The 288,358-nt window shown below is 48.7% G+C and overlaps 4 protein-coding genes and 4 non-coding genes across 17 annotated transcripts; 5 read left to right on the forward strand and 3 right to left on the reverse strand.

The window, feature by feature from the left end:
• Window positions 1-2,305: 2,305 nt before the first annotated feature.
• Sil1 (Sil1 nucleotide exchange factor) lies at window positions 2,306-34,012 on the reverse strand. 6 transcript variants are annotated; one of them, XM_077645868.1, is made up of 8 exons: window positions 33,925-34,012; window positions 32,148-32,388; window positions 29,955-30,130; window positions 25,660-25,833; window positions 18,665-18,786; window positions 13,627-13,891; window positions 6,749-6,786; window positions 2,306-2,707 (listed from the first exon to the last, which is right to left on the reverse strand). In XM_077645868.1, exons 2-8 carry the CDS (start codon window positions 32,344-32,346, stop codon window positions 2,404-2,406), a joined length of 1,278 nt encoding a protein of 425 aa, XP_077501994.1. In that variant the 5' UTR covers window positions 32,347-32,388; window positions 33,925-34,012; the 3' UTR covers window positions 2,306-2,403. The 6 variants fall into 6 exon arrangements, with proteins under 6 accessions (XP_077501994.1, XP_077501992.1, XP_077501993.1 ...); XM_077645866.1 differs by having other exon boundaries at window positions 33,827-33,987; XM_077645867.1 differs by having other exon boundaries at window positions 33,784-33,987.
• Window positions 34,013-34,070: 58 nt separating this feature from the next.
• Window positions 34,071-42,944, forward strand: LOC144113009 (uncharacterized). Its single transcript, XM_077645873.1, has 7 exons — window positions 34,071-34,313; window positions 35,159-35,613; window positions 36,083-36,579; window positions 41,208-41,329; window positions 41,415-41,473; window positions 41,558-41,644; window positions 42,584-42,944. Exons 2-7 carry the CDS (start codon window positions 35,172-35,174, stop codon window positions 42,697-42,699), a joined length of 1,323 nt encoding a protein of 440 aa, XP_077501999.1. The 5' UTR covers window positions 34,071-34,313; window positions 35,159-35,171; the 3' UTR covers window positions 42,700-42,944.
• A 32,233-nt stretch (window positions 42,945-75,177) lies between these two features.
• Window positions 75,178-75,261, forward strand: TRNAL-UAA (transfer RNA leucine (anticodon UAA)). The gene has a single exon. It is a non-coding gene; the product is annotated as a tRNA-Leu (tRNA).
• Window positions 75,262-95,761: 20,500 nt separating this feature from the next.
• LOC144113010 (uncharacterized) lies at window positions 95,762-174,957 on the forward strand. Of its 4 annotated transcripts, XM_077645877.1 has the most exons (16): window positions 95,781-96,102; window positions 105,142-105,233; window positions 105,986-106,077; window positions 106,183-106,257; window positions 107,292-107,334; window positions 107,416-107,921; window positions 120,538-120,593; window positions 120,765-120,822; window positions 126,260-126,401; window positions 128,628-128,718; window positions 129,308-129,358; window positions 135,646-135,841; window positions 137,927-138,135; window positions 146,214-146,396; window positions 157,388-157,586; window positions 172,837-174,957. In XM_077645877.1, exons 2-16 carry the CDS (start codon window positions 105,206-105,208, stop codon window positions 172,837-172,839), a joined length of 1,932 nt encoding a protein of 643 aa, XP_077502003.1. In that variant the 5' UTR covers window positions 95,781-96,102; window positions 105,142-105,205; the 3' UTR covers window positions 172,840-174,957. The 4 variants fall into 4 exon arrangements, with proteins under 4 accessions (XP_077502002.1, XP_077502000.1, XP_077502003.1 ...); XM_077645876.1 differs by lacking the exon at window positions 105,142-105,233 and having other exon boundaries at window positions 95,762-96,102; XM_077645874.1 differs by lacking the exon at window positions 105,142-105,233 and having other exon boundaries at window positions 95,776-96,114.
• A 320-nt stretch (window positions 174,958-175,277) lies between these two features.
• On the reverse strand, window positions 175,278-205,335 carry LOC144113011 (uncharacterized). Of its 2 annotated transcripts, none has more exons than XM_077645878.1 (2): window positions 205,265-205,335; window positions 175,278-178,137 (listed from the first exon to the last, which is right to left on the reverse strand). In XM_077645878.1, the coding sequence occupies exons 1-2, from the start codon at window positions 205,277-205,279 to the stop codon at window positions 175,921-175,923; spliced, it is 2,232 nt and encodes a 743-aa protein (XP_077502004.1). In that variant the 5' UTR covers window positions 205,280-205,335; the 3' UTR covers window positions 175,278-175,920. The 2 variants fall into 2 exon arrangements, with proteins under 2 accessions (XP_077502004.1, XP_077502005.1); XM_077645879.1 differs by lacking the exon at window positions 205,265-205,335 and adding an exon at window positions 178,723-178,804.
• A 4,518-nt stretch (window positions 205,336-209,853) lies between these two features.
• On the reverse strand, window positions 209,854-209,926 carry TRNAR-ACG (transfer RNA arginine (anticodon ACG)). Its single transcript has one exon. It is a non-coding gene; the product is annotated as a tRNA-Arg (tRNA).
• Window positions 209,927-224,503: 14,577 nt separating this feature from the next.
• On the forward strand, window positions 224,504-224,576 carry TRNAR-ACG (transfer RNA arginine (anticodon ACG)). Its single transcript has one exon. It is a non-coding gene; the product is annotated as a tRNA-Arg (tRNA).
• Window positions 224,577-234,487: 9,911 nt separating this feature from the next.
• On the forward strand, window positions 234,488-234,560 carry TRNAR-ACG (transfer RNA arginine (anticodon ACG)). The gene has a single exon. It is a non-coding gene; the product is annotated as a tRNA-Arg (tRNA).
• The last annotated feature ends 53,798 nt before the right edge of the window (window positions 234,561-288,358 follow it).

Genomic DNA, 288,358 nt, shown 5'->3' on the forward strand with positions numbered 1-288,358 from the left:
CTTCTCGGCCCCACGCAAGATGGCACAGCTCTGCGCGCGAATTGCGAGCAAAGACAAGAGTGGTTGCCGCGTCAGGCATGCAAAGAAGTTTACGGATTGCTGCATCGGGGTGGTATATCAGATACCGCTGTCATGCGGGAAGTTCTATGTGGGCCAAACAGGGCGGTGCATAAATGAAAGGGCAGGTGAGCATGCGCGCTCACTGAAAGACCTAAGTGGTGCGCATCTTCCTCAGCACTGCACTGAGTGTTCTGACTGTCAACCACGGTTTCATGAGATAAAGATTTTGGGCAAAAGCAAAGATACTAGGGCAAGGGAACTACTGGAGGCATTTCATATAAGGAAGAGAGGCGTATATTGTGCTAGCGATACGTCTGTGAATTTATACAAATCGGAGATGGCATATCTTGAATGGTTCTGTTGATAGTGGTGTATGTGACCTGGTGTCTGCACGTGATCGGGGTTTTTTTTTTTCCTTATATTTGCTGCGCTACCGGTGAATAAAGTTAGATCTAAGTTTAGCGCTAGTCCTGTGTGCCTCTGTCGTGTTCGTCTTGGTCACGCTACAGTTCTTTTGTTACAGTATGCACCATCTAGCCCAACAAAAAGTTCTTCTAAACCATTTTTCTACTGCCTTTGTGCACTCCTATGCAGCTTATCTGTGCTGTTTCCGAAAAGTAAACTAGGCAGGTAGTTGGTGCCAGTCCTGTCTCTGTGTGTTAGTCCTTGTCTTTGCTTCGTACCGGTTTGCATTGTGCAATTATGTCTCATTGCAGTGTGATGTCTGGTGACCTTGAAACACTACAGTTCTGTGTATTCTGGCCCCATGTGGAAATGTCTTTATGAGAAACATGATGTTGAAGGTTGGTCAACATCTATACTGATTGTATTTTTGTTTGTAATGAGCCTGATTAATCCTGAAAGTATGTGCCAGTAGATGTGCAGTGTCTGCAATGGGGCCTAAAAGTGAGCTGATAAACAGAATTTCTGCTTCCCTTGTGGGGTTGAAATACAGGGGATAAATGCTTTTTCCCCGCTTATTCGCAGCTGACCCAGGGGTAAGAAACTTTCATATACACCACTGTCCAGCAAATGCTGATGTCAGCACCAGTTCCTCCCATAGCAGCCCTAGCGAAGCCAGCTAGAGCATTGTATCATCATCATGACAACAGTATCCAGCAGAAAAAAAAAAACTTCATCCCCTAGCGGGATTTCATTCGTCGAAAAAATAGCAGCTTCGTACTCCATCACTCGGACAATTCGGCCACAGCTGCAGCCTTATCATGCTATGCACATGGGCAGGAATCGTTCAGTTTCAAGCATCAGTTCACCTCAGTCGCCAGTTGTGCTGAAGTCGGTAAATTTCAATACAGACAAGGATTGTACACGACTAAAGTGGCCGCCGCGAAAACAGCATAGAAGTGCATACGTGTTGCAATTATGCCTGCTCCCTCCTCGCTGCTTCCTCCTTTCAGTCAATCTGATCATGCAGGACGATCACGAGAGCCTTAAAAATTCCATAAGCGCATGTTGTGCTTGTAGGTAAAAAAAAAAGCGACAGAAAGTTTAGGTTTATGGGGGTTTAACATCCCAAAGTGACTCAGGCTATGAGAGACGCCGTAGTGAAGGGCTCCAGAAATTTCGACCACCTGTGGTTCTTTAATGTGCACTGACGTCACACAGTACATGGACCTCTAGAATATTGCCTCCATCGAAATTCGACCGCCACGGCCGGGATCGAACCTGCGTCTTTTGGGCCAGTAGCCGAGCACGATAACCACACAGCCACCACGGCAGCTTTGCGACAGAAAGTGATGTGCAATTTTCAATTCCATGCTGTTCATTCCACAGTTCCAATTTAAAACGTGACAGTGCAGTTCAACTAACTGTTCAGATAGTGAAAGATAGTGAACACGTTTTCTTATTTCAACTCAAACTTTAGTCATAGAAAATGCAATTTCTTTTCTACTGCCATGGTTTTATTATCACATTTTCCCCATTTCAAAATTTTTTGCGCTTCACATATTGAACACTGCCCGCTTCCCCGCAAATTTTCACAACTCCCCAGAAAAAAAAAAGCCCCTGAATATGAAAGTAAATACAGAATGTAAAACTCTTTATTTAACTGCTTTGCCTGCAACAAAAAATGAAGATAAAGGTGGCTAACAAATGTGCTTATAAGTGGCGCAGAGTTAGAAGTGCAAAAGCACAAACTTGAGCAGAATACACAATGATGAACAGCAATTGTAAGGTTGACGTTATTGATGGAACCCGCAGTCACTCAATCACCAATACATACAACATGTTAGGCAAAAAATGCTTTAGTTGACTTAGAACCACACTTTGAAGGTAGCTATTATCACAGTTGAAGCCAGCACCACAATGCCACATTACGACAGTGGGTCAGAGTTCATCCTTGTACTTCTGCTGCAGTGAGTCCAACAGCTGTGTCACAGAATGGAGGAGCCCCTCATAGTAGTCAGCTGCTTGGTCCACCTCTTTGGACAAATGCTCATGATCTGCCTGCCTCCGATAGTTACTGAGCAGTGTTTGTAGCAATGGCACATGCTGCTGAAACTCTCCTAAACACGTGTTGGCAAGGGCAGTCATGGCCTGCACCACCTTCTCCTGGACATCCACATCAGGGCTGTGCAGAAGCTTCGGCACCAGGGTGCAGAAGCCGTGCAGCTGGATGCTCTGCGTCAACCTACGAGACAGAGACAGTTTATCAGATGGCTATAACTGCTGCTGCCTCCTGGAATACACAGCAACACAGTGACAGTGCTTTGCGAAGGTGACAACTGCACAGAGTTACAGAAAAACTCCTTTGAAGGGCCCTGAAATAGTTTTCACCAACAGTAAGAAAAGCGAAATATTTAATATTTTGAATCACCCATCATCCGTCCACAAAAATTTTCATTCTAGTTCAGGCAAAACCAGAGATATCCACAATAAAAACTAACCTCTCTCTTTCCTCTCTCAGCTCATACACAAGAGCAAGCAAAAAGGAATAAAGATTACATGCTGGGACCACAATCTGTCTATGAATACGCCACCTGAATGGTGCCTTAAAGTTGGGGATATCACTGCTGTGCCACTAGAGAAAGCAGTTGCTTGAGGACGTGAAGTGGAGATAGTGGACTCTCAAGGAACGGAACCTCAAGGGACTAGGAAAATATGTTCTGTTTATCAGGAGTTTGTTTATTATGAGCAAAAGCGTATAAAGAAGGCAAAAATTTTTCAATTGTGCAGTCACTCTTCCACATGTGAAATAATAGAAATAGCCATACTTCCAGCTGTGTGAAAAATTTTACAATTGTTTGTTTTAGCTCTCACAGCCATTTTTTTTTTTTTCTGAATGGTGCCATCCATACTTGAGAGGTTTGCATACTTGAGAAACTGCTTTGAACCTTGCTCTCTGTGAAAGCTCTTAAGCATTTGCAGTGCCGCTTCTGCCTGTACTGGGAAAGGGAAGCCAAAGAAAAACCAAAAATGGAAACCTGATAACAGTTATGGATACAGGCAAGTAGCCAGAAATTTTTTTTCAGGACGGGCCCGAGGCAGTTGTATAAGGCTATGCCCAGGGAGGGGGGGGAGCGCGATTTCGAGAGAGGGGTGGGGCCTTGGATATGTGCCTGGATGGATACCATGGCGGCACTGAACTTTCACTACTATTGTATTTGCCCCGATTCTAACACGCGCTTTTGTTTTTAATGAAAGCCGAGCCTCGAAACGGCATGCGCGTTGCAGTGGATTTCAAAACCAAAATCATGCTACAACCAGCTCCAGCGTCACTGCTATCACAAGATGGCAGTCAGGCTTTTCTGTTGGCATGTGGGAGGTTTTTCTGTAGGCATAGTTGGCATCTTGTTGACGTTAGGCCCGGCTGCGCACATTGCCGTGTGAAATTCAACCCGTTTTCACAAAAAAAATGCAAGACGTCTCGCAAACGAATCTGAAATCTGATCATTCCATATTGTTGTCTAAACTCACCACCGCTGCTCTAAAAAAAAAGACTGCATCAAACCAACTAAAGTGCTCAGTGTAGCCTCTCGCTTTGGAGGAGTGCGTGGCATAATGGATGCCATGATCGCCGACCAGTGGACTACGTCAGGTCAAAGTTTCATTTTTCACGTCACCTGCTCACATTAGGAAATAAAAAACAAAACTGAAACCAATGAGTTAGGGTTATAGAAGCAAACCAGATGGCGTAGCTTGTCCAGGAACGCTGACTTGAATTTTTGGTGGCAGGTTTAAAATTTGTCATATATGGCCTATGGTGCGGTAGCGAGAGCTAAGTGGCAATTGAAGTTCACTTCACATGCTTGGCGTTATTCAGAGTGGGCACACCAACAGCAACAAGGAAATATGTGAGGTCATGGTGGGTGCTCAAATCACAGTATGTCTTCTTCTTTTATTGTAAGTATGGTAGTCAATAAGAAAGAAGAGGGGGGTCGAGAATAACAGGGCCCCTAAACCCATATAAATGCAGTAGTTTTTTTTTTTTTTCCATGGCTATTTGCATATGCAAGTAGCCTGGATGCACGTTGCTAAAAATAAATAACTGATGAAAAGTGGCAATTTGGGCTAGTTGGTTCATCATGGAAAACCAAAGCAGTGCAAACAAAACAACGATGATGACAGAGAAAGACAAAAACTCGCTGACTACTAAAAACTGAAGCATGGTTTATTTCCATACGAAATATATACGGATGGGAAAAAGGAAATGAATACAGACACCACGTGGCCTAAAGAACTAAAAAACAAAATGACAAACAGCTGGTAGTAGTGAGCGCGTTTTTTGTCTTTCTCTGTCGTCGCCATTTTGTATGTGCTGCTTTGGTTTTCAAAATAGAGAGTTTTCCATAAAACCACAACCAAAGTTCTTGAAAAAAAAGTGACACACTTTACAAGAGTCAACTTAAAACATAATGCTGGCAGCTCAGTACTAATTTTACTCTTGAATTAACTAGGTATTGGTTAAGGTTATTTAATTTTTTAAGCGTTGGCATACATGTATATTTTCTGATGGTAGCTTTGTTTAAAGCATGAAAAAAATTATCAAAACAATGTGCGTGAAAACAAATAACCCTTTTTCCCTGAGCGTTCTCAACTTTGAACATTTAATGCCAGGCAGTGCACATTTACTAGCTGCAGCCATGGCGCTCCAACCTGACACAGCACAGTTGTTACCAGGACATAACGTATTTACACGATTGTAAGTCGACTCGAATATAAGTCGACCCCCCCCCCCCCCCCACATCACATTTCTGAAACAAAAAAAAAACAAACAAACTTGGAGGTTGTTTACACTTGGCCTTTAATAATAGAACGCGACAGCACTATCCTACAGCCTCCGCTTATTGCCAGCCACTATTGGCTGCTGCCTGTGGGTGCACCCATGGGCACATTCCAAAACGAAAATGTATTAGTCACTGGACTGCTCGTCCACATTTGTGCCATCGTCTTCACTAGCGCTGCCAACGTGGTCGCTGCTGCGGTCCCACAGCTTGTCATTCTACCATCGTCGTGCAGCGAAATCCCGCACTTCGCAAACAGCCACATCACGACATCGCGCGGAACAGCTTAAAATTTTGCCTCGCTGCAGCTGCCACACCTGTATCACCCATTGCGAGTGTCGAACTTGCCAACCCGCGCGAAGTTGTTCGTTTCTTCGGCGTAAAGAATGACAGCCATTTTGAATGTAGCCGTGAACGAGCGCCAGTCGCTTGCCGGACCCTTAAAAACTTGTGAAATGCGGCTGGCAGTAGTGAAATGCGTCAGAGCCAAAGAGAAACTACGCGTGAGCGGCGTCGGCTCTTCCGTCTGCTACCAACACTCCCCGACGCCGCTCCTGTTCCGAGTGGTGGTGCCGCTGCAATAGGAACAGCGGCCCTTCTATCAAGTATCGACGCTCCCTCGAGCACCGAGTGCGCGGTTGGAAGTAAACAAAAAAAAACTTGGACGACACCTATTATTATGAAGGCATTGTCGGGCCACCGCCGCCGCCGCCGCTTATCAGCAGCCGCAAACTGCGGCCACGTGTGGGGAGTGGGCTGGTGCCAGTTTGATGCTTACGGACAGCCACCATCGGCCGCCGCAAGCAGGGTGGGGATGCCGGTTCTGCGTGTTGACATAGCAGCTGCTCAAGGCCAGCACCAAGAGCCATGCGACGGAACCGCGTAGCAAAAATGCAACCACGCTGTAGCATGCCTCACATCTCGTTTGTCTCACCTTTATTTATGGTGCCATGCTTTGGTTTCGATTTTAAGTCGACCCCCCACTTCGGATTTTCAAATTTTGAAAAATAGGTCGACTTACAATTGTGTAAATACGGTACAAGTAGCTGATTTTAGGTGCCACTGGCATTTTGTCTGGCTGGTTCAATGTAAAGAAGAAAGAAATGCTCAGGATAAAGCTGTCTTGTTTGGAAATTACTCAGTTTCATGCTTCTCTTGACAATCAATGAGTCTGTAATCAAAAATTTTCATGTATTTCCAGCGGCTAGAAACTATTTAGCCAATGTGAACCTGATGTTCAATAATGAAATAAAAATACTCCGAGGTGGACAAAATCACTGCCAAAAATAGTACTTCAGTTTCATTTTCAAAAAATGAAATTTTGCCCTTTTAAACCTTGGCTGATAATTTATACACGAGGCAGCCTATATACACCAAACCTACCAGTTATTATTTTGTGTACAGCGTTGAAGTTACACAGACTCAATCAAAAGTGAAAGAAAACTCACTCGGAGTATGTTGGCTGGCCAGCTTCATGCCTCAAGCGCTGCAAAAGAGCAAAAAGAGAGTCAATACAGACCACTTTCAAAATATAAACGCAATACAAATGCATAAAAACTGCAGTTAAATCAGTACTCGTCTGGGTTGTGGTTTCAGACAGCGATGCTGGTTTCATTGTCAAGTTTGCAGAGGCACGACACCGCAAGATAATAATAATAATGATTAATTTTAATGGCGCAAGGCCGGCTTTGGCCAAAGAGCTCCATGGCACAAGGTATTTGGTCTACACACAAGGTGGAGTCAAAGACCCATTTATTCAGCACTTCACCCCAAAGAAGCTAAGCACCAGGCTAGGGGAAAGTACCTGGCTCCAGACAAGTTCAATGGGATTGAACTCGCAGTGGTACGGTGGTAAAAGAATCACATCGTGGCTATGGGTAGCCGCCAGGGTGTGGATGCTGTACACAACGCTGGGTGTGTTTACCTCTTGAGAAAGCTCCAGCAGTTCTGCCCGTATGTACCCACTGGAAACCAATCAGTACCTGAGGAATTGGGGCTCGAACCCCGCACCTCCTGCATACTACAATCCTCATCAATGCTTGAGTGCTCAACGGTTTTTTAGGCATACATTAGCATAGCCAGGCGCCGAGCAAGCCACTGACGCCAGCACTCACGTCAAGGTGCACAGTGCTTTTGTGCCCTGCCAAGTTAGCCAAGCAAACCACTTCCACCGGAGCGTCCTTCGAAAGATAAACGCGCCATGATGTTACTGGTGTGCAGAATCTTTGCGTGCTGGCAAGGTCTGCATTGCAGATGCCGATGACAGCAAAAAACTGAGGAACGAGCTAAGAAAACCAAAAACTTTAAAACACATAGCCCCGACTGCCAGTACGTGTTTAACATGAAGCAAGAAAGCCTGAATGAATGCTCAATGAATCCAGAGGCCAAGCATTTCCTTCCATTTAAAAAAAAAAAAAGATCATAACACCTTGCAGAAATGCCGTGCCTTAGCCAAGCAACTCTTGCTAGACATCAGTGCCCTCCAGCACTTATCACATGATTTTAGCAGTCATGTGATTTGTACATATGGCTCACTGCATACTAACTGGGTAGCCCACTGCACAGAACTAGTAATAAAGTTTCAAACACACTTATTAAACTGTAATGTGATCTATCAAAAAAGCTAAAATTTAACTGTTACAACAACTACCACTGCATGCCTTAATGGAACAGGGTAAGAAAAAAATAAAAAAAATGATTTTTACTTTTGTTTCATTACTAACAGGACATACTTTCCTACATCTTTTACAGTATCGCACTTCTTCCTACACTGCATATTTCCCTTTGAAGAATAGCTTTAAAAAGGAGGAAATGAACAGCTGCGCCACCTTTTTTGTGGAGGCAATGTCTTACCAGCCATATGAAACAATTTCGTGACCGGAACTGAATGTCTTTTATTACAATTGAAATAAAAACATATTTAGGAACAATCTAGGAGCTCTTAGCTCTATTATAACATTCTAATCATTCATTAGAATCATTTGGGAGCAAGATAAAAAAAAATGCCTCTCTAGTACCAGAGGCACTAAAGATGTCAACAGTGGATGCTTTCATAGTATTCAACGGCGGTAACATAGCAACAGCCAAGGTTCTAGAGGCGCTTGGGCTAACCTGAAGTTGTAATACTCTCCCCCAACTGAGATAAGTTGACAGGCATGAAGTTTCCTCTGCTGGCCGAGTAGCACAATAAGTAAGAAAAAAGCCTCAAAAACCAAACGACTGGTAAAGACACACAAAGACAAAATGAACAATGACTATGGAGGTTATGCCTACTGAAAAATTGGAGGGGACACTTAACCTCCGCCTTAAGGATATGACGCATATTGCGTCGTGGGTTAATTTCCATATATGCAGAATGTCATCCTCTACTTTACATTCACAAATCCCTGGGAGTCCTCATACCCCTCCGGGCATAGTGGTGCAGCAGTTGAACGATGCAATGGCAGGTGTTCATAGTGGTGGGCCTTCTGAAGCCCAGGTTGCCCTTCCCGAATCACCAAACATTAATTTAACTACCACATGCCACGGTGGGCAGTTTGCTCACTATCCGGTGGGCAGGTTGTGATGACGCCGCAAGGTTACATGACCTATGTGGCCCACCTGCCTCCCAGGTTGCTCTGGACACCATCTGCCAGAGTCATGCTCGTGGTTTTAAAACCGGTCACAATGCCGACATCGGATTTTCTGGATAACGAGGCCTTTATTGCTGCCCAGTTAATAAATCGGTCAGTAAATGTTGCCAAAGCGAAAGCTTCTAATATAGTTAATTTTTACTTTAAACTCACTTATTTTAAACCAGATTTTTTGTTACAATGGTAACACTATCTTCAAAACAATACGAGGCAGAAGGCCAGTTCTTTGCCTGTACTTTATATGAGAATGAGGGACCATACTGAACCAAATTTAGGCATGTACAATAATCTGTTTTCATTTTATAGATAAAAACAATGCCAATAGTCTCCGAGAAAAAAAATTTCATAAAAAATGAGCGTTCAAGTTTTAGGTTTAGTCGAAAGAGCATAAAGCTACGATAAAAAGGATACAAACAGGTAGCTGCTGAGATAAGTTGACAGGCATGAAGTTTCCTCTGCTGGCTGTGTAGCACAATAAGTAAAAAAAAAAAGCCTCAAAAACCAAACGACTGGTAAAGAAACACAAAGACGAATTGAATAATGACTATAGAGGCCATGTCTATTGAAAAACTGTAGGGAACACTTAGCCTGCGCCTTAAGGGTATGACGCGATAGCGTAGTGGGGTTAATTCCCATATATGCAGAATGTCAAGTTACCAAAACATGCCCTAAAATGAATGGGAAGGATAGGGTTTACCCTGTCCCCTTAACCACATGTCACCTCAAGTTGCAATGCACAGAAGCTCAAGTACTAAACAATAATTTAATTGTATATACTGGAGCGGTCTGGCATAGAGAACAGTCACAATGGCAACTGCAAGACCAAAGGCAATAGAAGAGCGAAAAATGTTTCGGCCCTTATGAAGTGCAACTGCTCAACACAGAAAACACAGTTCACACAAATGCAGTCTATGTAGATCACAAAGCAAGGGAGTGCAGGAGTGAAAATGCCCCAGTGGCACAAGAAGCAGCATACATAATAAAGATACAGCAGGGAATGGCATGCAGGGTGTAACGTCCTAAAACTGCAAGTGGGCTATAAGAGACACCATTGTGGCAGGCTCAGGATTAATTTCGACCACCTGGGGTTTAATGTGGCCAACATTGCATAGCACACAGATGCTTTTGTGTTTTGCTGCCATCAAAATGCAACTACAGCCAGTGTCCATATTCCGAGTTTGTGTCACAATAAAAAGCGTCATAATCTGCTGCAGCGGCCACACCCGATTAGATGAAACGCCAGTAACGTATGTCAGTTCACTTGCGACTGTGAGCGGCGACAGGATGTCACTGCGTTGGAGTTGCTGCAGTGAAACGTCCAACGGCGCTATTGCTGTTTGGCAAGAAATGGAACGCAACCAACGCGAGAGAAAAAAATTCAACTACAAGTTTAGCTGCGCATCGGATTCCAATGTAAAAGCGTCATGATTTGAGTTGATTTGATTTAGGGGGGTTTAACATCCCAAAGCGACACAGGCTATGAGGGATGCCGTAGTGAAGGGCTCCGGAAATTTCGACCACCTGGGGTTCTTTCACGTGCACTGACATCGCACAGTGCACGGGCCTCTAGAATTTCGCCTCCATCAAAATTCAACCACCACGACCGGGATAGAACCTGAGTCCTTCGGTTCAGCAGCCGAGTGCCATAACCACTGAGCCACCACGGCAGCACCAAAAAAAGGGGGGGCAATGAAAAGCTGTCTTGTTTACACAGTGGACTTCAATAAATAGAAACAATAGTTCAGATACTCTTTTCTGCACCGTAAAGGCCAGTGGTGTATTTAAAGAAGGAAATACTGTACGCAACTACGCATGACTTTGCAGTGACAGAAGGCAGCTCCACAGCCGTCAATAGCCGGTGGTAAATAAAAGGCAGCTAGCTTATTCGCACAACACGGCGTTTTAAATTTATCTTGAGGGTAAAAGGGAACGGAGAGGAAAATTTGTGGCATGCACTCGCTGCACAATGCACGCTCAGTGCCGTGCTGAACCATCAAGATGCTGCGACAACTTGCTGTCTGCAACATTGCTGAATGTAAGTTGCTGCTGTGATCAAACGGTTGTGCAGAAAATAATTTACGTTGTTATACCTTTTATGCAGGCACTGAAAGCACCGCGAGATGCCGCTGTTAGGTTTTTCATTTTTCTGCAGCAAATAAATAAAAGAGATGAGCTAAAAAAATCTTATTGCTGTGTTTCTCTTCATATATGCGTTGGGAGACTTCGCAGATGAAGTTTTCATTTTTCGCCACGGTACGAAGCACACACATGCCCACACTGATGCCTGAAAGCTAACTCGCAAGCGCAATGCAGAGCCACACCACCGCAGCTATCGGGAACCGCAAGGGACGCTGAAAAACCACCTCTGGCATGTCAAACATGTCGGTGTAGTAGCGCGTTGCTGGTGACTGACCATCCGTGCACATGAGCGGTTTCACGCTGGCGGACATTACATACAATCATGACGCAGGACGCTTCAACAGCTAATAGAAAGCTCTAGAATAGAAAATGCATATTTGTGCGCAGTAAACGCAAGCATTTTGTGGGACATAATGCTTTATGTTACATCATTCAACGTACGCAGATGAGATAACTCCGGTGATAGTGGCGCCATCCAGTTTGAATGAAGACAACAATTTATACAACAAACCAGTGCTCCTGACGCCTAGAAGCTACCAAATCATCCAACAAAATAAAAAACAGGCCAAATTTATCGTCTATCCAATTTACTATAGGCAAGATAAGACGAAGCGAAAGCCCCGCACCCAGTTTATAGTCAGTTCACGTGCCAAAAAACGCAGTAACAGCGACGAGTTCACTTCGAGGCGAGAGGCTCTGCTTTAGAGTGCACTGCCATGTTGGCTGTCCTTGAGCATCTGCTGCTAGAGGAGCATCTGCTACTTGCTTGACGTCACTGTCCGGTTTCTTTGACCCTTTTCGCTGCATCTGAACCATCCCATCTGCTTCCAGTGCTTTGACCAATCAGGTATCGCTGCAGCAGATTACGACACTTTTTATTATGACATAAACTTGGAATGCGGACCCAGGATATGATCCTGCTAACTTAGGCGCAAGAGCTGAACGCCAAAGCCACAAAGCCACCACAGTAGATGCAGTAAAAAAGTAGCAATGGAGATTCATGCAAAGATAGCAGCAGCAGGGGTAGAATGCTGGCTTCCCACGCTGCCCCTTGCTGTGGGTACAATTGAAAAAGTGACCATAGCACTCATATTACGGTACTTCCGCATGTTCTTGAAAATATTAATTAAATGCCTCACGGTAAGAATTAGGGCCAAAAAACAAGAAGTCCATGTGTGATGTCAGCGCTCTCTAGCCATGGTTTTGTTTATGGATTATGGATGTTTAACGTCCCAAAGCAACTCGGTCTATGAGGGACGCCGTAGTGAAGGGCTCCGGAAATTTCGACCACCTGGGGTTCTTTAAAGGGACTATGCTATGAATAAAAAGTCGCTTGTAAATGTTTTCAATGCTTAGAAATGATGCTAAGAAGCATTCACACCAAGTATGAGTCTTCGGAACTGAGCCGGCAATTTACTACGAATTTCTAAAAACCGTGTTTTTTAAAATTCGCGGGCCGATTGGTGTGCTCGTAGTGACCGATTCTGAAACTAAAATCGTGAAAAAGACGTCACTGTACCCATGACGTTGCCAGGCCACCACACGCTCTCATTCGCTGGAGCCACGGCAGCCACGATGTCACGGGCACACTTCCGGTAGCCGTGAGAATTGTCTGCTCGTGCCGCCGCGCGACCCTCTTGGGCAAGCGCGAGCCAGGGCACTGCCTTCGCGCATATGCTTTCAATTTTCCTCACTCGCAGTGGCTTGCCGAGTCGCTTCTGTCGTCGCTGGCGTTCAGTTGGTACGGCGTGAACGCATAGGGCTCGATGCCCATCACGGCCGTAAGAGCAGTCACGCCTCGAGGTCCGGGCCCATTACTGCTAACTACAACAGACGACAAGCAAAGAAACCCGACGCGCGCCGCAATCCCGCCGCCGACGCTGCTGCTGGGGTGCTAGTAGCGACAACCGGAAGTTGCAAAAGGAATGTCAGCGGATGACGTATTCATGAGCGGGGCCCAGTCCCAGAGATTTTTGCTTTATTTTTGTCTGGTGCCCCACGTGTACGAGTCGAGGGGGGAGAGGAGGAGCGTAATTTTTAATCGTGTATATCTTCAGTGTTATTGATGCTAGCTTAAAAATTCTTGCTTTGGGGTGACGAGTGATGAAATGCCTATCTCATCTGGTTTACATTAAGTCAATTAATTTATTGCATGATCCCTTTAACGTGCACTGACATAGCACAGCACACGGGCCTATAGAATTTTGCCTCCATCGAAATTTGACCGCCGCGGCCGGGATCGGACCCACGTCTTTCGGGCCAGCAGCCGAGCGCCATAACCACTGAGCCACCGCAGCGGCTGCTCTCTAGCCATGAGATACTGCCAGCACACAAGTGGCCCTCACCAATCTGTCATGTTGAAATTGTCAGGGATTTTCATTTTAGTACTGTTCCATGACGCAGACAAGTTGGTACAAGCTGGGCCTGTGACAAACTCAAGTTTTGCAGGACTGTGCACAAGGCTGCCTGCAATGACATATGTCTGAAGTGTCCAGAGTGCACTGATCTCGAGCCTGGCCACTGCCAGCACAGAGCAACCTAGTCAGCGTTCTCACCTGCTCAACAATGAGGTCATGCAGAAGTGTAACTGCCTTCAGCTGCAACTTGTCTGAGCCGCTTGACCAAGTGAAAAGGCCTGCCAGCACAGTCAGGCCACCATGGTGCAGAAGTGCCTCCTGGGCCTCGGGGAGTTGGCGCACCAGACAGGACAGTGCAAACAGGCATCGTAGCCGCACTCGTGTTGATGGGTCCCAAGCTACAAGGCGCAGCAGCTGTGGCAAAAGTCCATGACCAAGAACAGTCTTCTGCACCTTTGGGTTCCTGAGCACCATTATGGACAGGTTTTTGAATAAATGGAGTGTCTACACTTCAGGATCAGCACCAACACTGAATGCGGATCTGCTGAAGATTCAATGTCTCATGATCACTACAAGAACAAAACATACCTGCCTGTTCTTTTAAAAGTATTTGGAACCTTTTTCTCTGGAGTACTATCAGGGACAAATGTAGCTACCCTTCCTCCAAGTTTCGAACTGTGTCGCACTGCATGTGGGCACCACCTGACAATGCACGAACCACCTGGCAACCATTACTACAACAACTACCACCCTCTAGCACTGAAAGTTGCAACCAACGCAATTGCCGACATTAACTCGTCTTTGGTGGTGGGAGCAGCGCAACATCGGGCTGGACGAATGTGATTCGTCATTGGCAATGTTGGTACGATCTTCCATGACTAGTACAGCTCAGGCTTGGTGGTTAAAGGGTTAAGGATCGCCTGAGTTGCTGTCCCTTCAGTGACTAAACTGCAGTGCTTTCTGACATTTTTGACAAACTTTTATACTATAAATTTTGGCTATATTGAAATATTTTGTTTTACCTGTTTGCTATAACGAGGTTCGACTGTAATGTACTACACACTGTATTTCCTACACTTGCCTGCCACGCACACAAAGAAAATGAGAACCCTGTTAAGCCACTCTAGTGTGGCTTTTTCTCCCGTGTTCCTCAAACATGTAACCTTGTTTGGAAAATTCAAAAAGCCTTTTAAGGGACCTTAACAGGAAAGTGCAGTAAAGCCTCGTTAATTCGGACTTGAAGGAAGTGAAAAAAAAAAAAAACGTTCGAATTATCAGAATGTTAAATTATCAAATGGCTATCCAAAACTGCCAAAAATCATTCACATGAAAGCGAAATTTATTTTGTGGGAACCTGGGAAATTGTTCTCTCCTTTTAAGATGAAAATTGTGCGACAAGAGCGATTTCTCACAGTTCTATCAAATGCTTTAATTCGTGCACACTACTGGGAGTGGCGGAATCAGATCTGCTCCACAGTGGTAAGGCTCTTCACGGCTTTCAGTGTCCAAAACGGTAGCGCTGGAGCTTCTTTGCATGTGATGTCGCATGTAAGGAGGCTACACTGCACAAGCTGCGAACAGCACGTGCTGTGTGTGGAGTTTTGACGCACTGGAAGAATGGAAATAACCACATGGATGGAAGCGAGGGAAGCGCGCACTGGCACTGGAGTAGCAAGACACTTTCGAAAAACGCACAAGCAAAAAAAAAAGATATCAGCAACAAGGCAACAGTTGTACCAAATGCTGTGCGGCTCGGCTGGCTTGCTGATATTAGCAACCGATAGCTGCCATTGCTACGGGCTGACGAGGACTGGCGACGAAGCTCCAAAAACGAAACTATGTGGCCGGACTCTCTCTCGGCCTATCGACAGGAACCTGCCAACCGTCAACACGCCTGCCTTTGCTCACAGATCGAGGGGCATGGGAGAAAATGTAATATGGAATTCAAGCCTGTGGACGAATATCTGGACGATCGCCTTTCGAGTGGGTTGTATCTCGACACGGTGCCCCTTCGGGGGCCCGTCCGAACTGACCGATGCGAGCCCCGTGGCGTCCAAATAACGAGCTTCTGACGCCATAGACTTGCATGGACGTTGCATGGCGGGACTCCGGTGGCAGTCCAAATTTCTGAATTAACGGGGGCCAAATGAACAAGGTTTTACTGTAGCAGCGCTGCCCGCCCCTCGTATGTTTTCAGTTTCGGAATGAAGGGTAGGTTCCGGTCCGCACTGGTTTCCAGATGACAGTGGCGATGTGTGTCTCGAAAAATGACTTCAGCGCTGTTCCTGGCATGTCTTCAGTCTGAATTAGCCGGTGCACGCACTATTTCACTCCTAATTAACGAGTGTACGGTGTCATTGACTTGCGTACATTTTTGTACATAAGTCAATAGAGTTAATAGTGTGAGCCACTCAAATCACGCAAACATCTGGCACGGGAAAGCTAAAGAAATGAGTGAACAAATAATATGGCACTGATCTGGACAGTGTAAATTAATGCATCTACACATTTCCATAAGTTTAAGGGAGTACTCATTAGCGCCCAGCCAAGCGCAGCCATACTGCGCAGCCACACTGCGCAGCCATACAGACAGGCAGTGGTCCCGGGCAAAGCTTCTGTGAAAGCTGTATAGCTTTGCTTTGCAGCTGTAAGGCTGTGCTTGTCTGTATGCTAATAAGTACTCACTGCCTCACTACAAAGTCACTCTACCTTGAGGGATTCCCCTAATACAACAAGCCTTAATGGTCATAACTATCTTATCAAAATAAGTACAGACAAAGCAATTTATAAGCTGCAAATGGTCAAATCCAAGGCAGCACAGGAAAACTGAGCTTTTTATCAGCATTTGAAGTGTGAGCCTTCTACACAACAAATTATAATGATTACATGTGACATGGCTTATTCCATAAGAATGCGGGCACTTATATTCATTTCACTCACTGATTTTGTTTGCATACTCAGAAAGATGCCTGCATGAAACAGCCACTCTCAGAGACCAAAATATAATGTAGTAACTTCAAATGGGCCCTGTGGGCCCAACACAACGGCTGTGTTTCGAGAAGAACAGCCAGGCGTAACTTTCAATTATTTTATAACGCCATTTCTTTTTGCACTTTCCTGCTTCAAGACACTCCATCAATTTGACAAAGTGCATCAAACCACCTGTTAATTTATAGTTTCAAAGGTTGTGGGGGTTTGGTCGACACTAGGCCTGCACCCAGCTAGCTAGGCCTAAAGGGTAAGCTTACTTCCCCACAGGTGGTGTGCGGAGGAAAACACTGTGACGGATCATGGGCGAGTCGCGGAAGCAAGCTAAGCCGGCGTATAACATCTCCTGACCAAAATCGTGGCCCCCTGTTGCCAAGTTGGCGCGACTAGGCCTAGCCACATGCAAACAGGGAAATGGAGGTCTACAGATCCTCACAAGGTAAAGAGCACCACAGCAACTCAAGGCCACCAGAAATGAAGTTTTGTCTACCATGTCTGCCTAGTCCATCATGAGTAGTACAGTCGAACCTCGTTCTAACGAAACGGTTTATAACGAAATAATGAATATATAACGAAGGAATGACGATTCACCTTGGAAGCTTCGCCAACACTGCTATAACGAAGCTATGGCCATAATAAAGTAATCACCGGGCCCCTTCAACTTCGTTATAACGAGGTTCAACTGTACCACTTGAACAAAACAAGAATTTAGTTTTGTCACGGCATCACTGAAGTGTTCCACATAAATGGCAGCACTCTAAATTTTTCCTCCACTCATACTTTGCATCATTCCACTAAGGGAAGCAATCAAGGACTGGCAATTAATAACCTGTTACAGCAATAAACAAGTCCCCAGTACCACACAAGAACATGATCTGCAGACACGATATGATAGCCATGAAACACGTGGTTTTGCTCTTTTTAAATCCTAAAAGCCATGCAAATATGCATGACCATGACTCAAAGCAAACAGAAACAATAATAGCCAATAAATACAACAATAAAGCACAGGCTAAAGTGGTAGCCCCATGAAGCGGTATTCTTCATTATGCGACATACGAAGGCGACTGCACTCGCCAGTCTCTGCCACTGGTTCACCCACACAAGGCACAGAGACTTTGCAGCAGAGTGACGTGTTTCAGCAGGGTTAACTAAATCACTTCACTATTCAGTCACCTCGCGTTACTAGGCAAAAATCAGACAAAGTTAGATGAAGATCCTTCCCTGGCAATACATTGCAGTTTTAATAAAATACCCAAGGAACACCGCACAGTGGCACCTAACTATTTCTCAGGTGCTCAGACTTGCAAAGAGGTAGAGATGTATCTTACAGCACCTTTTTCTGTTCCACAACTCCTGCCACGCTTTCACTAACTATATTGATGCATGGCTGATAACGAAGCAAGTGCCAGCTTCTTCACTGAAATCACTCGCAAAAAGAGAAACAAACTTGCTCGCAAAATAGATCAAAAGTCATGTACCCAAAACGCCTTCATTTCTGCAACCCCAGAACCTGAGCAACAGGGGCCCTCAGCTCAGACATCGCACGATGTGTCACTGCAAATGCATATACTGAAACTGCATTACAACTGCTCTTGATTTCCATAGTAAGTGTGAAAATATGCTTGAGGTTGGAGTTAACACCAATAAACTTTTATCACTCTTAGAAACATCTTATATACTGCTGCTCACAAGAAAAAGAACTGATCCTTTTGGTGATTTAATAAGAAATATTACTCCTCTCAAAGAAACAGCATGCCACAGTCATAATATTTTTGCTAAAAATGACTGAATCATGAGCAAAAAAATGCTTGTAGCAGTATAACAATAAAGAAGACCAACAAAAAGCTTTTTAAAGAACAATGTCTCTTCCACTACAAGTGAGAAATTTGAATGAATGTAGCAGGAGCAGACTCGCATGTTACAGAACCACATGTTACAGTACCACTTACTATTACAGTTACCATTAATCGAGTACCTGATTTTATAGCTGAAACAATGTAGTAGAGAATAGCAGAATGCTTAAAACTCTGTTTAAATTGCTGAAACTCTGATGCATTATAGCATGAGCCTATGATGAATCTAGCACAAAAATTAGACTTTCATGAATAAGTTGGACGTGCTGCTACAAACATGCCAACTCACCCCTGCAATGCTGAGCCAAGAGCATGAGCCTATGATGAATCTAGCACAAAAATTAGACTTTCATGAATAAGTCGGACGTGCTGCTACAAACATGCCAACTCACCCCTGCAATGCTGAGCCAAGAGTGAATGCCACTAGTTCACGAACAGTGTCTGAGGTCGAGTTCAAGTCCGGTGCAATGGCCAGCAGACCACCCATGTTGAGAAAATCCACAGCTCGGTCATACTGAAAAGGGCCACACAGTGCAGTCATTACTGGCTTGCATGCAGCCAAAAGCCATCCCTCCTCTCGAGGGGAAACAATTTTCAAGCATGAAATGCTTTAAGGGTTGTCAGCAAACTCGGGCAAACCTCATCTGGGAACCACGGAAAACTGTAGGGAGAATACGATGCAAAGCCTGAAGCGAACTTTGTGAAACATCCGTCCAAACAGTCATCAGCACAATAGGAGTGTAAGGGCGTGGTGTGGGGTTTCAAAGCCTCTGCAATCAAGGCAAAGATAGGGTTGCTGGCAGATGGCAGTACTGTAAGACTGCGTGTAGTACAGCAATTCCATCTCGTCATAATGGCATTACTCATCTCTCAAAAGTGATAAGAGGCGAGGCACCCATAGAAACAAGGAAGAGTGAGGGTTCGTTTTTCTATGGAGTTTCTTCAGCACGAGGACTACATGGTCTGCACCAAGGGAGCGCACACAGAGTTGCCCAGCCCGAAGCGAGTGAGTACAGAAGTCGTGTGGGTGGTTTTGGTTTTCCTGTACATATTTTCTCTGCCATCTGTTTCGACTCTGGGAATCATGGCTCCAGGAGCAGGGTGGCCTGAGGCCACGGGTGCTGCTCCGAGCTTGCTGGTATTGCAGCTCGACACCGGGCAGTCTGACCGACACCGTCCGATACCATGGGTGCTGGCCGCTCAGAAGCTGCTTCATGCTGCGAGCGGGGTAGGACCATCGCACAGAGCTGACGTCTCTTGCCGTGGTTGCGCACACATAGCCCTTTCCGGATCTTTTTTGTTTTGTTGGAGGTCGTTGCAGAGTGGTAGTCAGACCTGAGGCTTTTCAAGCTGCCTGAACAACGTTAGAAGAGACATGACCCCTGGACAGTGGTGTTGAGGAGGCACACATTAATGCCCACCCGTTTTGTAACCTCACACGAATTGAGCAGTCTCACTCAACTCAAGAAGGGGGTTTGTTACTCAAACTTTGTATTAGCATAGCCGCCCGACATGTTTTGCTAGCACCACGCCACGTTTTGCTGCACCACAAGGCCCATGCGGACATCATTGCGCCTCCAGTGACCTACATTAAAGACATGTGGAGATAATTTCAGCAATCACGCAGATTCAACGGAGCCACCCAGGCTTACTGTTCTGTGCACAACATCTAACCACCACCTGTTGCGACAGAGCTGCCTGTATCCTGTTCGGCACATCCATCCGGGGCAGCTGTGGTGAGACCAGTCAGCAGTCACCTCCAGCTACTGTTACCCTGGCGACTACTGCAGAATCCCGGCATGCAGTTTTCAACCAGCCTTCTCTTCACGGGCCTGCGGACACATAGTCCATGGGCCCAGTGAAGACCTTCACGTCCCAGTGAAGACCTTCACGCTGGCTTCGGGACACCGTGAAAGTCTATGTGGACACAATAAGTGCGATCTCTGCTGCAAGACCTGCCTCAAGCGCCTGAAGACGAGCAGACACCTATACACCACGTATTCACAGGAGTGTGGGTCTGCTTAAGGTTGGGGGATGTGGGGACTTGCCCCCACTTTGTCCCCTTCGGTTTGCTTGCCCCTGATGCGTCCTTTCTCGTTACTTTAGCTAACTACGAAGGGCGCCTGCATCGCAGTGCCACTAGCCCCACTGACAGCATGATTACTGTGGGCACGGGAGAGAGCTCTCTCACTTGAGCCTCGGGAGCTCGTCGCATGCAGACGTTTCAGGCACAGTGCCCTGCTCTAAGCCAGTGGGGAGAAACCTCGTCCGGCCTCAGTTTCTCACCTGCCCTAGCGTGGGCGAATGTCCACACGAAACCTTGCTGGTGAGTTGGACAACCTCGAATCCTTGGCGTAGGTTGTTGCAAGCTAGCGTTATTGTTGTTGCAGCAATAAATGCCTTTCTGTGACAGCCAGTATCGTTCCTTTGTGTCCAATGGGCTTGGCCCACCATGGTCAGTGTGCACTTGGTAGCGCACACTATCACGGGGTGGGGTTGGCGGTTTGGACGGTCAGCCAGGGGTAGGAAACTCCGGTTAGTTTCAGTTTCAACTACTTCAGCGCACCTGGCGACTGAGGTGAACTGATGCTTGAAACTGAATGATTCCTGCCCACATGCATAGCGTGATAAGGCTGCAGCTGTGGCCGAATTGTTCGAGTGATAGAGTACGAAGCTGCTGTTTTTTCGACGAATGAGATCCCGCTAGGGGATGAAGTTTTTTTTTTTTTTTTCTGCTGGATACTGTTGTCATGATGATGATACAATGCTCTAGCTGGCTTTGCTAGGGCCGCTATGGGAGGAATTGGCGCTGACATCAGCATTTGCTGGACAATGGTGTATATGAAAGTTTCTTACCCCTGGGTCAGCTGCGAATAAGCGGGGAAAAAACATTTATCCCCCGTATTTCAACCCCACAAGGGAAGCAGAAATTATGTTTATCAGCTCACTTTTAGGCCCTTTTGCAGACACTGCACATCTACTGGCGCATACTTTCAGGATTAATCAGGCTCATTACAAACAAAAATACAATCAGTATAGATGTTCACCAACCTTAGAACATCATGTCTCTCATAAAGACAGTTCTACATGGGGCCAGAATACACAAAACTGTAGTGTTTCAAGGTCACCAGACATCGCACTGCAATGTGACATAATTGCACAATGCAAACCGGTGCGGAGCGAAGACACAAGGACTAACACTCGGAGACAGGACTGGCACCAACTACCTGCCTAGTTAACTTTTCGGAAACAGCACAGATAAACTGAACAGGAGTACCCAAAGGCAGTAGAAAAGTAGGATGAAAACGTGCGCCAGTCCTGTCTCGGTGCGTGAGTCCTCGTTTCTTCGCGCCACCTCGCATAGCGCGATTATGTCTCGTTATAACTTACTAGCTCAAACTAGGGTAGGATTGCACTGCAATGATTGCGAACAGAGCAACACACCACAGCAGAAGATTAGCAAAAGAGATAAATCCTCAAAAGATTTTTATTTAAGCACTAAAGCAGTCCTTGAGCTAAAATGAATGTAGGGCCAAGGTCCCATCAGTATGTTGCAGGAAACAGACAAAAGAAAAAAATGACAAAAAAAGACGAAACCCAACTAGTACTTGGCTACTGTCTTTGTCCTCTCAGATCTTGCATTAGCAGTTACTGAGCACATGCAGTCATGTGCAAACGTTGGAAATGCAGCTCTCTATTCCCCTTTGCGAGCTAAAAGTAAATCTAGATTAATTAATTTTCAGATCCCAAAGCTACACTGTGGACTATGAAGGACAGTACAGCAGAGGCCTCTGGATTAGTCTTGGCCACTTGCTAAAGGTCTTTTAAAGAAATTGACGACTGGTAATAGAGGACCCCCCCCCCCCCCTTTTTTCATTGTTTCACAAAAGAAAGCTTCGGACCCATAACGCACAATGTTGCAACAGTTGTGCCAGAAACCCCACAATCCAGTAGACTCCTGTTGAGAGGAACTCGGTTAAGACAAATTCGCAAATAAGATGAACAATGTCTGACCACTTGGTTGGTTTCCCATTGGTTTTGAAGTAAAAAAAATCTGCTGTCGATTGTCGGTTCTTCAAAATGGAAAACCTGATTTCGTCCATGCTGACTTAAGGCCACCGAATCCACATATCAGACCTGTGACTCTGAGCTCCGTGGTAGAATGTCACAGCTACTGAGCTGCCACAGTAAGCGCAGATTAAGGCACATATTTAAAAATATCACATAGGTTACAAAAGTATTACGCTATGATGCTGAGGCCATCCCATATTTAACCTTAAAGATTCAGGTTCAGCATGGTTTAATGCAAAGGCTAAGAAATCCCCTTGCATTAAATGTTTTCTTATTATGGTTATATATTGCTAATTAGCCAACTGTCAGTAATGCTTAGTGTTGGGAATGGCCAAGAACATTTTGGAGCACGCTTTGTAGAAGGCAAGAAGTCAATTTTGTAGCAGCTTCCTCAAGTTTTGTTGCAGAACCCAAGCGCTGAGAATAAAGCTACACACGTGAATGCGTACATATAGATTCTTCTTACAAGCGCACGAACACAAGAAATACGCAGCACAAAATGTGCAAAACACTAAACTCCACAGACAAAAAGACAAAGCCACAGACAAAAATTGACCATAAGAAAGTAAAAATGGGTAATAAAGGAAGCTTTCCACATGCGAGTAGCAATGAGATTTCTCAGCTTCCTATACTTCAAAGAAGCAATCTTTCCATGTGTCTTTAAAAATGCATTGTGCCTCCACTGCCTCTTTATCACTACGACAGCAAGCATGCGGATAGCTCAGCAACTTCAGATGTTTTTTTTCTTCCCAATGCCCATGTATTACAAAATGTGGCTGTAAAAAAAGCAAGCAAAAAGGAAAACGCAGAGGAGGAAAGTGAAAAGTTCATACTTCAAACTCTTTAAGCCTGGCGGGGCGATATGATGCTTTGGTGGCACATACAGTGATGCGTCACGCATACGGGAAATGCCGTCACTGCCGTGCACTACAAGGAGACACAGGACGCATTAAGTCCCCATAAGTCAAAAACCCAGGGCACTAGAAAGGACATGGCGGAAAGAGATTGAGGCTCAGAAAGAACTGAAAATTTGGGAGCTAGCAGCTAAAAGCCAAGAGCTAACAGGCGGGCAAAGCAAATACCTTGAGTTTCAGTATAGCATGTTTCGCGACTGCGGAAGAAAAATTGGAACTTGCACATGTGTTGTCTTACTATGAAAAGGTAGCATGTGCGCAATTAGCAACAGGTGCAACCGAACACCTTATACTGCACAGCCACAGGTGGCTCCCCCAGAAAGCAGATAAGCTAGACCTCTAATGAATGCCAGAAGGCGGTGGAATGGAAAAGTAACCCATAAAGGAGCCGAACAGTAGGTGTGTGAAGCGAGAGGAAAAGATGGTGGTTTATAGTTTATGGGGGTTTAATGTCCCAAACTGACTCAGGCTATGATGCCGTAGTGGCGGGGTCCAGATAATTTCAACCGCCTGGGGTTCTTTAACATGCACTGACATGGTACAGTACACGGGACTCTAGCATTTCACCCCTATGGAAGTGCAAACGCTGCGACCGAAATCGAAAAGCGCCAAAACCACTGAGCCACCGCAGCGGCCGAGAGGAAAAGACACAACCTCCTGAACAAAAGGATGTGGAAGAAACAAGAACACGAGACTGGCACAAACATGACATCACACTCAAATGGGTCTTTAGACAGTTCTTAATTTTTTCATGTGGATTCGTGGTGTTTGCTTCCAAAAAAGCTGGCAGCACCACCTAGAAAAATCTGCGTACACCATGTAAAGATAGCAAGTGTAAATGTTTGCAAGTGCAAACTAGGGTCTGATTTTGTCAGCTATCATTTTCATCACATATTGATCAAATAAACCCACAAGCCATCCCCATGCATATGGCAGTGTGAGCGTCACCTGGCATTGGCTGCAATTATTCCAATTGTAGTTTGACGCAGTTTTACGAAAACCTGCAATTTGTAGCAGCATGTAGCAGATTTAAAGGGACTATGCAATAAATTAATTGAGATTACGTAAAGCAGACGAGAGATAGGCATTCCAGGAATCGTCACCTCAGTGCAAGAATTTTTAAGCTAGCATCAATCACAACCAAGATATAGACGATTAAAAATTACGCTCCTCCTCTCCCCCCCTCAGCTCGTACACGCGGGGCACCAGAAAAAAAATAAAGAAAACAGCTCCAGGACTGGGCCCCGCCCATGAATACGTCATCCACTGACGTTCCCTTTGCAACTTCCGGTTGTCGCTCCTAGCACTCCAGCAGCAGCGTCAGCAGCGTGATTGCGGTGTGCGTCGGGTTTCTTTGAAACTGCTCGCTCTCACGGCTGCGATGGGCATCGAGCCCTATGCGTTCACGCCGTACCGGCTGCGTTCCATCCAGGCAGCTCGCTCACGCACGTCTCTAGGAATAACATGCCTGAGTTCAACACCTCGCCAGTCGCTGGGTTTGCAGCCGACGACACAGCAAGGCGTTATTCATCTCAGGTGGACGAAAAAGACACTGAGAGTGGCTCCGGAACTCCCGACAGAAGGAGGCAGCAAAGGCAAATTGAAACCATATGCGCGAAGGCAATGCCCTGGCTCGCAGTTGCCCGAGAGGGTCGCGCGGCGGCACAAGCAGACGATTTTCACGGCTACCGGAAGTGTGCCCGCGACGTCGTAGTCCCTTTAATAAAGCAGCACAGCTCAGTGCAGCTGGCGCAGCATTCCCCACTGCTTATGTTAATTGCTTTAAGCACCCCAGGAAGAAGTCGCATCATGTTCCCCTAAAAGCATTTCTGTCCTATCACTTCACTCAAAAACCATTCAAGCCATCCTCGCTAGATCGTTTGCATGTGTTAGCAGTTTCTGTTGCTGCTGATTCTGCTGTAGCTCTGCCTTAAGGGTACGACGTGATAGAGCTAATGGGTTAATGCTCATATGTGCCCAACTGATCATTCTACACTCACAGATCACTATGAGTCCCAATACCACTTCTGGCGCAGCGGTGCAGCGGTTAAGCGATGCACCACTGTCTCGGAAGGTAGCTGTTTAAACACAGCCATCGGTGGCGCTTGCTAGACCCACATTGCTCTTCCCAGGCAACCTCTTGTGACCAATCATTAATTTAACTGCCACCTACCACAGTGGGAGGTTTGCAATGATGTTACAAGTTTGCACCGCGCCATGCATGACGACAGTTTCCACGTGCACAGACCCTTCTAACGTTAACGCATTAGCAAAAGAAAAGGCGAAGTTGAGGCCAAGGCATCCGAATTTTCACTCTGGATCTTATGCAAGGCTGCATGCAATCGAACCTCTGGCTGTAGGGCATGATCCAGGCTGACACATCAGGAGCTCAACACACCTACCTGGTGAACAAGGAACTCCATGTCTCGTAATAGAGCTTCCTTGCCAACTTCAGTGGAATTGCGATAGCTCTCCAAAAGGGTTTGAAGAATTTCAGACTCTGATTTAGCCTGGAGCTTCAGGCTAGACACCTTTTTTTTCAATTCATCCATGTTCCATGGAAGATTCTTCTTCTCCTGCAAAAGTCACCATTGCAGCTCAATACCAGAAGCACTGTTGGTCTCCCCCACCTCGTTGCTTACTTACTCCCCGCAAGAATGAATCACAGAGACACCAACTTCTAGAGGTGTGCAAATAGTAGTTTTTTCAAAGCCAAACCGAATACGGATAATGTAGCTTTGCTAAAAAATCTAACACGAATGGTGTTGTTAGAAACTGAATTGAATACGAATCAAATAGCAATAGGTCCGAATCAAATCCAAATTGAGTATCTTATGAATATACACTACTTCTGCGAATATTCATATGGATTGAATAGCTGTACAAAACAGAGAAGTGCTAGCAGTGGTACTGCAGTATAGCACTTTAACTTATGGAGTTATAGCTACAGCTGCTAAAAGACACAAAACTGATTTCCATTGGGGGTAAGCAGCATGAAGTCAGTAATTACCTCTATGACCACCATGTTATATGTTACATGTATAGGAAAATTACATTTTTCTACTGTTGACAACAGCAAATAACTTAGCGCAACATCTCAGTAGATAAGAGGGGCGACAGCTATGCATGAGCCATGGTGTCCGAGATCAGGCATCAAAGCAAGGTTTGCTGAATCTGCCTGATCCATGCCATGTTGTCCAATCTTGGAAGCCATGTATGAGCATTATGAATGCCGCAACTCGAATGAACCACATCGCGACGCTGAACACTCGAATAAACCACATCGCGGCGCTGAACACTCGAATGAACCACATTGCGGCGCTGAACACTTCATCCCACGCAGGCAGATCACAGCAACATGCTGTGTGACGTCAGAGAGGGCCTTGTTTTCAGAACAGTCGTCGAAGAAAGTATGGCGTGCCTTATTCGAACTCCGTGCCATTTATATACAAGAAATATATCCGAAATCTTGAGAACATGCTCAATTTGTTTAGAATAATCTTTAACACGCACAATTCGATTTGTTCAACAAATCGGATATAGCATGATGATCAATTGCCTATTCTAAAATTTTTGAATATTCTCACACCCCTCCTAACTTTCCCACAGGGTACTCAGAAAACAAGAGAATGCCCATGTCACATGAGCTGTTACAGCTGTCACTAAACTGCCATAATCATTCGCAGCACTTTCCACTGCAGGAAAATGCCCCTTATCTATCCTAGTGTTCTTTGACCAATCTTCTTTGCAACCAAGCATGTCCCACTCTGCTCTGCAAACCAACATTAACAATACCATTGAAATAATTGAGGCTTGTCTCAAAATTCTAATTGGTGTCAAGCAGTAAGTTAGACAGCAAGTGATCCCTAGAGTGAATGGGCCATGTCACACGTGATTTCCTTACTGCCCACAGAGACTTTCACAAGCTCAATTAAGGCGGGAGTTCCATGCTTTCGCGGCCACTGGCAATTTTTCATAATGTTTGCGCTAACGCTCTAGCCCTCCCACTTATGATAGAAAAACAAGTTCTAGCTTATGGAAAGATAAATGTATTCCCGTTTCAACGGTATGCATTGTTAATAGCAGTAACTGTTGGGAAGAGTGAAGGAAGAAAAAGTGTAGTGTATAAAAGGATACATTCATTCGACAAGCGAGACGCATTTGGGAAAAACTATTGCACCAAAAAAATGGGCTGTTTGTGCAGAATTTAAATTAAATGTTAATTTTGGTAAGCTGAAAGCAGTTTTAGGCTCCAATGGATAGTTGTTCCGAGCCAGCGCTCTAAAAAAAGATGAAAAGCACTACCCATGGAGGTCTGGCAGCACAGTACCAGACCACTGTGGGTTATGTTTTGACGATGACTGCCAACTTTGGACAACAGAACCTAAAGAACTACTAAGTGCAGCTCAAAGAACCAGGCCAACCATGAGTCACGTTTTGGCGATGACAATCAACTCTGAACAACAAAAACTAAAGAACTACTAAATGCAGCTCAAAGAAATTTTGCACACTCAACAAAATATGCATGCCCCACAAATGTGCATGTGTTTTGTCAATTAAATCGGAAGCTATTGAGCCTCTAATTACGAGTCATTTTTGGCCTTTTTTAGAGCGCCGGTTCCGAACAAATATCCACTGGAACCAAAAACTTCTCTCAACGTACAGAGATTAATATTTCATTTAAATGCTACACAAGAGCCCTCTTTTCAGGGTGCAGCAGTTTTTCCGAAATGCATCCTGCAAGCAGGCAAGTCAAACGAAAATGCTATTAACATCACATATCGATGAAATTTAAATACATTCATCTTTCCGATGAGCTAAAACTTGCTTTTCTACCCTAAACAGGACCACGCTAACATTGAGAAAATAGCCACTGGCCACGAAAGCTTTGAGAGAATGCTCAAAGAAAACACAAGTGCCTATGTGACGTTGGTATTACAGGTTTACGTCTTCTTTCACATGTAGTGTCATGTTATTCCTTCTGAGCTGCTAAACAAACAGCAACTTGCCCAAGAGGTTTGCCACCTAATGACATCAGAGGACTGATCACAATAAAGAAGACTAACATTTTTTACAACATAAGGCTGCACTGTGGTACACCCGGCAGCAAAAGTTTACAGGGCATGCGAGTCGCTTAAAAAATGAAGTTTATGTGTAGCTTTGGTGCACAGGCCAAAAATTACAGGCAGTATGCTATGTTCCCCCACTAAAGCGCAGACTGCACATTTTGATTTCAAGTTAAATCTCTCTTTTTCTCGATTTGCGTGCCCCGTAAACTTATGACGCCAAGTGCACCTTAATGGAGGGCTCTACTCAAGATTAGCTGCAACCAACTCAGTTTTTCAGTGTGCCCTAAAATCCCATACCATAGGCTTTTCTGCATTTTTCCTCCTAAGTTAATATGTGAATGCCAGAAACCTAGTTTGCGACCTCATTCTCAACTTCAGCTGTTGAGCCCCCACAGCTGGCAACAGGACTGAATTAAAATATTTTGCAGACACCAAGGATTGTCTGGCTCAAGAAGAGGGCTGACTTTCATTTACATCCAAAAGGGCGACCAGTGGAAAGAAATCGCACAGCACAAGGCTGCACTACGCTGATGTGACTACTGTTCCCTCGTCTAGGCACCTTGCTTGACTTTGTTTTACACATGCTTCAGTTACATAAATTAACATTCAGTGCAACATTAGTGAACTTATTCCTTACTCAGGCGATATAGCTGCTCATGTCCCGCCCAAGTTGAACATTCTCCAGAAATTTCCAAGTTGAGGCATTCCTCCCAGTGATTTTTAGTAAACCCCACTTGAAGCAAAATGGTCAGCTATATGCGAGGTCATCCCAAATTACTGGGCTCAGTGTTGCCACATCGTAACAACAGTTGTGACGGTGCTTTCTGCAAATCTTATCAGCCTGGCTGTATTAATGTGGGCTAATACAGCATCGAATTGCTACAAGATCTCCCGTGATGTTTAGCTCCGCCCTTTGTAGCATAAGTTCACTTAAACTACAGCATTTAAAATGAAAGAAGTCAATAACAAGACTGACGGCTGAAATGCGCTAGCAGCATTGCTATCATACACCAATTATCTCCACAACACAGTCAGGTAGTCTGCACCCTAGCTAGTGCCACACGACAACATTGCTAGGTGAATGAGGTCAGAGGGTCAAGGCCTAAATGCAAGCAGAGTTGAGATGGGCTCTCAGCTTCTTTGTGTTTTGATATTTGTTTGCCAATTTTGGCTTGTTTCTGTTAATCATATCCATGCAATTTTACATTCCTTAGCAAATACATAACGATTTATAGGGACATGTTAACATATGTTAAAGTATCCCTTTCAGACAGTGAATTTATAGCCAGCTCTTTGAGGGGGTGGTCCCATAGGTACAACTTTCAATAGAAAATATCTTAATATCTTTTGGGCAAACTCCCACCACCCCTCTCCTTTCCCCCAGGCAATACAATGCCTTGATAAAACAACTCCGGATAAATGAGGCACAGTTTGTGGTTTCACAGTTTCATTAAACCAATGTAGTCATCCTTTAGGCAAATCACACACACAGATATGCATTTAGTTCCATCATATCACAAGAATAAGAAACTGTTCCATTTGAAGCCACAATTGGCGCACAGAATACATACGTGAACAGCTTACATAATATGTAGCAAGACCTTCACATTGGTCAAACTACTGCTTACAGAAAGCTTAATAGGTGGTCCGCCCTTAGCTTGCTCCAGACGCAAGCGGTTGTCATGGCTGCCAGAGCTCTGGGACTCCTTTGTGCCCTTTGAATCTGACTCGTCCATCAGCTTGGCTTCAGTCTGGCCAGTTGCAAGGTTCATTCGCACATGCAGACCTGCTGGTATAGTTTCTCCTGAAAAGATAAACAACCATTAGATGATTGACAAAAGCAGTGTAGTGCTTTTCATTTAATAAAAGCTTGATCATCGCCATATGCTACAGAATTCAATCCCTCGTCACTGAAAAGCGGTACTCAGCGAACTATGTGCATACAGTGACACAGCTCAAAACCTTTCCATGAAAGATAGTCGAAGAAAGCAAAGAGTGGAAGGACAGTTGAGATGCCTCCCGCTAAAAAAGGAGGCCTGGTAAGGTGAAAACTGTGGACCCTTTCAATATTCCAGCACTCTCTCAAGTGGTCCACAAGATGCTCCACTGCGAGGTTCATTTCATGAGTGTAACATGGCACCCCTAAGTACGGCCATTTCAAAGAGCGCAGGGGTTGAGCTCACACTTCATGAAAATTTATGCACTGCCAAGCGGTGCGGTGCATTCCGGAAACATGCAGCACAGAACAGCACTGTAGCAGCATATACTGCTGGAAGTGTTCTGGCAATGCCAGGGAGATTAAAAACAAAAATTATGCCCATTACCATCAATGACAGGTAGTGAATGTGGTGAGGCAATTTGTGTATGTAGAAAATGCCAGATATGTGGTTTAAAAGGCATACATGCATCAATACGTGTGCAAGTGGGCTAGGGAGCAAGTGCAATTATGGAGGCAATGGGCCGAGGGGCAGTGCAGCTCTTGCTGCAATTTCACCACTGGGAAAGAACAACTGGAGCCCTTTTTTTTGTTTTAAATAAAATGCACCCCATTATGGCATTCCATTCTCAAACCCAGTGGGAAGCACTAACACTGTTCACAATGTCATTGGAAAACTCAGCTTTGAGCCAAATAATCGGCACGAGCATTCAATGATTTAGTCATCCAAGCAGCAATAGCAAACACTTCCAGAATTTCCCAACGTTGAGTGCTTTTGTGTCTTAAGAGCAGTAGCTGTATATGGCAATTTCTGCAAGGTGTATGGGATGGTATACGGGCATAGTATGGTGCATGCAAAAACTCCTGTATTCATTTGCTAGCCAAAGAGAATGTGGTCCTCAGAGGGAGCGCTCTTTTGGGAGCAATAGCAATACAGTTATTGACGTCAGTTCTTCACTTAAAGGGAGAGTTAAAAGTTTGTACACCCTTTCATGCAAGATGTATACATTCAAGAATGAACTAACAAGCCCAGACCAAAGCACTAAACAAGAAGACTAGCAGAGTTTTTTCTCCTTTTCCAGTAACACCGCATTTAAAAGTTCAGTGGGGACTCTAGCTCTTACCCCCTCCCCACTATGGAAGTGAGTCGGTAACCTATGAAAATGAAACATCACAACAACAAATAAATTAACACAAAAAACTTGATGCATTGGTAAAGGTTCAACTCCCCTGTGTTACTGCAAATCTTGTCTTTCCTTTGCACTACTTTTTTATCATGAACATCAAAGAAAACTTCCACACTTCCTATGCATACAAGGAGAGAAGAGTACGTTCACAACAATGCTGACAGACAAAGATAAAGAACGTTATGAGATACGATTAGCCAACCTAAAGAAGGTTTGCAAGTGACACAGGTGCGGACCTTGCTGTCACTGTACCTACATGCCTGCATGTCACTGTATGTACATGCTTGCAATTACACGTCAGGAACAAAGATGCCATAGCTTTGATGAAAAGTGCTTATCACCCCTTGAATAAAAATTTCAACCTTTGAAAACTGAAAGATAATTTTACAAAATAAACTTGGTGTCACAGTTTGTTCTAGAAAATCGGTTTCGACTGACTATTCATTAAACTAAGCTCCTCTGAACAAGGCTTCATTTAGCTGCAAGTGAATGTTGGATATTCAGACAGGAAAAGTCAGAGTTGTGCTCTTTCTCAGCTTTCAATTCTTGCATGCACTGCCTACAGGAAATCCAAGAATGCTAAAAGGCTTCATCTAATCAATGGCCTGACCAACACAAAGAGGACACAGCACAAAAAAAAATAATTCTGCAGCATTTTTTTTTTTTTGCTCCACATACTTTCTATTGTAAACCCTCACCTGGCTGAACTTGTTTCCACTCATCAGTAGGCTGAAACTCTTTTCTTGGACTCTGTTCAGGCTCCTTACTCTTTTTATCGTCCTTTTTTTGAGACTGATCCTGGCCAGCAACTACAGATATACTCTGCTGTTGACAACATGTGTTCTTTGTGAACACAAGCAGAGCTGCAGCAACGCACAACACCCTTTTCTGAAGCATAGCACCTTTTCACTAACAATGCCACTTCACACAACGATGTCCCTGAGGAAGAAAAGAAGCAACACCAGCGAGATAATAAATAGGCTGCTCCACCATGCAAATTTACATCCTTTGTCAAAGTTAAAGAGCCCAGAAGGGTTTACTTCTGGGCCATGATGTGTGGCTTATTATGCGCCGCCAGTGTTCCAGATCTCTTCAAGATGAGCGGAACTCTCGTCATCACCTCACCTGAAGTTAGGACTTTCATGAATGCTACAAGGGCCCTACTATATGGCTAAAGCACTTGGGTTCTTTATTTCTGACAAAGGCTGCACACCATCAGCCCAACCATTCATCCTATTCCTGTAAACATCCTACACTCTTCGACCATAATTTAAGACAGGAAGCCTGAAATAAGCAATAGGCTCAAGTTTACCCTCGAAAAACAGCACAAAGTATTTCATGCATTAGCTGAAACACTAGGCAAAATAAAAATGCCTTCAGGCAGCATATTTCCTTGCAGTAACGGCAAATGCCGTTACTGCAATATACTGCAAAGAGACGATGCAGCCTAATTTCAAGTGTAGCTATGAAAGCAGGCAGTTTATATGGTACAAAAAAAGCAAATGCTTCATTGCATACTCTACTCCAAATGAGCCAATCCTTACATGGCAAGTTTACCTGTCTTTTCCTTTTGATTTTAACAAGGTGCAATCTTCTAGATGTAGTAGTGCAGTTACACATTACTAGTGTGTAAACTATTAGTTCAAAAGCCATTCTGCTTGAGTGTTAACATCATGCACATTGTTGTTGCTTGTCATTACAGCCTTTCATTATCAATGACCAAAGTGGCTCTCTAATTCTGAAACCTGAAAATTCTATTTTTGCCATGAAATTTTCGTTGTTAAAAACAGAAGGCGTTAAAGCATGCATCATTTGTTTCTTTAGCACACTTTGAGCAATCGTCCACGTTAAAATGAAATCGGAGGGAAATAATGCCCTCAGTGCAACGATCTGTTTCAACCACAGAAAGCTTTTAACTGGCCAACATTTCGCGGCAAACGCGCTTCGGCAGCTATGAATTCCATAAGTGGCATGGCTCTAGAGCCGGAGCTCTCAAAGGGTTCATCGCATAATGCACTAGTTACTACGTACTACCTCGGCTACAAGCCGGTACCGGCAGCTTAGACCACTGGCATTTCTACAGTACCGAGAAAGTAAACTTGTGCGAACAGTCCCGTTCACGCGTCCCTCTCATGAATCGGCAGAGAAAGAGCAATACGAAGAGGCCCAACTGCTTTACAGCTTGTAGTACGTCATGCACTTTCACCAAAATTGACTTCGCATAGCAGGCATTTAGCGCGTACACGTGAAGCCGGCAAAACACATCACACAGCAACACGTGTGCGGCATGCGGTGTCAACAGAATGATGCTCGACTCGCACAAAGGGCCCTTACGCGTCGCCAGCGTGCGTGCAGACCGTGCACCAGCGAAACTTACACGTCAGTACAGCCTTAACAGTTCAGGCCAGAACCCCTCCGCTCATAAATACCAATTACAACAAGAAAAAAAACAAAATGACAAGGGAACCGACGCACCGCGCAACAATGACTCACACAACTCGCAGAGGGAACGCACGGCAAGCAAGCGACAGCAGCGCCCCGGCGTGCAACGAGCAGGCGTGCACGTCAGCGGATGGGAGGATGTGAGTTGGGCGAGAGAGAAATATGTGAGGGGCGCGAGCGAGCGGGAAAACGCGCGCGCGAGAGCGACAGACACGGTGGCTGACGGGGACCAGCGGGAGCGCCGCGTTGGCTATCGTTGGCCCGGTCGTCGCACTGCGCCGCCACCTCTTGGACTGCGTCAGAAGCCCAGTGCACGGGTGTTGAGTTCTGTCTTCCCGTCAGCGGGGCGAAAGCACGTGCTTCTACTACCCCGAGATTTCTAATGTATAATCGCAGTAGCTGACGCCTGCTTCGCCGTAAATGTAAGTGGCTGACTATTGTGTGATTCTCCCCATTATGGATTTCATTGGTACGCGTTACTTAGCAGTGGTTGTGCACTCTTTAACTGCTGCCGGAACACGTGTAACACTTAGGCTTATTCGGCGTTTTGTAACTCTCGAAATACGAATCGTTCTGCTAATTGTTCTGTGCCGGAGCACAAAGCGACTTTGCTTTGCGCCTGTGGTAAAAACAGATGGGCTGATCTCATGTGGGGGTGTCCGGAACACGGATTATTCACACGTGGAGCCGGTCCGCCCGATGCCATATTGTTGTCTCCGGATCGTCCAGTGCGCGGACCCTAAAAGCTGTCTAAATGATAAGAGAGCCTAATGCTGTATGAGGCAGTGGATCAGGTAGATTACTTGCTTATGCGGAAAGATTAAGCGATGTAGTTGGCTGCGTCTAGAAGGGTGACATCGAGGCGCGCTGAATGCTCTTTAACTGCGCATTCCATTCTCGGACACCGCGTGCGCAGCAGTCGATGCCGGCATACCGGGATACACGTGGATGCCCCCATTTACAGGAAATGCTGATCTCCATTAGTATTGGCTTTACGGGCGCGGTAAATGTTCACAAGCATTATGTCGACTGTTTCTCCGCGTGCTTTCATTCTAGTCGCGCGTGCGTTGCGTCCGGATCGCCTCCCCCTCGTGTAGCGTTTTCGCAGCACTGCGCTCTGGAGCTGACAACGGCCTGAAGAGCTGGCATATTCGTTATCATAACCAGCGAAAGTGTCAGCTATCGCGTTAATCTTGGAGAAGCCTTTATTTGCTGTTTTTGTGCTTGGCATGTATCTTATCCAGCTACCCGTACCCCTCTCTTGCAGACGCCGGCGACAAATGTATTCAATGGAGATGAACAACTTCGTCAGCTGTACACTAAGAGAGCAAGATTACTTTGACCTTCTGTCAGGACCCCTTTTAGAAGATGACGATAAGGATTTTTTTGAGCCGGACCTCTCATTTCAACTTCCCAATCCAGAGATTGATTTCGAGTCTGACGTGGCGTGCTGGGTTCAGCAAAGCCCGGTTTGGGGCAAAAATCTTACAGAAGTAAATTCCCTAGAGGAGGAGGTTGAAGAGAATGTAAAGTGGGTGAGTGAGGTGCCTGGCTGGATCAAGGAAGTTCCAAAAATAGAGTCGGAGGAGGAAGATGAGGTGGATGTTGTGTCAGTTGATGATGACAAGTCTATTCAGAGCACAGAGCCCAGCACACCCACAAAGTCGAGCCCACAACCTACACCAGAGAAAAGCCCAAAGAAGACTGAGGGGCCACCCGTTGGTATGTTGGTTCATTCTGCTCTATATTGCTCCTCAATATTGCATGTTCTTTGAATGTTTGTTTTAGCACAAATGTCGCCTTACTTTCAAATGTTTTGATGGCTTGTCAGCAGCTGTTCGTGCTATCTGTTTCGTTCCACTCGTGAGAATAGCTTGATGTTGGTTCAGACCACATGAATCGCTTATTGGGAAGGTTTTAAATCGGAATCAACTTCATTCCTTCTTGGGGATGTTTAGTTCAAGTTGCATTTTGCAGTAGAAAGAACTTTAATGAGAGGGAAGGTGGAGAAATCGGCTGGAGGAAACATGACCCCGGCCTGCGACTTCACTTTGACAGTAAGAGAAGGAAACAAAGTGGAGTGTAGATATGAGGTGTTGATGTTAGTGGATTTTTGGAGTGGTTTGTGTAATGGCAGGCTTGTAGTGTGAAGGTGGTCATGCATTTCAACTCCCAATATATTTGCTCTCAGTTTCCAGTTCTCTGCTTGACCGAATGAAGGCTGCCTCTGCAAAGAAGCGGAGCCCAATCTTGATTCAGCCTCCTGAACGGAATCGACCACCTGCAAAGAATGATGCCGCTACGAACACTGCGCCATGCCCGGCTGCCACTCCCGACCATGATTACTGCACAGCAGCCAAGAGCAACTCCAAGGCTGAGAACCACTCAAGCAAGCATGAGCGTGGTGTGGTGCGGCGTGTGTCCAGGTCTCCATCTGTAACCAGGAACTACCGCTCGCAGAAGCGCAGCTTGTCAAGGCGTTCGCGGTCACCTCGGCGGCGACGATCCCGCTCCAGTTCGTCTTCAAGAAGCTCTTCATGTGGCTCCTCTGATGGCTCAGTGCGGCAGCGCTCTAGGTCGTCCCGGCGGCCCCGTGACTGCCGCAGCTCATGGCGGCCACAGCACCGCCACAGGGAGCCACGGAGATTTATGCCTTCCCCACCACGTCGACGAATTCCAGATCAGAAGGTGGGCTTTCAGTGTGTACTACTTGTGTACTTCAGCGTGAGCGGGCCTTGTAGCACATGGCAACCGGTATTTAGCGAAGGCATTTTTCTGGGTTTTGGTGTGGGTGATACAAGTGTAGCTCCTTTCGAGGGCTTGAAAACATTTCAACTGGGGGTTTCAAGTGCACAAGTGTGAGTTGCAATACAGGAGCTCTTTGCTGGAGTAATAATAATAATTGGTTTTTGGGGAAAGGAAATGGCGCAGTATCTGTTTCATATATCGGCGGACACCTGAAGCGCGCCATAAGGGAAGGGATAAAAGAGGGAGTGAAAGAAGAAAGAGGTGCCGTAATGGAGGGCTCCGGAATAATTTCGACCACGTGGGGATCTTTAACGTGCACTGAATCGCACAGCACACTGGCGCCTTAGCGTTTTGCCTCCATAAAAACGCAGCCGCCGCGGTCGGCTTCGAACCCGGGAACTCCGGATCAGTAGCCGAGCGCCCTAACCACTGAGCCACCGCGGCGGGTTTGCTGGAGTTGAGTGGCTTGTGCCGGGTGGTGTGTGGATGCTTAGTTATTGCCCTACAGTACAATCTCAGTGATACGAATCTCACGGGGTCGCGAAAAAATTATGATCCGAAATTTTGTATCATCCAAACGAACAAAATTAATATGCAGAAGCATAGAACATGCATGCACGCAGATCTGTTCACGGCTGGCGGGATTTATTCACGGCCGTGCAGCCATGCTACTCGCGATGCGTACCGCACAATTAACGATCACGATTTCAGCGATGTGAGGTCCGCGCACCGCCGCTCACTGCTCGCGGTGCCTACCGCGCGATTAGCGACCGCGATTCCAGCGATGTTGGTGCGCGCACTGCCGCTGATCACGGTGCGTACCACGCGATCAGCGATCGCGATTTCAGCGATGTTGGTGCGCGCACTGCCGCTGATCACGGTGCGTACTACGCGATTAGCGATCGCGATTTCAGCGATGTTGGTGCGCGTACCGCCGCTGATCACGGTGCGTACCACGCGATTAGCGATCGCGATTTCGGCGATGTGAGGGCCGCGCACCGCCACTCACTGCTTGCGGTGCGTACCGCGCGATTAGCGATCGCGATTTCGACTATGTGAGGGCCGCGCTTAGTGCTCGAGGGTGCGATCGCGGCTCGTGTGTTCGTATCCGATGTGGCGCGGGAGAAAGTTAGGAACATCCGGAATTCCGCATGTTGTGCGCAATGCAATCCGGCCGGGGAATTTTACGAATTCGTATCATCGCGAAGTTCGTATCAACCATGTTCGTATCACCGAGATTCTACTGTATTTACTTGCATGATGAACCAATCCACTTAATAAACTCATACCATAGTCTGGGGCAACTCAAGAATGAGGTGGCAAATGCAGGTGGCTCTCCAATAGACAGAGTTGACCTATTGTTATGGCATAAGGTCCACCTCCTTGCACCTGCTGGTGGCCGTTTGTTTTGCATCTGATATTACATGGGCATTTCAGAATACAACAACAGAGATTGCCTAGCACCAGGAAAAACTCCTCCATATGCAGGAAAAACATACACATATTACAAAAACAAACAATTACACATGAATCTGTGAACCTATTTTTGAGACTGATTTTGGTCCAACAAGATAACATTTCAAGTGGAGCAAAAAAACTCATGAAAGGGAGAGCCAGTATCATTTAGTGCAGAAAGAAAAAACAGCAGCGCTGTATGCTGTCTTGTAATCAAACTAGACGAATCAAACAATGTTAAGAATATGTATTTGTGACAAATTATCCAGATAATTTCCAGAATAAATTATGGAAACATTCAGACAATAGCAAGAAGTAAAAGAATGAATAAACTGAAGAAGCCGCCACGGTGGCTGAGGGGTTATGGCGCTCCGCTGCTGGCCCGAAAGACTTGGGTTCGATCCCGGCCGCGGTGGTCGAATTTCGATGAAGGCGAAATTCTAGAGGCCCGTGTATTGTGCAATGTCAGTGCACGTTAAAGAACCCCAGCTGGTTGAAATTTCCGAAGCCCTCCACTATGGTGTCTCTCGTAGCCTGAGTCGCTTTGGGACGTTAAACCCGCATAAACCAATAAACTGAAGAGAATCTGGTTGTCGGCGACATCATGACAGTAGGTCAGTTCAATTAACATGCTGATAACTTTGTGAAACGGTTAGCTATGTCTTGCATTGCATTGTTTTTGTGCTTTAACACTGTAATTTTAAGGCAGTGATTTGCCAGCCTCAAATGAATCCATGAAACCAGTTTACTTTTTGCAGTTTGATGCATGACAATGCAATGCAAGCTCTTAATATGGTTTCCATCAGAAGATTGGAGCTTGGTCATTTGCTGCTTGTATGGAATAAAATGTATTGAGCAGGGCCTTGCACCACAGTCTTGCACTGACTGGAAGGATGCCATCACACACAATAGTATTTGGATCCTGTTGCAGAAACTGAATTGCAAGACACTGCATGGTGGCTCGGTAGCTATGGCATTCAGCTGTTGAGATCAAGGCTGAAAGTTCAGTCCCAGTCATGACGGCTACATTTCAGTGGAGCCAGAATGCACAAGCATCTGTGTGTCGATATTGCAGTGAGCATTAGGAAATCCAGGAGGTCAAAATTAATCTGGAGCCCGCCACTCTGGCGTGCCTCGTAGCACGTTGCATTTTGACGTGTAAACAATCCCTCGTTCAATATGGCCATTGTTCATTATGACCGTTGAAATGACATGAACACAGAGTGAAGATAAATGTGTGTATGTGCATGTACAATATTTACTCGATTCTAACATGCACCCATTTTTCACAGTCCGGTAAAAATAAATGTCTTCGATTGTAAAGTGCACCAGATTTTTAAGCTTCCTGCACAAAGAGCAAGCATCACAAGATGAGTGCGCAGTTTTCAGTGAACTAGAAGAACTAAGCAAATGGAAGTGAGAGAAACTCGCAGAGGCACCAATAAGCGTCTTCAATGGCGCACAGCTGCACTTTGTTGGCTGGCTGATGTGTAGCCAGGTACCAAGCACCAAGCCACCATTTTTGTGATCCTGATGCCAGTAGAGTGTTGCGGACATAGTTCAATTTTCTTGCTCTATGCTAACGTGAAATCATTCTTCGACAAGTTTTTCAGGAAAAAAAGGTGCACGTTAGAATCGAGTATATGCGGCGTGATCCTTGGTGAAATGCATGGTTGTTTGGGTAACCCTCACTAAGGGATAAACTTAAGGAAAAAATTTTAAGTAGCAGGCAGATGATCTGGCAGAAGTATCCTAAGAGTTTGGCTTTTTTGTTTGTTTGCACCTAGAAATCGAGGATTGGGGCAAAACAAGTGCCGTAATGTTTTGACATTGGTCTTTTTTTTTCACCCAGTAAAGTTATGCCACTGCCTTAATGTGCTTTAAAGGGATACTGTACAACTGTACAATGAAACAAAAGCGCACCAAACACGTTCACTTTCCGGCAGTTCATGGTGGCAATAGCCTGCGACTGGTAAGGCTGATGTTGCATCCCTTATTGTGAGAGCTTTCACAGGTGGCTGCTAGGTGCAGCAGTTTGAAAAGTGTTCATTAAAATAACTACTTTTTGCTCATTTCTGTTTCAGAAGAGTGTTGTTTTAGTCACTCTCAGTGTCACAGCTATCATTTGGGCCAGAAATCTCCATGGCAGATTTTTTTCGTCACTATCCCTTTAATGTTAAGCTGTCAAGCTTTAGTTGTTTTAATTATTTCCAACTTAGCCTGTTCAAAATTTGTATTTTTCATGTTTTCAGTTGGAACAGGTGGTTAGTGTATCCTTTTGTCTCCAGCAAATAAACATATGGTGCTGGCTGCTGAACTGTACACTGTTGCCAGGTGCTGATATATTGTGCGGAAACTGGGCTTGATGTTACAGCGCATTCTATATTTGGCAGACCCAACCATGGGTTTATTACACGCCTTGTGTGTAAAGGACTCTGTCAGTGCTTGAGCTCGTGCATGTGAGGATACCATGTACATACATCACTCTAGGCCCATATTATAACTTCAATCCCTCGAATTGCTCTCCAGTTGGCTGAAGAAGCAGTAGTGGCACTCATATGCAATTCCAAGCATTGTTGGATCAGATGCGAAGTTGGCGAAGCACTTATCACTACCATAATGTGCTTGGTTCAGCAACTGTTTGTTGCTGTATGGCCGGCCTCCTGCACTGTAGACAGGGCTATAGAATAGTCTTAGAGGCACTCCAGTTCTGGAACAATCATGTGTGGTGTCAGTGCAACTTGGAAGTTGCTGCTGTTGCATGTCAACTGTGCTCATAAGCAGGGAAAAAAAAATTGGTTCTTTCACTAATGTGCAAAATTATTTCCAGGTGTATCCTATCAGATGGTGGTGATTTTATTAGTACTTGCAGTTTTGTTTTTTTATGTGTTTTGTTTTGTTCAAAAAGTAGTTAATACAACTGAGGCAAAATTTAGGCTTCCTATCTCACAGAGACTGGCTGTGCAAGTGCTTCAATGCACTTTTCATTGCAACCGAGTGCCACAGCCACTTCCAATGCTTGAGCTAATCAGTGAGCTTTTAGAGTCCTTGGAAGTGAGAGTCTGGGTTCAGGACCCCTGCTGAATGATGCAATTTTTCCTGTATTTTTGCAGGAGGAAAGGCGTGTCATTTATGTAGGCAACATCCCTGAAGGTACTACTCGCCTTGACCTTCGTGAGAGGTTTGCTCGCTTTGGCCATATCGAGGAAGTCAGCGTGCATTTCAGGGATCATGGGTTAGTTTCCTTTGCTTGGCTGCTCACTCATGCTTTACCCATTGGCTGGATTGGGCAGTCACTAAGCATGCTTTTTTTTGTGTAGGGATAACTACGGGTTTGTGACCTTCCTACGAGGCGCTGATGCATATGAGGCTGTGGAACGTAAGTTTGAAGAAACTTAGATGGGGAATGAAGTGTGAAAGCTTATCCCAGACTGCAAGTTTTTTTTTCTCTCTCTCTCTCCAGATGGCAACGATGACCCCAAGCTTCCTCGTTTCGACCTTTGTTTTGGTGGGCGCCGGCAGTTCTGTCGAACCAACTGGGCAGATCTAGGTCAGATGTGGAAATTCATTATGCTATGCATCTATACAGGTGCTGCATTACGTAATGACTATTGCGTGGCAAGCCAGAAACAAAGCCATGTGTCAAGCTGTACCATGTCTTTCACACTTAAAAGTGGTATAGAAGCACTACAGTGACTGAGATTCACCTAAGGAGGTAGTAGACCTGCCAGATGTACTGGCACTGTTTTGTGGAATGGCTGTTGATTGGGTATGTACAAGGGTAAGCTGTTAGCATCTAGTAATGTTCTTGTATTTAGCAGTGTTTTCACTGGTGGTGCAAGAGTAGCCCTTGCACGCTGGGAAGTCTGCCGTGCATTTAGTTGTCATTGGCCATCAGCAATAGGAGGTTGCTGCAAAAGCTAGCCAGCATGCATGAACATAGGCCGTGCAGCATCACAATTGTCACGGCAGTGCAGATTGCCTCTGGAATCATACTTTTGTGTGCTTTTTGCTTTTCGGTCTGGATATGCATTTTTAACTTCCTTGGGGGTGTTTTATTTGAAGTACTGCAAAACACGAAGTTTACTACCAGTAGTAGTAGTAGTAGAAAACATTTATTCCAAAAAGGTAGGATAGAGAGGCGAAAATACAGATTTTGGGTGGAGTCCTTATTTCAGGACTCCAATGTCCACCGCAGTTGCTCTCGCTTGGGATATCAGCTTTCGCTGCGTCGCCAAGTCAGAGCTGAGCAGTGCAGACTCCCACTGTTCCTCGGAGTGATGTTTGTCTAGTTCTGGGGGCTTGGGACCGGAGCAGCCCCATGTTACATAATATGTTACAGCATCTGCCCCTGGTGTGGCGGAATTCCAACAACATATCATGCTACCAGTAAAAGGGGTTCTGACGTCAGAGGAAGAGAAATAAAATGTGCCATTATGTTTCAGGCTACTGTGGTTAACAGTGTAATATCTTTTTTTTTCCTCCACAGATTCACAGTATGAGAAGTATTACTACATCCAGCGAGAACCGCATGTCAACAGCCTAGACTTCGACAGCCTCCTGCAAGCAGCGAAGACCAAAATCCAGGGTCACCATCGCTACTGACATCTGTGGACCTTATGGTGTTTTCCCTTTGTCGGCGCCTCGTCCTCAGCGGTGTGGTGGATAGTGCCTGGACTGATTTTAACTTATTTGCCTGAAGATGTGAGGTGCTGTGTAGGAACCATATTTAAAGTGTACAGAGTCCTAAGTGGTCTAGGTAAATGTAAATACTGGTGGGGCTTTCTTTTTAGCAGCGGTGACCTTTTGGCTTCGATTATATTGGCAACTTTTTATGCCAAGCTCAGGATTGCTTTTGTTGCTGTTTTATGCTTCTGTTGTTTGGAGCAACGCATGCTTCATCAATTTTTTTATTATTGCAGCACGTTATTATTGCCATCATCTTGAGATTGGGGGATGCTTTTATAATTTGTGCAAGGCATAGCGCTGATGTTTTTCTTGTTGTGGTTTCCTCTTTACCTCCAAACTTGGTGGCCTCACTCTTTCTGTACATACCTATGTAACATACAAGTGCTTGGCGGGTTTTATCGACATTTGGCATGGCTTACACGATGTAATAGGGCCACACGCAGTCTCTAGTATTCTTCAATTGTGTATTCCTTTGAGTGTTCAGTTAGATTTTACATGACTTGTGTAGTTCTATTTGAAATTGATCACCAGTCACTCAGGGGTGGATGATTTCGGCTAGTAGATTCTGCATGCTTTAGTTTACCATGAAATATGTAATGTGCCAGAGGCACATAGAGTTTGTGTTACCCCTGTGTAGAGCGCTCGAGGAGCGCACTTTGCCGCATCAAATCCAACGCCTTGTCGCAGCTTCTACAGTTTATAATCAATGCTGGCGCCTGAGTAAAGCCTCATAGAGACCGCAGCGGTGGCCGAGTGGTTATGGTGCTCGGCTGCTGGCCCGAAAGGCGCAGGTTCGATCTCGACCACGGCAGTCGAATTTCGATGGAGGCGAAATTCTAGAGGCCCGTGTACTGTGCGATGTGAGTGCACGTTAAAGAACCCCAGGTGGGCGAAATTTTCAGAGCCCTTCACTACGGCGTCCCTCATAGCCTGAGTTGCTTTCGGACGTTAAACCCTCATAAACCGAAACCGAGTGGTTGAGCATCTGCCTCGCATGCACAAGGTGCGGGGTTCGATCCCCAGTGCCGCCGGGTACCCAGTGGTGATACAATGAGTACAAGCTTTCCCCTGGTCTGGTGCTCGGCTTATTTAGGGTGAAATGCTTGGGAAATGGGTCTTTGACCCCACCTTGAGAAGTCGAAAATACCTTGTGCCATGGCGCTCTTTGGCGATAGATGCTGGCGCCTGAGTAAAGCCTCATAGAGACCGCAGCGGTGGCCGAGTGGTTATGGTGCTCGGCTGCTGGCCCGAAAGACGCAGGTTCGATCTCGACCGCGGCAGTCGAATTTCGATGGAGGCGAAATTCTAGAGGCCAGTGTACTGTGCGATGTGAGTACACGTTAAAGAACCCCAGGTGGTCGAAATTTTCGGAGCCCTTCACTACGGCGTCCCTCATAGCCTGAGTTGCTTTCGGACGTTAAACCCTCATAAACCGAAACCGAGTGGTTGAGCATCTGCCTCGCATGCACAAGGTGCGGGGTTCGATCCCCAGTGCCGCCGGGTACCCAGTGGTGATACAATGAGTACAAGCTTTCCCCTGGTCTGGTGCTCGGCTTATTTAGGGTGAAATGCTTGGGAAATGGGTCTTTGACCCCACCTTGAGAAGTCGAAAATACCTTGTGCCATGGTGCTCTTTGGCGATAGATGCTGGCGCCTGAGTAAAGCCTCATAGAGACCGCAGCGGTGGCCGAGTGGTTATGGTGCTCGGCTGCTGGCCCGAAAGATGCAGGTTCGATCTTGACTGCGGCAGTCGAATTTCGATAGAGGCGAAATTCTAGAGGCCCGTGTACTGTGCGATGTGAGTACACGTTAAAGAACCCCAGGTGGTCGAAATTTTCGGAGCCCTTCACTACGGCGTCCCTCATAGCCTGAGTTGCTTTCGGACGTTAAACGCTCATAAACCGAAACCGAGTGGTTGAGCATCTGCCTCGCATGCGGAAGGTGCGGGGTTCGATCCCCAGTGCCGCTGGGTACCCACTGGTGATACAATGGGTACAAGCTTTCCCCTGGTCTGGTGCTCGGCGTATTTAGGGTGAAATGCTTGAAAAATGGGTCTTTGACCCCACCTTGAGAAGTCGAAAATACCTTGTGCCATGGCGCTCTCTGGCGATAGGTGCTCGCAACATAAAAAAATCTATAATCATCATTATCGTTGACTTGCAAGCAAGGTGATTAAGACCACTTTGCTTGGCAACCATGGGCTGCTTTTAAATTTTTTATTGCATGGAGTGCACTGCTCAAGCACTCTATTCAAGGGTGACTCAGACTGTACAAGGTGTGCCTGTACAGTGATGGTCCATGCTTTTCCTTGCAGCAGCTTGAAGACATTGGCTGTTTGGAAAAAAGTCAGTTTTCGTTCTTGGAATTTCCTGAAAGCCTGCAAAAATTCCATATTTGCTACATTTTACTATTTAAATTCCCTGAATATATTGTCACTGTGCCTGTAGGTACAGGCGCGGACAGAAGTAAACGGAGCACGCCGCACAAGAAAAAACTGCATGTCAGTGCCGCCTAGCCAAACCACACGTAAGCTCAAAATCGCGGCACGCATATGCAGGCCCCCTACCGGCGCAACCCACTCATTGCTCCGCTTGCCTCGCATTCAGCCGACGTCAGGGTCGCGCTGGTGATGATTATAGTTGGATGGTTGCGCCCTTTGTAGTGAGTGGGTATTTCGGAACGCACAGACTGCTGAATTGATGCCGCAAATCTCGCGGGGGTGACGCTACCATTATACCGTTTCATCTGATACCCCTGTCACACGGGCATCGCAAAGGCTTTTGTGAATCGGGTCCTTATATCCAAAGGCGTAAGGTGTGCAGCTACACGGCACAAATGTTGCGCCTTTGTCGCTAAGGGCCTTGGAGGCGAATGCACCCGTCCGAAACCTTTGGAGCCCAAAGGCGTGGCCTTCGAGAAACTGCGATCGCAGTGCCATCCAACGTCAAATAGTAAAAGCAATGAAAAAAAAGTAGATGAAGCCAACAATGTTTGAAAATAAAAGTTGTGTCTGGCTTTACTTTTTGTGCGGTGTTTATATTTTATGCCCAGATTTTGAGACAGTAAAGTGTTGCAGTAAAACCAAATGCCCCTGGTGGCAAAGGCAATACACAAAAGCAGCTGCTGCTGATGAGAGCAGCTGTTGCAGTTATTTCAAGCAAGCAGTTAGAATGAAAAAAAAATTGTCAGAGCTCAACGAATGAACAGAATTCCCCACTTTAATTTTAAAATACCCACTTCAGCCAGCCTGAGCAAGGCAGCGGGTGCTAAGCATCAACGACTGTTTCACCTTTGGGCTGCACCGTGTAGCAGCGTCTCTGCTCTTTTAAGCTTTCGCTCCTTTGGTGAAAAAAAGTTCCTTTGCTGGAAAGGCCTTCGAGGAATGCCGTGTGAAAGGGGTATTAGACAGCTGTAGGCACGTTTCCATCGCAAATCGCGCGTCCTTCGAACTTTAGTTGCCTCTGGGATTCATTTCCGTCTCGCTATCGACCAAATATACTCGAAAACACTCAATCCGCCGCCGCAGTTTCGGGTTCTTTTAATACAGTGACCGTTCATTTCCAGCTTGCTCCTACGAGGAACTGACGGAGCAACACAGCATGCACCCTGTGTATCTGTCCTGCAGCATATTGCTCCTGCATTGCAACCTGGCCTAGGTGGTCAGCTTAAAATAAGACTAAACGGCCCTCTTGGCGCTTTTTGCAGTGGGATCCAGTGTCTCAAGGATAGTGACTGCTTCCAAATGTGCTGGATGCAGCTGCTGAGTTGCCACGCCTATATTGTCAAACAGACCAATGTATATATGTAACCGGTAGCAGTGAAGTACTACAGCTCGCACAGAAGAGTTAGGATTGCTTGCCGGTGTCTGTCGTGGCTGATTCTCTGATTAGTGGGCACACGCGGTCACTTATATGCGGAATTTCGCACACAAGGCACGCAACAGTGACGCACCGCTGCTGCGGCATTCACGTGGGTGAGACAGCAGGTGCTTGCAGTCATCCTAGACCCGAAGGTGCATGCAGAGTGATTACCATGAGCTCTGCTCCGCACATGACTGCACGAATCGCAGCTCACTGTCTCGGTGGCGATAAGAGTAGGTTCCAGAATAGGGACAGTGTGCACCGCGGGAGACAGGCAGGGTGCATGCAGTAGTGCTGCGTCGGCGCCTGGCAGGGACAAGGCGAATCATGAGTGATAACTGTAGAAAATTAACACAAAACTGCAGCAGTACGTTGAGTGTTTCGAGTGCGTTTGGTTGCGAGCGAGACGAAGAGTCCCAACGGCAGCAAAAGTTCGAAACACGTGGGTTATTTGCGGCGCAAACGCGCCTCTAGCTGTCTTGCACGGAGCGGCTTAATGGTAGAGCCGTCCCCGCGCAATTCACCTTATCATGACAGCGGTCTGTATATTCCAAAATGGTCGCTAGCTACACAGAGAGCGACCATCCGATCATGATGGTCATCAGCACTACATAGACGCCGGACGAATGCGAGGCAAGCGGAGCATTTAAAGGGTCGCGCTGAAAGAGGGCCTGCACATGCGCGTGCCTATTTTGAGGTTTTGTCTGGTTTGGCTAGGCGACGCTGACACGCAGTTTTTTCTAGAAGTTTCTATGAGTTCATGCTAGAAGTAGTGGATGAGTACAAGTATCTTGTGGTGTGGATAAATAACGGTGCTGAGTATCTGACAGAGCATGAAAAATATGTAATGAATAAAGCTAGTAGGAATGCAGCTTTCATGAAAAATAGGGCACTGTGGAATTACAGTAGGTATGAAGTGGTAAGAGGGATCTGGAAAGGGGTGATGGTTCCTAGCCTGACTTTCGGTAATGTGGTCCTGTGCATGAGGCCAGATGTTCAAGCAAGGTTAGAAATTAAACAACGTGGCGTAGGGAGGCTAGCTTGGGAGCACATGGCAATACAACAAATCAGGGGGTACAGGGTGATATGGGATGGGCGTCGTTCGAGAGCAGAGAAGCTAGCAGTAAGATAGCATTTGAGGAGCGATTGAGGAAAATGCGGGAAAAGCAGCGGGCTAAAAAAGTTTTCAGATACCTGTATATAAGGAATGCTGACATGAAATGGAGAAAGCGAACTAGAAAATTTGACAAGCAAATATCTGGACAGCATTAGGTGGTCAAATCGGCAATTATCGATTAAGAAAAAGGTTAAAGAAATGGAGAGCTCTGTGCAAAACGGATGCTGATGAAATCGGCACTGGGAACATACAGGATTTTTCAGCAGGAAATTGCCAAAGAAAATGTCTATGATAATTGTAACTGAAGCTCTTTGTTTGAGGCCAGGATGGGAGTTTTGCAGACTAAGACATATAGAGTCAGGTACCACGAGACAGACACATTGTGCGTTGCATGCGGAGAGGAGGAAACGGCTGGACACTTGATACTTTTCTGTAAAGGGCTTCACCCTACAGTGGAAAGCAGCGGGGCTGATTTATCCAGGGCATTGGGGTTTAAGGACAGTGAAGGGAAAATAGATTTTAAGCGGTTAGAAGTAACCAAGTGAAGGTTATCTGATTGGTGGCTAAAATCAAGAGAAGAGTAAAATTTCATAAGTCATGGCTAGGTGGCTTGAGCCACCGCCCGGTTTAAAGGGTTCAGCCGTATCCATCCATCCATTCTTGTGCGGCGCGCTCCGTTTACTTCTGTCCGCGCCTGTACATGTGCCTGTCATTTGTGAAATGTCCTGCTCTGTGAGCTCGCGAGCACATTGTGCCATCTCTCTAGCTTGCTGGGGGCAACTACTTTGCAGTGTTTAATATAAAGAGTTATTTTATTGGCTTTTGTTGCAGCCACTGTTTAAAGCAATAAACTGCTTTACATACCTCATTCATTGAACTTTTAGTGCTCATGGTGTTTGGTACACAGAATAAGAAACTGTGAATTGTGCCGTTGCAGCACTAGCCGTTGACTCACGATGTGAGGACAAAGTTTGAGACCTGTTAAAGTTGGAATTTTCCTAAGCAAAAGCACTGTGTACTGCATAACCGTGGAGATTTGCCACTTTTATTTTTCCAGAGAATTGGTAATGTGTGCCATCCAGTTATGTACAGGGGGTTGGATTTTTCGGTTTAAACCAAACAAGACCGATAAAAGTGCACCAAATTCGGTTTTAACTTCATAAAGTCAGTATACATAGCTAGCTTGCTGTCCAGTACTAGTTAAACCGAGTCAAACTTGAAATTATCGACGGAGGAAAGCCAAGGGTGTGATGGGGTGGTGGTATTATTGGATCAGCAGCGCAGTTGTGGGAGTTGAGGTATTGCGATTACACGCCTCTGCAGACTGGGAAGCTGCACCTCCTCGCCGCCTACCAAATTCTCAAAAAATTGAAAACCGATAAGTCCAACCCCTAGTTAGGTAGTCCGGGCAGAACTGGAGGGGGTGCTGTTTTAGCTGTCATATCTTTGTCCCAAGGGAGGGCAAAGAGAGTTTGCTTTCTAGTGCATATGATATCGCATATTTGGTGTTGTCAAATTCCTTCGGGATATCAGTGCTTATCACAGGCGAATTTGTACCTTGCATTTTGGAAAGCAATGCAACCATTGCCAAGCAAGCGATTAATTATGCAACTGGCGAAGTTGCTGTTTATCAAAGGACCCTGTGTTGTGTTGCTCTGCAGTATTACACTGCATGTGGCTAGACCAACGTCTGCCCAGCGAACAATTCAGAGCAGGCCACTGCGTCACATGGTGCATTTACATCGTATCTGATTTTTTTTTCTTTGAGACGCATGGAAAACAAAATATTTTTAAATCACACTCCTGAACTGATTCAAAGAAAACGTTTAATTCAGCAGTTAACTTTCGTTGCCATCTGACTGGGACAGAATAGTCCTTTGAGCTTTCAAGTTTTGTTAATTGGCCTAATTAAAGTGCGGAAGTAACTGAAGCATTGTGCTTAAGATTAGTTTTTAACCTTTCAGCTATGCGCTGGTTCAAGGCTGCCTAAAATTCACCTATTCTTTTGCATATAGGTGTAAGTATGCGCCAAAGGCTTGTCTCACTGCTCCAAGCTATATTGGCTGCTCTGCGAGCTGCTTCGAAACGACTTGGCACCATTTGACTCACTTCATTACGGATATTTTATCGTGCAAAGGCAAAGGTCACAATGTAAAATGCAAAATTGTTAAAATTGGAGTGGTGTTCGAGCTTTACCTGCTTTTGGTATCGGAGTTAACACGAGTCAGCCTAAAGCTACCCAACTAAAAGTATCGGCGCGAAGGTGGGTGATATGCCAGCAAAGCTATTACAAGGGCTAGTTGGTTGATCATACTGGGAACAAATGCGCTACAAGCGACAAAAAGGACACATACACACGGCACAAGCGCAAACTAACAACTGTTTATTCCATACGGAAGGTGCGTTTATATACGCAGCGTCAGTACCATGGTCGTACATGGTCGTACCATGCCAGAAGAACATCATATATAGAATACCAATATCATGCGGAAAACAATACATTGGACAATCGGGAAGATGTGTCAACACGCGACTTTTGGAGCATCACAATGACTGCGACAAAATTAACCACCCGGGAAATCTAGCGCAACATTGCAGCAGGTGTAAGAAGAAGTGCGCACCAATTTTCCACAGGACCACAATTGGAGGAAAACAGAAAGAAAGGATTGAAAGAGAGATAGTCGAAGCATTTTTAATCGAGAAGGCGGAAAATGGAACTTGTGTAAGCACTCCTTCTATTGCACTTACAAAAACTGAGATTGACATGATAGTGCAGATGCTGTGTCGTGGTGATGGTCATGTGTTTGATGATGGGATGGTTGCTTCTTTCAAAAACTGACGCTGCGTATATAAACGCACCTTCCGTATGGAATAAACAGTTGTTAGTTTGCGCTTGTGCCGTGTGTATGTGTCCTTTTTGTCGCTTGTAGCGTATTTGTTCCCAGTGTGGGTGATATGCTCTTGCCACTTACCCCGCCATGCCTCAGGAAGGCGCCATTTGCTGCACTTCGTCGTCCACATGAACTCTGCGAATGTCTGTATCGCCCACAACCGTCGTGTTGACATTCAGATTTAAAAGTCGCCTGGAACCCTCCTTGTTTTTGAGCTTGGCGTGTTATCACATGCAAGGGTTGGACTGCGCCGCCGTGAACATTCCGAGCAGCGTTCACTAGCGAAGTGCGAAAGGGCACCTTCCAGTTCCCCGTCGTGAGCAGCCGGCGTTGAAGAGGTTGGAGGGGAAGGGGTTCCGCCACGCACGCTGCTGGAGACTTTTGTTGTTTTTCTTTCAAATCGCCAGTCTTGCATGACCTGGTCGTTCTCGTTAGATACTGGGCAGTTTTATCACGGCTGAGACCTGCTGCGCGCGCGTAATTGCATGGTGTAGAGCAAGGTGGGGCGCGCACCACTACGCGTGCGCAGCAGGCATCTGGTAAACGAATACATCTCTGCGCTAAAACAATGTATCCTGAGCGCACCCATTCGACTAAGCAGCTGCCATTTCCGCCGTGGAGCGATTGCACAGTGACGCAGGAAGTCGAAGACAGTTTTCGACGGAAGATTGGGGATCTGCTGTATCCAGATTAGTTGTATTTGGCTCAAGTGTTCACTGGCACGTAATCTGACGATTGAGATCGACTTCCAAAAGTTTTTTTTTTTGGGGGGGGGGGGGGGGGGGGTGTTGTTTCAGGAGCGGGTTTACGATCCCCCTCCCTCCCTCCAAGCGAGGATTTTTACTTAGGAAAACTATGCTGAACCCCATTTTTCGACAAAAAGAGCAAGAAATTCATCGTTCAAATCGGGGCGCCCCTGCTTAGATTCAGCTTCCAGGTTCAAGTTGAACCTGTAAACATGTCGATGTGGACTGGCTATAAAATGGTTTAAGTTCATTCTAATACATTTACCTGTGTTTTACTTCCATGGCAAAGAGGCTTCATCCCAGAGCCTTCAACTACGTTCCTCGGACTGAAGTTGTCAGTGCACACGGAGCACAAGTTTTACACTGCTGGCTGCTGTTGGCGAAATACTTTTGTCTCGCTTCAAACGATGTAGCATTCATGATGCAGCACCTCTCAAACATCCTGAAATTCAAGTTTTCTCTCACCGCTTTCGAGTGCACTTCTCGAATAGTACTGGCTAGAATTCGTTGTCAACGTCGCATCAGAGGACTTCGCTCTCGACGCCAATTTAACGCATCACGAAACACGTGCATCGATCTGGCGTTCAGGCACTGCACTGTAAAGCACTCATTTCTATGACCGCAAAGCAGCTGTCACCACGGTGCAATAAATGGAAACAGCCCAGAGCTAGCAAAGGCAGCGGCACTAGAAATCTTAAAGACGGTCGTACGTAACAACGTCTTTTCAAGAACTCTGCTAACGCATGACGCTGCTTGCGAAGTGGAAATCTCGTTTCGCGAGAGCTCCAGGTGTTCTGGTCCCTCATCTTTCATTCTATATGCTGGTTTGTCAGCGCGGCCCGCCGGCGACACGAGTGAATTCTTTCTCTGGGGGTCTTGCATCAAAGCACTGACCACATCTGCGCGCTCACTCAGTCGCTAGTCTCGTTCCTTGTTCATCTGACGAAAGAATTGTTGGCGGAAAATTGAAATGTAAATTGGTTGTTGGGGGAAATGAAATGGCGCAGTATCTGACTCGCATCTCGGCGGACACCTGAACCGCGCCGTAAGGGAAGGGATAAAGGAGGGACTGAGAGAAGAAAGGTACCGCAGTGGAGGGCTCCGGAATAATCGACCGCCAGGGGATCTTTAACGTGCACCGATCGACATCGCACAGCACGCGGGCGCCTTTGCGTTTCGCTTCCATCGAAACGCGGCCGCCGCGGTCGGGTTCGAACCCGGGTACTCCGGATCAGAAGCCGAGCGCCTAACCACTGAGCCACCGCGGCAGGTGAGCGGAAAGAGTGCGTCCAACTGTTGCGAGCAAGAGTAAAATGTTCCAACCGATGTGTTCGCTCTTAAAAAATGCGCTTAAGCTTATCCCGGGTTCGAACTCGACCGCGGCGGCTGCGTTTTTATGGATGAAAAACGGTAAGGCGACCGTGTGCTGTGCAATGTCAGTGCACGTTAAAGATCCCCAGGTGGTCGAAATTACTCCGGAGCCCGCCACTACGGCACCTCTTCTTTCACTCCCTCCTTTATCATTTCACTTACGGCGCGGTTCAGGTTTCCAACGATATATGAGACAGATACTGCGCTATTTCCTTTCCCCAAAAAGCAATTACTATTATTATTAAAGAGTGCCGAAAACCCGCTTCCGGGCGTTTTTTTTTTTGTTATGAACGAGTGGAGACACCGCTGCCTTTCCTTTCTCTTGTTCCTCACAGATGTAGAGGTGGGCCCAGGAAAGAGACCATTGTGCCGTTTGAGGGTGGAAATATGCGACCTCATCACGGAAGCCACCCTGTTACAGGCTATCAAACAGCGACTGATAATCGACAGTGTAATGTGTGCGTGCACTACTAGATCGCTTTCTGGACCAATTTCTGCTATTTCTATGCATCTTTTCTTTTTTTCATTTTTCTCTCTTACCGGCTGGGACGTCATACTGGTGTCCACCCGCTACGAAGGAATCAGCCATCACATCATCATCATGTTCGAAAACGCCAAAAGCATTGGTTCTAATGCCGTGCCACGTGTCTCAAACGTCGCACTCGACCGCTGGTGATTTCCCCAGGAAAACAATGTGTAAATTCTACGGCAGTGGAAAAAGGTTAGCACAATTAAGGGACTGATGTCTGGTGCGAAATAATCTTCACACACGGCGCTGCGGGTCACGCAAGAGTCAATAACAAGAATGGCAACAAGGGCAAAGTCCCGCCCCGTCTTAGTCCCGTCCTTCGTGCGCTGTGCCTTCAGCTTGAACCATGTACCGACTAGTCCAGACAAATACCTTAAATAATGTCATACCCAGGGATTTACCCAGGAATTGAAATTAAGGGTTGAGGTGTTAAATTTGTAAGGGGGTGGTGTGCTGGTGGTAGAGGAGAAGTGGTAGTGTTTTGGTAGTCATCAGTGTACAAAAGAAAAGTTAAAATCAAGGAGGTGCCTTCAGAGAAACGAGGGGTTTGTAGTACACCCGGGCCCCTTGGAAAATCACCGGGCATGCCTTCACCTACCCTCAGTTTTTCAGATGATTCAGCAGGAAGTCATCATTTTGATAATCTTTTACCATATTTTTTGCGCCTAGCTGGTCGTCGGTCACTTGTGCTAATATTTTTCCTCTGCGGCTGTACATACGCGCTGGTTTTCGTTTTTTTTTTTTTTGACGTCAGTTTGAACTGTTCGCTTCACAGCAAACAAGGTATTTAGAACAAAAATGTTTTGCATACCACCAAAAATAGTTTTCGCTGGACCACTTCATATTTGAACAAACTGAATTCCTCTGATGCTTTTAGCTTGAAACAGGACCACTTTGTAGTATTCCTGTAATATTATAAATTAAAAACACTTCCTGCACATCCAATTTCCAGACCTTGTACGAGCCGTGTCGGCTTGTGTTGCTGAAAATTGTTGCGGCTCATCGCTTTGATGAAAGCTAGCGCCGCTGTGTTCGACTGGTCTCAGAGCTTCGGTTTCGACAAGAACCGAACACGTGGAGAATATACGCCGTTTGTCTTTTTTTGTGCTGCCTCGATCTAGAGAGATTTAGCATGACGCGATCTGCTTCCGCGCGCCGTCAGTGCACACGCGCTGATTGGTCCCGACGTTGTAGGCGTACTTGCGCATGCGCAGTGGCTCCCAGCGGAAGCGGATCGCGCTATTCTAAATCTCTCTATTATCGAGCAGCTTCAAGCAATTAAGGATGGCATCCAGTTGAAGCACTCGTCATTTTCAACGTTGTGTGTACTAGCTGCTCGTCCGAAAGATTGACCCCGAAAGCAAATATTTATTTGCGTTTGGGAAGGATAAGTGGGAGGAACTTGATGCTGTGGAAAGCTCGCAGAAAGGTCGTTGAGGACCTATACGACTGTAAAAAGGCTCAAGTACTGCATGGCCAAGTGTCGTATGCGAGCAGTGCCTCGACACGTAACATCGGCGAGACGAGGGGAGCAATTCAGGAGGTATCCGTGCGCCGGATTCGGGCAGGGGCGGCTCTGACACCATCTGTCCGTCATCGGTGGCGTGCCAAAGATCTGCCAGCACCTGACAGGTGCCCTCACTGTAGCGCTGCTCCGGACATTTGTGATGTGCGGCACTTGTTGTGGATGTGCCCAGCGACGGCTGCTATCAGAAAACGGCTCATCAGAGAGGTGGGCCTGCGGTGGAACCGCGAAAGTGACTACGTGAAGTGGACTATGGACAACAGTTTCATTAGCAACCTCTGCGACTACCTCAGCGCAACGGTTCTTCACTCCTTCTTTTAACTTTCAATCCCGTGCATTCCTTCCCCCCTTCCTTTTTCAACTTATGCCTCATGGCACACTTCTCGAATAAAAAAAAAAATCCGCCAGAACAAAAGAAGAATCAAGTCCGCAAATGCGAACCTGAACGCACGCAGTGACAGTGCGAAAAACACAATCAACAGCATTGCCAGGCTTGAACGGTGGCGCACTCAAACTACGCGTTCCACCATCAACGAATTGCAAAGAGTTCAGCAAACTGCATGTGTACACCCGCAGTCTATATGTAGGGCCCTTCGTTTTCGGTTCGAACACGATTTTGCCCGATTCTTGCTACCTGAAAATTCACCTTTAGCAAGCGTGTTTTTTTTTTTCAGGTCACAAAGCTGAAGACACTGTACGATAATTAGCGGATATCTTGCGCTCATTCCAGGGGCTGCAGTTAACTGATTATTTTAGACCCCTTTTAACGCTTGTGATTCAAGATGCGGCCTATTTGAGGATTAGTGAGAAAAGTACGTGTTTGAAATGACAGGCCAAATCACGGGTACCGAGCAAACGTCTAATTGGCTTCATTGCATTAAGTTCTGCACGCGCTAACAGCGTCCTGCTCGAAGGCTCAAAATTGGTCGCCTAGCCTACAGGTAGTGCAGGTCATGCACAGACGCGTGAGCGGCGCGCAGGAGATGGTAATGTACGCTTCGAAAAAAAAAGAAAATATTCGATTCAGCAAACAGCATGTGTAGTGCAAACTGCCATTGTCGTATACTGAATGAAATAATGAGCGAGAAGAATTTCATGGAACTTGTTACTGAGTAGCTAGATTTGTACTCGAATTTGAGCTCAGAGAATATCGCCCGATTATTACCCCTCGAATTCTAGCCTGAAACCAGAAAACGAAGCCGCCGTAAGTTCCCCGTGGCGGTTTTAGAACCTGCTAACCTTCTAGGGATCTTAAGTGGACTTGCTGTTGACCACGTCAGTGAAGTTATTTTATCGATTTTCGCTAAAACACAGGCGCGATCACCAATGGTGTTCAAATATCCAACTGAGGAGAGCAGCGGAGAGGAAAAACTCCCCCATGTCGGCCCAAGTGACGTCACGTTGAGGAGCCAGAGATACTTCGAACCACTCGAGCGAGCTTTGCTCCCCGTGTTGTGCGCGTTGTGGACGCACAAAACATGTCAACTCACCTTGAGCACCCGGTTCAACACGATGTACTGATTTGCGTTCAAATTCACGAACTACGGCCACGACTGTGCCGTCTTCCACTGTTTCCCCATACCCAGCAATTCTGGACAAAGGCATTTTTCAACGGGAAAGAGGTTATAAACTCAATTTTTCCATATATTTTAACATTTAATTATAACAATCAATATATCCGCAAATATCCCGTCGGCAAGCTTGCATTTTTTTGCTATTAACGTTTTTTGCTATCGTCAAAAACGTTCCTCATCGTATACGGCAGTCTTAACTGCTCGATGCGAGAGATGGAAAAACTCTAAAAGAAAGATTTTGCTGCGCATCGGAAGAATGAACCAATAACTGCAATATTTCCATAAGAGTACCTTAAAATGTTCCAATAATAATAATAATTGTTTTTGGGGAAAGGAAATGGCGCAGTATCTGCCTCATGTATCGTCGGACACCTGAACCGCGCTGTAAGGGAAGGGATAAAGGAGGGAGTGAAAGAAGAAAGGAAGAGAGAGGTGCCGTAGTGGAGGACTCCGGAATAATTTCGACCGCCTGGGGATCTTTAACGTGCACTGACATCGCACAGCACACGGAAGCCTTCGCGTTTTGCCTCCATAAAAACGCAGCCGCCGCGGTCGAGATCGAACCCGGGAACTCCGGATCAGTAGCCGAGCGGCCTATAACCACTGAGCCACCGCGGCGGATCACAATATTCCAGTATTCAATAATTTTGTCCAAGAATGCTGAACATGACAAGATCAAAAGCTCGCAGCGCAGATGGTCGCTGCTGTGAAGAAGGAGAATTTCAAGTACATCAAAGAAAGCGTACCCAACCTCGAAGCACTTTCGTTAGAGCGGCTGCGTGCAGAGCTTTTCCCTAAACTAACGGCTGAACCGCGACACAGTTGCTTAGATATTCTTGCGTATGAGATGCATGTCACCACCGGCAAGAAACCCCTTCTGCTAAAAGAAGAAAAGTGAGATAAAAGCTTCTACTTCCGATTCTAATTTCATTACTCTGCGACAGTTCAGGTCTCTTTGTGTGAGAACCTTTGCGTGAAGTGTTGACAGTGATCAGCCCACGGAGACTGACTCTGCGATGTGACGGACAGACAATTTGAGCGCGTGGCTGCATCTGCGTGTCTCCTTTTTTCACGCAAGGGGACACTATGGGCCTCATCGTCGCGTAACTCATCAGCAGCACGATTATTTGCGTGCGGACAGGCTGTGGTGGCTCCGCGAGAGGCTCAGGCACGTACGTGTCGCTCTCCTCAGCACAAGAGCGGCCAGATCTCCTGGGGTGCGCTGAGCAAGAATTGGTTTAACGCGTCCAAGCAAGCATCGACGCTGTTGATATGCGGCATCTTGTCTTGCCACCTGTTGCTGCCTCGCCGCCGCAGTGGCTCAGTGGTTATGGCACTCAGCTGCTCACCCGAAAGACTCGAGTTCGATCCCGGCCGCGGCGGTCGAATTTCGATGGAGGCGAAATTCTAGAGGCCCGTGTACTGTGCGATGTCGGTGCACGTTAAAGAACCCCAGGTGGTCTAAATTGCCAGGAGCCCTTCACTACGGTGCCCCCCATAGCCTGAGTCGCTTTGGGACGTTAAACTCCCATAAGCAATGAACCACACCGTTGCTGCCTTGTCACTAATAATAGCTACGCGATTAAAATGAAAACGTTCGACAGAGGTCTGTCTGGTTTTGGATGCAAATTTAAGTGAGAAATGAACGGCAACCAAGCTAGAAAACACGACGTTTCGAAACGTTGTCGATCGGTTTCTTCGTCAAGGTGTGACTGCCAGCGAGTTTCAGTTTCGCTTTTAAACACACATATAGTTGACTGTCAGTTCACTGGACTTAAAATGTGATCTAGGAAGAGGACAGGGCTCCGAAGGAGTGATTAATACATTTCCCGGCGTCTGCTGAATGCGCCAAGACTGAAGCAACTGCCTTGTGCATGGATTTGGCTTGGCCTCCAGCACAACAGTTCCGTCAAAATATATCCTGTGCTCGCATGCCTCGCAGTGCTCGTCCGCTGCGCTTCGCTCACGTTGACGTCATCTTTGCGCTGCTGCATCCTTTCCGTGAAATACTTTGTTTGCCTAACCTATTACGCCTGGCACTTAGAGCAGGGTATTTTGTACACAACGCCTTGGGCTCTTTCTTTAGGATGGTGGTATTTGGGGCGGGGCAGGAGGCGTCCAATGGTCGAAGTCAGCAAGGCAGCAATGTGGGCTATAGTTGGTTGTACATTTTTTTTATGGGAATAACGCGCTACACACGAACAAATACCAACAACTGAAACGCTTAAGTATTTTTCGCACCCCTTATCTCCCAAAGAGTACGTGCCGAGGTTTTTTGCATCGACCAGAGACAATAGAGGGGCTTTAGTCGTGGTAGAAAGGTGGGTTCATGCTGGCGAGTCACGGAGGTCGCGCGACAGGTTTAAATCGATTTGCAACGCTCCCTCCCCGCTTTCCTGGTACTTCGGAAACCGTAACTAATCGCCCGAAATCGGTAGCGCGACGTTTGCGACTCGCCAGTGTGAATACACCTGAAGTTGGGTGCAGGGCTGGAGACTTTTTTTACAAGCCCTGCGCCCTGCATGCACGCAGCAAGCGTGCATGGCATACGTGCGCTGCATCTGCCGTGGCTACAATTATCTGAATCCAGAAAGCCGGTGGGGCCGCCACGGTGAAGCAGTTTTCTTTGTGCGGTAGCTGACGCTCAGCACGACGGAGACAGGTGGACGGGGGACAGGAAAGAGAGGTTCAAAGCAATTTGCACACCCATCTATTTTATTAAGCGCAGTTCTTTACTTCATAGCCATTTATGCATATAGTGTTCCAGCTAAATGTAGTTACAATGTATGACAGTGTATGTAAAATCCAAGTGTCGCTATTTGTTGCGCCTGCAGATATATGCGTAACACGAGTTGGAAGTGTCCTACATATACGCTGCGCTGCGAGCAACGGTAACATTGTTCTCGTTGTGCTGCTTTTGTGGTTCAGTTGTAGGCCATTGTTTCTGTGGGGGACTATACTGTTGCTCGCATGTCGCTCGAGTTACTCACCGCAACCTGAGCGCACATACCACTGTCTGCGATTGTTCTCATTATCATTTCTCTTTTTTTTATTATTTCCCTTTCATGCTTAACCAGTGCATTTGTACCCACCGCCCCAAATTGAACAACCACATCCCTCTCACCTCGAAGGCATCGCTCAGATGTGGTGGTGGGAGAGCAGTGTTTAGAAAAAATTGCGGTCTAATCGCTGCTACGCCTAGATTGCTCCACTGCAGGAATGCATGAGTGCTGTTAAATGTTTTGATCGCATGCATGCGCGAGGAACAATGCAAGGAAGGTTGTCGCTAAAGAAACCTTTATGCACCCTTTCATTATTTCACTTGTAAGCACCCATGTGGCAGCAGCGATGACGTAGTGTGTACGACATGTGACATGTCCACTTAAAACCCTGGCCTGTTATCCATGTCTCGGCGCAAGCATTTGTTTTTCATTGCATTTGCTTTCCTGTAGTGACCCGCTTTCCAGGTGAGGTCGATCTGGCGGATACAACGAACGAGGATATGCTAGCGCTGTACGTCTCCCCTGGGGGAGATACGCGACACCACTTTAGCGCTAGGAGCCGGCTTCGGCAGACGCGGTTGTTGCGACACGCCTCTGTTCTTTCAATCTTTCCCCTCACATCTCTTTCAACTCTCCTCTGCCTGCATGCGGCAGCGATTGTGGCTCAACCCGAGCTAGTGAGCAGGCCCGTGCACTTTCCTTTTCATCCTTCTTCAGTCGCAACAACAACAACCGGCACAGCCCGCCTCCGCGAACATGCGCACGCGCTGCGGAACGCGTGCGCGAGGAGAGAGAGGGAAAGGCACCTCAAGGCGACGACCTTTGCCCCCTAGCCACCCCTCTCGCACCCGTCACAACGCACCACGCCTTCATTCCTCCCAACCACCATATTATTCTTACACCATGCTCCCAACCGAGCCAACAACGGTCCCCTTTCGCATCCGCTGGTGTCCGCGTAACAGCGTGAGGTGTCACACGTGTACACGTCGGGAAAGGAAATAGCTGGTATGTTATTACACGCAGACAGAAAGAGAGAGCTTCCTCGAGCGGGAACGGGTCGCATTGCGATGGGGAAAGCAGTGTCCTGTAGACATGTACCCAAGGTATAGTCAGTGCAGCTGCGCTGGCGTCCCGAAGTCCGAAGCTTGGATACCTGTACCGCTAGACTTTCTGCCGCAGACGATATCTCCCTGCCTTGGTTGGAGAGGATCATTGAAGGCGCTGGCGCCTGCACATCTAACATTTCTTTGCACCTTAAAGGGGCATGAAAAATTTGCGATATAATCGCTGCTTCGTCGTTTTTGAAGCGGAAAGCTTCACAACGCTAGTCAACACCGCGCTTCGCGCGAGCCGGCGTATGTCGGAGCACGAGTGACGTCACGCACGGCGCAGGTGACCGCCGCCGACTCCATCACCTGACCTTTCGTTTCTCTCTCTCGCTCCCTAATCACTACTGCGCATGCGCCACTAGTAGCACCGAGCCACTGGCGTTCCGCCGCAGCGCCGCGCCTTTCCTCGAAAATCCAACTTTCAGTTTTCTCTTTCTTCTTTCCCTCCCTTTTTTACCCCTTCCTTTACGGCGCGGTTCGGGTGTCAACCGGGATATGTGATAGTGTTACTGTGCCATTTCCTTTCCTCAAAAACCAAACAAAACAAGTGAGCCGACGGCGTTCATAGAGTTCATTGGCGTTGACAACTTTGCAAAGGCCGTTCATTTTCACGAAAGGAAAGGGGCACAACCGACTCCGTGTGTCAGTGGAGACCTCAATCTCGCTTTCGCTTTGTATATCCTGGATTAGCTGAGCTAATCCACATTAATTTTTTATTCACTGTCTCAAGAGCCAGAGTGACAACGAATCTCCGTGCGCTGGCGTGGTGACACCAGCAGCCACCTGGAGTCACTGGGTAAGGTCTAGTTACTCTACAGTTACTAGCGACCACATCACCAGCGCCGCCTCGCGGCACTCGCCGCGTTAACTGTACGCCCAGTGCATCCGCCTCAGCCCGGCCGCATAGACGTGCATTACTGACAGCGCTACCAGAATGGCACCGCGGGCGAGTCAACGCACTGAAAGCCTTGAGCCTTGACGCCACCGCTGCTACATTTAGTTTCAATTAGTTTCGTTTTGGGTTTATCATCGATTCCGAGCAGCCATGATTGTGTCGCAGTTCCGACGGCATTGCAATATCCGGCAGCGCAGTTGAACTTACTGAGATTAATTGCCCCTACAGTTCGAGAAACAAGTGCCTGATTGAACGAGCTAATGAAATCAGCCATGTACAGTCTCTGTCAAAAGTATAGGCACGGTGCGCATTAACTCCGGAGCGACACGCGCGCCACCAGTGGCGGCGTGCGCGTCCACAGTGAGAAGGCGGCGCGCGTTCAGTGAGATGGCAAGGCGGATTCACCGGAGTGGCAGTGCGCAGAGCAAAATTTTTGCGCTACGTCGGTGTGGTTATTTCAGGCACCAATGAACTTTAGAGTACAAGAAATTGTGCTGTTGGCTGGAACAGCACTCACCGGGATTCACCTAAAACCAAGTTTTACGTGCATCTTCCCGACCGAAAAGTGACAAGAAAACGTCGTTTTGATTCTAGAACGCAAGTCGAGCTTTTACTTCCATTGCGATTCCGTATCGCACGGCTGGCCCTGTGAAATGTCTCGTGAAGATAAGAGATCTTTCTCCTTCTTCTAAATTTTTGGGTCGGCAGGAAAGTGTGCCTGAAAAAAAAGACATTGTCTGTTGCGCTCTGTAATGAACCATATGCAAGCTCTTCTACCGACCACTATATGAGCCCCTTGCAGTGTTGCTGCTGAATAACGAATACTTCCTCTTTTTGCCTTTTTTTTCTAAGCAGCGCATACTTTCGCCAATGTACTTTATATATTCGGCTTTCAGATAAAAGCGATAGAGCGGCCCGGGATATTCGTAGTTGTCGCGCGGCGAGCTAATGGCCATTACGTCACCTCATTGAAATCTGATTTTTGCATTGTAATTGGGCAGGGGCCGGCGCGGACGCAAGCCCCCACTACCAAAAATTGTGTGCTCCAGCCTCCCCACTTTGGGGAAGTGGCGCGCATCAATGATCAACCAACCGCAGTGCAATGGTAGACCTCAGCACGAAGCCCGGCCTGATTAGAAAAAAATTTATTTACATATGTACACATGCCAAGGTTACCGGATACATTTGACATTCACAAGTTGACATGACGCTCAGCATGTAAGGCGAGCCAATTAGAGTGCCAAAACATCTTTGAATAACTAACAGGAATTTCTTGTGTGCGATTTAAAGCGGCGTGGCCCGGCCTTCTTGAACACCGGAGACTCAACGCCATGTAAGTATGACAGTCCATCCGCAGTCAAGACAGGCAGTGCAAAGGATTCCGTCATGCTGCGCAGGTGCCTACTGGTTTACTGTGAAATGTTAAAGCTGTAATAAAATTTTAGACTGTTTTATTTGCAACTAGTTCACAAATGAACACCCCTAAGCGTGCACCTGTAAATTTTTCGGGAAAGAACATGCGGTTGAAGGCTGATAACTGACTTTTTTTCTTTGCGTAGAGAATGGATGATTTGCAGAATGCGCAGCTCCATCTCTTGGCGCTCCAAGAACTAGGCCCGCCATCTTGGTTCGGTAGAGAAAACGAAACCGCTGCCCAGCGGTGGGTTGAAACAGCGCCATCTAGAATTTTAGGTGGCTTTGGTTGAAACGGCTGCGCTCCGTTTGAAATGTGAAATGCCGATGCATTGTTGCGCTGCGTTGTGCGCTCTGCAAGAACAGTTCGATGCGTGCGGGAACCGGATACATTTCAGCATCTCGCTTTTTAATTTTTTTCAACCCTGTTCCAACGTTTTAATGACACCAAAAGTCACGCGAGGTATCATGTGTCAGCACGCTCACCAGTACACACCTTTCGCTTTCTGTGCGCATTTTTCACAAAGCTTTACTGGTGATTTGCGGTCAAGGTTGGTTACAGATCAGTCTTTGGTCTCTGTGATCAAAATTGGAGTCGATTTTGTGCATTTACTCTTCGATAGCGCATAGTCGGTAGGACGTGAACATATCGACGCGTACTTCAGCAACGCAATAGAGGTGGCAAATTTTTCTAGCCGGCCTAGGCCTGTGTTGCTCAATCATGTAGTCCATTCGTGAAGACGCGGGTTCATTAATTTGCCGGCAAATTGTGCCCATAGGCACTATAAGTGCTCTCCATCTACGAACCTCGATCGCTCGTGCCGTGGCGAACTAACAAGTTTAATCCGATTTAAATTAGGAAAATTGGCCGCACAGGACAATAATTCGAAGTTTCTAAGAATGCTCGGAACGTGTGGATCGAGTTCCCGCGGTAAAAAGACAAGTTCAGATTCCTCTTTAGTGCACCTTTAAGAGCGGAAATGCGGAAGCCTTTCTTTGTCCTCTGTTTCTACCTCCATTTTTCTTTCTTTTTTAATTTTCTTAATACTTTTTTATTTTTCTTCTCTGTTATTTATTTATTTTATTTTCAATTTTCTGATTTTCATTAATTATTTCTTATTTATTGTTGCTTTTCTTTTAATTTTTCCCATTTAGTTTGATTAACAGGTGGGATGGACACTTGTACACGTTTCCTGCGGACAGGTCTTGCACACACTTATGAGCCAAGAAAGGCTTCCGCCTCAAAAAAAAAACGGCTTTCACCTAGTTCCAGTAAGCTGGGTATACAGACGTATGCTTTCATAGTGAGAGCTGAGAAAGCGTCAATCAATATTGTAGTCTTGGTGCTCGAAATGTTAACACCTAGCATTGCTGTGAGGTTGGCCGTGTTCTTTGCTGGAGTCATGGACTTGGCGCCGTTTTGGGCACCCGCGGATTTGAAGACCATTGCTCGCCGTGTGCGGTAACGTGGCCAACATCTCGACAGGATTAACCGTGACACTATGTGGTGTCCCTTCGTGGTGTACTGGTCAGCTGCGAGACTGCGACCACTTCGTCGCGTCTTCTCGGCGGCAGACGGGGGCTGCTATGACCGGGCTTATTCAAAAGCAGGAGTTGCATCGGACCCAGTCAAAAAGCTTCTCACAGCAAGAAAGGGATCCAAACAGAATCTCCACACCTTCCCGGATTGTGGGTCATCGAACAAAGACGAGGGAACACTCAGCTATATACGTTCCAACAAACACCGTAGTGGGAAGGAAGCCGTGGCTCCAGCTGTCGAGAGACACGACCTTCAGTGAGCTGATGACGACAGCATTAGAACAAAGGACTTTCCCGAGGCTGACAGACAATGGCTACGCAGCTTAGTTCCTCCGCTATCCGGCTGGACCATATGCCGGGAGTTTCCGGGAACAGCGAACTCGTCCCTCCCAGCAGCCTTAGCTATTGTGAACCGGATTAGTGCTCGTGCTTTCTGCGAGGGCAGGTGTACCGGTCGGTGCTGGTGAAAGTCTTCGGGGCCGTGCACCTGGCTGATGGACCTCTTTTCCTCAGCTAGGGTTCCAGTGATGCCCTGACCAGATTCGCTGGCGGGGTGTGATTGGTCAAGCCAGGGAACCACCCTCATAGGGCTGTGTCTAATGAGTGGCATTGTATTTACTCACAGCTCTTTCTCTCGTTCGGCAACTTACAGTAATCTCACCATGTGGATACTTGTACTATTGGAGACAGAAGTGCCAGAGAGCGCTGTCGCCAGCTCAAACGCATCGGTGCGCAGCCCCGAAACTCTGCGATCGCGACTAACAGTGCTGTCAGTGGCGCGTCCATTTCGTGCTCTTATGGGCGTTCGTCTTGAAACTTGTGCTCTGGCTCTCGGGTGCCTGATGTGATAAGGGGCTATCAGAATGAGTCGACAAGTGGCGCGCCTCCCGGCTTGAGTCGCCACTCTGATAAGGCGTCGCCAGCCTACACTGCTGAGGGCTGCCGGAGCGTTGTTTAACTCCGTTGTTCCGGTGGCATCCTGTGACGGCCACCCCGTCTAGCACGAACGGACACGCCATGCGCAGTCTCGATGCAAAGTGCCGACTCGCCAGGTGACGCAGCGATTCATTTTCTCCTGCGCTCTCGAGTCTTAGACGTTTTTGCCAACCAGACTGCATAAACCTAACCTTCTCTGTCCTGAATGCTACGCCGTCTGCTAGCCTCCCGCCGCAGCTCGCTCGCCGTTGACTCACTCAGCGAAATAAATACTGGGCGCGCGACAGCGTTTCCTGTCGCATCAACTCATCGCGATGTAGTTTTCGAGGCTCACAGGGTGAACCCTGTTAACTGCGTGCAATTATGTACAAGTTCGACTATGTCATTACGGTATCCGTTTTTATTTTTTTGCCAGCGGAGAAAAACTGTGCTATGCCATACGGTCTCTTTCTGTTGCTGGGATTTAGTCTCTGGAAAAGCCGCATGACCGACCGCCACGCCAAATCACCACGGTCGTCGAAATCTTTGTTTCGAGAACAATGCTCTTTGGTACGGGGAGTATATGCTGCCCTGGAAGAACCACCTATAGCTGGCTCCCCTATCTGGAAGCATGTGTGTCCCTCCCAGACTTTTTGATGTTTTGGAAGGTGGGGTCGTGCTGGGGTATGGTGGCCTGGTGTTTTGTGGCGTAAGCATGCTTAGATTTTTCTTTCCGACACTATTTTCATGCAATAAAGAAACGAAAGTCAGAATGGCCGAATGGTCTAAGCAGCCAGATTTAAGCTCTGGTCCTCGCAAGCGGGCGTGGGTTTCAACCAGACTTCTGACAGCGTTATTTTTTTAGTGTTTGCTTCTTTTGGACCTACAGTGAACGTTGTACGTACGGGGCACTAACACCTATTTTTATTCAGCACTGCCCCGTTTTTTTTTTCTTTCCTCTGTAGTCGGATACAACTAAAAAGTTACGCCTGGCGTAAGCCTGAGCCCTCGTGCAGTACCACGTGCACCACAAAGGTGCGAAATTCTTCGCTTTCTTATCACCCGAGGCAGGAGGGCTAGAGCGCGGACTTACGCCACAAAGTTTACACTCGCAGCCGGGGAGCAGTCGCCATAGGCCACAGCACCCGGGACCGCAGCGCCGCCGATCGGCTGAGAGCCCACTCCCGCTGTCGTCGAGGCTGTTCGGTTACTTTTGGCAAAGACGCTACATGTATGCACATGCACCTGCACAGAGTGAATATATGTTCGTAAAAGCAGACGCGCAGTGGTCAGAATGGCCGAGCGCATTCTACTTTCGGCCAGCGAGTGTGACGGACGCATTTAGGATCGTTGGAGCAGCGATAGCGGCCCAGGCCGGCCGCGGAAACAGGAATGCTGCAGCTGCAGATAACGAGTATCAAGTTCTTTTACCAGCTTTGCCTACCGGACGCTTGGTGTTAAATACTGTTTTTCTTCATGGCGATGTGCGACTTCGGCCCTTCAAAGTCCAGGACTTCCGAGATGCCCTGGCCAAGACCGGAATCCTGCCTGACGTGGTTGCTGTGGGGGCTTACCAGGTTAACCACTTATGGGCGGTGACCTTGAGCACTTCTGAGGCAAACAAGCTGGTGCTCGCCGTGAAGGAAATGCAAGTAAAAGGGGGGCGGTGCATGATCATCGACCCTGAGGGCCAGGATGCATTGGATGCTCCCCGGCGTTGATAACGAGGACACAAGAACGGCATTTGCAGCGTTCGGAAAGATCACCGGAGTGACCCGTGAACGGTGGCGAGTTCAAGGTATGACGGAAAAAGCCTCTACTACAAGGGCTGTTTCACTGAAGGTGAAGCCAGGTGTTACAGTTGAAGACATCTCTCATCAGCTAAGAGTAGCGGGAGAGCTGACACTTGGTGGTTGTGCCTGGTAGGCCTATGCAATGCCTGCGCTGCCGCTGCACTGGGCACGTGTGGCGAGATTGCAAGATTCCTCGCTGCACTAAATGCACACGTTTCGGTCATCGCGACGCTGATTGCGTTCGTACCTACGCACCGGCAACGAGAGCTGCGTTCGACGACGAAAAGGCAGTTTCAAATGGATGCCACTGAAGCTGAGTAGGCGGCTAAGGGTGCAGGGGAAGCGGACAAGGCAGCAGTAGCCACGGTTTCCTCACCGTCATCGGCGGAGGACACCGGGACGCCCAGTGACCAAGGGGAGGAGCCTGAACCGCCAGCATCTACGGCAACCAAAATGGATGGCAGAGGACGGCGGGTCTGCAGGCGCTTAAAAAACCGTGGTGCCCCAACCTGTGTGTGAGGAGGGCATGGATGACAGCGACGGCCGCTTGGCGGTAATTAGTGCGCCCGTCAAACGTCATGAACCGACTCGCAACGAAAAGGCCAACGAGACTGCAGCCAGTGGAGAGGAGCCTCCAGCGAAAACTGTTCACGCCCGGAGGCCTGATTTCAAGCCGCGCCCGAACTTTTCAGCTGAGAGGCGAGTCGCCGCAAGCTCACCTGTGCGGCAAGGCCACGGCGATCGACCTGATGACCCGGGCTTTAAAGAAAGCGTCTAGCAATACGCTGGACGTGAAAGGTAAGCGCCACGCTCTCGGTCTCTTCTACTTTTTGTCGAAATGGATCCTCTACTTTTCCTGAAAATAGCCACACTTAATGTAAGGGGATTGGCGGGGACAAGAAAACAGAGCCAAGTATATCGACTCAGAACTGACTACGACATTCGTCTGTTGGCGGAACAAGAAACTAAATTAGACGGGGTGGAAGAGACCGGGAGCATGGTGCAGCGTTTCACTTCTAGGTATTACGCGATAGTTGCTCATGCCGTTGGAACGTCGGCTGGGTGTGTGCTCTTCTGTAAAAAGCTACCGGGACTGGTTGTTCAGCCTTGCGCGACATGTTCTCATGGGCGATTTATTGTGCTTGATTATGCCTACTTGGATGGGGAGTGTAGAATAATCTGCATTTACCCACCTAACAAGGTCGATGAGAGGGCAGCCTTTTATGAAAGCATCGAGCAGTACTGCACTGTCGAAAGGCAATTGATCGTCATGGGTGATTTCAACTGTATCTTCGCGGAGCATGACAAAACAAGCAATAGCATATTCAGCGACAGAAGCCCCGAAATACTGTCCGCGTTGGTAGATAAATGGAATATTGAAGATGTGGCTGACTGTTTAGAAGGCGAGCGAGATGTGCAATTCACGCACTTTCAGCGGTCAAGTCACGCACGTCTGGACCGTATTTATATGGCGCTAGACCTGCTTCCAAGATGTAACAATTACCTGTGTCGTTTTCAGACCACTGTTTCGTACAGTGTAGGATAGGCACAGGAAAACGGGAAAATGCGTTTAATTGGAACTTGTGGAAATTTAATGATAATTTGTTAAAGAGCGAACGTTTTCATGACAACATAAAATAAATTTGCAAAGTAGTGCTTAATTGAAGAGAAAAGTTATGGGAGCAGTGGGAAAAATGTAAGCAGCAAATTAAAATTAAAGCAATTGAAAAGGCATGCTGCATGAAAAAAGAGGAAAAAATTAAGGAAAATAATTTAAGAGAACTGCTGTGGAAACTAATCGAGCAGAAGAATAAAGCTCCTGGTCTGCGGATTGATGACGTAAAGAAAAACAAAAGATAGAAGTTATGGAAGAGCGTTATCGCGGTGCGCTGGTGCGTGCGAGAGCCCAAGAGGCGGTTTTCAATGAAGCACCATCAAAACTAGCATTGAGAATGAAAATAGCCCGGGCTGAGCTTAATCGGGTCGATAAGATTGAATGGGGAGGTGACTAGTAGATGACGAAACGCATGTAAAGCAAGCTTTTGGTGAATACTATCAGTCGCTTATCGCAAAACATGACGTAGACATTGACACATTAAAAGACAAGTTTCTAGGAGCAATGCCAAGAATATGTCATGAACAGAAACAGATATTAGAGGAACCAAGTACCGAATGTGAAGTGCAAAAAGCAATAGACAATTTAAACTCGGGGAAGTCGCCTGGACCAGACGGTTTAAGTGCGGCTTTCTACGGTTTAAGTGCGGCCTTAAAGCAAGACATTTCTCCTTTGCTAACTGCACTCTTTAATAATGCATACGAATTAAAAGCACTACCTCCTTCTTTTGGTCTATCTCACACTGTCCTAATTCCGAAAACGAAAGACAGCGAAAGGTTAAAGCAGGTGACAGCCTACAGACCGATTTCACTCCCCAACGTGGACTACAAAATATTCATGAAGGTGCTAGCAAGGCAGTTACAAAGGGTAATGAATGTGATAGCAGGTGCTCATCAGACGTGTGGCATCAAAGGCCGTTCTATTATGTCTAATATTCATAAAGCAAGATGTGTTTTTGAGTGTTGCAATGTTACAGACAGTCGTGTTGCTATTCTTCAGTTAGACCTGGAAAAGGCTTTTGATTTCGTGGCACATGAACTTTTGCTTTCAATTTTGGATCAAGTGAATGTTGGATCAGCCATCAGGGAGGGAGTGGCCATGGCGTACCGCAATTGCACAACTAGACTAATAATAAATAAGAGTTTGGGGGCCCCCATAAGCGTGAAGTGGTCGGTGCGCCAGGGCTGCCCCCTCAGCCTCCTTTTGTTTGGTATATGCATAGAAGCCCTGTGTTTGAGCATAATACAGAATGGCGGTATTCAAGGTTTTAGGCTACAAGCGACAGAAATTAAATTGCTGGCTTATGCGGACGACGTAGCCGTAGTAGAATTTCGAAGGTCGTCCGTTTCTTCGAGGATGGTTCACAAACCCTTCCTCTAGTGTCGTTCGGCTTGGAAGATGAACAGGAGGCGAGCTTGTAGATGATGACAGCAGAGCATATATTTACAGCATACATATACAGAAAGTTAAACTGGAAAAAGCAGAACTGAATTTACAAAAGAACAAACTGCGCTACTTTACTCAACGACCGGGCAGGTTAGAGCCTAAATAGCATCACGTTACATGCTAAGCATGGAGCCCCAGCTCAGACTGGACTGGACTGCATCCGTTTACATGCGCCTTTAAGTACTTAATTAACAAAGGACTAAGACCGGTCTTTTTCAGTGACCCGCCTTAAGCATCAATTCTCCAATCAAAAATAACATGATGGGGACAACCCATTGGGTTGGGCTTAACCTCGAACCCAGGGTCTTGTTAACAACACAAACTAAATAAAAAAAAACAAATACGCCACCACTCTCTCTCAAGTGAGAGTATCCACACGCTCTCTCTTCGGAGCTAATCCTTGCCTCAGGCATACCGCCACCCATCATCGGTCCGCGTCGCCCGTCAGCAACAGAGGCGGGGGCGAAAGGGCCCACGATGCTGCCGCGCTACCGACGGCGGGACGCAGCTAATAAGCATGAAGGGGTTTGTCTGTCGCTCCGGGAAACCAGATTAAGGATCGCCCCTGTCTTTCCACATTCTTGGTGAGCACTGCCTGTCCGCCATGACAGGTGTCCGTCACGGCCCTCCTGGGAATACGCTTTTGTTCACGAGGCCCGGCGGGACGCTGCGGTTGCCTTCCCGGCGATAGCCCACGTCGTTAGGGGGGTGGGGGGGGGGGGTCCGTGCGTCAAGCGACCGTTTTCGTTCCCCGTATGTACTCGGGGGCTCTCGCTCATACTGGGGAGCGGTTTCCGCGTGTGCCGGCATCCTGCTTCCTGCAAAGGTATGCAGCTGGAAAAGAGGGGCGGCCTTACAGCCGTTTTCGCGGTTGATTATGAGAGCATAAGAAAAGCCATCGATTGTGTGCGGCAATTTAGTCAACCGGCAGGAAGTCGAGTAAATTGGGAAAAATGTGTTGGCTTCTGGTATGGTGAATGGCCAACGACTCCAGTTAACTTTGCGAATGTGTCCTGGGTGACGACCTCAATGAAGTACTTAGGGATCCCACTCGAGTGTTATCGAGACAGCGAACCGTATTGGAAAGGCCAATTGGAACACACACGTGCAAAAGCTGACAGATGGAAAGGGGCTCGGTTATCGACTTTCGCGAGGGCTACAGTGTGCAACTTATTCTTCATCAGCAAGCTGTGGTAAGTGATGCAAGTACTGCACTGTTCACGAACTAACATGCAGAAACTGCACCGCATTTTTGCAGTGTTTGTCTGGGCCTCGAGCTGGGAACGATGCAGCCGCACAAATTTCTTTAGAAGAGTAAAAGATGGAGGCCTAGGCCTGGGCCATCTGTTTTTTCGCCAAATCGTCAGCAGGTTTTCATTTTTTCGTGACACGAGTGCCCCTTCTTGTGTACAATCTGTCACGTAAGGCTGGGCCGTGCGTTACCAGATTGGATTGTGGGAACAGATAACATTCATAGTCGGATTTTCGGATACAACGGAGAAGTGTTTATGAGTGTTAGATATTTAACTGCTCGCTTTTCACAGCAGTACCTCTATACTGTAAAAAGGAAAACTCTATCAGGATTTACGTGACGTTGTTCTGCCTGAATCATTGTACAGGGCCATGTACCGTGTAGGCCAGGGCGGTAATGTGTTGAAGCTGGTAAAGAAAATGCAGGTACAACCAGCCGCTAAATCACTCTTTTTTAAGTTACTCACAGAAACACTGGCCGTGAAAACATTTATAGAGAAAAAGGGAATGTTTCTGCCTTGGGGCTCAGATTGTTTGATTTGCAAGAAACCAGAGACAATTGATCATGTATTCTTGCACTGCTGGGAATGAGTCTACTTCTGGGATGTCGTGCAAAGAACGCTCAAGACAGACTTGCGTTTAGACACGTATGAAATACGGTATCTGCCTCTACAAAACGATGATGGCGTACCTTATGACACAATATTGCTTTTGGGTCTCCACGCTATCTGGCGGTCGCGTATGGCTGTACACTACTGCGAACCGGATGCGAGGCCTGCCCCAATTTCCTTTCGTGAGAGTGTGCACTGGTTCATTGAAATACAAAAAACGGCCGATCAAGTTCCTGAATGGCTCTCGAGGGTTAGCCCTTGTCTCCTAAGGGACTTTTAACAGGACGAAGCCAGCAGCAGCGGCTGGTTGGGTGTCAGATTCCTCCTTAAATGAGTATCATTTAAATTTGTGTTTGTATAGGTTGTCGAAGCCCGGCAATGAAGAAAAAAAGTCAGAATGGCCGAGCTCGCAGAAAGCACCCATGGTACAATCCGCACGGATTATAATTCACGAGGAATCATTCTCCATGTATCATCAATCTCAATCGGTCAATTAAAAACCCGAATGATGATGATGAGACAATTGATCATTGCTTCATCCTGTGCCGTGATGCCATGTTCTTTTGGGACATACTACAACGAACTCTTAAGAAGGACATTGAAATTACACCATACACTATTAGATTTCTGCCTGTTGACAAAAACTCTGTTGTGCCTTATGACGTGTTTGTGTTGATGGGACTATTCAGTCTTTGGAAAAGCCGTATGATGGACAGACATGCCGAGCCACCAAGATCGTCCAAATCTGTGTTTCGGGAACAGTGTGCGTTGGTGAGGAGTGTATATGCTGCTCGCGACGAACCTCCAAGCTGGCTGCCGTGCCTAGATGCTTGTGTGTGCCTCCCTGAATTTTGATGTTTTGATGGGGATGCAGTGGTGAGTTAGGGCTATGGGGGGCTCATATTAAGCAGCCCGGTAACTTGAGACGCGAACTAGTCTGATTGAAGTTTCCTCCTTTCTACAGAAGTTCTTCCATGCAATAAAGAAAAAAAAAGTCAGAATGGCCGAGCGGTCTACGCCGCCAGATTTAAGTGCTGGTCCTCGCAAGAGGGCCTGGGTTCGATCCCCACTTCTGCAAACGTTTTTTTAGCTTTTTCTTATTTTGGACCTACAGTGAACATTGTACGTACGCAACAATAACACACATTTTTATTAAACGGCACTGCCCTATTCCTTTTTTCTTTCCTCTGTAGTCGAATACAACTAAAAAATTATGGCTGACTTAAGCCTGAGCCCTCGTGCAGTACCACAGCACCCCGAAGGTGCGAAATTCCCCGCCACAGATAATATGTGCTTCTTATCTTCCGAGGAGGGAAGGCGAGAGCGCGGGCTTACGACACCCAGTTTACACTCGCATTGACTGATTGAATGAAAACATCTTTGTTTACTGAATATTCGCAGAACATGTGGACGGGCCGCCTATGGTCTGGTAGTACACTGGTTATTGCTGCTGGGCTGGCCCTTCCCGCCAGCCAGTGCTTACGGTCAGGATCATCGCTGAGCAGAATAGCCTCCCACTGCTCCTCTGAGGGGTTTGGAATGGAGTCAACTATGGGGTTAAATTTGCATGCCCACACCATGTGGTAGAGGTTAGCTACCTCTCCACAGTTTGGGCACTGCGGAGAGTACAGTGTAGGGTACCACTGGTGTCAGCTGGCGTTGGGTGTGTGCTGGTTTGTAGTCTCCTAAGGGTGTTCTCTTCTAACTTATTGAGGGATTTATGTGGTGTTGGGTACTCTTTCCTGGCTGTTCTGTATGGCGCGAGATCGTCAGCATACACTGCTAAAGCTATTAGATCGCAGCACCCTTCATGGCCATCAGTGGGAGGCTCGGGCATGCCTGTGAGCGGCTTCGTTTTCTCCTGGTAGTTCCAGGTGAACGGGAAACCAGATGACTGAGGCTTGGCTGGGTGGATGCTTAATCAGCAATGACAACCCTGACCCGTGAATTAATCTGTTATTGAAGTTGCGACAGGCGTTCTGGGAATCGGTGAGCACAACGGCGTTGGGGTTAGATGCTACAGCTAATGCAATAGCTGCTTCCTCTGCGTGAGTTGGTCTTCATCGAGGCGCAGTTCACCATCGATCCTGAAGGCATGAGACCACAATAGTCATCGCTCCATTCTTTGGTCCTGCGGCGTCCACGTAAATTGTGTAAGGTTGCTCGTCCCATTTCTTCTGCGGGGCTTATCCCCTGTTGCTTTTCTCCTTTCGATTTTATAAGCGGGATGCATGTTCTGCGGCATGGGGTTGATGCTTCTCCTCACATCGAGTGGTACCTCTTCCCTTTGGTCTATCGTATAGGGCAGATTAATATGGATCTTTTCGAGCAGATATATGCCTGGTTTTGTGAGTGCGAGCCTACTGAGTTGTGAGAGCCATTGTGCTTCCCACATCTCTTTGAGGGTATTGTGACTCCTAGAGCCATGAGCTTTGCCGTTGGCGTGGAGTTTGGTAGCCCCAGTGCCGTCTTGTAGGCTTTCCTGATCAATGTCTTCAACTTTTCAATTTCCGACCTGGAGAGGTTAAGGAATGCCGTCCCGTGCATTATCCGTGAGATTCCGAAAGCTTGCACTAAGCGGATGGTGCCCCTTTCTTTCATGCCATGGTGCTTATTTCTGATACGATGTATCATCCGGAGGATTTGCTCGGCGGATGTTGTAAGCTTCTTCATAGTGGTGGCGTTCTGTCGCCCCTGCGGGATATACTGTCCTAGGATCTTGATCTCCGTGGGTTTCTGTACTGGGTGGTTGTCTCTACACACCGTGATGTTCTGCGCTAGGGGTGTCCTCGGGTTCTTCAGGATGAGCAACTCGGACTTTTCCGGCGCACACTGGAGGCATCTCTCTCTGGCGTACCGGTCCACCGTGTCCGCTGCTGCTTGAAGACGCTCCTCGATCTCGGTGTCACTCCCCGAGTCACCAGACAGTGATATCAGCCGCATACAATATGTGTTGGATGCCCGGGATTTCGGAGAGAAGGCCTGGCAGATCTTTCATAGCCAAACTGAACGAGAGGTGACAGTACATTCGCAGCCGGGGAGCAGTGGACAGCCACCGCAGGGCTGTCGCTCGGATGAGAGTCCGCTCCCGCTGCCGTCGCGGCTGCTTGGTTACTTTTGGCAAAGACGCTACATGTGTGCACATACACTTGCACAGAGTGAATATATGTTCGTAAAAGCACCCGCACCGTGGTCAGAATGGCCGAGCGGTCTAAGGCGCCAGATTTAAGCTCTGGTCCTCGCAAGAGGGCGTGGGTTCGAACCCCACTTCTGACAAGTTTCATTTTAAGCTTTTGCTTATTTTGGACCTGCAGTGAACGTTGTAGGTACACGGAGCGTCAACACACATCTTTATTAAGCAGCACTGCACTGTTTCTTTCGAAGCGAAAAGCTTCACCACGCCAGCTTTTCGAGCCGTCAGTGGGGCTTCAAGTTTGCCCTTGAATGCAGCTAGAGGTCAGCGTGGCCGCAAGTTCGACCTTGAAGGCGCGTTTATACTCCGACGTAACGCGCACGCGCGTGCGCGCGTGGCACAGCGACGTAGCGTCGGCAAAACGAGACCATCTACACTACAGCGGCGCCTGACCACCGGCGTGTTCGGCGGATTCCAGCGCGGTCCGACGGCTCCCGGCGCCGAATGCTGCAGGCTGCATTTCGCGCGGGCCGCGCCGGCCGCCGCAGGCCGACCGGACCGGTTCCTCCTTTCGTCGGGGCACGGCTGGTCTCGAGGTTGGGCAGCGCTGTTTTGCGCATCCACGGCAGACGGCGTGTCGGACGTTCTGCGCATGCGCTTCTACAGACGCAGCGGCTGTGTCGCGTCGAAGTCGGACTGTAGGCGGGCCAAATTTGCGATTGGCGCGGCGTTGCCGACTCACGGCCGGTCTCGAGGGGGCGCGCGCGCTCTTTCATACGGCCTTCGCATTCGCCGCAGAAGCAATGCCAGTTTTTCTCCGGGAGTTACGCCGCCCGCCGCCGCTAGAGGCGCGACGATCCCACCGCTCGCTCCCCGCTTGCATCTGCGGCGGCGGGTGGCTTTGCCTGGTTTCGCGCTGTAGCCCGCTGGTTCATGGTGAGCGCAGCACCGAAATCAAAGAAACACAATATGCAGATGCTTAAACTGCCTATCTGCAGCACAGTCCACATGGCGCACAGATTCTTCGTCGCAAACTTTGCTCGATGAAAACATTGAAAATGAGGAATCACTCTTTCATTCCTCAGAACTATGTCGAGCATTTGTGGTTTTAAGTCCAGAAAGAAACAAACACTCTGATCATTTCCTCTCGTATATGTCATGGCCCGTGATTAAATGACAAGTTAATATATTCTAAGGGGAAGATCCATAATGAAATCTCAGAGAACGAGAGTTTTGTGCTCGTCCCATAAAAATGTACTATATCGCGGAAAAAATTCTGTACGACGCTTGAACCGTAAATCTGATAGCACCGTAGCGGGTGGTTTGATACGGTACTTGAGTCGCTGAACTGTCAAATAAATTGCAAGATTGCTGGGAGGTGTATATAGTACTTAATTACGTAGATATCGTTTTTAGCACGTCCTCAATGAACTTATTTTCACCCTCATATACGTCACAACTTCCTTAAAAGAGAGGCCTGTATCAATATCTCAAAAGAATGCTAATTACTAGTGCGCGAGCAAGTGTCAAGAAGCATTGTAATGAATTCTCTGCTCAAAGCCATTGACCCGCGGCCTTTCCGCTTTTGTTGTCAAACAAGAGGCCACCAGATTTCTCTAGAATGACTGTAGCCACGTGCAAGTCTCTCTTCATGTTCAAAATTGTCGTAAGCGCATTAGGCGTCTAATGTTTCAAGTTCCTGGTAACCTTTCAATTTTGCAAGGCCGAGAGCGACCGTCATTCTTACCCTCGTTGACTGAGCACTTGTTTTGTCGCTGCGCCGGCGAACTCCATGCTTTCTGTTTGAGGACACGAGTTAGCCCCAATAAACAGTTTTCTAGTTGGACGCAAGCTTCCTTGTCGTCATTCTGGCCTGCCTAACGTTAACAGAACGTAACAGAAGCAACCAGTACAAGCTGCGTATGCTGCCACAGATATTGACATGTACTGAGTATTGCAATTTTATTAAGTATGTATGTCCAATGAGTGACTTCAGCTATTATATAGAGCGCCATTTTTTGTTCTCCACGTATATTCAACCTGTGGCGTGCACTGAAACTTCCTAAAATATTTGGTTTAAATATTGTTACGTGGCGGCCAGCCGAAAAAAGAGACGCTATGATCGATGGCAATGAGATGATTTAATGGCCGGTAGCCTAGCGCGAGCGCTCCTGCCCGCGCCACTGCACAGTTCGCCTTCTTCGTCACACTACCCGGGGCCACCGAGCGATCGTCTCGATCGGTGACAAAGAGACGCGCGAAGTGGTTACTGGCTTAAGAGGATGGTTGGACAGGAACGAGAAAGGGGTGAGGTGCTGACCGCCACGATGAATAAGATGGCTGAATGATTCCTGGCCTTGAAGCTTCCGGGCCGCAGGTCGCCAAGAGCTGACGGTCGAGTTCCCAGGACGCGCCGAACGGTCTGGGCAGGGGATCGGTGTCTTCAGGTGTAAGCGCATCCTCGGGTCGGTGGGGTCGATAGGTCAGGTCCTTGCGTCGGGTTCAGTTCGTCGTGTTGAGTGGTCGAGGCGGGGGGAACAACGGCGAGGTCGGTTCGGGTCTGAAAGGCTGGGGCACGGCCGAGCGACGCACGCCAAGAACTCACGGCTGACGACCACGGCTGACGCAGGACGCCGAAGCTCCCCGGACCAGGATGTCGCGGTACCCAGCAAGCTCCACTAAATGTTACGTGGCGGCCAGCCGAAAAAAGAGACGCTATGATCGATGGCAATGAGATGATTTAATGGCCGGTAGCCTAGCGCGAGCGCTCCTGCCCGCGCCACTGCACAGTTCTTCGTCACAATATCATTGTAAAAGACACCAGATTATGGACTTGAATGCCCTATTCTCTTAAATTCAGGGGATTTTACTAACATGTAAGCATTGCAAATGTTCATTTTTAGTTCCTTACATTGTAAGCTAAGCCAGCTAGTATAACGCGTATTGCCGTCAGGTTTAGTGGAGCTCCGCTAAGTTTCGGAAAACTTCTTTTTGTGGTTCTACTTTGTTTCCTGAATGACGTGAGGAAAGATCATGCTCACGGGAGGTTTATCGAAAGCGATGACGAGGCGACAGATATGCAGGAGAATAATGCAAAGCTGGTAGTCATCGCCTCTCAGATAAGTTTGCTCGCTCGTAAAGGCCGATTTTATTCACACAAAGCGCAGTTCCTAATTTTTCTTTGCTGGCAGTTAGTTCATGCTTGCAGTTACTGTAAACAAGTGGCTTAATTTTCGCGTTGTCATGGGGTGGGACGGGCAGGCGTGAGACGGCGCCAAACTTCAAAATGCCTTTCCAAGAGGAAATCATGGACGTCGCGTGCTTGCAACGTGCTCTGCTCCAGCAGCCAGGGTTGGGTTTCGTCTATAACCGTTTCTTTCGCAAAATGACATGACGCGTTTTCCTGGGTAGCACCGTGAATTCTTGCTAATGCCGCTGTTGTGCAAAATTAAAGCAGCTGCGCTTGAAATTTCAGCACCTATATTTGCTCTGCAGAATCCTTTACTCCTTGAAACTCGCCATCCAAGTATTACATGCCGCATATCCTTCTACGCACTCAAAGAACCTGCCGGAAGACGAACTATAGAAGCTGAAAGCGTTGCTTTTTAGCCAAATATAAGGGTAGAACGTGTTGACGTCTGTGCTCGAAGCATACGTTCGACCATACACAGTCGGGCTCAAGGAGAGAGCGCGCAAACGTTAATCCGTTGTTTCAGATTTCGCCCATGGGAAAGGGGCTGACTACGCGGTCTTTGCGTAAAGCGTAAACGGCAAAATATAAAGGCTTGACAGTTACCACTGACGCGGGCCGAATTGGGAGCGAGCGCGCGTTCTCCTTCGGAGTGAACGGCGGTCGGAGCGGCGGAGCGCTGTGGGGAAGTGGCGACCCCACCGAGGTACGGCGAGAGGCGGAAACAGACCCCATTGCAAAGGCCGTAAGAAGAAAAGCACGCGCTCCCCTAGAGACCGGCCGTGGCCGACCGCCACCGGCGCTCGCCCGCGCGCCGAGGACGTCGGAGTATATCGGCGCCTTGAGGGCAGTAGCTAGAGGTCCAACCATGAGCATAACTTGTGGTAGTCAGATTCGACACATGAAGGATGGTTGGATGGATACGGCTGAACTCTTTAAATCGGGAGGTGGCTCATGTCACCTAGCCATGACTTATGAAATTTTACTCTTGTCTTGATTTTATCCACCAATCAGATAACCTTCGCTTGGTTACTTCTACCCGCTTAAAATCTACGTTCCCTTCACTGTCCTTAAACCCCAATGCCTTGGATAAATCAGCCAAGCTGCTTTCCACTGCAGGGTGAAGCCCTTTACAGAAAAGTATCAAGTGTTCAGCCGTTTCCTCTCCGCACGCAACGCACAACGTGTCTATCTCGTGGTACCTGACTCTATATGTCTAATACCCGTGTTACACGGGCGTTTTCAACGGCAGTTCAGTTGTCTCTCAGTTTAACTGAACGGCAGTTAGCGGTGTTACACGGCAGTGCTAACTGCCGTTGAAATCTCAACGGCAGTTGAGTTCGACTGAGATCGGGGATCCCAGTTGAACGGCCAACTGAAAAGATGACCTACGGACCGAAAAACTTGCCCCCTTATTGGATTGCCTTGGCTCAGTGTGCTTCGCACCCACAAATTTCTACCGCAAAGCAAAAAATACACAAAGAATTGTCACTATAGTTAAGAATAGATACACTACGATCATTTGCAACAAGAAAAAATGCACAGACTGCTTTTTTCTTATTTACACTTCCGCTCTAGGCACGAGGTCAAGTGGTTAGAGTGCTAACTGAACTGAACGCGAAGTGCTCGTGTAACAGCTGGCGATTCCAGTTGAGTTCAACGGCAGTTGAAATCCTCAACTGGCGGTTAACTGAACTGTCACTGAGAACGCCTGTGTAACACACGGGTCTGACATATCTCGGTGGACACAAAACCGCGCCGTAAGCGAAGGAAAATGAAAGTTGGTTTTAAGAAATGTAAATGACGCCTGTCTCACATAGCGCCATTTCCTCCCCCCCCCCCCCAAAAAAAACACAATATTTTTCAATTTGGCTTTCTGGAATTTTCTGCAGGGTTTGCGAGTCGTTTGGAAGTGAATTTGGTTCCATATCTCCGTATACAAAAAGCAATAATACAGTTGTAAATATCATAGAAGGGTTGGAGGATGCCTTGATGGTGGTATTGTAGCGTGAACTGACAACTTCGTCGTACCGAATCAGCCCGCCGAACAGTAGCATCCCTGCATAGTATAGGGCAACAGCGGTGCACGCCTGGTCCTTCTGTGAGGCTTAGGATTGCGCCCGCCGCGGTGCGCGGTGGTGGATTCTCCTGGACTTAACTCCTCTGTGTGTTCCGGTCGCCGGCTTGCGTCAATGGCCGGTGTTCGACCTCCGGTTGCGCTCTTTTGTTCGGGTGTCTTTCGGTTGGCGGCCGCCTCAATATGGTGAGCCAGCCACCTACAAAGGCTCTTGCCTTTTACGTCGTCGTCCCTGAGGGGGCTAGTCCGGAGGATGTCGTCGATGCGGCAGCCTCCGTAGTTGGATTGGAAAAAGTTTACTGTGTCTAGCACTTCGGTGGACGCAATTGCCAAGTAACCGTGAAGAGTGATGCCGCCATGGCTGCAATCGTGGATGCGTCCGCCTCATCATCGGCAAGGAACGCGTCGTCATCGTCCCCCTGAGCCCTCAGGTGACTCAGGTGACTTCTTTTCCTGCCCGCCCGCGTACCAAGTGATGCCCTTGCCAAGTCTCCCCTAATGGCAAGGTATTGCACATAAGTAGCGGCATCATGGGGTGGCGCCCCACTGTCACCACCGGGGCGCGGTACGTCCGAATTGAAAGAACCGGAGTCGCCCGTGCCTAACTACATCAAGGTCGCTGGCCACCGCGTGACATGCGATTACAAACGCATGCAGCGTGTTTGTCGGCGTTGTGGGTCGACTGCACACTTCAGAGCACAGTGCGCGGCTCTGTTCTGCGCCCGCTGCGGGGTCTTTGGGCACCAAGGCCAAGGTTGTGTGCTGCCGTGTCGACGTTGGGGTGATCCACACGCTACAGTGGCATGCGCGATCAAGCCCTCATACTCTGAGGCTGCGGCCCGACCTGCACTTCCGCCGGCCGCACAGGCAGCCATTGAAGCCATCAATGAGCCTGGCGTTTCCGACACCGACGCTGTTTCGGGTGGTCCCTCTGCGTCTCAGTGTCTGTGTGGAAGAACCGGTGTCTGCGGCTTATGCCTCCAGTGATGCACCAAGCAAGCCGACAGTAAATGTGCCTGCTCTGTCAGCGCCAGTCTCTCCAAGTGTGCCTGCCGCTACGGAGTCCGAGCCCATTGTGCCCCTAAACGTCTCTGATGCTGAGGACAAGCCGCTCTCGGAGCCCGCGCGGCAGCCCGCAGCCATGGCCGCTGCAGCTTTGAGCAACACCAACGTATCTGAGGCCGATGGTGACAACAGCTTGTCGTCCTCTTCTTCAGTCAGCCACGTCATTGACGAGACTGTCATCGGGCCTGGGCAGGAGACGAGGCCGCCGTCGGCATCTCCTTCGTCATCGAGGTTTAGTGTCGTGACAGATATTTCGCCTGGGCAGGAGCCAAAGCCATCTCCTGACGTGGAACCTGTGCAGTCGCCTTCCTCTTCTACATCGAGGATTAGCGCCAGCTCTCCTAGTACCCTGTCTTCGAATGTCGAAATGGTCGCTTTGAGTTCGATCTTGAAGCTTCCACATGCGTCAACTACGGACTCGGACATTACTGCTGGTCGGCCAAGGAGGCCTCGTTGCTCCTCTGGTGCGATCCTATATACGAAAAAAAATAAGGTGGTTTGGCGCAGTTCGCGGCGCGCTTTTCATTGCCTAAACATCACGACTCCTCGTTTTATTTTTTAATTTCCAAAATGACTACTCTAACATCATCTCTATACCATGCAGGGGTTCCACAATGTTATGAAACAGACCGAGGTGGTCGCTTTCGCTCGTTCTTCGGGCTGCGATATCCTCTGCCTGCAAAAAAAAAAAAACATTTTTTTCGCCTCCGTGACATGTTGGAATTTAAGCGTAGGTTTTGTGTCGATGCTTTCTTCTCGTGCGCATGCACGCGTTCTAGCGGCGTTTGTGTTCTTGTTTTGAACCGCATCCTCCTGCGAGACCATCATGTTATCTACCATGCGCTCGGACGCGTACTGGCGTTCGATTGCACGTTTAACGCACTTCGCCTGATAATTCTTTACATCTATGCATTTGCGAATTCTAATTTGGTAAACTCATTGTTTAAAGATCTAGACGTGTATTAGCTTGGAGGACGTAACGTTGTGATGTTAGGCGATTTCAAATGCGTGCTCGATACGGTCGCTGATGTGCAGGACCACGGTAGGCGTAAGCCAGGCTGGAATGCGCGCGAGTTGTGTCGCCTAGTCAACCAGTTTATGCTCACAGACGCCTATGAGCTCCTGTATGGCGGCGTCTTTGTGTGGACTTGGCGTCGCGGATTATCGCCGAGCAGGTTAGACAGGGCGTATATACCGACGGGCCTTTCGAGGACAGTGCGTGCTGCTAACATAATGACGCTGCCATCCTCGCCGGTATACATGTCAGACCATCGCCCCTTTCTTCTGTCACTCGGGTTCCGGCGCCTGCAGTGTCTCCTCACAGACCATGGCGCTGGGATGTGCGCATCCTTCACGACGCCAGCACGAGAGGAGGGCTAACGCGGGCCTTGCGTTTTTCAGTTGTTGGGGCCGTGCCTGGTGACTGGGGCCGTCTGAAGGAGCAGTGGCGTCACCATTGCGCCGCTTCTGGTCGAGCCCTTAGGGCTCGCGTCTCAGCTGCGGTGCGGGTAGTGACGGCGAAGCTGCGTATAGCTCAGCGCACCCCGTCGCCATCTTCGCTTATCTGCGCATGGAAAGATGATCTTTCGGAGCGTCTCCAGCATCTTTTACTATCATCCTCTTTGACAGCGGCGGCATGGCGTTGTCAACGCAGTCCAACTGCTCATCCTGAGGTGCTTCGCTTTGCGCGCCAGAAGCTGTTGTGCCCTCAAGGTGCCCCTGCTTTTACATCTTCCGCCGGGACTGTGGCCCAGCCAGTTGGCAGGAATTTCAGACGTTTTTCGGCCATTTCCGGGATATTGCTCAGTTGCTCCTTCTGGTTGATCGCGATTACGTTTCAGCATACCCATTTTTTTTTCAGGCTTGCCGTAGGTTGCCGCTGAACTTCATGACGGCCTTATGGCTCCGCCAACAGCAGGTGAAATCAAGGAGGCGTTAGATTACATGAGACAAGATTTAACGCCTGGGCCAGATGACCTTCCTGTGGAGTTATATATACAATTCTGGCATATTGTAGGCCCCGGCCGTTTTGTCGGATGTGTTAAAAATCTACTTTACTCAGCATGTCTTTCCTGATTCATTTAAAAGAGGCCGCATTGTCCTTATTTCTAAAAAGTCTCCTTTCTCGACATTTCCAGGAGATTGGCGCCCTATCACCCGACTAAATTCAGATTACAAAGTATTAGCAAAATTACTCGTTCTCCGTCTACAGTCTCTTCTCCCGTCCCTCATTTCCTGCCACCAGGTTTGCTCCATCTTGGGTCGTGAAATACATAGTTTATCTTCCGTAACGCGAGATATCCTAGAGTATACTATACGGCGGCGCGCACAGGGTCTTCTTGTTTCCCTCGTTCAAGAGAAGGTCAGAGCGGGCGAATTTGTTTGCCATGACGGAACATATAGCGCTAAGACACCAGGCCTGCCCGCCCGAACAGCCACTCTGATCAAGTTCATTTCTAGTTCATCGGGCCTTTATGTATTTCTGCCATGCGATATTCAGCCTGTATAAGAACTTCACATCCAATGAATAAAGTTCAATTGAAAGTTAGCGCTCGTGGTGTCTCTTTCTTTGTTCGTCCTGGTTTCTTAGCGCTATATGTTCCGTCAAGAGAAGGTGTTCGACTTTTTAGAGCGTGAGTATATTTGCGGTAGACTGGATGCTTTCGGTTTCCCACCTTCTTTCGTGCTTCTCATTAAAGAGATGTACAGAGGTATTTCAAGCACTCTGTTCCTCGATGGCCGGGAAAGTACCGCATTTGACGTTGGCCGCGGCGTCCGTCAAAGTGGTCCGCTCTCTCACCTTTTGTTTGTCTTAGCATTAGAGCTTTCCTCTTGGCAGTCAATCACCGCTCTCTTATTAGAGCTCTCGCTTTGCCAGGCAGTGAGGCAGTACGCGTCACCGCTTATGCAGATGACATCACACTACTATATGATGAACGCAGCCTGCTCGAATCTGTTTTTTGTGAATAGGCCTCCTTGTCGGGGGCTGCTCTTAATTATTCGAACAGTCGTTACTTTTTTGTGGGGTCTCCTTAGAGGCGTATTACATGTGCGATACATTTGCAGTGATTTGCGCAGATGCGCATTTTAAGCGTAACCTACGACTGTGCTGGAAGATGGGATGGTATGCGGTCTTCTGTCGCAGAGGGCATTACAGCTCGTGTGCGGAGGGCGCAGACATTTGACCTGTCTTTCCTTGAGAGGCGCTATACCTGGTTCAGTCGGTCGTGCTGGGTGCCTTCTAGTGCATTTGCCACATTGTTTAACCACCCCTCCGCGTCATAATGCGGGTGCAGACTACAGTTTTTTTCTTTTTTTGGTCAGGCGGAACCGAGCTTCTGGCTCGTGCTGTTCTTGGACAACCACGGAAGAGAGGCGGTTTTGCCTTTCCTGCTTTGTCCATCACATCCTCGCTGTTAGCTTTGAAGTGCATTTTGCGTACCTGGCGCGGTACGTTTTTGGCCCTTCTTTGCGCTTTTTGAATCCCTCCGGCCCTGTTAATCATAGACCTCGGTCAGAGCAGCCTACCACTTTCTATGCTGCGTGACCTTTTTCAGACATGTAAACGCCGTAGCACGTGATGTCAACATCGTTGCAGACCGTGTGGTGGACATTATGGGCTCGCTGCTGTTGCCTGCTGTGCCGGCGGCTCGCCGCTCATCGATGCGCCGCGTTCAGTGGGCGCGCTTAGCGTCGACACCTCTTATGGACCATCTACGTGACTTTGTTTGGAAACTTGGTTGGGCAGTGCTGGCAACTCGTGATCGGCTAGAGTCGTGGGCTGTGTTACGCTCCAGTACCTGTCCGAATTGTCCGCTCCCGGAATCTAATCGCCACGCTACAGTCACCTGCGTGGTAGCGCGTCTTTTGGCGCACGGTTCATGCGGGATTCCGTGAACAGAGCATTTCGAGCTATGTCTCCCGCGGCCGCTTCCCAAGCGGCTGTCTAGCTCGCCTGTTAATTGTTGCGTGTCTTTTTAGTTTATGGCACAGTCGATGTGCCGCGGTCGCTGCTGGCTTTCGACGCCGCTCTGTATGGCCAATACTTGGCCGTCTTCGAGGGAGCATTTCAGTTTCTTGTCGCAGGAACTCTTTTTCTTGGGAGATGAAGAGTTTCTCCGGCAGTGGTCGTGCCCATTCATTTCTGTTAAGAACGATCGTCTTGTTCTGGTATTTAGACAAAACTGGCGCTAAGCTCTTTTTTTCTGTTTCAGATTATTGCTGTTTTATTCTTCTGTCAATAGGTATGCTATCCCGTTTTACATCGCCCACAAGCAATTCCTGTTAGCCTGAGCAAGTTGCTCAGGCCAACAGGTTTTGTCTGCTTAACGTCGCTCTTTAATTGGCTCGCCTTACATAATTAGCGTGATGTCAACTTGTGAATGTCAATGTATCCGGTAACCTTGGCATGTGTAGATATGTAAATAAAAGGCCTTTATTGTCGTTTCGAAGAAAGCAAGATGGTTAACAAATAAACAATATTTCTAATTCCTTGTATGTGTGTATGTGCGTGTGCATGTGCGTGTGTGCGCGTGCGTGCGTGCATGTGTGTATGTGTGTCAGTATGGCTATCTATGGACAGTCGCTCGACCACGAACATAGCCAGGGAGATGCCGCGGTGGCTGTTTTTAGCGTGCTCGGCTACTGATCCGGAGTACCCGGGTTTTTAACCCGACCGCGGCGGCCGCGTTTCTATATGGGCTCCGTGCGCTGCAGTTTGGCGAGTACTGGTGGCGCCCCCTGGTTAACAGACGTGGCGAAAACCGGACGCAGCGCTCTCTTTCAGTTTGCTGTCAGCTAGGCGAGCGGTAGGGTGTTTCCATCGAAGGCGAAAGGAAATTTCGCTAATTATGGGTGGCTCGACCTACTGCTGTGTTTACAAGTGTCATAACAGCTATAAAAACACTTCAGGCCAGGTACCGAGGATAAAATTTTATCGCTTTCCTTGGAGACTCGACTGCGCCAGTTGCAATCCCCTTCAGGTGGCGATGAGAGGAAACACCTTGTTGATGATGAAATCGGGGTTTCTTGATGACTTGGTGGTTCTAACTCGCGAACATTCACGTTACTCGAGGAAAGGAGAAGGTTAACTATTTATTTACAACATAAATAAAACAAGAAGAAACGAGCAAGAAGAAAACTATTTACAACATGACTAAACCGTTCATCAGACGAATTCAGCCCGGATTCAACCCAGGGCGCTTACTTTTAACCCCTTTGTCTCCGCCCTTAGCGGGGACAGCAACTAACAAGGTAACATTAAGCGACCCTGCTCACCAATCAGTGGTTAGGGAAAGGAAAATAAGGTTTCCGCCAACAAATCGCCGATTGGGGAACGAATATGGACTAAACAATGGTCGGGGAAAGGAAAACCAAAAATCTGCAATTCCCTCGACCAGCCAAACATTTGGGAATGGAGAGGTGGCAATCAAACACACAACCAGCACAAACACCACTACCATTTCCCACCGCACAGAAGTTACATTCCTAATTTGTTTCTTTCGCACACGCGCATGCCGAAGGAACGATCACTAAAGGTGGTGGGTTCTTCAGAGAAAAAAAAAAAGAAGACAGTAGTCAAGGGGAAAATGCGCTTCATGGTCACTCGATCCTACCCAGACGTATCTCCTGCATTCCCGAAGTTTCGGCAACCCCTTGACGCCGCACACATGTCGACAGATGTACCTGCCTAAGCTTCTTCAAGACGGGTTATGCCCGTGACGGCGCGAAGAACACGAAGGCATCCGCTGCACGATGGCGAGGCAGGGACGGGACCCTTTGTGTGCGACGCGCTGATCACAATACAGCCGCCGCCTAATCCCCATCAGGCGTCCCTCTGATGCAAGTGACTTGACTGGTGCGGCATTCCTCGCGAACCCAAGGCCGACTGGCGCCACGGAAAGTTCTGCGAACTTCACAGCATTCATTTAATTAGTGCCTCCAGAAAATACCTAAAATAAAAGTCCTCTAATTTTGGTACGTACTCCGCAAGAAACGCTTCGTCTTTTTCTACGTTAATTGCTATGCTCCTCTGAGGGGAGTACACATAAAGCAAAGCGGTGTCAATCCTCAGGATGTAAAGCATTATCATTATCTGCGTGTAGTAGGAGTGCGTTTTTCGCAGTTCTAAGTGACCATTCACATAGTGAATATATGGCACATTGCTGATCTCGTTATCTGGGTCAACCAGACACTTGCTCCTCAAACTATAAGGGCACTTAATTTCAATAAGTTGAAGTGTGCTGCTTGCAATGCCGTCTGGACTGCAACACAACCATGGCTGCTCGGCATCGATGATGAGCCCAACCTGAAAGTAATCGAGAGTAAATGTAGCATGGCTTCATTAGGCTTGTACTGAAGTTACCTCGTGTATTTTCGTCCCAAGTGCCAGCTCCAACTCCTGTCTGGCCATTTTTCCATTTTCTTTCCTGCGCCATCATGTGGAAGAGAACTGCATCACACCTTGCAAAGACACTACTGCACAGTGTTATTTCAGCCACTGTACTGGACACTTTAAATAAACAAATATATTAGGCAGGGCACAGCACATACCGTATGAGGTTGCAGCACTTGAAAAGGGTCTTTGCGAGGCAAGAACATCAGCTAAGTATTGGAACTCAGCTGTTCTTGTTTTAATCCGGTGCGCAGTCGAACTGCTCACGCGCACTTGTCGTTCTTGGTGCCATCTGGATCAGCAATTGCATAGTTTGTGCTCAGAAACAAAAACAATAAATAAATAAATAAAAGCAATAAAAAACAAACCGTTGAACTGCTGCCTGGCCTTTTGTAATCAGGGCTATCTCAATTATCTCTTTGAGACTTTTTTGCACAACCTTTTTGTAGAAGGAAATCTCTTTTTCATTCAAATTACGCTCCATGTCGAGCCTTCTCATTTTCATTGGGGAAATCTCTGCGATTTCAAGCATGGTATAAAGCCGTCGCTTCCCGCTGACCAGGGCATTCACTAGCTCTGCTTCACAATTTTGTTCCCTCTCTGTCAGTCGTGATGCCACTGGTCCGTTTTTATGCATTTCAGCAGGGCTGCTTTCCGTCCTCAAAACATGCCTGATTGAGCAGTTCAGGTCCGCAAATTTAGCATGAACAACTGCCGGATCAAGGGGTTGTAGGTTTGGGGGTTGCCGGGACGGGCCTGTGCAAAAACGTACACAAACATAGCGCAAAATAAATGTTGAATGGACACAAAATTTGTAATTCTCACCTGGAAACAATTCCTCAATCTTTTTTTTTTTTGTGTCCAGCGTTGGTTTCGACGGTTTGCGCCATTCACACGGAAGGTCCGTGCATGAGCTATTCTCGTGGCGATTGACGAAGATCGCCAGTGCTGCAGCATGCTTACACCATCCACGGACCCCAGCTTTGCAAGTGCAACTGGCCCTCGCGATCTCCCTTGGGTTTCCTGAGAGCTTATAAACAACACGCCTGGTTATTTTAGTCCTCCTTAGAACAGTGCTGACCGCAGTAAATTTTGCTTACCTCAAGGCGAATGTCGTAGTCCACATTTTTCATTTGCGCGACGCACTTGCCGATGATGTCGGAAGGCTCCGTTGCGCCGACTGCTTCCTCTTGAACGCCATACACATGATTGCTTTCATACAGCCGTCGCCCACTTTTTAAACTCTTTCTTTTAAAGTACACATCAAGGCTTTCAATGCGTTGAAATCCGCAGAAAAGCAGGCGTTGGCTCTCCCGCGGTGCCATTCTCACAACGATTTATTCCGTAGCCCTCCACTACGGCACCTCCTTCTCTCTTCCTTCTTTCACTCCCACTTTCGTCCCTTACCTTACGGCGCTGTTCGGGTGTCCACTAAGATATGTGAGACAATTACTGCGCCATTTCCTTTCCTCAAACACCATTGTTCAATTTTGGTTTTGGTTTTTTTATGGGGGGAGAAAGAAATGGCGCAGTATCTGTCTCATACATCGTTGGACACCGGAACCGCCCCGTAAGGGGAGAGATAAAGGAGGGAGTGAAAGAAGAAAGGAAGAGGTGCCGTAGTGGAGGGCTACGGAATAAATTCGACCACCTGGGGATCTTTAACGTGCACTGGCATCGCACAGCACACGGGCGCCTTGGGTTTTTGCCTTCATAAAAACGGAACCGCCGCGGTCGGGTTCGAACCCGGGAACTCCGGATCAGTAGACGAGCACTCTAACCACTGAGCCACTGCGGCGGGATCTTTAGATGCAGCCTTTCGATTTCGACGAGGGTTAACCAGAGCCAGGCCTGCGTGCCGGGACCGGGGATTTGGGAGCTCCTCGGTGCTCGTTTTCATTCGTTCATTCTAACCCACTAGCAATTTTTTTTGAGGAAAGGAAATGGCACAGCAACTCTGTCACATATCTCGGTGGAGACCCGAGCCGCGTCGTAAGGAAAGGGATAAAGAAGTGAGTGAAAGAAAAAGGGAAGAAAGAGGTGCCGTATTGGAGGGCTTTGGAATAAAAAATTGAAAATGTTTTTTTTAGTAAAGGAAATGGCGCAGTAACTGTCTCATATATCCCGGTGCAGACCCGAATCGCGTCGCAAGGGAAGGAATAAAGGTGCGAGTGAAATAAGAAAGGAAGAAAGAGATGCCGTAGTTGCGGTCTGCGGAAAAATTCGAGGTCACTGCGTTAACTCGCATTGGAGTAATGCGAAAGCATTGACACCTCCTCGGCACTCGTCGCCTCTATTTGCTCCTCTTTGCCTCTGTTGCCCTTATTTGTCTGAGAACTTGTGCAATTCGTCCAATTCCCACCAGGCTTCGTTCCAAACTTTCAAATTTGGCGCCGCGCGTTGGTTCCGCCCACACTTCCGGTCACGTTGCACTATTTTTCCGGCGTTTCAAATTTGGCGTCACTTTTGCCCTGGTCACGGCTACTTTTTGCACATTTTTGGCTCTTATTAATGAACAATTCATCCTATCGTCACCAAATTTTTTCCGCCGCATCCTCACACTATCCTCATTCGATTATATCCACATTTTAGACGTCCTCTCTTTCTAGTTGCCCAGAATGGGTTCAGACATGTTTTGATGACACGAAACCGCCGACATAGCCTAGTACATCTTTCTCTTTAAAATTTCGACCACATGAGGATCTTTAACATGCACTGACATCGCACAGCATGTGGGCGCCTTTGCGTTTCGCCCCCATCGAAACGCGGCCGCCGCGGTCGGGTTCGAACCCTGGGCACTCTAGCTCAGTAGCAGAGCGCTCTAACCACTGAGTCACCACGAGTCTGAATTTTTTTTTCAAATGCTTTAGAGAAGATAGGAAGCATTGACTCTGCCCCATAATTTCCTAAATCACTGCGATCCTCCTTCTTATAAGGGACTGTCACAATAGCTGTTTAGATTTTTTTTTTTCAGGAAACAGCACTAGATAAGGAAACGTTAAATATATGTGCAATAATAGGTGCAATAATTCCTGCAACATATTTCACAGGTCTTACATGCATGCTATCAACGTCACAGCTGTAGCTGCTATTAAGGTTGTGACTGAGAGATACTACTGCTGTTGAAACCGGTTTAAAAATATTGTATTATCAGTGAGGTTTTAATGCATTCATTAGGATCATTTAAGGGGTTAGTAATTTTTTTTATGGTCCGTTGGGTTCTTCGGAAGGGTGCAGACCCTTCCAAACGTTGTTCGGCGGTGATGAAGGGAGATGTGCAGATGAAGGTCAAAGAGAGAATATATTTACAGTATGTACAAGGGCAAACTGCGTTACAAGTTGAGTCACACAGACGGTCAAGCTGTAACTGACGAAGACAATTCTCACACAGAGAAACTCTCTACAAGCCCTTACTGATCGACGCGAGGTTAGAGTCTAGGGTTGTAGAATTACGTGCCACTGCACGGAGCCTCTAGCTCAACTAGACAAGACTGCCCTCCAATGATTTTATATGCAGTTTTAAAGCTTTCGCAAACAAAGAAATTAGGGCGGTCATATATCGAGGCCCGACCTAAGCTTCGATAACCAATGGATGTAGCCACAGCCCCTGAGGGTTGGACCCAACTTCGAGCCCGGGGCTTGGCTATAAAGAAAAAGAAACATATACAGAAAACATTTTGAAAACCCTCTCCCCGAGGGGAGTTCTCGGCCTTAGCGCTTGATGCTTTCCCTTTCCCTTTCCCTGAAGCGTTTTTTTTAGCTAATTGGCGGGACCACTGACCCACTGGCTCGCCGCAGGAATGTAAGACGGTGGAGAACCACGACGCTTCGGTGCCATCGAGAATGCCAAAAAAAAAAAGAAAAAAAAGAGGCCCATCGCGGAATGCGAGGTGGTTCGAATTCTGCCGCCGTGGGAATGCTTCCTGAGACCAAGCGGCCCCACATGCTCGTTGTTCGCGCCTCGCATGCTTTCTTGGCGCCAGGTGTCCTCGGCCGTCACAGTGGTGCTGTCAAGCAGCCAGTGCTTCCTGCGCCTTTGCCACTGCTTGCGGGGGTAGGGCGGGGGGGGGGGGGGGGGGGGGGGGGTCGTAGACCGGAGGCCCGCAGTGACCACAAGCTAAAGGAATAAAAAAGATATGCGCGTTGATGAAGCGCGGCCTTACAGGGTTTTTAGGGTGTATGGTCCCAAATTGGTTTCCGCCTACAAATTTGTACGGAGGACGGCCTTGCTACTTTCGCTGTTGACGTGCATTACCTCTCTCCGCAGAGTCACCTTGTACGAACCGGGATCGCTAGAGAGATAACAGAGGCATATGATAACATCCTTCACTATGCCAATCTTGCCTCCCTCCAAACTCTTGGTCTCCCTCCCCGGTTTGTCCTCTCCATTCACGCCTTTTTAGCAAATCCAACCTTCAGTGTGCGTGTCCACGGAAAGTGCCCAAGGGCTCCGTTCTCGCCCCCACATTATTTAATGTGGCTTTTATCCCTCTTTTTCGAGCCCTAGAGACCATCCCTTCTATCCGCGTGCTTGCGTATGCCGATGATATAACCTTGTAATGCTGCCATCCAGAGGCGTCTATCCATCAGTCGGTCATTCTGCACGCGCTGGATGTATTGACACCTCGCCTCCCACCTCGCCTCCCACAATCTCTCCTACTAAATCATGTTTCATTCGCATTATAAATGAAGCAGGCTTACGGAAAACTCTCCCTTTAAATTTTACGATAGATAATTCTCCGATTCATCAGGTAGAAACTGTTCGTAATCTTGGCCTTCTTCATACATCTGGGACGGGCAACCCGTGGCTGAAAGCCACCCGTAAATCGGCTCACGCTACTCTAGGTCTGATTCGTCGCATAGCTATGCGCTCTGGTGGCGCACGTGCTCATACCGGCCCGCCAGTTTTTGCGCTCTAATTCTTCAGCCACGCATAGTATATCAGGCACAATTTCAACGTCTCACCCTCAGACAGTGGGACTCCCTTGAAGCTATCAATCGTGAGGCTATGCGCGTCATAACATATCTGCCTCGTTTAACACCCATACCTGTGCTACAGGAGTTCGCCCAACTAAATACACTCAGTGAACTCATCGACCAACAGGGGGCAAACAGAGCTCGGAAACAGTCTCTCCAACTTCACCCTTTAAAGACACTTCCTCCGTGGTCATATTGCCAGCTCACAGACAATCGCCCCACTGTTTCCCCGTCGGTATCAGCAGCGTATCTTCCTGAAGGGTGCATATTATACACGGATGCATCTAATTCTGCAGAGAGGGGAGTTACTGCAGTGTATAGTCCATCTCATCCGCATCTCAACTCTCGCGCGACGTATACTGCGGATACGTGCACTCTTCTGGCATTGGAACTTCAAGCCATTTATAATGCCATTGCTTCCCTTCCGCTCGTTCCAATATTCAATACAGTTCATATTTACACCGACTCCCGCGCCGCCCTTAAACAGCTGAAGGCTGTTCGACGAACGTTCCAGATTTCACAATCTATTCATGTGCTCTGCGCAAAGTATCCATGTCCTGTGCGCATACACTGGATTCGCGGCCATGCCCAGGATCCACATAACATTCAAGCGGATGCTATGACTCATCTTCATACATCAGACGATCCGCCACCTTCCCATCTTCCTCCAGATCCGTTCCTGTCCCATGCTTTTGATTCCGAAGTCCTGCGCCAGCAAACACGCGCTCTAATTCCTCTGTGTTCGCACCCTCTCCCCCGTAGTCTTACTCGGCAGGAGGAGGTATCCGTGCGCCGCATTCGGGCAGGGGCGGCTCTGACACCATCTGTCCGTCATCGGTGGCATGCCAAAGATCTGCCAGCACCTGACAGGTGCCCTCACTGTAGCGCTGCACCGGACATTTGTGATGTGCGGCACTTGTTGTGGACGTGCCCAGCGACGGCTGCTGTTAGAAAGCGGCTCCTCAGGGAGGTAGGCCTGTGGTGGAACCGTGAACGTGACCATGTGCAGTGGACTATGAACAATCGTTTCACCAGCAACCTCTGCGACTACCTCAGCGCAACGGGTCTTCACTCCTTCTTTTAACTTTCAATCTCCCGCATTCCTTCCCCTTTTTTCGCCTTATGCCTCATGACACACTTTTCGAATAAAAAATAAAAAATGTGCCGACCCATGGAGAATGCCACCCCATAATTCGAAGCGACTCAATTTAGCTACCACTCCTATTTATACGAACCAACTTTCTAAGTCGAAAGTTCGAATTAACGTGGGTCTCTGTACAAACAAACCGGAAGCTCGGATGTTGACGGCGCTGTTACAGCAGCTACAGCGTGCGCGAATGAGGCCCATGGAAATGTGGAAACGAACTCTCAGTTGGAGCGCGTCCAAAGCCGTTCTCGCTGTTTTCTCTTACATTCCACGTGACGGTGCTTCCCAAAAGCCCGATTAATAAGCAGAGCCCAAATTTGGAACAACTTGAGCCTAAGTAATTTTTTAATTATTTTTTTTGGCATGTACATTCGCCGTGTTCGTATTGCACAGTGTTAGCAGCGCCGCCGGAAGACGCGGAAAGCACGCGCAGTAGGCGGCAAAGCGGCAAAGGGACAGGAAGCGAAACACTACGGGGTCGGATTCCGTCGGTCATATTTTTAGCCGCGTATTCTCAGGCACTTCGCATTCGCCGCGCTTCTAGGCGGTTTCTGGAACAGTATTTTGACGCAGCCTTGCCGCAATTTCATCAAAAACCACGAATTCGTAGCATCATTTAGCAAGTTCACTGCGATGGTGCAATTGGCGCAGCATTCCCATCCTCCATGATTATCTCACTAGGAGTCCGAATATGGCGGTTGATGGTCCGACAGTTGCAAATAAACTGACTCAAACACTCACAGAAGTTGAAACAAGCTGCGACAAATGTGAAATCTTATGCTATCACAAACCATGCACTCTTAATTCTGCCCGGCATGACGTCCTTGTCGCGCACTTAAGGTTATTGGCGTTGTCGCTCAGATTATTTTCAGCGTGCCACCTGCGTACAATTGCCACCAACCAGTCCTATTTCATAGACACTTCTCTTACCTTCTATTTACCTGCCTTGTCTAACGATGCGTATTAGATTTTTTTGGTGCGGCAGCAAGAGTTACAACAAACACAAACGTGCAGCGTCCCGAAGGTGAATATTATTATTATTATTATTATTATTAAATGGTATTAGCATATCAACGAAATCAGTTGTTTTTTGCCGCAGGTCATGGAGAGAAGGACATGCTGAAAGACCTTCGTACATGGCGGACAACAATAACAAAGCAGCAGTTCGTGCGAGACATCGCGAATAGCGGTGGTGTAAGGTGGTGTACTGCCTACACTACCTTCTGGAACACTGTACTACAACCCTGGTCACAACCACCACAACTATCCCGACTTTACACCGTGATTCTGACCAACGTTGATGGAGGAGCCGGATGAACGAAGATTAAACCGTGGTTGCTTGTGGTGCAACGGTGCAACTAATTCTTCTCCGTAACGTTTTCTGCCGAAGCGCCAGCGACAATAGAGGGACTTAGGTGCAACCACTGGTTCAACCAGTTCAACAGTTCAAACAACCCGCCAGATACGCTAATATCACTAATACTCTTAATACAATCTCACGTTTGTGTTTGCTATTTGCAACTAAAAAATTTTTTTTATCACTGTTCGTTGACAAAGTGCTCATGAATATGACGGGCGAGTTTATTCAGGAATTACTATTTTGAGTTAATTTATGTTGTGTCAGTGGTTGTATGCCTGCCCCTAATTAAATTTTTTCAAAAAATCGTAGTATTTATAAAGAAAAATGATTAATTAAATTTACTTTTCTAGGGTTTTTGAGGACAAAGAATTCAGATGTAAAAATGCGCTGTTCGAAACTACGGCGCTCTCGCTCTTCAAATATTATGCCAGTTATGTTCTCTTTGCCGCCTTGCCATAGCCATGCTTTCAGTTCAAGTTGAGTGTAGTCTGCGAGAGAAAAAAAGGAAGTTGTAGCGTGTAACCTTGCTGTTGATTAACGTAATTGCTTGTGCCCTATCGCTGGCTGCCACCCTCACAAGTTTATCTTATGCAGCGGCACTTTTGTCAACAATTTCGGCCATATTAATTGATACATAAATTGTCAATAATGCAACGCAGTGGACGTTGAGGTAGTTTCAAAGGTTAGTCTGTCGTGGCCTTAAGTTCTTTCGAACACCAAAAATGATAGTCACGAAGGAAGAAGCCTTGAGCATCTTGAAGTTGAAAGATCCAAGTGAGTGTACTGGTGCGTTCGTTGTAACTTTCATGCTAACAGTCCCTGACGTGGGACAGTTCGGGTCACGGTCCAGCAGCACTACATATCCCCTGCATTAGTCTGTCTTTTGCAAGCGCCGTAAATGTATGTTTTGAAAACGCTTATGGCTAAGTAAGTTTGCTTTTTATGCAGTCAATTTCAGTTTACTACAAGCTGCCAAGGCGCGCCGGTAACTTTCAGACTGCATGCGCGTTGTGCATTAGGCTTCCGCCTGTCCTGTGCCCACCTTTCATGCGCTGCAGTTTTCACATTGGTGATGCTCTTACGGTTGGCGTTTTACTTCGTCGTCGCGTTAGAGATGCTCATTCGCCGCAAAAGTCTTGGCAGTTGTGTCTGTTGTCGTGATCGCGGTACGAATGCAGAACTTCTGCAGGACTGGGATTGGTATCAGTGCCACTGATTCCTTTAGTGGTAAATTTAAGTGTTCACATTGCTTGCGTAATGAAATTTTTATTTCTGCACTTACAGTGTACGTTTATAGTACGCCTGACGGGAGACATGATGGATGTCACTTTGCCACAAGAAAGATTTACTCATTTAATGCCGATATTCTGCCGGCGAAGTCATTTAATGCCGATATTCTGAAATTATTTGTCTCATTGCCAGCAGAGCAGGCGCATAATGATACGTTTATGTGGACATAGTCTGGGGGGTTCCTAAAAGGAGCTTATAGGCACATTTCGTTTTGGATTTTTTTAAATTTTACCCAGGCATTCTGGTATGGTGCAGGGGTGCCATGCTTTGGTGTGAAAGAAATCGCGCTAGACTGCAGCAAAATGACTTGGTGATATAAATTCGAATGTGTTCAGAGCTGGAGCTCGTTTTCACAGCAGTTATATCAATATATGGTTATATTGAACATGTTTTGTGTTGTACATTGATATTTAAGCTACTATGATTTCATTGTTGAAACAGAAAGCTGGAACAGAATTTTGTCGACATATAGCCTGTTTTTTTTTTTTTTAGCTTGGTACCTTGAGCACAAAGCCTACAGTAGCACCAAAAAGCAGGATGATTTGTTGTTTCTGAAGTGCAACCGCAGGCCTTCTGCAGAACTACCCAAGATCAGTGCACACTGCATTGTTCAGAACAGTGGGTTGAGTCATGAGACATAGTTCTGATTGTGTTGCTTTTTAAAATTGAAATTGGGTTTCAGTTTAAGTTCCTCTGGCTGGCTGTATGATTCGACTGTATAGTTATTGCATCTAACACTTATAAACATCCTAGCAAGGGCTTTTTGGGTTAGTTTATTTCAGATGTACAGGGGTGGTCAGAAGTTCCCAGGCCGCTCAGACTGAGCCAGGAGTGATTGCTCTCCTCTGTCGAGGCGCTGCCGTCGCTGGCGCGCGCCGGCTTCGAGGGTGCGCACTGAGAGGGCGTGAGATCCTCTCCCCTTCTTGCTCTCCTTGATAACGAAGCTGGGAAAAAGCTAGTGTGGCGTGTGCCTACCCTTTTCGCTCTTCGAATTCCGCTGTGGTAGAGAGTGTGGCCCCCAGCATAGCGCGTTACTTTACGGAAAACTGCAGTTTTTCGGACAGTAGGGCACTGTACTGGCGGCCATATCTAGTTGGACTCCGCGTGCTTCTCCGTATTTTTCGGCTTCCGGGCGTAGGATACCGTGCATTTACCTTCACATGAGCTCTGTAGCGGCTCTTTGAGTCGTCTATGTGACAGTTGAAATGCTTTTTTTTTTATTTCCTTTTTATTCCCTAAACATTGACAACATATAAACTTGGTCAGAGTCCGGCATGTTCGCTTTTGTTCTGGAAGAATTCTTATTCGCTGCAATGTTGCAGTGCTCTGTCCTAAGCTTTGTGTTAATGGGTGAATTCGGAGCCTCTGCACACATAACGCTGGAAAAGAAGCTGCGGTGCTGGAGCAGCTGGCATATGTTGTTGACGCTTTGGCTAATTATTTCGTACGCTCCTGTGCAGAACGTTCGGTCTATTACAGCAACGCTTTCGGTGCTTGCACGAGTTTCTCTGTGCTGAAGAGCACGAGACGGAGAAGAGAACTCATGTGCCATAATGTTAGGAAATAAAAGGGTATAAGCTCAAAGGGATCATATGGCCAATTAAGGTGTTAGACTGTGCATGGTGTTCTCACAACTGTTCTCTGGCTCTCTTTGCGTGCTTGTCGCGTAATGTCCGCATTGTTTCTTCACTGGAGTGGGAGAAAAAGCTGGTGTGATGTGACTTAAGGTGTTAGACTGTGCATGGTGTTCTCACAACTGTTCTCTAGCTCTCTTTGCGTGCTTGTCGCGTAATGTCCGCATTGTTTCTTCACTGGAGTGGGAGAAAAAGCTGGTGTGATGTGACGCCCTGTCTCAGCTTAGCTGTATTCGCGGGTGGTGTTGCGCTCGCACTGTCGAGCTCTCGGCGTTCGAGCATGGCAAGCTCTGTTCATGACATGGAGCAAATCTTTTTGCCCTTCTGCAGCTAATCTGACGCATCCGGTGCGTATGGACTACAGGCGATAAATACAAACACGACGTTGCTGCAGTGGTTTCGCTTGCACTTCTGCGTCGTCACCCCTGTATTGCACAGTAAAGAATGCACGACGACCGAAGCATCAGACGTATTTTGCTGTCGAAAAGATAGCGCCTACTTCTCGAAGCGCCGGCAGAAAGTGAATGACGCGTGAAGGTAGGACCAACGGCTGAAATATCTTCCATACAGAAAAGCTATCTTTGAGATAGCAAAAAAATAAAATCCTAGGCCCCTTTATCACTGTTCATTGCTATGCAAACGTGCAAGCAGTTTTCTTGCAGCAATGTCGCGCGTATGATTACCATCCCTTGTCCATGCTCTAGAGATGCGTAAGATTGTACCAGGAGAGCCAAATCATTCACTCTTTCCATTGAGTGGAGCGCCATAGGCTTGGGCGAAGATAGCGCGGCAGCACTACCGCGACACCAAAAGCATAGGCATCCAGGCACAGGCAGGTGTTGCAGCACAGCTACATTTCCCTCCTCTCCGATGAAGAATCAATGTTGACATCACACAACAAGCTCGCAAAACGGAGAGAACAGTTGCAAGAACATCACGCGTAGTGTCAGCACCTTAACTGGCCATATGATGCTTGTGGTTAGCCTCGTACACGATGAGCATCTATTTTATTGACATGTTGACTCTGTCCTTTTTCCCGTCTCGTGAGCACAGAGGGACCAGCATGGGCGCCGAAAAAGTAGCATTGATAGATCGAGCGTACTGCATAGGAGCACACGAAAGATTTCGCAAAAGTGTCCACAGCACGTTCTATAGCGGCTTCAGCACATGGTGAGTTAAGCTGTGTTGCTTGCACAGAGGATCTAATCAAACTCACTCATTAACATACGGCTCACAACAAAGCGCTGAAAACATAGCAGCAAGCGTGAATTCCTCGGCATCATAAGCAAACATTCCGCACTCCAGGCTCTCACCACGTCCGTATGTAGTGAATTTCCAGAAAAGAAAACAAAGGCGTAAGAATATGGCATGTGAGAAGTCAGGCAGATGGCTCACAGAGGAGCAAACCAGCTCATGTGAACGCAAACGCATGATATCGTGCTCCAGGAAGCAGGAAGGCACGGAGAAGCACACGGAGTCTAACAAAGTATGCCCGCCAGCATTCTGCGTTCTGGGAAATTGTCATCTTCTAAGCCACGAGCTCAATCGAAGCGCAGTTCAATGTCGCACTGTTCAGGCACAAGCCCCACTAGCTTTTTTGCAGCTTTGTTATCTAGAGGAGCAAGAAAGAGAAACGGACTCGCGCTCTCTCAGCGTACACTCTCGAAGCCGGCACGCCCAGGCTTGCATGCAATGGCAGCGCCGCGACAGCGGAGAGCAGACGCTCCTGGCTCGGTCGGAGCAGCCTGGGAACTTTTGACCACCCCTGTACCTGCTTACTAAAAAAAAAAAAAGCAACTCACAAGTATCTTCATGGACACAAGTTGCTGCAAGAAAGTGCAATCGACTTTCTTTTAAATGAATTGTGTTAAGCTGAATTCTTTGTACCTTTGTCTGAAGTTTCTGTACTGGATGCAGAATAAAGAGGTTAATACTTCGAAATTCATGAAAAAAATGTAGAAAGTGTAAAAATAGACACAAAGATTCAGAAATAGGTTCTAAAGTTGGGCACTGTAGTGGGACCTCTGAAATGAAATGCAGAGGAAAATAAACCCGGGCAGCTGTACATGTCATTACGAAAATTTTAGTGGCAGTTAAGGAAAAGTATTAGGTAACTATATTCAGACATCAAAAACACTGATAATTAAAGACTCCAGAGACAAAGCAATAGACATGAAGAGATCCTAAGGCTCTAAAATATTATAGTATATTAACAGTCAGAAATGAATGAGCAAAATTTGCATTTAAATGGGAGCAAGGATTATGCTGAATTAATGCTATGAGGCAAAGAATTCCACAGCTTGATTAGAGGGAACCCAATCATTTCAATAGTACCAGAGCTTGATTAGAGAGAATCCAACACCTTGAATATGGTATTTGATACCAACTACTGAAAGTATTCAGCTGTACTGCAATGAAAATTTTTAGATCACGATTACTTAGTTCTCACATGTTAAACTACTGAAGAGTATTAGTTGCTTGTCACATGGTATACAAATATGTAAAGATAGACCTTTATGAGATCTGAGAGGGGTGCATTTATGGGGGAGGGGGTGTTCCCACCTGCCGGCCTCTAGGCAAGAAATTTTAGACAGGAAAGCCATGCTGACCACCATTTTTTATTTTTTTTTTGTTGATGAAAAGAGTCCAACAAATGCGTAGTGCAAATGGGACCACCCCCTCCAAGAGTGACCCATGAATCTACCCCTGATCTGAGATACAGAGAATGTTTAAGAGAGAAACCCTCTTTCGGCTCCCTGCTGCCCCACCATGTATACTTAAAGACGCTAGCCACAGCCCCCAGTCATCCCTGAGGAAGGAGTCGAGCTGGCTTCGACGTTGGTTTGAAATAAAAAAAAAAGCTGCTGCAGTGGCTCAGTGGTTATGGTGCTCAGCTGCTGACCCGAAAGACACGGGTTCGATCGGGGCCATTGCGGTTGCGTTTTGATGGGGGTGAAGTGCTGGAGGCCAGTGTACCTTTAGATGTCAGGGCATGTTAAAGAACCCCAGGTGATCGAGATTATCCGTAACCCTCCACTGCGCCAGCCCTAATAGCCTGACTCGCTTTAGGACGTTAAACCCCATAAACCAAACCACAAACCATGAAATTAAAAAAAAATTGTTGTTGGAGACTTGTCGGAGCTTATTATAAATAAAGTAATGTTGTACCTCTAGAAGAATGTTAATCCCACAAAAGGAAAGGTTTTTTTTTTTTCTGTAGATGCTGAATGTGTATATTGAGTTTTAAATAATTATCCAGTATATGAAGAAATGAGCAGTGATCACAAATGTATGCAGAATGACAGCTGAATCATTTTAACTTGTACAGAGTGGTACATGCAAATACTTACATGAACCACTCTGCATGCATGCATGCTTCTGCATGAACCATGACCGCAGCGGTGGTATAGCAGTTGAGCATCTTCTTCGAATGTGGGAGGGGACGGGTTTGATTCCCATTGCCGCTGGGCACCCACCGGTGATACAGTGGGTGCAAGCTTCCCCTGGCCTGGTGCCCGACTTAATCAGGGTGAAATGCTTGGGAAATGGGTCTTTGGCCCCACCTTTAGCAAACAAAAATACCTTGTGCCATGGTGCTCTTTGGCCGCAGAGATGCCCATGCGCCATAAAAAAAAAAACACTATCATAATCTGCATGAACCAAATGCTTGTATCAGTAACTTTTGTACAAGCTCTTATTTGAATGCATTTGTACGGGCAGACATTCTAGACTGGCAGAGATCTCTGGCGATTTGCAGGTGGCCTTATATGTAGCATGTTAGTAGGTGCATTCTGTTGTTTTGACTTTTGAGTGCAGCAAGGTTCTCCAGGAACATGAGGGTTTTGAGCAGTCTTTAGCAAACACTAGGCACAAGGCCTCCTTTGCGAAAAAAAAAGCAGTTTTGATCCCATTACTGTTGCATATTTGACCTAGGGTTTTGCGTGAGCTTTCTTATTTGTTTTCCAGCCGCCGCGGTGGCTGAGTGGTTATGGCGCTCGGCTGCTGGCCCGAAAGACGCGGGTTCGATCCCGGCCGCGGCGGTGGAATTTCAATGGAGGCGAAATTCTAGAGGCCCGTGTACTGTGCGATGTCAGTGCACGTTAAAGAACCCCAGGTGGTCGAAATTTCCGGAGCCCTTCACTACGGCGTCTCTCATAGCCTGAGTCGCTTTGGGACGTTAAACCCATATAAACCAAACCAATCTTATTTGTTTTCCAGAATGCTTACTGAATGTTTTCTTGCAAATTTCTCTTCTTTTATGTTGGTCTCATTCCTGGTTTGCTAACAATGCCCGTGTGCTCACACACAACCTTGTATTTGGGGCACTTTTTAATCTGCACTTGTGATAAGCCAAAACATGTTTGCAATAACAGGTCACATCCATTTTAAAGGCAATCTACTGTAATTAGGTTACAGTAATCCTTAGATTAAATGTACTTAAGGTCGGGTGAGGCTTTGAAAATGGTTGTAATGAATTGGCTTTAAAGCAGTTACAATAAAAGCAATGGCTATGAATTTGATAGCAATCTTCTAAATTGATGCAGCTTACATTAGAGTTCAGAAGTAGATTAAAATATTGTCTTGAGTTGTTTTTTTTTTTTACACTAATGTACCTTATCTGAAACTCTACTGGGTGCAGAGTTGTGAAATACTGTGTGAAAGTAGTAGCGTTCATTCAACACAACTGGGACTAGAATTGTGCACTTTGAGGAAGAAATAGATTGTTTTTTTTTTCTTTCTCGGTGCAATAAAATTGGCGTCCATGAATGGTTTTTTCTAGTCATAAAATTACAAACTGTCTAGGCTATTGATCCCACTTTCATTAATGTAAAAGGCATTGATTGAAATCTGCGACGAATTTTGTTAGCTTATGCTACATAGTTCCTAAGAAAAAGGTGCATAAACCTCAAAAAATGCTTTTTGAGAGAAATTCTCACTTTTCTGCTCCACGTGGCGATAAAGAAGAATCATAAAAGTATTTTTGAAGTCGCAAATGCCACTAACATATTTTCTGAGATCGAAAAAATGCTGCATCAGAAGCAATACTGATAGTTAGACTAGTTGGTTCAAGTTTCTGGAGCAAAATAATGCTTGTCTGCGTCGTCCTCTTTGTCTTTCGTATTCCTTACATGCTGTTTTTCATCATGAGCTCTATCAGAAGGTTGCAGAATTTGAAAATCGATTTTTTTATAAAAGTCTAGCACCACCTAAAAATATATTCCATCCCAGTAGTTCCTCGCAGCGCTACCAAAGCTGCGATGAGTGCCCAGGCAGCGTTCTGGCGCTACGGGATGTAGCACTAATATGAAATAGGCATACGGCACATGCGACAGGGTGCTTTAAAGGGGCTGCGAAACACCGCGTGAACGGATGCCGGTTATGCTTCAGATGGATTCTTTATGTTGCACAGATGCTGACTCAAAAAGAATTACGAGAATTGATGCATAGGAATGGGAGTTATTCAATGAAGAAATTTCAAAATACAAGCAAACAAAATGCTGCCCTCAACTCTATTTTCGCGTAGCTTCCCATTCCCATTTCACTCTCCCAATGACGACACTCAGGGCAACCAATCAAAACAGCCTATCTTAGCACTTGGCGGAAGTTTGCACTCCATGGTTGCCTGTTCTCTAACTCGTTCATGCCAAGGCTGGCAGCACCGTTTGCATGGTTACAACAACCATGTGAACGCCTAGCTGACCCAGCGATGCATCACCGTCATGTCGACGGCGCAGAAGGGACCATTGATCAGCGACGTTCCCTTACTTATGGATTTGAACTCGAGCGCGAGATACTGCGACGGTGTGACAGCCTGCGCAAGATATCAGACACATTTAGCGTAGCGCCTACCGCTACTGCTTACCGCCAACCATCGCCCGTCGCTCCTAGCGCGCTGGTTGGCCACGGCGATGAAGGAGCGCACGCTGTTGACGGGAACGTGGTGCCATCTGGCGCCACCGCCCAGTGATTCTCCACGAGCTGACGATGCGCACTGCCTGCTGAATGTGAAACGAACGCTTCCTTCCTTGGGACCGAAACTAACGCTTGTAGAGTGCAATGGCTCGATTGGATCGATTCTGCAAAGCCGCTCTCAGATACATAGAGAGTAGCCATAAGTGTTTAGTGCTAGGTCGTAGGATGTTTACAAAGAGGCGCATAGTCCTTCGATGCAGAAAGTAGCCAGTGCCTCTGGTGGCGTGCTTTTATTTTACTTGATTTCGAGTGCTTTTATCTAGGGCAAACAAGTTGGTTTTGTTAATGTAATATAAAACACAAAACTTGGCAAAACGTATCGCTAGTTATTAACGTAATTTGCAGTATATTTACTCTTTGTCCAATCATCAAGCTCGCACAAAGTGATGTCATATCCGCTGCTAAAAACCGCCACTGTATGGTGACACCGTCAGCGCTACGAATTTGTTTTTGCGAGCTAATTAAAATATTAAAACCCAAGTATACGCGGTACGACCGATGCTAATAGCATCACTATAACTCATTCTATGCAACCAACAGGCAAAACAATGCACTGAAAATGTGTTTTGGGGCCCCTTTAAAGTTCACACGCGCCAAACGCAATCTCATATCGATTCTTAACGTACGCTCATGGTACGTACGCTTTTTCCCAAGTTTGTTGTGCGTGAATCTTGCATGCTATAAGACATCTTTTCCAAAATGAAGGCACCCTTCGAGGCAAGGCCTCTCGCCTTGGACTGAATTTGTTGTTGCTACTGCCGTTTTCAGTACGTTCATTGGCCATAAATGGGGTAGCGGACTTTCGCTTAAAAATGAATTAGATTTATTTTTTATTTAGAGTGACGATTCTGTCGCTTGTAGTCCTAAAGAAGAGCTTTGGTTTGTTGACAAAAATGCTTCTCGTTCCCATAACCAGATGGCGCCACTAGGCTAAACTTAGCGTTACACCTCTGTTTGCATGCACTTAACCAAAAGTGCAAATGCGACAAACGGCAAATGTGACAAATGGTATGTAGACAGCATCGATTTATACTCTTCTAACTGTATCTATGCACGCAGCAAGCAAACACGCAGACGACCAGGCGCGGAGGAACACGGTTAATGCGCTCACCTGATTGGCTGAGAAGGCCTCTGCCTTTGGTAGTGCTGCAAGTTAGTTATAGGATGGAGTATACAGTAACGTGAGTCGAGTGCTCAAGTAATGCATGTCTGCCTAGAAGCATGTTTATATATTCTGAATGCACTGTTTTGTGAAGTAGCCATGGGAAAGTGGGTGGAGGGGTGAGGTGGTTACCCAGTTTCCTGTCTGTTATTTTGGCCATTCTGTGTTGCAGTGGAGAGCAATGTGCACTTTTGGCAGGCAAAGAAGGGGAACTGTTTGATTTTTAGTGTTATATGGGATAAGTGGGATGCTCATAACTTCACAAGGATTAACAATTTATTGGCCTGTGGCAATTTGCCTGTTTCAAAAAGTTTGGCTTGAGACTTGAAATTGCTTTGGCTTCATAATCTTATGTATTTGAATTTTATGGTATCGTCTTATATGTGCATTGAGTTGGCATCAAGTACAAGTTTTTTGTTCTTATTTTATTGCAGTAGTGCATATTGCTGACTGTTATAATTTTTGTAATTTTATGGCTTCTGTTGGTATCTTATTTCTCGTGCAGGGAAGGAAAGAAGCTTTTAGTATTGCATTACAATGTGATTTTCCGTATTTCAGTTTAAGGTGGCCACATTCTCTGCTAATTCTGTTACTGCAGATCCATCACCACAAGACATACAAAAGAGGTACCAGAAGCTGGCACTCAAATGGCACCCAAGCAAACATCATGCTGACCGACGCTCTATCCGGGTGCGTGCGTGCATTTTTTTGTTTCATTTTTTTGCCTGTCTCTACAGGCCTACTTTGCTTGTGGTGACTTCCCCATACTTTCTAACTTCTTCTTTCCTCTTGCAGAAATTTGATATGCTGTGCAGGTCGTACATCGTACTGACCGAAGGGCGAGACTCCATTGACAAATGCCTGACATCAGTGAGTGTTGCCGCTTTGTGCCGACATATTTGTGTGTTAGCACACAGACCAATTTCTTGAAAACCTAAGCATCGTAAATGGTTTGCGTTTTGTCACTTTTTCTAATTGTTGTGCCTGAAAGGCACAGCAATTAGAGAAAGGCAACAATTCGAGGCTTGTTGCCTCGAATTATTGCCTGATGCATTTGGGGCTTAACAGTGGTTTAAAGAAATTACATTCATTCTAATATGACGCAGTGTTTGGCGTAGCACCTTGCAACAGTGAGGCATTCCTGCACAGTGTTGTGTCTGCAGTCTGCTCTGTCAAATTTGATATCCTCACTGTATTCACTTGCATGGTCTATGCCTATGTTTGGCTGCTTAAGTGGAGTTGAAACTAATGTGGAAAAGGTAAAATAGAAATGGTTCAGTGGCTACCAACCCATCACGCAAAGATATCGTGTGGCATGTCACCATGAATTATTGCCTCGTGTGTTTAGTGTTTAACAGTAGGATTGACTAAATTGCATTCATTCTAATGTGGCATTGTTTGGCATAGCACCTTGAAACAGTGAGGCATTCCTGCACAATATCATGGGGAGTCCACTCTGTCAAATTTTCTCTTCATTCAATTGCACGGTCTGCACCTATATTTGGCTCCTAAAGTGGCGTTGAAATGAGACTCTTGGCATAAGACAAGAGCAGTGCAGTGATGATAGGACCAACATCACAGCTCTCAGCAACACAGTTGTTTGATAGTTTTAAAAGTAATTTGCAGGAAACTGCTTTGTGGTGGATATCAGTGCACATTATTGACAAAGAATGTTTAACGTTCACAGGCAGTGCTTGCTTAGAAATCTTTACTCTACTTTTGCTTTCCATGTTCCACCAGATAGGGGTGCACTGAAAGCGATATCCCTAAAAATGACTGTTTCATAGTACTGGCCTTATTTTTCTCTTTTTCCCATTCTATTAGAGCATCTATATATTTAAAAAATTTTGGTAAACACTATAAAATGCTGAGCATTACTTCTGTCCCTTTTTTTAATGTTTCAGCGTGAAATGCTGAACGTGTTCATCAAGGCCTTTGAGCTAGAAGGTAGGTTCCACTTGAATTGTGGTGCAGTGTTGGTTCAAGGGTGTTTGATCAGGGCATGAAACAGTGAACATTATTTCACAGATCTGGGGTTTAACCTGGATGTTGCTGCTCAAGATGAGTGCAGAAGGCCTTTAGTTGCATTTGCGGATGAGTGCACTGGGTGCAGGGGACAGCCATCTGCACATGGATGTACTCAGTGCAATAAGCCACCATCTGCAGCTAGCCGTTGCAACGAACCAGAGCTATTAGCTACATCTGCATTGACACCTGCCGAGATCAGAGAGCTGCTACATTTGGCTGCGTGGGCATCTTCACCTGCATTTACCCTGTTCGAGGAGCCGCTAGCTGCATCTACATCTACTGAATGGAAAAAGCCACTATCTACTGAGCACCACGTGTTACCAGGTGTTGGTACCAGTGCCAAAGAATGTGTGTCGACAGCCTCTGTTGGCACTTCTGCTGCACCTGTGAAACTATTGGTCACAGAAGAACCAAAACAGAATGAAGCTACAGTTGTACCTGCCCCTTCTGCAGAACAGTTACCAGACAAGAAGACTAAGAAGAAGGCCTCCAGGAAGACTGCAAAAGTAAGGGAGCTACTGTGCTTTGCAATCTTGCATGGGCGGAGCTTTTGGTAGGAAGGCAATTTGAAAGTATAGTGAAACTCTCCTCCTGGGGTTACCATTGCTGCTGCAAAGTAGGATGTGGCTCACTAGAAGGTATCCTTGATTTTGTTTTGGCTTGTTTCGATAAAATTGTAGTGGTGTATTGGCATTTAAAAACTAAGCTTTATATATAACTAAGAAGCACATTAGCACTGCAGAGATAACATACAGCAGCCATATGCTGCTGTCCACCTGCCTGTAGCAGGAGTGATCTGGAATGATTGCTGTCTATACTCTGTTTCATACTTCAGGTACAATGCTGCCAAAGATAGCACCCTCGCTTGCGCTTGTCTGCATCCATGATCAAAAAGTAGTGCGCTCCTTGTGGTGAGCGAAAAGCAGTAAATGCTTTGTCTGCAGGCTTATTACATGATACATGCGTCATCGGCTTGAGTAAAGGCATGTTTATTGCTAGACTACAAAAGCTGTCGCCTTATCATGCCGTAGATCACTCGGCCACGGAATAAGCGCGGAGTAGCACCTCTCCCTTTATTTTTTCTCGCAGACTACTTCTGTACATTACACAGCGTTGCACCTGATTTATGAAATGAAGTATAAGCAAGTGGAGTTGTCGGTATTTAAGGGAGGAGCATTTTCTTTTTGTGGAGATGGTAACGTGAACGTGAATTTGGCATGACACTTGTGAAGGGTGCTCGAGCAGTGTGTGGGAGGCTGCATAAAGCGAAATTAGACTGCGGCTAATGGTTTTTGGTTAACATGCTCATGTTTACCTGGCTTTTAGTCTGTGTGGCTCTACTTTTGCACAAGTGTTGCCTGTTAAATCTGGCAGCTGTGGCTAGGTTTTGCTTTGTTTGCAGAGCAGTGTACCGCTTGAGCACTCTGCAGAAGTCTGACACTGACTTTACATACGTGAACAAACCATGGGGCCTGGAGGATGAGCAGAACAAATGGTGTGAGGGCCAGGCTATCTGCCCTCATATTTAGCTACTACTTACAGAGCAGTAGGTTCAGTTGTGTGTGCATGCCCAACAGAACTGCTTTCAGCTTGCATTCTAACTGCACCCTTTCCTCACACATTAGGTAAAACACATACATGTTTCATTTCCCTTCAGCCTGTCCTCATGGTTTATTTCTGGACTACCTTCTAATAGGGCGCACTGTAATAGTTTTGAAGTTCTTCTTTTTGTTTTGATTTTTGCTGCAATGCACACTGTTACTGTTACCAAAGCTGCCACTATCTACTGCAGTGTCCACTATTTCTCTCTCAGCAGACTGAGCTATGTATGTTATATTGTGTTTCAGTTCAGCATTCTTTGTACATTTAAAATAGATTGTACCAAATTTCTTATTGTCAGATATGACCGGTCTTACTTCTGTTTTTCTGCCATCCAGCATATAATACCACATGCCTCTAAAGAGCCTGTGCTCATCCATACTGACAGCAACGCTATAACTTATATTCTAGCATGCAGAAGAAACAGTGTTTAATAACTCTGGACCAATTGGTGCATGGCAAGATCCTACATAAGGTACCAGCAATGGTGGAACTGCTGTGCTGAGCTACACCAAATGGCAAATCCTACTCCAAAACCCATTTTTTGCTTACTTTCACACCATGCCTGCAGCGAAGAGTCACTGAAAAAATTTGGCGAGTCCAAAGCTGAAACTGAACATTTCCGCACTCTGGTTCATGTGACCTGTCCGTCATGTGTCTGTGTATCTGTCATGTTCCCGTGTGCCTGCTGTATTCGTGTTGACTCTGGACGTGGACATTAAAGCATTGGTCGTTAGTCGTGCCGTCATCCGGGCCAAAAGATCAGGACATAAAAACTTTGATAGGCAGGCTTCTTGTGGCCTTGCAGTGGAAGCTATTAGACAGAGCCTCCGGCTTCTATAGACTTCTCGTGGGCACTGCCATATTGGAGAAGTGGTGCCATCTAGCTACTGTTCTGGTCATGAATGCCTTGCTGGCTTGGGCGGCTGCCTGCCCGGCCGCAGCTGCGTTTGGCTGAGCGGTAGCAACCATTGGCTGTACTGTGGGAACACAGAAAATGCCAGAGGAAGAATTAGGAAGAATTTGAACAGTTTGTTAAAAGACATGAAAAATTGAGTGATTAATCTTTGGAGTATCTTCTGAATGATTTGATTGACGCATTTGTCCCCCCCCCCCCCCCCCCCCCTTCTAATAAGCATTTGGAGATACTGTACCATGGGCACTTGATGTGGTGGTGGTGGAAAACATTTATTGCCAAGCAGTACAGAGGGAGGCAAACCCCCTAACATGGCACGAGGCAACCCTTGGGGGGCTGCCCTTACAGGGCAAAGGGCAGCCTTTGGAGGGCTATCCGCTTCAGGGCGTCGGTAATTATCCGTCACTGGTCAGCAGCAGCGGAGCTGGCCAGGAGAGTCTCCCAGTATGACTCCGCCGTGGTTGGGGAGGGGGGGTGTGGGAAGGTAGGACATGTGAGGAGGACGTGAAGAAAGTCTCCCAGTTTCCCGCAGAGCTTACATGAAGAGAGGAATTGATCGGGGTAGCGGGCATGAAGGAGAATAGGGTAGGGAGCAGTTCGGGGTCTGGAGTCTACGCCAGTGGGAGACGTGAGTTAAGGTTAGGGAGGGAGCCGGCGGTGCGTAAGCGCGCCGGGTATCTCGGTAGTAGGTAAGAATGTCTTTGAACGTAAGCAGATGCTCCTGGGATGGTGGAGGAGGTCCACATCTGGCCCGGAAAGTGAGACCTCGGGCGAGGGAGTGGGCCTCCTCGTTACCCGGGAGGCTTGCGTGTGCGGGGGTCCAGATAAGGGTTACAGGGTGGGTGGGATGCCAGAAGCATAGAAGCCGAGCCACGGTGCAGGATATCAGGCCTTTGGGGAAATTGGATATAGGGCGGATTTTGGGCTGGAGAGAATTTTGGTGGCAGAGGTGGAGATGAGAGCAAGTGCAATGGCTGCTTCCGCTGCAATTTTGGATGAGTCTGTGGTGACGGATCCTCGTGCGATTAATTGAGCCTGATTCGGCGAGAACCATGCGGGAGCCCGACGAGTACGCTGCCTTGTCCACATAGGCTACCTCAGAACTGTTGCCATAGAGCTTGTGCGGTTCTTTGGCGCGGGCTGCCCTGCATTCTCCGTCGGGCTTGGGGTGTATGTTCTTAGGGATTTAAAGGATGATGAGATGGGAGCGTAGTTCTGGAGGTAGGGGAACCTCCTCGGTAGGATGGGTGATAGGGGCGATGGCTAACTGACAGAGTAGAGTGTGGCCTGCCGCAATACTCGACAGGCGAGTCAGCTGTGCTGTTAGGGTGGCTTCTGCCAGCTCCTCAAACATGTTGTGGGTACCGAGGTTGAGGAGCCGGGTAGTAGAGGTGCTGGGGGGTAGGCGGAGGGCAACCTTCGTGCAGCTACTGAGGAGTGCGTTGATGCGGTCCCGCTCCTTCTGCTTTAGGGGGAGGTAGAGGAATGAGTACGCCGTGCGGCTCGTGATGTAAGCTTGGGTGAGGCGGAGAGTGTTCCGCTCTCACAGACCCGCGCGCCGGTTCGCAACACGCCGAATGAGACGGGTGGCTTGCTGGGCTTGGGTCTGGAGAGTTTGGATGGCGTTGCCATGCGCGCCGTGGGAGTGAAGGACGAGGCCCAGGATGCGAATCTTGGAGACCAGGGGAATGGGGTGGTTTCCTAGAGTGAATGAGATGGGAGGGTCTGCGGGGTCGTGCGGCCTGGGGCAGTAGAAGAAGAGTTCTGATTTAGAAGAGGAGCAGGCTTGGCCGCGTGCGCGAGCATATGAGTCGATGATGTTGAGGGCCGACTGTAGGTTGTGTTCCATGTCTGCATCACTGCCTCGATTAGCCCAGAAAGTCGGCATAGAGGCTGAAATGTATGTCGGGTATTTGGGCGAGTTGGTGGGGGAGTTGGAGAAGGGCTATGTTAAAGAGGATAGGAGACAGTACAGCACCCTGAGGAGTTCCCCGTGCTCCCAGTGAGACACCAGACAGCCGGTGGTCGCCCATGGTGAATGTGGCTGTGCATTTGGAGAGGAAGTCACGGATGTAATTGTACATCCGCGGTCCTACGCCTAGGGCGTGGAGGCCTTCTAGGATGGATACGTGGTAACGTTTTCTAAAGCTTTTGTTATGTTGACATTGCGGATAGCCTTGGTGTCACCCGCGCGGGAGTCAAGGATGGGGTGCTTGAGTTGTAAGACGTCCTGGGTGGATAAGCCTGGGTGGAAACCAAACATCCACGAAGGCGTAAGGTTGTTGTTCTCCAAATACCGGCTGAGCGGGGTCTGGAGAACGTGCTCCATGAGCTTGCCCACACACGACATAAGAGAGATGGGAAGCAGGTTAGTGGGTAGAAGTGGTTTGCCGGCTTTGGTAGTAAAGACTACTTTGGCGTCTTTCCACTGAGGTGGGAGGGCGCCACGTAGCCAGCATTCGTTGAAGTAGTCGGTTAGGGCTTTGACGGAGGGGAATCGAGGTTGTGGAGTGCCTTGTTGTGCACTCCGCCGGGGCCAGGAGCTGAGGATGCGTTGAAGTGCTGAAGTTCTGCCCTCACTTCCGTCTCGATGATCAGTTGGTCAAGGAGTTCCTGCAGGGAGGCCTTGGATGTGTGAATGAGCCTTATGAGGTTGTGTTTCTGGTGTTTCTTGGGCAGAGCCGAATCAATGAGATGGTAGAATAGATTCCAGGTCTAGGGCAGGCTCATGTTGCCATACAGCCTGTTACAGAGGGATTCCCAATTTTGACGTGAGAGTTACAGCATGCGTTTCAATCTTCTTGTTAAGCCGGGCCAGCCGGCGTCTGAGTGTTCTATTCCAGCACTGACGCCGCCACCTTCGTTCGATACCCGCCTTTGCCTCCCATAGGTGCAGGAGATGGGAATCCATCGCGTCTGCAGGGCAGTCCTCTGGGAGTTGGCGAGTTACGGCGTGGATGTTACGCTGGAGTTGGTCGCACTAAGTAGCTATGTCTGAGATGGCGTGTAGAGTGCGGGCTGCTCGGGAGGTGCAGAACAAGTCCCACTTCGTGATGTGCATCACGAGAGGGTCTACGTGTTGGGCCTGCTTGTAGGAGAATCTCGATAATGTAGTGATCACTACCCAAATTCTCCTGGATGTTACACCACGCAGCGTGAGGGAGGCGGTGGGTGAAGGTGAGGTCAGGAGTAGTGTCTGCACAGACGCTGTTCCCGGTGCGAATAGGGGTGGTGGGGTCTGTGAGAAGGGAGAAACCGGCCTGCTGAGCTGCGAGCCATACCCTGCGCCCCTTGGTGTTGTCGGCTGTGTAGCCCCAGGCCGTGTGTGCAGCGTTGAAGTCCCCTACAATCAGAAGGGGGCATTTGTGTGCAGCTTGCTTGGCAAGCTTGTAGTCGGTCGAAGTCGTGCCGCAGGCACTTTGGGTGGCTGTATGCTTTGAGGATGAAAAGACTAGTATCCCGAATGCGCTGCGGCATGAGTTCGCTGAGGAGATGGTCCATTTCGGGGACATCTAAGGGGTGGAAGATAGTTGTGAGCGCACGGCAAACAAGAAATGCAACCTGAGGGGGTGTAGTAGAAAAGGGGATGATGGGCACGTAGCTGGGTAAGGTGAGGGGATTGGAGGGCTCTTGCAGCGCGAGCACATTGGGGCCGTCTCCCCGAGCTAGGAACTGGTGAAGCAGCCCCCGCTTGGAACCAAAGCCTGGACAGTTCCACTGCCATATGTTGAGGTTAGTGCATGGTCTTGCCATCACTGAAGCTGTCGTTTGCCGTGGAGGAGTTGGAGACAGTGTGGAGCCGGGCTTTCTTCTTGGGCCGCACGGCTGTCATGTGGCGAGCCTCTTGCTCCTTAAATTGCTTGTCAATTTAGACAGGTAGTGAGGTCGGCGAATCAATTTGTGAAGGCCTGGATGGCCATCTGCACTGTGGCCTGAATTCTGGCCTCCATGAGTTGTTCGAAATTGGAAGGCAGGGTTGGCGTTCTCTCGATTGGGGTTGGTGTGGTCAGGGAGGTAGTGGGTGTTGCAGCTCGCTTCTTGGCCGGCGGTTCATGAGTAGGGAGAGGTGGTGGTGGAAGAGTGGGGGTAGGAGCGGCCTTGATGTGTCTGTTATGTTTTTGAACTTCTCCCGGACATGGGACATAATGGTATAGGTGCTTGCTCGGTTTTTTTTGGAAAATTGAAAATTTTAAGAAAAAGGTTGTGGACACTAATTCAAGCATTGGTGTATGCTTGGTGTTTTATGGCAAAGAGGGTGCAGCATCACCAACAGCGGCATCTGCTTTCACATGGGTGCTTGCCTTCGAGCCTGCGGACCACTGCTGGCTGTTATGTATGTGTCGAATGGCGCGCAATGGCAGTAAATGTTGCTGGTTTTTGAAGCGTCAATGGTACTGTATTTTTCATGATGTCAGCACGGTTAAAGAATAAAAGCAAAAACTAAGCATATTTTTGACGTGTCTGGAGAGACCATAAGCTCACACTGCAGCATGGTACAGCGATGGTGTGTGCTATCTTATCCCCTATATGCTGGCCTAAACTGTTGCAGAACATGCACATTCTGTCCAAAGCTACATCAGGCACTCTGCAGCTGCATTCTCATCCTCTTGCACTTTGTCGAAGGAAAAAGCTAGTTAAAACAAATGTTACGTTGTCACCACTGGTTCTGGCATTTTTTGCTAATACTTTAGTTATTTCTTGTTAAGAGAGTACAGCTTGGCAACCGAAGTTCAGGGCTATGCAGACTTTCTCTCAAAGAAAAATGTGCACATCATAAATATTCAAAGCTTTTTTTTAATTGAAGGTCAGTTCAGTTCAGCTGTGGCTTTGACTAGCTACTTTTTCTGCAGTCCTTGTTGTGAACTTGATGAACTCTTGCAAAACTAAAATATGCGGTTTGGAAAGAAGGCTTCTTATCTTACTGAAATGTACACTGTTGTGGCATATAAAGCGCCCCTGCTGCCCATACCCGTTCTAGCTAATGTTTGAGTTTGTCAGTGAATGCTCACAGAAGCTGCTGGAAAAATCTTCACCTGGCGATTTCATATGCAGTGTCATAATTTTAGTACTTCGTTATATTCTTTGTAAAAAATGGTTTGAATGCTTTTAAAATGTTTCATTCAAGTTGGACTTCAGGAAATGCTCGATTAAAACAAGCATTTTTCATCTAAGAAGTAGTTTTTAGTTGCCTTTGTTTCTAGTCATTTGGCTGCAGCCATGCAAATGTGGCATGCTTCTCGGCAGGCTTTTACTATTCTTCAAAAAAATTTTATGCGTTTTAAATGGTATGAAACAAATAAGGAATAGTTGCGCTTGATTTATCCTGGTGACACAATGTGCAGTAACGCCACTGTTGCACCAAATGCGCCAAACTGTGCCAAACCAGATAAGCTGCACCTTCCTGATAAAAATTGGGAAAAACTGTGCCAAACTGCTCCAAACTTGCTGCTTTTTAGTTGAGCGGCACCTTGCACCAGCTATCGACGCATACGTAACGTTCGTTGAAGCCCAGTTATAACGAACATGCTGGTCGCATGGCATCCTTTCCTTATGTCCCGAAGTTTGCTGTAAGTGGACAAAACGAACGTCGCAACTGGGATTTGCGTGGTGTACTTCTTTATGACACGCGCGAGCAGTCTTTGGTCCAGAGAAGTTTTGGCATGCGTTTTCGAACCACTGCCCATTTCTCTCTCACTTACTAAACGCGAGCAGAGCATGTGTCAAGATGGAGGTCAATCACCATCCTCAGGCTTGCATTTCTTTAGAATCTACCTTTCATCAGTGTGATTCAGACTGGCTGGCCAATTAGGCCTCGCGTAACTTAGATGATAAAATATTGCGTTTAATTGTGACATAGCTATAATTTGGGCGTATAATTCACACGCACAGATATGGCAATTTCCACACATACATTGCATCTTGCTTTGCTGACTAGTGTCTTGTCTTTGCTGACTAGTGTTCCTCTATATGCTTCCGATATACAGGAACGCTTACAGCTGGCGAGCAAAACTTGTGGAGAGAGCCCGCGCTGACGGTGCGTGCCCTCGGTGAGAAAAAACATTGGGTTCAGTTGGGCTTTCGGACTGCAATTGGAACCAAACATACCAGTTCGAAAGCCTAACTGGACCCAATGTTTTTTCTCACCGAGGGCACGTACCGACAGCGCGGAACCAACTAATTGGACATTTCAATTGGTTGGTTAGCCGCCATGGTGGCTCACTGGTTATGGTGCTCGGCTGCTGACCGGAAAGACGCAGGTTTGATCTCGGTCACGGCGGTCACTTTTTGATGGAGGCGATGTCTGTGCATGTTAAAGAATCCCAGGTGGTCGAAATTAACCAGAGCTCTCCACTATGGCGTCTCTCATAGCCAGAGTCGCTTTGGGGCGTTAAACCGTATAAAACCATTTCAGTTGGTTCCAGTTGGATCGTCCCAACTGGAGCTTTCATTTGGTTCCCAGTACACAATTGGAACTGATTGGAATATCTCTAGTTGGCTCCAATTGAAGCCTGTTGACCATCATCATCATTTAGTAATCCTTCAAGGGGTCAACGCATCGTTTTTCTACAATTTCTAGCTCAAATGCGTGCATGGAGCCGTACACTTTTTAAGTATGCATAATAACATCATGGCTAGTAGTTTCAACGTAAAAGCATTATTTGTTGGTAGACTATGAATGACCCCTTTAAGGGGATACATGGGTCTTGAAATGGTAAAAAAATGTTAAAAATTTCAATTTTTCAAAAATAGCATACTCTGATTCAGTATACTCTGAAGTACCTGCCAAAAAATTTTTCAAGGTCTCACTCAACCTCCAATTACTTAAAAATGGATATATTTGACGTCTCCAAAGCACCAAAATTGCAAGTTCGGAGCAAAATGTGACAGCACTTTTGCACTCTTCACTTCCCGCAACCGCGTCCCTCATGGCCACCATCTGGCTCTTATTCTAAAACTGGTGCCCTTTCTACATACTGGTATTATTATTTTGAAATCCTCTTTGAATATCTGCATTTCGCTGTTTTCTGAGGCCTCTACAACTACCTCCGAATTATTGGTGTGCACACTTCAAATGCCATTTTTTCAGCTTCACATTGTTTTTTACCAACATGGACTAGCCTTATGGTAGTTTCTGTTACGTTTTTATGGTGAAATTTCAAATTAACCTTATACCATTGAATTTAGAATGAACTGAACTCTGGAGCTATGTTATTGTCTATGGCTTGAGTCGAACATATCAAATTTTCTGAGAAATGATGTCCCTTAACTACATTTGGTAATTATGGAGCTTCAACATATTTGAACATTTTTATATGGTGATGTATCTCTATAACAATATATATAGCGTAGCTCTGCATGGCAGGTCTGGCTACAAATCGGAACCACAAAAATATTGAGCAAAGTGTCTTAACGACCCGAAAGAAATATCTAGTTAGGCTTGAATTATTTTCTCATAATATGAGAACTAATTAAGGTATGTGAAAACTAATTATATTTCTGGAAACAGGTGGAAGAAATTCAAATACACACCCAATTTCATTATGATATCTTTAAGAATAAAAATTTTAATTTTAAGACCCGCATCTCCCCTTGGTCTTGAGGTGCAAAAAAAAAATGAAATGAAATTTTCTTGGTAGATACAAAAATTGCACCATGAGAACATACTTTAGTATAACTTCCGTAAGGCTAGTCTCGTTGGTAAAAAGCACGCAGCTGAGAAAATTTTATTTGAAATGCGCGCGCCAGCCATTCAAAAGTCGTCGTAGAGGCCCCAAAAAATAGCAGAATACGGGCGTTCCAGATTTCATAGCAGTGAGTATTACCAGGATGTGGGGAAGGGGCCCAGTTTTCAAATAAAACCAAGATGGCAGCCATCGGGGTCGCGGTCTTGGTAAGCGACTGGCACGAAGTTCTGTCGCATTTTGCTCCGAAATCACCATTTCCGCGCTTCATAGGCGCAAAAGATGTATTTTTTTTAGTAATTGGAGGTTGAATTAGGCCTTGGAACTTTTTAGGCAGGTACTTTGAGTGTATTGACACTGAATATGCCATTTTTGCAAAATCAGAATTTTCACTTTTTTTTTTTATTATTGCAAGGCCCGCGTAAAGATCCTGTCAAGATATAGAAACAGCAGTGGCGGTGCGACGGCGGTTTCACGCAGTCTTTAGTCTAGCTCTTTGCAGGTGCTTGCAGTAGTGGTGATGGTGCAGCCAAAACGAGGTACCATTGGCGAGCTTTCCTAGAGCAAAAAAACCTGCAGCAAGAACAAAGGCATTCATTTGACCATGATCGTAGTGGTGTCATGCCCACAATTCCAAGTACAAATACACAATCCCATATACACAATTGGAACCAATTGGATTCATTTGGAAACCCCAATTGGACCTGGTGGGTTTTTTTGCCTGGGTTGGTACGGCAATGACATGTAGACAGCGTACCATGCTATGCAGTCAGATTTTGTAGCTAGTAAATGGCAGTTACTCTTGTAAAATCAAGTCAGTTTGTGAAAATCTTTCAGGCAGCATGGCCGACAGCTAAAATGGCTGCGAGGCACGATCCGTCCGACGTTAGACTAACTGCCTGCCAGCTTTTTCAGCAGAGGGTAGAACAATCCTCTCGGCATCCATCCCACGAGATTAACATCTAACTTGGGTAGCCTCGCAGTGAGCTTGAAGTTCCTGCAAGTCGGGGCAATGCTGGGCTCGCATGGAGGATTTTTTGCCTTCTTGCTGTCGCATACGTGTAACACCCGTCATTCTTGCATTGTGTGCGGAATATTTTTGACATATAGATTTGCGATGAAGATTGTCACCACGTTACACATTCCTACACGTGGGCTTCTGGCACCTGTGTCTTCGTTGCGATTGGGCACTGTGTTCAGGAAGTTTTGATCTATCCAGTTTTAACTGCCGTGTCGATCTCATTCATGCTAGGCGAGTGTTTGTTATAAATGGGCTCAGCCGCATGGAGTTGCTGCATTTGCACTTCACAGTGCTGCACAAGTCATTCGTTTCAGTTGTGCAACATGGTGACCCCGACGCTCTGCCATGTGTTTAAAAAATGAAACTCTATACATCGCTCAGGGCTAGTGCAGGCTTTGTGCGCACTGCAGGCATAAATGCCGACAATGCTTCAGTCAGCACAGGACCTGATCAAAACTGGCTTGCCTCACAAGGATAAAGAGGTGTCTAATCCGATTAATTTCTTCTGAGTGAGGCAAGCGCAAGTGTTCAAGAAATTGACTGAACTGGCTTAAAATGAAAAACCGGAGAGGTGTTAATGTGAAGGTTTAAGCTTTTTAAGCTTTGTAAAGAGAAGTGAAGAGCCACAGCACATTTGAGCTGCTGGGCTCGAGAGTAAATGCAGCGAATGGGCTGTTCATTTAAACATTCTGTGACATTTCTCAAAGGTGTCTCCTCATATATAGGGTTCTTCGTTTTTGGGCAAAACCCAGTTTTACCCGGTTTTTTCACCCTGAACATGTCCCTGAAAAATCGGGTAAAATCCGTTTTTTGCCCGATTTCTGGAACTGTGGCCGCGCAACTACTCTGCCCCCAGTTGGACTGCAGGCGAGCGACGGCCAACAAAGGCAAAAACCCGTTGACATTATGGAAATTGGGAGCCGTACTGGATCCATTGCAGAAGCGGCTGCAGAGTGTGTAGTTTGGCGACTACTGACTTCTCTTGATTTCCATGACCGACGATGTAGACTCACTTCCTGGGGAGTTTGACCAGTACTTGCTGGAAGCTAGTACAAGTGTTGAAGTCATGGACTATTGGCATGCATGATGCTACTGTGTGCTACCCTGGGCTAGCAAATGCCGTGTTGACTATGTCAAGTGTAGATAATTTCAGCTGTGATGTTGACAGGACGTTCTGTCGGACAGGTCACGTATGGAAACTGAAATGCTGTACATGCAGATGATTAGGTACGTTAACAAGGACGTGTAAAAAGTCGACTAGCTTGTGTGGATAAAATGGTTCTTGTTCCAAAACTGATCCAGGCTCTTCACTGCCAGTAATTATTAATCAACAAAGAAATGCCAAATTCCAGAATATTTTCTTGAGAACTTTTTTTTCCCCGCTTGCTAGCCTGAAACATAGTCCTATTGTTGCCCTCCGATTAAAAAAAATCAAATAATTTATTACACTTTCTAAATTTTACCCGCAAAAAAAACAGAATTTTGGAATGTTTTCACGAAAAACCAGATTTCTCTCCTATTATCAACTTGAAAAGTAGCACCCGATACCTTCAGAGTTTGAAAAAATATAAAACCCAAAACCGAAGAACCCTACTCATATAGCATAAAACTTCTAATTAAAGACATCTCGGGTGCGATTCTATGCCAAATTAATGGTGTAGCACATTTTTTCATTACACTCAAACTTTTCTAGTGTTGTTTGCGAACCTAAGAGATTTGGTAGCGACATGCTCCAGAATGATTCTAAACCAATCTTTATTGCTCCAAAGTACTCCATATTCGAAAATTGTAGTGCTCCAGACTGCTCCAAAGTGCTTCAGATTTTAAATTTTAGTGCTCCAAAAATTTCTCAAGATTGCAGCTTACCAGTAGTATCACTGAATGCGCTTACATTTGTCTTCCAGCGTCGCAAGCAACGGGAGAAGGCGGAGGCAAAGAAGTCATCTGCTAAGTATGATAGGCAAGTGTTTTGCCAGAGTTAAAATTTATTGTTCGTCACTTACTGTAAATTTTATTGATTTGTGCAGTCACTGTGCTCTACGGTTTAGTCTGCTTACTGATTTTGCTATGCAACTGCATCTTTTCTTTCCACGCTTGCCACATGCTGCATGCCAACCACTGTTGTCTACAGGAGCAGCAGTTCAGAAGAAATGAGTACAGAAGACGAGAAAAAAAAAGTGGCAGATGAGGTACTTTATTTGATATTTTTGGACTGTGGGAGCATGAGTATTTCTTTGGTACTAGTTGTTTACGCAGAGTGAGCCTGTGTACACTCACCTACCTCAGCCACACCATGGGTGTGCTGAAATATGGTAAGAGGCCACTTTGTGGCAAAAAATTTTTTTTAGCAGATACGAACAGCAAATTAGTTGTCTGTCTTAAAAACCATGTTGTTTTATACCAATGAGAAAGCAGATGGAAATAATTTTTTTTTTAATAAAATATACTATAGTCAGATACAACTTCAGTATAGCCGCTGCGGTGGCTCAGTGGTTATGCCGTTCGACTGCTGACCTGAAAGGCACGAGTTTGATCCCGACTGCAGTGGTCTAATTTCGATGGCGGCGAAATTGTGGAGGCCCGTGTACTATGCGATGTCAGTGCACATTGGTGACCCCAGGTAGTTTAAATTTCTGGAGCCCTTCACTACGGCGTCCCTCATAACCCGAGTCGCTTTGCGGCGTTAAACCCTATAAACCATAAACTAACTCAACGACTTCAGTACAAGCCTTCACTGACTGCCGCAGAGAATGCAAGCCATCCTGACAGGGCTGAGTTGAGTTGGGTTGTCGGGTCGAAAACCTGGGTTACTGGGTTTATGTGAACACCTCGGAGTCGGGTCGGGGAGCCGACTGGACTCGACCCCTCAACTCCGCTGCAAGGCATGGGTTGACTCGCTGCCCCCTTTGCAGATTACACCTCATCCGCTTGCACGCTTGGGGAAAGCATTTGCTGCAGGGGTGAACAGAAAAGGGAGCCAGTTTACTGCCCGTGAAGTTGCACGTCGCAGGACGCGCCATGAGAGTTGATTCGCTTTTATCGAGTTCATGTAAACAGAGAGTCGTCGAGTTGGACTGACCTTGCTCAGCTCAATCTCCTGACTCAACCCGCCGCTGTGAGGTTCATGTAAATGTAAGCGAGGCTAGAGCCATGGATATGGAGTCATGGAGGATAGAGAAACAGAACCAAAACTGATCCCAGGACAGTGACCGCTCTGTGACCACGTGCTGTACCTTAACGGAGTGCAGTTGTGTCTGCAAATAACTGACACTTTTTCAACTTTCTAGCTTTAGTATAAATCTATTATTTTCGGTCAAATGAAAGTTAGATATGTTTACATTTTTTAGTCTTAAGATGATGTAGTAGAATAATGCTTATGCCGGCTAAGGGTGTCGCCTGGTTTCAGATGCAATGATTTCAAACGGGCTTTGTTAAATGCAGACTCAATATTGTACCGAAATATTTCAGAACCGACATGTCTAATGTTTATAGAAGCAATAAAAGTTATAACCAGGCAAGTTCATTTTCTTTTCACAACCCCTTTAACCCTTTGCGGTCCCTAGATTTGCCCCTACTGACAACATGAAACAGCCGTTCCAGTCTGGCCAACTAGCTTTTCCTTGCTCGCCCTAATTCAGTTGCACGCTTTTTTTCTCGAAGCTGCTTTGAGTGGTACAACACGCCGCCCCAAATAACGTTGAGAGCCTTGGGCAGATAATAGAAGGCCAAAAATAAGCGTCCCATGAGTTGTTCTTGTGCAGTTGCTGTTTTCTTTTGCGGCAGCCAAAACAGCAAAATACTTTGACTGCTCACAGAATAGGTAAAATAGGTAAATGTTTACGACTGCAAGGGGTTAATCTAGCACAGTGGTTGTGTCAACTGGTGACGTTTTTGTTGCTGATGGTTAAAGAATGTGCTCTTTTGGTCTTTTTTTTTTTGCGAGATTCTCAACACTTTTGAGATGTGCAACGTCTTTGACGCGATGAGGTTGGTCAAGCCTTCAGTGCAGCATGACATGCAACATTTGGATCACTTTTCAGGATTACTGTTTATTCTTTTTTTTTTTGGCCTTTGTTTTTCTGCATCTTGGACAGTACGTGGCATCTGGCTGTGGTTACCGAAGACTAGTTTGTGTGTGTGCCAAGAGTTTGAGTCATTTACAAGACTGCATACATGCACCATGTTAGCCCTGTTCCATCGAAGCTAAGCAGTGGAACTCGCACGCATGAAACAAAGATGCATTAACTTATTTGCTTGACAAACATGTGATTTGCAATTCACATTTCTTCATAACACACAACAGAATTTCAGTTTAGCGAGCTTGAGCGTTGTTCCCTCAGAGTGCGAACAACAATGAAGTGCAGCGCTTTGCGTAACTTTGCATGCCAGTAGCCCGTGTCGCCACAGCTTTTATCAGCGCCAAACTGGTGTGCATATTATTGTTATTATTATTATTATTATTATTCTGAGAGGTGCGTGCACACAAGGTTACGCTCCTAGTCCTGTAATGGTGTCCTTTCATGGCATTGCTATCATACTGTTATGGTGATATTACCATTTTTCACTTGGTGTGCTCACTATTGTAAATGAACCTGTGCTCTGCCTGCCGCTCCCTCTGCAGCATCAGCAGTTCGTATGTCTTGGCTTTGTAGTTAACGCGGCGAGGGCAGTACTTTCTTGGCTAGGGATGCGGCCAGCAAGTCGCCTGACTCCACTAGGCTGCCAGGCATTTTTAATGCGGTGTCAGCTCCCAGAATAGCAGATGTCCCTTTTTCCGCTGAAAATAGCTCACTACATTCCCTGTTTTTAGACAGAAATACTAGTGAATAGTTTTCAAATTTTCAAATGTGGCTGTGTGTTGCTCGGCACAGCTGTAGGCACTGCTAGCAGAGAGCGTACACTTTTGTAATCGTGACATTTTGTACACATTCGTGACCGTACACAAATTTGGCTGTTAAAAAATTGCTGCTGGCTTTCAGTATCTGGAATTTATCAAATAAGTGCTCTGAGGATTGTGCAGTCATTTACTTTTTGAAGCTGCATGTAACACCAGAAGCCTAAAACAGTCAGCCAACATGGCTATTTAGAAGCATATGCTGCCAAGTTGATGGTTAGGACCAGGAATAATAGGCATAGGCAAGGCATGTAATGCGAAGGCAAGATAGCCGACGATCGTTAAGGGAGGAGGCTACCCTTGAACACCAACTTTTTTGTTTCTTGAGATATCTAAATGAAATTTTCAGGGTAGGCTCACAGCACAACCATTTGAAGAACTACCAAGTTTCATAGATCTGTGGGCACTGGTTCTCAAGTTGCAGGAGTATATCAAAAGTTGTTCACATAGGTCGCTTATTCCAGGCCTGGAGAATTTGAAAATAGCGTAGGCACTGCAAAATTCATTATGGTCATTCCTGGATAGGTGCCCCAGGGCAAGACAGAGCCCTTTTTCTAAATTTCCTTGCTGGAAAAGTTTAGCACAGCACTGAATTTAGTGTCACTAATTAGACCTTCATGGGGCAAATTTTAATTGCTTATGACAAATTTCAGAAACAATAACTTGAAAACGTGGGCTTGTCTTTGCCTCAGGTTTATTCAGGTACGGATTAGAAATACCCCATGGAAATTTGATAAGCGGTTCCCGAGCAGCAGCCAGAATGAGCAGCCATGCCAGCAAAAAATACTTTCTGAGAAAACAGCCCTTAAAGGCTGCGAGAACACCGGCTTTCTTGTTATATCTGAATGAAATTTTCAGGGTAGGCTCAAAACACAAGCATTTGAAGAAATAAGTTTCATGAAGCTGTGCACACTGATTCTAAAGTTACAGGAGCATAACAAAATGGTTCACATATGTCCCTTACTCCAGGCCTGGAGAATTTGAGAACAGCGCTGTCACTGTGAAATTGATTATGGTTATTTCTAGATAGGTACTGCAGGGCAAGACAAGGCCCTTTAGCTGAATTTCCTTGGTGAAAAATTTTAGCACATCACTGAATTTAATGTCATTGATTAGACCTCATTATACAATATTAATTGCTTATGACAAATTCCAGACACAATAATCTGAACAAACGAGCTTGACTTGCCCTCAGAAATTTATTAAGGTACGGAATAAAAAAAAAAACATGGAAATCCGGTAAGTGGCTCCCGAGATGCAACCAGAATTTCGATCTCCTCGCACGTCAAGAAATGCGTTTCCAAGTGAACGGAGGGTGACGCGTTGTCACGCTTCGGGGTAGATGCGAGACAGGAGCTGGAGGCCGCAATCACCGAGGTTGATGCGTTCAGTACACAAGGCATGCCCGAAGCAACGCATTCTTGCACCGATGAAGCAGCTGGTACGGTGCTGGAAGCAGCGATGCAATCGCTGTCTAGTAGCGATGTAGCAGAAGTTACGCGGCTGGAAGCATCGACAGTCCTTGTTGGCGGCACGCTTTGGCAAACGAACAAACTTCATAGCACGCCTTCGCGCACCGAACGCGTTTAGCGTCTTTAGCTTTGTTGGACGCATCGCGACTGACTGCGCAACGGTCAACAGTCTGCAGGAAACTGTTCGGACTGCACGGCGAGAGTTCGTAAAGACAGCGACACCCGATCACAAGGCGAAAAAAACGAAAGAAAGAGCCAGCCAGGGCAACCGGGCGCACGATGCACCGGCCACCGCCGAAGGGGACAACCACGGCTGCGCGATCACCCGCGTTCTCGTGGAGCGCGCCCTTTGCCCAATCGCAGCCTCGCATTTCAAATGGGGGAAACTCGAAAGACTCTTTAAGGGCTCCAATCACAAGCGAGCCACGCTCCCACCATGCCGCCATCGTCCAAGGCAGCAAAAAAAAAAAAGCAAGAATTCACGAACAGAACAAGATCAAGATGGCGGCACTTGGTTTGCTGGCTGAAGAACAGCGTCCGTGCGAAGTTGGGGTATTTTCGGCGCTTTCTCGCAGCTCAGCGGCGGCCGCGGCGGCTTGTTAGATATTTAATTTGAATTACTTCCACGATGAATTAGTTGTTCATATTTACAAAAAAGGTAGTTTATGACACATACTGCCGGAATATGCACTTTTCCAAAAGTCGACTTTTTGTCGCGATTTTTCGGTTTTCAAGGGTAGCATCCTCCTGTAAGGGTAATGGAGTGGATTCCAAGAGAAGGCAGGAGTAGCAGGGGACAGTAGAAAGTCAGGTTGGCGGACGAGATTAGGTAGTTTGCGGGGATAAGGCTGCAGCTGTCACGGGACAGTGTTAATTGGAGGGATATGGGAGAGGTCTTTGTCCTGCAGTGGGCATAACGAGGCTGATGGTAGGAATGATGATGATTTACTTTGTTCACCACACAATGTGAAGTGTGCCTCAGCTACAATATGAATGGCTCTGAATTTGTATTAAACAATGAAATTAGCGATAGGCTTAGTACTCTTAAAAAGCTGGTGACATCATTGTGCACATAGCGTTTGAAAGGGTTACGTTCTAGTTACATGTGGATACATGCATATCCACTGGTGTTTATGTGAGTGTGACCCTGCAAGGTATGTAGAATGCTGAACATCTGGGTAATATGCCGGACATGCATGCATGAATAGTAAGTGTCACTTGAAAAGTTTCTTATTGCACCATTGCTCAAATTGTTTGCAGGGGCTGGACCCAAACAGTGCTTTTGTGTCAATGGCGCTAAGCCGAAAAACAAAGGGAGCGAATTCTGCTTCCGGTGGGGTCATTCCCAAAGTATCCAAGAAGTCTGGAAAGGATGTCATTGTTCGGAGTCGGAGGCTGGCACGTACGTTTGTCTTACTGGAATTCTTACAGGCACTTCTACTGGGCATTTCTTCCAACGGGCAGAATGTTCTAAATATATTTGATATAATTGGGAGACTCTTTCATAATATGCCTTTTGTGTGTGTGTGAATCTATCTTGCTTTGCTGTGTTTATTTTTGTGACGACCATAAATGTAAGAAAATTGCATGTTCAGTTTGTAAATTGCCAGCGTCGCTTGTGAATCTATTAATCTATTTATTGCTATTTTCTTCACACCAATCTTAGCTGTATTCTCTGGAAAGTTGCTGTTCTTTAAAGCCTGTTAGACTCTCGGAAGTTTCTGAAATTCGAACATGACAGCGGCAGTGCAAAATAAGTTAGCAGGGTTACAATGTAGAATAGTGAGTGCTCCAAAGTTCTGGTGGATGTCTTCCTGTTTGGCAAAAAAATACTTTAAAAAATGCTGCACAGTTTGCAAGCATTTGAAGGGTAGCTTTCCTGCATGCCACTGCAATGTACTCTTTGCCAAAAAAAAAAACCAGGCTGTCATTACTGCTTCTCATGCTATCAGGAGACTTAGCATCCAGAGAAGGACAGGGATGGCGCAGGTTTGCGTCATGCAAGTTATCCCTGCATCCAAGGGCAGCTAGTGGTCGCAGCACCAGTGCACTTTTTGCATGGTCACAGCAGCCTGGTTACTTTTGGCAAAGGTGGTACATGTAATACCCGTGTCACACAGGCAGTCTCAATACCCCTTGAGTCAGTGGCCATAGGATTTTTCAAAGAGCATTCGTAGTGAATTTCAATAATCATTCAGAAACATGCATGTGATCCGACAAATGGCACTAGACACTATGAACCACCAAAGTTACATTCAGCAAGGACGCTCAATAAAGCAGTAGGTAAACAAAAGGGCACTAGTTGAATTGCTATCCTCAATGGAAAGTTCCTTGGAAGCAGCTGTTCAATTGCTTCACATCAGCAGGTACCCAAGGCTATGCAGCCGACCCATCTCTGTACACGGAAAGTAATCAAAGAGCACTGTTAAAGGCATTACTTGGAGGGCATGGCGTGCAATTTAATACCATATAAACGCGTGTAAGGGCCTCACTTTTTTTTCCAGATTTAAGGGGCCAACACACAATGTGGGAAAAAATTTTTTTTAAGTGAAAACACACCAATCGGGGAATGATCGGCATTTATTCTATGTTCATTCGTCACTCGCGGAGTATTCTGACTCCGAGCTAGTGCTGTGCTCTGGTGCACGCTCACCCACAAGAAGTCGCGCAGAATGTCCGCTGTCAATGTGTAGATGTTGTTCCACACTTCCATCACTTAGCAGAGCAGCTCTTCCAGTTCGGGAAACTTGCACAGCTTGCCTCGGAAAGCGCGCTTTTTGCAGCTTGTTTTCCTCAATGCATCCTCTTGGTTGCACCATCGTCGGACGCACTTCTCGGCCACGTCGAATTTCCTGCCCGCCGCACGCTTGCTGTGTTCGGCAGGAAGCTTTCAGCCATGTAGCTATTAAGGTGCTTGTCCATCATGCTCAAACTAACGCTCGATGGCAGCACGCGAAAGCCTCAACTACAGTGAACATGCTACCACAACTCCCGCGACTCCCGCACCTTTGACAGCCACAAAAGGCTAGAGCTGATGATACTAATGCCGATATGGATAGCAGGAGCTTGCAGAGGAGGAAAAAGTTGACGATGATGATGATCTGTGGCCTCGGGCGCCATCCATGGGCGGCACCTGGAAGCTCCTGTGCGCATGCGTCGGCCCTGCGATCAAGCACACCGTTGCTCGCAGCCAGAGCTGATCGCAGAGGCCATGCCGTGTGCATTTCGAAGGCTAATCCCCTGTGGGTCATGGAAATTTTGGGTGCGGTCCTTACACAGATATAATTATTAATTTCTTAATATTTCCTTGGGGAAAATAGGGTGCGGCCCATACATGGGTGTGGCCCTTACACGCGTTTATACAGTATATCGAGCGGCCGGGGAAATTGATTTACAGCATGACTTTCCTGTACTTTTTCACAGGGTTTTACACGGGGGATAATCTGTGTTTGATGTAGCCAATAATTCTAAATATATGTGTTTGATATGTTCAGGCTCGACTGTAGTTCTTCTGACATGCTCTCATTTGGTATTTATAGGGTTGAATTTTTTAAGGCTTTATGAACGTATGCAAGCCATCTCATGGGGAAGCTAATTTCTCCTTTGTTTTTCTCTCTCTCTCTACCAGGTGAAGGATGTGATAAGTGCAACGTCGGCCGTCACAAGGAGGCTGTTGACCTATTTACCCAGGCTATAAAGTTGTACCCACAAGACCAGAGGTTAGTGCGTTGCTCATTCTTGGCTCTTACTTGTGTTCTGTTTCTTCAGTCACAGAAACTGCAGTTTGACCTCTTTGAGAGAGCATGACTGAGTTGTGCTATAAGCAGTTTCCGGGAACTTTGTGCAGCAGACATTGAAACTGGTCAAGTTATGCATTTCTTCACCTCAAGCTATGTTAGGCTCACTCCATCGAAACCTCATTAAGGCGTACCTCACAGGACCTCGGAAAAACTTCGTGCGAAGTGGCAGTGTGCCGTAACCAAAAACAGCTTAAATACCGTATATTGCCATTTCATTTTGATGGTAGTCTTATTTCGATGGAGGCTAAAGCACGTGCACTGTAGGCGATGTCAATGCATATTAAAAGAACCGCTGGTGTTCAAAATTACATGGAACCCTCCACTACGGCGTCCCTCATGGCTTGAGTCGCTTTGGGACGTTAAACCCATAAAACCTAATAATTCTTTTAAACGAGCAGGGTTATGCCTAGTTGTTCACAGCATCTCAGTCTGGCTCTGCTCTCCCCATAAGCAAATTGCCATATCGTGGCAGTTGTTGTAAGGTGTGCCCTAATGTTTTGTCTTTCAGTTACTTTGGGAACCGGTCGTACTGCTACAGCATTCTGGGAGACTATGACAAGTGAGTTTTTCCACCTGCTGGGGTGTTCTGTTGCTGATGGCACAGTGACAGTCATGATTCCTGACCAGAGCAGCCACATTCCAGCAAGTGTCTGCTCAATATGTGTACGCAATTCTGGGAACGTTTTATGCAGTTCACTAGTTAGAATGGTTAATCTGACACATTTTGCTTAGTTCATGAAGTAGCCTAGGGCTAGCACTACCTCATCACGATCATCATGAGTGATGCATGTGACATCACCAACTCCTGCTCTGTATACATGTCCCCTTCCATTGATCAAATGTGATTCTGCATGGCACCTTGGTGTGAGTGTGGTTTTTAGCACCTAGAACATGTTTCTTTTGATGTGTAGCGGTTGAATGCTCTGTGCACATGTGATCGACTTGGAGGCTTCATCCTTTGCAAGGTTAATCATACTTGGCTCTCTCTCTGCCTTATTACCTTTATTTTTGCTCCTGCATTGCTATGGATGTATTGACTGTTCTGCTACATATTTCAGTTGGACATAACAACGCATGTGTGATAAACAGCCAGCTTCATCTTGAACCTATAGACCTTTTTATGACCCTCGGGAAAACCAGTTTCTTGTTCTGTGAGGACAACGTGGGAGAGCGTAATCTTCAACTCTTCCCTGTACTGCGAGCACAGCCCATTGCCCAATATGGCAGTGCCCATTGATCTTTTTTGAAAAGGTCTACAGCTTGAAGGTTGTTCTTCAACCCTGATGTGCCTGAAAAATGGCTTTTAGAAAAATCTTTTATTTTTTAAAGTTATTGTATCCGCTCGTATATCTCGTTTTCTATGCTATCCCAAAGTTTCTTTACTGAAATTCACCAGGAAGTACTCGAGTAAAATTCTTTTGTGCACTACAGTGGCACTGCAAATTGTGGAAATGTTCGAAAATTGTCATTTTTCTCTATTCCGCTTTTCTGACTAGATGCTCACCTTGTTCAGCAGATTACTCCATGACTTTTTTGTCTATTTTGACCTTGTTTGTTTTATTGCAGTCGCAGAACTCACTCTGTGTGGTGACATTCTTGCTTTTTTATTTTGATAATTGTAGATATTTTGTGGGACATCTTGTTAACAGTTTAGACATGTCTATGCCAACTGCTTTCTAAAATATGAAAGTGAAAAATTTTTTAATGAAAGAAAAACATCTTACATTGTCGTCATGTGTATATCATGCATTCAGAAATGCATTGGATATTGAACCCACTTTTCTACCACATTTTATCTAGTCTGTAGGCGCTTGTTTCACAAGGTGTAGAAGGGGAAAAATTTGTATGAAAAGTTGTCCAGATATAGTGCTGAAATTTTGTGCTCTTGTTTGAAAGCATTACTGACATGTGGGAAAGTTTAATCAGAATTCGTAAAAAAAAATTATTTAAAAGTTGGCCCCATGCTTTGGAGCTCCTAGGGAGCTCTTAGTGGTATCGGGCATATGGCTGTCTGCTTCTGGTACTAATTTGTACGCAGCGAAGTGTAATACAGCAGAACTTAAGTTTTTCATGGAACCGTGGAACCGGGGTGGCATTTGCAACATATGCAAGAATGCACCCCCAACTGCAATGTAGCATTTCAGGTTTTGTTGCATGGGATTCTATGGAAGCTAGAGAGATACTTGTCCACAGAAATTTAGCAACTGGAGAAATACAGCACCTGGTAATACGAGCAGGGATTGCTGTATAAGGAGACCACCAGCTCAGATTTTTTTTTTGTGTGTGTGTGTGTGACTTTTAACAGTTGCTTTTTGATGTTGAATTTGATTGGCACGAAGGCAGCTTCGGCCAAAAAGTGCCTACTTAAGGTATTTTTCTTTACACAAAATAGAGTCAAAGACCCATTTTACAAGAATTTCACCCCATTGAACCTGAGCACGAGGGCAGGAGGAAGTTTGTAACCATTGTATTAACGGTGGACACCCGTTTTTGCACTCGAGATTGAACTCCGCACCTTCCACATGCGAGACGGACGCTCAAGCCCCTAGGCCACCGCTGTGGTAATAGTTGCTTTTTACAGCTATATATAGCAAAAGAGTTAACAGGCATGGTTTGAAAATGACATGGCTTGAACAGCAGTCTTTGATTTTACAGCTTTCACACAACAAACCTTTTTGTTTTCAACAAGGAATACTGATTATCAGCCTGCTGGGCGGACACTCCAATGCTAGTCTGCACAACAAACATGATGGATCTGCACAACAGTCCTATGCAGAAGCCTGCAGACAGCAGTAGGGATGCCTTCTTTGGAACTTGTGACTTGCTATACCAGTAGCTTCATTCTCCTTGCTCACTCAGTGGCAGCACTTTGGATGGTACAATCCTAAATGCTTTTACAGCAGACCTGTGGGTTTTCGACATGGGATGCTAATTGTAGGCCTGGAATGCTCTGATACCAGTCTATGTAATGAAAGTAACAGATCTAATTACTGCTTATAAATCTGCAAGTGGTAGGAGGGCATTTTTCTGGGGGCCCACAGTGATATACCGTGTGCCCCAGCTAAAATGGATCAAGATTTAAAAAACAAATGAAGTATTCTTCCGAACTGAGATCAAGTGAATGTTGTTTAGTACCAGCCAGCATTTTTGTTAAAGGGAAGCTGAAACGGTTTCCAAATCGCACGAAACGCTGTGGTTGGGAAGAAGGGACCTTGAAAATCGTGTGTAAATCTTTTCCAAATTCTGTCCACAAGCAGAGCTGCAATCGCTTCTTAAAAACCCGCTGCCAGCACGCCCTCATCGCTTCCGGAAGCGTCGGGTGGGGGGACCAGAAAAAGGGAGAATTGGCGGAAGTGACGCCATTCACGGAGAGTCGGCCGGCCGTCCGGCTGCGCTTGCTTCGCTGCGGCCCGCGCTTTGGCGAACCACAGGTCAACGTAATCATCTGCCGGTGTCGTTTACTTTCTCTCATTCGGGCGTTCCGTTTAATGGTTGATGCCTGTATATAAACCAGTTTTGGCATGGTACTTCTTCTGAACAGCGCTCAGCACACAGCTTGGTATAATCCGTCAATTGTTCTCCCCCAGCCTCTTACGCGTTAACTAGACAAACTGGTGGTACGCAGCATGCCGAAACTGCCTGCACAAAATATGTGCGTCAATATTTCTCTTTTCGTTATCTTACTTTCTTTCCTGTTTGTAAACTCTGCCTTTTCCAGCTGGTTCACATCCATGCTGAGCTAAGGCCACTTCCAGCACTGTCTTTAAAGCACACAGTCTTGAACTCTTTTGAGCTCTGTAGGCCTTTTTGCTTTTTTCCGATTGCTTGCACCTCATGGCAGCATAAGCAATCCTCTTAATCTTTCATCAGCGCGCAGCCAACGCAGCTGCACCTAACTGAACAAAAAAGCCATTATATAAGCCTAGTATACTTGAGCAATGCAAACATCTGCATTCATGAACGCTTGGTCATGGCTGACAGTTGACAATGGCGCCAAAATTCATGCAAATTTGTCCTTGAGTCAGAAGGGCAAATTTGTCAAGCCACAATACGCATGTATCTGCCACAGGTAATTCTGCTGGCTGTCTCGATACGCAGCAGCAGCAGCTATGCCGCGCAGCGCACTAGTTTTGATGAGCAGCACTGCGAGCTCCGAAACGCAGCCATAATTTTTGTTCAAAAACATGTTCATCATGCAAAAACAAAACAAAAACAACATACGGGGGGTAAGTGCAGAAGTTTCGTGGTTTAACCGTAGCCCGAACTTGTGACAGAAGGAATAGTGCACACGAGAGCTTCCTCCGTCTCGCTTCTTCGCCCTGCAGTACAGCAGCGAACCCACTCTTTCTGATCCAGTTTGGCATTCTTTCGCAGTTCTAAGAGGCCAACGGGTGTAATTAGGCACATCACTATAAATAAATGAACAAACAAATGCTTTACCTTGCGCGACTCGTGTCAGCATGCCAATGATCTGAATTCGATCATGTTTACAGGCATTACAAGAAGTTGATGGCCAGGATTTTATGCAAAAGCGGTACACAGCAACGTTTCGACGCATTTTCTTTTTTTAATTGCCATTTGCACATGCACCTACACAAAAGATATGCACGCACATGCACCTACGCAAAACATACGTATCAGTCGAGCGCCGCGGTGGCTGAGTGGTCATGGCGCTCGTCTGCTGACCCGAAAGGCACAGGCTCGATCCCGGCCGTTGCAGTTGAATTTCCGTGAAGGCGAAATTCCAGAGGCCCGTGCGATGTCGGTGCACGTTAAAGAACCCCAGGTGCTCGGCATTTCCAGAGCCCTTCGCTACGGCGTCCCTCTTGGTCCGAGTTGCTGTGGGATGTTAAACGGTCGTATGTCAAAACAGATCGAATTTCCAACACGTGAAAATGTCGAGGCTTGACTTTCGCTGCAGGCGCACTCCATGGCATCGTTGGTTCCGCTGTTTTCTGGAACCGCTGATGGCTCGAACATGCATGGTGAGAGTCCAAACTGTTCAACACTGCTTGAATTGTCCATAATTTCCAAAACGTACTTCTTAAGCCAGCTGAAGCAACGCGCTACGCAGCAACGTCGTCGATGCTGGCCAGAGATCCCCGTGGATGACGTCACGACGGTCCCGGCTAATCGTGGGCAGCAGCGGCGTTCGCTTGGCGCCCTGAGGCGATGTGGCGCGTTTTATTCCAAAAAACAGCATTTTGAGTGTATTTCCGCTCCTTTTGAATGAGATATTATTTTTCAGCGGACTATAAACTATAAAATGCTGCAGGGAGCTCATTTTTTTTTTCTAAAAATGCTTCAGCTTTTCGTTAAACCCACCGGGTTTATTACTTAGTCGGCATTAACTTTTTAAACATGTCCTTAAATGCTCAAGTGTGAATTGGAAAGTTGTCAAGTGTCCGATTGCCCATCCCAGGCGCTTCTGATGAGGCGGCCCTTTTCATTTGGCAAAAATGAAAGCCTGCTTAGTTTTAAAAAATACGTGATGGTGTGCTTAGTGCGCTGCAGTTACAGTGCTCTCATTCGTGACTTGGTAAACCGCTGTGAACTCAGTGCCTGCTCTGCCCAGAGCAGGGCTTCATGTTACTGTTGGTTCCGAGATGAATGCCAGTGGCATGCTGATGGCATGCTGAAAAAGCTTGCTGTCAGCAGCCGCCCAAACTGAGAGGCTTCTACCCACATGATCAGAATTTGGAAACTTGGCACCTAGAAATTGCTGGATTTCCTTTCTTCCTCATGTCTTGCACACATGGACCTGCTGTCATGCTCATTAGGACCTGCAAGATGCTGGCAGATGAATGCACCAGGTTGTATCAAACATGCAGCACCGCTGCAGGGATCCCTACTCTTTCAAATGGCAGCTAAATGCATAACTTTTTAGTGTCACTAGGCTCGCTTTGCTTCATGCAGCGAGCTGCGACTTGTATACTGTAGGTCTTATTGGAGCACATTAGTACAATCACAGTATCGACAGCTTTAATAAAGTCTCAGTGCAGTAGTGTATTCACTGTGCTGTAATTTTCTTGAGATTTCGTGTGTGAGCATAATTGCCGTATTTACTTGCGTAATTTGCGCACCTCTAATTTATTGCCCGGGTCTATAAAAAAAACTTCTACTAGCATATTTCATGCCCTCTGCTGCACCAAGTCATCAGCATGCATGCGGGTGCACGCAAGGCAGGCTTGTGAAGGTCACTGTGTGCGGCTGTGAAAGGTGTTAGTGGTGGGGGGACAAATTGCGCGCTGTTTACCAGGCTTGTTCGTGTTGGCAGTCACTTTCCTTAACGAACAGTTGCAAAAGTAAAGTTCAGGTAACCTCTGACGCGTGCCGGAATCCGGAACTGCCAAACTGTTTGCTGTTTGGTTTGCTGCTAGTCAGCCGGGCCGCATGCGAGGCTGCCGTTTTATCGCCTTTTATCTTCATTTGCCTTTGACAGCTGGCTTCAAGATTGTATCGTTGTACATTTATTGCTTTGAGCTGTGCATGCACTGTCTTGCCATCCTGTGAGGAACTACATAATGGGGGCGGGGGGCATGCAGTTACTTAAGTTTGAGTCAACTTTGTTTAGGCCAGCGTCGGGTTCAAGTTGGTGGGTCGATGTATAGGTGCCAGTGTACAGTATACATTGCGCGTTACGACCTTTGTTGAGCTTTTAGGACGTATTCGCAAAACCTTCGCGTAATTTGCGCACCCCTTTTTTGAAGTATTGATTTAAAGAAAAAGTGTGCAAATTACTGGAGTAAATGCAGTATACAATGCCACAGCTTTTCACCGATGAGAGTAGTCTACATGTGTAGCAACCCTATGTTCAGGGTCATTATTGTATCCATTGTTGCCCAGGGCCTTGAAGGATGCTGAGAAGGCCATCAGTCTGCAGCCCCAACAGGCCAAGGGTTACTTTCGTCGTGCCAACGCACAGCTTGGCCTGCAGAAGTACAGCGAGGCCGCTGAGTCATTCAGGAAGGTGCTCGAGATTGATCCTGACTGCCATGAGGCCAAGAGTGAGCTACACAGTGTTTGTGTTTTTGAGGTCATGGTAAGGCCCCCCCCCCCCCCCCCTTCTTTCACTGCTTGTTCTGTTCATGTGGCATGTGCTTTACAGCTTTGGCTGGCTTTTAGACACTTAGGCGGTGAAGACATTGTTTTTTGCATAAAGCACTACAGCCGGGCATAGTTTTCTGTGGCACCGAAGTGAAATCTTGAGAGGTAATATGTGCACATAAAGAAAAAAATGAAAACAAAAATGAGATTTGTCCAGAATAGAATTGTTAGCAGTGCTGACATTTTCACTGTCCTTATCAATATGCCACCAGTGCCAGGTTGCTCTGGTTCGTGTCCAGGAGGCCTCTCAAAACAGCCCATCCGCCACCCGAAGAGAACACAAAGGGGCTGCAGTGACGCTGCTCCCTGAATTGGCTGTTGTGTGTCTCCGTTGCAATTATGTTTTTAGAGGAAAGGAAAGGCGCAGTAACTGTCTCACATATCGGTGGACACCTCAACCACGCTTTGAGAGGCCTCCTAGAGATCTACTCTGAGCGATTTGTCTAAAGGTCAAGGCGCACCGAACGGGAGATAGCGTTCCGTGGATCCCTGGCAGCGCTGCAACACGATGTCGCGTTCCACTCTTAAAGGCGAAAACATTCCTAGCCCCATTAGGCGAAATTCCGTTGCCGACTGGCATTGTTGTTGAGGCCAAGATGGTCCCAAAAAGACAGATTTTGTCATCACACTGTCTCCGATTGAGGTGCATGCGTATAGGGTGACGTCACGGCACCGACTCACTGCATGGGCGATCCCACTGCGGCTCAGACTCTTGGGGAGGCCAACAGGTGAGTAGGAAATGCGGTGCACGTATTGTGACATCATCTGATGGATCCCCCTGAGTCGGAGCCAAGATGGAATCAACAAAACCAGTTGTTGGGCGAGTCGCGCTGTTGTTATGGATCACCATGGAAGATGGGATCGCCTGCCTGCGAGGCACTCTCTTGCTGTGGCCTGTCCTCTATGCAGTGTGCTTGGCCTTAAGCAGTCATTGCTACGGCTCTCCGCAGACGCGGTGCCATCTGCTCCTCCTATGGCACACTTGGCCTTGCCTAGAGTCACTGTGTACAGCTCGAAGTTCCGAACGTGTGCCAGTCTTCATGCTTCATGCGCAACAAACCATGCAGACAAAGAATCTCACAGAAGAAATTTTAATGAAAGAAACTCTGCCATGCAAAAACTAATTCTTTTGCATTCCCACCCGTAAACAGTCTTAAAAGGGCTCTGAAAGAAGCTCTAATAAAGTTGCTGTATGCCTGGGATGTTAAAGCACGCCGCTTCATGAATATTGTCCAGCAAGAACTTTTTAATGCACTTTGTAGATGCTGCCGGCAAATTTTTAATTTAAGCGTCTTTGCGCCTTTCCCTCTCCTCTCGTCACTGTTTGCATGTTGTAAGGTTGGCGCTCCTCCGCCTGCCCCACATTCTGGGGCGGAGCTTCCCGGCTCGCTTGAGCTACGCGGCTTGTTGGCCACGGCCATGGTAGCTGGCTGATGTCTGAATGAATCTAACCAATAGTCACCTCTCAACTTGTATACGCAGGTGCGAGTATGGAAAATTCGTCGGAAAGGGCTCGCCAACTTTCCCGCTTGATTGTAGGTTTTCTGCTGCATACAGATGTGCAGTATTTGGCTCAGGTTTTCATGACAACACAGTCAAGGGATTGAGCAAGTTGATGTGCTCTCCTCGGAAGGCGTTTCAGAGCCCCTTTAAAGTGCCTCTGCTGAATTTTTTTCTACTTGTGGTCAGTATGCCATTGAGCTCACTCAAGAGCCCTGTATATTGACCTTGGTGCGATGAATGGGACTTAAAAAATCAGTGCCTGCTTGCCCATCACATGCATGTTGTCCTGCTGTTAACGCCAATGCTGATCAGCTGATGTCTTTGTTGATGGCTTCATCTATGTGCTGACTCGTTTCCCTTAGCAGGTGTGTTAGCTCTGTACTGCACTGTCTGCCAGTGTGTAGGATGCATTGAATTCCTATACATTTGTAAGCATACAAGTCTGCTTTGGCATTTTGAAAATACTAGCTTTTCTTGCACCATCTTGATGGGAAATTTCCTGGCCTTGGTCTTTCAGAGCATGGGCTTCACCCTGGAAGAGGCGGAGTGGTCTGTGACCAAGGGCAACAATGATGTCCAGGAAGCCATAAATTTGCTTTTTGGGCCAGATGCTGTTAAGCCTGATATGAAGTTGAACCCGGTCAACCTGGAAGGCTCCCAGTCCCTCTGGGTTGGCAACATCAAACCTGAGGTCACTGAAAAGATGCTGATGAGCCTGTTCCGACGGTACAGTCTTTTGCTTCTGCTGTGATGTAGCTCTCAATTTAACGCCAAGAATTTACAATGGAGACCTAACCTTACCACTTGGCCCATATTCCAGGCAGAGCTTTTGTAAGGTAAATTTGCCGGCTACAGCAGAATCTCGATGATATGAACCTCATGGGGTGGCAAAAATATTTGGGTCATCCCGAAATTCATATAGTCCAAAATGAACAAAATCAGTTTGGGAAATGCATTCACGCAGACCTTTTTAAGGCTGACGGAATGTACCGTATTTACTCATGTATAACCCATACCAAAATTTGAAAAAAATGCGTTTAAAAAGTGGGGGTGCGGGTTATATGTGAATTTTTTCTTGGGGGGGGGGGCAGGTTTACAGCAATGCACAGCGGCCTTCCCCGTGTAGTTCGCCATTCCCATCGTCATGGACGCTTGTGAAGCCAATGAGGGGCCAACGTAAGGCATAGCCAGATCCACGTTCATAGTCTGCTTATTCTTTCCATGGAGGAAAAAAAAACTAAGAAGGGAGCGTCCGGCAAGAGCCTTGAAGCATAGTCATAAAAAGTAAAAACGCAATAAAAAAGAGTCGGTCCCCCCCGTGACCACGCCACATGATAGCTTGCGGTGATATCTAGCCCTGCTGGGCACGCACATGCGTAGTCTCGCACGGCAGACTGGCTGTAGATCAACCTCCTTGCTGTAGACGCCCGGGCCGCGCAGACGCGTGCACTAAAACATACGAACACCAAAATACTGACTGGGAGACCGAAAAAACGGGGGAGGGACTGGCCTCACGAGCGCTTGGCTTTCGAAGGCTGGCCGCTTGGTGTCGCGCTTCCTCCTCAGTTTTTGTTTCCTCCTTGATTCTTCCGCCATTGGCCACGCCATTGGCCACGTTTTTTTTCAGCCAGCGTTGTTGAGCCTAGTGTCAGGCGCTGTTTCTTGTACTATATCCAGTTAGCACTGTTTGCCTGCTTTGTTTTGACATGGCATCATGAGTGCGACTCGGCAGCAGTGTTTCACAGCGATAGAGAAGCTGAAGATTATAGCCACTGCCGAAGAAATCGGCAACAGAGCTGCTGCTTGTACTGGATGCTCGATGCTCGTACTGGATTCCTTCAGAGTTCACTGCACTGATGCGGAGGTGAAGGCTTGCCTTGCCGAGACCGGCACCACCTCGTTATATTACCTGGCGGCATGACGTCCATGCTACAGCCACTCGACGTGTGCCTGAACAAGCCGTTCAAGGCACACGTGAAGTGGCTGTATGCCCAGTAGATGGCAGACGGCCTTTACGCCCTCACGCCGACAGGACGCGTGCGAAGGCCCAATATTCCATTGCTGTGCCAGTGGATCGTGGATGTGTGGATAGCGAAAGCGGTACCGGCCGACTTGGTGCATAAAAGCTTTAAAAATTTAATGTGCCATCAGTAACAGCTTGGATGGTTCCGAGGACGACTACGTCTTTGAGAGTGGCGATGAAGCCTTGGATGGCAGCAGTGAGAGCGGCAACGATTGAGAATCTGATAACCAGTAACGTGGTGGTGGTCGTTTGAATAAATGTTCTGAAAATGAAATGATCACCGAGTGTGCGGTTATATCTATCTAATGCTCATTTTTAAAATTTTTTTTAGCTAAACTTGCGAGTTATATGCGAGGTTTTTTTTTTTCTTTTTTGTGGAGTTCAAAGTTAGGGGTGCGGGTTATACGCATGGGCGGGTTATACGCGGGTAAGTATGGTATTTAGGGCCACACATCGCCACTCACTAATTGCGATGCCTACCACGAGGCTGGTGATCACGTGTAGGCGATGTGCAGGTAGCGCTTTGTGCTTGAAGGTGCGGTTGCTGCTCGTGCATTCGCATCTTTTGTTGTGGGATGTGAGAGTGTTCAGAACTCCTGAAATTCTGAGCATTGTTGCAATGTAATCCAGCTGGGGAGTTTCATGAATTTGTTTCATCCTGTAAAGTCTGAAATCGCCATTGTCCGGACAGTGAGTTTCCATATTAACGAATCGGAAATGCATTGAAAAAGTTTGGTCCCCAGAAAAACTCGCTGTAATTCGAGTCGACCATATTAACGGGAGTCGTATTAGCGAGGCACAACTGTGTACGGTTTATTTTTACATATGGGGAATGGGAGAATTGATAAATCTAAACAATTAGATTGTTACAAGTGGTATATCGTTATATTTGGTATCGTTATAAGTGCATTACACTAGCTTGTTTTCAGGTCATAGGGAATGAACATCTTGATGCTGAAACGATGCCGCTGCGAGGGTGTGTACTGTTGAAATGCCAGATGGATTCATCGATGCAAAGGTCTTGATATGGGCCGAGGAGGCTAGAAAACTTCGCCAGGATGGCTGCCATAAAAGACGATCCCTTTTACTTCTGCTGGAGCTCAGGTACAGAAGCTGCAAGAGGAGAAAGCAACGATTAACAGCAAAAATAGTAAAAGAAACAGTGGCACCAATAGTGGATCAGTCGTCCAGAAGTCTTTTATGGCATTCTTGCGAACCAGGCTCATGAGCGTAACAGCTGCGAGAAAACAATACATGCCCACATCAACCCAGGCTTTCAGCCACGACTTGAGCGCAACAGCAGGATCTTCTGTCTTCCAGCGCAAAAATGCATTAGTTTCGTTCACAATTATTTAAATGACTCCCTCATCAAAGAACAGTTTCAAATAGTCAGCTTCTTGGGAATCAGGTTCAAGCTTTGCACTTGCAGAAGGTCCAGAGTGTGATGCATCAGAAGGAAATACACAGGGCAAGAATGTACTTTTGCTCCACTCATCATTCCACCGAGTACGCTTGCGTGACGAGCTCGCCGTGTCTGCTTCTGAATCAGTGCTCTCTGTCACTTCATCATCTTACAACGTAGTATCGTCTTCCGAATCCGAGTCGGACAAGCCGTTGCTCCAGCCGTCTGGTTCAGTTGTATTTCCCGCTCGAGCCACGGCCATCACAAAGAAATTATGAACTAGAAAAAGGGAAATTTGCACCAAATCTACAGGCTCAAAGCAAACATTGCAAAAAAATATATGGTGCCTCCTCCCAAGGTGGCCTAGCTTGCATTGTGGTGTGAATTTTTGAATGCGGTGTACCGGTACACTGCTAACACTGTGATGGCAGCGCGCGGTCTTACCCGTACACCGATAGCACTGAAAGGGTTGCCTCAGATGCGGTCCAAAGGGGGCCCATGTCAATCAGTCACCTTGTCTCTGCGTAGTTTCATTTTCTGAGCTTCGCTACCAGCTAACAGTGATAATGACCATCGGCTGCGCTTCAGTGAGGCAAGCCTAGCTGCGCACTGGTTTGTACACAAATTGATGTGTGGCTGGTCTTCTTTATATATATACCAGGTGTTTCAGCAAACACATTTAAAAATTCCTGCAAATATTGGGTTCAGTATAGCGCAAAAATAGGTGTAGGATCACACCCTCTGCCCCGGCAGGCACAATATGCTGCAAAACCCCTCTAATTATCCCGGTAATTTACAAAAACCCACTAATTAACTTTTTAATTATCGTAGCTGGTTGGTTAGTGCCAATTGGAAGTTTCATGCTGTGAACAAGACTGTCATATCATTTTTTGAAACGAAGAAAAACTCAATTTCTAGAGCCCTGCAGCATGAAGAAATCCGACGCTTTTTCCCGCACGCGACCGAAACTGAGCGCATGAGGAGTGCCGAAAGTATGGTGTAAGCTGAGCGTCTGCTCGTGACGTGTCGTAATGAATGCAGCGCCCAATTCGAGATGCGTGTGCTAACTTTCCTCACTACAGAACCTCGGCGCTTCGAGTTTTCCTTTGTTTCAAAAACTGATATGACATCGTCTTGTTCACGGCATCAAACTTCCAATGGGGACTAACCGCTCAGCTATGAAATTAAAACGTTAATTAGTGTGTTTTTGTGTTAATTACCTGGATAACTAGAGGGGTTTCACAGCATATTGTGTCTGCTGGGGCAGAGTGTGATCCTACACCTATTTTTTTGCTATATTGAACCCAATATTTTCAAGAATTTTTGAAAGTGTTTGCTGAAACACCCGGTATATACCAGGTGTCCCAGATAAAAGTAGCCAAGCTTTTAAAGAACACCGGAATGTCCTAGCCACGTGAGACGAGCTGAGGGTTGCTTATAGAGTCGCATGAGCTAGTCTGCATTATTTTGTTCGTTCTTCAAAGTTAATTAGTTGAGTCTAATTAGCTAACTTTTTAATAATTGAATTGAGGAACAAAGTGTCAGTGTAAAAGTGGTTGATTGTTTTAAAAAACCGCTAGCAACACTGTTTCCATCATGGTACGATTTACGTAGCTTTACTTATTAGCCTTAAAAGAAAGCTATCACGCGACCAGCTGCTGGGTCACATCTCTGCCCCAATGTGCACGCAAGGGCTCATCGGGGAGAGCACTTCAGTAAAAATAGATTTTGTTCTCTAAGACGCGTGTTGGGATGTTTAAATGGCACCATTGTCACGGAGACGCTTTTTTTTTTTGCGAGCTAGGGTTTAAAGGGGTTGCGAAACACCGCTTGAACGGATGCTGGTTACGCTTCAGATGGATTCTTTATGTCACACAGATGCTGACTAAAAAAGAATTACGAGAATCGATGCATAGGAACGGGAGTTATTCAATGAAGAAATATCAAAATATAAGCAAACAAAATGCTGCCCTCAACTCGATTTTCGTGCAGCTTCCCATTCCCATTTCACTCTCCCAATGACGACACTCAGGGCGACCAATCAAAACAGCCTATCTTAGCACGTGGCGGAAGTTTGCACTCCATGGTTGCCTGTTCTCTAACTCGTTCATGCCAAGGCTGGCAGCACCGTTTGCATGGTTACAATAACCATGTGAACGCCTAGCTGACCCAGCGATGCATCACCATCATGTCGACGGCGCAGAAGGGACCATTGATCAGTGACGTTCCCTTACTTATGGATTTGAACTCGAGCGCGAGATACTGCGACGGTGTGACAGCCTGCGCAAGATATCAGACACATTTAGCGTAGCGCCTACCGCTACTGCTTACCGCCAACCATCGCCCGTCGCTCCTAGCGCGCTGGTTGGCCACGGCGATGAAGGAGCGCACGCTGTTGACGGGAACGTGGTGCCATCTGGCGCCACCGCCCGGTGATTCTCCACGAGCTGACGATGCGCACTGCCTGCTGAATGTGAAACGAACGCATCCTTCCTTGGGACCGAAACTAACGCTTGTAGAGTGCAATGGCTCAATTGGATCGATTCTGCAAAGCCGCTCTCAGATACATAGAGAGTAGCCATAAGTGTTTAGTGCTAGGTCGTAGGATGTTTACAAAGAGGCGCATAGTCCTTCGATGCAGAAAGTAGCCAGTGCCTCTGGTAGCGTGTTTTTGTTTTACTTGATTTACAGTGCTTTTATCTAGGGCAAACAAGTTGGTTTTGCTAATGTAATATATAAAGCACAAGAACTTGACAAAACGTATCCCTAGTTGTTAACCCAATTTGCAGTATATTTACTGTTTGTCCCATCATCAAGCTCGCACTAAGTGATGTCATATCCGCTGCTAAAAACCGCCACTGTATGGTGACACCGTCAGCGCCACGAATTTGTTTTTGTGAGCTAATTAAAATATTACAAACCACAGTATACGTGGTACGACCGATGCTAATAGCATCACTATAACTCATTTTATGCAACCAACAGGCAAAACAATGCACTGAAAATGTATTTCGGGGCGGGCCTCTTTAAGGCCGGAAAAAAAACTTTACGTTAACGGTGTCTTGGTGCAAACGTTGCAATCAACTCTTTTTCAAAGTGATCAACAACTTTTACATTGACACTTCGTTGCTCAATTCATTTATTAAGTTTGCTAATTAGACTTAGTTAATTAACTTTGGAAAAAATACTGCTGACTAGGTCATGCGACTCTAAACAACCCTTAGTTGGTCTCACACGGCTAGGACATTCCGGTGTTTTTTAAAAGCTTAGTTACTTTCAGCTGGGACACCTGCTAGATATATATATATAACAAGAATAAAAGCGCAACACGACACAAAGAATGAGGAAACCGACAGGACAGGCGCCTGTCCTGTCGGTTTCCTCCTTCTTTGTGTCGTGTTGTTGCGCTTTTATTCTTGTTAGCTATGAACCAACATGCCCCGGAGAGTGTTTTACTGAAGATATATATATATCGTGGACAAGGGAAAGGAGGGACTCGTTATGACACACATATTTGGGAAGCCAACAATCACCGAAACCAAACATCATATGGAATGTTTCTACTTTTTTTATTTGTGGTGCTCAGTGGGAGATTAATAGTGTAATTATTTTATCACTCAAAAAATAATTTAATAGAAAGCAGAAGAAAGAACTACCTAATGCCACCAGTGGGATCTGAACGGGGGGGTGGGAGCTATGGTGGTGGCTGTCCAATCCTCTGCTTTCAAAGGTATTTATGTGCTTGCAAGCTAACCTTGAGTGTGTTCACCACCCTCGTCCATAGCAGCGGACGTAGTACTGTAAAAACCCATCACGCTTCCAGCAAGAGGAGGCGCTACCTAGTGGTGGCATAGATCGGTAGTTTCGGTTTCGACTCCACTTCACTACGCTGACCTGACGTCGCGAAGCCCAGAACAATCTCATCTCGCATGGCCATCTCGCATGGCACCGGGACTGTGAAAGCAGCACTCAGCTGCTTTTAAAAGGAAAGTAATTGTAGCTGCCAAAAGCATCGACACCGTGTCCAGCGCTACTACAGTGTAATCCACTTATAAAGATACTGGATGTAACGGTATACCGCTTATAGCAATCAAATTTTTGAGATTCATCAATTCACCCGTTGCCCCTATGTAAAAATAAACAGTATATAATGATACAATTATCGGCGAAATAACGGACGCAACGATAGAATTCTGGCCACCTGGATGATGTTTACCACCATAATTTGCCTGAAAGTTTGATTAAAAAGTAAAATACTTTTACGTGAATGACGCAGAAACTCTGCGAACGGACCAGCTTGGTGAAATCTGTGAGGGAGCGTTGCCTTTGGCCTTTGAACCAAGCGCTATCGTCACAATCGCTGTAGGGAGGAGCTTGCTTGGCCGCTGCCATGCAACACTGTCTCATGCAAACGTAGTTTCCGCTCGAGATGGTTTAGAATTTGTTTCTTATTTTTCAGCATTCACTTTTCTTGCGGGTTCCCCTCTTCGCGCTGTTAGGGGGGGGGGGGGGGGGGGCTATATTATATGCGGGTTTTTAGGGTATTCCTGTATTACTGTGACTGTGATATGGGACGTGATCGAGGGGTGAGAGCGGAAGCTGCGCAAGAACCCTGTTATGCTACCTATGGCATCAAGACTGCCAGAATTGAGGCCCTCGCTGCCTTATATGGACACTGCTGCTTGTGAGGAGGTTTGACTTTACTGCATCGCACCTGTTAAGGAGGCCTTGGAAGCCCTTGCTATTTTGGAGCAGTTCTGCTTTGATATGCCTTACAGTGGGCATGCAGTATGCCATGACGGAATACCTGAAAATCATTGCCGCGCAGTCTTCACTTAAAAGCAGACGACCATTGCCTATTTTTTCGTAAAATAAATTTGATGCGGTGCGAAACTGTTTCTGGAAGTTTTTTTTTTCTTTTTTTGTAGCTGCTCGACTATTCGACCTTCAGATAATTCATAAATTCGTACCTTTTTTCCTGTTCCTTGAGGTCTTAATTTTTGTTTTATTATATTGAGAAACCAGCGCATTATTGATAACTTTTTTGAACCACACTTGAGTAAACATATCACTGCCTTTCACCCGTGTTTTCTGTGGTTCTGTAGTGCTTAGCTATATTTGCATAGAGAAATATATCGAAAATATTATTTGTATGCATAGATATCCGTAAAGCAAATTGCATTTAGTTTTGGATCATATTATTGGACACTTCTGATAATGCAAACTTCTAATGACTGAAATGAAACTATCTGGTTCCTTGAAGTTGGAATTATGGCAGCCTACTGTATAATTACTACTAGAAATGTTCGGCCTTGCTCGAGGATTTTTCTTCCTGCGCCAGAAATATAATGTTGCTACTGGCCATTGGCCTATGTGCAGCTTTGGGGACGTTCACAGCATTCGAATCCTGCATGACCGGCACTGTGCCTTCATCAACTACGGCAACAAGGTGTCACCTGGAAGAGCCATGGACGCATTGCAAGGCCATTTGCTTTGCGGAAAAGCAATCCTGATCCGGTTTCCAGATCACAACTTTATGGACAAGCCTCCGAGGAGCCCCAGGTGAGCAACCCCACTGTTTGTTTCCACATTTAGTGCCATTGCCACACGATTGTTTCAGACGACCTGTGCCAAAGAATGGAAAATAATGCCCTGACTTGGTCAAGCTTTGCAGCCCGAAAGTGTTCTGTATTTTGCGTGCTCTGCCTATATGTGCAGCACTGCCTCCTCGGCAGGCCTGCCTATGCTTTTGCTGGCTGCAGTTAAAGACTAAATTTAAATGCTTCTGGCATGTTCATTTTGGCACACATTTAAAACAATGTGTTGGTCTGCCCTGCATATTGATGTCTGTGAGGTGGATTCAGAGGGAAACTCTGACTGACCACTCTGTCTGAGGTATTGGGTTGGATCAGGCACACACTACAGAGTGGACATAAGTGTGGGGCGCAGGTCAGCTTGTCTACGGTGCTGCTAAGGGCAAGTGTGATGACATTTCCGCCAGCTTGTAGCCCGGAGTGTGCCAAGTGCTGCCCAGTCGTCGGTCACAAAACGTCAAGCATGCAGCCATTGGCTAATAGCTGACTGTATACTATCGTAATCATATTTTAATTATGCAGATGTGGGGCTTTCTCAGTGTTCTCAGTTTTCTCACTATTCCTTTATTGTGCACTGACATCGCACAGTGCACAGGCGTATGATCGAGGTTGGTATTTGGAGTGCATTGGGTGCATACGGCCACGATTTGCCAGTAAATGAATGCAAGCCCCTCTTTGCAACCAGATTACGTGCTTGAGCAGCACATAAGCCAACTGTAAAAATTTGCCTCATCTATTTCAAGCCGCCACGGTGGCTCAGTGGTTATGGTGCTCAGCTGCTGGCCCGAAAAATATGGGTTTGATCCCAACCGCTGCTCTCTCATTTCGATGGAGGCGAATTGCTAGAGGCCCGTGTACTGTGCGATGTCAGTGCACGTTAAAGAGCCCCAGGTGGTCGAAATTATGCGTAGCCCTCCACTATGGCATCCCTCATCTGAGTCGATTTGGGACGTTAAACACTATAAACCAAATCTATTTCGTCATTCAAGGAAGTGTTGATGTGTTTACACCACACAGACTATGCACTACCAGGGCTAATAAATCCACAAAATTTTAATTTGCTCTTAATTTTGATCACAGACAACAAAGATTCTGCTCCGTATTGTGATCTGAACGCAAATCACCTGGTAAGGTTTGCGAAAAATCGATGCAGGAAGCAAAAGCTGTAAACGGTTGAGTGCAGTTAAAAAAAAAGGGAGGAATTATAACATACCTTGTTCCCACACACATCAAAGTATCCTTGAGTGCACAGTATAATGCAACAATGCTGTGTTGCTGCAGTCTTTATGCAACTGCAGGCACCAGTTTATTTTTCTCATCCGAGCCAACATGGCAGGCCTAGTTCTCCGAGCGCCGAAAGATGGCGCTGCGCAATTCTCATATCTGTTGCGCTCAAAGCACAGTCAACACCGAGTAAAGGACCTGTTTTCTTGTTTTTAGATTTTTCTATTGCAAGTAAAGTCAAGCAGTGATTCGATGGACACTTGCGCAATGTGTACGCACTGCGTGCCCAGCACCCAGAGCCCAGTTCCACCTTGCACCTGGTGCTGGCTCGCCCCGCATGTCGTGCCAACACACTTCATAAAAGAGTTTCATGCTGTAAAGAAAACAGCAGTTCAGACTCATCCCAGCAATCATGGGAGCCGCCTTGTCCTCCATTGTTGTAAACCACATGTATGCAGGCGTGGCACATACTCCTAGGAAGTACCCTTGGAGGTGTGCCGTGCAATGTCAGTGCAGGTTAAAGATCCCCAGGTGGTCGAAATTATTTCCGAGCCCTCCAATGTGGCACCTCTTTCGCTCCTTACATGGCGTGGTTGAGATGCCCTCTGAGAAGTGCGACAGTTACTGCGCCATTTCGTTTCCTCAAAACACCACCTCTAAATTTGCTGAAAAAACTTATTTCTTTTTAATGGCTTACTCTTAGCAACACTTGCTGTTGGGCTTCTATGTTCTTTGACGAACTAGCGCAAAAGGACAACGGACAAGTAGAATAAGCAAGACGTGGACGGAAGTGCTGAGCTAACAATTTTTATTTCAGAAGAAACAGGGACAACACATTTAGACAGTTTCTAGTCCAGACCCGTGACATAGAATGCTGGGTAAGAACCATTTTTAACCTTGAAAATGTGCCAGGAGATATCAAAAAACCAGAAAACAGCGTGACAAGCGGGATATTTTTTTTTTTTCTCTTTTTCTTTTCTTGGCAAAACAAGGAGAGGAACTATCCAGCAAAATGTGCAAAGCTGCTCTTTTTTTTGTGCTACAACAAAGCGAAAACCAAACGTTGCTTCTGAAATAAAAGTTGTTAGTTCAGCGCTTCCGTCCACATCTTCCTTCTACTTCTCCGTTGTCCTTTTGCGCGGATTCATGAAAGATTGTTCTTAGAAAAATTACAAAAATGTACACAATGACCTGATCTTCACTGAAGAAGACAACATGTGATTGGTTTGGTTAGCATTGACCTTGTGGCATCATCGGAACCTGCCCACCGGATTTTGAGCAAACTGACCACCGTGGCAGGTGTTTTTTTATATATATATATCACTTCGTGTGACACTCGGTTCTGTCATGTTTTGTGTGTTGCACTCTGGAGTCTCTTTGCGGTTTGTCCTGACTACCAAGGTGTGAGGTAAACGTAATGATGACTTGAATGGAGACAAGTGAAAGCTCGGTATTGTTTCATTAACCTTTATTCAAACTAGCTTGTTTTCATTATTTTTGGTCCAGACAGGTTATTAGGCAAGCTCAAGTTTCCTGACTTCCTGCTACACTTATGACAGGCTGCTGTGCTTGCTAAAACAACCTGAGACTCGATAGGTTTAACAGTTCTACAGGCATTTTTGTATATATATATATATATATATATACTTTTTAGAGTTGGGTAGATACCTTGGTAGTCTTCTTTTAAAGTAAAAAAAATGAAAAGTTAAAAAATTGTATTGTTTGCCATTGAGTAAATGCGATCCCAGACATGTGACTGATAAAAGGTGTATATATTGCTGTAATGTCAGTCATCAAAACTGATTGCTTCCTAGCTTGTGTCACATTCTTGTTCAGAAACAAATTTCTTCACAGTTAAGGAGGTTAGTGGGTCTTAGAACAGAATTTTAATAATGAAAATTTAATAAAGGAAACATGTATTTTTGTGTGCTGATTCTTAATGCGTTTAATTTCTTGTAAAACGAGTTTTGTGCACTTGGATATTGTGTTGTGCAAGTTCTTTGGTAAAAGCTTTAAGAAATTTTTGAGCATGGAACTTGCAATATCAAGGAATGCAATAGGGGTAAAATTATCATCCTGCCTATCGTAGAACTTTAGTTGTAGTGTAGTGTTTTGAGCTTCTCAGTTTATAAGCGGAAGTAAAAGCTTTACTTCTTGTTTCTGAAGTTCTGAAATGCCATCGAAAAGTTCAGCCCTGCTGCTGCCAGCTGTGCTCACATGTAGGTGGTAGCATTTGGCCATTCCTTATCATCTCTCTCGCTTGGCTAGAAACCTGTCTTGGCATTAGATCTCAAAAGAGCTTCACGTGTTGTTGGAGCTTTGGAAGAAAATAGATATGTACAGTCGGTTTGGGAGGACGGCGCGGTAAAGAAAAATGAATACCTATACAGAATAGGTCTTCAGCAGTCCAGGTTCGGTCAAAATCTGTGCACGTCCATAGGGTGCCCTGATAAAACTTGGGAGGCCGAGAAGGCTGCTTGGTAGTAGTCATGGTTGGTGACCAGAGAGAGAAAAAGCAACTATTTTTTCAAAGTTGTGTCCGACCTCCCATGGAAATGGGATTATCCTCACCCAGAACATTGCGGGCGTACCGTGCCAGGAGTGGCAGTAGGTATGATTCAGGCCCCTGAGGTAGAGCAAGCTAGCTCTCCCAGTCCTCAGGGTGTGTGTGTCTTGGTATAAATTTTAGGGTGTTTTGTTCGTTGGCTTGGCTATGCTGCACTTCCAAAGGGTGTGCTTATTGTTGGCATGTGCATGGCAGTGTTTGCAAGTTAGCTTTCTGGGTAGACCATGAATGTAAGGCCTATATTCTTGCATCATTGGTGCATTTGTCTGGGCACGACGGACGATGCAGCCCTTCTTCCTTGTCATGTGTTTGGGTGAGAGTTGAACGTAACGATGGGGTGATGGTAGCTGCAAAAGCCTGTAGAGGCAATGCATGGGCTAGTAGGAGTCTCAGGTGGGAAACATTGGCTGGTCATGGATGGAAAACGTTTATTAGCAAGCGAGTTTGGACCCTTTAAGGTGTCAGGGCCACCAGCACAGCCCTCACATTATGCGCATGTGTCCAGGCCACATAGGGCCATGGCACTGGCACTCCGGTTCACAAAGAGCTGTTAGGTGTCCAGGCCCTGCGACGCAAGGAGGGCCTCCCATTCTTCCCATGTTTCGGTGGCAGGCTGTCCCTGCGGGGGAGGACCGGCAGGGCAGCCTGAAGAGGATGCGTGGCGTTTGATTCTCCGCAGAGAGTGCACTCTGGGGAAACAGGACGGAAGTAGGAAAGAAGCTGAGGGGTGGGAAGAGTTCGAGTCTGGAGTCGCCGCCAGATGATTTGTTGGGATTGGGATAGGCGGGGGTGGGGAGGTGGGTAGAGTCGACAGGCGAGGCTTGCTTGTGCGAGTTCTGAGAACGTGTGTGCCTGCTCCCTCGAGAAGCCCCGGCTGGGGTCGCCATTTGCCCGGCAAATAGGTCCTCGGGCTATGTTATCAGTGGCCTCATTTCCGGGATTGCCAGAGTGAGCCGGCACCCACACAATCTCAATATGCCTATCGGAATTTAGGTTGCACATTCTCTATCTGCCACGCGGGGGGATGGACGCGTCAGCGGGTATTTAAGAATGGCTGTATTGGAATCCCTAACTGTATAAGCCGAATTGGTTTGGGCGATGGCTAATGCTATAGCAGCTTCCTCTGCTTCGTCCGGAGTACAACAGGAGGGGTCTATGAAGTGGGTGTGTGGGGCTGCTGGATGGTAAGCCACAGCTACTGAACGGCCTGGACCACACGTGGTCATGGAAGAGACAGCGGTAAGAGGGACATTTGGCCGTATCCAACTCGTGCTACTTCAACAAGCTGTATGTGTGGGTGACTTGGTCAATGATTATGGTGTTCGATGAGAAACCTGCGGCAGCAGAATGTGGGGAAACGTAGAGAGCGGGAGGTTACACTCGGGCGCTGGGGTAGTCGCCGGTGTGAAGGCTTTTTTGCTGTGTGGGAAAAGAGCACAATGGCCATCTGGACGGGTAAGCGTGGCGACAGGCAAGTGCTTTTGCGACTCTGTTGCCTGCGCAACCTCATCTTAAGAAAGGTGACACTGAAAACGCATGCTTGCTGGTCAGGTAGGGTAGGTGCGTGAACATATGGAGGTAAGGCGGGGCAGTATGGTGGGCTGGTGCAAGCGGCGGATCGTCATAGCAGGGTGGAGAGGGTGCCGCCATGAGCAGTGCAGGCACAGGAAACACCGTCGAGCCCAGGCGGGCTTGCAAAAAAAGAGGGGAATATTGTCCAGGGGTGCCAAAAGGCTTGTGAATGGGTCAGAGTCTACTACGACAGGATCCGTGAGGGAACCATGGGGGGAGACGACGTGGCACATTTATGGAGACTGGGATGAACTTTAATGGCGCAGCGGCATCTTTGGCCAAAGGGTGCCATGGAACAAAGTGCTTTTGTCACACAAGGTTGGATCAAAGACCTATTTCCAAGCATTTCATCCTAGAGAAGCCGAGCACCAGGCAGAGGAAAGCTTCCACCCGTTGTATCGCCGGTGGGAGCCCGGCAGCACTGGTGATCGAACCCCGCACCTTCCGCATACGAAGCAGATGCTCAGGCCACTAGGCCACCGCTGTGGTACGCTGTTCTTTTAATCGGCATAAATAGTAGGTCCAGGCGGCAGCAATCGAAGCCATGCTGAGAGACCTTGTGGGAGCTCGTGACTGGGAAGGTTTGGTAGCCGGGGAAAGGTCAAGTGCTGATAGGCAGCCCACAGCGAGGACACAAGGGCTTCGACATGCGGGCTGGAAAAAGCAGGACATCAGAAGCAGTGGGCATGTCGCGGGCAAAGGCCGTGACATCGAGCACCGGTGGACAGGTCACGTCTAAAAGCTGGAAAGAAACAGGCAAGAAACGTCATGGCCGAAGTGATTCAAGGCTGAGCTGATAGCACAGAGCCAGTAGTTGCAGCATTGTGATCATTGAGGCTGGCGTCCGTGGTCTCCACTTTGTGGAGTCCAGGCTGGTTGTGTAAGGCGGCCCGGTGATTGCAGGCCTCCGTTTATTGAGAGAGGGCCAGGTAGCCGTGGCTGGTGAGCCGGCAGAATGGACAGTTGATGCTGCCACGTTTGCTGGTTGCCGTGACGTTCTCATCTGCGCAAGCGCAAATGCTAGCACTCGCAGCTTCTCTTGGTTGTCGGTGCCACTACTTGTCAGTCTATGGAAAGTATTGGCTGGTTTACGGATTTGAGCATGCATCTTGCTGCTGCTGCTGATTCCTGCTTCACGGTGCCCAGTCGTGCACCTGTTTTCCTGATTCCTTCCTTACTCCACATAGCCCTTTCACAGCATTCCCTTTGTCAACGGTCCATGCCACTTTCTTTCCACGTTTGTAACCACATTCTTTCTTTCTTTCTTTCTTTCTTTCTTTCTTTCTTTCTTTCTTTCTTTCTTTCTTTCTTTCTTTCTTTCTTTCTTTCTTTATTAGATACCGCAAACCTTGTACATGTCCAAGCAGGGTGGGTTAAATAGCAACAAAACAATAATAACAAAGCTAATAAACATCAAAGTGTGGCGAAAGGCAATAAAGGGTCATTCCAGTCGGTTACAGTGTGAGGAGAAAATGAAAACTTGAATAAATCGGTTCGCGCGAAATAGGGCGTCGGAGAATTAGAATGACGGCGCGTATGTCTCGACGTTGAAAGCGACAGATATGGAGAAGGGTTAATAGCTAGATCTCTATTCCAAAGCAAGAAAATAAATTCCAAACGTAAATTTTTTCTTCGTTGTTCAAGACATTGAATACCGTTAACCTGCATTATTTCAGAAGGGGAGTCATACGGGGAAAATTTAGAGTAAATAAACCTTACAGCTTTTCTCTGTACCTTTTCTAAGCGGGTGATATTGTGTTTAGTAAACGGGTCCCTGACAATGCATGCATATTCAAGTTTTGGTCTAATTAGTGAATTGTAAGCAATTTCACGCTAGGGGGAGAATTTCTAAGCTTATGTCCTAAAGAGTATAGTGTACGGAATGCGGAAGAGCAGATGTTATCTATATGTAAATTCCATGATAAAGTATTAGTAAGTGTGACACCCAAGTACTTATACTTAGTCTCTTCCAGCATAGGTGACGAACCTAGCCTGTAGTTAAAAGAAAGCGGAGCTTTTTGCGAGAGAAGTGAAGAAAGACTGGTCTTATCAGTGTTAAGTTTCATGTCCCACGTTTCACACCATTCAGCAGTCTCTCTTGCCTGTGCATGCGATGCTCTTTGCCTCTTACAACCCAAGGTCGTCACAAAGTTGGCTGCCCTTTGCAGCTTATGAGCCCTGTGGCTGAGCATCATGAAAAGTAGTGAAAGAAAAATTTACACTATATTGGTACCTTGGCTCCATATATAATGCCAGGTGTGTTCAGAAGCACATGGTTAACTCACTTTATGGCCACAGCGGTGGCCAAATGGTTGAGCATTCGCCTCTCATGCAGGAGGTGTGGGGTTCGATCCCCAGTGCCGCCGGGTACCCACCAGTGATACTATGGGTACAAGCTTTCCCCTGGTCTGGTGCTCGGCTTGTTTAGAGTGAAATGCTTGGGGAACGGGACTTTGACCCCACCTTGAGAAATGGAAAATACCTTGTGCCATGGCATTCTTTGGCCGTAGATGCCCTTGCGCCATAAAAACCCATAATCATCAACTCTCTTAATACAGTAAAACCTCGGTGAGGTGTTCCTGGTTCATATGCTCAAAATCATGGGCAATAAAAATGTCCGATAGAGTTGCATTGCTTTTCTTCCATTTATTACATTGCTGGCAACAGGATTTCCCGGCTACTATGTACAAAATTTTGACAAACTCTGGTTGTATAATATGTTTGTGGCCAACCGCTCCTGTGCAAACATATTATGAGTGAACTGAGCCTGGGCACACATGAAGAGCTGGAAGGCAGTGGCAGTTGCTTGCCATGGAGACTTCTCTGCAGTGCCCAGGTGCAAAGGGGCAAAGCAAAAGAAAAAAACAGAAGAGAGAAAAGACAGTGTCTAACATACAAGCGGGCCTTTCCCTTGGGGACGCAACACGAAGAGAATTGCAGAAGCTTCTTAGAATTACAACGATGCACCTTCATACGAGAGGACCAGGTTTGGGTTCAGCTGCTCAGTGCATTGGTGCAAGGGAGTGAAACGCCCGAAACCAGTGAGGAAAAAATCTCAATTATATTTGCCATTGCTGTTGATGGAACAGACGTTCTGCGAAGTTTCTTCCATGCTAAGGACAACGCAAATGTGGATTGAATTCTGCGAGTGCTAGAAAGAGCCTTTTTTTCGCCAAATGTCAGTAAAAACTGTCAATAATTGCTTTTGTGCATCATTCAAAAGTTATTTTTGAAAATGAAGTGGTTTGGATTACATATTTTCCTGGGTAATAAGTTTTTCTCATATTGTTTTTAAGTGTGTTAAGAAGGTTCTGCTGTATATTTGGGAAAATACAGTAACTATCATACCGTATTTACACAATTGTAAGTCGACTCGAATGTAAGTCTGCAGCTGGGCAACTACCAGAACGTCGACGACGCCGTCCTCACGTGGTTTAAGGATGCCAGACAGCACGATGTGCCCTTGTCAAGCCCTATTATTCAGGAAAAGGCACGACAGTTCGCAGTCACCTTAGGCATCTCCGGTTTCGATACTAGTGCCGGATGGCTTTATCGCTTCTGGCAAAGGAATGGCATTGCCTGGCAGGTTGCTTGTGGCGAGGAAAAGGCAGCAGGTGCCGATAGTGCGGTTGCCTGGCGGAACGAGCGTTTCCAAGAGCGTTTTCAAGTCTTTTTCTCCAGACGACGTTTTCAACGCCGACGAAACGGCATGCTTTTATCAGCTGTTGCCCGATAAAACATTGAACTTTAAAGGGGAGAAGTGCAAGGGCGGAAAGAAATCGCGTCTCCGAATATTGGTTCTGTTCTGCTGCAACTCCACGGGCACGGAAAAACTCAAGCCGCTAGTTGTTGGTAAGTCTGCTAAGCCGCGCTGCTTGAAGAACGTTGTCTCGCTACCTTGCGATTACCGAGCCAACAAGAAGGCGTGGATGACGTGAGAATTGTTCACGCAGTGGCTGCTGCAGCTCGACGACACAATGAACAAGAAAAACAAAAATTCTTCTTATCGTTGACAATTTCTCAGCGCATATAGTGAACGTGCGATTGAGCAATGTGCAGCTTGAATTTATGCCCCCGAACTGTACTTCTTTGCTGCAACCTTTGGACCAGGGCATCATCAGGTGTGTGAAGGCAGAATTTCGGAAGCGTCTGGTGCTGTGCCTCCTGGTTAATATTCGACTGAAGCTGCCCACAAAGGTCAACATCCGTCAAGCCGCAGAAATGCTTACAGGGTCGTGGTGGAGTGTCAAGGCGAGCACAATCAGCAACTGCTGGCGAAAGGCAGGCCTTTCGGAGACTTCATCTACGTCGGAAGGTAGTGACGACACAGAATAGCTCTACCCAGAACTGTGGGATGAGCTTACCAAGAAACTCCCTGTAGACACCGCGGTGACCTTCGAAGATTATGTGGACAGCGACAGCGCGGCGGCTACATCCGCGGAGCTCACCACCGAAGACATCATGAATCCAGTGCGTGAGCCAGAAGAATGTAGTAGCGACGAAGACGATGCCGACACTGGATCAGCGCACAAAGAGGAAGAGATTGTTTCCGGCTCGGATGTCCTAGTCTTTCTAGAGAAGACCCGATTATTCCTCGGGCGCTGCAAAGATGTTCCCGATGACATGCACAGGAAGGTCGAGGATGTGGAGGCGTTCGTCCTGCAGTGCTTGTCGTCTACTCGCCAGAAGAAGATAACAGACTTCTTCAAGCAATAAATTGTAGTTAAACTGTGCCCAGCGTTATCGTTTATTATTTACTTACCAACACTTAAATCTGCTGCAAAGGTATGTAATTTTAGTTCCTGTGATGCATTACTGACATGAAAATAATGGTTTTTCAGTACTACGATATTTCAAAATAACGAATTAAATTCGGCGGTCCTGTGAAGTTCGTTGTAACGACATTCTACTGTAGTCAAATGAGTCAGAGCCAAGGAGAAACTACACGTGAATGGCTTCGGCTCATCCGTCGGCTACCGACACTCCCGCACTGCTGCCGTTCCGAGTGGGGGTGCCGCCTCGATTGGAACAGCGGCACTTCCACCAACTATCAACGCTCCCTTGAACGCCGAGCGCGTATTTGAAAGTAAAAAGAAAACTTGTTGGACACTGGAGCTTCCCGTAGAATGCGACTGCGTTATCGGGCTGCCGCCGCTTATCAGCAACCGCAGTCGGCAGCCACGTGTGGGGTGCCAGTTTGCTGCTTATCGATAGCCGCCATCGGCCGTCGCCTGCGCGCGTGAGGATGGTATGGCAGTTTTGCGCGTTGACATAGCAGCAGCTCAAGGCCGGCACCAAGAGCAATGCGACGGAGCCACGCAGCAAAAATGCAACCACGCTGTAGCATGCCTCACATCTCGTTTGTCTTGCCTTTACTTATAGTGCAATGTTTTCATTTCGATTGTAAGTCGAACCCCCCACTTCGGATTTTCAAATTTTAAAAAATAGGTCGACTTACATTCATGTAAATGTGGTACTTTGTATAGTGACGCAGTAATTCAGTTGCTCTTTGTCATGGAATGATTGTTTTTCATTTGCAGTAGTGCAGGCATTGTCTTGCTGCTAAATTGCTCACTTCGGAAATTTATTTGTTTCAGGAGTGGAGGAGAGGACCAGGCATTGGCAGCTGCAGGTGCCACAGCTATGCCAAAAGCCAAGCCACCTGGACCACTGAAAAACAATGAGTGCTACTTCTGGAGAACCACTGGCTGCGCTTACGGCATTCATTGCAACTTCAAGCACATTCCTAGTAACAGGGGTATTGACTTGCTGCTGGACAGCAATGGGAAGTGCATAGTAAGTTGTATGTCTGTGCTTTACATGCAACCTTCACATCAAGGTTCATCTGTATAACCACAGTGCATATTATTTGTTTCCTGTGTTACCTGTGAACGTATTGTTTGTGAAGTTACTCAGGCAAATGAAATGTGACTCAGTTTTATTTCATTTGTTGATTCTCCTGAACGGGGATGTGTGTATGTGGTGAGCGAAGACTCGATACAGTGAAGCTGCAGCTCAGAATTGCATCTCTAAAAATTGAGAGGCCAAAAAGACCTTTGCCTTCTCTACAAGCAAGCCAGGCAAGAAAATCTCTTATCTTGAAATTTGATGCAGCATTCATAAATCTAGTTCCAGCTACAGTAGAATCTCGGTGATATGAATCTCAAGGGGAGGCGAAGATATTCGTAGCACCCGAAATTTCGTATGACCAAAAAACGAGCGAAATCCGTCCCGAAACCACAAGACACACACAAAAAAAAATCATTTACATGGAAAGAAGTCACGTATGTCCTTCTCCTTCTGAGTCTTCTTCTCCGCGAGGTCAGCCAGCAGAGAATTTTTGAAGCTGAAGATCTGAGCTGTAGTGTTCTCACACTGTCTCAGATGTCACAGCACGCCGCAGAATATCGAGAGCGTGCATAGTTTCGGCTGCCGACGGTGGTTGGTCGTAACCATTTTGGCACTCGTATTCTTCACTGGTCGAAATTCCAGGCTGCGACGATACGTCCTCCACGATGTCTTCGACTGTTCGCAGACCACAGGTGACGAGATCGTCGTGTGCGGTGACGAAATCGTCGGCACTGCAGTCAATGCCAAGCTGGTTCCAGACATCAACTGGAATTGGATCTGGCACTTGTGAGGTGGTGGCCACTGTGGATTTAAAAATCCCACACTTAGTGAAACAGTTCGCGATGGTTGCAGGGGAAACGCACTCCCAGGCCACTGCAATAAAATGCATAGCGTCCAAAAGACTAATCTGCATATTTGCGTCCTTACGGTCAATCTTCGCTAGGAGGTGGCGCACCAACAAACCTTTGAAGTGGTGCTATATGTTTCTGATAATGCCAGCATCTCCAGTGGCTGCAAATGACTAGTAGCGTTCGGGGGCAGGAATACCAGTTTGATGCTCTGTAGCGTCATGTGCTTTGGATGCGCCGCACACTGGTCCAGCAGCAAAACAATCTTTCTGTTCTTGCATGACATCCTATGATCCAAGTATGTGACGAACTCCGTGAACAGAACCGACGTCATCCATGCCTTTTTATTGGCTCTATATGTGCAGGGCAAACGACCGGCTGCCTTGAAGCATTGGGGCTTTTCGTATTTTCCAATGACGATCAGTTTTATTTTTTCTAACCCGTCAGCGTTGCAGCAAAACAAAACCATCACACGCTGCTTACTTTTTTGTCCTCCCTGGCAGGCTTCGCCCTTGAAGCAGAAACCCTTTTCGGGCTGAAGATTGTAAGACAGCCCTGCCTCGTCAATGTTTAAAACATCGCGAGCGTCATATCCCACAATGAAAGACCGCAACGTGGTCGTTATCCAATCTTCCACGACGGAGGCATCAACCTTTTTACCTTCGCCGCAAACGGATTTGTAGGAGAGGTCATGCCGTGCCTTAAATCGGTGAATCCAGCCACCAGAGGCCTGAAAATTTTCAATTCCAAGCGTGAGTGCGATATCTGCAGCCTTCTCACAGAGAACTTTTCCGTCAACGTTGACACCGGCCGCGGTGACCTCTTTAAACCATGTTAGGAGAACTTCTAACTTTACATGGTGAACAGTCTTCGCTTCTTTGGAGTTTATGCCAAAGTGCTGCACATTCTGCATAATTTGGTCGCGCTGACCAACGATCGTAGACAGCGTAGAAATTGGCAGGCCTAATTCCTTGGTTATGTCGATGCGCCTTTTCTTGGGCTGTTCGTCCACCTTCTTTAAAATATCCAGTTCGTCCTTCAAGGACAGCGCCTTCCGCTTTCGCGACATCATACCGATTGCAGTACCTTTCGGGCTGACGCGATCAGTGCTCGTAAAACGGCACACGCAAACAACACGCTGCACTTCTGTAGTCGTTGCGCACGAGGGAACAAAGAAGCGGGAACTGCTGCTGGTGTGACGATCTGCGCGCTGTCTGTAGCGGAAAGACCGGCGGAACGGGCGCACAGGGCCGCAAGACATGTGGAGAGGACAAATCGCGCCCGACCGGTTGGGTTGGCTGGTTCGCAGGGCGAACAGACCAATAAGCAGCAGCGCTAGCCTCGGGCAACAGCAAAGTAAAAAGAAAAAGGCGAAGAGGCCGCCCCCAAAAACTAGAGAGAGAAAAGGCTTCGCTTGCCTCGTGAACCTTCCTGCTGCCACGGAATCCCAAACTGGCAATGGTGTACGCACCGGTGGCGGCTCGACGGTCGCGGTACCAAAGTTCGTATCACCCGGCGCAACGCGGAAAAGTGTTCGGAACATCTGAATTTTGGCCCATTGTACACAATACATTTTGGCGGGGGAATTTTACGAATTCGTATCACACCGAAATTCGTATCAGCCGGGTTCGTATCACCGAGATTCTACTGTACGTGCTTAAAGGGGCCATGACATGGTCGTTCTTCATATTGCAGGTTTGTGCTTCAGTAACTAATACAAGAGCTTATGATTCAGTTTCTGAAATTTGGCTGTCCTGGACGCACTCTATATTCCAAACAATGCGATCGAAATTGAGAACGGGAAACTCCTCCCACCGGCAGCGACTGCCATATTGAATGCTATCGTGGTGTCACCACGGCACACACGGAGAAACATCGTCTGCTCTCGTTGCTGCAATGTGCGCAGCAAGGTCTCTTGTCCCCTGTACTTCTGTGGGTGATTGAAGTAGCAGTTGTCCCCCATATATGAGCGACTGGAGCCGCAAAAGTGCTAATAATAGTAACGCAGTTATTCTTCGGTATAGGTATAGGGTCCAGTTACACTAGGCCGATGGAACGGTGATCGGCGGTCGGTTTGCTGGTTGGTATGCAAATGCCATCGCTGACGCACTGGTATGTCGAGCTAAACCGACGACGACGCCAGCACGACCAACGACCCCTTATCGCAGTAGTGTAAAGAGTGAACTTAGTGGGAACTGGCAAAGTGTGGTGGGGGACTAGTTGGTATGACATTCTATAAACTTAAGAATTTTAAAACTTATTGTACCTGATGCTAGCCACGGCAAAATACGCAATGTGCATGCACCAGCAAAGATGTGCTTTCATTTGGTGCCTGCGCATGGAACCTATCAGCGAGGCAATTGAGCGACACGGGCAGAAAACGCCGCACGACGGTGCCGCTCGTCGCTCGCCGCCATCGCCTGGGCATGTGCGGCCGAGTGAAAGCTTCACCGGGCTTCACGCCCTGTGAATAAATTGCCAGAAAAACTGCGCTTGTGTACCTTATCCTTATCGAAAAAAGCGAAAGGAGCGGCTGCATTTCATATCTTCACACTTTCTTACTAATCAGCGGGGAACTCTTGCCAGATGCTTGAATTTCAGCTGACAGTGGACCGCCGGCCTCTTTCGCGACGAGGCATAGCGAGTACGCAGGATTTGTGTGTGTGATTTGGGCGATTGCGGAGAGCGAATTCACAAGTTTTAGCGCCTGGAAATAGCTGTCGAGCTAAGTTTTGGTTACAGTGTCCTTAAAGTGACGACTGCCTACATCACGGGGCGTGCGGACAATAAGGGGGAAGTGCCGATATGCGACCCGGTCTGCACAGCATGTGCTGAAGGCAGCCGGCAGCAGCCATCGGCGTCGACTGTGGACAACAAATATGGTTGTTTTCATTAATTCAAGTAATGTCCGAAAGTATTTTTAGCTAAAGCGATTTAAAATCAAATATTGATGGCATAAGAGGAAGCAGATGCAATTAGCGGGAAGTGCCGGTCCTACGCAAAACCTTTCCCAAGCAGGCAATATAGCATCAGCGGTGCTATATTGCCAAAGGAGTAAAACTACAATTTATGAGGAATATTCGTAATATTTAAAATAAAGGAGTAAAACTACAATTTATGAGGAATATTCGTAATATTTAAAATAAGGAGAGCACAATGGCGTTTTATGCTAAGCAAACAAGCAGTACTGTTTGCGCACAGCTATGTAAACAACCCCATGCAGCGCGGGGCTGCAGTTGTGGTGTTCGTCGCATTCCTAGGCCACAATGCGCACGCGCAGTAAACGCTAAATGACGTACTGTTATTTTCAAGCACTCGTGTAGACGGCAGCGACTATTCATCGGTGCGGGCAGTGAAAGCATTAAAGTCGCGTAGGGTGTTGCAAGCGGCTTGGTTCCTGCAAAAGGGTTCTAAGAGCTGAAGGGAATGTATGTTTGACTTACAAATGCACACATGCAGTGGGGAACTCATCTCATTCGGCAGTTTTCTCTGCTCCTTTCATGCCTCAAGGTTACTTTAGTGCCACCTTGTGATTATTTGAGCTTCATTATCGAGCCGATGAATAGCGGACAAGAAATTGGTATCCAGTTAGAAAACGCCACGGCTTTCACGGCACACATCAGCGAAGGCATGCACGGCACGTGCCGCTTTTCACATACGGGAGCACTTGACGGCTCAAAAGAAACCACACTCATAACATAAAATTAGCATGTTTGTGAGCGTAAATAATAAAGCAGGGGTCCATCGATTTCTGTTTCCTCAACAGTCGGAAAAAGGGTGCTACGGAAAAAGGGTGAGGGTATGCCCCTCTGACGTCAGCGATCAGAGGTTGCTAGACCAGCAAGCAGTTCGCAGAAGAAACGGAAAAAATTCGTTTGAAAAATATTTTCCGCACAGAATCAACTGAAACTTGGGGGAACTTTAATTTAACAAGTTGAGAATTAAATGCGATAAGCAGGGTATGCGTGAAAATAGGCTGTCATGGCCCCTTCAAGGGGGGAAGAGGGTTTTAGAAATAATTTTTTATTAATGAAGTCACAATTATGAAATCTCCAGGGAACATGTATTTTTGCATGCTGGTTCCAAATACAGCATAGACCGCTTATAACGCATACCGCGGGAGGCTGGAAAATCTGCATTATAAGCGGTACTGCACTGTAACCAAAACGTAGTTTTTCCATGCATTCGCATTTTCAGAATGGCCGCCTACTTTTCAGAATGCACCTCGCAATGCATCAGACACACAACACTGCTATCACAGGCAACAATGAAGTTTATTTGATCTTTTTGTCAAAGCGTCGTAATGGATGAAAGAAGGACGTTATTTTAGTCTGGCGCTGTGATTAACTGCGTTGCTAATTAGTTGTCTTCAAAAACAGTGAAGCACTTGAGCGCTTGCTCGCTGAGGTTTCTCTGAGCGTAGTAGAGGCATAGTTTGTTGCAACAGTCGAGCATGTCTTTGCACAAAACTTCTGCTGCATGTTCACTCACTTCGTCGGGCTCATCCTCGAATAGAGGTTCATCGCGACTATGCACCGCTGCCACGATGTCTTCATTTTATCTATGGCGGCTACTTCACACTTAACACCGTTGGGGCTGGCGACGCCGACGCCGAGCTTTTCTCATGCCGGTCTTTGAAACGCTGAATACAACCGTTCAGTGGTTTGAAACCATCATGCCCCAAAATGTTAGCAAGGCACCTGGCCTTGGTTTGCAATATCGAGCCACTTACAGGAGCGCTCTGGGCGCGGACCTCAAGAAACAGTTCCAACAAAGCGCTGACATCTTCGTCCTTTGACGCACGCATCCGCTTCCTTGCAAGCGCCGTGTAGTCTTCCTGCAGGTGTTGTCGCTACTTGTCGCTGTTCTTCCAAATGGCAGACACAGTAACGTCGGCGACACCATATTTTTGTAGCTACACTGGGGTACCAGTCGAGCATTTCACGGTGCATGGGAGAGGCCAGTTGTGCACATGCACCGCTACCATAGCAACCGGAGGGGAGCAAGGTGCGGCGTGTGCTTCGCCATTGCCGCGGCTGCGCACCCGCTCCACTGGTTGCAGCCGAGCGTGACGTCACGCGGAGGAGCAGTGGTGACCAGACAGACCCCACAGTTGTGCCGCGTTCTTCGTTGCTGCCTCGCCGCACGCCGCTCTATTACCCGAACCGCGCGTCGCATGCGCAGTGTTGTGTATAAAAGGCGGAGATGTAATGGGCGTCTGTATCACAATGTTTGACATGCACGCAGAGAAGGAGAGTCCAGCCGCTGCTAAACGGCGGTATAGACTAGAGAAGATTAACTATTCCGATCTTGAGGTTGTCGCCTGGCAAGTGGCTACTCAACAAAGAGAGAATGAGCGTCAGAAGTTGAAGAGAGAAGCGGAGACGCCCGAACAGAGAGAGGAACGCCTTGCCAAACAGAAATGCCAGACTGCCGAGCGTAATAGACGGTGCATAGTGCCGAGATGGAGCCTATGGAAGGCATCAGCCAACGGGAACCAACAGAAGAGGATGTGAAGGCCCATTGTGTGACTGATCACACCATTTGAGTTTCCGAAAAACAACCTCAGCCAGGGAAACGTACTTCTCGCTGCGTATATCCTGGCATAGCCGAGCTAAGCCACTGCCGATTTTTTTTTTTCCCACTGTAGCCTTTTCCAAACCGCTCTCGACGTCTCTCATAATGCTCTGCTTGGTTTCGAGAGTTTGCCATTTCCTGAATTTCGGAGGAGCAGACGCCATCGGAACTGAAGACAGCTTAGGCTGGTAGACTTGCTCGCGTTGTCAGCTGGCACTTCGCGCCTACTGCAGGCGCAAAATATGTGCCGTACTGCATCACCACCTAATGAATAAAATGGTGATGAAAGTGGCGATCATAGATCAAAGGATCAATGACTGCACATTCTCGACATTTCTGACATAATTTTGCTGCAAAATATATCTTAAAAGCGCTGTTACATGGACTTTTACAAGATAACCAGAAAATAACAGGCTTGGACTTAAAAAATCAAAAACCGTAAAAAAATTGGCATAGATTGAAAAACCTTGAAAAATTAAAAAATAACGAAAAAAGAGAGTAGCAGCAGGATTTGAACCAAGCACCTTCCGACTACCCGCTCACGACCCGCCCCTTTCCACGCATATGTTCACACCCCAGTGTCATTTTTTTATGCTTCGCCCCCCTTGCACACAGGCGCCGCAGAGAATCCACCGCGACGGCTGACTACCACTGCACGTGTTCGGTCCATTTGTGTGTTGGCGCATATTCTCTTGGTCACTAAACGTATCATACGATCAGAATTAGTTGTAATTTTGAACGATCTTGGGAACCGGTTAATTGGAAGAATAGCAGTGCAACTTGAGACATTCTTGTTGCTCACAATTTTAAGCAAGCGCGTTATAGACACCCCTTATGTTCAACTATCAAGAAGCAGCTGAGCATTTGTGCGCATATACATGGAATCGTCCACTTCACAAAAATAATACAAATGGCTCAAAAACCTGCAGAATTCATGCACGGCACAGAGTTCGACGCTCACGGCATAGTATCCCTATTCTTCAAAAAAACATTTATGCCCATTGAATTATTTTCTTCATCTTCCTCAGCTGTTTCAGCAGCAAAAATTTTGCTACAGTATCCTTTAGTAAAATATTACACCGCGTGAGAGAAAAAAAAGTAGCAGTGTGCAAATGTTTGAAACTTAAAATAATTTATGAATAGTATTTGCCATTCTATTTGATTAATACTGCATTTTCACCATTCGAACTATGCGAACTTCTTAAACATTCAGAAATTGCATATTTTCTGTTCATCTAAAATCGCAGCAAAACATTGTGACATTTACAAACGGCAGTATGTTGCACTTGTTACACGAGTTTACTAGCCCGCACGCGGTAGTGTTGGGCCTTGCTTATAATCAGTGCACTGCTGGTTATCGAGAGCCGCCATGGTGTGGGCCCTGTGCACTCGTGGGTCGCATAACGAAGCGCAACACCACAAGGCACGTCATTGCATCATGCCACGATGCAGCAGACAACTAGTAGCTGCGTACCTGACTAGGAGCGATTATCTCGTTTTTGATACTATGACAGAGACGCGGCATGCACAGAAGGGACCTGGCTGGGGTTGGTCTTCAAAAGGGGCAAAGGTGCAGCCTGCATACACTACTGTGGTTGTTTCGCAACGGCTGCTATGATTATTCTCATTTTTCGTTAGTTAGGCTAGAGAGAACAACGACGATAAACCGTACGACAGAAACATTGGGTTTGAAGCCAGCCCGCACTGTAGATGCCCCAACAGGGGCACTGGGCATCTAAAGCCTGGCCCGCATTGAACGTTTTTCACATGCGAAAACGTGCCACACATAAGCACCCGTGGCACGTTTTTGCGTGTGAAAAACGCTCCATACGGCCCAGGCTTACATACATGGTTTTGTTTTCACGCTTTCCTTTCACAACAGCATTTGGGCCCGTCACGAGGCTTGCAGTTCAGTGAAACCAGTATGTGGGAGTTACCCCTTTTTAGGACAGCTCCTTTTTACTTGCTTCAAGTGCCAACAAATGGACAGCAGTGCACCTACGTACCATATTTATATTTGTATGCTGAATACTGCTGAACTATCAAACAAAGCATTTAGTGTTTTTATCTCTTGCTAATAGTTGTAGTACTCGTTAGCGTTTCATGAGTTTCTCCCAGGGCAGGTGTATACAGTAGCCGACGGATAATTCGGACTCCAATAATTCGGACTTCGATGAGCCACCGTCAGTCACCTTATAGAAGCGCATACATATTCGCGACAGATATTTCGGACTTCAAAAGTCCGAAAGTTTGATTTTCCGGACTAATTTCAGTCGCCTGCGGGCCAATATCGGCTGTCTCATCCGCTTTTCGCCGACGCAAGAGGTGCCATCTTATATTGAGGTGGATTTACACTGCAGTTGGATTGGCTTGACATACTTTCGATACCTCATTTTCGCCAGTAGAGGTCTCTGCGATCTCTGAAACTTTGAGGTGGCAGCCGGATTGTCATCGCCACCAACTTGCTTTTGTCGCCTACGTTGTTGCGGGCAGTTATCGCTTGTTGCCTACGTTGAAAATTGATTGTTGGGGGAAGGAAATTGCACAGTGTGCAGACACCTGAACCGCACATTAAGGGAAGGGATAAAGGAGGGACTGGGAGAAGAAAGGAAGAAAGAGGTGCCGTAGTGGAGGGCTCCGGAATAATTTCGACCACCTGGGGATCTTTAACGTGCACCGACATCACCACAGCGTTTCACCTCCATCGAAACGCAGCCACCACGGTAGGGTTTGAACCCGGGTACTCTGGATCAGTAGCCGAGTGCCCTAATCACTGAGCCACCGCGGCCGGTCTCATATGTTCACCATCTGCCATTTCGTCCCTTGGGTTTCTCTGACCGCGTTGACCGAGTGGTGCTTAGTCTTCACGAAGTTACATCCGTTCGCCGTTTTGTGATTGCGTCCGGCGGTTGCACCGCTTGGAATGAAAAGTGAACGAAAAAGTCTTTGCGTGTGTTTGACGAGCAGTGCGGTGCACGCTTGGGTTGTGGACAGCATGGCCCTGGCAGTGCCGCCAGGTCCGTCAAAGAAGCGTGGGAAGTAGTCAACTAAATGCCGTGACCTTGCTGTCTAGCGTGTACAGTGAAAGCACAACTTTGGCGCAAATACAAGCGCAAATACAGGCGCAAATAGTCGCCAGCAAGAGAAATTTGCCTCGTGGTAAAATCAGTGACATTTTTAAGCCAATTTCATCTCAATAAAGTGATTTATTCGTACTTCACAGATTTTTCGGACTGTTCGATTATTCGGACCATTTTTCAGGTCCCTTCGAGTCCGAAAAATAGGTCGGCGACTGTAGTTTGATGTGGTCCATATTGCCAGGAAAAAGAAATTTTTAAAAACTGTTAAGGTTGTGAGCTTTTTTCATCAGTTAACTGCCTTATAATACTTCTTGAAGCAATTTTCAGTTCTTTTGCAAGTTTTCTTGTATATTTGTAAGACTGAGGTATGGATATCTACCACATTTGATGCCTATTTATGAAGTCACTGGTACAAATCTTTACCCCTCTTTTTCTGGAAAAACAAAACCAGTGCTCAAAACGGCTTGAAAGTGATGTAACACTTCTATGCATATGAGACATGCATACAGCTGGCACCGTATACAGTAGAATCTCGTTACTACGAACTTCACGGGACCGCCGAATTGAATTCGTTATTTTGAAATATCGTAGTACTGAAAAACCATTATTTTCATGTCAGTAATGCATCACAAGAACTAAAATTACGTACCTTTGCAGCAGATTTACGTGTTGGTAAGTAAATAATAAACGATAACGCTGGGCACAGTTTAACTACAATTTATTGCTTGAAGAAGTCTGTTATCTTCTGGCGAGCAGATGACAAGCGCTGCAGGACGAATGCCTCCACATCCTCGACCTTCCTGTGCACGTCATCGGGGACATCTTTGCAGCGCCCGAGGAATGATCGGGTATTCTCTAGAAAGACTAGGACATCCGAGCCGGAAACGATCTCTTCCTCTTCGTGCGCTGATCTAGTGTCGGCGTCGTCTTCGTCGCTACTACATTCTTCTTGCTCACGCACTTGAGTCACGATGTCTGCGGTGGTGAGCTCCGCGGATGTAGCTGCCGCGCTGTCGCTGGCCACATAATTCGAAAGTCGCTGTCCACATAAGTTGCTGTCCACGGTAGTTGCCAAGCCGCAGACGTTTTCTTGAGGGAGCCAGCTGCGACTCTCGATGTAGTTTTATGATCTTGTCCCGATCTTTGAGCATGGTTGTCATTGTTGACGGCACGATGTCAAGCTCCCTGCACAAGTCCACTTGCTTTTTTCCAGCATTCAGCTGTGACAGAATGTCCACTTTTTCTTTAAGCGAAAACTGGCGTCGCTTCTTTAAGCTAATGCACAACACAATCACAGCACCGATAACTTTGCAGATCCTACCGTTCGCTGTCAACGTGGTGACACTGCGTTCAATAGGCTTACGACTATGGCGCAGTATGCGACCACACGCTGGATGATGGATGGATGATAATGGCCTTACCTTTTGTATCGGGCGGCAGCTTGCGCCGCCTAGCCTATATTCATTCAACGCGACACTCGCGTTGATGCCGATGCCACTGGGGCTGTATCCGTTGCAACGGGTTCCCCAGCGCATAGCTGCTGCTTCGGATGATGATGATAGGCGTCATCTTCAGGGATTTGGTAGGAAACTTCGTAATAACGAAACGTCTTGCGACGATTGCGAGATTAAATTGCATACGTTATTCTGAAATATTCGGTAATCTGAAATTCGTAGTACTGAAAGTTATTTACATTGAAAATATAGGCATTTTGGCGGGGATTTAAAAAAATTCGTAAATCTGAAAATTTCGGTAATCTGATGTTCGTAGTAACGAGATTTTACTGTGAAGGGTTAAGCGGAATATGTGTCGTCATGAGGGAGTGTGCAATGGATGGTTCCACTCTCATTACAGCTCAAGTTGCTGCTCTTGTACCCGTTTCGCGAGCAGTCTTGTTGTATTTTGCCCTGTGCCTTGCCTCGCCGATAATCCATTGCTGACTTCACTCTTCCAGTAAGGTGGAATGTGACCGTATTACAATGCTTCATGACAACATTCAGTTGGCTCCTTTGTCATGTGAGCATTAAGTCAAACTGCCGCTGTGGTGGCTCAGTGGTTATGGTGCTCAGCTGCTGACCTGTAAGATGTGGGTTCGATCCCGACCCCGGCGGTCGCATTTCAATCGAGGCGAAATACTAGAGGCCCGTGTACTGTGCGATGCCAGTGCACGTTGAAGAACCCGAGGTCGTCGAAATTTCCGGTGCCCGTCACTACAGCGTCCCTCATAGCCTGAGTCGCTTTGGGAGCTTAAACCACACAAAAACCAAAAAATATCAAAACATTAAGTCAAACTGGAACATTAGATTTTTTTTCACTGAATGCAGCTGTTGTCCAAAGGGTTGTGGATAAGGTATTAGGCTACAAAGTAAAGTTTATTGCTATTACTACCACGTGGTTCCCCCTGCCTTATTAATGCCTGGTAGGCCTTTAAAGATAGTCAGTTATGCCGATAATGGATGAAACCAAATTTTGCTTGCAATATCTGTCTTTTCATAGCTGCGTTTTGTGAAAAAACCTTTGTCTTTAGTTTGAACTACCGGCACTGATATTCGAAGTTATTCGGGACTATAATATTAGATTCAGTTTGCAGCCAATTTTTATTTTCGTATTCACTTTGCAACCAATAATTTGATATTCACACACCTTTAGAAAAAAGTTACAGCACCGCACAGCACTTCCTAGGCGTACCATTAAACTTCGTGATGTCCATCTTTAATTCTTGCTTTTGAAAAACGACCCTTTTTTGGGGGGGGGGGCATGAAATGGCCTTACTATTCTGCCCAGCTGGGATTTCAAATGTAGCTGGTATCACTGACTTCATGAAGAGAGCTCTAGACACTTAGAAAAGTTTCATAAGTCGTGTCCGTGTCTTTGGGCGCTGTGCTGCAAGGACCTTTAGTTTTTGGGTAAAACCAGCCTTTACCAGATTCTTGCACCCCGAAAAGATTTCTTAAAAATTGGCTATAACCTGATTTCTACCCTTTCCAACTAACTTTGTTTTACTGTGCACAGAGCCAAAGACACTGCACGAAATTTAGCATACTTATTACAGAATTGTTTGAAAAGTCTATTAATAGTTTTAGACTTATTTGTGTGCTTTTTATTTGTGACTGTGCTTAATTTCAGGCCAAGTTCGAACAGTACGTTCTGAAAGAGAGAGTCCAAAACACGAGTGATAACCAGGTTTTCTTATTGGCATTACTGTATCAAGTGCTAACGTAACATCCTCCAAAACTCTTCTGCGTTTGAAAAGATTGCTTTGACATTGAATGAATGTTGTCGCAGTGTACGAACACTGGTAGGAAAGTCTTGCAAAAACATGGAAGTGCTGCACAGGAGATAGTAATGTATGCAGCGAAATAATGAATTAGAAAAAAATATACAGTCAAACCCGCATATATCGAACGCACAAAAAAAAACGGAATTAGTTCGATATATCGTGTAATTCGATATAGAACGTTTAAAGAAATTGACAATGTACAAAACGCACCTCATCAAGAAGTGTTCTTTAATTCCTAAAGACATGTACGGCGTGCATATTAGCGCGAGAAATAGTAGCCGATCGTCTTCTGCTTTTTCGCTTTGAAAGAATTGTTTAGCATGCACTTTTCAATGTTGTCGAGTGACTGAGAACAGCCGAGTCTACAGCCTTCTATGGACGCGCAGTGGCGACGAACAACGCTCAGCGCATGAAGTGCTTCAGAACACGTGGGCGGGTTGGAACTCGTTGGGTCCTCGCAGTTACCGTCGCCAGCGAGATCCCTAGCCAGGTCGGCAACAATATCTTCGTCAGCGAGCTCTCCGGTAGTCGCAACATCGTCGTCAACGGAGACAGTCTGTAGCTGCAGTCCCATCACAAACGGCACCTGGGAACTCTGACAGCTGTGTTAACAAATCGTCAAGTTCCTCGAGTGGTTCATCGATGTCGAGGGGTTCATCGCAACTTTCAGTTGAGCTGGCGCCAGCCTCGCCGGAAGCAGAGACTCCACAGTGACGGAAACAATTTCGAATTATTTCTTTTTTGACGTCATTCCACGATGCATTCAACATCGTTATTGCGCCCAGGAGGTCAATTTTCAGCTCCCTGCCAGTGCGGAGATTTAGCAATAATCGTTGCACAAGGCGCTTTCTGTAGCCTGCCTTCAGTGCACGAACGACACATTGATCCAAAGGCTGCAGCACCGACGTTGTGTTCGGTGGCAGGAAGCGAAGCTCTATGTTGCTGACGCTGACCTTACAATGGTAAGCAGAACAATTATCAACGAATGAGCAGACCTTTCTGCCTTTGCTTACCAGGTCGTCGTCCCAGGATTTCAGCCTCTTGCCAAAAACTTGTGTGTCATCCAAGCTTTTCTGTTGGACACATAGGTCACCGGAAGAGAGAGTGCATTCTTCAGGCACCACAGCAGTTTGCTCTTGCCAATCACAAGTGGTCGAAGCTTGCTCGATCCATTGACGTTGGTGGCGAGCAACACCGATACTCGGGCTCTGTCAACTTTCCCGCCGTGGGACTTATCATCACGACACGCCAGTGTTTTGTTGGGCAGCATTTGCCAGAACAAGGCTGTCTCATCGCCATTAAATATATCGCGGGGATGATATCTTACCGTGATGCCGCTCCGATTTCCGTCAATCCATTTCTGCACGCTGCTGACGTCCACCACGCGGCTTTCACTGGTGACAGCCCGGCCGACAATGCTGTGGCGCTCTTTGAAGCGCTGCAGCCAACCTGGACTGCCTTTGAAGTTGGGTCTGTTCAGCATGAAAGCGAGATCCTTCGCTTTCTGCTCAATTATGGGGCCAGAAACAGGGATGTTCCATGACCTGACATCAAGGAACCACTTGTACACTGCTGCCTCCACGTCTTCATATGCAGCCGTGCTTACACGGCGGGTGCCGGTAGCACCAGGCCTCTTGTCCGCCTTAGCCCTAATGTCGGCCTTATTTTTCAAGACCATACTCGGCGTGCTTCTTGGGATGCTGTATGCTGCGGCGACATCCGACTTCTTTTCTCCACCTTCAACTCTTTTGATAATCTCTATCTTTGCAGATACATATTGTCAAGTTCTGCCGTTTCACTGCAGCTATCTCATTAAACAGAGCGGACGAGCACTATGTTCCAAGGACGCAACTTGCAACTGAACTGTGGGCAGGCACACGTGCCACGTGGCTGTGACAGAGCGAGAGATGGGTTGAACCACTTTTTCTAGGGGGTGGCTGTCTGAGGGAGGGAGAGCCGCGCCATACACACGCAGTTGGGCTAAACCACTTTGGGAGGGGAGTGTCGGCAGCTGGCCCGGCTGCCGCGTGGGAAAGCCAATTTCTGGGGAAATTTTGCGGTGTTGAAGTTCGATATATTTCGTGCGGCTGCTGTTTTTATTCAATTTAACCATACTTTTTCCTATATGTTCTCATTGTAACATTACGGTGTTCAGAAATTGTTCGATATACGGGGTAATTCGATATAAACTAGTTCGATATAGTTGGGTTCGACTGTATATATATTTTGGTAAAAGTTTTGCAGTGCAAGCTGTCAGTTCGGTACATTGTTTGCAAAATAATGTGTAAGAAGTAGACAGTTTTACAGTGTGTGTGTTTTGTTTCCATCACTCTTATTGCAAGTCTGCTTTGTGAGTCACAGTACATAGCACGGCTTTGCTCATGGTGCATTTACTTTTTTTGTTCTTTCAGTGATTTGGAGCCACCACTACAGCTGTGGAATTGGAGGCTCACTGTTGAAACTGCCTTGCACTGAGCACAACTTTGTGGCCAGCTGCACGCCTCCTAACACTGGGACCAAGTCATATAAATGATCAGTCATTCTTTGTGTTCACTCATGCTTGTATTTTTTTTTTTGTTAAAGGGGCCTGCTGCTCAAACTAAGCAAATGAGTCTTTGTTTGTTGGGTGCAGACAGTAGGATTTGTCATCAGGTTTTCTTGTAATTCCCTCTGTGGCTTAAGAAAGTTAGCCTCAGCATTCTTTTTGCGTGGTGAAAGTGGTCACTGCGGAAACACCACATGAGTGCACACTTCTGCATACATGTAACAGCCCCATCTGCTTTGCTGTCATTATCTGTGGCACCGACTAGAAGTTCTGTTTCTGCACATGGGTTATTTTCTATCACAGCGATTGAAAATGATGTATGACTGCGATAGTAGCACTTGCTCCTGTTGGCTTTCTTTTCCGGTGCATTCACGTCCACTCATCGACTGGAGACAATCCAGATCGGGCTACACTATTCCATGAAGGCACTGATCCAAAATGAGCAGCAGCTCACGATGGCTGTCTTCTCATTTGTTTTGGTGATTCGGATGCATAGAGTTTTTCTCAATATTGGCCAGAGAGGAAAGTGGTTCCACCGTCAAAGCAAATCTCTTAAGAGCCCTTCATCCAGCGTGTGAATGCCAGGAAGATGAGGTTTCGTGTTTGGCTTGGCTAGTGTTGGGCTGAAAAATGTGGATTCTACCTCGGAGTCTGTAGCTGCTCTTTTCAATGCCCTCCTCTGTGTGCAGGTTAAATGCTGTGTTTTTCACTTCATCAATAAATGTAACTTAAGTGAAAGTTCACTGTTAAGCTGCTGTGGAAACTTTCATAGGTTTTCTTCCAGGTTTGCCTTGAGAAGTGTTGTATTTGTACGGCTAAATCCGCATTTTATGCCCAGCAGTAGCCAGGCCAAATATAAAAACTCACCTTGCTGGCCTTCCTGCACCTCTGCATGGCGGATGAACTATTGCAGTGCCACTTTTTCCTCTAGGTAATGTTGAGAAACTCTCTTATGGTTCGGGTAAGGGCAGCCAGGTACATTATGCAAAGCCTAGCAGTATCACACGTGCTCCTGCCATTTGCTGGCAATCTACTTTCAGGGAGAAGCAAATTCATTCATATTACTTGTGCAAGATCCTGTAAATTGAACTAGTGAGCACCATTTGGAAATGCCATGATGTTTGACCATAAGTTCAGATTAATAGGAAAGTTCTCATTTTCAAATATTTAAAATTCTCTCTGTAATAAAAGTACAACATGAATTGCCTGGTAGCAAATATTTTTTGTAAACTATTCCCAGAGTTTGAACATTTTCACATCTTTATTCTGTTTCCAACTTTTTATTGAATAACTTCCAGTTATGCACGCCTATTAGTTGCAACATGGAGAATTTGCCTTGTGAATAGCCGGCATCAGTTCGAAGAGTGCTGCAGGGCCCCTTTAATGCCTAAGTTTTTGCTTTCGTTTTGGGTATAACAGATCAGTCTTGACCGCTGTGCCCTTGCTGATACACCCTGGCTGTGATAGTAGTAACCAAACCTGTTTATGGTTCTTTGTTTTAGATTTTGATTTTGTGACTAATGTGGTGCTTAGTCATTGAATTTTTGCATATCATTTACTTACATTTGCTACCTTTCTTGCTCAACTTTATTTTACGTGTTAAGAGACTGTGTGTGTTGTTAGCTGTGTGTGTTGAATGGACTAGGCAGTCCAGATTTACAGTTCACAGGGTTTGCTCTGGCTGAGACAATCGAGTACCCGTGGCCTTGGTAGTCAATGCCAGTTTTAGAGGAAAAGCATGGTGCTCCAGTATGCAGTTTTAATCACATGTTGGTTTTTACTCCGAATACTATGCACCTCATTTGTACTAACAGCTGTTACACACAAGGTCTACAGTCTCTTGCATTGTTCTACACTGTATCCAGCTAAGGCTGCTTTCTCTGCAATTGTTCATTGGGAGTGCCCTTGTGTTTGTGCCTTGTCAGGATGGCATTTATTCAGCTTCATAGAGTTGTACTTTGTTACAGAATAAAAGTATTGAATTTTATGGTGCGGTGTACGAAGAACGTTACTTGGTTTCTAGGCTCATGGCAGCTGCTGCAGCGGCCCTGATATGCTTCTTCTGAGCACTATGTTGTGGGTTCTATTCTCATTGGTAGCAGCCACATTTCAATGAAGGCTAAATGAAAATGAAAAAAAAAATGCTCATGCTGTCAGGCTTAGGCACACATTAAAGAAACCCAGGTGGTCCAGATTTACCCAGAGCCCTCCGTTACAGTACCTGATAGACCTTAGTGCTGCTTCAGCACATAAACATCCACTTCGCAACCAGGATTGTGGCAAGCAAAGGGACAGTAATACAAAAGTTTATGGAAGGAATTTATTAGCAATGTCAGCACCATTCGTGGAAAACGCCAGTTGCTTGTTCCTTTTACCCACCACCACACACGCGCGCACAGACCCATGAAGGCATTCACTCGTAGCAGCTTCCAGCCACGCTGCATTTCTGGTATGGCAGTACGTTTTGAGTAACTAGGAGTTCCACAACCTGTCCCAAGAGGCACACTGGAATGATAACATTAATTCAGAACTCCATGTTAGAGTTCAACAATGTTGCATGTCTATTTACAGTAACAAAGAAAAGTATTTAAAAAAATATCCAGTCAGCTGCAACAGGGGAGTAAACAGCAGACTGACAGGTCAGTATGTCTGGACTAAGGTGTCTGGGTTGGGTCCCTTGCACAGACACAGGTCTCTTCATCAAGAAGGGAGCTTTCGATGTTGGTGGTGATGTTTGTGAGAAGCTGGCAGTCTAGCAAATTTTCACCACAAGGGAATGTATGGCATTTCTGTCCCCTCAGCTTTCCATTCTCTTGCCGAGGACTCTGAAAGAACACTTGTGGTGCAATGATCAGTAGTAGTTCTTGTACTCGTTGACTGCTCTGGCCACTGAGCCTAGCACTGTATGCCAGTGGCTTGCTTCTCCATCGCCCACCAACATCGACACTAGTCATGCATTCAGTCCAGTAGCTGATACTTCCTCGGGACTGGATGGATCAGCGATAAGGGGCAAATCCCTATCAACCTTGCTTGGCTTTGCACTACTCTCTGGTTTATTCATGGTGACCTCATTGTGCTCTTCTGATTCTGTTGGTGTGGTCTGTGCAGCTGTGGGTGTGGTGCTTACAACCTTCCCTCTCTCTTTGCCAACTGTTGTGGTCGTGGCCTCATGACCATGGTCCCTCTTGTATGCTCGCTCATCATCGATTGTGTGAAACCTCGGATCACTTGGTTTCTCCTGACTGGTTTTACTTCCAGGGTAGTCCTCATTGCTTGGTTTCTCCTGACTGGTTTTACTTCCAGGATAGTCCTCATTGCTTGGTTTCTCCTGACTGGTTTTACTTCCAGGATAGTCTTCATTGCTTGCTTCTGTTGTTGCTTCTGTGGTTGTTGATGGGTCTCGGGATCTTTTTTCTGGAAAAATTGTGGGTGTCATGCCATCGCGCTCTTCGTAAGGTTCCGTGTAAGTGGTGCTCATCAAAGTTGTCTCTGCTGTAGTCATAGCCATGGTTGTTTCCTCAGTGCGATACGTTCTGGGGTTTGTGGTGACCTCGTCGGGACTCTGTGTGGTACGTTCTACTGTTGGGCCAGATGTAGGTGCTTCCCGCTCAAGGCCACCAGGAGTGGTGAAGTCCTGTGAGGGGTCCACACTGTAGAAGGTAGTAGTAGTAGTAGGTGTTGTAGGTGGTATGGTTTTCTCACTGAATGTCGTTGGTTCAACAGTAGTCGTCGAAGTTGTGGTCGATTCTGTTGTGGTTGGCTCTGTTGTGGTAGTGGTGGGTTCAGTTGTCGTGGGTTCCGTTGTTGCGGCCGTGGTCAGTTCTGTTGTAGTTGTGGTGAGAGCGGTTGTGGTATCGACTCTATCTGCACGCTCCTCTGGCTTGGGAGGTTCGTTTCGTAGGCTAGAAGACGTTGGCGCTTCCGTGGTGGTGGTCGTCGTCGATGGAGGAGGGTCAGTCACGATGTGCGAGTGAACCTTTATACGGAACTTAGGGTCATAGCGCGGGTAGTCTGGAGGGTAGTGCCTGTGATGAGGCTTGAAGTGTTTGTGGTGCGAGTCATCCCAGCTAGTGGCGTACTTGTCCCACGCTGTTGTGTCCGGTTTCCAACCGCCAGGGGGTGATTGCCAGCTGCCACTAGAGCTGTAGTGTTCCCAGCCACTAGCCGCTGGCTTCTCCCAGCCCCCCGACGACGATCGTTCCCAGCCTTCGGATGGTGGGCGCTCCCAGCCCCGCGTAGGCTTTTCCCAACCGCTGGGCGGGTATCTGTCCCAGCCACTGGAGTGGTGTTTGTCCCAGTCGCTCGTATGGTGCTTGTCCCAGCCACTCGAATGGTGCTTGTCCCAGCCACCAGAATGGGGCTTGTCCCAGCCACTGGAGTGGGGCCTGTCCCAACCACTCGAGTGAGGCTTGTCCCATCCACTAGTCGCGTACTTGTCCCACCCAGAAGGTGGCTTCCAGGTTGGCTTCTCCCAACCGGTGCTTGGTTTCTCCCATGGGAAGTGCTCCTCAGGTTCGGGCGGCGGTGGCCTCTCGAGGGGATCCTTTGTGCCGCTCACGATGCGTATCTTGGGGCTTACGTGCAGGCGGAACTTGACGGGTGGAATGCGGATCTTTGCGTCCACGGTTTTGTAGTGGGGCTTCTTTTTGATGTGCCAGCCATCGGGGCCGTGACTGTGGCTGTGTCCGTGGTCATCCCACGAATGGCTGTGGTGGTGGTGGTGGTCCTCCTCGCGCGCTGCAGGGCGAATCTTGATAGTTACCGCGCCATGTTTGGGTTTTGGTGGGTTCCACGGCTGCGGCTCCCAGTGGCTGGGCGGGGGCACCCAGTGTTCCTCGGGGGGCGAGATCCAGGGCCCCGAGCGTGACTTGCTGCGCGGGTAGCTGCTGGCCGGAGCCCGGTAGGGCGACTCTGGCCGCCGGTAGGAGCGCGGCGGTGTCAAGCTGTAGCTTGGCTTGAGATGCTCGGGCTCCTCCTGGTAGGCCGAGCTCCTCAACGGCCGCGAGACGGCCTCGTAGAGCGGCGCCGATGCTGCGGCGGTGGCGCTCGGCTTGTTGCCGAACGGCGCGAACAGCATGCCCAGGAACTGCTTTGTCGCCTGGTCCGAGAAGTCCGACTGGCCCCGCGCCGCCGTGGCCGCTAGGGCCACTAGCAGGAGGGCTTTCACCTGCACGAGATATACCACCATTTTAGTTCTCAGGCCATGTCTGATGTTAAGGCATCAAATTTGAGGCCCCCTATGGGCAACTGTCTCGGGCTTTTCTGTTAACGGAAAACATACTGCTCCGTGGAAAGTACGCGATGCCAACAGGCCTTCGTCAAGGGGGCTTTTCGCACTCCGCTGGCACGCAGATTCACATTCAGTGCTGAAAGCTACGACCGTTTTGAGTGAAGTTTTGGAAGAATGCGTCAACTCTGCCTAACTTAGAGCTTCTTTTTTTCAGTTTGATGTCAGTAATTCGAACTCATCTAATTCGCAGTATCGGTTTGTTCGATCTGGCGATTTGGTCAAGTAAACATTACATGTATTTAAATAAAGGGGAGCGCGGTCAGGCATAATTCGAACAAATGTTTGGTCCCCTCGAGTTCGAATTGCCGAGATTAGGCTGTGGCAGCTATGGGAGGTGCACAAACTCAAAATTTATCGCGCTTTAGTGCAGTGAAAACAAAATCGAACAGTAATTTTACAGCTTATGTGGATAAAAGCAAACAGACAGGGGCAGTTGTGACAGTTTCATGTGTCAAAACGTACATTTTAGCGAGCAGTATGCAACTTTCGTTTACTTGCAATGTACTCCGAGCTCGTATTCCAAACATTCGCTGCATCATCAAACGCGGCTACGTTCACGAATTCGGCGTTAGGGAGCGCGGCACGCGAGCGCATGGTCACGTGGAATTCCATGTTTCGCGCGGTTTCTTTTCAATGCGGAAAAACTCTACACAGGTAGTACGGAAGCTCCGGCAGACGTCGGATACGATGGGGATTATCAAAAGAAAGATATAAAAGTTCCCCAACCCGTATCATTAGGTTTAATCAGTCATGAGTGGAGTGTGATGGCGCGGATGCAAGTAAACGCCGCACTCTGCATCATCCGTGAGTTGCCTAACGGGTGCTGGGAGCTCCAGCTGGAATAGGCGTGAGTGATATTGAAATGCCCAAGTCGGCTCCTCTGGCCGCGCCCGTACTTTCGATTTCGTGCGCCGACTCTCAAAGGGGCAAAGAGGAACACGGCGTGCTTATTTTTCTCGCCTCGTTGCGCCTCTCCTTGGAGGTCAGGAGGCCACGCGGTGCTCTGGGCTTCGCGCGCGACAGAAAAAAGCGTTTCGTGCTGGATCGAATCGCGTCCCGTCGCGGCGGGGTTGCTTCGTCTCAGTTGCGTTCCCTTGTCGCCGTCGCATCGCTGTCGTCGCGACGTTGGCAGCGGCTCGTTCCGTGGTCCTGGACGGTGGGGTCGGCGGAACGGCGGCCCTGACCGCGGGGGCGCTGTACGCAAAGCAGGGCGCGCTGGCACCTTACCGGCTGCAGCGAATTGTCGCAGTCGTGACATTCGTGCGCCGTATGCAGCAACAGTCATTAGCGCTTTGCTCTCGCTGAAGCTGTGTATACACGAGATGAAAGCCAGTTTAGCGCGTGCCCTAGGGACGCCTTCTTTGTCTGGTCGCCGTCCTCCCGAGGGCGCGCAGGTAGATGCTCCAGAAAAGAAACGATCTAACGGAGCGTTCATTCTTCGCCGTTCCTCACGTGAACAAGGTTTTCGCGCCATGCTGCAGATCGGCGGCGAACGCGTTGCGCCTGTAGCGTCCGCAATTCAGGTTTGACCCGGCACCGATACACGCCGAAGGTTCTTATTTTAGGCTGCGCGTTCTTGGCGGACCTCACCCGGGGGGAAGACGGAACGTCGGCGGCGACAGCAGTGAGAGAGACCCCGGCTTCGGAGAGCGCGCGCACACCGCGGGGTATGTCCGTCCCGTTCCCGCAAGCACCGAAATCACCCACTGCCCCTTTCCTTCCTTGCTTCCTTTCTACTTTTTTCCTAATAACATTGGCGCAGGGTAACGGGTGGTAGAGTCGATTATTCTCCGTTTTCGTCGTCGCAGCCCCCCCAATTAAAAAAAAGTCCGCCTGCAGCTCTTTTACTATCAAGTGCAGGTGCTTGAGGAGGAGGTCCCTTTTTCCTGGTGCCTCTGCAGCGCGCTCCCTTGCCCCCGCGACAGTCGTTTCCTCCCCGAGATTCGAAGACGAAGAGCAGTGTTGATTTTTGTTATCGTTTCCTTAGTTTCGCGGAGGAAACCCCCAGCATCGGACGTGTCATTGTTCTTATCGTCGCGGCCGCGCGCAAGTTGGTCGCCGCGTCACAACCCCCGAAAAGACGTCTATATGGCCCGCGCAGACTACGAGTACTCTGTATACGGCGACGAGGACTCGATAATCGCCGCTTACCTAAGGGTGCAGCTCGACCTGCTTCGCTTCTGTCACCCTCGCCTTCTCGTGGCGACCGCATGTGCGCGTATCTGCGCCTGCGGGATGCTGTGCAGCCTGTGTGTGCCTTTTGTGCTGTGCTCTGGGACGCCCCTGCGCGATCCAATGACGGCACGCCGAACGTGGCTCGAACGATGCATACGCTCTTTCCGCCGCTCTCCCTGTATTTTTCCGGTTTTTCTTAGATCTGGGATTTTTCTCCTTTTTTTTTTTCGGGCCGGGCACGCGGCGCTAAATAGCGCGTGCTCCTCGGACCCGCCGTGGCGATCCGGTCCACATACGTATATACCGTCGCCTGCGTTCGCTCCGAAACGGCGAATGCACGCGCTCTGCACGGGTCGAGTGCCGAGTAAACTAGGACCCTGCCGCTGGATGCACGCACGAACGGCAGGTGGCTGCGCTGGCGCGAGCTGATTGCGCGCTTGCAGTAGCTGGCGGCGTGTGCGCAGCGGGACAAATGCGTCTGGCAGCCGCGCCCCACCGCTGCGGGGCCGAGCGGCATGCCGACTCGTTTCGATGGACTTTGTAAACGCACCTTTGCGCGCGTTCTTTTCCGCGGACCTCGCGCGATTCGGATGCAAGGTGTTGTTTTACCCCTGCCCAGGGGTCCAGCTAATTTTTTTGGGCGTTTTTCTCGAATTATAAAGGGGTTTTATTTTGTGATGATTCTTACCACTCAGACTACCACTCATTTGTCCTTTTACCATTGGCAGGTGCGACTTGTGCCGCCAAATGACTGACAGCTAACCAAGCAATGACATTCGCCAGTTCCGGTATCGAAGCCGGGGCTGGCCAATGGGAAGGAAGCAGAGGGGCTAAACTGCGACAAGAACCGTGGCTAAAAACAGCTGTCTTTAGTATTATTGGTAGTGTGGCCCGGTCTGAAAGGTATTCCGTGCTAGGCGCGCCAACGTCTTTGCTCCGCAAGTGCGGTGTGTAAGCCGCCGCGGCCAAGATGACGTGCATCAAGAACTGAATCGCAGCGGAAATAACACGAACACAGCTTTTTTTTTTGTTACTTTCGCGCGCCCACCAATACTTTCCCGCTGACTGGTCCACACATTCTGAGAAGTTTATTACCGAGCGTTCGGACCACTCCAGGCAAAGGAGACACCTGAGTTCAAACGCGCGCGCTTTTCGAAAATGCTTCATTTTCCCGGAAACGCGAAGCACATGGCAGCGAACCGGGTACGGCTAAAGGCGCTCACGCCTCTTCGCCAGCGCTGCGCGGTCCGTGCCTGGCACTCGTCGCCGCCGATTGTTCAGCCCTTTCGGTCTCACTTCGCTGCTCGCTTCTTTATTAAACTGGCATTTACGCAACCGTCATGGAAAAGGATGATTCGTTAGCTATCCCATCCCGTATACGTTGATCGGCCAACGAGCGCGTAAAGCTATACTGCCACGAGCACCCGAGCACAGCCCATCCCCTTCCGCCTCTCGTTTCTCCCCTGGTTCTCTCTCTCTCTATTTACGAATAAGATAATAATAATAAAAAACGTCTGCTCGCATCCCCGTAATGCGAGAGCCGCTCTATTTTTAAATCTTTGTCCGCGTTACGCAGGTCGTCCCCTTGTGCGAAATATTCCAAATTCTTCCGCTTCCGTTTCGCTTTTAGCCGCAAGGGGGGAGGGGGAGGGGGGGGGGGGGCATGGCTAATGCGCACATGGCGGTGGTGCGAGCGCATCCCTATGGCGAATCTCTCGTTGCGCTAAGCGCCAACCTCTTCAGACTGGTTCTTCCTTCGCCGCCCCCAAGTTCCGCGCGTAAATTGTGCCGATAAAATAAGCGAAAAAAGGCTCTTCCGGAAGAAGAAGACAAGAAAGCGGGGGATGCGCTGCGAGTGCGTCTAGGCCACCCCGAGTTTGTTTTTCTGCCCACCACAGGCCTCGGCTGGCTTTTATGCACAGCGATTGCATCGATCTCTCTTGTACACAGGCGGAAGTCCGACCGGCCATGCGGTATGCAGCTGCTGAGGCTGTGCGCGTAGCGGTCCTTGCGTGGACCTGATCAAGTGGTGTTCCCGATCAGCGCGCCGCCGTCTTTTATGCGCACTTCGCATGCTGGGTGAAAACGCGACCGGTCCGACATTAAAGATACCGGCTGGCACTGGGCGCGCTAACGCGTTTGCGTGATGAGGAGGCGGCCAGTGATTCGAAGAACCGGTCGCTGTGGCCGGGTTGTACATCGCGGAGTGTGTGCAGATGAAAGGAACTCCTCGTGTGCCCGGGACAGCTCGCCCGCTCTCTCCCGAACGCCTTGCCGGAGCCGCCACGCTATGATTGTGACGTTTTAGCGCGTTGTAACCGGCTGCTCTGTGCAGAGAAGACAGTGTCGCAATAATCGCGAAGGGAAACATGCGGCATTAAGAACTTACCTCCGGGCCAAGTTACATCTTGCTTTTGTGACGGGTTACATCATTGGTACGCCTCGTTTTGTAATTCCAAGATCGGAAAGTGAATGAGAGAAACATATGAACTCGGATCCATCTGATGATTTCACTAAATGTCTATAAACAGCGTACGATCTTGCTCCGACTTAGTTGGCAGTTGGAATGTTTGTGGGTTTTGGAGGTTTGCTTGGCAATCAGGCAATCTTTCAGTTTTAGGGTGTTATGTTTGTTATGTGATTTAAATCGCAACAGCTGCGTAACGCGCAAACCGTGTAATCGTGGATATCCATCGGACGTCCGCGGGACATCCGTTCCAGATCCCTGAATTCCATCGAGGAAATCCAAAGGTAATTGTTTCGGCTTCCACTGGGCGCTGAAACCGATATTTGGTTCCTGTGGTGAAAATAAATTCCCGTGGATACGCCAAAAATATTTCATTCTTTAGTTACATACACATGTTTGCTTAATGAGCCTGTCACAGCCATTTACGCGTAGTCGGATAAACAGCACCACTCTTTGTCTGGTGGACATAGCGCCAACGAAATTTCAACCCTCCATTAGAGCCAATTAAGTGTTCGAAAAGAACGAGCGAACTTTTGCAAATAAATTTTGTCAGAGAAAAATAAGGCGCATGTTGCATGCAGCTAACGTGTCGTGTTTCTCGGCTATTTCTCAGCTATCTTCTCGGCTGTTTATTCGCTGCGTTAAGTGCTGGAAAATATTCACGTGAAGTTTATGAATATCCGTCTGAAACAGTGGTCACTATTTCTATCATGGGATATCCAGATATTAATTGTACCGCTGCAGAAATTGCCGTGGTGGTCGCTTTCATTGTCGTATGAACATGCCATCAAACATCTCTCTTCCACCGCCATGGATTGATTTCTCGAATGGCCAGGAATAATTCGTGATATCAATTTGTGGATATTCATTTTACACCCGGAAACGTCCGGCATGGATGTTCGCGCAGACGGATGTTGGGATTGTGACGTGATATCGGGACAAATGAAATAAGGCATGCAGCTCGAACGCGAGCACAAAAGTCGCAAAGGAGGAGAAATGCGAACGCCGTTCATTGTCAATCTCAAAAAGTGCTGATTGCACCTTAGAAGTGACAACTAACAGCGCAAGTGTTAAACCTTCCTCGGCTAAAGCCTTGTCTCATCGTTCACGTTTCAGTTGTCAAAATTTCGTTTTATTCGTCCCTGATAGTTAGGCCCCGTCGATATCCGTGGTTACTGGCGATCCCCTTGAGATGCTGGTGTTTGATAACAAAACTTGCAGTTCTTACCAGGTAAGTTTATCGATTTAAGATTCCCGAATTTCGTTAACGGCGCGCAGACAGCCACCGAATGCATTCAAGAACAGACAAAGTCGATGTTTGGTCAAGTTCGAGCATACATAGTGCAGATTGCTCCATCCTTAAGTGATGCAGCACTTCGAATCCGCTACTGCGGGGCGGATCCCGAGAGCTGCGTCTCTTAAGTCGGTTTGTGCATTAGCATAACCTATCGACCACGCCGTTGTAATTACTTTTTAATGTGGGCTGCGTCCGAAAAGTTTTTTTTTTTTTTTGGGGGGGGGGGGGGGGGGGGAGGGGGGATATCGCTGAGTGGTATTCGCTCGCTTTTCATTTCTGTGCGGCTTTTTTATTAGCACGTTTGTACTGTTTTAGCAGGGCCGTTGCCTAACCAACACTCGCACTCGGCCACGGCCTGGCGCATGCGCTTTCCTGACGACCGTTGCGCGCGATTCCTTCCAGCCTCACCACGAGCACACTGGCTGGCGTGTACTATCGGTGGCAAATAAAACGCGGACAAGCGAGGATTTCAATTCAGTGAGGTCGAACGCTTACGTGGGTAATTGTAATTTTCCAAGTGCGGTGGCTGCTAATCTAAAGTGATAACGAGTCCCCGTTTGTATTAGTTCTCGAGTTATTATTTTTGTATCTGTTAATTGCGCCGTTCGCATTTCGTGTGCACCCAGTAGCGCCTGCCCCGCTGTGTCGTTTTATATTGGAACTTTGCTTATCCGAGCGCCTGTTGTGTCGTTGCCCTGTGACAGTTGGTCAATGACAGAGATCCGAAGCGAGCATCTTTGTGATCGCTCTGGAAGGTGTTTGGGTCGTGGGATATATCTGTTTTTGTAGCGAAACAAGAATCCGGTGCCGGCAGCTGCACACCGAGCGAGACTGGTTAGTTCGCTTGAGGACAGTGATTTATCAGCAACGACAACCCACCTGAACTCCGGACGAGGTAATCACTATATCGCATGGGGGCAAGCAGCGCTATTTTCACGGCAGGCACGATTTCACCCGCCTACTAACGTTCGATCGCGGCTCCCATCGTACGACCCGGCCGCCGTTTGGGGACTCGTGAGCAGCCTCATTTTGGTTGTTCGTGCCGCGCTTTCCAGAACCGTCGGCGACACGGACGACGCGAACTCGGTCTGTCGCCCCGCCATCCCCCGCTTGAGTGTGTGTGTGAGTATGCGGGTCAGCCGCGCGGCGTTTGGGTTCGTCGACAGAGCGGGGAGATTGTGCGTGCACACCTCTCGCTGGCTGCGTCGGCACACAAGGAGGTGGGAGGTGGAACCGAAAAAAGTAGCGAAATCTCCCCCCATTGGGACCCCTCGGGCGCAGCCGAACGGAGGTGCACGACTGGGAACTGGTTTCCCGCGTGACCCGCCGCTGGGGGCAAAGCGTTGCGCGTGCCACCCGACTCGTCGAGAGGCCCCCTCACGGCCTTTTCTTTTTCGCCGCTCTCATCTCTTCCGTTCTCGTTGGCTCTCTTTGTTTCTTGCAAAACCGGCGCGCGAAGCCGGCATCGATGCCGCAGCTTTCACTTTTTGTCCGTACTTCTTTTTCAGCCTCCCCCGTCGGATCGGCGCTCGGACGTTCGCTCGCCGAAAGGTCTGCCGGACGCGACAAGCGCCATTGTCTGCGCCTAATTGGCGCCCGCGCGATGTGCAACAGCCATCGCGTGCGCCGTGTCGGGGCCTCCGGCACAGCGCGCGTTGTGTCGCCGCCACGAAGAGAGAGAGGACGAGTCGCGCGCCGAAAATTGTCATGCTCCAGAAAGCGTTGACGCCTTATTCCCCTCGCGTCGCTGATCGAAACAACGCCGAGCCGTCCTCTGATCACTTCCGCGATCCTATCGCGGTGGCTGGGCGCCCGTATCTGTTCCACTCACTTTGCTTCTTTTCCGAAGCGCGCCTCTGGCGAGCCGCAATGAGGCCGCCAAGCCGGAAGCGTAGCGAGACGAGCGCTGGAGGAAGCGGTCGCGCGCGCAAGGGCCGGCGTTCTGACCGCGGCGCGCGACCTCCGGCGGGACCTCTCGCGACCCCGGAGGGCGCGCTGGGATCGGCGGACCGATTAGCGGTGATTCCCGGCGCCGGGAAACTGTTGTTCCCCGCACCTGGTGGACCCTTTGTCGCTCGACCGAGCGTGGCGGTCCTGGCGACCCGCGTCGTCCTCCGGCAGGGGCCGCGTACATCGCCAACCTCCGGATTTGGCGCCCCGGGGGGCATTTCCTCCTGCGAGCAGCAGCAGCCCACCCGGAAACAATATAACCGCGCGTATTGCGTTCGAGGATAAAGGCTCGTCAACGGCGACGGAGCTGCGCGGCGTCAGTTCCTCCTACGTTTGGGACTGGCCCGCTTATTCTTCTTCCTTGGCTGCCCACTTTGTAGCGTGTGTCCCTCGGTACCTTCGTCGGCGGCCGCACGGGGCGGGGGCGATTCGCGACCGCGTGTCACCCAGCCGTGAAACTGTTTGTAGGGCCAGCGCGCCAATTTGCGCCTCGATCATAGAGGGGGGCCCAGGAGGGTCGGGCGTTCTGGCGCCTGGGCAGCGCTCGGTGACCGGTCGGCGTGCGTTACCGCGGTGTGCAGAGCGGATCGGTTTCGCATGGCTGCGACTCTCCTGGCTGGGGACTGCATTTCGGGGCGCGCGCCGGGGCCAGATTCGCGAAGGAGCGGCGCAGCAATCATCGTCTCGCCGTTTCGATGTGCCTGGCTGGGGCGACCAGACTGCTCTCGTTAAGGTTTAATTCTGGGAACTTAATCCAACGGGCGAGCCAAATAGCGGCTCCTGTAAGTCGTGGGTGCCTGGAGAGGAGTACAGAACGGAAACCGGGGTGTGGGGGGAGAGGAGTAGGCGGAAATGCTCGCCGGCTAAGAAGCTTTGTTTTTTGAATGTATGCAAACGCGTATATATGAAAGGGAACGGTGCTTAATGTCTGACATGTACGGTGTCGGGCGAAAAAAACAGCACAAAATGCGGATTCGCCAGCCCCTTCACGCTGAAATGTGCAACGATATCGTTTGTTGCAGAAATGGCGGAAGTTGCGTTTCGGCTGAGTTGCGAAGCTGTTGGGGGAATTTGCGTGCGCAGGCTACTTGATAATCCCCGTCGTGCTCGTCGCATCGGGTCAAGACGTACGCATTCGCGCAGTCAATTACACTGGCTGTTATCTCGACATGCCTTGCGTTAAAGTAGCGAACTGAAACTGCCTTTCCGATGGCCCCAGTTTTATTTTTGTTAAAAAAAAAACTACGCAGAATGTTTACTACATTCGAATCAGCGCGAAAGCACGGACGGATTTGTGCTACGTAGAAGACGACGATGAGCGGGCAGTGCCGCGGGACGGAGCACTCAAGCTATAGGCCAGCTGCGAGCAGACAAGGGAACAGACAACGGACGATTTTGCTCGGGGTTGGTACCCGTCGGATTAGTGCTTACGCACGAACAAATGTGCCCTCAACAGCCAAACACGCCATTCGCAGCTTGGCTGTCCCATCTTTGCCCATTTTGCACTGTTGCGTCTTGTCTAGAGTTACCTTCATGTCCAGCAAGGTACCCATGAATGCATATACGCTTGTCCTCATTACCTTCATCAGCTCCCGCCATTACCCCATTTTCACCCTTTCCACCGGAGAAAATTAGCCTCCAGGGCAGTCCGCTCACAGCCGACCCATCTAATCCCGCTCCCTTGTACTTATCGCCAGTGCATGGCACTGCATCTTTGTTTCATTTCATGCGCATGCATTCTTGCGAATGCCCCAGCCTGATTGCTGCAGTGACACTGCCTGCCGTGAATGCAGGGCGAGCAAAGGTATCGCGCATTATTTCTCAGGTGCCGCACAAGGCTTTGGACGCTGGGCTCCGATAATAACCTCATTTATTTGGTCAGCGTAATAGGTGCGGCTCAGACAGTATTGAATAGAGGGCCCTGATTGCCTCTCGGTCGTGATATCGCGGTCGAGGGACAAGCGGGATAGATATGCAAGGAACAAACGCGTTCAAGAGCACAAGTAACCTGCACAGCCGCGCTGTGTGCCCTGGCATGCACGCATGGGCGGGGGGAAACGGGTTAGGCAATTAGGTTTTGCGCGCGGCTCTGTCGCCGAGGCCTGTTGTGGCGTTACACTGAGATACGCGTCGGCAACCAAGAACTATCTATCATCGATGCGTTCGTCGCCGCTAATGCTGCCAGAGCCTGCCGCAGCCCAGCCCGCGCGATCCGACGGCACTAGGAAAGCGCGCCCGGACCGGACGCGCCCGCCCGTATCTCACTCAGTCTTTACAACGTACAACGCTGTTCGTACTCTTGCTGACATCGGTGGCTGTTGTCGCGTTGCTTTTCACCGGCGCCAACCTGAATCACAGCGGGAGGGGAAGAGAGTGAGCGTTGTCGGTAGACGGCTGTTCCCAGGCGAGCTCCGTGTACACGAGGATAAACACGAGCCGGCGACGAGGAGGATTGCGGCGGCCGCAACAATGGTTGCGGTTGTCGGCGGCTCCCCCGCTGTCGGCAACTTATCTCCCATTGTCGGCGCGACTCTCGCGCTACCGTCCGTCCGTCGGCGGGGAAACGCCGGCCATTTCCCGAGTACGCACACGCTGCTACGGCCGGACGACGTCGGCGACTGACCGCCGCTGTCAGGTTGCGTTGGCGCCGCTGCCGAGGCGTGTATGCATATGCATATGCGCGGACGGCCGGCCGGTCAACGGCTCTGCGGCAGGGTCATGCTCGGTTGAGCAGCATCAGATAGAGCGACGGGGCGGAGCGGTGGGGCAGTCCGCTGATGACCACGACGGCCTCTGCCGCAGCTACGCGGTGGGCGGGCCCATTGTCCCCGCGGCAAGGTGGTCGCGTCTCCGCCGGCCGCGTATGCCTGCGCTTGTCGCTCGTCGAGGTGCAGCAGCGCCTGACGGCGGGGACGGTCGTGCTGGTGGACACGCGCGCACATGAGAAAGCTCGCGAAACGCGGGCCCCGAGGATTAATAACGCTGTTCCTCGACCCTTCTGCTCTGCTGCGCGGGGGGAGCGTGGTTGGCTGATCTGTGCTAACAAGGAAGACCGAATGGAAATGTTCAAAGGCACTTTCCCTGTCGCAAGATATTACGGCTTCACGCTGCGTGGCACGGACGTGGGTCTTCCATACCGCACGCCTACGTCCTAAAATCTATTTAATGAGTCATCAATCTTTCTTGGCCTTTAATCTTTCTCTCTGCTGATGAAGACTTCGTGACCGGGCTCCAGTGTGGCGCGCAATTAAGGCAACAAAAAGCGTCGAGAATGGGAACGCTAACCTCCGAGTTGGTAAGTCAGAAAGCCCAGTCACGCGTGGAAACGACCCGAGCCACTCCGTTGGCGCGTGCATGAATGCGCACGCGTACCCCTCGGAGACGCACGCTCGTTACGCGAGTGAACGTGACGGAACGCGGGGCGCGCGCTTTGCCAGCGCTGTCGCTTTTGGCACCGCCCACCATGCCATTCGCTGCGGTGGGCTCGTCGAGAACGCCGTCGCTTTGACGCAGAAGCGCGGGATAACTGTTCTCGCGTTGCACGTGCACTATGTGTGGTCACGTAGTGAAGGTTTCCGTGGCGCCCACTGAACGGCTCCGTTGAAATCCAACCTAGAATCGAACCCGCAAAGTCGTGGCGTTCTGCAGAGTTTTAACGACGGATAGCGCAATGGATAAGAGCGTGCCCTGCTGCTTCCCTCGTGCGTTATGACGCTAAGTTTTCTTTCTATTATGCATGCTGTTTTAGCTCCGTCGGTCGCATTTTGTGTGCAAATTCCGCTACCGGTTTGTATCTCCCCGCTTCGCATCTGCTTTCTTGCTTGCTGATTACACCCAGCCGATGATGATGACACAGGTACAGCTGGGCTCTTCAGCGCAGCTTTAGCTTGGCAAATTGCAGCAGGTGTATTGTCAAGGGGTACGCGCACACGTGCTGTACACGCGATCACCGCGATGAACACGCAAGGACTCGAAGTCTCTCCCCCCCCCCCCCTCTCTCTCTTCTTGCCTTGTTCCCACGGCCTGACAAACGTTGCGTGCGTTGTACGGCATTGCACGATATGCGAGGATAGGCCTAATGTGTCTTGTTCAGGGCCGGATTTATGTGTGTGTATGTGAGGGAGGGGGGGGGGGGGGGTACCATTTGAACCATGTATTTCGACTTTTCTGGCTGAAATATGGTGTTTGGCATGGTTTTCCTATGTAAAGTTTATCGCTTGCGGGGGGGGGAGAGAGAACCCCTTTCCATATATCAGTCTGATCTTGTACAGCCAAGTGCACCGTTTCTGTGGTCAACAAAATGCGGGAAGTACTGCACCTATACGCAGCCTCTTAGGATTTATTAGGACCTCCTGGCGACTAGCAGTTTGTTCGCACGCGTTTTTCGCTTTTCGTTTCACTGGCGGCGGCTGCGTTTCGATGAAGGCGAAACGCAAAAGGCGCCCGTGTCCTGTGCGACGTCAGTGCACGTTAAAGATCCCCAGGTGGTCGAAATTATTCCGGAGCCCACCACTACGGCATATCTTTCTTCCTTTCTTCCTTCACTCCCTCCTTTATCCCTTCCTTTACGGCGCGGTTCAGGTATCCGCCGATGCGTGAGACAGATACTGCGCCATTTCCTTTCCCCCGAAACCAATTCACTGGCGCATCAGAGCGAAACAGCATGACTGTCGGGTTTCGAACTGTGGACCTCGCCGTCACCAACTGAGCGGGAAACGATGCCATTGAAGAATGAGATGGAAAGGAACGCGTCCGTCTACCGGGCATTCGACTTTCCCCGGCTGGCGCGGTCTCTCCGAATCGCAGGAACGGAAAGCGATTCCCGCGCCAGCCCTTCGAAGCGGCCCCCACAGCCTCGGCGGCCCTTTGAATAAACCATCGGCGGCGGGCCGAGCGCGGATGCGGCCGGCACCGGCCCGCCGGGCCTTTCCACGCGCTCGGTTGCCTCGAACGCGGAACTGCAGTGCGATCGCCCAGAGTGGGGAGGGCAGCCTCCGCCGAAAGTGGCTGCAGAAATACACGCGCGCTCGCCGCTCTGTCAGATGCACGGCCGGCGTTGCACTTCCTCCTGTTATTCCAACCTGTTTTTTTCTTACGTCGGCCGCCGCCGTTCGCGCCCTAGTGATGACGGTGCGACGTTCCGGAATGCGGGTTCCACCTCCTCCCTGCGCGCAGAAGCAGGAAAGCGAGCCCCGCCGGTGGAGCCCCACTCTCCCGGCGGCTGCTGCTGCTGCGCGGCGAGAGGCGGAGGGGGGAGGGAGCTTGTAACGTGGTTAACGAAGAGAGTGCGCGCCGCCGCCCTGCCGCGACCTTCGCCTTCGTTCGGCCCAGACTCGCCTGTCCGCCAGGACCCCCCTTCGGTCTTTTGCTCCATGTCCAGTTCAGCTGGAGGGGCGTAACGAGAGGAGGCTGGTGGCGGGGAAGGTGTCCTCAACCTTGACGCTTCCTGGGTCGACCAAGTGGCTGTTGCATTCAAGCTGAGATGATTTCTATTTCAGTGTGCGCGCAGCGCAATGAAGCTAGCTGCGCGCGTACAGGTTCGCACGAAGCACGGCGCGGCCACTATCCATGATTATGGAGGGCGGATTTTTAAGCGCTTCTTTTTATTGAATTTGATTTCCAACTCTTCTTCTTCGATACCAGCTGTGATTGGCCCACGCCTCGCCGCTTCAGGATTGCCCAATCGGCACGGCGAGCGGTAATGAGAAACTCGTACGAAGAGAGCAATTAAAAAAAAAAAAACCTGCGGTAGGTGCAATCACTTATCGCTATGGGTCAGTGAGTAGGGGAAAATTTCTACAGTGAAGGTTTCACAATCGCCTCACTGGACGGGAATCTGGGCCACCCTGTCTGCCGGGACACATCCTAAGGCATGCATTACAGATGAGTCTCGATTTCTTGTTCTCTGCCGGGGTGTCTGCAAAACGCGGGTCCCGAAGAATGAATCAGTGATGAATGCTCGCCCTGCAAGATCGCAAAATGACTAGATTGCGTACAGTACGTGCCCAGCAGCGATATGTACCCGGTTACAGGAAGCTGCAGGCGGAGTCACGCCTCGTTCCAACCGAGGTGTTGAAGAGGCCTGTTTTGTTTTTGTTGTTCAAGAGAAAGGAGAACTTTATGAGCGGACAGGCGGAGATATTGCTTACGCTGGGTTCGGGAAAGAGAGCGCGCAGCGCGTTGAATCATAGGTGCACAGCGCTGCTACGTCATTCGTGAATCCGGACTGCCAGCCAACACAGCACGCGACGGGGGTGCTCGTCGCACTTGCCTGTTATGTGCATCGACACCGGTACGCAGCGTTTGATGCAATATAAATAACGGCAAAGCGCGCCTCATGTCATTGCGCGTATATAGTTCCAGTTTAGATCAGCTCGTACTGCCCGTTGCGGCGGCATAAAACGGCTGTGTGCTGAGATCTTGGTGTTCGTTAGGAGAATCGACGCGGTCAAAGTGAACTCAGAACCCTCCACTACGATAAGCCTCACTGCCCAGCTGCTTTGGCTAGTAAAAAAACGCATTAATCGGTATTCAAAAAACATGAAACCGGCTCGGGCCATTTTCTTCGTATTCGGCGATGGTATATAGTTTTAAACCTGGCAGGTGAGATGAACTGGAGGATAAAAAGAACAAAAATGTCCGAGTGTTCACTTTTGGCACAAGGTGTCGCCCACTTGTCATACGCCAGGTAGATGAGTCATCACTGCGCTGCGCGGCGCGTCAAGGGTTGTTAATAAGCCTGTTTTAACTCGTCATTAAAAACCCATATAGAAGCTAGCTTATTTTACCGCGCCTGCACTTACCGCGACTTGCTACGGCGGCGACGAGAGAGAACCGGAAATAGAAGTGAAACTTAGGACCGCTAAACAGCGTGTTAGCTATGTAGCTGGTGAGAAAGGTAGCGCAGATACGCGGCTGGCAGCTTTTCTTGCCTGCGTCGCATATATGGATATATATGATTGGGAGGAGTTCGACAGGTGAAGCTGGTAACAGAAGGTTAAACCGTGTTGAAACGGCATGTGAGTAAAAGGACAGTTGGCAGCACGCGTTTATCTCTAAGACTTCTAAGGCTTTTCATTACGACCTTCTTGCTGCAGCGAGAAAATCGTAACGGAAACTTGATACAGTGTTACCATTCCTTTCTTCCGTTTTCATCAGCAAAGGCTCTTGCTATAGGTTGGGGCGCAGAGAGTAAAATGACCTCTTCACCAAGCGTTAGCACAAGTGTTAATTGGCACAAGTCTTAATCCCTTCCTACGGGAGCGTAGTTTTTCACGAGGATTAAAAAAGATTCGCGAGGAGGGCATCAGAAGCAATAGTAATTAAGAGGAAAAAAAAGAGCAAGTCTTCGTCTTTAACGCGCCGTGGTCGCACGTTCGATCGCCGCGAAAGCGAAATCTTGAACCAAACGGCGCGCCGAAGGAGAAAGCCGTCTCTGCGCGTTCCCTACACATCGCGTCCCGTCGTCGGCGAGGCCCATCGGCGGGAAAATGAGGCAACCGGAGCGCGTGCCGCGCCACGCCCTGCGAGCCGCGTATGCAAAGCGTCGTCCGTTAACCTCAAATTAGGCGATCGCAACCGGAACGCCGGTCAGACGAGGCGAGAGCGCTACCGCCCTCTAGGGGTAGTTATTAGTAATACGTCCAGTACTGCGCCGCGGCATCTCCGCCGTCGTCGCATGCTGCTAAAGCGCGCGCTTTTATGCCCGGCTCTTTTTTTTTTTTTTCTTGCTCACTCCACCCCTGCTGCTCGGCGCTGTTCCTCCGGGTCGCGTTTCGGTGTCTGCTCGGGCGGACGGGCCACTGTGCACGTCTCTTTCCCTGGGCTGTATACAGCAAGAAAAAAAAAAAAAAGCGCGCATTCGCAGTGCGCGAGATGGAGTGAACGGCTGCTCGGCGCTATCGCTGAATCGAAGTTGACGAGGTTTGCCGAGCGACGGCAGTGTCAGCCCCCTGCACTGCGGCCGGCAAAGCTATCGGCTGAATGAATCGACGTGCGCGAGCTGTGATGCCGACGCAGCAGACACTGCGGCGAGGTTTGCGGCAGACGGCGAGTGAGGAGGCAGAGCTCCGGGGGCAATGGGCCTCGGGAGCTTTCTGTACGCTGCAGGGAGGCGGCCACGGTTCTCGGCGGTGCGTTTATTTCGCCCAGCTACGCTCGCGTGCGCCGCTAGAAGGAGCTCGGGAAAAGCGAAGACAAAGTGGCTAAAGGCAGAGAACGCCCTGAAACACGGATTTTCATCACGGAAGGCTTCGTAATTCAAGGGGAGCTCGCGGCCCGCTCTGTGTGTCACGCACACCAACTGTACCGCACACAACCGACGACCTTTATCGCGGTTGATCGTTCCAATGCTGTTTCGGATTTCTTCCTTTAATTTACAACAAAAATATGAACGACGCCGAGGAAGAAGCGACGACGAAAGGAGAGACAAGGTTGCCAGGGTGTGATAGGTTACCAGTGGAGCCGGTGCTCATGTGGGTTCGCACCAGCGAAAGAAAAAAGTACCAGGTATAGCTGAGGTGTGTGGGAAAAGCGACGCAAAAGCGGCGTCGGATGGGCTCCCGAACTGCGTCGAAATAAATGAAAATTTCCGAGACTCATCACACCGCCGGTTTTCCAGTCTTCTACCGCGTTTTGCTTAGCTATTAGGTAATTTTTTTCTTCACAAAGTTTCACTGCAAGGTGTCGTCTTACGTATTACAGCCTGAGCGGAAGCATCTTCGCTGGGCAAGGCTCCACTTTAACTCGACGCGTAGACACGCTCACCCCGTTCACGGTCAATTTGTACACGACCGTACGGTACGCGACCATACGGTATACGACCATATGGTACATGACCATATGGTACACGGCCGCCGTGGTGGCTTTGTGGTTATGGCGCTCGGCTGCTGACCCGAAAGACGCGGGTTCGATGCCGACCGCGGCGGTCGCGTTTCGATGGAGGCGAAATTCTAGAGGCCCGTGTACTGTGCGATGTCGGTGCACGTTAAAGAACCCCAGGTGGTCGAAATTGTCAGGAGCCCTTCACTACGGCGTTCCTCACAGCCTGCTACGGGGCTTAAACGCTATGAAGCAAAAGTAAAAGCATATGATACACGACCATGTGGTACACGACTGTATACGGCACACGAATATCCGGTACAGGATTGTGGCTCTACATATTTGGTCAGCGAAGCATTCGGGCCGCGTCACGCATGCATGCTCGCACCGGTCGCACCTCAGTTCGTCGTCGAAAACGGTCCGGCGCAACAGGGCGGGGTCCTCGTTTCCGATTCGGAACAACTCGAGCTGCCGGCCATTCTCTGCCGTCGCCGGTCACGATCAGCTCATTCCAGGGATATAATGGCTCGGCCTCCCGTATACGCCGGGCGTCGCGCAGTCGCCTATGCTGCAGGGAGACGCGGAAGGGCGCGCAGCGAGCCTTTGTTCGGGAGCGGACCCGCCCCGGCAGTGTATATACCGGTTCACAAGACGGTCGTTTGTATATATGCATATCTCGCGCCATGTGTTCAAGTGAAAGTGGCTTACAAGTTAATTCAGTCACGGGGCAACTTCGAGAACAAGTCGTCGACGCAACATCTGCACGAGAGTTCGCGTTTAGTTTGCGTTTTCGATACGGTTGAACCCCGCCAACCATGCGTGTTGATGCATGGTGTGCAGAAGTTTCATGCACACAAGCTGGCGGTTAGCAGGAAAAAAGCCCGCTAACCTGGTGTCACTTGCGGATATGTATACTATCGGCCACAAAAGTTTACAGGATACGGGCTTTCTTATTTCGACGCAGTGATGTCAGCCAATCGCTTGATATCTCTGATGGTGTGTGTGAACGAGCGTGCTCCATCAGCTGATAACGTTATCAGGCGGCTGGATCGCGAGAGTGCGCAGCAATTTTTGTTTCGTTCTGAGAACACGCATATCTCGTGAGCTTTTGAGGCTGATAGTATAAACGCTCGGCTCTATTGTACCATTCAGTTTGCACGAACACCGCATTTCCTGCTTCCTGAGACCTAAGCTAGCGAATTGTCATGTGTCGGCGACTGCAGCGCAGAAAAAGGGACGACGGCGCCGAACTTCCGACTGTCACGGTTCAAAGGCTCATAAGTGCGCTGTCCGAGGCAAAAGTATGATCCACGTATGCGACAAAACGCCAGCTCTTCACCAGGCACGGACATGCGGGCCGAGCTCATGCAGTCCGGCCCGAATCTGGCGAGTTGTTCACATTCAACAGTGTCACGCGTGTTGTGAGGTGCCCAAATGGAGTACCCTTGAAAGTTCAGGGTTCGTGCTTGTCTACTCTTCTGTACTACGTCTTGTTTTTTTCTTCTTTTTTTGCATTGCAGTTCCTTAGAACGCCATTACGACCGCCCGGCAACAGTCGTGCCAGCATGCAGGAGGGTATGCATTAGAGAGTACGGGAGAATTTCAGTATTGCGGGATCCGCGATCCGCATCTGCGGGGCGCTATCTGCGCATGCTCAGATGGCCCCGAGGCGCGGCCACCTGCCACTGCGCCGAGTCCCTGCGTCTATGGTACACCGGTCTGTCTCTTCTGCCTGGTTATCCGAGGGACCCGCCCAGCCAGTGGAACGCACGCCGACGAGGTCGGAATTGCCGAGGGAGTATCTTCCCTCTTCGATTTGTCCAAACCGTTCTTCCGACCGAAACGCTGCGCACATGCAATACAGGCACCTGCACATCCCTGATCTTCATCTCCTCAGCAGATGTTCTAAAATATATTTGGACTAGAGAAATTTGTAAACTCCAGTACGAGGACATCGTCCGCGAGAACGATTTACTTTGCCTCGTACGCGGGCCAAGTACGGAGAACACGTACGGCCCTACTACGTGCCATTGTTACTGAACAGCTTGCATGACGACGCCTTTGCTTCAACAAGCCGAAAAAATGCAAAACAAACTGTTTTAGAGCAAGAACCTTCAGTCCGTCTGTTTTTTTTTCCTTTGTGTTAATTTGATTTTCTTTTTCTGTTTCTTAAAATTTAGGACCTTTCTTTTTATTAATAATTACGTCTTTGAATGCTATTGACGTCGCCAACTGCCAGGCGCTGCCCCTCAAGCCTTCCTTGGCTTTGGCAGGCCTGAATTTGTATTACGTTTTTGAAAATAAACAGCTTATTAATATTATTAATAAGCACACTGGCCAGAAAAAGTTTGCGGGATGCGTGTGCTTGGAAACAAATTCATCGTCACGCTACCTCCCGACCCAGCCGACTTGACAGCGGCAGGTGGGGCCTGCACGTCCCCTCACACTGGCAGGCATTTCGGGCGACTGGCTTGCATGACTGCGCCGGAATATGGTTTTTTTTTTTCACCTCAACTGCATCCCGTAGACTTTGCTCGGTAAGCTTAATACATGCACTTGTTCCAGAGCATCGCGCACTGAACCCAGCGGCGAGCTCGGTTTTTCGGCGTCGGAGGGGGGTCTCTAAAAACGTCCGCTTCTTAACGAGATGCGAGTGTCGTCCACAGCTGAGTCACCCACGAAACACATCCGTGCTGCAGCCCTCCTCACATATCCTCACCTGTCGGCGAGAGCATTTCTCAGCGCGTGCGCCAGCAGCGCCCCGAGTCGCATTCGTTCAAAAGAACCAGGAACGGAGGAGGAGCTTGTGGGTCGCATAAAGGGAGCCGCCGCACTTCCGTGGCGATTTTCGGCCACCGAATCAGCCGCGCGGAACGACAACATGCGCCATGTGAGTGCGTACTAGGTACGTGCGGAGGAACCCCCGGCGGCGATATGCAGCGCCGTCTACCCACACCCCTTAGGGCGCGCCGCGTGGAAATAAGCGGGAAAAGAAAAAAAAAACGCGATCTTTCTCTGGAAACGCGGCCGCCGTCGCTGCTGCGAGGCGACACGGAGTGCGTGCGGTCTCGCCGCTGACTCGCGAGCACGCTCGGCCGCTGTCGCCCGCTCCACATGTCCTCCGAGAGGAGGGACGCCCGACCCGGCGCTCGGAGGCAGGCGACCGCGAAGCCGCCTTTTTCTCGCGTCGGGTTTCAGCACCGCTGCAGCAGGTCGCTTCTTCTCGTCCCCCCCCCCCCCCCCCCCCCCCCCCTTCTCCACATCTCGAGCGAGACCAAGAAGGAGCAACTTTCACGAAACTGCGCGGCGTGATGCAGATTCCGGACGCGCTCGCCTTTCGTGGGCTTCCCGTACACGTCCTCGGCAAACTGATGCGTGCGGGCACGACACACAAAGCGAGCAGAATTCGTGTTTCACCAATAAACGGCCGGGTGCAGGGAGTTCAGGATGGTTCTTCCGGTGTTGCACGCGACGCTGGCACTCGCGGCGAGCGAGATTTTAGGCTGCGCGTATAATTCGTCGTCTTCAATAACTAGCCCTTCGTGCCAGCCTCATATGAACAGATTAGTCACTCGCTAAGTTCGTCGTCGAGCCGCATTCTGTTCATTTTGTACCACTTCTTTTTTCGCGCCGAACGCCTCGAGGCTAGCACCATTAATCTCGCATAATTGAAGCGTTATTTGTCTGATGACTTGCAAGAAGCAGCCTATATTTATGCTTGGTACCCAGTTCCGAATATACCCTCATTGTCGGTCACACATTCCGCAATAACGCCTTATGAGTCTCCTCACCTTTTGTTTGATTTTTTTACAATGAATTTTATTTTTGCAGTTTATTTAAGCAGGCCCCGCGAGTTCAGGCCGATGGGAGCACAATATCTCTATTTTACGCAGAACATTGCCTCGTCCGTTCGTGGCGCGGCATTCTTAAGTACAGCTTGGCATTCAAAACACGGGGAAGAGCCTACATAAATAAAGCCCTATAAATGCGGCCGTGATTACTGGCAAAGAGAGGGAACCATTGCGATTCCTGTCCCTAAGCTTGCAGAAACTGCAGCACAGGTCATCGACCCAATATTGCAACAGGATGGTCCCATCGTGGTCCTTTGTAGGGCCAACTTTGCCAATGCAGTTCCAATGTTGGGCCAGTTACTTGTGCTGCTTGGATTACAATGAGCGAAGCCTCCGCCCTCTCCATTACAAGCGGTTTACTCTTATCCTCGCGCACCAGAACTGTGTAGCCCGCTGTTAATAGGCAGCCATCCCACTGAATAGCCGCTGATAACGGTGTATATTTCATGGAAAGGCTGTCGGCCGCAAACGATAGGTCTGCATAGCCTTGATCTCCTGATATGCCGACCTGTCTTTCAGAGCCCAGGCAGGAACTGTGCGTTGCGACAGGTCTGTCGAATTCACTATAGGCGCCGGCTGGGCTTTTTTACCTTGCGAAATCAGCGGGACCAATCGGCTCCGTAATGGACGGAGCTTCAGCGTGGGCATAACTTCGGGCGACATTTAAAAAACGCTTCCAACGTCTGCAGCGAGAGAGGACGGCATTTCGCCGCCGGCGCATCGAAATGCGGCCGCCGCTCTTCTTTGGCCAGGAATAGCAGCAGCTACAAACTAGCGATCAGTTTTATAGCGCAATGGCCGCCGCTGCTGCCTATCCGCGCTCCTGTGCATCAGCTGTCAAATTGGAGCCGGGAGCGTGGTCGACGTGGGCGGCGCGATACGCTCCCCACGAAGGCAGCTAGCTCGCGTACGCCTGTCACTCGAAAGCCTACACGCTTCCGCACTGTTGGCCGATTGGCGTTTTGTTCTCATTGGTTCGCGACTACAACGTAGGGAATGCACTGCGCGGCAGCGTTCGTAAATTCATAACGAAATGCATAACGATGCGAGACAGCAAATGCATGGCTGGTTCATCAACTGAGCAGTTTGGAGTCACTTCGAAGCTAACCACCTATTCTGCTTGGAAGCGTTGGGCGCTTGGTTACCTGAGCGACGCCAGCGCTCTCGCTAAGTGAAAGCGCTGCTGGCGGCCTGGTCCAACGAGGAAGACACGTCGCGGAGGAAGGAAGATATGCTGGGGGAGTGCGCTCGCCCGAGGCGAAGAGTCTCGCCGCTGACGCCAACATTCGGCTGTTAAGGATGTCGACTTCGCGAGCACGGTTCACTTGGCAGCCAGCCACACGGTCGGCAAAACAACCGCCGATCACTGCCACTTTCTCGAACTCGTTTGACGATACCGCGGGGCAGTTGATTTGATTTGATTACCACGTGGGAGGATAACACGTTACGCAGACCGATGGCGCAGTGCGTGGCTTCGAATGAAGGCGAACCGTCGAGTGCCAACGCTATCTATACACAGACCCACAGCCGACCTGCCTGTGCGGACTAAGCTCACGGGAAAAGGAGTGGGGGACGCCCCGAGGAACAACCGGGAACCACGATTTTCAGTTGTCCGAGAGCTTTGCGCCAGGAAGCTGACATGTTTGCTCGTTCCGGTACCCTTCCGCAAGAAGCGGCTCGCCCGCAATGCCTATCCGGAAGGCACGACGCGCCTTGGTCATGAAACAGCATTGCTCGCTCGCTTTTTCCTGTGAATGGATGGACGCACCGGCACTCCTGGCGACCGGTTGACAGCGAGGGACCGTACTGGCGCCCCTTGCGCTCAGTGGCCTAGAACTGTATTATAATACTGAGGCCAGCGGTGACTGACCTTGTGGCTTCTGTTTATGACGTCACGTGCAGGAAGCTGATGCGGCCATCCGACGTCATCGGCTGGCTATCTGTGCCGCTGCAACTGGCAGTACTAAGGATCTACTCTGACCGGGGCTGTATACGAAGGATCAGCGCCTGTGCTGCCATTCCAGTGCATATGCACCTGAGGGCTGGCGCCGGACGACGTCGCCTGCGACGCGACTAGCTCGCTTTGTTGCTGTGTGACCTGAATAATCGCCTGCGCACCTTACAACCGAAGAGTGGGCAGTGCGAGCGACAAGTATACGTAATACGCGGGGGACTATTATAGCGCACGGGGCTTGGTGCATGGTGGCGCTGAGCTACTTTTGAGTAAAAAGAAGGAACAGCTGGTGCGTATATAGCGAGCATCCTCGGTGGAGCACTCACATATATGCAGCTTCTTTTCTGGCCACGCACCCCGTCTGCTCCTTTCACGTTAGCCTGGTCAGCTGGAAAGCCGGCGACGAATCTATTCTCCCCAGCCTCCAAACTTCAGCAGCAGCCGTGATTCACTCATAGTGACTCACTCGTTTTCGGTAGTGCAACGTCCTCCCGCACTGGCGCCAAATTCCTGGCTGCCGCTGACAGCAAGCACGGCGTACGAGACACCGTTTCAATTTTCGTCTCCCAGGGAGGGCGGCGCAGCCATTCGCCGCGGTCAACTGCTCCCACGAGAACCCCTCTCATTGACACATTATGGCGGTACACGGTATCGGGGCGCGCACGTGCCCGCTTGTAAACACCAGCTACAGGTGCGCCAGCAGCGGCCGCCCATAATCCCATTGACGACCGACACGGCGCCACGGGCTACCAGGAATAACGCCGAAACAATTTCGCCAGCCAGACGGGAAGCGAAGCGTACCGCTAATGGCGGGGAGACCGACACATCTTGCCGCACGCCGAACCAACGTGCGATACAGACGCGGCGGACCGTAATTTGTTCCCGATCGCTGCCCGCCTGCGCCGTTGGCGTGCGTGCGTGTGTGCGCACACGCCACTGACTGAAACAGTAGACGTCTTCGGCGCGGTGCGCCTCGTCCCGCCGGCTCCATTATCGTTGGCGGTCCCGGGATGCTCTAGCGGTAGCGCGACCGTGTGATTTGAAGCTGCCTCTCCGAGGTGTGCTCGCGTACACGCTCAAGCCGGTGACACGCTGTTCGTTCCGAGTGCGATAAACTGGCTGTGACGGATGGACAACTTGCCCTTTTTCTGTGATGCCTCCTCAGGAGGCTGTCTCTGAACCCCGTGATTGCGACTGCCTATAAATTTCGCCCCGCCTATTCATTAGGTGTATACACGGGGCCTACAAAATTCAACGCTATAGACTGAACTCTATTTCTCCGCATTACCTGTACGACCGTTTGAAACGAAGTGTCTAACAGCTATGTTTTTCTCTGGCAGGGCCACAGCAATCCCGATCCGACTTATGAGCGCTGGGAGGCAACCCTTCATAGCCACAGCCCCCTCGACCAGAAATCGCTGGTTGAGAGGGGCCGGATTATGATGGCGACCAATGGGTTCTCGTACTGAACCCACCCAGTTTTTACGCTCTGAATAAATGTTTTTCCTCCTTCCTCTAGCCGATTCACCGTGGACACTCAAGTGGAGGAACGCACATGTCCGATGTCCCGGCATATTATCATTAGCAGTGACTGCCGCTGCACGGGCCGCTGCTATCCTCGGAGTCTATAGCGGCTCTAATCTATGCCGCTACAATATAAGCGGAGTTTTAGTGCCGATGAATCACAGTAGCCAGCATAGAACTCGCGGCTGTAGCCTTCTCACCATAGGTACTGGAGCACACAGTCACAAGCTCCGGCGTTCTCCATTTGGAAAGCTAGCTAGAAGTACATGGTGCTGACATCGCTGTTCTGCTTGCCGTGACGCACGATCCTGTTAAGTGGGTCCGCTCGTCATTAACTGCTTAGCTATGTTCCGGCTAACGCGCGTTTCATGTTATGTTCCACTTAGCTGGCTTACAGTACCGCCGCAACTATGCTCTTACAGGCTGGACCCTATGGTCAGACAGGTTTTGCCTTTCCACCCCGAATATGAAGAAACCGCAAAATCTTGATGCACATGTATATTATCTCTTCCCACCCGTCATTTCACCTGTGTTCTCTGAAGCTGATGCTTGCCGTGACGCACGATCCTGTTCAAGAGGATCCCCTATCATTAGCACTGATTGGCTAAGTTCTGGCTAACGCGTGTTCTGCATGATGTTCCTCCGAGCTGGTTTACACTACCGCCGCAACTACTTTTACAGGCCGGTCAGATAGGTTTGTCTCTTTCCACTCCGCGGATACGAAGAAGCCGCGAAATCTTTGACGCACATATTATCTCCGCCCATCCGTCATTTTAGCTGTGTCCTCTGAAGCGGACGCTCTATGGGCACGGCGCCATCATGGCAGGGGTCATGAGTCGTTGGGATTACCCCAAAAGTGCTGAAAGACTATCAGTATGTTTCGGTGCATGCAAAAAAAAAAAAGACACCCGGACCGAGACCACCTCCTGCTCTGTGTGGGTCAGTCACCGCGACCCTATACACACGTCACAGCCTAGCACTTTGAGGAGCACATCGCATAACAAACGCTGCTCCGTAGACCACACGTTCCCGTGCTAGCGTTCGAAGAAAGCAAGGCGTCGCGCATCGCGACACAGGTATACGCGTGCGGGTGCTAATACAGCGGCCGAAGGGTGTCCCAGCACTGGGGCGGGCTGCGAAGCGCCGGGGCCAGCGGGGTATCCAGTGGCGAAGGCAGCACATCGCGGTGACAAGCACGAAAACACAAACACAGAGCACGGCTTCTCCGGCGGTGGTGCGGGGCTCCGTCGCTCTTCTTGGCGGGTGACACTTGGCCGGACGGGGAAGGCGGCAAAGCGGAGACGCATCCGGGCTGTCACGTAGAGCTGCACGCTAATTGAGGTGTTCTAGTAGACGCAGAGATCAATGACGCTGGTTACGCTTTGGACGCATCGATCTAGAAAAGATTGCTGCTTTTCTGGGACGTCCCAAACGTTATCGTTCAGCTCTACCCTAAAAGGCGTACCAGAGGAGTTGTATTAGAGATGCAAGGAGCAAAGCACGAAAAAAAAAAATTAACGTAGTACGAAGTTTTTGTGTCCTATAACAAAACAGTAAAACATCATTTCTTGAGGGGTCTCTACGTAACATGTGCCAGCGTTGCGTGAGCAGTGTTTTTCGTCCAATAGCTCATGTTGTAACATATCGCGCAAGCATTTAGTTACCAACCATGAGATGAAGTGCGCCACCTTCCCAAGCAGGGCGGAATGCATGTTGTCAAGGTAGTACGAGCTCGAAACCGTCTGAACGTCCAACAACGTCGTCTACAAAATGTTCACGCGTTAGAGAATAAATAACTGCAAGGTTTTTAAGCTACCGTGTGCATCGTTCGCTGCAGTACAGCCCAAGCGAATAACGGCGAGAAAAAATGCAGCGAAACTTTATCCCACAACAGCATTAAGCAAATTCAACGGAGCTATAATTCGCTGGCGGCAGGTGAGGAGGACGACTTTCACGGACTACTTTAGTCATATGACTACTCGTGCATTAACACTTCGGTACAACTCTGTGACAAGGCGTTGATGGAGAGTACGTCTGTCTCGCAACAACCAGTATCGGCACCATTGACGAATCTCAACCCGAAGTGGACATTCCTGGCGTGGGGCCGCGTTTCTGAATCGGGCTGTGGTGGGCTTTACCATGCATCGCTTCGCTAGTCACAGCTGCGCGCTCGGAGCGGGGGACCCGTCTGTGGCCTGCATTGACGGCGGGCCTCGTGCGCGGGGGTTCCTGCGCGCATGCACTGACTGCGCCGGATCGTCCTTGGCCATGGCCGGTCTGGATAATTTGGAGCCTCCTCCCTCGCAGGCTTCGCCGATTTCGCATCGTGACATTGTGGTGGCGATATCCAGCGGGGGAGCAGGCTCGAGTGGTTGGGCCGGGCAACGGTTCACCAGGTGTCCCTGCTCGACCACTGGCAACGCTAGCCGACGTCCTTCGCTCGTCGTGCGACCAAGTTACGGTAGGGAGAGCACCGGGCAGACGAGGCTGGTAAAAGGGGCGCGCCCCAAGCTGCTCCTCTGCGCAGCGGCCACTCCCCCCCCTTGTGAGCAAATAATGGGGGGACCTCCCAGGCCGGCGGCGACGGCCCGCCGCGGAACGCAGCCGAGCAGGGCGCGTTCACGAGGGCAGAATATCGGAGCATTCCGACTCGCGCAGACGCCGGGTCTTGTCGCCGAGGCAGCGTCAGGAAGCGCGCACACCCGGCACCGACGTGCAGTACACGGCACCGGCAAGGCGGCCCTCGGCTAAAAATACGGCACCCGGATGTTTCGCCTCGAGCGCGCCGGCAGGCCAGATTCCGGGAGTCTTTTTCTGGATTCGGCGCTATCGGAGGTGCGCGCTTCCTGCTGCAACCAGCGGCGCGAGCCGCGGTCGCGGCGCCCGGAGCGGGTTCGTGACGCCAGAGCGGGCCGGCCAGCGGGCCCCGGCCGGGGTCACGGAGCCGCGCGGGCAGGGGTACTCACCGAGAGCGCAGCCATGAGGCGTCCGTCAGCACGCCGGCATCGCGGGCCAAAGACACGCTCGACTGGCGGCGCGCTTTCTTTTTCAGTGGGCTTCCCGAAACGTCACCGCGAAACGAGGCCAGCCAGGGGGCGCTCGGCGGGGCTCCCCTCGCGGTTGCCCCCTTCCCCCCTGAGCGCGCGGCGAGCCCCCAGAGGCAACACTGTATGGAGGCCGGCAAATCTTTTAATCAGGGGTGCACCAGGCCGCGCTTCCTGCGATGGTGGCCGTTGTATGCCTTGATGACGTCCTGCCACCAGGATGCCAGCTTGACAAAGTTCTCCTTGTCGCGGCCCGGCAGACGAGACACCTCTCTGCCGGCCGGCGGCCAGCTGTTGAACCAGTAGACCTGGTAGGGCGAAGGGCTTGCCCCCTCGCGCTTGGCCAGCCGCGGCGCAGCAGGCTGGCCCGGGGGCACCACGAGCGCCATCGGCAGCCACGGCGGCACCACCACGACCAGGTCGTTCCGTCTGGCCACGTCCCGGCGTCGAGGCGCGTGTGGAACGCCTGCGCTGTGGTGGAACTCGCGCCAGTGGCTTGCGTTGCGAGGGTCCAGCGAGTTGTGGTGCTTGAAGTAGCCCCAAGCCGCTAGGAACTCGTCAACGGGCGGCCGCGTCCTTGGCCCGGGCGGAGTCGCTTGCGTGTGCCGCATAGTTGTGGGTGCTGCTGGTGGCTGCGATCGTGGCCCCACCAAGCATCCGTCGGGCTTGGGAGGTGGGGTTGTCTTGCGTGTGGTGTGAGCCACCGTAGGCTTACGCGTGGTCGCATGCTTACGCGTGGTCACATGCTTACGCGTGGTCGCGACCTTATGCGGCGTGGTTGGCTTGCGCGTCGTCACACGCTTATGCGTTGTTGCTGCCGCTTTGGTGCTTGTCTTTCTCGAAGTCGACGTCGCCAGTGTCCTCGGCACAACAGCATCGCATTCGCCCACGATAGGGATTTCCTTGGTTGTCTTCGGCACGTGCACGTGGGTGCTGGTAATCTTGAAGGTCGATGCGCTAGTTGTCGTCTTGGTAGTGGCGTGCGTTGTACGCTTAGTGGTGGTCGTGGACGTCTTGTGCGTGGTTGTCTTGGTGCTGCTGGGGTGCGTCTTCTCGTGCTCGTGGGTGGTGCACTCCTGGCTGCTGTGATGGCCCCCGTGGTGCTTGCCAGTGGAACTGGGGTGCCCGTAGTGAATGTGCGGCGCCGATGTTGTGGTAGTCGACGTTCTCACCTCGTGGGCGGGCGGCTGCGCATTCTCACAGTTGCCGACTGGCGCGGCAGTAGCAGTAGTGGTAGCGCGGGTGGTGGTAGTGGTCCTGGATTTGGGCCTGCGCGACGGCGGGAAGCAGATCACTTCGGGCGTTGTGGACTGAGTGGTGTAGGGCTTGGGCTTGACCGTGATGCAGTAAAGCGTGGTGCGTTCGTCGTCGTAGTACTCCAGGTCAGCCTTGTGGAAGATGCGGCCCAGCAGGCTGCTGGCGGGGATGTGCTCGTAGTCGCCGCTGCCATAGTCGTACGCCGCGGCCTGGTTTCCCCCGTAGTCTTCGGCGAGCTTTGCCTGCAGCACGCGCACGTCCTTCTTCTGCAGCCGGCGGCGGCCGTACAGCGCCTGGAGCCACGGGTCCAGCGCCGTCTCAGCCACAGCCAGCGCCGCGGCCCACGCCGCCAGGAACAGCGCGCAGCGCATCGGGCCAGCAGCGCAGCCGGCGTTCTCGAGCCGGCCTCTCGCGCCGCTCGTCTTCTTCGTTCTCGGCCGTGGGCGGCGGACGCTGTGGCCATGGAAACCGCGGTGGGCTGCTATGCTGCCCCGAGCTGCGCCGCGTATATGGCTTTGAGCTGGGCAATGAAGAGAAACTCTACGGGAGCTGGAACGGATTTCATGAGCTGGGTCTGCTATCAGAGCTAGATGTAATTGGCAAGTGGCGCTTGCTATGACGATGGCAGCGTTATGGTTGCCAGACTGCTGCAAGCAAATATGGCTTAGCGGCAGAAACTACACAAAGCGAAAAAAAAAATGTGGGTATCTGTGAATTACGATGCCTTCTGGCACTCCGCGAAGGGATCTCTGGTATACGTCTTGAACTGCCGCGAATATTCCCCGGAAAAGAATGTTTCGCCACCTTCCAGTTGTTCACAGGATTTTCCTGTGGCGCCCACTTGCGAGACAATCGGCACCTTTTGAAGCGATAGCGTTTAGGTTGTCGTCTCACAAAAAAAAAAGAAAATGGCGGTGGTTTAGCGCTGGTTAAACCTGGAGTGACGCGATAGCTGCAGCTAGCCGAGTGGAACTTGGTCACGTGACCAACCACGTGATCAGCCACGGCGCCGCGCCGCCGGCAGCTGCTCCGCATCACGTGACCAACTATGTGACAGCGTGGCGGCGCCACCACGCCGAAGGCTCGGAATGCTACCGTAATGTAGCTATCGCTACAAAATTCTGACTTCTCTATCACAAAATTCCTCCATTGGCCGAGACAGGTGACGTGACCGCGTAACGTCATCACAACCTGCCCACCGGATAGCGAGCTAACTGCCCACCGTGGCAGGTGGCAATAACAATGATTGATCGAGAGAGGGCACATGACATTACGACGTCATCACAAGCTAGCTACCATGGCATGTGGCAATTAGCATGCTCACCAGATTGTGAGCTACCTGCCCACCGTGGGACGTGGCAATGAAATTAGTTCAAATAAATTCAATGCAATCGCCACTTGCCCACCGTGGCACTGAGCATGAGCCTTACGAGAGCTCGGAAAGAGCAATATGGATCTCACAAGCAAGACCCACCTGTGTCTGTGTTTGAAACAGCCAACTGCCGGGGCAGTGGCGCATCACTTGACCGCCGTATCACTGTGCCAGTAGTGATATGAGGACTCCCCGTGATCTATGAATGCAACTCCGAGGGTCGCGACGTCATCGGCGCCACGTGAACGCCAGTGGACAAATCATAGGGCACCTCGCAATTTGAAAATCTGAGGACCCCCTAAAGTTGAACGCTGGGACCACCCCAGAAAATGGATTATAGTGGATTTGTGGGTCTGATTAGTATAATTCCATATGATTATCCAATAGAAGGTACTCGAACGTTCTAGAAGGTGAAGGTGAGAAGATGCGAAGGCAAGCCAAGCAGGGACTAGTTCGCTGATAGTGTAAGTGGATTTCCTTTAGTGGAAAGCTCTCAATTCCTTCACTTTACAAGGTCAGAGTTTAAGCTCACGAGGAAAAGCTTGCCGAACGCCCGTTGGGCAATGTAAATCATTGCAGATATTTTCGAGCGAGCATGCAGACGTTGCGTGGATACAAAGAAAACCAATGTTTAATTGACGACACTAGCTAGGTGTAGAGCTTAGCATTTGTAAACAGGTCACTATAATCTGGCAACAACCAAAGACGGTTCTTACCTTAGCCCATTTTCGTACACCGCTGTGTTATCAGTGTTGTCAACGCAAAATCGAGGTTCGAGGTACCCCAGAGAAGACGTACCAGGTTTCGCGTGCATCTGAAATCTACGGACGTATTGCGAGAGGTAACTAATTGAGGGTTGTAGGTCGCCTTGCATGATTTGGAGAATATGATAACAGTTAAGCAAGTTCGAAGTATGATTCCTTGCAGCCACCGTGCAGCACTATTGCATACATATTGCATCATCTTTCTACTTCAAGAGTGCGAATCCACAGCGTTCTTCCACCATTCCGTCAGCTTCAAGAATTGATCGAGGTGTGTCTCATTACGTCATTTATTCTTCACAAACAAATCGTCCGACAGTTCGACAGAACACATTCTTCGAATAAAAAAAAAACGCCTTCATAAGCAGTGCTCAGTTCTGCCCATGTACGTATCAATATAATAATCGCAAGCCTATAAAGCTGCAGTATACTCCTTATCCATCTGATCACATGTGTCTTACCTAGTTGATATCAAGGCACGTGTGGAGAAGAATAACTGCTTTCGAAACGTGACGAGAAATTCTCTCTAGCTGTGCGGTATTCTCACATCCTCTTCTTGGCACAACGCAACCTTAGCGTTTCAAGCCCAACGCCGTGCCTTACGCGCCACACCGCAGGCGGAATACTACAGGTTACAACTCTTCCTTGGGACGACCCTCCTCTCTTCCCTTCTTTTTCTTGCTGATTGCCGAACGTGGTTTCGATAAGACCGCGCTGCCACCAGCGCGTTATGCTTGGAGGTCATGACCTTCATTGATTCTCTTCGTGCATTCCTGCAAATGCAATAGTAAACGTTTTTATGTGGCCACGAACAATCTTGCGCCGCTCTTTGGAAGGCTGCGTAAGATTTAAATCTTTTTGGATGCGAATGGAAATGTTATATTAATAAATTGCACAGTTAAATCGAGGTAACCGGGTAAGATACCAGGCTCTTGTAGTTTGCGTTTAGCATGGGTAAGTTATGAGCCTCCGCTGCGAGTCAAATTATGGTGGAGATCCGCAACGCACAGGAGCTCAACGAGGCTTTATCTTTAAAGCGAGTGTGTTTGTAAATACGTGTACGAAAAAGGAAAAAAAAAACGCCTTGCGTCGCGCATTTGGATGCGAAAAAAAGCTCGCCGCGAGCCTGCCAGGATTCGAACCTGGAATCTTCTGATCCGTAGTCAGACGCGTTATCCGTTGCGCCACAGGCCCGACTTATTCGAATCCTCGCGTAATTCGTACGCACTCATGGTGCCTGTACGTTAGCCTGCCTGGCAGCCCTACTTATGATCTACTTTGTGTGTGTGTGTGTGTGTGTGTGTGTGTGTAAGAATGCGCTTGCATTGTAATCCGGAAAACGTTGATCAAAAATAACCGCTATAATCTGCAGATGTGCATACTTTACTGGCAATGAAAATAACACAAAGGTCAGCCAGCTTTCTCAGCGATTGCTGAATATGAAATATGCACCCTTTTGCATAAATGCATAAGCAAGCGAATAAACAAGTGCATGAACAAATGGAGAATACGACACCGGGGAGGCCCGATCGCGTAAAATTACTAGGAAGCAGAGGCTCCGGAACTAGAAGAAGGGGGGGGGGGGGGGTCCCTTCAACAGTTTCCAGAAAAGGGCAGCACCCCTTCAGTCTGCAACTCTTTGCGCTCAGATCAGATTTGTGATGAACGCTTCAGTTCTAAGACGTTACTAATGCAAAACACAGTCTGGCTTAGTTGGCTTTGTAGCCATCCTGACAGCTTTTGGTTTGAATAACTTGAACCAATCATGTCTGAACAGAATTTATTTAGTGACTGACCCAAGTTCATGAGCATGATTAGCAAAATTGAACCAGTCTGTTCGGAAACTTTTTTAATGCTGTCACACATCGCCGTGTATGTGAAGTCAGCATGAAATTAAAAGCAAACAAGACGATGAAAATGAAAATAGCAAAATGAGAGATTTTAGCTGAAGGAGAATGGATACTAGTGCACTTGATTTTCACTTGCATGGCGCAAAGACCATGGCATGCAAGTTTAATGAAACCAGTCTGTATTTTTCTGCACAATCTCTTTTGTTCACGTTTCAGCTATCCTGTTCGTGTTTCATTTGATGCTGATGGTACATAATTATAAAGCTGCCCATTTCGTTTTAAGTTTATATGTACATAAAACAAATACACCTTAAAGAATGCAGAATAAGAAAAATATAAACAAAGAAGTCCTTGAAATACTGTTTGAATGAAAACATTCAATAAAACATAATAAAGCAAACTCGAAGTCCTGCCCCACCACTAAAAGAAAGTTCCGGAGTCCCTGCTATGAAGTTACCGTCACAAAACAGAGGAAGCTATAAGTAGAAGGGAAAGAAAAAGAACCATAGTAGGACGTAGAAGACGAAGATTACATAACGGGGCAACAAGGTAGCCCGATATCTGCGAACCAGGTACAGTGGCCCTTGCAGAAGGTAACATGGCCGAAAGGTATCCGAAAGACGAAAACGAGAATTAAATTATGGGGGTTGGGGGCTAATTAGGCCCTGAGATCAATGGCAGCGAGAAAACGACAATGGTGACAATAGTGAAACACGCTGCCGACCACTACAAATGCACATCTTTTCCGAGGCATGAAAAGGCGCAGTAATCTCTCGGCGGACACCTGAATCGCGCCGTGAGGAAAGGGATGAAGGAGGGAGGGAAAGGATTCGGAGAGGGAGACAAAGAGGAACATTATTGGAGGATTCGCTCTTAATTTAGATTACCTACCAGAAACCGCTAAACATCTACGTGGTCTGTATCCGTGGTAAGAGTCCCTGGCATGGAACGCGGTGGCCGGCGCCGCGGCCCGAGCACACGCTCTCCGGGCATCCCCCCCCCCCCCCCCCACCTTCCCGGCGCGCCGCGGAAAATGGACGGCGTCCCCGAAAAGTACTCGGACGTCCTACAGCACCTGAGACCGAACAGGAAAGTCTACCCACCACTTCACCCCAGGCTGAACAGGGAAGAAGCAGTCATCTGCTGGCAACTACAGACGAACTCCTTCAGCGCCATCATATACTCATATATGATGTACCCCACGTGGTACGAATTCCACGGCAAGCACTGCGAGGTGCGGAACACCGTGCGCCACATGGTGTGGGAGTGCGATAGCACCGTCGTACCACCCGCGCAACAACCATCCGAAGAGCAGTGTGGGCCCGGCTAAGCATGCAGCCACGACCCTTAGGCCCGTTTCATGCTGGTGGATAGCATGCGGCAACGTCTGGGGCCCACGGCCTCCTGGACTAGGGAAGCCGCACGCCTAGGGCGAACACGCTCGCCTGCTCCGGTAGTATAGGTCATAAGCGTACAGGGCTATCTTCTGCGATTCATTCACTCATTTCTCAGTGATCGTAAATTTCGAGTGCGGTTAGGCAGTACAATGAGCTCCGAAAGGGCGGTATCGCGAGGGGTACCTCAGGGTAGTGTCCTGTCCCCAACGCTCTTTAATGTTGTCATGGCTGGTCTTCCCGCAAAAGTGCAAAAACATTGTAGGCATGTCCATATGTCGATATATGCAGACGACATTTGTCTTTGGTTAACCGGATATCAACACAAACGCTTAGCTCTACTAGCGCGATAGGCCGTGCTTTCAGTTAAACGTTACCTTCAAGGTGTTGGGTTGACTCTCTCGGTGGAAAAATCTGGCTTCGTCCTGTTTCCAGGTAGGGGACGACGGTATGCGCGGCTGAGCATAGACCTTGATCAGTCTTGCCTTCGTCAGGTTAATCACATACGTTTTTTGGGCGTCACTATTGACTCACGTCTACAGTGGCGACGAGCTGTGGACTCGATTGTGGCTTCACTATCTTCGCGTCTCAATGTGCTTCGTAGAGTTGCTAGTGAGTAATGGGGAAACCATCCTGCTTCAATGATCAGGCTTCACGATGCATTGGTGACAAGTCGCATAATGTACCAGCTCCCTTTAATTTCCCCCTCGGTATCGCATCTGGAACGCCTTGAGGTTTTACACAGAATGGGACTAAGGAGGGCTCTCGGCGTTCCGCAGGCTGCTCCAAACAATGCAGTACTGTATGAGTCTCAATCGAAACCTCTTCGGCTAGCCGCTTCGCAAAGACTTTTGCTGAAAATTGGCCGCCTTAGAGAGACTGTTGCCGGGAGAGCGCTTCTACAGCGCCTTCGAAAGAGATCTGAGTCCCGGGCGTACTTGGCTTTAAATACTCTTCGTTCTCTGGGTCTCGACCTTCGAGATCGACCTAAGACGTTGAAGCCACCTTGGTCCTTTCCGAGCCTCGATTGTTCCTTGACAATTCCCCACGTTCGCGCTAAGCGGAATTCTCCTTTAGCGGCAATGCGTTCGCTCGTACTGGAACATCTTGAGACCGAATATGCCAGTCATCTTCAAATTTTTACAGACGGCTCTGTGGACAAGGTCAGAGGATCTAGTGCAGCTGCTTTTCATATTCCGTCTTTGAAGTATGATTGGTCTGTTCGTTTTACTAAAGTCGTGTCCTCCACAATGGCCGAAAGCGTTGCCATTGAGGCAGCTCTAAAGAAGCTACGGTGTTGTACGTCTCAACATACTGTCATAATTACGGATTCAAAATCTGCCCTTCAAAGGTTAGAGTACGGGTTCCCCACTGATGCCTTGAGTCTTAGATCCCTACGTTTGGTGCAGAATCTACATAGCAAAGGCTTCTCTATACGTTTTCAATGGATGCCCTCGCACATAGGTGTCTTAGGCAACGAGATAGCAGACAACCTCGCCCATACAGCTCTCTCCGGGATTCCAGTACATGGAGTCCCTCATGAAGTCAAGCAAATATTCAGAGATGTGGTGTTGTGCCACTTCAGTTCTTTGTGTAGCTCTCCTCATCAGCCATGTGTGACCAAGGGTCTCAAAAGGTACCAAGCCACTTTGCTGCACCGCGTTCGCACGGATTCTGCTCGTACGCCGGCGTGGATGTATAAGACTGGCCTAGCGTTGTCACCATTGTGTTCAACGTGTGGTGTGTGTGGTGACATAGAACATTACCTCTTGTGCTGTACTTTGTACAACGCGGAACGGGCTGTGTTATTCGGATCCCTCAAGAAGGCAGGAGTTCCTCACAGTTTTCTTCAGGACATTGTTTTCCCGCGCGGGAGCCAATCGAGTAGAAGGGATGCTTCTCGTCTTCTTCTACTTTACCTGCAGGACACGGATTTGGCCTCCACATGGTGACCTCAGGAGTGTCTATTTGGGTTTTTGCCGACAGGGTTTCTGTGATTTCTATTTAAGTGTCGCTATGGTGGAGCAATTGCCGGCAGCAACTGCAAGGCTAATCCCACCGGTAGTTTACAACCACTCAACTCAACGCTCGCCTGCTCATTTGGGCAATGAAGTTTATTACTACAGGGTTCTTTAAAGTGCACTGCCATCGCACAGCTCACGGACGTTTCTTCATTTCGTCCCCATCGAAATGCGGGCTGCGCGGCTGGGATTCCATCCCGCAACCTTGGGCTCAGCAGCCGACCGCCATAGGCGCTCTGCCACCGAGGCAAACCTTTCGTGCAAGCAGCCCTTTGTCCCAAACCGCCGCGGTGGCTCAGTGGTTATGGCGCTCGACTACTCCGGAGTTCCCGGGTTCGAACCCGACCGCGGCGGCTGCGTTCCGATGGAGGCAAAACGCTAAGGCGCCCGCGTGCTGTGCGATGTTGTCAGTGCACGTCAAAGATCAAATCAAATCAAAATTTATTCTTCTGTATGCGTACATATTCATACATTCTGATCTGCCTAAGCACAGTTTGCTTGTTGGCTGGTCAGGCAGCAGGTGGAGAAATAACTCTGTATGAATACATTTCTTTTCTAAACAGTCATGCTAACACAGAGAAAAAAGTGTGAACACAAAATAGCACATATGAAAGAACTAAGGCTATACACAAGGCAATACATTTGCACACCAATTTCTTATGTCCATCATCATCCTACGCTTGTTATTTGCAATGCATAGATCATCGGGAATTTTGTTAAATACAGCTGTTACATTACGATTGCGCATCTTTTTACCATAGTTTGTATAAACCCGTGGCTTAACAAAACGTTCCGTTTTTCTCGAGGTGACATCTTTTTTTACGGGAGTCTTACATTCATTTGAATAATAATACCGCGTTAGCACAACAAAGTGGAAGAGTTCACGAATCTGAAGGATGCCTAACTCATCGTATTTCCCTTTCATGTCAACCGAGTGTAGTCTGGTGGCGCAAGATGTAGTGTTCACTATTCTTTTTAGGATAACATTTAATGCTTCCTTCTTGTATTCGGAGCGGTTACCATATACACTAATGCCGTACTTTAAAACAGGTTCTACTAATGCTGCATGGATCAATCGTCTAAGATGAAGCGGAGATTTGCCACGAAGGTGATACATCATAGCCGCAATGGCCCTTATCTTTCTAGAGAGGTAGACGATGTGGTCGCTCCATGTGAGGTGTTGGTCAGAGTGGATGCCCAGATAGAGAACTGTTCTCTCCATTTGCATAACTTTACAATTACACTGGCAACAATGGGATGCGTGAAGATACAGTGGTTGGTTTAAAATAACAATTTTATGGGGGGTTTAAAACATGTCATTTTTTTGTTAACGTTTAAAAAAATGAAATTTTGCGAGAACCAGTCAACGACTCCACTTATATCTATTTGAAATGATTCCACGCCTGTACGATAATCAGTAGCTTCAAGTGCTAGCGCTGTATCGTCAGCGTATTGAAAAATGTGACTTCAGCTGTAATAAACCCAAATCAGATACATATACGTTAAAAAGCAGTGGGCCAAGTGTACTTCCTTGAGGTACACCGAATTTAACATTTTTTTAAATCTCCGTGCGTATTATCAAGCATCACACACTGCAATCTATCTGTAAAATAATTGACAAACTTGAACCTGTCAAAATGACCGCGAAAACCAAGTGAGCTTAATTTTTCGAGTAGTAGCGTATGGTCTATCGTGTCAAATGCCTTAGTTAAGTCCAGAAGTAAGGCTAACACAATGCGATTATTTTCTAGTGCATTGTAAACATAGTCAGATAATTCTTCAAGAAGTGTAGTTGTACTTCTATTCCTTGTGAAGCCAAATTGCGCAGCATTGTTCAAAGAGTATTTTTCACAGAATGATTCCATAACATATGCAACATGCTTTTCCATATGTGCTATTGATGAAAGTATTGCGATTAGCCTATAATTTGTACAATCACCTTTCGTACCATGTTTGTAGATCGTGCACGGAAGTGCGCGGTCAAATCGGAGATGAACGCTCGACCCATTGTTCCTACAGTAAGTAGATGTTACCAAGGTTTTTTTCTTCTTTTTTTACGAATGCTACGTACGTGGGCAGAAAAGTCTTCCGGTATTAGATAACCTAAGGCCCGTTTCACATGCATGCGATTTGCGCCTGCGGCAGTGCGAATACCGTCGGTCTGCGACTGGGGAGGGCCGTCGGTCTTGTTGCAGACGGCTCGCGATCGAGTTCCGTCCGGTTGGCATACACTCGCAGCGTCGGTGTGTTCGTTCTGCGACTGACCAATGGGGAGCGCCGAGACGGCGTGCGACGTGCGGTAACGTGGGAGTAGTGGCCGCGGCGGAAGCAAAACTGTTTATTCTAATCAAAACATAGGAAATAATGCCTTGAATCTAAAAATACGCTGGTCATAACGTCATCAACACATTTCGTGTAGCGTTTCTGTCGCGTTTAGTCATGGGCTGCCTATGCGTACATCAAGCAATCTTGCCTAGGTGTCCCTCCTACCGAATTCGTTGTGTCGGTGTTGCATGTGAAAGCACTGACCGAAAATCGCACTGCGGCCTCACCGACTACACCGGATATTTTCGGTCCAGTCGCAGCATGTGAAACGGGTCTTTAAGCTTTTGTACATTTTTTTCAAAACTTGGGCCTTCTCACTAAAAACCTGAAGCTTCATTTTAACAGGGCGTGTGCGTCCGTCAGCATATCTATACCAAGCCCGTGGCACCTCTCAACTCGCGGACAGTGCATGTGAAGAGTATCTGAAAACCGGCTGGTGATGTTAACCGTTCGTACGACAGTGGTGCACATGTGTATGGACCTCCTTCACCCCACGACGTCACGAAGATGCGGTGGCGCTGATGTTAGCAGCGACTTTCGCATGGTAGGCAAAACAGGTTCCGCTTGCCCGTGCCTACCGCAGCTGCCGCAGCTACCGGCGGCTGCTTCAAGCCTGTGCATTGCAGAAGCAGCATGTATTGACCAGCTGCGTCACTGCTGGATCCGCGTAGCAGCATAAAAAATATTAAATTAGCCTCGATAGGTTTCTCGCGCATAAATGCCGCATTCGGAAACTGGCTAACAGGCACTGGGCCACGGTAGTAAAGCGCGAAGTCTGGGAGTCGATAGGCACTGCCACTCAATGCACTTAATAGCATGCAAGTTACTGCGTTCATTCACCTGAACTTCAGGATAGTAGGCGGATAATTGCTCAAGGAAAAAAAGACATATGCAGCTGCACACGTACTTATCACCTTGAGCCGGAGTGCACGGGGCGCCGACCGGTTCACTCGCCCCCAAGGAATGCGTTTTTTTGTTGATAGCACACCATGTTTTAATGGCGCGTTTTATGACATTTAATATTTACTTGAAACTGTTTCTTGATATGACGACGTAATTATTTCATTCGAGTAGAAAGAAGTCTGGTAAGTTGTGTCAATCTTGCGCGGTCGCGTTGGTGTGCTTAGAATAGCGTACCTTAAGTGTGCTAAACGCCATATGCTTTTTCATTGCATCATGCATGTGCCATGTTTCATGAGGTAGTACATGATCGCGAAACTTGTTTGGAACGAAGCAGCCGCAGGCGTGCTACTAACAGACACGTGGCGAGATTGAGAGGGGACGCGGCAATGAAAAGTGTTTTCGTTATTCATGCATGCGATATGTAACTAAACTTGGTGCAAATATGAAATTCCTACGCTAGTTTCAGTAATTCCTTTTATCTATAGCTATACCTGGTGCAGTTCTGGGTAGTTATAATTAACACCGTCGTCAAGTCCCCCCAAGGTGTCAAATAATTGAGTAGATAGTGCGCAGTTTTTTTATGCCAGCATGTACATAAAGCCCTGCTCTGCACGATGACGCGATTAGTTCTTTTTATATATGATCAGTACTTATGCATGCATAGTTACATGAAAACGTTTCTTACAAGAAACAACTAACACAGTACTGCACGTGTAGGGAAAAAAATCGAGAGATTTATTACGGTCCTCAACGTCTCAGGAATAGTTTGCAACAAATGGAATCATTTGATTTTCATGCGAATTACGAAGGTGAGTGATCCAGCCGCAGAAAATGTGAGAGGTCACAAAACAAACCTTAAAGTTTATTCCCTCGTTTATGGCATCTTCGCTTTCGCTTTGGTCAAAGTAATGCGGCACTGAAATCAAAGAAATTACCTCAGAATTTTTTACGACAAAACTTCTAAAAAGCGTAATTTATAAATTTGTACTCAATATTTTGCTATAATTTTTCGTCACGAAACTAGACTTCAGGGCTAGGAAAGAAAATAATTCTAGAAATCAAAAATTTTCACCAAATCGACCAGCTTAACAAGAGGACAAGTCGGCCTGGCTGGTGCGTGGTCATGCGGCTAAAAACAGCGCTAAGCGAGAAAGAGGAGATTAGGGACACGACGCTATCCCCACTTTTCGCACAGCGCGACACGTACGTATGTCAGCAGACGATGAGCGCATGTCTGCTCCGACGAAACAAGGCCAGCACTTCCCCTCACTATTGTCCCGAAGTAAAATCATTCCGGCTAGTGCAGAGTGTCAAAACTTGTTTTATTCAATGCCTAGCGCATAAATTGACGGCAGGAACGCTTTCTACATGTTTACTACTAACCATATATACAATACAGTGGCAAACTATTTCTCTTTATAGGCCGCACGTGGCCAACGTGAGCTCGTGTACTTCAACAAATTACTAAGTTGGAAGCATCGACCATTGCTATGATTCGCAGAAACTGGAAACGCGCCTACAAGCCTTGAAAACCCGCGCTCAACACCTATCCGCGACGCCACTCCCCGACCTTTTGCCTACCACGAGCTCGCTAGCGACTGCAGCGCCACCTCGTTTGTTTACAAACATGCAGGAGGTCTATACCACTTGTTCGCCGTGCTTCAACCGCCTTCAAACGGACAACGCTGCGTCTATACGCCATATTTTTAAGTGCTTCCATACACAGAACTATCAAACAAACTATTCAGCTGTTTTTTTTTTTATCACGAACAGGCGTTCTTAGTGGTCTGTGTGTTTGTGCCAGCGCATGTGTGCAGTTTGACACGGCCATTTTGGAGCGAAAAAAAAAAAGGGGCTTTTGAGCTCATAATTCTTGAAGAAATTTTCAGTTCTGCAGCAAATTTTTTTTTATGGGTCGAAAAGACAGCGGTACGAATTCGAGGGTTGTATCGAAAGTAATGCAAAAGCTGATAAAAAAAATTCTATTTCCTGACATACATCGTTTAAATTCTACATGTTTGTAGAGCAACTCTTTCGCAATACGAAGGTATTACTCAACGTATACAATCTCCATCAGAAGCGATGCATTTGGGCCGACGTCAATTCGACCTCTCGCTGCCAATTCGTGTTAGTGGTCACAGTTGATGTTCTCCCACAGCACGGTTTGCATTCAACGCTAGTATTCCTTGTTTGAACTTCTTAATTCATCGAAGCACATTGCTCTTGTCAAAGGTGTCATCTCTGTAAATATTTAATAGCCTTCTGTTTATATCGGACAGCCTGCATGCTTTCTTGTCACAAACTCCATGACGGACCGTTGCTTCCCTTTGAAATCCATTAGCTGCATGCAGTGGAAAATATCCATTGGTTGCTGCAAAGGATCCATTAGTTACGTGCAAAAAAATAAAAAACGAATGGTTATTATAGGAGAAGAGTTAGTCTATAAAGATATAGAATTTGAACAGTGTATGCGAGGCAATACAGAAGTTGTGCCACCTTTTGCATTACCTTCGGTACAACCCTCGTACGTACCATATTCGAGTTCTCGTTACGAAGTCATTGGAACAAATGTGTACAACTTTTTTTTTCTACGAAACCAGTGGTCGAAGCGGCTTGAAAGTGATTCAATTTCTAGAGACATTTTGAGCACAATTTCACCATGCATGCATAATAAAATTTCATGTCTCGCAAAGGGTTAAACGGCAGTCCTTAACTGGTTTCGTTAGGCTCAGCACGATTTACTAGCATGCGTTCAAATGTTGTCCACGGGGCCCGGACTTGAATGGCTAGGTTTACAATCCTGACTCCACGAACAGCTTCCCGCCTCCTCATTTCAAGAGCAGCCACCATTTCATTGGCAGTGCGGTCGTATCCGCTGCCTACGCATGGGCACCGCCGTACTACTGCTGCACTTCCGCTTCGGAGTGTGCACGCCAGGCGAGAACTCGTGCTGCACCAGGCGTGCACTTTTGCAAAACGAATGCGGAAGTGCAGCGGACGCGCGCCGCATTGGCAAAACGAATGCGGAAGTGCTTCGCTCCCTGAACTGCACTGCGCAGCAAGTGCAGTGGAATCGAACACATCCATAAGATCGCAGACAGTATACGTTCGGATCAACGCTCGCAGTGCGCCTTTTCCTCACCCTCGTGTTCTGGGCCGCATTTCTAAGGTCTTAGATTTCAATTTCACACCGTTTCAGCGCGCGCTGAGAAGCTGTCGTAAGTTGCGCATGCGTCAGTGCTCGCGAAACTGAGTTTTGTGTCTCTCAAGAATGCACATCTGCGGTGCCTTCAATTTTTGCCACCTTCTCAATGATGTTTGAACCGTGGCGCCTCCAACTTGGGCGCGTACCAGATCTTCGACGAATACCAGGAACTTCTTCGCACGCAGCCAAATTTATTTTTCCCGGTACTCCTGCCTGTGCCAGATAAATTCGATAACATGTTTTGGCTGGCTGTCTTCGTTTGCACTATACTTAAATAATCGTTGTCATTGTTTATACCGGGAATTGTGTACATGCCAAACTTTGTGGATAGCCCCTTGAACTTCACATCTCTCTGTTTAGAGGTAATCGTTAACATGTATAAAATTCACCAAAATAACGACGAGGAAGTTGAGAGCATACGTCGCCAGCATAATGCCTAAGTTTGTGAAAAGATTTTATCATTTTTGTCGTTTCTTTCCGACGTCTAAAGAAAGTTCGCGGAAAGTCCGAGTGCGCGATTAAACGGGTGTTCGTGCTGATAGCAGCGGCGGCAACGCATACTGAGCTTGCCACAGACAGAGCCGGTGTCAAGAGTGCCGTGTACAGCTAGAATCAGGGCCCACATTCTGAAGTTTGCTTTGATTGGGGCTTTTTCCTCGGATAGACGAGAACAAATATATCCCACTAATGGCCGCTGCGCGATGTCAGTGCACGTTAAAGATCCCCAGGTGGTAGAAATTATTCCGGAGCCCTCCACTACGGCGCCTCTTTCTTCCTTTCTTCTTTCACTCCCTCGTTTACCCCTTCCCTTACGGCGCGGTTCAGGTGTCCGCCGTTATATGAGGCAGATACTGCGCCATTTCCTTTCCCCAAAAACCAATTTTCATTTTCAAATGGGCCCCGCCGCGGTGGCTCAGTGGTTAGGGCGCTCGACTACTGATCCGGAGTTCCCGGGTTTGAACCCGACCGCGGCGGCGGCGTTTTTATGGAGGAAAAACGCTAAGGCGCCCGTGTGCTGTGCGATGTCAGTGCACGTTAAAGATCCCCAGGTGGTCGAAATTATTCCGGAGCCCTCCACTACGGCACCTATTCTTCCTTTCTTCTTTCACTCCCTCCTTTATCCCTTCCCTTACGGCGCGGTTCAGGTGTCCAACGATATATGAGACAAATACTGCGCCATTTCCTTTCCCCCAAAAAACCAATTATTATTAATTATTATTTTCAAATGACAGAAGTTGGTTATTTTTTAGTGCTGCAGATGTTTATGCTCACAATTTCCGATCTGCAACCCTTGTTTCCTTATGTATATAGAGTTGATGCTTGCAGATACCTGAATCATCTTTAAGCACTACTGTATTTTATGCATCATCGAGAGTGTAATCTGGTGTCCTGGCTGTTTGTGTGAGGCTACACGGCGTTCAGACTGCGGGAAAATGAAACGCGTACGCTGGAAGAAACGCGTGCCATACGGGACACTGTAACTGCACGACTAGCCTAAGTGATACTTAATGGGGGACCTCTTACACCGAAAGCGTCCGCGTCTCGGCGCGGTTTGATTTTAGCGCTCAAGTGCGTGCGAAGGGTCAAATCCCGCAAAACCTGTGTCTTTTCTAATTATTCCGGAGGCCTGTGAGAAGAAAGTATTTCGTTTCTCAGCATTAAGCGCTGGGGTAAAGACTCATGTGACGTATCCGGCAGTGCGAGATTTGTTCATTTGAGTGCAGGTCTGCACTGTACGGCTAGGTTGAGCGCGAGCTGCGCATGAAGACGTAAATGTACGTGCATTTAATAGACCACGAGAATATGACTAAGAAATACAAAGATAAAAACTGGACGGGGCACTTAATTAGTTCCGCCTTAAGGGTATGACACGATAACTTTAATGGGCTAATGCCCATATATATGAGGAATCATTCTCTACTTTACATTCATAGATCGCTGGGAGTCCTCATACCACTCCTGACGCAGAGGTGCAGCGCTTAAGCGATGCTACACTACCATGCGATGGCAGGTGCTGCCACCGGCGGGGCTTATGAGACCCAGGTTGCTCAACCCGAGCTACATCTCACGACCAGACATTAATTTAACTGCCAGCTGCCACGGCCTCATAATCTGGTGGGCAGGTTGTGATGACGTCACAAGGTCACTTGACCTAGGTGGCCCACCTGCCAACTAGGTTGCTTCTCTGGGGATTTGTCGCGGATTGTTCGCTCACGGCCAACGACCCCGCGAACAACAGCCAACAGCTGTGGCCGCAGCACTAGGTTATGGCGAACGAAGAGGCGTCGTGAAATAGCGCCCACAGTCGAAAACCTGGCGCCTCCAGCAAGCGCTGCGACCGAAAAGCGTCTCTCAGCCCTCGCAGACGCCATCCCGGAAAGAACATAACGGCTCAAAAGAGCAATAATTAAGGCGGCATTGAAACTGCGCTCAAGTCCACGTACTGCAAACATCGGATGAAACGAACGCATTCCGCGTGACCGTCAGGTTCGTCATTAAGTGGGCTCGACTGCATCTGATCGCCTTTCAGCCCGATACAACATAGTTGGAGCGGACTTCTCTCACCATTTATTTACCGTTTTTCAATTCTACAGTGCATGCAAGGCTTGTTCGCCTGTTTGTTTCTGTATTGCGGAAACAACCGGGTGTCGAGAGGCTACCGGAAAGGGTACTTGCGATTACGTCACTGCGCACACAAACAAGGCGACTCCAACGCCGTCGCGGCGCTGCCTGAGCGAAAACAGGGTTAAAGCGGAATCGCCAGCGAAACCGCGCCAATCGGGAGCATCCTTGCGCGCGCAAACTGTGGCCTCCGTTAGAACGGGTCCTGCTTGCCGCGCCCGCGCTCTCCAGAGAGCCGCCGGCACGCCGGTAGAAAGCCAAACACGGCCTTTCCCCCTCTCCGGTCGGAAGCTCAGCCGCTGGCACCGAGGGGGTACCCCCTGCCATGCCGGTTGGACTTTCTTCTCCCCCTAATAACGGTGGCGCACTCTGTCCCGCGGATGGGACTCTCGAAAGCGCGCGCCGAGCCCCCAGCGTGGGCGCCTCAGGAAGCGGGCCGCCGACCCGCGGCCGGGCCCGAAGGCGCTGGCGCGTCCCCGATGGCGGAGGCGCGCGCTTCGTGGCCTCGTCCTCGGCGCCGGCGTCGCGCTCTCTTTCGGCCGACGTTTCCTGGTCAGCCGATATCGCCGCTCGGCCATGTGGGGGCATCGGCGGCCTGCGACGCTTTTATCTCGCATAGCGTGAGCTGTCGCTGTAGCTCCAATTTCGGCTGGAATGCATCCAGAATTGAGGCCCCCTCGGGATGCTGCACGAAGACAACCCCCGTGTGACCGCTGCTTCTTTTTTTTTCCCTCGTCATGTTTCTGATGGCACGGAGCACGTACAGTTGAAAAAAAAAAAAGGCTAAGGTCAAGCATGGGTAGTGAAGAAGTGTAGAAGAAGCGCGAGCTAGAAGCTTGCAGTGGCAGCAACTGCGCCAAAAGAATCCACTGCATGGAGCAAAAATTATGTACAGGCGAATGAAATGGTGGGTGTACAGTCGCGAGTAAAAAAGATTAGCACAATGACGTCATAGGAGTAGTGAAAATCGCGAAGCGCGGCTGGTGCGGCAGGTCTGGCGCCGTCCTTTGCGAACACACCTGGGACTTTTGTTGTCGTGTTCGTAACCGCAGCGCAGAACGGTGCTGTCTGCCGCTTCTGTGGCACGTCACTAGTGCTAATCTAGCACTGTGTTGTGTCCCTGCCTGTGTCCTTCTTCTACGTCCCGTTCGTTGAGCTGTAGTCATGGGGGAATAATCTTTTTTGCTCGCGACTGTACGTAATTTGTAAATGGGCCCTCTCAGCCGCCTTTGGATACGGCAGTCTTCCCTGCTTTGGACGTGGACGACTCTGTAATGCATTGCAGAGGACTGGTGCGACTACTTACGTTATTAGTCTTGCCATTTTAGTGCCCAATGGGCGCAGGGATTTCGAGGTTGCGCATGTAGGCTAGCGCCGACAATGCAGTGTTCAAGGACACCACAGTAGAACTTTGCTGATGGCTACGTGTCTTTGGAGGCCGCTATCGCACTGGGCCTGTGGCGCAACGGATAACGCGTCTGACTACGGATCAGAAGATTCCAGGTTCGAATCCTGGCAGGCTCGGCTGTGTGATTCTTTTTTTCGCATTCATTTGCGAGATGCTTGCGTTTAACATAAAGCCATCAGGACGTGCACCGTCCGACGGTCGACTCGTTTGGATTGCGCTTTTCAACGCACTGCTTTCTGGATGGGGTCAGTGTAGTTAATTCGAAAAGGGATGGCAACAAACGGGGAAAAAGGTCAGTGCTGACTGACTGTAATCAATATGAAAACGAGCAAAGGATGGGAAGGAGATTGGGACAGGAAAAGGAAGAAAAAAACGACTTCAAAGACCGCTTGGGCCACACAGTAGTCCGCTTCGTTGTTGTCACCCCGGTGCGTGGCAGCTCTCAAAAGCATTTCCCCCCCTTTGTTAATACATTCTTATATAAAAAGCATCAGATTGGCGACCGGGAGCGCGCGGTGCCGTGTTCCTTGATATCAACATCGTTGGAAACAACATGGTGTCTAGGAGTACTTCCTCTAGATTACCACGACACAGTGTATGTCAGCGATGCTTCTATTGTCTTGTCCGACAAAAAAAGAACGAATGTTTGTCTACCTTATTTGCCTCGAGCTGATGTCACTCAGCGCTTATTTAGTGTGTAATGACACCAATTAGCCCAGTATTCAGTTTAGACCTGCTGTGTTCGAGTTATCACTTCATTTGGCAACTTTCACTGTTCCGACTGCAGAGCGCGCATTATGTATGAGGACACGCCATCCAGTAGATGTCGTCAGCTATGTAATATTTGTTTTACTTAAAGCGCAAAGGAATGGGTGCGAAAAAAGAAAAGAGAGGAAGTAATCTTTATTTATGAAATACGTTTTAGCCAAAGCGCAAAGGAATGGGTGCAAAGAAAGGAAGTAATCTTTATTTATTTATTTATTTATTTATTTATTTATTTATAATATACAGCAAAGTCTTGGTCCGACCAGGACGGGAAGTAAGCATTGCAGTATGATAGCTTTTAAAAGCAGCTGGTTAGACCTCACCGGGACAGTTGCTTAGTTTTCTGATTCCGCGAGGTAATTGTACGAATAAAAAAATAGTGTCTGTTTTAGTGGACGTGATGGTTAGAGGATTAGTATGGTGATGCCGTGTTTGTCCATAGCGGAGTTAGGGAAAGCGGAGGATCCACAGCAAGTTTATTGACAAGGAGCGGATAAACAAACTCTTGTCTAAGCTTTGTGTTCCGTAGTTCAATTTACGAAGTGTTATTAATTTTTATTTTTTAAGGGGGGATACTGGAAATATTTAATATAGATGAACATAACCGCTATTTGCAATGTCCTTTCGAAGTGGTTTATGTTGCGTTGAGTATGCGTGTCCCACACTGTGGCAACATATTCCAGTTTAGGTGTAGATAAAGAAGCATATACAAAATAGCTTTACTGCTACAGGGTCTCCACGTACGCCCTCTGTCAAAAGTTTTTGTAACGCGGCATTAGCGAGAAAAAATTAATTGCTTGCTCCCTGGACGCATTGCTTCAGATTTATTGTTGAACGTTGTAATTCGCGCACCCCTAGTTACGTTACATATATATCTGTGTGGCCGCGCCAACTTAGCCACATATATAGACATATATTAATTATAGGTTAATTCTGACCAATTGGTGCTTTTTAACACGCACTTAAATCTCAGTGAACGGGGCGCTTTTGCATTTCGCCTTACCCCACACGCAGCCGCTGCGGCCAAGAATCCGCGGTAAATTGCCGGTTATGCAGGTATACCTGAATAAAGTGAAACTTGGTTAAGTGTTAATTAGCCTACTTTGTGTGCTTAATTTAGAGGTAACTCTATCTGGCTTATTGAAAAAAAAAACGTTTTTGTTAGTATTGAGAACTGCGTCCCACTAGTCTTATTGTTGAATACACTGTTCAGCGTATAGTGCTGTTGAGATCGTTCTGGTTGTTGTTCCTTGTAACTTCTCTGAACGAATCAAATTCTTCGTGGAACAACCGAATGTCCCCAACGGGTATAGGTCAAAGAAAAAGCAGACGACCCCTGCGAAAGGCCAGATGCAGCTGCGAGACAGCCAGAAGGGCTATTAGACTGCAAGGGTTCCCAAACTGGGTTCCTCGCGTGCTGCTTTTGTGGGTTCCGCGAGCATTCGCACTGGCCTGACGTTTGATCAGGTCTCACGTGAAGTTCTATTTGCGATACCAGAGCCATACCGGAGCAATACCAGATGACAGAGATACCAGGATACCGGCGCATGGCGTTCAAGACGTGCAGTGCTATAGCTAATCGTGAACAAAGTACTTATAGGATTCCTGTTCGATGCTTAGTGAAGCAAGGGTGTTAATTGCCATTGCTCTTCGGTATATGCACCGCATCATTCTGTAGAACTGTCCTCGCAAATAATTCAATTTGTAGGTTTGTGCTGAAGTCATGTAAGGTACGAGTACAAGCGTACGCCGATGATATAGCCATATTATGTGTTGACAAGGAAAGCTTTTGTCGAGCAGTAGATATTGGTCAAGAGTTTTTGTAGGATTAGTGGAATCGCTGTCAAATGCAAAAATGTATGGGGTCTTGGTCAGTGTTTGTACGTGCAACCGCATGCAATATTTTTTTTTTGTCAGCAAAGTGTAGTTAGTATATGCGGCAGGTTTTGCATTGTTCAAGGGTGAATATACCAAAGCTACATAGCATCTTTACAGTGTTTATCGGGGCTTCAGCTTGTGGACAAATGCAAGAAAACACGTATACACACAGAGCGCAGACTTGCAACTTTTATTCGAAAAACGCGTTCGAGCATTCCTTTTAAATGCACCAGCCCACCACGTGACACAACCCCAATCCAACACAGCAGATAAGTTTAACAGTTTAGTCGAGCCAATCTGGAGAACCAGTCTAAAGACCCCAAATGTATGCGTGCCTAAACACCCTTGATACCTAGATAAAAGAAGAGAGGAAGATAAAAACCGGACGGTGAAACCAAAAACTCCTCGATACGGCTAGAACTAAAACAGAAAGTGAAATAATTGAGGCCTTCTTAATCGCAAAGAATGCGAACAATTGTGTGAGCACACCGTCCATTCTGCTTTCGGATAAAGAAATTCGTTTTTAGAAAGTAACACTTGAAACTGTCCTTTTTTTAACCTTGCACTTTTACTCTTGTTTCTTGTTGTTTCCATCCTTGAAACTGTCCTTTTTAACCCTGCACGTTTAGTCTTGTTACTTGTTGTTTCTATCCTTCATAGATTTTAGCCTGGTTATAGCCTTTGTCATTTTCGCGTCGCCTTTTCCTTTGTTTATTGTTGTTTCCATAATTCACTCTCAGTTTCATGCTTTTAGCCTCGTTGTTAATCTTGTTTTGTATCATTCGTATGGTTTCGTTTTTATGCTTTTCTGCCTACATTTAGTGCTTGCACCTTCATCCTTTACTGTTGTTACTGTTGGTTTCACGTCTCATTCCTTTGCTTAGTAAGATTATCGCTCGTAATACATGGTTAGGCCGTCTTCGTTTTCGTTCTCTTTGAAGTTTTGGTTTCACCGTCAGGTTTTTATCTTCCTCTCTCCTTTTATCTAGGTGTCAAGGGTGTTTAGGCACGCATACATTTGGGGTCTTTAGACTGGTTCTCCAGGTTGGCTCTACTAAACTGTTAAACTTATCTGCTGTGTTGGATTGGGATTGTGTCACGTGGTTGGCTGGTGCATTTAAAAGGAATGCTCGAAAGCGTTTTTCGAATAAAAGTTGGAAGTCTGCGATCTGTGTGTGTACGTGTTTTCTTGCCTTTGTCCCTGTTTCTTTCGCGCAGTTTAATCATGAACGAGAACCACCAACTAGCCCGCCAGAAAACCCTACTGATTCTTGCGTCAAGTCGCTAACCAGTTCATCTTGTTGCGAGATGTGCGGGATCCCTTTCTACGTACCATTTGTCAGGTGCGCTCGGCAAGAGGTTTGCCGATGTGTGTTGTATCAACTGTTTGTCATGTCACTTGGTGGAACGTATGGCTAATTTCGTGAAATTGTCCAAGAAACCCGTTTATGATGTACCCGATTCTCACTGCAATATTTAGTCGGTGTTACCAAAAGACAGCTTTACAGAGAATATGTTGAAGTAGTCATGCCTGTTCCTGTGTATCGGTCATTGTGCTCTCTTGGACCACGGCAAAATGTATTGAAGCGTGTAAAACGAATGCCTGTACAGCCTGCTGTTAAAACTTTCTTTTGTCAACTGCGTGTAGGGGTTCTCCCGTAATGACGTGGATGGCGGATAAGATAATTTTTGTACCATGGAGTGTTGATTGTCTTTTGTGCAGAATGTCGGAGACTGTTACGCATGTATTTATAGATTGTTGGGATGGCGTTTCTTTTGGCATGCTTTACATCGACCGTTGATGAAAGATTTCCCTGTAGATCTCTATGCATGGTATTCGGGTTTCGGCAGTCGAGAATGATGACGGTGGTGCCGTATGATACGCTCATGCTATTGGGTTTGCACAGCATGTGGAAGCATCGAATGGATGTTCGGAACGCTATTTTCATGTCAGATATTCGTCAGTATTTGGTGACTCTATTCGTCAAATCTTACACATAGGGAAAGAAACACTTTATTACACCAACCCGTGTCCGAGTCGCGTTTGTCTGGTTGTATTCGACGTGACCTGAGCACCAATCTTAGAGGTTTTGGAAACTCAGCCACGTGTGCCAAAGCCACGTTTATCTGTAAGTGCACTGGAGAAACTTCATTCATTTATAGTGACACCGGTTGTCCGTAAACCGGCTCATCTTTCGATTCTGCAATATGTATTTTGTTTTTGGGAAATAAAGTCAATAAAGAAAAAAATGTCTGCGTGGCCTAGCGGTAGCGGGTCCGACTCGCATGAAGGGTTTGATTCACGACTCTTACTTTTTTTTTAGCGCAATTCATCTACATTATACACTTACGTGTCCTAATGGGGTTTGAGTCATGTTGCGAGCTTCTAATTCCAGTTTTCTAACGATTTAACCGCTTTCAAATCCGCCGCTCCACGTATGACGTAGTCACCTTTTCCACAATCCGGATTTTTCGGTCGCAACAACGACAACGAGAATGCTGACGCCAGCTCTTCTGCAGAATGGGACCCTTACGCTGTCACGTAAAGAGAAAACGATAAATGGGAATAGAGGATAAACACATAACTCCTTTGCCAAAACGCTGACTGGTTGCTGTAAGTAAATGCTCTGAAATGAGCACGTCATGAAGGCTCCAAAATGATACCGACTGTTTACGAAACTGCACCGAAGAGGGGCAATAAAAAAATAACGACTGCTTTTTCATATAAGCGTCAAATGACCATATTATTCAAGGCTGAGTTGTAAGTGAACAAATATCTTAAATGAAATGTCCACGCGTAAACACCGCACAAAATGTTTCGCACATAAAAATTTCTTAATTTTTGAGAATATCAATTTTTAAAATTCATTTGTTTTTGTCATCATGACACTCTCGCAGTCAGATTTTTTTATTTACAGGGAGGGGACGAAGTTCATTTATGGTATTGAGGAGCGGGGAGGGGGGATTTCCAGGAAGGTTGGAAAGGAAGACGAGTGTTTGGTTTCAAACCCTCGGTGCCTGGTTAGGCTCGGAAGTACGCTGACGGACCAATTGCCGTTGTCCTGAAGGGATTTCCTCCGCGAATTAATCTTCGCAAGCAAATTCCGCCACAGCGCCTCTTTTTCCTGCTTTGACCGACTAGATAGGCGTGTACAGACAAGTAAGCACATTTCTAGAGACTTTGAAATGTGATTTGCACGCACCGCTTTATCAATACTTTTAGGGTGCAGGCCTCGGGCAGTAAGTTGTCAAACGTGTCAGGTTTACGTATGGTTTACCCGCTCCCTCTTTCAAAACTGCACTACTTCCAGGCAACCTTCGGCTCCGGATGAAAAACTGAATTGAAGAGGATAATTTTTTTTGTACATCATTTTTCTCTAAAAAGAACTTGAAATCAGCTCGTCTTTCTTAATCGCTGCAATGGTTTTCCACTTCACCCATTAATGAAGTCATATCTCGCGCATTACATGAGGGGCGGACAAAAGGATTACTTATTCGCAAATAGTGTTATGTGCAACGTGCAAAAACGCAGAAAAGAAATACACGAGGCGTAACAACAGCGCAGAAGGCACTGCTTTACGAGCATATGCGCTGTCTAAAGTATTCTCAAGGAAATGCCAAAGGATGCATAGCCGCTCCCACCGACGGCTGTTCCACTTGGGCGTAGCAAGAAGCGGAGAATGTAGCCCCCATTACCCCCCCCCCCCCCCCCTTCCCCTGCCTCTTGGCATGCTTGGCTGCAGTGTCCCGCAGCGGAAGATCATGGTCCAACAAGCCTGTGGCCTTCTGGGCGCCTGATGTGCTGCCTAAATAAAGTGCATAAGTACTGGTTGTTCGTGCACAAAGCGCAGTTTAAAAATGGGGTTCGAGCGGAACGCATGGCAAGCTGAGCGCAGAGCCTTTATTGAAGGTCGAGGAATGGGGGTGAAGGTTGTTGGCTAGTGGAAGACGTGCGCGACGTCTTCTTATGTTAGAAAGCTAGAAGGGCGTTCCTGAATGGTTGCTGTGGTGAAACCGGGGTGGATCTCGCCTATTCAGTGTAAATGCCTTATTTTCAAGGAGTTCCGTGAAATCAGTAATACAAACCTGAGAATGACAGGAGCATGCTATAGATGTGAAGGTTACATGCCAGATTAGGGGTTCGGTGAATACCAGTTTGATCGGTAGTGACATGTGGTATGCGCGGTTTACCATCCCGAAGCGAAAAACTAGCTATGAGGGACGCGGTAAAGGAGGGTTCCAGACTAATTCAGACCAGCTGGGGTTCTTTGACATGCGCTGGCATCGCACAGTGCACGGACGTCTTTGAATTTTGCCGGCATGGAAATGCGGCTGTTGCGGCCGGAATTCAATCCCGCGAATTTGGGATCAATAGCCGAATGCCAAAACCACTCATCCACCGCGGGGGGTATTTAATATACGAAATGGATTTTTCAGTGTAGTCATGTATCACGCGATGTGTGAAGTACGCAAGGTTTCTTGGTAAGAACACATTTTTTTTTTGCAATTAACCTTCAACAAACACGGAGTTCAATTTAATATTATCGTTAACGTTACTTTTAAAGCCAGGTCAAAATAATCGGGGTGAAATTAAATATCATTATACGGGCGAACGCATGACGCGACGTTGCAAGGCAGATCATTAAAAGAAGAAAGAAACGGCACAGGACCAACCCAATGGGCACTGGAGCTCCTTTGGACGTCCTGCAGACATCCTTAACGTCCACCGGATGTCCGTGGGAGTTTTAATGCCCATTGGGAAGAAATGCTCCTTGAGCCGAACCCTGGCTGGCCTTGACCGGGGCTGTAGAAAAGAAGCCTTTTTCGACTGCAGCAGGTTCAGTATTCTTGGACAGAAGTTGGCAATCCAAGCAGCAATAGCAGGCAAAAGTCAGCTCAGCTAATTTCCATTTTGTAGCATGGAGCCAGCCAGAGAGAACGCGTGGTTTCCTCCCGAGCAAAAAAATGGAAATGGGAGTGGGCACAGCGGCTGTGCTGGGATGCAGCCCAACCCGTTTTGTTTTTACTTTGTACTGGTGAGAAAACGCGTTTTCCGTGGTGACAATTCCTTCTTGCTACCGCGGTACTTCCCGCGGACGTTGACTGATTTGCTATACTCTGTGCACGTTTTCTTTCGGTCTCTTTCACTATTGGGCGGTGACGTCGAAACGAATCTTGGCGCAGGTGATGGATCGACTGCGGAGCAGTTAATGGCTATCGCAAAAGATATTCAAGAAATAAAAAAAGGTCAAGCGACGCCCAACCAAAAGCTAGCCGCAATCCACAAAAAGCTTGAGGGATAGCTGGAGAAGCAGATGTCGGAGTGCTATGAAAAAAAATAGCTCTCGAACAGAACGTTCCATACCCGTCAAAGAAGGTAGACGAACTCTAACACAGAAGCAGTACGTCTAATATAACTTGTGCATTGGATGAGCAAGAAAATGAATCGGCTGAAAGTCTAAAAGAAACCGTAGACACGGAAATATTTAAAGATGTGTTACAGCTTAAAGTTGCAGGCATTGAAATGATTCACCGCCTTGGTGTAAGGAATAAGAAATACGGACGAATAAAGCAAGAGGCCACTAATTTTGAAGCTTCTCGACTACCGAGGTAAGGCCAGCATTTTTAAATGCTGCTAAAGGTTGAAAGGTTCCGGATTCTCCATTAGTGAAGATTTCTCACGTCCTCTCGGGGAGATCGGAAGCTTTGGGCCGTGACAAAAGAAGACCGCGATTGACAGGGGAAGGTTTACCTATCTAACAATACAGTAAGCATTAATGGCCAGTTTTTTTTTTTAATGTTATGAGGCGAAGAGAAAAAAAAAAGAGAACTCAAGCAATGCACCGAAACAAACCACGTGCAGACGCCGGCGATAACCCTTTTGAACATAAACGCACGTAGCCTTCTCAATAAAACCGACCATTTGGAAACTTCCCTCCTTGCATTAAAACCGGATATGGTTACTGTCACACAGACTTGATTGCATTCGGAAGTTTCAGGTCACGAAATCGCCCCTCTGGGCTATGCGATCGTTCGTAGATATACGGAGACCGGAGGCGGGTTGTGTGGCTTTGTTCTTAAAAGACTTATTCCAAAATGCCCGATGTTCGTAGTGTGGAAGCAGTGTGGTGCAAAATACAGTTAAAACAGAGTTGTGTCGACGTGGGTTCGGTCCCCCAGATGCAGAAACCATATATTTGGACTCTCTTATTTGACTATATGCATAGGCACGTCTACGGTTCCATGAGCTGCCCAGATATCAACTGGAATTCTTTAAGCCCAGGTGATGCGACAACTAAGGCTATGCTTAATTTCTTGTTTGCGTTTGAATTTGTACTAATTTTTTACGAGCCTACTTGTCTGCAAGGAACACCAAATTCTATACTAGACCTGGTATTTGCTAGTAACCACTCCAAAGAAGACTGTACAATAGAAGCGTTAAAGGGAATTTCTGACCACCAATGGTACATGCACATTGTTGGCCGAGCGTGGTTCTTCTGCGTGGCCCCAACAAAGTATATGCAGCGTTCAGCAGAATCAATGATGCGGCTGTTGTGACTTACCTTGCACATGAATACAATGATTGTTATAATTTATACATCCAAGGAAGCACTGGTACTGATGCATTGTGGGTACATTTTCAAGCGCATGTCATGCATTGCACAATAACCTTTGTTTCTTTGATAATTAAGGAAATCCACAAGAAAGCACTATCTGTGGATTACCCGGGAAACAATGCACATGAAACGTAAAATTAAAAGATTAAGGCAAAGAAACGGGCAGCATGCCATTCAATACTGAGGGTTAGCGTATGCGCCGGAACAAGAAAGGTGGAAAAGAAAGTACTTGAGGCCAAAAAACGATTTTCTAGCACTACGCTCAGTGACCTCATCAAAGTATGATTGACCATTCTCAGTGGCCCACCCGAACAGCATTTTCATTGAATAGCAGGCCACGTTATGTTACTACATATCGCGACACCGACGGTGCTTATCGCTGCAGATGTTATGCTTCAAATCCAAGGCTTCTTCGGACAGAGTCCAAGTATATATAGTGGCTCATTCGAGGGGGTAGAGTGCTTCCGGCCTGCTCTCTACAGCGTAAATAAAGCTGATGTGCAAACGGGTGTTCCGTGACAGCCCCATTTCCGCACATGAATGGTTCTTCGAACTTGTGACCTTGGCTCAATTTCTTTGCTTCATCTAGGACAAAGTACACTCTTCATTACCAGTGCATGCAGGCTGGCAGCTACGTCTGTGCACTTCCTGAGCTACTTCAGTGAAAACTGCAAAACGTTAGTAGCTTCATTTTCACAGGCTAGCATCAGTTGAGTAACCAGGGACGTTGGTCATTGCATCGATTGCTCGTATTGACCCGCTAAGTCGGGCCTGTGGCGCAACGGATAACGCGTCTGACTACGGATCAGAAGACTCCAGGTTCGAATCCTGGCAGGCTCGTTGGTTTTTTTTTCCTTTTCGGTTCTAAATGCTCGAAACTGCGATCCCATGGAGCACGTAGAAAGAAAACAGAAGCTTTCGCCATGAAGACAAAAACCAACCTTTCTGGCTTTTTTGCGCGCCTTCTAATACATTTCCTTGTGTGCGCAGGGCGTCGAATCGCGGTTCTCAAATTAGGCACGATGTAGAGATCCCAGAAGGTTTCAACAAGTGCTGCGTTTCGAAGCAGATTGTTCAATGCTTATGTAAGCAGCGGCGGCCAGTCCTGGTCTGCGCAGAGGGCCAACTGGCTTCTCGCCTGCGCATGTGCCAGTCGTTTAGTTCAAGGTGTTGGCACCGCCAGGGTCCCAATCGTTGAGCCGTCGCGCAGAAGTCGTCTTCATCTCACAGGTAGAAACACTTGCCCGGACTTTATTGTAGCGTCTGGTGCAGCCATTGAAGTTGACTCTTTCGCATTCGCCGACGCCTGTGCAGACTTTTGTCCTTCCTGCCGCTGAAGCTGCTCGGAAGGTACAGACGGCGGTTAGGAAGGAAGGAAGGAAGGAAGGAAGGAAGGAAGGAAGGAAGGAAGGAAGGAAGGAAGGAAGGAAGGAAGGAAGGAAGGAAGGAAGGAAGGAAGGAAGGAAGGAAGGAAGGAAGGAAGGAAGGAAGGAAGGAAGGAAGGAAGGAAGGAAGGAAGGAAGGAAGGAAGGAAGGAAGGAAGGAAGGAAGGAAGGAAGGAAGGAAGGAAGGAAGGAAGGAAGGAAGGAAGGAAGGAAGGAAGGAAGGAAGGAAGGAAGGAAGGAAGGAAGGAAGGAAGGAAGGAAGGAAGGAAGGAAGGAAGGAAGGAAGGAAGGAAGGAAGGAAGGAAGGAAGGAAGGAAGGAAGGAGCATTTATTGAGAGGGAAGAAGAAGGTAGTTGAAGCAAAGCACGTGGAGTCTTCAGTCCAAGACCTCAGCGCTCAGTCCGACGCCGTGGAGATTTCCAAGAAGACAGCTTATAGGGGATTCGCAAGGCGACACTCTGACACATGCATCGTCTAAGGCGCCGACCGGAGCCGCGAACCGTCCATATACACCTCTTCACAGTTGCCTTTCTGAGCGTAGTCGTATTTCCTCTGGGCTGTGCCAGCATCGATCTGATTTGCGGATTTCACACAGGCATCTACTGCGCATGCGCATCACAGTGCAAGGCGCACGCGCGCTCGATCAAGCTGTAAACAGCGAAAAGGTCTATATGCTAACGCAGTTGTGTGGATCGGCGCCGATTGGGGTCTTATGCCAGGAGCGACCGGGGGAGGCGTCGTAATGCGTTCTCGACAATCGCGTTCGGTTGATTAAAACTGCTCGGCACACTGCACACCTGGTTAAAATGTTGCTTATCGTTCGCAACTACTCTTCGATCTTTCGCTCCAAGGTTAGCCTGTGCAAAGTGAACTAACATGTTTTCCTTTCATACAGTTTTCTCTTCAAGAGCCGGAGCCTGCTCAGGTTTCTGGATGAAACTAGCCTCCACGGCCGTCTGCGCATATTGACAGCCCCATCTGATGCCACATGGCCAGCCCTCGAAATGAGAAAAAGAAAATAATTTCCCGCCTTTTTAAGGACTAGAATTTAATTTATATTGTTTCTAGTTTTCTGATACTGAGTTTCATTACAGGTATTTCCTGACTCGCTACACATATATGACGTTGTACGAAATGCGTAAGTATGTGTTCATACCTGTAAGCGTGCCTCTTAAAGGATTCGATCTAGGCGCGGAAAGAGAGACTTGTGGCACACAGTAAGACCACATTGGTTACCGCCCCAGGCACACACTGGGCGGCCACCTGCAACGCTGTCGGCTCCGCCACCCACGTGGCCGACACCAGAGGTGGGCAAATGCCCTCATTTTCACTTTTCCTCCCTCAGTCTCACTTTTGAATCCATGGCCCTCCCTCACCCTCGTCCTCATTTTGAAAATTTATCCGGCCCTCCCTCACCCTCACTTCGAAAAATTTGCTCGCCCTCCCTCGCCCTCGCTCTGACTAACAGTCGTTTTAAAACTCGAGTTATTTTTTGTAGTTGGCAACTTCTGGTGATATTACTGAGTAATAAACATACAAGACAAGCCCTAAAGGCACTATTGGACGAGAGGCTGGATGCTTATATTGTTGTGTATGTGAGTGTACGTGTGTGGTTTGAGCTAATACATGAGACAAAACCGAGACAGTTACGAGTTGAGCCCCAAAATATCACTCAGCCTTTACTTTTGGCGCGCACTGAATGCATACATGTGCCCTGCAGGCACTTATAACATTTCATTGTTATCTATATGCACTGCTAAAATGAGTCAAAGCATTGTTGTGTGTGTACAAAAACCATTGTGCGCCAAGAATATTCAGAAAAGAATGCAGCAGCGTTTACCAGGACGATTACAATAAGTGCTAAACACATAATAGACTCAGAACAAAGAAATTTCGTAGGTCGCTTAATTACCACAACCCGATTACATTTGACAGCACTGGGTCTTCTGAATTTGACTGCTTCTAATCTTCCACCATTTCGCGCGGTCTGCAGCATGCTATCCTGATGACGCTTTCACGCGCACGGATGGAAGATCACGAAGACCACGCTTTCAAACCACAGCGTGACAGACTGGCAGTTTAACACGCGTGAACGCGGGTAAGTGACGAAGACGACGACATTGCAAACACAGCTCGAGAGCTCGGCAGTTCTTGCAGGCAGGATGATAAGATTTGATTTCTCCCAACTGATTGTTCATCTGAGGAGAGCGTATGAACCGGCCGACTTCAGACCGCAGTGGCACTCCCTCTTGATCTGCTCAGCCATACCTTGCTGTGTCTTTTAGAGCGTTAAGCTCGCGTTTCGGGTCTCAGCGTTATGCGTTACAGCGCCAACCGTAACTCAGTGGTTGCCATAGTAACCGAGGCGGTTACATAACGGAATAAAATAATAACAGGTGGCAGCGTGATGCGCGAGCACCACAACTCAATAAGGGTATGCGAATAGTACTTTTTCCAAACCGAATCGAATACGAGTACTGTGGCGTTGCTACCGAATCGAATACGGATAGTTTGACTGAAGACCGAATAGAATACGAATCGAATAATGAGGGAACCGAATCGAATACGAATATTTTGAGGAATATTCGCTACTTGTGCGAATATGCAATGAGCAATCGTGAAGAACAGCGACGCTCTGCCTTCGCAGTTATAGCTTATCTTTTAAAAGAAGCAACATTGATCTCAGTCTGGGGGTTCGCAGCACAAAGTAAGTGTATCAACTTTGTCACTGACACGTTTTTCGCATAGAAAAAGTACCTGTTGCTCTTCTTAACAGAAGATAATAAACTAGCGTCACATCTGAGTGCATGAGATGGGCGAGGGCTTACGTATGCGGCATGGCCTCCGAGGTCAGGCATTAAGGCTGATTTGCTGAACCTCTGAGGCCATGTATGAGGATTACGAACACCGCCACGCGAACTGACCGCACCGTGGAACTGAACCCTCCATCCCGAGCATACCGATCGCGACAGCATGGTAATGCGGCGCGTATGGTCGCTGTTTTTGGAAAAGTCAAGGAAGAAAAATACAGTTGGCCTTATTCGAACTTAGCGCCAATCATTCAAAAAGTATTCGAAAACTTGGACACATTTCATTAGTTTCGAATAGTGTTGAACATACACTGTTTGATTCGTTCGAATAATGGAATGCGAGGATATTCGATTCAATATTCGAAATTTCCGAATATTCGCAAACCCCTCCAACTCAAAACTAAAATATGTCGATTCGGTATATATACCCCGTTCGTCTTTTCCTTCGTCCTTCGTGCCATCTCCGTTGCGCTGTGACCAATATGAGTGTCAGGTCGGGCCACACAGATCTCGACATTCGTGTAAAATTTGAGGGCCAACCGTTTGCCACAGAATGTTCCGGGTGGTGTCAAACGATTCATCGTTTTGTACAACATAAACTGACTAGTTAAGTTAGAGCCTAGCTAGGGATTCGAACAGGCAACCTAGGTACCCCCAATTTCACATCTTTAGGAATCTTCTTATAGCCATTGCGGCCCAACCGTCTGCCACAGAGCATTTGGGGTAGTGGCATACGATTTGACGTTTCGTGCAGCATAAATTTACAAGTTAGGGTCTAGCTGGCGGCAGGGATTCGAACAGGCTACCTATGTTAGGTGTCTTAACGCACGATATTCGATCGCTGCCTCAGCAGCGGCTCATTTTTTTTGCGATGTGTTTCGTGTACTTCCATAAAACCTTTGTAAATAATTTAATGTAAATAGAATATATTTTGAATGTAATAAATACCATGCTTTAAAAAAAACTGCCGATAGCGTAGTTGGAGTAGTGATCAGAAGCAGCGGCCAGCGGAATTGATTTTTTAGCGCCGCCGCGGGTTCGGATTGCGCTCCCTCAGCTACGAAGTTTTTTTTTTATTTCTTTAGTGTCTTCACTTATATCGACGACGGCTTTCAGCTGCAGTGAAGCTCTTACGCTACTTCTTAAACTAAAAATTATTCAGGCCATTTGAAAATCAAACGTGTCGCTAAAATGCAGGATATGGGCTGATTAATGGTAATCACTAACTCAATGTTGCTGGTGTGAACGATTCCTGTGGTTGCCATTGTAGTGCCCAAGCGCTTTCACCCCGTCGAAAAGCGGTTCTATGTCTGTGGTCCACGTGGGCCACCTTGGTCACGTGACGTTGTGAAGTCATCACAAGCTGCCCACCTGATTGTGACCAAGCTGCCCACTGTGGCGGTTCAATTAATGATTAGACGCGAGAGATTGCTCAGGGTCAACATGGGTCTCGCAAGCCCCACCAATGGCAGCACCTGCCATCGCAGGGTAGTAGCGCGTAGCACCTCTGCTCAGGAGCGGAATCAGGTCTCCCAGAGATCTGTGATTGTAGACAGTGACCAATTATACCGCAGTATTTGTCTAAAATGATGCAATATCACGCAAACTTACATAATATGATATATCAACAAAAGTAAGCCAGTTCAGGCCAAGCAAAAGCATAGAAAGTCAAGATAAACCATGAAAAACCAGATCTGATGGTGCTAGCGCCCGATAATTCGTGGTTAACCCTAAGCTAAACTGCCCGTGATTTTTTTGCTTGCATGTCTACGCATTACCCAAACGCTGAGTGCAAATTCCTAACCATGCCTGCAAGAAATTTGGTTCATAAAATCAGGAGCGTGATTACGTGGTCACACGTCTCGCCGGGGACAGAAATGAACCAAGAGATGTTCCAGTTATTTGGAGAGAAGTACAACTTTTTCCTTTTTAGCACATCGTACAATGCAAGGCCAAGCGAGCGATGATTGAGACCAAGGTTGTTAAGCTGCTGCTTTATTTCCATGGTAAGGATATCTACACTGGTTGGCTTTGCCGACCACATTGCGGCAACGCTTTCCTATACCGCAATTCCAGCAAGCACGGAGTATGGGTCGCCGGGGCTCATACCTGCTCATCCTGCAAGGCCCGTTGACTCTCCCGAAATACCTTACCTACTACGGTGCGATCGTCAAACCACAGCCCTTCCGACCTCGTCGTATTTTTTGCTATCACTGCCACAAAGAAGGACATATGCAAAATACCTGCCCTAATCCAGCAGCTGTGGCCGACATGAATGAACCAACAGCTCATTGTGCCCTGTGCAAATCGCCGGACCATGACATTCGCTCCCCCGCTTGTCCAAAGAAGAAGCAAGCGAAGAAGTTTCACAAGTCGCCTGCAAAAATGGATGTTCCTACAAGTAATCGCTTTGCAGCTCTCGCATGTGACGACAACGACTTCCCTGAACTTCCTTTATCTGAGCCTGCTGCTCACCATACATCACCTCGCCAGCGTACATATGCACAAGCGGCTCACCTTCCCGGATCAAATGGTACGCCAAAACGTCCAGTGCATTCATCACATGTGGATACCACAGATGAAGACACAGCTTTAGACAATGCAATCGCGGAGGCTCACCGCCGACTAGACGAACTCACCCAGCGCCGGGAACAGCGTCGTTCTCAATCCTCTCGAAGAATTCTAATAACTCGGGAGCGATCATAGGAGGAATCACCTAGGGTAAGCACTGGCCCACAATCAGGTGCCGACCGCCTGTCAGCCGTGACTACCCCTACAGTGGATAAGATATTAGCGCTGATGAAGCAGGTGACATCCCTCATCGTGGAAGCTCTTCGGCCTCGTCATGGATAGCGCATCATCATCGGTGGTGGTGCAGTGGAACTGTCGAGGTTTCGCTAATAAGGCCTCTGAAGTGAACACCCGACTTCGCGACGGAAAGCTGAGGGCATGGGCGTTCCTACTGCAAGAGCATAATGCACTCCCACGCCTTTCAGGTTTCTGCGCATACCATTCACCATCTATCCCTGATCGCCGTTGCACCACCTCCTCCCTCAGCCCAGGTAAATCTGCAATTTATATTCACAGTTCAGTTCCGCACACACCGCTCGACCTTTCACGGTGGTGCAACACACGTCTAGAGGTTGTCGCCCTTCTCGTAAAACCTGCACGCACACCCCTTATTCTAGTTTCTTTTTATAGTCATCCTGGCTCCGCATCTCCCAATCTGGGATGGGTTCGTTTTCTACGTTCTACCAACTCGGGTATTCCTATTCTAGTTGGTGGTGACTTCAACGGCGCACACACTGCGTGGGGTTACCCATCGGATTCCTCAAGGGGTTCACACATCCAAGGGAGCTTTTCGGATCATTCCTTTCAACTTTTACACCACCCGAATACTTCTACCCGCCCACGAGGTGGCCCGTATTCACCTGATTTGACTTGGTGGTTAGGCCCCGGTAACCCTCGTTGGGCTGTTGATTCTGATACTTGGGGTAGCGATCACAGCCCTATTTTTATCTCCCTCACGTCTACGCGTCTACGGAAAATACGCCGCACTGTACGAATAACATCATGGGACTCTCTACGCGCAGACAGTCATTTATATACATTCAACCCCTCTTCAGCATTGTCTACTCTATCTGCTGTTCTCGCTACTCACACTATTATCACTACTGTAAATAAAGACGACCCAAACCCGGACATATCTTGAATCTGTGGGCTCTTCGTCGCCAGGCAGATCTTTACGCTACTCGTCACCCCGATGACCCATCGGCTCTTCCTACTCTTCACCGCGCTACCGCACGGGCGCGGCGCTATGCAAAGCGGCTAGGCAGGCAACGCTGGGCTGCATGGTGTGCCCGCCTGTCCTCTACGCAGGGCAATCGACATCTTTGGAGAGTGTTTCACGCCATGGAGCGCCCTTCTCAGGTTGCAGATTACACAGAGAGCATTCGCCTCGCGCTAAATGTGGATGAGGACACATTTGCACAACAAGCGGCCCGTCAATTTTTTCCAAACCATGACTGCACCGCTACGTCTCCACCTGACTTATCGGTAACAGAGCCCCCCGATGGGATTACTTCTGACCTCACCATGGCAGAGCTGCTGGCCTCCATTGACCGTTTAAAACTACTACTACTCCCGGACACGACGGCATACCTAACTGCTTATTCCGTAACTTGGAAGGGAGGGCTTTGGAAACCCTACTTGATACTTTTAACGAAGTGTGGCTTTCTGGCGTCATGCCGGGAGACTGGAAGTATTCTATTGTGGTTCCAATACCCAAGTCAGGTCAGCCTCCAGTATCTCTCTCGGCCCTTCGTCCAATTTCCCTTACCCCTACCATCTGCAAGCTTTATAAAAACTTTCTAGCCGCACGCTTATCATGGTGGCTGGAATCCCATGATTGTTACCCAGATTCCCAAATTGGTTTCCGCCCACAAATTGGAACGGAGGACGGCCTTGCTACTTTGACTGCTGACGTGCTTGACCACTCTCCACAGAGTCACCTTGTACGAACCGTAATCGCTACATACATAACAAAGGCATATGATAACATCCTTCACTCTGCCATTCTTGCCTCCCTTCAAACTCTTGGTCTCCCTCACCGGTTCCTCCTCTCCATTCACGCCTTTTTAGCAAATCGAACCTTCAGCGTGCGTGTCCACGGAAAGCCCATTGGTAATTTCACTTCCAATAGAGGAGTGCCGCAGGGCTCCGTTCTCGCCCCCACATTATTTAATGCGGCTTTAATTCCTCTTGTTCGAGCCCTAGAGACCATCCCTTCTATCCGCGTGCTTGCATATGCCGATGATATCACCTTGTGGTGCTGTCATCCAGATGCGTCTATTCATCAGTCGGTCCTTCAACACGCGCTGGATGTATTGACATCTCGCCTCCCACCTCTGGGTCTAACACTCTCTCCTACTAAATCATGTTTCATTCGAATTGGAGATAAAGCCGCCTTACGGAAAGCTCCCCCTTTAAATTTTACGGTACATAATTCTCTGATTCCTCAGGTAGAAAATGTTCGTATTCTTGGTCTTCTCCTCCATACATCTGGGACTGGCACCCCGTGGCTGACAGCCACCCGTAAATCGGCTCACGCTACTCTAGGTCTGATTCGTCGCATAGCTATGCGCTCTGGTGGCGCACGTGCTCATACGGCCCGCCAGCTTGTGCGCTCTATCCTTCAGCCACGGATAGTATATCAGGCTCAATTTCAACGTCTCACCCTCAGACAGTGGGACTCCCTTGAAGCTATCAATCGTGAGGCTATGCGCGTCATAACATATCTGCCTCGTTTAACACCCATACCTGTGCTACAGGAGTTCGCCCAACTTAATGCACTCAGTGAAATCATCGACCAACGGGTGGCAAATAGAGCTCGAAAACAGTCTCTCAAACTTCATCGTTTAAAGACACTTCCACCGTGGTCCCTATTGCCAGCTCACTGACAATCGCCCCACTGTTTCCCCGTCGGTATCAGCAGCGTATCTGCCTGAAGGGTGCATATTATACACGGATGCATCTCATTCTGCAGAGAGGGGAGTTACTGCTGTGTATAGTCCATCTCATCCGCATCTCAACTCTCGCGCGACGTATACTGCGGATACGTGCACTCCCCTGGCATTGGAACTTCAAGCCATTTACAATGCCATTGCTTCCCTTCCGCTCGTTCCAACATTCAATACAGTTCACATTTACACCGACTCCCGCGCCGCCCTTAAACAGCTGAAGGCTGTTCGACGAACGTTCCAGATTTCACAATCTATTCATGTGCTCTGCGCAAAGTATCCATGTCCTGTGCGCATACACTGGATTCGCGGCCATGCCCAGGATCCACATAACATTCAAGCGGATGCTATGACTCATCTTCATACATTAGACGATCCGCCACCTTCCCCTCTTCCCCCAGATCCGTTCTTGTCCCACGTTTCCGATTCCGAAGTTCTGCGCCAGCGAACACGCGCTCTAATTCCTCCGTGTTCGCACCCTCTCCCCCGTAGTCTTACTCGGCAGGAGGAGGTATCCGTGCGCCGGATTCGGGCAGGGGCGGCTCTGACACCATCTGTCCGTCATCGGTGGCGTGCCAAAGATCTGCCACTACCTGACAGGTGCCCTCACTGTGGCGCTGCACCGGACATATGTGATGTGCGGCACTTGTTGTGGACGTGCCCAGCGACGGCTGCTATCAGAAAACGGCTCTTCAGGGAGGTGGCCCTGCGGTGGAAGCGCGAAAGTGACTTCGTGAAGTGGACAATGGACAACCGTTTCATTACCAACCTCTGCGACTACCTCAGCGCAACGGTTCTTCACTCCTTCTTTTAACTTTCAATCCCGTGCATTCCTTCCCCCCCCTTTCCTTTTTCAACTTATGCCTCATGGCACACTTCTCGAATAGAAAAAATCAAAAGAAGATACGACTGTACTGAACTACTCACAGTGTGAATGAAAAAAAAAAATCCACAACAACGCTGCCAACTGGCTTTGATTTGACATTGGAATTTCGTAGCAGTATTTTTTGCGCTGCAGCCAATTCCATGAAACCTCACTGAGCTGAAATTTTTACGCGTTTTACTCTACGCTCTGATAATCTGACAGACTCGGGGCAGATAATGAAAATGTTGACTGCGGTACCACGGATCTCATTGGAATAGCTGCCACCCGCACGGCCCGGCCAGTGCCCCCTTGTTAGCCACTATGAAGGGTGTTTACCCAAGTGTTTACACTGTTTCTAAAAAAAAGAAGAAAAAAGCTTTTAGAGTTAGAAGAGCGCCTTTTCGGCATAGTATTCGCAGCGGTGTAGTACATCGCGGCGACGGAGAAGGCGTGCGGCTCCCCGCCTTTCGTGTTCGCCTCGTACGTGTATCTATCTCCAGACTGCAGAAACTACGTCTTCCACAGCAACCTTCACCCAAAGGAACAGCGTTCTAAAAGCATTCATAACGGGCTGCACAGGAAAAAAAAATATTAGCCCTGATTACGGTGCGGGCCTCCACCCTCACCCTCAGACAATGTATCTTGCCCTCCCTCACCCTCACCTCATGATATCTTCCCTCCGTCACCCTCACCTCACCATGTCTTTCCTCCCTCACCCTCGTCCTCACGAATTTTCACGCGCCCATCCTCCCTCACCCTCACCTCACATAGTGAAATCCGACACAATACTGGAGCATCTTTAGGCCGCCATTTCGCAGCGACACGTCCCTATTTTCCGTTATCCTGGAGCATGAATTTGTGCCGCAACAAAGTCTTCGATCCTAAAGGCATCCTGCAACACGAATGCGCTCTTCGAGCCGGCGCTAGCAGCTGGCACCTGCTTACTGGTGCTGCAGGCCCGCTTAGCACACCCCGGCCTTCTGCTCCTCAATTGCGTGCCCGCAGCCCACCGCCCTGATCGTCGTCCGCGCAGCGGGTGGCGTGCACGTCGCGTCCCTTCCGCCGGGCAGCTCGCGCCCGATCGGCCGACCGAGCGCGGTGATCGCCCCCGCTCGCCTCGCTTGTCTGCGACCGGTGGAGGCGACCGGACACACGCGTTCTCTCCGCGGGGCAGCTAACAACCGTCGCGTGGAGAAACGGCGAAGCTGATGGCTGCGCGGCGCTCTACCGGAAAAACGGCTGCGTTTCGCCGGTCGCTCGCCTTGCGCTGCAACTGTTTGCTCTCCTTTATTTTTTGTCAGTGGCGTTTTTCCATTTCTCTTTTTTTTTTCTCCGCCTTTGCGTAGCACTTTCCTCCTTTGTGTCTTGCTCTTTCGTTCTCCGTTTTTTGAAGGCGGAGCAGGGGAGGGAGTGAAAGAAAGAGAAGATAAAATGACAGAGCGCGGGGGTTTCCTTTCTTCGGTTTGTGCTCGTCTCTTCCCGGACGCCCCTGTTTCGTTCTTCCCGCTACGCGTTGGTTCGACAGGACGACGCTGCCGGCCGCTCCTCGATGCCGCAGCAGTAGAGAGGACGAAATGCGATTACGCCCACCGTATTCGGACCCATTTTCATGAAACCGCGTCAACCCACTGGTCGCTTTGCGTCTGCAAATCACTTTGGTTGGCAGGCTATGTGGAGACCGTCTCCCAGCTAGCATCCGATTCTCCTTTTCCTTTATGCGAGGAGAGGTTCAGTCTCAGTGTTCTTTCTTTCTTTCTTTCTTTCTTTCTTTCTTTCTTTCTTTCTTTCTTTCTTTCTTTCTTTCTTACGTCTGTCGTGAAATATAAACGAACTAAGAAGTAATTTGCATTTATCGGAACGGGCGGGCTGCATATATTCTTCCATCATTTTGCGGCTTTAGCGTCCGCCCTTTTTTATGCGGCTCGTGAAAATCTGCGTGCTGATCAAGAGCGCCTGTGCTGCTTCAGCACGTCTCGTAGTTTATTCCTGTTTGCTTTGCACTTCACGTGACTTCTTAACTAATATCGCTGTCGTATTTTTTGTACCGCTATTAGCAGTCTTTTTCGCTTTGTCCAGCTCCAGCGTTTTATTATAACTTTTTTCTTTATTCTATTTCACTTGCTCACAAATGCCGCATAGAGACGTGCGTTCAGATTCATGTGCGGAAGTGCGTCTGTTAAATTTGCAGGATAAAAATTAAAACAGGACCTTCTTAGTGAAGGAAAGAGAAATAGAAAGGCCTCTTTAAGAAAAAAAAAAATTGCTCGAGGGAAAACGACCGCAGCGCCGTCTGCAAAGCAGGCTGACTCCTCAGTGCCGTAGGGAGGCGCCGTCCGTGGAAGCCATTCGTCAGTGCAGCGACGAAAGTGTCGGCGGCCGCAGGATAGGCATTGACGGCTGCCGTAGCGCACCCGGCCGCGGATCGTCTGGAGGAGGGACACGGGCGTAAGCGGGGTAGTGGCTTCGGAACGCTGCTCGAATCGACCGCCGCCTGGGCTGAAAGCAGGAAACCGCGCCGTCGTCCCCCCACGGCGAGATTAAGGTCGGCCCCCCGATGTGAGTGTATCCGTGGGCGGATTAAGATCAACGGGGCCACTTGTAGGGAAGTCTTCGTTCTGATCTATCGACGGGAGACCCGCACAGGACGTGTCGAGAAGCGATCGCTTCGTGCGTGAAACCCACGGACAGCGCATGTGCAGTTTTGAGGAAAGGAAACGCGCTTGCATATATGCTCTGGCAGAGTTACGTAGTGACGCTTGTGCAAGCGCCGGGGCCTAGTGCTTGGCACGCCAGTGCGTGAGGAGGTGATGAGCTATAGAATACCTGCATGGCCTCCTACTGTCCTTTGGTTTCGTTCAAGGTGTAATATTCCGACAATGTCCGTTCATTTTATGGGACACACAAAAGAAAAAGTGTTTCAGGGAAGCCAGACACTAATTTTTAAAAATACCCTTTTTGAGTTATGAAGAGGGCTTCTGCGTTAGACATAAAAAAACAGGTAAGTAAAGTTAACTAGTTATCCGGTTAACTAATTTTTGATAATAACTTTTTAGTTAATACAGTTAGACACCTAGTTGCAATTAGAGATTTGCACCGGGTCGTTAGTAATAGCCATATCAGTTTTTTTAGAATTTCGAAAATGCAATTACCCTTGGTGCTGTGGCTCGACATAATTCGGCATAATTTGGCCGCGGTCTCTTCCGCACTGAACGCCGCCCTGTCACAGGTGCTGCTTTCAATTTCCCCTCCAGAGCCCCCTTGATTGTTTCCGCCTCGTCACATTCGCGGCATGATCGAATGATCCTAATAATTAATAATTGGTTTTTGGTGGAAAGGAAATGGCGCAGTATCTGTCTCATATATCGTTGGACACCTGAACCGCGCCGTAAGGGAAGGGATAAAGGAGGGAGTGAAAGAAGAGAGGAACAAATAGGTCCGTAGTGGAGGGCTCCGGAATAATTTCGACCACCTGGGGATCTTTAACGTGCACTGACATCGCACAGCACACGGGCGCCTTAGCGTTTTTCCTCCATAAAAACGCAGCCGCCACGGTCGGATGCTACGTTCACGAATTCTGCATTTGAGAGCGCTGCTGTCGCGGCGTGTAAGAGCTTGGTCACGTGGGATTTTTTCATATTTCGCGCGTTTTCTTTTCAACGCGAAAAAAAAAAGCTTATCTACAGCGCACATCAAAATAAAAAAAAAAGTGATCGAATAGACATTCTTTGGCCCGCTCTGCAGTTTGGTGCCAGAATTGTCACCGGAAACACAATAGTTAAAATGCTGATTTTCTGTTTTTTTTTCATTATTAAAATTGACAAAAGGTTCGATCCTGGCAGCGGCGGTCGCATTTAGATGGAGGCGAAATGCTAAAGTCCCATGTGCTGTGCGATGTCAGTGCACGATAAAGAATCCCAGGTGCTCGAAATTATCCGGAGCGCCTACGGCGTCACTGGAAGAGCCAACGAATGAACGCCGTGAGCGGACGCACTTCACCTCGGCTCCGTGGATTTTTACTCGGGACGGCGAATTTTCGACCTGAAATGGACTGATACCACCCGTAATCGGTCAGTGAAGGTGTTCGGCACCCGTTTCCACCATTTCCTGTGCAATTCCGGCCACTTTTGCCTGAAATAGACTAACTCTCCGAGCCAGGCGCGGAACGCTAGGCCTCGCGTTGTGCCTAGCACAACAAGAGCGGTCCTCCAGCCCACGCCTCGCCCCGCGCCACGCTGCGCGGCGCTGAAAATGAGCTCGGAGGCGTCCCTGCCACCCACAACAAATGAAGTCTTGGATTCCGACATGGACTTAAACGACTCTCAAGACCGAACGGAGAACGGTCCGACGAACAGTTCGTCTCCGGCCTCGCCACCGCCTACTACCCGTCTGCCCAACGGCTGGAAGATAGCCTTGAGCAGACATCAAGAAAGGAAGCTTCGCAAAGCAGCCCGGTCTGAAGCCAACAGCCAAGTGCAGGGCAGCACCGACTCCCAGGACCCCCCACCAAATCACAACCATCCTACGCCAAAGAAACGCGGTCTTCGAGTCCGCCTCCCGCCTCTACCGCAAACGGACATCAAAATCCGGATTCGACCTCGCCGAGGACTCGCTTTAAAGAACTCAAATCTCAATCTTGCCCAAGCAGTAAGCAACGCCTGTCGAGAACCGCAGCAGGTGGTAGGAAGGTACCTCCTCCGCCCCCACTACTGATCAAATATCCTCGTAGCGAGCACTCCGCACGCAGAAGTTCCCAACGAACTTCGACAAATCAAGACACTGTCCCTTGGAGACCTCACTCATGACGTGAACGCCTACATACCTTTCACAGAGCACGACAGACGGGGCGTAATCCACGGAATTCCGGACCACGTGACACCGGAAGCTCTCCAGACGGGCCTCTACATCCGCTCACGCGGGACCACCGTACCCGACGTACGACGCATGGGCAAAACATCGTCAATGCTGATCACTTTCAATGGCCCGACCACCCCCAAGGTTGTGTACTTCAAGAGCGCGGAGTTTCGTTGCCATCTGTACCGCCCAGCACGACAATTCTGCTATGTGTGCATGTAGCCGGATCATCGCTCCGATGTGTGCCCCACACCAGACCTGGCGGCCTGCAGGAAATGCGGGGCCCAGAATCCTCCTCACGGGCATCAGTGCCTGCCGAAGTGTGCTCTGTGCGGAGGAACACACGAAACCGGCAGCAAGGAGTGCCCCAATTGGTTCAAACCACTCAAGCAAAAGCCACCATCTGTCCGATCCTCCACCCCACCCATCAAGGAACAACACCGGTCCAGGAAAGACAACCAGGCCCGAACTCGGACGCCGCGCTGGTTCAGCACGGACGACGAGTCATCGAGCCAAAGCTGCAGCAGTAGGAGCAGATCGAGATCCGTCTCCACCAACCGGTCAACCCCTCCTCCCCCTGCACCCAAGCAAAAAAAGGAAATTAGCCGGCCACACCAGGGGCAAGCCAAGGCCACGGACAAAAAGGTGAGCTGGGCAGAGCTCGTTAAGAACTCTCCCACTGTTCAGTCGAACACAACCACTCCACACAAATGCTCAGACTACGCAAAAATGGCACACACTATCGACAAGCTACGATCCCAGGTAGCGGAGCTAGCCCGCAAGTGCACTCCCCTCACCACCCTCCACGTTCAACCTCCCCCACCTCCCGCGCCCCGGGACGTTGAGACTTCCTCCAAGCCACTGGTACCACCAATGGCGACACCCACTCCCACACCTCGCCAACCAACAACCACCCCCCTCCCAAACACATATGAAGAAATAGAGGGACGTCTCTTGAATAGCATTGTGAACAACATAAACCCCCTTCTCACAACATTCACCTCCCAGCTCTCAGCCCAAATCGCACAAATAGGCGCGCGCCTGGACGCACATGACGCCAAATGTGTTACCCTACATGCAGGATACATCTTGCTAAGTATATGTAAGTTAGATGTATCCTGCTTGTAGGGTAACACATTTGGCGTCATGTGCGTCCATGCGCGCGCCTATTTGTGCGATTTGGGCTGAGAGCTGGGAGGTGAATGTTGTGAGAAGGGGGTTTATGTTGTTCATAATGCTATTCAAGAGGCGTCCCTTTATTTCTTCATATGTATTGGGGAGGGGGGTGGTTGTCGGTTGGCGAGGTGTGGGAGTGGGTGTCGCCACTGGTGGTAGCAGTGGCTTGGGGGAAGTCTCAACGTCCCGGGGTGCGGGAGGTGGGGGAGGTTGAACGTGGGGGGTGGTGAGGGGAGTGCACTTGCAGGCTAGCTCCGCTACCTGGGATCGTAGGTTGTCGATAGTGTGTGCCATTTTTGGGGCACACATGCCCGTGGTGCGGGGCAACCCCCACGCTTTACCATATAACCTGGGAGTGTAAGCGGAACTACACGTTCTACCAACACAAAACCCCGAGTGCGGAGCAGTGGGACAGCCGGCTCACCAGCTGCGAGCTCGCCGCCCAAAGGGCAATGGTGCAGCACGCAGGCGAAGCAATGCGACTCAGTGGAGCCCTGGACTAGGGGCCCAACCCTGCTTTGAAGGTCAAGAGTCTGCAGTGATGCAGACGAAGACCGAACGCTAAACACTTAATGGACCAAATAAAGTTTTTCTCTCTCTCTCTACCCTACAAGCACTGATAAACACCAAAGCCCCTAGCAGAAAACCTGTTACCAGCTCTGACAACCCTCGAGCAAAAATCTACTGGTCCGCGACCGCGGCGGTCGCTATGAGTAGCGACAACGAATCTGTCAGGAGCTTTACCAGCCACCAGGATGGCTCCGCCCTCTAAATCAGGCACTCCTGACCACCTAGAGATCTGGCAATGGAATTGCCGAAGTTTCAGGAGAAAACAAAGCCTCTTGAAACAACACATCAATGTCACCCCCATTCGACCCGATATAATCTGCCTGCAAGAGGTAGGAGCGGACCCGGCGCCGACTCTCCCAGGATATTACACAGTCCACAACGCGAGCTCGCCAAATGTTGCCACCTTTGTTTCTAAGGACATCACGGTGGTCGAACACTCATTGAGAGAACAGGAGATCAACTACAATATGATCGAGGTCATTCCCAACAAGAGGGGCCGCAAGAGCACCTTCGTTCTGAACGTGTATCACCCCCCACGAGCAACCAAGGCCGATTTCTCTGACACACTTCAAGAGGCAGATCAGCTTGCTGTTTCGCATCAGCTTATCGCACTCGGTGACTTTAACGCCCTCCCCGCAGGGAATGGGGCTACAAAACGAACTCGCTGCGTGGTCTGAGCGTGGTACGAGCTCGGGATGCCCTGGGCCTGGAAATACTTACTGATCCTTTATACCCAACCCGCGAAGGAAGCAGCGTCACGCGCGATTCATGCCCTGACCTTACAATCGTCAAGAACATCCATAACGCTACGTGGACAAATCTCGGAGAGAGCTTAGGTAGCGACCACTACATCGTAAGCACGTCTATCACCTCCGCAAACATTCGTCGCACCCTGGGAACAGCCAAAATCACGGACTGGACTAAATACCGTGCACAGCCCGTTCCGGAAGACCCCATTCAATCAATGAGTAAATGGAGTGAACAGATTCGGAAAGCACACAAGGAGGCCACCACCGAAGTAAAATGCACACCCGATAATCCGGCGGTCGATCGTCACCTTCTGAAGTTGTGGCAGACCCGACGAACTCTGGTTCGCGGATGGAAACGCCAACGCCTCAATCGTCCCCTGAGACTCCGCATATCACAGATCACGGCAGAAGCACAAGAGTATGCACAACACCTCTATCAACAGAATTGGCAGGAACTTTTCGAGTCACTACGCATCACGCTGGGGACCTCCCGCACCTGGGCGATCCTCCGCAGCCTCGTCGATCCGCAAACATCGCGGTCTGCCACTAACCGTACACTCAAGAAAATCGGCCATCTGTACCCCGGAGACGACGCGGCCCTCCTCACCGCCCTCAAAACCAAATACATCGGCACCTCCCATCCTCCCAGCACAATCTCGTACACGGGAGGCCCAAATGAGAGGCTGGATGCCCCGATCACCACTGCCGAGGTTTACGCCGCGGCTCGATCTGCCACACGCAACACGGCGGCTGGCGCGGGCAAGATCACAAATGGGATGATTCGAAACCTGGGCAAGTCGAGGTCCTCACGACCTACATAAATGACACCCTATGGGATTTAGGGGAGAAACAGCGCAATGAAACACGGACACACGAAGAACGGACACACACGAGCGCTGACTCACAACTGAAATTTATTTTGAAGAAAAGAAGCTTAAATAGGAGACATGCGAGGGTGCTTAACAGGGCTGCTGCAGCGATAACCGCCAATCAGTGTGGTCGCGTCACAAAATTTCAAAACCGCAACGAATGAAGTAGGTGATGAAAAACGGTGTAAAGGGCCGCAAAAAGGTGGTCAGGTGACAGTAACAATAACAAGACCAAAGGGGGGGGGGGGGGGAGCATTAAAACCATGAGGGACACAGATGTGAAAATACAGGTGAAACATAAAAATGAAAGACGTACAAGCTTTAAAAGCGTGCCCAAAAAGGGGAGGGGGAGATAAAAGCGTTAAAATCTTAAGACGCAGCGAAGGATAAAACAAGATAAAGGCACTACCGCAAGGGATCACAGAATCATTAGGCTATAGGTTGCACAAGAAAACTTAAGTGTTCATCAGGCCACCCAGAAAATTTAGCACTTTTCCGACAAGGAGAGGGATGCAGTGCTCACGCATTGTTCACCAGCTTGATGAATTTGGAGGGCTTCTAGGATTTCCCTCGTCAACCTATCTCGTCCTCGGCCGATAGTGGTGCAGCGATTAAAGTCAGGGGTGCAGATTCTTTCAGTGTCGTCTTCTGTGATTTTGCACTTCTTACAGTGCTTAGCCAGGTGCCCAGAAATTGCTATACTATTTACGTTGTTTTGATGTTCTTGTAGGCGGATATTGATGCACCTTCCCGTTTGGCCGATGTACCTCTTCCCGCATGACACTGGGATGGAGTAAATTATTTCTAAATCACAGGGGACATATTGATCAGAGTGTGCCACCCTACACCCTCGGGTTTCCGGCGGGTTATTCACTTTGGAACAGAGGGCGGAAAGCTTGTTGGGAGCCGTGAAGACGACATCCACGCCGCGGCGCGCTGTGCGACTTTCTTTAGACGATGGCCGATGGTGTGGAGGTAGGGCATTGCCACAAAATTTCTGCGGTTATCGTTTGAAGCTGCAGGTCCGAGGTGTGGCCGGGGCTTCTTGATCATGGAGCCGGCTACTGATACAAGCAGATGCAAAGGGTAGCCTGCTGTTAAAAGACGATTGGTCTGGTTGTTGAAGCTGTCCAGGAATAAATGCTCACATGATTTTTGCAGCGCGTTTTGGAAACCCAGCTTTATTATGCCCCGCTTGACAAGTTTTGTGTGAGCTTTTGGGCACGCTTTTAAAGCTTGTACGTCTTTCATTTTTATGTTTCACCTGTATTTTCACATCTGTGTCCCTCATGGTTTTAATGCTCCCCCCCCCCCCCCCCCTTTGGTCTTGTTATTGTTACTGTCACCTGACCACCTTTTTGCGGCCCTTTACACCGTTTTTTATCACCTACTTCATTCGTTGCGGTTTTGAAATTTTGTGACGCGACCACACTGATTGGCGGTTATCGCTGCAGCAGCCCTGTTAAGCACCCTCGCATGTCTCCTATTTAAGCTTCTTTTCTTCAAAATAAATTTCAGTTGTGAGTCAGCGCTCGTGTGTGTCCGTTCTTCGTGTGTCCGTGTTTCATTGCGCTGTTTCTCCCCTAAATGCATTACCAACTAGCCCGGAACCTTGCTCTTCTGAACCCTATGGGAGGCGGGAGAACTCCCTGCAGATTGGAAACACTCCAAAATCGTGACTATCCCAAAACCAGGCAAACCACCAAGCCTGGAAGCATTACGACCCATCTCCCTCGCCTCTTTCCTGGGCAAACTATACGAGCGCGTTATCCAGACCCGCCTCCAAAACTACATAGAGGACGACAACCTCTTTCCACCCACTATGATCGGCTTCAGGAAAGGTCTTTCTACGCAAGACTCTTTCCTCCTTCTCAAGGAAGAAGTACTCAGTAACATCCCGAGAGGCGGCGAGCACCTAATTATGGCACTTGATCTGAAAGGCGCTTTTGACAACGTTTTTCACGACGCCATCTTGAAAGAGCTCAACGCCCTCGATTGCGGACCCAAGACCTTCAACTACATCAAAAACTTTCTCAGCAACCGCACGGCCACGATTGGCACGGGAGATGTCCGCTCCGGCACAGAGGAGACACCCAACAAAGGCACTCCCCAAGGCTCTATCATCTCTCCTCTCCTCTTCAATATAGCTATGATCGGCATGGCAAAAGCACTCGAGGCTATTGAAGGCATCGGCTATACTGTCTACGCTGATGATATTACCATCTGGTCCACCTGGGGTTCCCTTGCCGACAAAGAAAACACCCTACAAGAGGCAGTCAATTGCGTAGAAAGACAAGCAGCAAATTGCGGCCTCCGCTGCGCACCCGACAAATCCGAAATTATCCGCATTCAGGGCTATGCCTACAAATCTCCCGGCGACATCGAGGTTTACCTCGAAGGCACAAGAATAAAGAAAGTCCCTCTTATCCGCATCCTGGGCCTTTGGCTTCAGAGCGACAGGAAAGCCAACCATACGTTACAGCGTCTCCGGACAACTGCCCTCCAGATCTCCCGCATGATTCGGCGCATCACCCGCAACCGAAAAGGCATGAGAGAGGAGGATACAATTCGACTGATACAGGCTCTAGTTATGAGCCGCCTGTCATACGGTCTCCCATTCCTACCACTTCTGGGGAATGAGCGAGACAAAGCAGACGCCATCATCCGTACCGCCTACAAACATGCGTTAGGCCTCCCGATGTACACGGCCAGCTGCCACCTCGAGGACCTGGGACTGACCAACACAATAGAAGAAATACGAGAAGCCGTCGTAGCATCGCAAAAGGAACGCCTCCTCACAACAAAAGCTGGACGCGCAATCTTGGAAAGAGTGGGTTCCCCGGCTGACATACGCGCCGTCCAGGACAACCGAGACCTACCCTCAACTCTGCGAACTCGCGTGTATGTAGCTCCACTCCCGAAGAACATGCACTCGGACTCACAAAAGGGACGACGAAAGGCGCGAGTGGACTATGTGCGCCGCACACATCGACAGGCACAAAATGCTGTATACGTCGACGCAGCCATGTATCCCGATTCCACAAACGCGGTAGCGGTCGTCTTGGACACCAATTTCAAGGAAATCGCCAGCGCCTCCCTACGAAACTGCTCTCCCACAGTAGCAGAAACTGCTGCAATTGCCCTCGCAATCCAGCACGGCGATGCTACGGGATATGAGTTAAAAATTATTACCGACTCCCAGTCCGCGTGTCGCCTCTTCCTCTCTGGCAGACTTCCACACTCCGCCGCTCCCATTCTGACTACCCCACAAGTTCAAAATTCCACATGCAAGCACCAAATCACTTGGACTCCTGGGCACGAGGGAAACGAGGCCGCGGACAGTCTAGCTCGAGGATATACTAACCGAGCGACTAACCTCCCCGACCTCACCCCTCTCCCCTCTACGTACGGCGAGCGCCTCCTCCTTCTCCGAACACAAAGACAAGTCTATCCCCCACCACACCGTAAGCTAACGGCGGCAGAGGCGAGGGAATGGCGACAACAACAGACGAGCACCTTTGCTAACCTACAGAAGTACCACATCATCTTCCCCGACAGATATGACAGAATCTGCCCCTGGTGTGGCGGAATTCCAACAACATACCATGTAACATGGGGCTGCTCCGGTCCCAAGCCCCCCGAACTAGACAAACATCACCCCGAGGAACAGTGGGAGTCTGCCCTGCTCAGCTCTGACTTGGCGACGCAGCGAAAGCTGATATCCCAAGCAAGAGGAACTGCGGTGGACATTGTGGTCCTGAAATAAGGACTGCACCCAAAATATGTATTTTCGCCTCTCTATCCTACCTTTTTGGAATACGTTTTCTACTACTACTACTACTACTACTACTACTACTACTACTACTACTACTACTACTACTACTACTACTACTACTACTACTACTACTACGGCGTGACTCATAGCCTGAGTAGCTTTGAAGCGTTAAACTCTCGAAACCATGAATCACCAATTTAGAAAATACTTTGAGTGCATACATACAATGTAAACAACGTGGTTGAAATTGCTTCCACCTATCTTGCCTCGGTAAATTTTTAATCTACGATAGCTGGGACGCGTGGTATCTAGAGCGATTAAGTTTATCCAGAAGGGCAGTACAGATTGTAATTGCACGTTAGGCAACTAATAAAGTATTATTCATCGAATTCACCGCCTAGCTATACAACCAAACTCAAAAGCGGTGCTCCGCAGCAAATATAGCAGCTTTATCAAAAAACCTCTATGTAATCGGATAAAACGGTACAAAATAACATACAGTGGATGTAATAGAAGCCGAAAAATTCTTAGGAGTACTTTTATAAACGTGTATTTTCCTTACTGCACTATAGTAGCCAATTCTGGGCACGCGAGCTGCTTTTACCTGCTTTAGTTTAAAGCAGGTATTACTTCTTGCAGGTATTACAAGTGGTATTACTTCTTGCAGTGTACTGTGATCACTTCTGAGATGTAAGAGTTGTAAACGTACGCCATGGTTTCTCAAGAATAATGGGTGTTACAACATCTGTAGTGCACTAGTTCAAAAGGAATTGGTCTAGGACATCAGGATCGATCCTAAAAAATTGTATTGAACCATGACTTGTGAACGAGGTACCTGAAATCGCCGCCATTTGGGGCTCTTGCCTCTCTTTACCGCTCAAAGTGCTTATATAATGCAATACAAAGCATTTTATTACAAACCATTGCATAAGCGCATACAAATATATAAGCATTTAAGACTGCTGCGACAAATAGTCGTCGCTACTGTGCCACAATATACGGTACAGTTGGCAACCGTATTTATATATACCTGGCGAGGATGACTTCAATTAGCTTCTGCTCGGGACTGTGGTGCCGCACTTCACTTCGCCTGCACAGCTGACGCTTCTGCCGATCGAGTCAGCCATGTTCTGATCTTGTCCATAAGCGGCTCTATTTTTTTCTCTTAAATATTGTACCGACAACATGTGTTCGGCGTTAACGGACACAATGCGGTTGAAAAAAAGTTTGATATATTACGATGTGCAACGAAACGGAAGTTACCTATACCGCCATTGAAATCCAGCTTGTTGCTGCAGCCATTCCTCCATGCCGGGCTTTTGAACACACAAAAGCGAGCTCCATTGTGAGCTTAACTACTCCTTAACTACACTTTTTATTTGAATTACGCATATTAGCCCGCACACATAAGAGATTGGCTTGTAAACGAACACATTAGCCTGTTAATTTAGCTGTTAGGTAGAACATCTGAAAGGCAAGCTTAATAAAAATGATCTACGGATTTTGGAGTGAACACTTACCGAGGTATGGTGTTTGCTGTCTGACGCACGCTCTGTCTACACCAATGCCGCGAGACATCGGCTTTAACAGGGGTTGCATAATTCCTCACGCGCATCATGAGCCAAGCACACACGTTTAGTTGCCTTCGCCTTGAATTCGTGGCAACACTCGAGTAAAGAAAAGCCGCAATAACTGTCCCACTTCGCGCTGCAGGCCAGAACCGCGCCTTAAAGGGACACTGAGGAGAACAACATGAAATTTTTGTTATCAAAATCTGATAGTTCAGCATTTCATGGCGTTGTTGCCGCTGGACCGGGAGCGAAAGATGCATTTATTTCAAAGAAATTTTGATTCGAAGTCGAAAAAGGTTTTCCCGCCGCTCCGATTCAAACTCGAGAACTCTTATGACGCCACGGAGAACTATTATGACGTCACAGGACGGATTGACGTGAAACGTGACGTAAACGGAGACTCCGTGATTTCTGGTGGCTAGCGGTGCGGTCCAGCAGCTGCCGAAATGAAAGCTACCGCCGCCGCACGTTGAAGGCATCTATCGGGGGTCGCTACCGTCGCTTCGCTTACGTATGCACCGGCGTCTTGCCAGCGTTACGCTGGATCCGTTCCCGAACCCGACGACGAAGTTCTCGCAAAAACTCCGGCCTGCATTTCGCGACCTCAGCCCCACAGAGCATGCGATGCTTTTGAGGAAGCATGGTTAGGTTAGACGCCGGCGGGTCGTTTCCCCCTTCCGCCGTGAGCAGCCGTTGCAAACTAAATATCATAACCCCAGTGCGAGGAGTCGCGAGGGGCCAGGACAAGGTCGGCGCGTTGCGCCCATCGGAAGCTGGCCGGGGCTTTGGGGCCAACGGATTGTGATTCCTTGAACGGCGCGGTTGCACGGCGCAGCAGGCGGCGTCGAGGTCTCCCACGGTTGCAAGGGCCAAGTTATTTATTTTTTTTGCCACAAAAAACGGATAGGTACTCAAGGGCGGTCGCGTTTAAACTTGGCGGCTTGAAACCAAAGCCGGCGCATGACGCTTCAACGGCTTCCGCTAGATCCAACGGGTCCACTGGATCGGGCTCTCTCGCCCACTTGCATGTACCTTCAGATATGTACTGTGAATCGACTAAATTAGCCGAGCTCGAAAAGAACAGCTCCGCCCAACTGCAGAAGCTATTGAATTACGTCACAACGCGCACCTCGCCGCGGAGCCGAATCAGTCTGCCCGTGCCGGCGGCGGCTGGCGCACTCAGCGCGAAATAGACATGCTCCCTGCCAGTGCGGTCGGAGTGCGCCGAAGCCGCCGAAGCTTCCGTCAAGCACAGTTTGAGTATAGAGGGTCTCGCTTCGGCCGACGTGACGTCGCCGTGCAGCGCGCGCGCGTTACGCCGGAGCATTAACGCGCCTGCGCTTAACCGCTAACCAACGTATTCGGTGGCGGCATCTTTGGGAGCAACTGAAACCCCCCGCTCACTCACTGAATAAAAAAGAAAATCCTGTGCCGAGGTCCGGAATCGAACCAGGGCCTTTGGCGTTTGAGGCGGAGAAGCTACCACTCCGCCACGACGGCTTTTTTTCATTCCTGCCTTTGGCATTGCACAAGAATGACTAGAACAAAATTACAGGACACAATGAACACATGCTATTGATGCAGTCAGCCTGCCAAGGGCTGGCTTCGTCACATTAAAATTCTTTTAGCGCCATCAAAGGCTCCACCCTTGACAACCACTCGGGAACATCGCCATCAGCTCTGACCCTCTCAACAAACCGATGCTCAAGTTGCAACTATCAATAAAGGCGCACCTAGTGAATGCACTCTTCTGATGCAGAAATATCCGCGCTTTCTCTTGGTATATCCTGGCCTAGCAGAGCCAGGCCATCAGCAATTTTTCTGAAATGCCTTGTACCTTGTCTCCCGTCCCTAATAAACAATTTATGTTAAGTAGTTTGAAGTTGACTGGCACAGCCGGGAATGTTTCGCCTGGCGAGCGTGCGAAGACACAAGTGCTGCCTTGTACGATCACTGACCATCGTGCCATCATAGTTTTTCATCGACCGCGGCGATCATCTGACAAGACTTAACAGGCTCCTCCAAAGGTTAACTAGCACTTGAAGTGGCACTTGGAGTTCCTCTGCTGTTCGGCGCTTGTAAACCGAGGCGTCTCAAAAAACAAAACCACAGAGCACGCAAAGCTCATAGACGCGAAGCGCCATAACAAATCGAAACTCTCCTGGCCACCTGTGGCAACGCCAAGCAGCGGTTTTCTTTGCTTCCAATATTCAGGTTGTCTTTTGTCTGCCTTTCTTGTGTGATAAAAGTGCACTATCGGTTTTAAAACAAAACTTACTTCAATATTGGACCGCGCAACCTTCCTTTGTCAGCCTCAGAGATTCGCGCAACCATGTAGGAAGGAAAATTCCTCCAAGTTGGCGTCTCTTGTCCTATGGCGTCACCGCGCTTGTACTTGCGAGATTGGCCTGTGGCGGCGATACCTGTATTTTGTTTCTTGCTATTTTCTACCTTACAAGAGCTTTGTTTTCAGTAAGAGCGGTGTTTTTGTGATCAGGAGCTGGTATTCTATTGATACAAGCCAACTTCAATTTCTCCTCAGTGTCCCTTTAAGGGCGGGGTGAAGGAGGGAGAGAAAAAAGAAAGGGAGCAAGAGGGCTTCGGTTTAACTTGAATGAGCTGGGCCTCTTAAGCGTGCACTGATATCGCACAGCACAAAGGGGTCTTATGTGTTTGAAAAAATGAAAATTGGTCTTTGAGGAAAGGAAATGGCGCAGTATCTGTCTCACATCTCTGCGGACACCTGAACTTGGCCGTAAGGGAAGGGATAAAGGAGGGAGTGAAAGAAGAAAGTAAGAAAGAGGTGCCGTAGTGGAGGGCTCCGGAATAATTTCGACCACTTGGGGATCTTTAACGTGCACCGATATCGCACAGCACACGGGCTCCTTGGCGTTTCGCCTTCATCGAAACGCGGCCGCCGTGGTCGGGTTCGAACCCGGCAACTCCGTATCCGTAGTCGAGCGCCCTAACCACTGAGCCAACGCGGCGCGTTGTTATGTATTTCACCTCCACCGAAATTCGGCCGCCGCGCCCCCGTAGGTGTTGCTGTAGTGCGGCGACGTAGTGCAAAGTTGCGAAGCAGTGGGAGGTGGAACGTATGCGGTGGAGAGGGGGCGACGGTTAAATTTGATTACCGTTTAACGGAGCCAGGTGCGTGCGAACGCGGGCCTCTGTCTACCTTTTCGCCACTGGCGATCCTATCGTTTGATGTGACGACATGACGTCCTAGAAATAATAATCGTGGTGACCAATGCACCGCTTGGGTGACTGCTTCAGGCGATAACGGGCTAAGTGGTCGCATAAGCTTTGCGGCGTGCAGGAGATTGCGAAAGGAAACGCAGAGTTCGCGAACACCCAGCTCGTAGCGCAGTCGCGGCCGGAAGTGAGTGTGGAGACAAGACAAAGACTCATGGACGAAGAGACCCAGTACAAGGACGAGAGCCAATACTCGTCCTCGTGTGCCCGCGTCAGATCACTGAATGGGTGTACGCGCACCTCAAGAACCCGAGATCTGAGGCCACCGGTGCCCGGTTGGGAGAACCGTGGCGACCTCATTTCCGGGATTCCCGGAGGGGTTAGGCCCCATATCAGCTCCATGTGGCGGGGCGGGTGTGCGGCGAGGGAGTTCAGTATGTGAAATGCAGGGAAGTGAACTATCCCGCTCACATGCTCCCTCTGTGTTGCCGGCACCAGAGAACTCACGCAGTGATGTTTAGCGGCTCCTCTATGCTGTTAGCGCGTGCACATCCCTGCAACAGAGATTCTAAGATATATGTTTAGGGCAAAGCTCTGATAAGTCCAGCAACGGCATCGCGTGGTCGCGATCCGGTCGAATGTTGTACGCCTTCGACGCGGAAATGACCATCTTCCGGCTTAACCGCGCGTGGGCACTTCTCGCTGGCTGGCCCTATAGGGTGCCTGGATGCCCGCTCCGAGGCCCCGAGGTCCTACTTCTAGGACGCAAGGAACGCCATCTACCTCATGGATTTTGCACTCCTATTGAGCGACTTACAGCCAACTTCGCTACATCCTGTATACTTCTTCATTATATCAGCTAATAAATTTCACAAACGTGTGCATCACAACACACGAATACTTTGACACCATCCAGAACCCCTGCGACAAACGGTTCGGTCGTATACAATGCCCGTCTGAAGGTCCTCGGAATGCACGGCCCTAATTACCTAACGTAATTTGTGTTCGTTGTTGTCATTATTGCTGACCAGCTTCGAGCAGTTTTAAGCAAGTTCTTTGCAGAGACAGATAGCAATGCATAGGAAGTACATTAGACGTGAAACTGTCCCTCTGTGCACATCTACTAGATGTGCTACATGTGCACAGCCGTGACATCTGGACTACATCCTATTTTAGAGGTACGGATGCATTTAAGATAATCCAGTATATATCCCCGCAATGTTATGTGGGTAAATCTGGATATCTACTGGACATACACAATGCCGTATTTGAGATGTCGAATGGCTGTATGGGGTTATCTGGGGTCAAGCTGGCGCCAGTGTAGTGGGCAAAACTTTATTAGCGGGAGCGTATACACGATACGGGCTGAAGCACTCACCTCATAGAAGCGGCGAGGGAGAGAAAGAGTACTTCCCTCGCCTAGAGCAAGGAGGCGTCTCGCGTATGAGGCGGTGCGCCTGTTCTCGCTCAGCAGCGTCTGCACTGCAGAGGCCCAGTTGATTTTATAATCGATGGTGTTACCCAGGTATATACCGCTACTTTTCCAGGTGGTGGTAGTGGTTTTATTAAAAATGATAGTGAAAAGGAAGGAAAACATTTTTGCTAGCCCCGGCATCTGCCATCGATACTGAAACACCTGAGCTGGGGCAGCGGAAATGAAGGATAGCAGGCAGAATGGAGAAATGAAATGAAAGAGGTGAGGGGACAAGAAGAGAGGATAGGGGGAGAAGTAATAAGTACAAACTATTTCCACAATAAGGAATGTGTGCAGGTTGTGCGCGTGATTAGTTCATTTTAGGAAAATTAAATCACACACGCGCACAGCACTGTGTTGGTTACAACTGGAGTGGGGCGCTCACCTCCCGCGATGCGTGGGTCGGGGTGCTGCTTTCGGAGATGATCGTGGATGGCCGCACGCACGTCCTCCAGCGCAAGGGGCCGATTTCTTTTCAAGTCTAGTCCGAAGCGCTCTCGCAGCCACCCAACGAGCAGAGGTAAGGGCAGGGCAGCCCACACCTGATATGAAGCTGCTCAATCTGCGCGAGAAGAGAGATCGCGCAGAGCGACGGGCGCGACGGACTGACAGAGCCGCCGACTGGACTGTCTACAACCGCTTGGACGCAGCAGCGTGCCGCCACGCCAACAAGTTAAACCGCTGGCAGTGGGCTTCACTATGCCAAAGAATGGAGGAAGATGTCAGCTCGCGGACGCTGTTTGACACCTTGCGGCGCATCACCGAACCATAGGCAAACCGTCAACCGCTGGCCGCTTATTTTCCAGGGGAGTGCGATTCCGTGGTGGTGGAGAGTGGGCATGATTAAAATATTGTATGGCCGAGGGCGTACCATCGAGGCCACTGTTTTTTTTAGTTGATATGGATAGATTCATGTCATTGAGACAGGCAACTGCAGCATTGAGTGCTGTCTGAAGTGTCGTCTTCTTTCTTGTGTGTGTTGTTTTGGCGGAAAAATCTTTTTACTATGTAAAACAAAAACGGTGTGCTGTGCGATGTCAGTGCACGTCAAAGAGCGCTATTGTGATGGTTCAGTGGTTAAGGCGCTCGTCTTCTGAGCCGGAGTATCCGGGTTCGAACCCGACCGCGGCAGCCTCGTTTCGATCGAGGCGAAACGCATGCAAAAGGCGCCCGTGTGCTGTGTGATGTCAGTGCACGATACAGATCCTTCCTCCCTTCTCTTGCGGCGCAGTTCCGGTGTCCACCGATGTATGAGACAATTACTGCTCTATTTCCTTTCCTAGAAAAGCGATTTTTATTTTCATTTCACGTGAAAGTTCCCCAGGTTGTCGAAATTATTTCCGGAGGCCTCCACCACGGCAGCTCTTTCCTCCTTTCTTCTTTCACTCCCTCCTTTATGCCTTCTCTTAAGGCGCGGTTTAGGTGTCCACCGAAATATGTGGTGGTCGAAATTATTCCGGAGACCTCCACTACGGCACTGCGTCAGTTACTGTATGATTACCTTTCCTCGAAAACAAATTTTTCATTTCGCCAAAACAGCCTCAGTGTTCGACTTAAGTGCGTTAAATACGGGAGCTTCAAGTGTTTACTTTGGTGCGCTCAGCAAACGTGGAGACGAAATGGAAACATCCGTGGATGTTTGTTTTCCGGAAACATGCCTTCTAAGTAGGGTGCCTGGATGCCCGCTCGCCTCGGCTTTCAGGGTGGGGACGCCTTTAGTACTACCCCGCGCAGCCGTTTCATTCTCGCAGCGGCAGTGATTGATTGAACAACTTTAATTTCCACCAGAAAAGACGTTTCTCCCCGCCCCCGGCACGCAGGCCTGGGAGACAGGGAGTTGCGCGTCCGCGGTTAGAGGCTGGCTGGCATTCCTTGACTGGCAGCGGCCCCTTCTGCCAGATGATGATGATGTATCAACATTTATTGAGCCCGAAATAAATCGGTGGTGCACGCAGGCACCGGACGGGGTGGTTACCTATTTACGGGACCCATATGTTTCCAGCAGCTCCTGGCCCCTGTCCGTCACTGCGAGCTGAATCGGTGGGGCGGGGCTGGATAACAAGGTATCTCATCGCTCAAGGGTTTGGGGATTGGGGGTGTTGGCGGGAAGGGGAGGAGGGGGTGTCTTGGGTTTTGTGCACTCTGCCAAGACGTGCGGCAGGGTGCCCTTTTCACGTTTGCAAAAAGGACAGAGCATATCGTGTTCGATCCGCAGGATACATGTGGTTCATCAGGACGGGATGCGCAAGCGATCCCGCCTGCGCTCGACGCACGATCGTCTGTTGTTGCCTGGTGAGTTTGGGGTGTGGTTCTGGCAGTCTGCATCTTTCCTCGCTGTACATCCGGGTAATGTCCCGAAAGCTGGTGACCGGGTGCGGTAGCTCTTCCGGCTCGTGCTCGGCCCGGATTGACATTTCTCGGGCATAGTAGTCGGCGATGATGTTGCCTGCTACCTGCGAGTGAGCCGGGACCCATACGAGCTCTGTAGCTCTTCCCGGAGGCTTGCACTTGGATAGAATGGCTCGGGCCGCGGAGGAGATTAACCCCCTGCGGAAGCTTCCGTAGGCTGTCTTTGAGTCGGTGACCACGGTGTCCACACTCGTCTGTGCGAGTGCAAGGGCCACGGCCGCTTCTTCGGCAACTGCGGGGTCTGTTGTCTTCGTGCTAACGATCAGCCTGTCTTTTGACGTAACCACCACCGCTGCACGGTAACGGTGTTTTCGGAGCGAGGCGTCCGCGCAGAGGGCCCTGGGGTTCTCTTCCAGCTTCCGGGCTATGGCTCTGGCCCGCGCGGGGCGCCTCTCGTCGTCTTTGCCCGGCGTCATGTTCCGGGGAAGGGATTTGGTCTGAATGGTTGTCTTCCAGTCTTCCGGAAGGGCCGCCTTGATGGGTACTGGCTCGATCTGCCATCCTATCTTGCGTAGGACGGCTCGTCCGTGTTTCGTGTGACTGAGCCAGATTCTCTGATGGGCTTCGATGAGCTCTGATGGGCTTCGATGAGCTCCTCCACCGTGTTGTGGGCGCCCATGTCTAGCAGTCTTTGCGTGGACGAGTATATAGGCATGTCCAGTGCTTGCTTCGTTGCCTTATGAAGCATCGTGTTTAGGGTGTCCCTATTCGCCTTCGTCAGCCGGAGATACGGGGCGGAGTAGGTAACCCGCGACACGACAAACGTGCGTACCAGGCGCATGGCATCGTTTTCTTTAAGGCCTCGGTTTCTGTTAGATACCCTCCGAAGCATGCTAAGTATCTGTTCGGTTGTAGTCTTGATCTTTGTGACGGCGGCGTGTGCCTTCCAGTCGCTGTGAAGTAGTAGGCCGAGAATCCTAATCTGCTGTGTTGGCTTGATGACCGTTCCGTCGATGGTAATGATCACGTTCGGCGGTAGCTCCTTGGATTTTCCCGGTTGGATCATGAGCAGCTGTGATTTCTTGGAAGCGAAGCTCAGTCCGCTCGACTTTGCGTATTTGTGCACGGTCGTTGCCGCCCGCTGCAAGGCTTCCTCTGTCCATGCATCAGACAAAGCTCAGGCCGTCCACACCGCAATATCGGCGTAGAACGCGTGGCCCACGCCTTCGAATTGCTTGAATAGATCGGGCAGGGGCAGGAGGGCCAGATTGAAGAGCAGCGGCGACAAGACCGATCCCTGTGGGGCGCCTCTATCGCCGAGCACGACAGGGTCCGAATTCTCCCCTATCCTGATGGTCGCCGTTCGGTTTGACAGAAAATCTTTTATGTAGCCGAATGTCTTTCGGCCACACCTGGTCTTGTTCAGACTCTGCGACACGATCGCGTGGGACACGTTGTCAAACGCTCCCTTCAGGTCGAGGGCGAGTATCCCGCGCGGCGCGTGCCTCGTTCCCGACATGACCAGTTCGTGGAGTAGGATCATCACGTCTTAGGTGCTGAGATGTTGCCTGAAGCCGTACATCGTCTCCGGCATCTGATTCGTTTTTTCGAGGTGCTCCTGCAGCCGGCGAAGGACCATGCGCTCCATCACCTTCCCCACGCAGGACGTGAGGGAGATGGGCCGCATGTTGTCTATCGTGAGGGCCTTTCCGGGCTTTGAAATGAAGTGGACCTCGGCATCCTTCCATTCCTTCGGCAGCCGTGAGCTCTCCTAGGCTTCGTTGATGTGCTATAGGAGGCCGCGGGCCGCTGTACCGCTCATGTTACCGAGAAGTTTGTAAGTTATGGCGTCCCTGCCGGGTGCACTTCTCTTGTTACTGTCATCTATCGCTGTCCACAGTTCCGTCATGGTAAACGGCTAATCCAGCTCTTCGTTGTCGGGTCCTTCGTACCTCTCGGGCACCGGGTACTGACCTTTCTCTGTCTTTAGGTACTTCGCCTTCAGGTCTTCCAGGAGCTTGCGGCCGTCTCCCTTATACGTGTTCAATACTTTGGTGAGGTTGCGATTGGTCAGTTTTACTACTCAGCGGGTCGATTAGATGCCTCAAGAGACACCACGTCTTCCCCGTCGAGAGCTTGCCCTGCAGGCCAACGCAGGTCTTCTGCCAATTTCCCGTGCATAGTTTGGCCGCATACTCGGCGATCCGCCAGATGGATGGTGTTGCGCTGGAGCTCAGGGTTCGGGCTTCTTAGCAGGGTCTCCCAGGCTTCTCTGGTATCATTATTTTTGCCCGCCCCGGGAGAATTTCCGCGCTCCCGAATTATGTGGTCGAGGGTCCCTCTCGCCCCACAGTGTGTGCATCGATCATGCGACCTCAGCTCTGGGTACACGTAGTAAGGCCATACCGCGTTCATAAATGTATTGGTTTGTGGTCGCCTCCACGCAACAGCTTCTCTATTGTTTAATTTTGGGTCTGGTGGGGGCACCAGCTTACGTCCCAATTTGTAATGGTTAACAATTTTCCCGTAATTTTGCAGGCGCTCCTTTTTCCCCCAGTGCTCGGGGGCTTTACGGCTTCCCGGAAATAGAGGATTTGGGCTATAGCTTGTGAGCCGCCTATATCCCGGGCCGGCGGCGTGTGCGGGTGTCCAAATTAAATGAATTTTCCTAAGGATCTTGGCTGCTTTCGGTGAGATCCTGCCTCTTCCAAAATTTTGAATTGCAGTTTTACTGTCGCTTACTACGAATTTTGCTTTTGTTCCTACGCAGGTGAGCGCTATAGCAACTTCCTCCGCAGTCCCTATGTTGCGCCCCCGGATGGGTGCCGCGGAGACTGGAGCTCCTTGGCCGTTGACGACCGAAGCTACTGCCACTCGCGTCCAGCCACCCGCCGCATCAACATACGCTACGTCCGCTTTCTCCATATTGCCGAACTTCAGCTCTAGAGCCTCGGCTCTCCTGGCCCTGCGTTCTACGCAGCATCATGTTGGGTCCCACGCGTCAGTTGCGTGCAGTGCGCTATAAGTATGGCCCCGTATCTGTGCGGTCGCGTGGCGACATTAATAATTCTACTGACCTGGAAATAGACAGCACATACTTGTTTCACTTGTGGCAGTGTTTTCGGCAAAGCTTCGTTTCCTCGGCACGTCGTCTACGCAGCGTCTCATTCCGACGCTCTTGAGAACTCAAACCGGCCTCTTCTGCAGTTGAAGAGTCACTCCGGGACGTGGCACGACTTTTTCTGGCCGCATCTTCGTTATGACGTTTCTCGAGTTGTGCGGCGCGTTCTTCTGGCGTCTCTTGAGTGCGCTGTCTCTTCCTCGCTTCGTTCTGTCGTTGTTGCGTCTCTTTCGCGCTCTCCATGACGACTACAATACACTGCTGCTGCTGCTGTTGCTGATAGGAAGAAAGAAAAGGAAAGTGCGCGGACCTGCCTATTGGCTCAAGCCTAACCACGCTCGCTGCCGCGTGCTGAAAGTAGGAAGTTAAAGGATAGGAGAGCAAAGATAGAATGAAAAGGCGCGCACTAATACGCCTCGGGCCGATCCCGGAGGCAGAGGGATTCAAGGCAAGCACTCCGCCATATTCCAAAAATAAGTTTAATATCTTGGGTCCAAGGACCCGCAGCAAATATTAAATCAGGTATCAGATATCACGGTGGTATCACAATACAGAGGCGAAGCGCATATCTATATATAGCCCCCGCGAGGCGACACACTCTCTCCCTCTACCCCAGCGGAGCACATCTGGTGGAGCGAGCGGCGACGGCAGCGGCGTCTGACGGCGGCTTTGCGGCTGGCCGTCCAGTCCCTCCTGCCACAGCTCCGCCCTACCTCAGGGGCTCGAAGGCTGTGTGAGGCAGCTCCCGCTGGAGAGAGCCCCTCCAGTGGCAATCATGGCCAGCCGTAAAGGTCCTACGGCAAGGCCGCACGTCCTGCAGTGGAATGTGAATTCCTTGCGGGTGCGCCATGCCGAACTCAAGGACCTCCTGTTGCGGCACTTTCAATTTTGATGTCCTTGCATTACAGGATACCTGTGTCCCAGTGGACGCTGCCCGCCTCCCTGGTTACACGGGCTATGCAGGTTGCTCCAGATGCGCACTTCAGACCTGCAGTGCAGCCCCTGCCTGGACACCTCCCACCCGCAGGGGAGGCCCCGCGCTGCCGTCTATGTGCGGAGCAACCTGCCCCACACCGTCCTGGATGTGGCCTCCCCAGACATGGGCCCCATGGAAGTCTGTGCTATCCGCGTCCGCCTTGGCCGCACGGACACATCGTGGCCTCCGTCTATGTTCCCCCGGTGTCCCCTGGGACCCTTCCTGCCTGACGTCTCTCCACTCCCGTCTCGGCAAGGATGCTTTGATCAGTGGTGATTTTAGTTCCCACCACAGGGATTGGGGCAGCCAGACGACCTCTTCACGCGGCAGGAAGCTCCTGGACGCGGTCTCGGCTGCCGGTCTTCACCTGCTGCGCCCAGGGCGGCTACATTCATTCGCCCAGGCCACTCCACGGTCATCGACCTGGCCCTTCTCTCGGAAACCTGCCGCTACTCCTGGAAGCGGGTGACAGACTCCCTTGGCTCGGATCACTTCCCCATCTTCATGAGCCCTTCCTCCGACCAACGTCCAAAGGACAGGGAGTATCATGTCATCAAGTGGTCCCAATTCAGGGAGCTCACTAAAGGCATTCCTTTTCACAGGGGACTTTCTGGATTGCCTGAAGTCCTGCGCCCAGGTGGCCACGGTGACTGTTTCGTGCGCTGCACAGGCCCCTGTCTCCGACCTCCGCCTCCTGGGCCTCCACGCTGCCAGGCGTCGAGCGGAACGCAAGGCAGAGAGGACGTCGTCGCCTACGGATTGGAAGGCCTACCGCAGGATCGATGCAGCCTGCCGCCGACAGGCCAACCGACGGGCAAGAGAGAGCTGGGCAGGCATCTGCCGCTCTCTCCAGACCGTTCGTCAGTCATCCAGGGCCTGGCGCCTGTTCCGCTCCCTCTTGCAGGTGGTCACCAGCCGTCACCCTGTACTGGGTGCAGCCATCTCCCGGGGCGTGTCCTACCAGGCCCTGGCCGAGCAGCTGGCTGACCACTTATCTGTGGCGAGCCTCGCTGGTCCCATCCTTGCACTGGGTCCCCCTGCCCAGGCCTCTCCCGGACGACCCTCCCTTCCGGCAGGCCTATCCAGTTCTTTCGCAGCCCTGTGTGATGCACCAATCACCCCCACGAGCTCCACCGAGCCCTCCACCGCTCTAAGCAGAAGAGCGCTCCTGGGGCAGATGGGCTCACTTTGCAGATGCTGCGAAACCTGGATGCCCCTGAGCAGGCCCGCCTCCTGGATGCCTTCAGCAGCATCTGGGACAGCGGGATCTTACCAGAGAGCTGGTCCACGGCCTTCGTGGTCCCGGTCCGGAAGACGAGGAAACCACCCAGGGCTCTTTCCTCCTACCGGCCTTTCTCTCTGACCTCGGCGGCCTGCAAATCTATGGAGTTCGTGGCCCTTCAACGCCTCTCCTGGATGTCCAGCGCCTGCGGCTTCCTCTCCGAGTGCCAGACGGGCTTCCGCAGGCATCGCTGCACGGCAGATTCCATCGCCGACGTGGCCTCCTGCCTGAAGGAGGCCAAGCAGCAAGGAGACGTCGCCCTCTTGGTCCTCTTGGACGTCCAGGCAGCCTTCGACAGCCTGCCCCACTCCACCATCGAGCAGGCCCTGGACGAACTCGGAGTGACCGGGCGGGTGCGTCAATTCGTAACCGCATTCCTTTCCAACCGCTCCATGCAGGTTCGGGTTGGGGGCACCCTGAGCTCTCCGCGGTCCATCACCACCGGGGTCCCTCAGGGATCAGTTCTCAGCCCCTTCCTCTTCAACCTGGTCATGGCTGGCCTCCGGTCCGCCATCCAGCAGGGTCTTCGCCACAGGGTCTTCTGCTTCGTGTATGTGGACGACGTCGCCCTCTGGGTCCGGGCCTCCCGGAGGCACATCACCTCTGCCAGGCAGGCCCTCCAGCGAGCCCTCGACGAGGTGCAGTGCTTCCTGGCGGACAGGGGCCTGGTGCTCTCTGCCACCAAGTCAGAGGCACTCTTCGTCCATCCGCGGGTTGCACGGGCCACGTCGCGAATACGTACCCTGGGGATTGACGGCACCGACCTACCCTGGAGGCAGCAAGTGAGGTACCTCGGTCTCACCATCGACCATCGCCTCACTTGGATCCCAGTGGACAAGCCCCTCCTGCTCCACCAGGACCGTGTCGGCCGAGCAGCCGAACGCCTCCTGGCACGCGGGAATGGCTGTTCCTCTCCCTGGGTCATCCGGCTGTTTGAGGCAGCTGGGACATCAGCGGTGCTCTACGCCCTTCCTCTGGTGACTCAGGACCACCCGGCTCCGCCGCCTCGAGACCTTTCGGCGGAAATGGATCCGCCGTCTCCTGGGTATCCCACAGAGCTCCCAGATCGCAGCCACCTTAGCCGAGGCGGGGGTGCTCCCTCTAAATATCCTTCTCTTACAGAGAGGCCTCACACACACGGACCAGCTCCACCATGTTCCTGACGGCAGAACCCTCCGTGCACGCCTCTCGGGACGCCCCCACTCCAGGATAAGCATGCTCTCCGCTGCCTACATGGAGTCCCTGGGCCTTCCCACCAGCCATCCTGCCCTCCCCCCACCACCTACGCGTCCTCCCCAGCAGGTCTCCATGGGCCCACCCTTCTCTTCACCGATGGCTCGGTGCTACCAGCCACAGGACAGAGGGCAGCGGCACTCGTGGCTCCGCAGCTGAACGAGACAAGGACGTGCAGGCTGCCCTTCCCGGGAAGTTCCACTGCGGCTGAGCTGGCCGGACTCCACCTAGCAGCGGACATGATTGCGAACATCCCACCTGGTCCAGTCGCGGTCCTCTGTGACTTCTGGCCAGCCCTCCAGCTGCTGTCCAGGCCTCATGACAACGTGGCCACTACCTCACTGTTAAGGGCCCGCCTGCAGACCCTGGAGGTTGCGGGCCACCAGATCTCCCTGCATTGGGTGCCGGGCCACTCTGGCATTGAAGGCAACGACCTGGCCGACGCCCTGGCCAAGTCTGCATACACCGATGGGTCCCCGGTATCCTTTGCAGTGACTCAACATGACTTTTCCCGCCCCCTCCTCATGCAGATGGTACGGGCCCTTCACCCCGACCGGAGGATTGCGGCCTACAAGCCCTTCTGCCGGCTCTCGGACCAGCTGCCCAGGCGGGACCGAGCCCTCCTCCTGCGCCTCCGCATCGGGTGCACGTGGACGCCCTCAGGTTGCACGCCTGCGGCAGAGCCCCCTCTCCTGCCTGCCCCTCCTGCGGGACACGGGGACGCTCGGCCACCTCCTGCTGGCGTGCCCGACCCATGATCCCCCCAGGCGACGACTCGAGTCAGGATACCGAGCACTCGGTCTCCCGACTACCACGGAGCACGACCTCCTCTTCTCGGCTCGCAGCCAGCTCCTGGCGCGTCGGGTCCTCCTCTCCTTCCTCGAGGGGACTGGCCTGAGCATCTTCCTCTAGACCTTCGCCCCGTCCAGCACGAGGCGATGGATCTGAGTGGACCGATGCTCATTCCCCGTGCCCGGTGCTTGCACACTTTCCCAGTGCACCGAGGCTCCCCCCCGCCCGGTGCTTGCACACACTCCCAGTGCACCGTGGCTCCCCTTACTGTTGGACGCTGACGTTGCTGCGGCGGTGCGACTCCTGAACGGCCAAGGACTTCCACAGATACGACGGCGGCGACCTTCCCCCACCCCTCCCGCCCCCCACCCCTACATCCCCTAACCCCTTGTCCCCAAGAGTGATGCCCAAAGGGCCAACATACGTCGGGACCGTTATCCCCCTCCCCATTCATAGCAACAACCACCACCACCAGCGGCGTCGACGGCGGCGCCATCTGTTGCAGCGCGACTGCGGCGTTGCTAGGCAAAGGCGGCTCAAGGTCGTTCGTCGGCACGGCATATGGCAAAGTGCGCGAGGAGCTGAAATGGCTCGCTGGCTGGCGTAGTAGAGTTTCCACTTTAAAAATTAAGCCTACACACCAACAAGCATTGGACACTGCTACCGTGAACTACGCTATAGTTTTCTGTCCGGCAGTATATACGTGGGCCGGGAGTGGATGTGTGGTACATGCTAAGGCGACTCAGCAGATCCTATCTACCGGGAGGAATCCGCAGCGCAATTCGATGCTTTCATGACGTTAAAAGTCCTCTGAATTCGGGGCATATACGGCTTCACCGCAGTGGACGACCCTACTTATTTATAGGTTGCCGAAACGTGCACAGATGCGTCTGCGAAGGCATAGAAAACGTTCGTCTTAAAGAGTCTGCGTGCATGTGCAGCGAAACACATACACTCCAAGTAAAAAACACGCCAACTGTTGGCTAAAACAAGCCTGTTGCTGCAGCTGCTCCACAATCCCATTCTGTAGAAGGCGCAAAGGCGCGCTGGTTCCCAGCTAAGTTGAGCTTAACTACGTGTGGTATTTAAAGTCCACGTATCCTGACCACTTAACGGAATCGCTTTAAAAAAAGGTTTTCGTCTTCTAATCCAGAGGTTAGGCAGAGAATCTCACAACGGCACAAAATTAATATAGGCTGTTGCTTTCGCAGTACTTTGAAGGTTGACGTTTCATTGAGACCATGTCTGTGCAGAGCGCGAGAGTGAAAAAAAAGAACATTGGTTTAGAGGAAAGGAAATGGCGCAGTAAATGTCTCACAAGTCTTCGTGGACACCCGAACCGCGCCGTAAGAGAAGGGATAAAGGAGGGAGTGAAAGAAGAAAGGAAGAAAAAAAAATTTGCTGCTCCGTCTGTTTTCCGTCAGGTAGTTACACGCAGTGACCGAACGCTCCGCGATTTCTACCTTGAACGATTAATAACTGGACGCCCCATTCCAGTTGTAACCAACACAGTGCTGTGTGCCTCTGGGATTTAATTCCTCTAAAATAAACTAATAACGCGCACAACCTGGACACATTTCTTATTGTGTAAATAGTTTGTACATATTACTTCTCCCTCTATCCTCTCTTGCTGTCCCCTCACCTCTCTCATTTCATTTCTCCATTCTGCCTGCTACCCTTTATTTCCGGTGCCCCAGCTCAGGTGCTTCAGTATCGATGGCAGATGCCGGGGCTAGCAAAAATCTTTTCCTTCCTTTTTACTATTGTTTTTAATAATACCACTACCAATACCTGCGGTTCAACTACTGCTGAACCTGGTTAGCGCGGTTACCGGGCGGCTGCGTTTTTATGCAGGAAAAACGTTAAGGCGCCCGTGTGGTGTGCGATGTCAGTGCGATGTCATGCGCCTTCCTTTGCTCAATATCATCGGAGTCTAGTGTTGTCAACGCTAACGCCAATGAACAAAGAACGCCGATGGTCTAAAACTTGAGTGCCGCGTTTCTGCTACAACATTGTGTGTGGCAACGCATTCAGTGCACATCTGTAACTACCGCCACGTAGCTTAAAGTGCGACTGAGGTGTCAACCGTCCCAGGCGGCCAATTATTCGCCTTTCTTTTGCCTTCGAAGAAAATTGAAGATTGATTCGGTGGACACCCGAACCATGCCACAAGAAATTTGACCTCTGGCTCACTTGAAGGCCAAAACCAGAAGCAATGCGAAGTCGTTACGAGGTAGCGTAGTGAAGCTTTCGCAAAAACCGATGGCTTGTACAGAATGATCTTTTTATTTACGAGCTACAAATACGAGGGCAAGGAAGTCATAAAAGTGAGGCAATGCGAATATATGTCAAACGGGGTATTTTATTTAAAAGAAGTCTCGATGAGCATTTAGACTTTTGTCCCACAGACTAAAGAGTCACGTGATTCCCGTCTCATAAGATTCCTTTGGTTGCTGGTGCAAAAAGTCTGACTCTTTCACGTCATCGTCCGGCACGATCTTCTGGTTCCGCTGAGCAGTTTTTTCAAGCGTCGGAAAATGTGGAAGTCGGAAGGCGACAGGTCTCGGCCGCATGGCGGATGTTGCAGCGTTTCTCACTTGACTTTTCCAGTTTTGTGGTAACTACATCAGCGATGTGGGGACGGGCATTGTCGTGGAGCAAGATGAACCCATTCGTCAACTTTCTTCTTTCACTCCCTCCTTTATCCCTTCCCTTATGGCGCGGTTCAGGTGTCCAACGATATATGAGACAGATACTGCGGCATTTCCTTTCCCGCCCAAAAACCAATGATTATTATAATTTTCCGCATCGTTTGTTCTTGATTCCGACATGCAGCCGATCCAGCTCTTCACAATATCGGTAAAGATTGGTAGTCTCTTCAGGCTTACAAAATTCGACCAGGAATGGTCCCTGACGATCGAAATAAAAATTGTGTCTTGGGTGATTGCACGGTGGCATTGGCATAGCCTTGGATTGTCTTTGCAACTTTCACGTTCTTTTCTGAACCGTTTACCCCAACGCTTCACAGTGGCCAATGAAATGCAATGTTCGCCGTACACGCCAGCCCCACGGCGACTAATCACTTGCTGGGAAACATCTTCAGCTGTCAAAAACCTCACGACACCCTGCTGCTCAACTTATGGAGCATTCATTATGTCGCACAACCGTGTTCAACCATGTGTATATGTGAGCATTAAAGAACACTGATCCTCAAGCCTGCGTATAGATTTCGTAAATGAGAGATGCCTGTGTACTACCCGCATGCCCCGCAGGTAATGGACCGAACCGTTATTGCGCGAGGTGGGTTGGCTCACTTTCATCTGACTCGCCCTCGTATTTGTAAAATAAACAAAACAGAGTACGCAAAAATTGCCGATATAGCTGCTCTTAGCGGTTCGACTTTTTATTTCCACTGCCTGGGCATTTTGCGCTTGCAGTAGTAACTCTTTATTTTATTTTCTAGCATTTTACGAAGAAATAAATCAAACGAGACATAGTTGCCATAATGAACAAAGTGCATCCGACACTCGCAATGGCAGTTGGGTAACGACAGTAAAGGCAACGACTTCCACGGATGCTGCTAAATCCCTACCCGAGGGCTTAGAGACACCTCTAACCCCCCCCTCCCCTTCTCCCCACTCCCCGGGCTCTAAACTTTTGAAAAAAACTGCACGCCCACCTACTATAGAGCCCCTCAATGTTCTTCAGTTCTTGCATTTTGTGACTCAATTTCTGCGGTCAAATCATGCACATGCTCTGGTCTTGCGATTATGCAGCGCTGTCGGTAATGTTGCAGAACGAATAAATTTGTAAATGCATCTGTAAATAAATTCTTCCAGCATGTACAGCGACTTCGATGACAGAGGCAAGCAGTGAAAGAAAACTGCAAGGAAGTAACAAGCAGCCTATTTCCTCATTATCCTTTGCGCATTCTTGGAAAACGCCCCTCGCCCATTTAGTCACTCGAAATTTTGCTAATCACAAATTAAGACAGCAAAAGAAGCGAGCCGGAGCCAAAGGGAAAAAGATGGAGCCAAAAAAAAATAAGCATAACCTCAAAATAATCACATGGGTGTCTTACAAAGGTAAGAGTTTACGTGCTATTTTGGACAGGCATGGTTCCAGGAAGGGAACGCATCAATGATTTGAAGGGAAATAGTAGTCGTTGCCATGCTGCGACATACGCTTTAATGTACTGTATTTTTTACATTGCTTTTAAGTTTGGTTTTAGATTCGTACTCTACGTATGCCTGTGGATTGCAAAACAGCGGCTCTGTCAGTCTGTACTATGTGTACTGAAGATTAACTTAATTACTTTGCAGGATTTAACAGTGCACTCAGGACGAGGACACTAGGAGAGAAACCGCGAGACACGAGCGCTGTCGCTGCCTTCACCTTCGCTCTGGTCCTAAAAAACAATTGCGCTCGCGCTTTCCCGGTGACATCAGTGTATGATGAATAATGAATCGCAGCGTTGCCCTGTAAAGAGCGCGATTCGTTATAACGAACTGTTTATAATTTGCGTTCTGATGAAAATAAAGCGTCCGTAGCAGCTTTATCAGCATATCACTATACGCACAATTGGTCTTTCTACATCACTCCTGGAACACCACTTGTAAGACCTAGCCTTGGGACAAACATCGACGAAGTCTTGAGAGTGGGTTCAGTGTAGCCACAAATCCGCTTAGACCTTTCTTTTGTTTTCTTATATATAGAGACGCCTCGGTCTCATCGTGGAGGCTTGGGTAGGATCCACAGTTGCGCGATGCTGTGCAGCATCGTGGATGGCAAAAGTAGTGCCCACCCTCCACGCTTCTTCTTCACATGCAGGACCGCATGTCGCATCCTTATATACCCGCCGGAAAGGTCACGTGACGATGGGCCACGCGAAGCACAAGCTACCACGCGCCCCTGCGCGCTCGGCTCCGTCTTTTCTTCTTGGTCACGTGGGAGACGAATTTCTTTCGGCATTGAAAATTGCTTTTGGGGAAAGGAAAGGGTGCTGCGTCTCTATCACATATCGGCGGACATATGAACCGCGCCGTAAGGGAACGGATAAGGGAGGGAGTGAAAGAAGAAAGGAAATAGGTGCTGTAGTGGAGGGCTCCGGAATAATTTCGACCACCTGGGGATCTTGCACTGACATCGCACAGGACACAGACGCCTTTGCGTTTCTCCTCCATCGAAACGCTGCCGCCGCGGTCGGGTTCGAACCCGGGTACTCCGGATCAGTAGCCGAGCGCCCTAACTTCTTTCGGCATTACTGTCATTTTCAGTACGGATTTAGGCTCACCTTCCTGCGGCCCAACAAATTTCAAAGCAGCAGGAATAAAAGCATACACATCGGTAGCCAAGTCCCTCGGCGGTTTGTCAGTGCCCTTCTCGAGCTACATTGAGAAGCAATCTTGCACCCACGTGGCCGGGAACCGCTGTCGAAAAAATATTATAATAATAATAATAATTGGTTTTTGGGGGAAAGGAAATGGCGCAGTATCTGTCTCATATATCGTTGGACACCTGAACCGCACCGTAAGGGAAGGGATAAGAGAGGGAGTGAAAGAAGAAAGGAAGAATTAGGTGCCGTAGTGGAGGGCTCCGGAATAATTTCGACCACCTGGGGATCTTTAACGTGCACTGACATCGCACAGCACACGGGCGCCTTAGCGTTTTTCCTCCATAAAAGCGCAGCCGCCGCGGTCGGGTTCGAACCCGGGAACTCCGGATCAGTAGTCGAGCGCCCTAACCACTGAGCCACCGCGGCGGGGCACGAATTCAATTTGGGTTAGAGCGCATAAAGCGTGTGTCGTCACAGCATTCCTGTTGAAACCCGGCGCGCAGCGAATAAGGTGTGCAAAAGGGAATTGAGTGATGCCTATCTCAATTCCTATTTTACTTTGGAAATTTATGAAAGTTTGAGTGGTGTGAATCAGTACAGTTAGGGAGTAGCTTAGGCTAACAATTAGCGTAACCATGAACACTATCTCGTAAGCTGTGTCCCGAGCACAACTCAGACAAAGTGAAGGCAGCATTCACGTAACCAGCAGCGTTATTTGTTTTTTATAAAGCGGCGGAGATTAAGAAGAATCATTCGTTATATTTTTAAATATTAACCATTCCGCATTCCTTTCTTACCATCCCTCTTAACCTTGTTTCAAGTGCCTATTTTCTGCGCAACCTTTTCAGCCGGCTACAGGTCAAGTGCATGAGGATTTATGGCCGTTTCCGCTGTCGGCATCCCAATATTTCTGGTTGGAATTGAAATAATAATAATTGGTTTTTGGGCGGGAAAGGAAATGGCGCAGTATCTGTCTCATATATCGTTGGACACCTGAACCGCGCCGTAAGGGAAGGGATAAAGGAGGGAGTGAAAGAAGAAAGGAAGAAAGAGGTGCCGTAGTGGAGGGCTCCGGAATAATTTCGACCACCTGGGGATCTTTAACGTGCACTGACATCGCACAGCACACGGGCGCCATAGCGTTTTTCCTCCATAAAAACGCAGCCGCCGCGGTCGGGTTCGAACCCGGGAACTCCGGATCAGTAGTCGAGCACCCTAACCACTGAGCCACCGCGGCGGGTGGTTGGAATTGAAATGAATTGTTTTTGGGGAAAGGAAATGGCGCAGTACCTGTCTCATATATCATTGTGCACCTGAACTGCGCCGTACTAGAAGGGATAAAGGAGGGAGAGACAGAAGAAAGGAAGAAAGAGGTGCCGTAGTGGAGAGCTCTGGAATACTTTTGACCACCTGGGGATCTTTAACGTGCACTGACATGGCACAGCACACGGGCGCCTCAGCGTTTTGCCTCCATAAAAACGCAATGAATGAAATTGGTTTCTGGGGAAAGGAAACGGCGCAGTATCTGTCTCCCATCTCGGCGGACACCTGAACCGCGCCGTAAGAGAAAGGATAAAGGAGGTCTGAAAAAAGAAGGAAGAAAGAGGTGCCGTAGTGGAGGGCTCCGGAAAGGTTGGCAGTAGCTTAGCTCGGCTATGCCAGGATATACGTAGCGGAACTAATGCATAGCATGGTTAGCATTGGTTAATCTTGATTGCAAGTCCAGGTTAGTCTGGTTGTCTAGCTATGTTGTCGCATTAAAGACGACACAACTGTGATTGCGGCGCACGCGAGCTCTCCTTTTCAATCCTCCGACATGTTATCAGGCGTGCGAGGCAGCTGGCGAAGCGAGCGGAGGCGAGCGCAGCGACAAGGAACGCGGTGTGACGTCATACCAAACGGCGGCGGTGGTGAGCCGCGCGGTGTGGCATCATGCCAGATTGCACGGCGAGCGCACAAAGCACAGTAACCGTCTCACATATCTCGGTGGACACAGATAACCGCGTCGTAAAGGAAGGGAGAAAGGAGGGAGAGAAATAATAATAATAATAATAATAATAATAATAATAATAATAATAATAATAATAATAATAATAATAATAATAATAATAATAATAATAATAATAATAATAATAATAATAATAATAATAATAATAATAATAATAATAATAATAATAATTGGTTTTTGGGGAAAGGAAATGGCGCAGTATCTCATATATCGTTGGGGACCTGAACCGCGCCGTAAAGGAAGACATAAAGGAGAGAGTGAAAGAAGAAAGAGGTGCTGTAGTGGAGGGCTCCGGAATAATTTCAACCACGTGAGGATCTTTAACGTGTACTGATATCGCACAGCACACGGGCGCTTTGCGTTTCGCCTCCATCGAAACGCGGCCACCGCGGTCGTGATCGAACGCCTTGCTCGCTTCTGCTGAATCGTCTCCTCCAGTTGCTAAGAGACGCTTGCTTGCAGTCTCACTCGATAGTCGTCGGGCAAGGCAATAGATCTCTAATTAAGGAATGAGTATGGGCTAGTTGTCAAACCACGTTTTAGGCAAAGCACGCAGGAAGACGCGGGGTAGTGAACACGAATGACAAGGTTTCATTCCTGCTGCTGCTGACATCGAATGAGGCAAAAAAAATTGGTAGTGGCTTAGCTCAGTTATGCCAGCGAGAGCTGTTCTTCGCTGGTTACGCATGTTGTCGAGTTTGTTGTGACTATGTTAAGCATTGAAGAAGTATTCGGTGAGACACATTCTTTATTCAATTGTTTTGAAAGAGATAAACACTGCCCGATGATCGGTAAAGTGCGCGCAGTTGCCTCAATGCTGCCTACACATTATTTAGACTGGTTGCTTTGTCTCAGATACACAAGGTCAATCCTTCCGATCCAGGGTCCGGAGTACCCAGGTTCGAACCCGACCGCGGCGGCTGCGTTTTGATGGAGAAAAAACGCTAAGGCGCCCGTGCGCTGTGCGATGTCAGTGGTGGTGGTGGTAGTGGTTTTATTAAAAATAATAGTAAAAAGGAAGGAAAAGATTTTTGCTAGCCCCGGCATCTGCCATCGATACTGAAGCACCTGAGTGCACGTTAAAGATCCCCAGGTGGTCGAAATTATTCCGGAGCTCTCCACTACGGCACCTCTTTCTTCCTTTCTTCTCTCAGTCCCTCCTTTATCCCTTTCTTTACGGCGCGGTTCAGGGGTCCGCCGATACAGTGAGACAGATACTGCGCCATTTCTTTTCCCCCAAAACCAAATTTTCATGAAAAACGCTAAGGCGCCCGTGTGCTGTGCGATGTCAGTGCACGTTAAAGATCCCCAGGTGGTCGAAATTATGCCGGAGCCCTCCACTACGGCATCTATTCTTCCTTTCTTCTTTCACTCCCTCCTTTATCCCTTCCCTTACGGCGCGGTTCAGGTGTCCAAAGTATATGAGACAGATACTGCGCCATTTCCTTTCCACAAAAAAACAATTATTAATTATTATTATGAAATGCCGTCCCCGCCGCGGTGTCTCAGTGGTTAGGGCGCTCGACTACTGATCCGGAGTACCCAGGTTCGAACCCGACCGCGGCGGCTGCGTTTTGATGGAGAAAAAACGCTAAGGCACCCGTGCGCTGTGCGATGTCAGTGCACGTCAAAGATCCCCAGGTGGTCGAAGTTATTCCGGAGCCCACCACTACGGCACATATTCTTCCTTTCTACCACTCCCTCCTTTATCCCTTCCATTATGGCGCGGTTCAGGTGTCCAAAGATATATGAGACAGATACTGCGCCATTTCCTTTCCCCCAAAACCAATTATTATTATTAAAATGCCATTGCACTTTGATGCGTTCAGCGGAACGGTAAGTGTGATCCATGCGACGCCTGCCGTGGAGACTGACACCGCGCACCGCGGCCGTAAGGTTAAATTGGTGTTTGGGGAAAGGAAATGGCGCAGTATCTGCCTCACTGTATCGGCAGACACCTGAACCGCGCCATAAGGGAATGGATAATGGTGGGACTCCGGAAGAAAGAGCGGCGACAGCGGCGACGAAGCGCGCCGCACCCACTCCTCCTCCCCTGTTGCCATGGTTACGGCGCAGGCGCACAACTGGCCTCTCCCATGTACCATAGTAAAGGCGCATGCGCAAAACTTTCCTCTCGCGTGTACCGCGAAATGCTCGACTGGTAGCCTAGAGTAGGTCCGCTACAAAAGTAATCTGTAGGATAGGATTGCCTAGAAACACGCGTGACGAATTTTACTGACGTGGCTGCGTGACGGCAATGAAAAGAGCCTTTTTTCCCCCTGTTGTGGTGTTTTTAAAGCGATACGAAAAGGAAGGAAAATAGACCATTACTGGGGAAAAAAGCCGCCTTTCTTTTGCATCACGCAGCCGCGGCTTCTCTGCTTACTGGCGCACATAAGATAGGTTTGGCGCCAGGATATTCGTAGTGAGCTGGCGAGAAGAATTAGAGAGAGGGGAGGGGTAATAATGCCTTCATGACATTAAGATAAAGCAAATAATAAACTGAACAAAACGCTGCGACGAGAACTTCACTTACGCTTACCCGCAAGAGCGCCCAAATAATACGGCTGCCTTATTGGGAAACGCCTTTGTGATCAAGTTGCGAAGATGGTTTGGTTTGGTTTATAGGGGTTTAACGTCCCAAATCGACTCAGGCTATGAGGGACGCCGTAGTGAAGTGCTCCGGAAATTTCGACCACCTGGGATTCTTTAACGTGCACTGACATCGCACAGTACATGAGCCTCTAGAATTTCGCCTCCATCGAAATTCGACCGCCGCGGCCGGGTTCGCACCCGCGTCTTTCGGGCCAGCAGCCGAGTGCCGTAACCACTCAGCCACCGCGGCGGCTCAGGTTGCGAAGAAGCCGCTCAGCAAATTTTGATGTAGCCTGACAGGTTTTAACACTTGCCTTAGAGCTTTCTTGGCCTACGTTCTTGGCTTTCTCGGCCTTGGCCTAGTGCAAGCGCTTGTCGTCTGGTGGACAAAGCATGCGACTTCTGAAAGCGTGGTGCAGAACGTGCGATGTGTACCGAGGCGGCTGTAATGGGGAGAAGAAAGGCCGCGACGCGTAACGACAACGAGGCACCCTCTAATCGGAAGAAGAAATGCGCCGGAGAACGCACAAAATTTGCAAAACCGAGGCGAGAACGGCACGCCCCTTTGCTTGAAGTGAGCTCGTAGTGTGTGTGATGCAGCAGTCAGAGACCAAGTTATGAGGGACTGTTGTGTTCCCGGGTGTTCTGCCTACACTATTAAAGAGAAACGGCTATTTGTTTTTGCTCGTGACAGCGCGCGCCGAAAAACATTTTCCAATCGCAGGTCAAACCAGACTGCCTGACCAACGGTTAACCCCAAAGGATGAGGGGTAAGGCATGCGAAATGCTTGTTTTCCAGAAGAATTTCTGCTGGGGACGGAGGTATAGTGCACAACTTATCTTTGCGTCCTCATAATTGTTTAGATTAGCGGCCATAAAACGCGCCTTTTCGCATTGATTTCATGGCTTGAAATATGTAATCCTCATTTTTGGAAAAGTAATTGAAATGTAGAATATCCTGGTCAAGAGAATGCAGTGAAATATGCTACGCAAGTTGTAAGAATGCTATTGTGAAGGAACACAGCGCAAAAAGAACGCTACAGGAGGGAACCAACACGCATGAGTGCACCGACTACTCATAAGGCGCCGACTTTCTCGGCAGATTAGCTGCGTAACTACCTCTTTAGAGTAACTACCTCTGATTCACTGTTCAAACAATATCTGGTACCACTATGTCTCAGTAGAATACCATATTTCCTGAATTCCACACGGCAGCACTTTTCTCTTCGAAACGGTGCGCCGCCGCATTGTGCTAAATGCAGCTCAATGGGAGAGTGGAACCCAACATGCCCCCGGCGAGAGCGGTGTCTTCACCCTGAAAGCGGCGCTGGCCCATCGAGGCACCCTAGCTGGCCCTGTTGACCCTATCCTTTGGTTGCCTCTCGGCCTGTGCGCCTTCCTGCGCACATACTGTATAACGGAGAGGAGCAGCACCAGGAGAAGAAGTCGAAGGCGCGTGTCAGGTGGTGGTGTAAACTTTATTACATACAGGGCAGTTTAGGACGAACAGGTCCTTGGGCCCCCGCACGGCCCCACTGCACTCAAACGTTCATGTCCCGGAAACTCACGACGCTGGCAGCCCGGCCTGTGGCGATGGCTTGCTTGGCCGGGCCCTCGGAGCGCAGTAGGGTCTCCCAAGCCTCCCAAGTGGTAAGGTGCTCCAGGCCCCGCGGGGGAGGATCCGCCGGGCAGAGGAAAGGATATGATCGAGAGTGGCTTTGGGGTGGTGGCAGAGGGTACAGGAGGGGTTTGTGTGGACTTGTTGTTAGCGCGAGCGTATATAAGGGGAGGGTAAGGTGCATGTTTGGAGCCACCTCCAAAGTGTCTGGTGATAATTGTCGAGGGAGGGACGGGGTGGGGGGTACAGCCGACGCTCTGCTTTGCAGGCCTGCGTCACTTCACTGAAGGAATGCATGCGCTCCCGTGAGAACCCCAGATCGGAGGCCGCCGGTGCCCGGTTGAGAGAACCTCGGGCTAAAGCATTGGCAGCCTCCTTTCCGGGATTCCCGGAGTGGACAGGCACCCATATGAGCTCCATGTGGCGGGGCGGGTGTGCGGCGAGGGAGATCAATATGCGAAATTCAGGGACGTGAACTCTCCCGCGGGCGAAATTTAGTATGGTAGTTTTAGAGTCCGATAGTATATACCGGGCCTCCGTGCTCGTGATGGCTAGGACAATAGCGGCTTCTTCAGCTTCCTCCGAAGTGGCAGCGGGGGATATGTGAAGAGTGGCAATCGGTTGTAGGGAGGGGTTCGTGATGGCTACAACCGCGTCCTCGCCTGTGCATGCGGCATCCACCCACACGGCATCCGGTTCCATGCCATAGTGTTTGTGGAGCGCCCGTGCGCGAGCTCTGCGGCGGGGTTCGTGGTAGGTGGGATGCATGTTTTTGGGGGGAGGTTTAATAAGTAGTTCGCGGTGAATGTGGTAGGGGACCTGGAGCTGTGTGGGATCCGTGGCTGGTCTCCTGATGCCGAGGGTGTGTAGGATGTGTCTGCCGGTGGTGGTTCTCGCGAGACGTATGTATTGTGTCTGTCGGTGGGCCTCGATGAGTTCACCTATCGTGTTGTGTAGGACTAGCTGGATGAGTTTTTCGGTTAAGGTATTTAGGGGTAGGTGTAGTGCTCTCTTAAATGCTGTTCGGATCATGGCATCCAGGGTGGAGATTTCTGTACCCTGGAGTTTCAGGTAGGGGAGCGTTAAGAGAAAGCGGCTGAGGACGAAGGCATGAATGAGACGACATAGGTCATGCCCCGGTGGTGTCCAGAAACTCGGCGGATTAGGTGGGATATCGACACGCCGTCTGCTTGAGTTTCTGGATGGTGAGAGTGTTTTTCCCGTTGTTCTGGGTGTGGAGGCCCAGTACCCGGAGAGTGTGTACTTCCGGGATGTACCTGTTTTCCAGTTTCACGGTTATGGGGGCTGTTGGGCAGTTTCGGGTTGTGGGGCGGAGTATGAGGAGCTCCGACTTCTTCGGAGAGCATGAGAGTCCGATACTCCGTGCATGTGTTTGGGTTAGGGTAGCTGCCGACTGCAGAGTAGTCTCTTTGTCTCCATAACTGCCATGGGTAGTCCATAGAATGATATCATCAGCATAGAGCGTATGCCCAAGGTGAGGGATGGTTTGTAGTTTGTGGGCAAAGGGGATGACTGTAACATTGAAAAAGAAAGGGGAGAAGACAGATTACACGGGGGGGGGGGTGGTGCCAAACCCACTAAGGGTGTATGGGTGGAATGTGTGGAGACCGAAGTGAATTTTGGCCGTGCGGTAAGTAAGGAATGCTTGAATATAGGTGTACATTTTCATCTATGTTCAAGGGGGAGAGCGCCGCCATGATCGCTTTATGGTCTAGGCGATCAACGGCCTTGGAGAGATACAAGGCGTGGACAGCGTTTATGTGGCCCGTTATGGGGGGTTAAAATATTCTGTGTGAGCTGGAGCATGGCGTCCTGTGCCGACAGGTGGGGACGGAAGCCCACCATGCTATGCGGGTAAAGGTCTTGCTCCATCATGTGTTGGGTGAGTCTGGCGAGTGCGACATGCTCCAAAAGCTTGCCCAGGCATGATGTTAGTGAGATGGGACGAAGATTTGCAGGTGTAAGGGGTTTGTGGGGCTTAGGTATGAATAAGATTTTGGCGTGACGCCAGGATTGCGGAGGGGTGCCCTTTTGTCAGCATGCGTTGAAGTGCCCCGTGAGCTGGGCAATCGACTGATCGTCCAAATTGTGGAGCAGCTATTGGATATACAGTCAACTCCTGGAGTGGAGTTAGAGCGGAGAGTCAGGAGGGCCACTCTGACTTCTGCTTCCGTAATCTCTGCGTCGAGATTGGCATTCGGGGTGCCGGCAGAGTGGGGCAGGGGGTTTGAGGTACCGGGAGTTGTATGTTTGTTCCTAAGTATGTCGATGAGTGCGTCGGGAGAAAGTTCGGTCCTGTGTATAAGGCGTGTGACGTGGTGTTGTGTGGCTGTTTTGGATTGTGTGGGGTCAATTAAGTGACGGAGGAGTTGCCAACTGCGTTTGGAGGACAGATTGCCAGCCATACTGTCGCAAATGTGTCCCCAGTTGGATCGGCAGAGCTCTTCAGAGTGCTCAGTAATTGGTGTTTGCAGTGCGACTAACCGCTTTTTAAGGGCCCGATTGAGCTTTTGCCCTTTCCAGCACTCTAGGATGCTATGGTGGGCCTCTCATAGGTGGGCCAGGCGAGTGTCGAGGGTGGGCGTATCTGGTGTGGTGTCAAGCGTTCGAGTGTGTGCGGAGACATCGTTTATGAGTGATGCCACCCACTGGTCGATGTCTGTAATGGGAGCGTCAGGAAGGGCCGCCCATGCGGCGCGGACCGCATCCCAGTTGGTGAGTTTGTGTGTTAGGTGAAGGGTCGTTCTTTGTTTGTACGGTACTGTAACAGAGAGGGTGTAATGATCGCTCCCTAATGTGTGATGTGTTGTGCTCCACGTAAAACCCGCAAGGTTGCGGCTCAGTGTCAAGTCCGGGCTGGTGTCTGCGCTGACACTGTTGCCAATTCTCGTGGGAGTGTTAAAGTTGTTGTGTATTGTGAGGCGGAGCTGTTGTACCAAGGGCCAGAGTCGCCTTCCTCGTCCCATGGTGGTGCGGTAGCCCCAGTCAGTATGTTGACTGTTGAAGTCCTCTTTGATAATCAATGAATGCCTGCCTGCAATACGATGGAGATCGCGCAGTAGCGTTTCCAATGATGCCATCGGATAAGACGCTGTGTGGTATATATTTGCAATAAAAATACGTGGTGTGGAGTGTGCATTTGGTATGATTTCTGTGATCACGCAGGGAGTCTCGGAGGTGATCTGATGCGTTTGGTGTGCAATGGAGCTATGCATGAGTGTGGAAGCCCTGGGTGAATTCGTTGCGTCCGAGTGAGCGGATGTGTAGCTGGGAAGTGTGGCAGGGGCATGCGTGTCCTGAAGGAGGAGGATGTGGGGCGTGGAAGTGTGGGGAGGAGGAGTTGGAGGGGTGCGCGCTTGCCCCGGAAGCGGCAGCAGTTCCACTGCAGAATTGATGAGGAATTAGGTGGTCGCCCCACCATACTGTAGCTTGGGTGGGGTGAGTGTAGGTGGGCTGGGTAGGGGGTTCTGTGGGGTAGGTGGGCGGGATTGATGGGGGGATTGAGTAGGTGCAGCGAGGGAAGGGCCTGCTCTATTGTTTGGAGGTGGGTGTCGTACCGTGCAAGGCACATCTCAAGGGTGTGCACTATGCGTGTAAATGCCGCTTCAATTTGTTGCTCGAAACGTTGGGACAGGTGGTCGATGAGGTGATTGAATTTTACCTCCAGACGCGCGGTCATTTCGGAGAGTTTAGCGTCCATGCGGGCCTCTAGGGATTGAAGGTCGGTCTAGGTGACGGGTGGTTGCTCTGTAGTGCGTTTTTTCTTGGGTGGGGGTGAGGTGGAGGTTTGAGAGTCTGATTGTTCCATGTTTTCAGTGGGTGTTTGAGGTAGCAGCGTGGGTTGCGTGGGAGGGACTATTGGCGGAAGCGGTAAAGGGGTGGAGGGGGGGGGGGGTTTGATGAGAGAGGTAAGACGACTCACCTCCTCTCGCAAGGCCTGGAGCTACCGGTCACGGGGGTCCACCTGTGGGTCACTGTGCCCACCGGGGGGGGCACTGCGTGGGTCGAAATCCGGACGAAATCGCAGTGCTTGTACAGAGCCGATGCGAAGCGCGTTCTCACTCGCCGGCCCCGTAGCGGTCTCCCAGGCGCGTGTCACGTTCCATTTCCGAGCCCTGGTGTACGCTACTGTGGTTGATGTTAATAAATGAACGTTTGTGGAAAGGCGCCTCAAGATGTAGAATGAAGCCCTAGGTCACACTTGAGAGTTTTGCTTTTGGTTCCGAGATCGTTACAATTGGGATGGGAGCGGAACCGCATCAGTTCCGCTGCCAATGTCCTCGTCTAACTATATGAGACGTTTTGGCTACGAGCCGGATTCGTTCGTGAGCGGCACGCTTGAGAAAATTGCTACCGGCGCGAGCGAGCAGTTTTATTTGCACGTCATCTGGGCTTTACTTTAGAACGTGGGAAAACTAATACAAATCATATTTCAAATTGAACATTGCTAAATTGGTTTGTTTGGCAACAGCTTATAATTTGAAATGTTACCCAAACTT

This window comes from Amblyomma americanum, chromosome 1, assembly GCF_052857255.1.
Source record: "Amblyomma americanum isolate KBUSLIRL-KWMA chromosome 1, ASM5285725v1, whole genome shotgun sequence".
Lineage (NCBI taxonomy): Eukaryota > Metazoa > Arthropoda > Arachnida > Ixodida > Ixodidae > Amblyomma > Amblyomma americanum.

Coding starts and splice junctions, on each gene's coding strand:
- Sil1 (XM_077645868.1), bottom strand. CDS start 32,346: ATGCTTCAGAAAAGGGTGTTGTGCGTTGCTGCAGCTCTGCTTGTGTTC. Junction 30,131..32,147: donor GTGGAAACAAGTTCAGCCAG/GTGAGGGTTTAC, acceptor TTATCTTTTCAG/GAGAAACTATACCAGCAGGT. Junction 6,787..13,626: donor ATGACCTCATTGTTGAGCAG/GTGAGAACGCTG, acceptor GCTCTTTTGCAG/CGCTTGAGGCATGAAGCTGG.
- LOC144113009 (XM_077645873.1), top strand. CDS start 35,172: ATGTATTCAATGGAGATGAACAACTTCGTCAGCTGTACACTAAGAGAG. Junction 35,614..36,082: donor GACTGAGGGGCCACCCGTTG/GTATGTTGGTTC, acceptor ATTTGCTCTCAG/TTTCCAGTTCTCTGCTTGAC. Junction 41,645..42,583: donor AACCAACTGGGCAGATCTAG/GTCAGATGTGGA, acceptor TTTCCTCCACAG/ATTCACAGTATGAGAAGTAT.
- LOC144113010 (XM_077645874.1), top strand. CDS start 96,051: ATGATAGTCACGAAGGAAGAAGCCTTGAGCATCTTGAAGTTGAAAGAT. Junction 106,258..107,291: donor TTGACAAATGCCTGACATCA/GTGAGTGTTGCC, acceptor TTAATGTTTCAG/CGTGAAATGCTGAACGTGTT. Junction 107,922..120,537: donor CCTCCAGGAAGACTGCAAAA/GTAAGGGAGCTA, acceptor TTTGTCTTCCAG/CGTCGCAAGCAACGGGAGAA.